Source organism: Neoarius graeffei, chromosome 6 (assembly GCF_027579695.1).
Source record: "Neoarius graeffei isolate fNeoGra1 chromosome 6, fNeoGra1.pri, whole genome shotgun sequence".
NCBI lineage: Eukaryota > Metazoa > Chordata > Actinopteri > Siluriformes > Ariidae > Neoarius > Neoarius graeffei.
In genome coordinates this window covers 24,180,068-24,447,080 of record NC_083574.1, presented here as the reverse complement: position 1 = coordinate 24,447,080, position 267,013 = coordinate 24,180,068, and the positions used below count along the sequence as shown (strand labels likewise).

At 43.1% G+C, this 267,013-nt stretch overlaps 4 protein-coding genes across 10 annotated transcripts; 2 read left to right on the top strand and 2 right to left on the bottom strand.

Annotated features, from left to right (window-relative positions):
• Positions 1-27,033: 27,033 nt before the first annotated feature.
• On the bottom strand, positions 27,034-64,926 carry LOC132887819 (uncharacterized). 4 transcript variants are annotated; one of them, XM_060923480.1, is made up of 7 exons: positions 64,323-64,926; positions 58,443-58,649; positions 58,089-58,300; positions 54,138-54,226; positions 53,012-53,139; positions 31,453-31,606; positions 30,554-30,614 (listed from the first exon to the last, which is right to left on the bottom strand). In XM_060923480.1, the coding sequence occupies exons 1-6, from the start codon at positions 64,543-64,545 to the stop codon at positions 31,572-31,574; spliced, it is 894 nt and encodes a 297-aa protein (XP_060779463.1). In that variant the 5' UTR covers positions 64,546-64,926; the 3' UTR covers positions 30,554-30,614; positions 31,453-31,571. The 4 variants fall into 4 exon arrangements, with proteins under 4 accessions (XP_060779461.1, XP_060779462.1, XP_060779463.1 ...); XM_060923478.1 differs by lacking the exon at positions 31,453-31,606 and having other exon boundaries at positions 27,034-30,614; XM_060923481.1 differs by lacking the exons at positions 30,554-30,614; positions 31,453-31,606 and adding an exon at positions 34,652-36,151.
• Positions 64,927-65,208: 282 nt separating this feature from the next.
• Positions 65,209-147,399, top strand: ints4 (integrator complex subunit 4). The gene is made up of 23 exons (XM_060923475.1): positions 65,209-65,361; positions 68,929-69,126; positions 69,328-69,445; positions 126,870-126,976; positions 127,144-127,347; positions 128,362-128,412; positions 128,873-128,961; positions 129,086-129,206; positions 129,294-129,365; positions 130,127-130,301; positions 130,402-130,607; positions 136,989-137,131; positions 137,257-137,372; positions 139,596-139,729; positions 140,504-140,670; positions 140,761-140,854; positions 141,107-141,187; positions 141,471-141,601; positions 142,830-142,889; positions 143,754-143,913; positions 144,804-144,947; positions 145,056-145,176; positions 147,020-147,399. The coding sequence occupies exons 1-23, from the start codon at positions 65,308-65,310 to the stop codon at positions 147,196-147,198; spliced, it is 2,925 nt and encodes a 974-aa protein (XP_060779458.1). The 5' UTR covers positions 65,209-65,307; the 3' UTR covers positions 147,199-147,399.
• aamdc (adipogenesis associated, Mth938 domain containing) lies at positions 147,279-149,030 on the bottom strand. Of its 2 annotated transcripts, none has more exons than XM_060923477.1 (4): positions 148,818-149,030; positions 148,580-148,753; positions 147,761-147,856; positions 147,279-147,624 (listed from the first exon to the last, which is right to left on the bottom strand). In XM_060923477.1, the coding sequence occupies exons 2-4, from the start codon at positions 148,709-148,711 to the stop codon at positions 147,484-147,486; spliced, it is 369 nt and encodes a 122-aa protein (XP_060779460.1). In that variant the 5' UTR covers positions 148,712-148,753; positions 148,818-149,030; the 3' UTR covers positions 147,279-147,483. The 2 variants fall into 2 exon arrangements, with proteins under 2 accessions (XP_060779460.1, XP_060779459.1); XM_060923476.1 differs by having other exon boundaries at positions 148,580-148,729; positions 148,818-149,023.
• Positions 149,031-149,664: 634 nt separating this feature from the next.
• Positions 149,665-262,267, top strand: rsf1a (remodeling and spacing factor 1a). 3 transcript variants are annotated; one of them, XM_060923472.1, is made up of 17 exons: positions 149,665-150,123; positions 151,659-151,750; positions 151,873-151,965; positions 152,857-153,062; positions 157,959-158,080; positions 158,238-159,805; positions 159,907-160,104; positions 163,405-163,509; positions 167,589-167,675; positions 170,915-170,994; positions 171,138-171,192; positions 173,861-173,964; positions 174,049-174,116; positions 174,212-174,401; positions 185,020-185,240; positions 191,756-191,935; positions 258,082-262,267. In XM_060923472.1, exons 1-17 carry the CDS (start codon positions 149,970-149,972, stop codon positions 258,585-258,587), a joined length of 4,029 nt encoding a protein of 1,342 aa, XP_060779455.1. In that variant the 5' UTR covers positions 149,665-149,969; the 3' UTR covers positions 258,588-262,267. The 3 variants fall into 3 exon arrangements, with proteins under 3 accessions (XP_060779455.1, XP_060779456.1, XP_060779457.1); XM_060923473.1 differs by lacking the exon at positions 167,589-167,675; XM_060923474.1 differs by lacking the exons at positions 149,665-150,123; positions 151,659-151,750; positions 151,873-151,965; positions 152,857-153,062 and adding an exon at positions 157,100-157,552.
• Positions 262,268-267,013: the final 4,746 nt, after the last annotated feature.

The window sequence follows — 267,013 nt, the reverse complement described above, 5'->3', positions numbered from 1 at the left end:
AGACTACCAGCCGCCACTGAAGTTAAGACCATGGTTACGAATAATTTGGCCAAGGGGCAAGGTGTATATAAGGAAGAGAAGGGGCCCGAGAACAGACCCCTGGGGGACACCACAAGTAATAGGGGACATGGAGGACTTGCGTGGAACCCATACAGGCACAGGGAGAACATGCAAATTCCACACAGAAAGGCCCTTGTCAATCACCAGGTTCAAACCCAGATCCTTGTTGCAGTGAGGCGACAGGATTAACCAGATCTGCATCACTGACGCAGAAACACCATGTAGACTGTAAATGTAGAAACATTCAATTCAATATTTTTCAAGCCATTTTTGCTCTACAGCATTCCTTTGCCTGTGCCTTAGACCTTTGCACAGTACTGTATTTTGTTCTGTACTTTTTCTATATTTCAACCTGTGTTGAAATATAGAAAAAGTACATTAAATTTTTTAGCCTTTTTTCCAACCTATTGTTTAACACTATTTTGGTCACGTTCATTTTTGTAACCACTCACATAATCAGAATACATCAATTAAAATGTTTTTTTCTTTCTTTCAAGTCTTTACAAGAAGCAAGCAAGTACTGTATAATATGATACATGTTCAAGAGGTCGACTTTTCTGCCTCACAAGATGTTAAGATGCTCAAATGATTTCCATGGAAACATTTTTAACTATGTTACACTGCCAGAGTAACAACATTACACTTAGATCTTACAAAGAAGAAGAAAAAGAGAGACCCAGCTCATATTCTTCGTATGCAACCACGTGACAAAAACAGTGTGACATATGCACCCGCCACCATGTTGGATGATATGCAAGGACATGTACATTTTAGTATATTTTATTAACATTTTGATATTCTAATTATTCTTTTTATATTACCCCAACAAACCTTTACATTTCAAACAATAAAGATCTGGCAAAAGAGTACAGTCTAAAAGCAGGCAATAAAAACATCACTAAGCAAGTAGTACTATTTTATGCTAATTCTATTTCCTTTTCATAGACAAAGTAAAATCACTCATCAAAAGGAACAATCGATGGAGAGAAATTACAGAAGGCACAGCATACTTTGGTAATCTTATCAAGTTAAACCAGCTTCCAATATTTTTTTCTTAAGTTCCACCAATTCACAAGTCATATCACTGCTCCATTTGAGATATTTGTAACCCGGTGTGTTCCATCTGGCAACCACTTTCAGTGTGCATCTCTGCTGGGACGGTTTCAGGCACATTTGCATTTGACTCCGGTATGTCTGTAAAACAAAAACGTGTATAAGTAAACCAAAAAGTTACTGGAATGGCATCACCAGTATCTCACCAGGCAAAGTTGAACCACATTGTTCTCCTTGTGTATCCAAACTCGCTAAGGTTTGTGCTAATTTTCATCTGGCTTTCATGGCAGAGCTTTCATTTATCCTGTTGCTTCTTGACATTGCGAGATGAGTTTTCATCTTAATCTTATCGTGTCCTAATGTGAGTGTTGGTGCCCAATCTGGATTTGTTTTATCGTGTAGGTTTACCAGTGCTCCTGCAAGGTGAGAAGCAGAGTGTTCCTGTTAAAGCTCAAAAGTTCAATTTAAATCAGCAGAAAACATAGCTTTAATTAGCAATGAACTCTTACCAGATATACAGTGGTGCTTGAAAGTTTGTGAACCCTTTAGAATTTGATATTTCTGCATAAATATGACCTAAAACATCATCAGATTTTCACACAAGTCCTAAAAGTAGATAAAGAGAACCCAGTTAAACAAATGAGACAAAAATATTATACTTGGTAATTTATTTATTGAGGAAAATGATCCAATATTACATATCTGTGAGTGGCAAAAGTATGTAAACCTCTAGGATTAGCAGTTAATTTGAAGGTGAAATTAGCATGGGTGGATCTACCGGGGTGGCATAGGGTGGCAAATGCCACCCTAAAAGAAAGCCTTGCCACCCCTGCTGCCACCCCAGTTGGCAGCGACGAATTCAAAGAAAAATTACGTCCAATTTGACATTTACGTGCACGAATTTCCAATGTCCGACTGTGGCGAATGCAGCACGAGATAACGCCAGAGATTGGTTGTTTTGGAAAATTGAGAGGCGTGAAGCGAGGGAGCCAGGAGTCGCGAGGAAAGGAGACACGGGAGGAAAGAGGTAAAAGCTGATTAACTATCTATCAAGAAATGAAATTATAATGAATGAACAGTGCTAGCATAGTTGCGATGCTGATTTTGAGAGGATAAAAATCAGGTTGGAGAACGTTATTTAGCTAACTATACATGTAATGTGAAGCGTTTTGCTGAGCAACATGGAAATCGCCGCATTCAGCTGTTGTAGGCATGACAAGTTCATGTTATGCTCACTGGTGAGCCTTTACAAAGCGTGAGGGGAAAAAAAACTATAAAATGTGACACTGGTGTAAATGGTTTAAATCATGCTGAACTTGAAGCAGTGTTGTTATTGTTGTTGTTTTTTAGTGTCTGTTCTTTTGCATATACAGTATAAAACTGTCCAGAAACGGTATAGACCTCATCTGATAATGTGTGTTCTTCGTGAACAATAAAAGCATGAGATTAAGTTTGTCTGTATGAGTTTGTAAATGGCAGCCCGTGTCCTTTTGTAGTGTGTACATACTATTTGTCATCAAACTGTGATTAAATTCAGTATACAGTTAGGTCCATAAATATTTGGACAGAGGCAACATTTTTCTAATTTTGGTTCTGTACATTACCACAATGAATTGTGAACAAAACAATTCAGATGCAGTTGAAGTTCAGACTTTCAGTTTTAATTCAGTGGGTTGAAAAAAATGATTGCACAAAAATGTGAGGAACTAAAGCATTTTTTAAACACAGTCCCTTCATTTCAGGGGCTCAAAAGTAATTGGACAAATTAAATAATTGTAAATAAAATGTTCTTTTCTAATACTTGGTTGAAAACCCTTTGTTGGCAGTGACTGCCTGAAGTCTTGAACTCATGGACATCACCAGACGCTGGGTTTCCTCCTTTTTAATGCTCTGCCAGGCCTTTACTGCAGCAGTGTTCAGTTGCTGTTTGTTTGTGGGCCTTTCTGTCTGAAGTTTAGTCTTTAACAAGTGAAATGCATGCTCAATTGGGTTGAGATCAGGTGACTGACTTGGCCATTCAAGAATATTCCACTTCTTTGCTTTAATAAACTCCTGGGTTGCTTTGGCTTTATGTTTTGGGTCATTATCCATCTGTATTATGAAACGCCGACCAATCAGTTTGGCTGCATTTGGCTGGATTTGAGCACACAGTATGTCTCTGAATACCTCAGAATTCATCCGGCTGCTTCTGTCCTATGTCACATCATCAGTAAACACTAGTGACCCAGTGCCACTGGCAGCCATGCATGCCCAAGCCATCACACTGCCTCCACCGTGTTTTACAGATGATGTGGTATGCTTTGGATCATGAGCTGTACCACGCCTTCACCATACTTTTTTCTTTCCATCATTCTGGTAGAGGTTGATCTTGGTTTCATCTGTCCAAAGAATGTTCTTCCAGAACTGTGCTGGCTTTTTTAGATGTTTTTTAGCAAAGTCCAATCTAGCCTTTTTATTCTTGAGGCTTATGAGTGGCTTGCACCATGCAGTGAATCCTCTGTATTTACTTTCATGCAGTCTTCTCTTTATGGTAGATTTGGATATTGATAGGCCTACCTCCTGGAGAGTGTTGTTCACTTGGTTGGCTGTTGTGAAGGGGTTTCTCTTCACCATGGACATTATTCTGCGATCATCCACCACTGTTGTCTTCTGTGAGTGTCCAGGTCTTTTTGCATTGATGAGTTCACCAGTGCTTTCTTTCTTCCTCAGGATGTACCAAACTGTAGATTTGGCCACTCCGAATATTGTAGCAATTTCTCGGATGGGTTTTTTCTGTTTTCGCAGCTTAAGGATGGCTTGTTTCACCTGCATGGAGAGCTTCTTTGACCGCATGTTTTCTTCACAGCAAAATCTTCCAAATGCAAGCACCACACCTCAAATCAACTCCAGGCCTTTTATCTGCTTAATTGAGAATGACATAATGAAGGAATTTCCCACACCTGCCCATGAAATAGCCTTTGAATCAATTGTCCAATTACTTTTGGTCCCTTTAAAAACAGGGTGGCACATGTTAAGGAGCTGAAACTCCTAAACCCTTCATCCAATTTTAATGTGGATACTCTCAAATGAAAGCTGAAAATCTGGACTTTATGTCCATGTCCATTATATAACTAATTTGAATATGTTTCAGTAAACAGGTAAAAAAAAAACAAAATTTGTGTCAGTGTCCAAATATATAATGGACCCAACTGTATATACGTCTGTAATACGTTGCCACCCCTCAAAAATTCCTGCCCCCCTCTTGCCACCCCATAAATATTTTTCTAGATCCACCCCTGGAAATTAGAGTCAGGTGTTTCCAATCAATGGGATGACAATCAGGTGTAAGTAGGCACCCTGTTTTATTTAAAGAACAGGGATCTATCAAAGTCTGATCTTCACAACACACGTTTGTGGAAGTGTATCATGGCACAAACAAAGGAGATTTCTGAGGACCTCAGAAAAAGCGTTGTTGATGCTCATCAGGCTGGAAAAGGTTACAAAACCATCTCTAAAGAGTTTGGACTCCACCAATCCACAGTCAGACAGATTGTGTACAAATGGAGGAAATTCAAGACCATTGTTACCCTCCCCAGGAGTGGCCAACCAACAAAGATCACTCCAAGAGCAAGGCGTGTAATAGTCGGCGAGGTCAAAAAGGACCCCAGGGTAACTTCTAAGCAACTGAAGGCCTCTCTCACATTGGCTAATGTTATTATTATTATTTATTATTTTATTAAAGGATCCCCATTAGCTTGTGCCATAGCAGTTCGCTAGTCTTCCTGGGGTCCCCAATTAAAAACATATCACATCATTTCAACAGTTAAGAAACATACAGATATACATGCATTGCAAAATGCTAAGTGCAAGTTAAAAGTTCAAAAGTTCTAATATAGCAAAATGCATGACAAAAATACTTATACTAAAAAGTTCAGGAACAATTGTAGCAAACAGTTATAAAATGCACCTCAATTTTTAAAAAGTAAAATGCAATGCTGCCACCTGTACATTGCTAAAGTACTCCTTTGAACACCTAATAAAACAATATAAAAATACAAACTATACAGCTTAAGCCGACACCTATATTAACCATTCAAAAGATACACTTTTAGTCTCTTTTTAAAGGATCTTTTGCATTTGTCTTGACGAATATCAAGTGGCAATTCATTCCATATCTTAATTGCTCTATAAAGCACAGTTCTTTTCAGTGAATTAGTTATTGGATTTGGCTGTACAATGTCACCCTTACCCGCTTTCCTGGTGTTATGTTTGTGAACTGTATTACAAAACACTACTTGATGTATCATAAACTCAGGTCTATGCGTTTTCATTGTTTCACTAAGAAATGTCACTGTGCTTAGGGCCAGCCTCTTCTCAACGCTGAGCCATGACAGCGTAGTCTGCATCTTATGGATGCTAGTTCTAGATGAACATCCTAGGACAAGCCTAGCAGCTCTGTTCTGAAAAACTTGTAGTTTTGCCAGATCCTTTTTTGAGGCCGAGGCCCAGATCACTGAGCAGTAATCCAGATGAGATAAAATTAAAGATTTGCAGACTTGCTCCAGGATTTTAAATGGCACATATGGTGCACATTGTCTTATATAGTGAATACCACTGCCCATTTTTTGAATGATTCTATCTATATGTTCTGACCATGACAGATGGTTGTCAATGACCATGCCCAGCAATTTCACCTTTTCCACTTGTTCTATGGGGTCTTTGGCCACATATAGCTCCAACTTTGGCTTAGTAGCTAGTTTGTGTCTAGACCCAAATAAAATACTCTTAGTTTTGGATATATTCAAAACAAGCTTGTTCAATGTAATCCATGCATACACAATTTCCAGTTCTTGCGATATCACTTCACTAAGTTCTTTATAAGTATTAGCTGCACAATACATTGTAGAATCATCAGCATACATTACCATAGTAGCATTTTTTACTGCAGAGGGCAAATCATTAGTAAATATAGAGAAGAGTAACGGTCCAAGACAACTTCCTTGAGGCACACCAAAAGTTATGTTATTGATATTAGATAAGCTGCCATTGTAGCAAACTCTCTGTGTTCTAGCACAGAGATAGCTCCTAATCAAGGAAATGGCATTTTGTGTGAAGCCATAGGATATAAGCTTTCCAATCAACAACTCATGATCAATTACATCAAAAGCAGCACTGAAGTCTAACATAACAGCAGCTACTACCTTAGAGTTATCGATCTCCCTTAACCAATCATCTGTCATCTGAGTCAGAGCAGTACAAGTTGAGTATCCTTTCCTATATGCATGCTGGTATTTGGTGGTTAATCTATTGGAAGTAAAGTAATCCTGTATCTGAGCATAAATGATCCTTTCCATAATTTTACTCAGCACAGGAAGTATACTTATAGAGGTTTTCGACCCACGTGACCGTTGCCATGTCAACAAGTAGACGGCGCCATTTTGACGGTCACAAATATGGCGACTACCGGTAGCGATACACTGTTGATAATGACGAAGTCTCATTGTCGAGTATTTTATCCGGCCTAGATGACGCAAGTAAGAAGCGATATCACCAGAAAATCAATGATGCTGGTGTACGTGATCCGTACACGTTACCAGGCTATCTTTTTCTGGCTTTGCAGCGCTGCAGCGCGGGTGATCTTCCTGACCTGCAGTCAGGCGTGTGGGAAATACCAGGGAAAAAACATAAAAGAAAAAGGAGCGAGATGCAGAAAACACCTTCACTATCCAGCGACGTAGGGCATTTACAGGGCGAGCAGAGGGAGAGGTATTTGCAAAAATTGAGGTTAGCAGGCTTAGAGAACGATGTTTACCTGCTTCCACCAGGATTGTTCACTGACGTACGAAAGTACACGAAGCCCTCGTCTTTACCTGACTTCGGCCCACATGATCTGTATACCTATGTCGTTAAAAACCAGGCTGGGTAACATGCCTACATCAGCGGGTCGTCCCTGGAGCTGGTGGTCGCCATCTTATTACAGCTAAGGTTTGTTCACATTTTCATTTACTTTCGGTCCTCAGGATAAACAAAATGTTATTAAATGTCATTGAAATAACTTCTTAGTCTGTTGAGACATGGCCCGTTATAAATTTGCTGTTACCAGGCAATGACCAAGAACTGCATTATTAGGGTCGGTGTAGTTGTAGCAGTGCACTAGCAGCTAGCTGTTAGCACTAGCTAATGTCAACAACAGTAGCTAGTATGTTACTGTAGCAATGTTTACATTCAGTCATTTGGATGACTGTTAAAACCTTTCAGTCTCAAGTTTTTCCTTTACTGTATTTACTAGTTTACTGAGCTAGCGTGCTCGGGCAGGCTGGGAGCGAGCGCGCTAGCTCCCAGCCTGCCCAAGCGCGCTAGCTCAGTAAACTAGTAAATACAGTAAAGGAAAAACTTGAGACTGAAAGGTTTTAACAGTCATCCAAATGACTGAACGTAAACATTGCTACAGTAACATACTAGCTACTGTTGTTGACATTAGCTAGCTTGACCTTCAAAATGGCGGACACCGGGGCATCACGTGACCTGTGACGTCACATCGAAATCCTCTATAGGGCGACTGTTGGGTCCACTGAACGTTGATCTGCTGTCCTTAGGCAGTGGAATAATCTTACCCTCCTTCCACTGCCCAGGACACTTTCCAGTTAAAAAACATCTATTTAATATATGACATATAGGCCCTGAAATGTGATTAGCAGCCAGCTTCAGTAACTTGCTATCAAGGTTGTCAGTGCCTGCTGAACCATAGGCAGGGAGGGACTCTAACAGCCTCTTGACCTCCTCTACATTAACACATTGAAATTTAAAACTACATTTCTTATCCTTCATAATTTCACTAGTAATTAAGTTAAAAGTGTTGGAATTAGTGCAGTGCATACTCTGCCTTAATTTGTGAACTTTACTTGTAAAAAAGTTAAAATAATTAGCAATATCTACAGGCTTTGTTATAAACTCACCATTGGCCTCTACAAAAGGGGCACACCCATTTTTGTTTCTTCATGTTCATGAGGCCACCATCAGGAGAACACTGAACAACAATGGCAGGGTTGCAAGGAGAAAGCCACTGCTCTCTAAAAAGAACATTGCTGCTTTTCTGCAGTTTGCTAAAGATCACATGGACAAGCCAGAAGGCTATTGGAAAAATGTTTTGTGGACGGATAAGACCAAGACAGAACTTTTTGGTTTAAATGAGAAGCGTTATGTTTGGAGAAAGGAAAAGACTGCATTCCAGCATAAGACCCTTATCCCATCTGTGAAACATGGTGGTGGTAGTATCATGGTTTGAGCCTGTTTTGCTGCATCTGGGCCAGGACGGCTTGCCATCATTGATGGAACAATGATTTCTGAATTATAGCAGCGAATTCTAAAGGAAAATGTCAGGACATCGGTCCATGAACTGAATCTCAAGAGAAGGTGGGTCATGCAGCAAGACAATGACCCCTAAGCACACAAGTTGGTAAAGAATGGTTAAAAAAAGAATCACGTTAATTTTTTGGAATGGCCAAGTTAAAGTCCTGACCTTAATCCAATCGAAATGTTGTGGAAGGATCTGAAGCGAGCAGTTCATGTGAGGAAACCCACCAACATCCCAGAGTTGAAGCTGTTCTGTACGGAGGAATGGGCTAAAATTTCTCCAAGCCGGTGTGCAGGACTGATCAACAGTTACTGGAAACATTTAGTTGCAGTTATTGCTGCACAAGGGGGTCACACCAGATACTGAAAGCAAAGGTTCACGTACTTTTGCCTCTCACATATGTAATATTAGATCATTTTCCTCAATAAACAAGTGACCAAGTATAATATTTTTGTCTCATTTGTTTAACTGGGTTCTCTTTATCTACTTTAAGGACTTGTGTGAAAATCTGATGTTGTTTTAGGTCCTATTTATGCAGAAATATAGAAAATTCTAAAGGGTTCACAAACTTTCACGCACCACTGTAAGTTAGATAAGCATCACTGTTTACCACAGGTTGCCCGAGCCTGAACCATTGGTCTGTTGGTTGCGCGTGGCTATCGCCCATGTAGCTGGCTAGTGGTAAAATTAAAACACCCCTTGACCGATGCCAAGTGATACACATATATTTCTGACCGACGCATGTGCATCAGTTTGGAGCCGTCCCTGTGGTGAAGTAGGTTCAACTCACACCTGAAAAAAAAATAGAAAAATCCAACCTTTAATTGAAATACATTTATTCAAAGAAAAATAATTATTCCTTGATGAGGGATTTGTTTTTTAACAAAACCACAGCCCAGTATTATTGGCACCCCTGCATTTAATACTTTTTGTCTCTCCAATAACATTTAATAAGGTTGGCAATACAGAGCAGAGCATCTGAGACCATTCCTCTTTACACAATCTCTCCAGATGATCTAGGGTCCTTGGTCCTCTCTTGTGCTTTCTCCTCTTCAGCTCACACCACAGGTTTTCAATGGGGTTCAGGTCAAGGGACTGAGATGGCCATGGCAGAAGCTTGATTCTGTGGTCAGTCAACCATTTTTGTGTTGATTTGGACATATGTTTCAGATTATTGTCCTGCTGGAAGATCCAATGATGACCCAGTTTTAATTTCCTGGTAGAAACAGACAGATTTTAATTTAAAAAGTCCTGGTATTTCATGGAATTCCAGGGCCTTTGGAAGAAAAACAGCTCCAAAAACATCCACCATATTTTACAGTTGGGGCAGGGTTTCTTTCCCATTTTGATGGATGTCGAAGGGAATTTGTATATTTGTACCCCAGTTAATCAGGAAGCTTGAAGGTTCCTACACACTCCAATCACACACATCACATCACATTATCTCTAGCCGCTTTATCCTTCTACAGGGTCGCAGGCAAGCTGGAGCCTATCCCAGCTGACTACGGGCGAAAGGCGGGGTACACCCTGGACAAGTCCCCAGGTCATCACAGGGCTGACACATAGACACAGACAACCATTCACACTCACATTCACACCTACGGTCAATTTAGAGTCACCAGTTAACCTAACCTGCATGTCTTTGGACTGTGGGGGAAACCGGAGCACCCGGAGGAAACCCACGCGGACACGGGGAGAACATGCAAACTCCACACAGAAAGGCCCTCGCCGGCCACAGGGCTTGAACCCGGACCTTCTTGCTGTGAGGCGACAGCGCTAACCACTACACCACCGTGCCGCCCTAAAAAAATACTGTACAATTTAAAAGGAAAACACGCAAAGAGAACAGAGAGCACAAGAGAGGACCGAGGACCCTGGATGATCTGGAAAGATTGTGTAAAGAGGAATGGTCTCAGACGCCCTGCTCTGTATCTCCAATCTTATTGGAAGACAAAGTATTAAAAAATAAAGCAAAACCACTGAATCAGAAGGTGTGTCCAAACCTTTGGCTGGTACAGTACCAGCCAAAGGTTTGGACACACCTTCTGATTCAGTGGTTTTGCTTTATTTTTATTAATTAAAAGTCGCTTCATGTCTTAAAGTAATGACGGACTGTCGTTTCTCTTTACTTAGTTAAGCGGTTCTAATAGTGTGAAAAGTGTCAAGGTAAATTGTGGCTACTGAGAAAAAAATATGAAACATTTTGGAGGGTTTTTTAAAAATAATTTTGTTTACCACATAATTCCACGGGTTACTTCATAGTTTTGATATCTCCGTATTGTTTTCTACATTGTAGAAAACAGTTACAATACAGAAAAAGACTCCCTCCCGTTTCCGGTTGAGAGTACGCCGTGCGTATTCTGGCTGCCGATTCTCACCGGAGCTTTTTATTTTCCCTTTTGCTTTTCATTTTTGTGTGTGTGTTTGTTTTTGTTTAAGTGTTTTGTCCTCCGGTTGTGGTGTAGTTCCGAACCCAGTTTTGGACGTCGGTTCGCTGTGGGTGATGCCTATGCTGCTCGCTATAGACTGCAGTGAGCTCGTTGCTCATTTTGACATCGGAGTTGTCCAGCGTTTTGTTCGGCGGTGTTTTTGTGCTTGGCGCAGTGTTCCGGGCAATGTTGCTCGGTGGCTAGGCAGTTTGAGACATACCGGCGCTCTGCGTGGCGGTGCTTCTGTGCTCGCTTTGTGCGGTGTTGCCCGGCGGCGGCTGTGCAGGCGGTGTGGGATTTTTTTTCGTGCGCTTTTTGGTGGGATTGTGGCTGCTAGACCATTGGAATGATATCCTGACCTTTTTTTGGTGGAGTTCTCCCTCCCTTTCCTTATAATCATAGGCGTAGAATTGGGTATGGACGTGTCTCTACCAATATTAAACGACGGCTGATATGTCCCTACCAACATTTCTGATTGAAGAAGGGAAAAAATCATTGCACTCTGTGTGCGGTACACAAATGGTTACTGTAGGTTTCCACTGGGTGAAACACCATGCAAAATTCGCTCATGAATATTCGCTCTGTGGGCGTGGTCCCGAAAACAGCAGGCGAGTCTGGCTACCATGTCAATTAGCAAGTGCGGTTGCAGTGCAGTGACTGGCTGCTAGGTAACAAGCTAGCCAACTGTCCTTGAGGAACATAACGTTAGATTAGCTTGTAAAATGAATCAGTTAACAACAGTTCGTATTCAGTGTGTAAAAACGACAACATACGAATATGACTGTTTTCTAAACTTGTGTGGCATGTAAATAACAATCCGACTTGATACTGACAACAACTGGTGTTCATTAAGGTCACAAAGACATTATTAAATCATGTGTTTGGCTCTTGTTGCGCCAAAACGGAGAAGGGGCGGCATGTTAGGCTGGGCTGCCAACTCTCACGCAATGAGCGTGAGACACACGCATTTGATTGTCTTCACATGCTCACACGCCATACCTCCGATTTCTCACGCTAGAAAAAAAATCTAGTTTATCTATCTGATCTAGGCTACCCATTGCGTCGCGCCAACCACTTGTGATCGATCAATTACACCTTACGCATGGCTAAACAGGCAGAGTGGTGTTCCCTTCTGTACACACTCCCCTATGGTAGGTGGCGCATCTAATGATGCTGCACTCGCCGGAAGTTGGATAATTGCCTACCGTCAAGAGGAAGAGGCGAGAGAAGAAGGTATCCGAGTTGAAGACGGGTGTCTCAGATAGGTTTGTACATATGCACGCCAATGTGTGGTGTTACTGGCGTAATTATGAACTTATCTAAAGTTTCTTAATCGTTTTAGCCTATAAGAGTTGTGAGACTATTTAATGCCATATCGAGAGCTGTGTACTAGGCATGCTAAATCATTATAGGCCTACTGCCGTGCCACAGCCTCTATCTTCCCCAACAAGCAGCACGGGAGAGCACCTTCTTAGCACACATTTATTAAGGTGCATTTTTAGTTTGTTTACTGTATGTTATCATACTTTATGACTTTATTTGAAGCCATACTGGAAATGTTGTAAAATAAAGCAAGTAAGAGATATTACAAATGCAAGAAGAGCCATTAGCCACCATGCCTATTGTTTATTTACAGGGTATTTATTTTTAATTATTTATGATGTATGTAATTGCTCAGTTAAAGTAAATAAAGCATGGTCAATTGTAATATCAAAAAACTTGAACTTGTGAATAATTAAAAAAAAAAGAGAACAATATACTGAGGAGACAGGGTTTCAAAGAGGGCAAGACTGGTAGAGAATATTTGTCAGATAACAGGCCCTGACGAATGCTCTATTACTAATAAGAAACATAGATAAGAAATAAATTAATAAGAAATATATTAATATAGCTTATTTAAGTATGACCAAAATTTTTAAGCCCAACTTTGTGTGCACATTCCCACCTATGGCCAAGGTTCAGCTTTTTGTGTTTCAATACTGTTCAAACTTAATCATTTTAATGTTTCTTGTAGCACATGCACATTTTGCTTACTGTTTAAGCATTTTATTTGTTCTTTTGCCGTTGATATTTTTCCCCATGCCAATCTTCTGCTGAACCCAGTGGTGGGGAAAGCCCTTAAATGCATAATGAATAGTCAGTGAGGGACAATCTTATTTTTGCAACAGTTATTAAAAACTTAACATTTAGTTTCAATTCAGAAGGTGTTTAGGCTTAGCTGATGAAATATTTTCAAACATGAACTTGCCTTTAAATCTGAAACACAGGCTACAGGAACATTGGCAGTCATCTGTAGTTTTCTAGTGTGGGGGCTTTTAAGCCAAAACTTGGTGCTTTTGTTGGCCACAAGCTGAAGGCCTGGCAAGTCAGGGTGTGTAAGAATGTAGGTGTGGCACAGCAGGCCACTCCAAAAATCCACCAGAATGCAGGAACATCTACTAAATCCAAAATCTCAACACCCCCCCCCCCCCCCCCCCCCCTTCATTGTCCATCTCCAGCTGGACGACCCACAAACAAAACACCAGAATGCAGGGGGACAAGTGAATATCAAACTGAATACAAAATTCCCACTTACTACGTGGTGTGCGGAAAAATTTTGCCATCGACCCCCCCCCCCCCCCCCCCCCCCAAAAAAAAATCTCACTCCAAGGAATTTTGAAAAGTTGGCAGCCCTGTGTTAGGAGAGAGCGTGAAAGATGGAACGGAAGGAGCTTAGAATTGAGGGTAGGAACACTAAATGTGGGAACACTGACTGGCAGAGTGAGAGAGTTAGCAGGTATGATGGAAAGAAGGAAGTTGGACATTGTGTGTGTGTAGGAGACGAGGTGGAAGGGAAGCAAGGCCAAGAACATTGGAGGTGGATGCAAGGTGTTTTATTATGGAGTCGATGGAAAGAGAAATGGTGTTGGTATTGTTTTGAGGGGAGAGTTGGTCAATAGTGTGATTTGATGTGAAAAGGTTGTCAGATAGAGTAATAGGCATGAAGTTGGAGAGTCAAGGAGTGGTAATTAATGTTGTGTGCGCGTACGCCCCCAGGTTGGATGTGAGAATGAAGAGAAAGAGTCTTTCTGGGAAAAGATGGATGAAGTGGTAGAAAGTATACCGAGGGAGGAGCGCATGCTGATAGGAGCAGATTTCAATGGACATGTTGGCGAGGGAAACTGAGGAGATGAGGGTGTGATGGGCAGATATGGTGTAAGAGAGAGAAAGGGCAAATGGTGGTTGAGTTTTCAAAGAGGATGAATTTGGCAATAGTCAATACATACTTCAAGAAGAAAGAGCAGCACAGGGTGACATTTAAGAGTGGAGGAAGATCTACACAGGTGGACTACATACTCTGCAGAAGGGGTAACCTGAAGGAGATTGGAGACTGTAAAGTGATGGCAGGGGAGAGTGTAGCTAGACAACATCAAGTGGTCGTGTGCAGGATGAGCTTGAAAGTGTAAAAGAGGAAGCATGAAATAGTGGAGCCAAAGATTAAGTGGTGGAAACTAAAAGAGGTTGATCATCAGAAGGAGTTTAGGGAAGAAATGAGACGAGCATTGAGTGGTAATGGAAGTCTGCCAGAAGATTGGGATACTACTGCTATACTAGTAAGAGAGGCAGCAAGGAAGGTGCTAGGGTGGTCATCAGGAAGGAGGAAGGAAGACAAGGAGACATGGTGGTGGAACAAAGAAGTGCAGGAAATTATAAAAGGGAAGAGGCTAGCAAAGAAGAATTGGGATGATCAGAGAGATGAGGAAAGCAGGCGGTTATACAGAGAGATGGGACAGAAGGCAAAAAGAGCAGTAGCGAAAGCAGATGTATACCAGGAGTTGTACGAAAGACTGGAGACCAAAGAAGGAGAGAAAGACCTGTACAGACTAGCTAGGTAGAGAAACAGGGAAGTGAGGGATGTACAGCAGGTAAGAATAATGAAAGATGTAAATGGAAATGTGCTGACAAACAAAAGAGAGTGTATTAAGAAGGTGGAAAGAGTACTTTGAGGATTTATTAAATGAGGAGAATCCAAGAGAGAAAAGGTCAGATTTGTTGGAGACAGCAAATCAGGAAGCAGAGTTGGTTAGTAAGGATGAGGTGAGGGCAACCATGAAAAGAATGAACACTGGGAAAGCAATCGGACCAGATGGTATCCCAATTGAGGCTTGGAGATGTTTGGGTGAGACGGCTGTGGAGTTCCTAACGAGATTGTTTGTTTAATAAGATGCTAGAGAATGAGAAAATGCCAAATGAATGGAGAAAAAGTGTGTTAGTCCCAATATACAAGAATAAGGGAGATGTACAGAGCTGCAGTAATTACAGAGGGATAAAACTGATGAGCCACACCATAAAGTTATGGGAAGCGAGATTGAGAAGAGGTGTAGTAATCTGTGAACAGCAGTTACAGGTTTATGCCAAGGAAGAGCACATCAGATGCAATTTTTGCTTTAATGTAAATGGAGAAATATAGGGAAGGCCAGAGAAAGCTACATTGTGTGTTTGTAGACCTGGAGAAGGCATACGATAGAGTGCCGAGAGAGGAGTTATGGTATTGTATGAGGAAGTGTGGAGTGAATGAGAAGTATATTAGAGTGGTGCAAGACATGTATGAGAACAGTGAAACAGCAGTGAGGTGTGCAGTTGGAACGACTGAATGGTTCAAGGTGAAGGTGGGACTTCATCAAGGATCTGCTTTGAGTCCTTTCTTGTTTGCCATAGCGATGGATAGCTTGACGGACGAAGTGAGGCAAGAGTCACCATGGAACATGATGTTTGCGGATGATATTTTGATATGTGGTGAAAGTAGAAAGGAGGTTGAGTTGGATTTGGAGAGATGGAGGTATGCATTGGAACAAAGAGGAATGAAGGTGAGCAGTAGCAAAACAGAATACATGTGCATCAATGAGAATGAGGATGAGAGTGTAGTGAAGATGCAAGGAGTAGACGTAAAGAAAGTTGGTGAATTCAAGTACCTGGGGTCAACTATGCAGGAAAATGGGGGCTGCGATAGTGAGGTTAGAAAGTGAGTGCAGGCAGGGTGGAGCAGTTGGAGAAGGATTTCGGGAGTCATTTGTGATAGGAAAGTCCCAGCAAAAGTGAAGGGTAAGATGTATAAGACAGTAGTGAGACCAGCTATGATGTATGGATTCATGGGCGCCGCCAGGGGGGGAAAGGTTAGAACAATTCTAGGGGCCTAGCACTGCCATGGGGCCCTTTAAGGGGCTGATAATATGCTTTTAATTATTTTAATAAGACTTTTGAAATAACAACAATGCAATATTCCATCTGGTAAAATGAGCTAATTGAACAAGGTTGTCTATTTCTTGAGTTCTTCAACATATTGTCATTTAACCCTCCCCCTTTTGCGAAATGGTACGGTCCAGTTCTGGTAGAAGCGCGATGCGTTAAATCTGTGTGCTGATCAGTGCAACGCTACTTGCTGCTGTGTCGCGGTGCAGCAGCCAGCCAGCCAGCAGTGGAGTGCGTACAGTCTATGATCGCTAAATATGAAGAGTGGCTGTCAAAAACGTAAAGAAAGGCAGCTGAAAGCTGAGAGGGACCGGAGAGGCAGGCAACTGGTCACTCAGTTTTTCCCAAAGAAAGGTAGCTATCGCTCACGTGTGTTCAAAATATTAGCGAATGGTAAATGAACAGTATGAACGTGGTTGGATTAGCCTATCAAGAGAACACTTTTACAGTTTGTACAGTGACATTTTTTTCCATTTTAATAACTGAACTGACTTGTGTGATAAACAGGATGAAATATTACGTTATGCTGGTGCTAATAACGAGTGCTAATAACCAGTTTCATAACTAATGGGGTGCCCTAAATATGCACAGATTCAGCCTCAGGGGGACCTCCGCCCTACCAAACCACTGAACCCCCCCTTTGGAGAAGGAGGTAAGCAGCAATACAACCCATAAATGCTTTAGGATTGAAGTTTTTAATGAGCGAGCGCCATATACAGTTTGGTAGATTAAAGTGTTGCTAATAACGGACACCAGTCAAGTGTTTGACATGGTTACGTGTGTGGAATGTTCACACGTTCTAAACCATTGGTTTCAAATTGAGGAGCTGGAGAAAGCGCAGCACGCATAAAAGAGGGATAGAGGTTACAACATATGAAGAAATACGTATGTAATTGATCAAATTGAAATGTCACTCCGTGTCACTTTGAAATAAATTTATAATAAGATGTTTCCTGTCTTTTATGGGTAACATTTGTAAGGCTACTGAGTATGGAGTTCATTTAAATGCATCAAACTTGTCCCTGGTAGGTTAATACATAAAATGTAATAACAAAGTCACAAACTCAAGGTCCATGGGCTATCAAAAGTCAAATAATGACAATAGTGCAATTGTGACGAGGGTGGGCAAAGTTGGGGGGCCCAAAATTCTAATCTTTCATGGGGCCCAAAATTTTTGGCGGCGCCCCTGTATGGATTGGAGACAGTACCCTTTTAACGAAGAGACAGGAGGCAACGTTGGAGGTGGCGGAGTTGAGGATGTTAAGGTTGTGACAAGGTTGGACAGGATAAGGAACGAGCACATCAGAGGGACAGCACATGTGGAGAGCTTGGGAATTAAGCTAAGAGGGATGAGACTGAGATGGTATGGGCACATCCTGAGAAGAGATGCAGAGCATGTTGGAAGGAGAATGTTTGTAATTTAACTTTTTATTTGGTTTTCATTTATAGAAAAACATGTAATGACAAACAGTAACATAGAACAGACAGCATGGCAGTATCTACATATACTGTAGTGGCATGTCCCTTTTAACTCTAGCACCAGACCAAAAGAGAGAAAAAATTTTTATATATATATATATATATATATATATATATATATATATATATATATACATATATACATATATACACATATATACATACATACATATACACACACATACATACACATACCCCCACATGTACATACATAAATGATAAATAAATTTAGCACCCATAGTAACATCTCTATGTCTACAACCTCCCCACAATACCATAGGCAAAGAAATAGTCCCATGACTTCTTAAGGTTCTCATTTTCATTATTGACTCTTGATAACATAACTTCATATGATACTATCTCTGACATAAGCTGTAACCATTGTCTAAATTCTGGAGGGGATGTACTTTTCCACACCCTCAAAATCAATCTTGTAGCTGTCACAGCCCCCACTTTTATCACTGTAAGGTCATATTTTGATGCTTGTGGCAGCTCTGTATGGTCCCCTAAAAGGCACAATCTAGGAGATTTCGGTATTGTCATACTCATCGCTTTCTCCATATGTTCTATGACTTTTTCCCAAAATGGCTTAACCAACTTACATTCCCAAAGTGCATGTACAAATGTTCCCGTTTCTGTATGGCATTTCCAACATAAATTATTGGCCAAAATACCCATTCTGTGTAGTTTAGAAGGTGTGAAGTAAAACCTGTGTATTAATTTATATTGAATAAACTTTCCCCTGGCCTCCCGTATACCTTTTCTTGTGTTTGCCAAGATTTTTGACCATTCCTCCTCACTAAAGTCACATTGCAAGTCTTTTTCCCACACTAGTTTTAAATTATTACACAGATCTCTCGATTGCCCAATAAAGAATTTGTAGAATCCTGATGCTCTGTGTGCTGCACATGGTAAGTCCAGAAAGTCCATGATTGGGTTTTTCTCCAGATTGAATTTACCTTTAGTAATGCAGTCTCTGATTTGTAAATATTTCCAAAAGTTTCCCTTGCGTTCCAACTGAAATTTTTGCAACAACTCTGAGAAAGGTATGAAATGTCCATCTAAGTACAAGTCACTTATTTTATGAATCCCTTTTTTGAGCCATTGTTCCCAATAAATAGTCTTTTTTCCAATCCGTATTTCGGTGTTGTGCCATGGAGAGGCATAGGGTTGTCTTAAGTGTAGTACTTTGTACATCCTGTGTATTTCTCTCCAAACTGTTTGGGAATGAGCCATTACTGGGTTACAGGGACAGGTACCCCCATCAGTCCTTGACCTATGTGAGAGAGTGTCCACAAATGTAAATGGAGCAACCAGCTCCTGCTCCATTTTTATGCAGCTTTTTCCTGTGTTCGCTCCTCTCCAGTGCTCACTCAGCATGGCCATTTCAAAAGCCAGATTGTATAACCTTACATTGGGGAGGCCTAAGCCCCCTACATCTCTAGATGACCACATTTTCTTGATGTTGATTCTGGGCCTTTTCTTATCCCAAAGAAATGTTTTTACAATGTTATCAAATGTCTTAAACAGTATTGGTGGTATATCTAAAGGTAACATCATGGAAACATAATTGAATTGTGGGGCAACAACCATTTTTATCACACTCACTTTCCCCCAAAGAGTAAGCTTTAATTTCCTCCACTTTTCTAAATTTGTTTTTATCTTCTGTAGGAGTGGTTCTATATTTAAGAGCACTATTTCCTCCAAGTTTGGAGTTAATTGAATCCCAAGGTATTTCATGCCTGTAGGCACCCATTTGAAATTAAACACAGTAATATCATTTGAGTGACATGTTCTTGATATTGGCATGCCTTCAGATTTATGCCAATTTATTTTATATCCTGATAATTTTGAGTAAGAGTTAATGCATTCAAGCAGCACTGGTAAAGAGTCAGCCGGCTCTGCTATTACTGCCAAGATGTCGTCTGCATACATAAATAATTTGTGCTCTCTGCCACCTGCATGTGCTCCCTTAATTCTTTCTTCTGCTCTAATTGCCAGAGCCAATGGCTCTAAAGCTAAAGTGAATAAGAGGGGTGATAGGGAGCAGCCCTGTCTCGTTCCCCTTGATAGGCCAAAAAAGTTAGATATCACCCCATTTGTAAGAACAGCCGCTCTTGGATTTGAGTAGAGCACTTTAACCCAGTGGCAAAAACCAGGCCCAAATTCAAATTTAGAGAGAGCTGCCATAAGGAAGCCCCATTCTACCCGGTCAAACGCCTTCTCGGCGTCTAGTGAGAGGGCTGTAACCGGTGTAGGATTGGTGCGATTCATATGTACAAGATGCATGAGTCTTCGCATATTATCCATTGACGATCTATGCTTGATGAAGCCTACTTGGTCACCATTTATGACATTAGGTAACACCCGTTCCAATCTTGATGCTAGAGTCTTAGTCAATATCTTAAGATCAACCCCAAGTAGACTCACAGGTCTAAAGTTAGTTGGTTGTGATGCATCTTTATCTTTCTTTGGGATAAGAGTGATTAGGGCATCATTGAATGTGCTGGGCAGAGAGCCCCTCTCAAATGCTTCCAGGTAAACCTTATGTAAAATAGGGGCCAGGATATCAACATATTTTTTATAATATTCAATTGGGAAGCCGTCCAGTCCAGGCGACTTCCCATTTTTCATTGACTGTATGGTTGCTCTTAATTCGTCCTCTGTTAGAGGGGCATCCAGCATTGTTCTTTGCTCCTCAGAAATGTTAGGCATCTGAAGGCTTGAGAAAAACTTTTCTACTTCCTCTGTGCTAGGAGTGCAGTCAGATGTATATAATTCTTTGTAAAATTCTTCAAATACCTTATTGATTTCTATTGAGGAGGTCACTGCTCCATTTGCTCTCTTAATCATTGGGATATTGTTAGAAATGTGCTGGTGTTTTAATTGCCTGGCTAACAGTCTACCGCCCTTTTCCCCTCCTTCATAAAAAGTAGATTTCAGTCTAAATAAAGCATATTCTGCTTTTTTATTAAATATTTCATGTAACTGATATTTACAGTTACAGATGGTGTGATATATCTCCTCTGTATTATGAATTGCCAATTCTTTTTCCAGATTACATATTTCCTTTTCCAATTTTGTCACTCTCATTGCACTTTCTTTTTTAAGTTTAGAGGAATGGGCTATGATTTTCCCTCGGATGTATGCTTTTGATGCCTCCCATACAGATGATATTTGTGATGTAGATCCAATGTTGGTTTTAAAGAATAATTTAAGTTCCTCTGATAGTGTGTTGCTAAATACCTCATCCTGCAATATCCTAGTGTTTAGCCTCCATCTGCCTTTTCTACCTCTGTCTGTCTGTAAATTTATGTGTAGCTCTACTGTGGCGTGGTCACTAAGAGCAATTGCTCCTATCTTACAGTCCACAACTGAGTCTATGAGAGTGTTTGATATTAGGAAGAAATCTATCCTGGAATGTGACTTATGACAGTGAGAGTAGAATGTATATTCTCTCTCACGAGGATTCACCAACCTCCAAACATCCACCAGACTCAGATCCTCTGTTAACATATATATCGCTGCTCTATCCCTTGGTGTGTGTTTACCCTTGAATCTGCTCTTATCAATCATCCCATCCATCACTTGGTTAAAATCTCCTGCTAGAATGACCTGCCCTTCCATATCTCCAATCAATGTATTTACCTCATGGAAAAAATCAGGATCTCCTTTATTAGGGGCGTATATATTACATAATATTGTCTTAACTCCGTTAACTAAGGCTTCAATACAAATTATTCTACCTTCTTGATCCTTTTTTTCCTTTATCATGACAAAGCTTAATCTCTTATTTATAAGAATCATCACTCCATTTCGTTTGCTAGAGTAAGAGCTGTGATAAACTCTTCCCACCCAATCCCTTTGAAATTTTACCGCTTCTTCCTCTGTGATGTGAGATTCTTGAATAAATGCGACATCTGTGCCCTTGGATTTTAGATAGGTTAATATTTTCCTCCTCTTAATCTGGTTGCCACATCCATTTATGTTCCATGATATTACGTTAATGTATCTGTTATCCACCATTATAACTGCGCATATGTAACTTCAACTGTAGGTCGCCCTTCATAGATTTAACTAAGTAAACAAAAAAGTGGGACATTAACCAATGCCTTGCTTCTTCTATACCATGCTGTCTTGATGCAATAATCAAACATGAACATGCACAACAAAAGAAACCTCCCCTAGTCAGAGCAACATCGAACATCCTGGCTCTGCGTACCGTAGCCCCTCCCCACCCTGTATAAGAATTCCCCTTAACTATTTTACTCGGTCCGCGAGGCGCGTTGCTATCAACAACACCACTTCAGTCACCCCAGACAAACCAATCATAAAAGAAATACCTTATGCTACTTTCATTTTCACACACGCTTCAAAAGTCACTTGCAGGACTCGTGGTCATCTATTCGTTTCTCTGAATGAATTCATCTGCTTCCTTCCACTCTTTGAACATTTTCTTTTGCCCCTTCCAAGTAAAGATGAGCGTAGCGGGATACGCCAATCGGTGTTTCACGTTCAGCTCCTGTAGTCGCCTTTTCACCAGTGCAAACTCCTTCCTTTTCTCTGCCAGTTCCCTTGTCAGATCCTCGAAAAAAGATAGCTTGCAACCGTCCCATTCGATTCCCCGTTTCTCCTTCGACACCTGTAGTACTTTATCTCGAGCAGAAGAGCGTAGGAAGCGTATCAAAATGGTCCTTGGTGGTTTGTCCGGATCAGGCATGGGGGCCATCGAGCGGTGTGCCCGTTCAATCTCAAATTCCTGGCCTGTTAGCCCCAGTCCATCGGACAAGATTCTTTCTACGTATTGCATTACTTTGCCTTTTTGCTCTTTATTTTCTTTCAGTCCCACCAACCTGACATTGTTTCTCCTGCTACGATTTTCGAGGTCTTCCACTCGCATCCACAGTGTCTGTATTCGTTTATCGTGTTTCTCTACGTCTTCTTCCATTTTCACGTTTGTGTCCTCTATGTCCGATATCCGTTGCTCGGCATCTCCAAGCCTACTTTGTATACTATCCACGGCGTCCTTCAGCTCTTTAGTAGTCTCTTTGATGGCCGTTACATCCGCTGCTACCACCTTAAGTGTTGCGTTCATCTTTCGTATCTCTTCCATGACTTTATCACCTGTTCCTTCAGGTCTGTCGCTGTCGGCCATGTTGCTTCTAAGTGCGGGCTTGCTTCTCTTGTTTGCGCTTTGGAAAAAGTTTGCTTTGGTCGACATTTCACTACTCAGTCTTCACTTTAATGACCTATTTTGAAATATACTTCCATCTAACTATGAAAGCAGGCTATATTGAAAATATGAGCGTGTGTTAAGTTCAATTAAATGATGGTCTGTCAAGAGCTCTCTCAGCGTGCTGCCATCTTTCTCGGCGCTCCCACGTGACTCTTGGAAGGAGAATGTTGAGGATGGAACTGCCAGGCACATGAAAACGAGGAAGGCCAAAGAGGGGAAACATGGATGCGGTGAGAGGACATGAAAGTGGCAGGTGTGTTAGAGAAAGATGTGGAAAACAGGGAGCAATGGAGACGAAAGAGCCGCTGTGGCGACCCCTAATCGGGAGCAGCCAAAAGATGTGTTTGGCTCTTTTATGTAAGAGCAAGGGCTGGACTGGATGGGTTTGAGTTGAAAGTGTGAATATTGTGAATATAGCAGTAACTACTGCTATATTCACAATATTCACACTTTCAACTCAAACCCATCCAGTCCAGCCCTTGCTCTTACATAAAAGAGCCAAACACATCTTTTGGCTGCTCCCGATTAGGGGTCGCCACAGCGGCTCTTTCGATATAGGCTTAAATGTATAATGCAGTATAAAAAGTATAGGTATAATGGAAAGTAATGCAGTATAATGCACTATATAGTTATAGTGCATTATGCTGCATTATACTTTCCTTTCCATTAAAGTTCATACGTCTTTATTATCCAGTCTCCTTGTCTGTCATTCATTTCATTTAACTTTACAGAAGTCATTAAGCATGTTCTGAATTGAAGAAATAAATTTTACACAATTTTCCTCCACCAGAACACTATCTGCACTTCGGCAGAACCTTGTCACTACCTCCTCTCCCTCCCCTCTCTACTCTGGGCTCAAGAAGACAACAAAAGGGCAATAATATAACAACCACCAATCAGAATTCAGATACATTCTGTTGCCAAGTAAAATTGTAACCTTTCAATGTGTCAAAAAAGTTCTAGAGCCCTCGTCCTGTTTTACCGTTAGGTCAATCACATATCAGCTTAAACTAGCATTCCAAAACTAGTTAAAGATCACACAGAAGATAGTCTACTCCCCCTGCCAGCCTAATGTAACACAGTGTTTAAGGCTCCGTATGCATTTTACTTCCATTTATGAGGGAAAGGAACATACTCCCTCCCGACAGTCAATGTGTTATTCGCTTGTAAAATACATTTGCAAATTGAATGAGTTAATCATCACATGCAAGATTTGCAATTAATCAAATGAATTGCATATTATTATTATTCATGAAGGAGTTTGCATGTTCTCCCCGTGTCCGCGTGGGTTTCCTCCGGGTGCTCCGGTTTCCCCCACAGTCCAAAGACATGCAGGTTAGGTTAACTGGTGACTAAATTGACCGTAGGTGTGAATGTGAGTGTGAATGGTTGTCTGTGTCTATGTGTCAGCCCTGCGATGACCTGGCGACTTGTCCAGGGTGTACCCCGCCTTTCGCCCGTAGTCAGCTGGGATAGGCTCCAGCTTGCCTGCGACCCTGTAGAAGGATAAAGCGGCTAGAGATAATGAGATGAGATGAGATTATTCATGAATTACTACAGTTCTGAACTTCAAGTTTTAAAAGTCTGGACTTTGGAGGGATGATGGATACTCTTTTGGTGGAACACAACGGAACAAAATATTGTGACCCTCTAATGTTGACCTGAAGTTGGCGCCACTGTGGGTTGGCATTGGGTTTATGTCCCCACCAATGTTAATACCAAACCTACGCCCTTGCTTATAATTGTAACGTGACCTTGGGTATGAGAGAGGCGCTATATAAATTTTTTTTTTTTTTTAAAAAGATTTTTTTTTGGGCTTTTTGCACCTTTATTGGATAGGACAGTGTAGAGACAGGAAATGAGCGGGAGACGGGAAGGGATCGGGAAATGACCTCAGGCCAGAATCGAACCCGGGTCGCCCACATTCATGGTATGGCGCCTTAACCACCTGAGCCACGACGCCCCGCTATATAAATTTAACTTATTATTAAAACTATGGTGAATGAGTAGGGGTGTACAAACTTTTTTGACTAGTACTGTATGTGTGTACATTTTTACATATATTGCCCAGTGATATTCACTCACACACACATTTAAGTTATTCCACGAAACTGAGTTGTACATGAGCTGATAGCTGATGGAGCGTGTAGTACCGAGTTGGCTATAAGCCATGTACGATGAGATTGAGTGAAATAACTTCTTTTCCATCCACATTCACTGAATTTTGAGAGCGCTTTTTTTTTTCAAATTCGATAAACAAAAACTTTATACAAAATATCAAACAAAATAATTTCCGCTTAGAATGTAAACAAGCTGGCAAAATGACAGTAGCAATTTGTGAAACATTCAAGAACAATAATTCTTGAAAAAAAAAGATACTTTTATTCCATTTTTTTCTTTTTCTTCTTCTTTAGGGCTTTTTTTTTTTGGCGGTTGCATTACCACCACCAACTGGGTTGAAATGTGGATCAGGTGATATTGGGAGACAAAACAAACAAAAAACTATATTCTTTTAGCTATTTCTATTTCTTTTAAATACTTGATAATTTTGGATGGTTTGTTTTTGAGTAGTTTTTATTTCGTCCTCAGTTGGTTCAGCAACACGCTCTGCCATTTTGTTTTTCTCTACTCATGGTATACGAGCTGATAGCCTAGTAGTAGAGTAGCCAATCAGGGTATACGATTGCTCATATCCAGTGAATGTAGATAGAATAATCAATGTTATTCCAGGCAGTGGTCATCATGTTATGGCTGATTGGTTTATTTGTAGAGATGAGAAATTGTCAGTTTTGTTTTAGATGGGGATGAAGCCATGAAAAAACAGGCAGAGAGAAGTATGCAAAGCACTGCAGGAAATACCAGAGAGCTTACTCTACAGTAATGTGGTCTCTTTCTGTCAAAAGAATACCCCGAATTGGGTGCTTCACCAGATGGCATAGTTGATTTCAATGTACATTTCAATGTAACCCTTGCACATGCTGTGGCAAGGGTTACATTGAAATAAAATGCCCCTGTTGTTTAAAGGATGAAAATATAGACAGTGTCTAAAAAAAATCAACATTATATTTAGGAAAAGACGATGGCAATTTTTTTCCTAAAGACCGACCATGCTTATTATTTTCCGATTCAGTCACAGATGAATATATTAAATTTATCAATATTGTAATTTCACACTCTGGTGTTTGTGCAAATGTGTCCCCCCCCAAATGCAAGTTGCAAAAGTCAGAGAATTTTACATAAATGGTGTTTTGCAAAAATTGTTGGGAAAGTACTTTTCTGACACAAAAATTCAGCCAGTACAGACCCTGAAAATATGTGGTGTTAATGCAGAAATGCTGACAGTGGTGTAACGTTGAACTGTGAGTCAGGTACGTGTAAAATCAGATGAGTTCACATGTCTTGTTTGGGTCTGAAAAGAATCCCAAAATCCAAATGGCACTGTCCAGATTACAAAAAGCTTTCAAGCAAGACCAAAAAGTGACTTTAAATTTTCTTTATTTCAAGGAATGTAAAATTAGGTGAAAATGTATGAAAGTCATGTGCTTCTCACTACAAATAAACGTTTTAATTTGCAAACACATTTCATTACAAATGTACCATTGACTACCATAATTTATTTACACCAGTTACAATTTAACAATTCAGTCTTGCAGGGCTTCAACATTTTAAGCAGATTTTGCGAAGAATTCCATGTCAAAATTATGATTCAAATGACAAAATATACAGCAATGTTGTAAACTTTTATCTCCCTAAATAATATCTAAAATAAGCTACACTGAATTGTCATTTGCAATACAGTAAATTTCCATCAAATCCTCAAATATGTACATTGTGATCAGGGGCAGATCTAGAAAAATATTTATGGGGTGGCAAGAGGGGGGCAGGAATTTTTGAGGGGTGGCAATGTATTACAGACGTATATACCGTTAGGTCCATTATATATTTGGACACTGACAAAAATTTTGGTTTTTTTTACCTGTTTACTGAAACATATTCAAGTTATACACTGCAAAACCCGATAAGGTCACTGAACTCAAAAATTTTATTGAAACCAATTACGTAAAAATTTTTGAGGTAACAAATTTTTTAAGGTAAGATTTCTTAAAAATTACACTATAGTTACACTTAATTGTAATTTTTAAGAAATCTTACCTTAAATTTAAAGTTACTTACCTCAATTTTTACTAATCGGTTTCAATAAAATTTGAGCTCAGTGACCTTATCGGGTTTTACAATGTAGTTATATAATGGACATGGACATAAAGTCCAGACTTTCAGCTTTCATTTGAGGGTATCCACATTAAAATTGGATGAAGGGTTTAGGAGTTTCAGCTCCTTAACATGTGCCACCCTGTTTTTAAAAGGACCAAAAGTAATTGGACAATTGACTCAAAGGCTATTTCATGGGCAGGTGTGGGAAATTCCTTCATTATGTCACTCAATTAAGCAGATAAAAGGCCTGGAGTTGATTTGAGGTGCGGTGCTTGCATTTGTAAGATTTTGCTGTGAAGAAAACATGCGGTCAAATGTCCATGGTGAAGAGAAACCCCTTCACAACAGCCAACCAAGTGAACAACACTCTCCAGGAGGTAGGCCTATCAATATCCAAATCTACCATAAAGAGAAGACTGCATGAAAGTAAATACAGAGGGTTCACTGCATGGTGCAAGCCACTCATAAGCCTCAAGAATAAAAAGGCTAGATTGGACTTTGCTAAAAAACATCTAAAAAAGCCAGCACAGTTCTGGAAGAACATTCTTTGGACAGATGAAACCAAGATCAACCTCTACCAGAATGATGGAAAGAAAAAAGTATGGTGAAGGCGTGGTACAGCTCATGATCCAAAGCATACCACATCATCTGTAAAACACGGTGGAGACAGTGTGATGGCTTGGGCATGCATGGCTGCCAGTGGCACTGGGTCACTAGTGTTTACTGATGATGTGACATAGGACAGAAGCAGCCGGATGAATTCTGAGGTATTCAGAGACATACTGTGTGCTCAAATGCAGCCAAACTGATTGGTCGGCATTTCATAATACAGATGGATAATGACCCAAAACATAAAGCCAAAGCAACCCAGGAGTTTATTGAAGCAAAGAAGTGGAATATTCTTGAATGGCCAAGTCAGTCACCTGATCTCAACCCAATTGAGCATGCATTTCACTTGTTAAAGACTAAACTTCAGACAGAAAGGCCCACAAACAAACAGCAACTGAACACTGCTGCAGTAAAGGCCTGGCAGAGCATTAAAAAGGAGGAAACCCAGCGTCTGGTGATGTCCATGAGTTCAAGACTTCAGGCAGTCATTGCCAACAAAGGGTTTTCAGCCAAGTATTAGAAAAGAACATTTTATTTACAATTATTTAATTTGTCCAATTACTTTTGAGCCCCTGAAATGAAGGGATTGTGTTTAAAAATGCTTTAGTTCCTCATATTTTTATGCAATCATTTTGTTCAACCCACTGAATTAAAGCTGAAAGTCTGAACTTCAACTGCATCTGAATTGTTTTGTTCACAATTCATTGTGGTAATGTACAGAACCAAAATTAGAAAAATGTTGCCTCTGTACAAATATTTATGGACCTAACTGTGTACTGAATTTAATCACAGTTTGACGACAAATAGTATGTACACACTACAAAAGGGCACGGGCTGCCATTTACAAACTCATACAGAAACTTAATCTCATGCTTTTATTGTTCACAAAGAACACACATTCTCAGATGAGGTCTATACCGTTTCTGGACAGTTTTATACTGTATATGCAAAAGAACAGACACTAAAAAACAACAACAATAACAACACTGCTTCAAGTTCAGCATGATTTTACACCAGTGTCACATTTTATAGTTTTTTTTTCTCACGCTTTGTAAAGGCTCACCAGTGAGCATAACATGAACTTGTCATGCCTACAACAGCTGAATGCGGCGATTTCCATGTTGCTCAGCAAAACGCTTCACATTACATGTATAGTTAGCTAAATAACGTTCTCCAACCTGATTTTTATCCTCTCAAAATCAGCATCGCAACTATGCTAGCACTGTTCATTCATTATAATTTCATTTCTTGATAGATAGTTAATCAGCTTTTATCTCTTTCCTCCCGTGTCTCCTTTCCTCGCGACTCCTGGATCCCTCGCTTCGCGCCTCTCAATTTTCCAAAACAACCAATCTCTGGCGTTATCTTGTGCTGCATTCGCCGCAGTCGGACACTGGAAATTCGCGCACGTAAATGTCAAATTGGACGTAATTTTTCTTTGAATTCGTCGCTGCCAACTGGGGTGGCAGCAGGGGTGGCAAGGCTTTCTTTTAGGGTGGCATTTGCCACCCTATGCCACCCCGGTAGATCCACCCATGATTGTGATTGTCTGATATAAATATCACATGTATCTAAAATTGGCAACTTCAAAGAAAAGAATTATCTTTGCCATAAATATTATACAAATAAATACTTTATGTAAAAGCTGTTCAGACATTTAATACATAAAATAAGGGCTTCAAATAATGTGAATTTTGTCATTTTTTTCACTCAAAAGGAATCATGGGGTCAGACAGGTTTGTCAATGCACAGCAGATATGTACTATTTTGTCCAAAGATGTTATTCCATTATCTTCTGAATTTACAAGAGGTATGGGCACAGTATTGCTCAGTATTGTGTACTTCTGACAAACCATTCCAATAACCCTCTCAACATGGATTCTGGCTGATGCGAGTGCCCTTGTGACCTCCACATCCAATGCACTCATTTGAGACGTTCCCCGAGTAAACGCAGAAATGTTTAAATTTGCAGAAGGCAATCCAACAGCATCACCTCCACCAAACCCTCTGTCTGCTAGTATCAGATCCCCTGGTAAAAGTTCATCCAGAAATCCGCAATGTTCTGTTATGTGTTTGTCGCTGTAGTGACCATCCCACCCTTGAGAAATGAAACAAACTGCGCCTTGTGGGGTAATACCTATCAGATATTTTGAAGAGTTGTGGCTTTTATTCTGCAAACAGGTTTTTGCCTGTGCTTCTACATCACTGGGTTTTTCCTGAAATATTTCAAAACAGTCAATTATAAAGCAGCATTTCTGAAAGTATTGTTGAAATGCAACTGGCAGACTTTGCCACAAATGTTCCCTATCTGGCCAGATCACCAGCGCTGGAACGAGGCGACAGAACATAACATCACATGTGTTACTAAATACTCTGGATGCAGTTTCCAAAGAAATGGAAAATAAGTAGGCTAAAAACCGTAAGTTTAAGTTCAGTCGAAGATGCATACATGTCAGCAGGAACTGCTGGAAAGGTGAACACTTTCTGTTTAAATTCAAATAAGGCCTTATAAATTGGAATGTTGCCATCATAATTCCATATGTTGGAAGACCAGTAAATTGTTCTACTTTGTCATTGTTCTCTGAAAAAGACTCCTGACAAAGAGAGCATTTTTTCAGTTGTTCCTTCAAAATACGATTTTTCTTCCTCAGGATTCTGCATTCAAGCTCAAAAGACAATGTTTCGTTTTCATCTGAATCTTCTGCACTTCCTTCTTCCTTGAGATCTGCAACTTCAGGAGATGATTCAGTGGAATCCGAGGAGCATTCAGAAGGAGTGGTTACATTAGTATCTCGAAAGCCAAGCATTACATATGCTGATGTAACTTTTTTCCTACTGCCACGTTTCCTCTTCTTCAGGTTTTGTTGCTTTTCAGACTTCTGCAATGCTTTTGCATTTTGTTGTTTTGCAGATGACTTTACATAGGTGAAAATGCTCGGCACATAATCAGGTGACAGGGGGTGATCACTTTTCCCTGTAAATCACAAGAAAATATGAATTAGTTCATTTACAAGTTTTTTTTCATTAAACTGATTATTATAGTAGTTTCAAGCATGCTGGGAAGATTAGATGCAAACAATGTAGGGCTAAGAAGTAATATTTTCATTGTTTGCTAAAAACTAAAAGCTCTTTCATTTACGCCGAGTCTATTTATTATAATGAATATTCATTATAATAAGTAGACTCAGTGTAATGAAATAGAGCTGTTCATGCTTTTAGCAAACAATGAAATTTTTAGTATAAATTTTTTTTTTACAGCAATTAGTATAAATATAGAGGTGATGACAGAAAATCGTGCATGCTGATTGGTCGAGAGATTTGGACTATTTCTCAACAATCACCTCGGGCGACTCATCAAAATGGCGGCTAATCGCTTTATCACCAGAAGTGAGGAAGAATGACAAATTATGAAAGAAAATGCTATTCTTAAAAGCACTAAAGATGCTACAAAGTTTGGTCTAAAACTATTCAAAGGTAAGGTGGAATTGTGATTTATTTGATCAATTTCAAAACAAAGTATTTTATGTCAAGTTTATTTGTATAGTGCTTTTAACAATAAACATTGTCGCAAAGCAGCTTTACAGAATTTGAATGACTTAAAACATGAGCTAATGTTATCCCTAATCTATCCCTAATGAGCAAGCCTGTGGCGACAGTGGCAAGGAAAACTCCCTCAGACAGCATGAGGAAAAAACCTTGAGAGGAACCAGACTCAAAAGGGAACCCATCCTCATTTGGGCAACAACAGACAACATGACTATAACATTAACAGTTTTAACATGAAGTCAGTTTTGTTGATGTTCTTCACTGACAGAAATTTGAGTGCAAAACTGTTCAAGACAACCGCAGTCCGAAGGTTAGCAAGTCAACTGTAGTCCTCAGCCATAAAAGCATTACTGCAAGTGTCCAGAGCATCTTCCAAGTGTGACTCTCAACTGTCCATATGGGGCCATCCTCCACAGGACTCTGCACAGACAAGTGACAAGTCTGCACCACACATTACATTTGCATGCTGAAGACTGAATTAAATTATTTAATATGATTTTAAAAATTAATAAAATCACAGGTGTATTTATACTACAATTATCCACCTCAGGCTCAGTGAATAATAACCTCAACCTGGGCGGCACGGTGGTGTAGTGGTTAGCGCTGTCGCCTCACAGCAAGAAGGTCCTGGGTTCGAGCCCTGGGGCTGGCGAGGGCCTTTCTGTGTGGAGTTTGCATGTTCTCCCCGTGTCCGCGTGGGTTTCCTCCGGGTGCTCTGGTTTCCCCCACAGTCCAAAGACATGCAGGTTAGGTTAACCGGTGACTCTAAATTGACCGTAGGTGTGAATGTGAGTGTGAATGGTTGTCTGTGTCTATGTGTCAGCCCTGTGATGACCTGGCGACTTGTCCAGGGTGTACCCCGCCTTCGCCCGTAGTCAGCTGGGATAGGCTCCAGCTTGCCTGCGACCCTGTAGAAGGATAAAGCGGCTAGAGATAATGAGATGAGATGATCTTCACTGAGCTGTGGCAAATAATTGTTAAATTATCCTTAATTCATACAATTGTAACTAATGACTGCTGGGCTTCAAGAAACATTATTTAAGCTTATTAAAAAATTCAAGGGGATTTAAATTTCAGAACTGGATTTTAAATAAAACAGGAAAGGATTATGGCTGGATCTAATAGCTAATATTAATAAATAAACCCATGTTTAATAGGCCTACAGCTTGTGGAGAATCAAAACGAGGCAAATTCCCCTTGATCATAGATAATTATTTTTATTCATTTATTACACCAAATACGAACATGCTGACCCCTTCCTCCTCTTCACTGATGATCTAATACAGATAACACAATACATCTAATAATACCAGGAACAACATGCACTGTAATATTTATTCTGATTTCCTTGATCCTGCAACTAGCTTTTTTTTTTTTTTTTAAATAAATAGCCTTTTAACTACACGTCACTGCAGATGCAGGCCGACATACTGGGGAAGCTTTACTATCTAGTCCAGGGGTTCTCAACCTTTTCTACTTTAAGGCCCACCTATTCATACTTGTATCGAGTCAGGGCTCATTAAAAAAAGATGCCCAATTATTTTGGCTCATATATTCTATTAGAATCTAATAAGCTATTGTAAAGTGTATTAATGGGCTGCAAAATCACTCCCTGTTACAGATGGGAGCCCAGGAATTAAATAAATGCAATAAAAACAAACTGTTTTTAATTGTAGGTATTATATTTAAAACTGTATGAATGCGCCAGAAGCCAAACCATGCATGCAGGGCATTCTCAGTCAAAAGGGGTTAATGATCCAAAAGTGGAATCTGGTCGATTAACACGAGAACTTATTGCCATGTTTGTGTATAGAAAACAAGCAAGTTATTAAAACCAAGAAGTACACTCAAAAGAAGTGGATATAGAAACCACTCAGTGGGATAGATCCTTACACGTTAACAAAGAAGGATTTTTCCTAGCTAAATTTGATATTAGAATAAATTTTGATCCTACTGTAGCCATAACTAAATACAAAGACAATAGATATGCATACTATTAATTAACTTAATGTGAAGATAATTAACAGTTTCAGACTTTGATTGTATATAGTCTTTTGTATTTGTAATTATTTGTATCTGTACATGCACGACCCCACCAGCTCTGCTGATCAATTATTGTGTTTAAATAAAGTCATTCATTCATTAGGAGTTGGAAAATTATCCATCCGTTGAGTTCTCCAACATCTCAAACTACCTGGTGCTGAGGACCTCATTCTACACAGACAAACAGATGAAAACTTGGAAGAGCACAACTTTTTATATATGGCTGGGTTAAAGATCTGGGGATCAGGACACTACAAGATAAATCCTGTATCATTTTTGCCCAGGTAAGGAGGAATTTCTGGGCTTTTTGTCCACGTATTTGTGATGATTGCTAGGATGCTACAAGTTTTTGTATCAGGTGTAAACAAACCACAGCCGCTTGATTCTCAATCCTCCCTGCTTTTCTCTTCCAGCAGGCTTCACAGATGCATATAATTTACCCATAAACGTATTTGTTTATTCTGCACACTGCGCAAGCACTCTCTCTCGGTGTGCGCGCACGTGCAAGGGTTAAATGCAGAGGTGGAATGTGAAAAAATAAAGGCTTGTTCTTAATTTACCCACAAATGTATTTATTCCACTGAAATTGTTCGGCACAACAGCTACCAGATTTGGGACACTACGACATCCTGAACTATTTAGTATTTGGCTTCAAACTTGAAAAAAAAAATTCACAGCCCATCCAGTGGTTGAGAAACACTGATCTAGACCAAAGTTCTGTCCACATTACATCAACTTACGGACATACTGAATGTGAACTTGAGTATCCTGGCATAACCAGTCCTCAGCAGCGTAAGGTGTTCTGTCGAATGAATAATAAAAAACTGACTACTTTTGTGTTTATATTTGGACATAATATAATAAATGTTTAGATGGGTGAACTGATCAAATTTTGGCAAATTCTGGCAGTATTTGAAAGTGATATTGCCATCTATACACACACACACACACACACCATCTTTCCTGTAGCTAAGAAAATGGCATACTGAGTTCTCAATAGTTACAACTACGACATCATAGTTGAGGGGATTTTTCCAAGAAATGGGATTTCCCACATATTAGCGTCTTCCATTCTGTGTTACTACTACATATACATCTACCTACACAGGGACCAAAAAAAAAAAAAAACCAACCCCCCACTCAGGTTCCTTTTAATACTGAATGTAGTGAACACTATGATATAATAATAAAATCAAACAAGTCCTAAATTAATTACAATTTACTGCATAATAACAATAATAAATGATTCTAACACTCCAATTATTAGAAAATATTTCCAAACAAATTAATATTTCCTAAACATTAAAAATGACAAATTTCAAGAAAACCTAAATAACATCAGGCAATATCATTTATAGCTATATCAAACAAAATAAGATCAAAGTAACAATTCAATAGTTTAAAAAAAGCCAATGTGTATTAAAGAAAATGAGATGAGATGTTAGTGTCAAGACTGAGGAATAATCTACAAGTCATTGAACTCTATCAGGATCAATTCATGTGTGATGTGAATTATGTGACCAATAAATACTGTTAAGACATGACTGTGAGAATGAAGTGAAAATGGAAAATATGAGAAAATCCTGTTTCAACAAGTGAAGTCGTTCTATTTACGACACGTAAATAGAAAGGAAAAAGAAGAGAAAGAGAAAAATACACTGTATAAGAGAAAAACTGAAACAATCTCTAAAAATAGAGTAGTAAAAGAGCCGTTCAAAAAAAAAAAAAAACATCAGGGACTGAACTGGGGGGGGGGGGGGGGGACAAAAAACAATACAATAAGAACAAAGGCGAGTGCTATAAAGATATATAAGGAATGTGGGTAAAGTTGAGAAAATAAGAGGTAATGAAAGGGAAAAAGTCAGGAAATAATTTTCTCGGGGTAAATTTGATCGGATACAATGATTTAAATCAAAAGTGTGGTAATATGGCGGCTAGATGGCTTCACTTGTCTGTACAGTGGGGAATGGGCTATGAGCCATCCAGACCTTTTACATAGAAATCAGTGAATAAAATGCCATCAAGAAACACAGTTCTATCAAGAACAGGTTACAGGACGATACACCAAGGCTTAATTTAGATCTATGGAATTTTTTTTTATAACCGAATGGTCTTGAGCTAGAAAAAGTGCACCGAGCTTCCACACTAACCTGATATGAAATGTTCCCCTCACACAGGAATGTTTTGTAGGCATCCAGACTTCACATTTAACTGCAGCGCTCCATATTTCTGGGTTCACCGGGAAACGGTGAAAAGTTAATTTAGGTTTATCTCCACGTTTGTTATTACATCCAAAAGGGTCACTTCTAGTTTATCTGTAGATGTTTACTGAATTAAGTTTACAATCACTCTCGCGCACACTCAAGTTTATTTTTATAGTGCTTTTAACGATAGACATTGTCGCAAAGCAGCTTTACAGAAATTGAATGACTTTAAACATGAGCTAATTTTATCCCTAATCTATCCCCAATGAGCAAGCCTGTGGCAACAGTGGCAAGGAAAGACTCCCTCAGATGACATGACGAAACCTCGAGAGGAACCAGACTCAAAAGGGAATCCATGCTCATTTGGGTGATAACAGACAACATGATTATAAATAACTCACTTCTATAACATTATCCTATATAGTCACAAAGTATAACTGTGAAACCAGGAAGTTCATTATAGTTTTAACATGAAGTCTGTTTTGTTGAAGTTATAAACTGTTCATTGATGTAAATTTGAGTGCAAAACCATTCATGACAACTGCAGTCCTAAAGTTAGCAAGTTAACTGTAGTCCTCAGTCATAAAAGCATTACTGTAAGTGTCCAGAACCATCTTCCAAGTGCGACTTTCATCTGTCCATATGATGACTGTCATCCAGAGGAGCAAAGTGATGAGACTCCAGCCAGACGTAGGGCATCAGGATGGATCAGGCGGTTCTGAGGAGCAGAAGAGGTCAGGATCTCGATCTCAGGATCGACATGTAACTCAGACGGACAGACCGAGTTTGTTAAACACAAAGCTATCTGGCAACATGGCCACAAACAAATTCGCAGTTCTTTAGGGTTTTTTGTTGGCGCAGTGGGCAAACCAACTTAAAAAGGTGCATTACCGCCACTGACTGGGCTGGAGTGTGGAACAGTAGGCAGATTCCACAGAAAGTGGGACAAGATGTCCCACAAAACAAAATTTGATTTAAAAAAAAAGTCATAATTGTGAATTCTTTCATTTATGATTTAAAAACAAATGTTCAAAACAAATTTTAGACCTAGATCATCGATATTTTGGTCAAAAAGTGGATTTAAAAGTTCGACCATAATGCTAATGTTACATGGACGGAAAACTTGCGATTTGAGGACAGAAAGCAAGCATGTCTTTTTTTTTTTTTTACTTTTTGCTACTTTAATAATGTGTGTTCAGATACATAGTGGCTATCTTCAAGACATCAAATTTACTGCATTTTTCAAATGATTTCGTCATCTCTGTGTGGTTTCTCATTTCGGGTTTGGTGATAAATTAATTTGACTTACTTAAAAAAAAATTATATATACAAGTTCCTTATTCAAACTAAAGTATGCCCATATAAAAATAAAATCATTAGGTATAACGGAGCAGTGGGTATTTGTCATTCCCCCCCCAAAACCGTACTTTCAGGAAGCAGGTGATCGGCCACCAAGCCTGCCAAGAGCGCTCGTCGTCGGCTACGTCCGGAGGGACGAACACCCTGGTCTGTCCACTACGCCGTTAAAACAAATAAATAAATAAAATCCATGGCTCCAGCCAGCTTTTAAACGTTCATAACTCGGCCACCGGCGGTCCCAGCAAAGCCAAATTTTACAGGCACCTCCCTCTACTCCAGCCCTTTCAAACCAGCATAGGTATGGCCTGGTAGGATGGTGCCAGGGGCAAAGACAGGTTTTTAATTTGGGCACCATGGCGAGCGTAGCGAGCCAAATTTTTTTTTTTTTTTACTATTTTCGCGCGTAGTGTGCCGAAAATTTTTGACGTATCATTTTTAGTAATTTTTTTAACCAATTATAAATATATCGAGCAATATAAATAATAGAAATTACATAATCATGTGCAAGTATAAAGTAGTGCTGTATCTAAAAAGTCAAAAGTTTTTTAAGCCTAATTATGATCACAGCATCTATTTGGGTGCACATTATTTCAATTCAACTTCCAATATAATTTGGTATAAATGGGATAAAAATAATTTTCACTTAAGTTTAAAAATAAGCTGGTACAAAGCAGATTACATAAAAGTCTCACATAAAATATGTAATGAAAATCCATAGCGTACCTGGCAACTGTAGGGCAGCCGTTGCAGACAAGTCAATGACCTCGACCTTGTCAACAATATCGTCTGATGTCTTCTGACTGTTCTGTCGTGTGATAAACCTCCCCATTCCCTCGCCTGTAGACTTAATAATGCCATCAATTGTGCGTTTTCCATGAATATATGAACTGCTGTTCTTATGTGATTTGTCTTAGGTCTACCACGACCCGGCATGACGACCACTTGTCAATCTATACTATCAACAGTATCACAAACCGACAGCCACGTGTTATCATGAATCGTTGAGAATTTCACAACATAAACAAAGGAAGTATATTTTACGACATTCAGACGTCAGAGACTCAGACACGGTTTACAGTAATCGCTAGATGCATTTCATGTTCACTTAATGTTATGAAGCAAGTGAACAACAAATTGAAACATATATGCCAAAAAAAGACATTTAACAATAATTTAAAAATATTTTGGATTCTCCACCCTTATGAAACAGGATTTTTTCTTCTAATTTGGGCGATTTTCGTATGTTCTATTTTGGGCCTTTTGACAAGCCCGTAATTTGGGCGCCGTTATACGATATGTAATTGGGGCTGTATTTGCCACTGGGTGCCTTGGCCAGTCATTCGCCACCGTGCAAGTGCTGCTCAGCGACTTAAGTTTTGATTTGATCCATGGCTCCAGCCCACCTTTAAACGTTTATAACTTGGACACTGAAGGAGGCAGCAAAACCAAATTTCGTAGGCATTTCTAGACAGGGGTCACCGTTAGATGCAATTGAATACATAGCTGAACAATGCTGCGTATTCTTGCTAGTGTTACAAGGATGATTATCTTAGATTTTTAAGTAGAAAAACTGGCCACCCTTGTGTTCATGCCTCAAAGGGTCGGATGTAAATGACTCCATGCGCAGTATATTTCATCGATTCTTCCGGGTGCCTATAAAATGGAGGTTCGGCTCAGAACAAAAAGCGACACAGTGGACAGAAATGTTTGCTTGTCAAATCAGCCTACTGCAATGCGAAAGATATTCACAACAATTAAAAATATTTCCAAATGAAGAACTATTGAGTAACTACAGCATTGTTTCCTACAACAAATCACACAGTTCTGACATTCTGGGATCAGTTGCAAACGTTACGATGATGGACAGAATCCATGAAATGTTCGCAAATTGAATAATACATTGCATTGGGCTAGTGAGACCATTTTCCGTCCATGTAGGATACATTTTTGGGAATAAAATAATTTTTAATGAAAAAAGTACAAAATAAAAAGAACAAGTATGCTTTAGCTGCTGGGTAAATTTATTTTCTATTCATTTGGGATATTTTCTTTGAAATACAGAGGACTAGACATTTTTTGTATGCTTTTCAAGAAAACTCATCTGATGGGAACACTTTCTATGGAACCTGCCAGGAGATATTGGAAGAGTGAAAAAAACCTACATTCTTTTAGCTATCTCTGTTTCTTTTAAATACTTGATATAAATACAGTGATACATCTGACTGATTTTCAAATGATTGAAAAAGCTGATTTCTCTCATGTTCATACTACTTGTAGTGGAGTAGTATATGTTCTACAGTTTCTGGATGGCTACAGTGTATACATTTCCCAGCGGGATGTTTGCCCATTGTGCTTAGAGAATAGTTAAGCCCTGTATGTCCTATTCTTAAAGATAGACTGCCTTTCAGATTTTTCAAGTTTAGATCATAAAAATAATTTTACCTGACACCCAATTATTTTTGTTTAGTGGCCAGAAAGCTACTGAATTCAAATCAATCACAGTCTTCCAATTTTATTAGGTTGTTTTTTATTTTTATTTTTTATAAATAGAACAATGAATGAATTTAGGGCCAACATGGCCCTAAATTCTCCACTATTTTTTCCTGCTTCAACATGACCCAATTCAAGATACTACGTCGTGCATCATGTGGTGGGCTTTCCCCATTTGTGCAAGGCATTGTGGGATACAAATTTGAAACAGTAGAGAAAGACGGAGGACGCAAGTGTGCGAATGAAACGTAAAAGACCGACTACAGTAATGGAAAGAGAGAAGAAAAGACATTATGTTGCAAAGGAAAGGAAATGCAGGACCAAACTAATAAATATCGGTGGTCAGTGAGCACCTCAGTGTGATCAGCTGATTCTGCTTAATCCAGTCGGGATTAAGCAGAATGTCATAGGACCGACCCATAATGGTGGTCACACCCTTGATCTAATACTAACATTCAGATTAAATGTAGACAATATAGTCATACTTCCACAGTCTGAAGTTATCTCAGATCATTGTCTCATCTCATTCAAAATATGTCTGAGTAATAATATATGCACCTCACCACGCTACTGTATTAAACGTACTTTCACGTCAACTACTGCACAGAGCTTTATAAATGATCTCCCAGAGCTGTCAACTTTGATTGGGTCACTGTCAGCCCCTGCAAAACTTGATCAGGCAACTGAATGCTTAGAGTCAACATTCCGCCATACTTTAGATAATGTAGCTCCTCTAAAAAGGAAAATGGTCAGAGACAAAAAATTAGCACCCTGGTATAATGATGACACTCGCACATTAAAACAGACCACTCGAAAATTGGAACGTAAATGGCGTCAAACAAAATTGGTAGTGTTCAAATTAGCTTGGAAGGAGAGCTTCCTGAAGTATAGAAAAGCTCTTAGTGGTGCAAGATCAACATATTTCTCCTTCCTAATAGAAGATAACAAAAATAATCCTAGATTCCTATTTAATACTGTAGCAAAATTAACCAGGAATAAGTCCACTATCAACACATGCACACCTGCAGTATGTAGTAGCAACGACTTCATGAATTTTTTTAATGACAAAATTGAGAATATCCGACAAAAAATTCAAACTACTAATTTAAGGTTAGACAATGAAAGTGACCTTGTAGTTAACAATATAACTGTATCAGATCATCAGTTAGAATGTTTTACTCCCCTAAAAGAAACTGAATTACTTTCATTAATCTCTACATCAAAAGCCTCAACTTGCGTACTAGATCCCTTACCGACACATCTATTCAAACAGATAATGCCTGGAGTAACTGAACCGCTTCTAAAAATAATAAATTCTTCTCTTATGATTGGCTATGTACCCAAATCCTTTAAACTAGCAGTTATCAAACCCCTGATTAAAAAACCTGACCTTGATCCCTGTCAGCTGTCCAATTATCGGCCAATATCAAACCTCCCCTCCCCTCCCCTCCCCTCCCCTCCAAGATCCTTGAAAAAGCTGTGGCACAGCAGTTATGCTCATATTTACATAGGAATAACATCCATGAAATGTATCAGTCAGGATTTAGACCTCATCATAGCACAGAGACAGCACTGGTTAAAGTAGTAAACGACCTACTGTTGGCATCTGATCAGGGCTATGTCTCACTACTTGTGTTGCTTGACCTTAGTGCAGCATTTGATACCATTGATCATTCCATTCTTCAGGATAGACTAGAAAATGTTGTGGGAGTTAAGGGAATGGCCCTCTCCTGGCTCAGGTCTTATCTAACTGATCGTTATCGGCATGTTGATATAAATGGTGATATTTCTAGACGTACCGAGGTAAAGTTTGGTGTTCCACAAGGTTCTGTCTTGGGTCCACTGCTTTTTTCTCTATATATGTTACCTCTGGGCGATATTATTCGTAAACATTTGTGGCAGCGGGGGCGTGGTCAAGCGCCGGTCTGTGACAGGAGGGCGGAGTCAGGGAAGGTAAGTGGCAGAATCACGACACCTGAGAGCAATTAACCTGTGTTTGTGTGTCTTCCCAGTGACCGCGTCCTATATCAGGAGGGAGAGCGAGAGCGGAAGGAGCTCACCCCTGGACGAGACGCTGATGTGTGTGTCTCTGTGCGTCCGACACATATTGCTAAAACTGAAAAGTGTGGCAATAAAAGCCTTGTTTCACCTAATCTCTGTCCTGCCGTCCTCTGTGCTCCACCCACCCACAGGGAAATTACCACAGTGGTGCTGAAACCCGGGACAGTGGAGCACCAAACCAGCAGCCCCATGGAATCCTCCCCGTTCGCCGATCTGGTCCATGCCCTCGCCACGGCTCAGCAAAGCCAGCACCAGGCGCTCGTCACGCTCCGAAAGGAGCAGGAGCGACGCTTCGAAGCCCTGGTGCTGGCCCAGCAGGAAGATCGCGAGGCGTTCCAGCATCTCACGTTGGCGGGGTCCACCAGCGCTCCGGCCGCGGGCCCGTCTCCCCTCATTGTCACCAAGATGGGCCTGCAGGACGACCCCGAGGCATTCATCACGTTGTTTGAACAGGTCGCCGAAGCCTCGGGGTGGCCGATGGAGCAGCGCGCGGCGCGCCTCCTCCCCCTGCTCACGGGAGAGGCACAGCTGGCCGCGCAACAGCTCCCCGCCGACTGGCCTACGCGGACCTCCGCCGGGCCGTCCTCCAGCGTGTGGGGCGCACAGCGGAGCAACAGCACTAGCGCTTCCGCGCGCTGCAACTGGAGGAAGTCGGCCGGCCGTTCGCGTTCGGCCAGCAGCTCCGGGACGCCTGCTGGCGGTGGCTGAGGGCCAACAATCACGACGCCGAGGGAATCGTCGACCAGGTGGTACTGGAACAGTTCATCGCCCGCTTACCAGCCGGAACCGCGGAGTGGGTCCAGTGCCACCGCCCGGCGTGGCTGGATCAGGCAGTCGAGCTGGCGGAGGATCATCTGGCGGCTGTCCCGGCGGCAGGACAGCAGATGGCATCGTCTCTTCTCTCCTCTTCTCTCTCTCTCCCTCTCCTCCTGTGTCCCGTCCTCGCCCCATTCCCCCACCGCGGAGGCGGGGGCCAGCACCACCCCAGCCAGCCCGCCGCAACCGCGGTGCCCTCCCGTTTCTCCCTTCTGTGTCTGTCTCTCCCCCACCTCAGGTGAGTGAGCCCCAGATCACCGGTGCAGAGGGAAAGCCCGGGCCGGTTTGCTGGCGCTGCGGGGAGCCGGGCCACCTTCAACAGCAGTGCACAGCAATGGAAGTGGGCGCGGTGGTTCGGATCCCCGATGCGCCAGAGGCTGCCCTCGATCAGGCCGGAGCGTATCGCATACCGGTGAGTATCCAAGGGGCTACATATCAGGTGTTGGTGGATTCTGGTTGTAATCAGACCTCAATTCGCCAAAGCCTGGTTCAAAACAAGGCATTGGGGGGAGCACAAGGAGTGAAGGTGTTGTGTGTGCATGGGGATGTTCACAGCTACCCTTTGGTGTCGGTCCACATTTTTTTTTCAGAGGGGAAAAATTTATAGTGAAGGCGGCGGTTAATCCTCGCCTTACCCACTCGTTAATGTTGGGGACCGATTGGCCGGGATTTCGGGGTTTAATGACACGCTTAGTAGAGAGTGGGTCCTGCTATTTGACAGGGGGAGGTCCCGGTGTCGCTTTGGCGGGAGCAGCTGTCACAGAGCCGTCTACGTCATCTCCGCATCAGAGTGAGGAGCCGCCGGCTCCTCCTCTCTCTATTGGGGAATCCCTCGTGGATTTCCCATTAGAGCAGTCACGAGACGAGACTCTGCGGCATGCGTTAGACCAAGTGAGAGTAATCGATGGTCAAACGCTCCAGCCGAACGCCACCCCGTCCTTCCCCTACTTCGCGATTATGAAGGATAGATTATACCGAGTGACGCAGGACACTCAAACTAAAGAGCGAGTCACGCAGCTTTTAATTCCAAAAAGCTGCCAGGAATTGGTATTCCAGGCGGCTCACTTTAATCCCATGGCTGGACACTTGGGGCAGGATAAAAACACTAGCCCGAATAATGGCCCGATTCTATTGGCCGGGGATTCGCGGTGATGTCCGTAGGTGGTGTATGGCATGCCGCGAATGCCAGTTAGTAAACCCAGCGGCCATTCCAAAAGTGCCTTTGCGCCCTCTACCGTTAATCGAGACCCCGTTTGAGAGAATTGGGATGGATCTCGTCGGGCCATTAGATCGGTCAGCACGAGGGTACCGCTTTATATTAGTTCTGGTGGACTATGCAACGCGATACCCGGAAGCCGTGCCTCTGCGCAATATCTCAGCACGCAGTATTGCAGAGGCGCTCTTCTGCGTCATCTCCCGAGTTGGAATCCCGAAAGAGATTCTGACTGATCAAGGCACTACGTTTATGTCACGAACACTGCGCGAACTGTATGGGTTATTGGGGATTAAGCCGATCCGCACCAGCGTGTATCACCCACAAATGGATGGTTTAGTAGAACGATTCAACTGCACCCTCAAAAATATTATTAAGAAATTCGTAAGTGAGGACGCACATAATTGGGATAAGTGGCTCGAACCCTTGCTGTTCTCAGTGCGAGAGGTCCCCCAAGCCTCCACGGGGTTCTCCCCGTTCGAATTATTATATGGGCGTAAGCCGCGCGGCATCCTGGACGTGCTGCGGGAAAATTGGGAGGAGGGACCTTCACAAAGTAAGAACGAAATTCAGTACGTTATGGACCTGCGCGCAAAACTCCACACGCTCACCCACCTAACTCAGGAGAATTTGCGGCAGGCCCAGGAACGGCAAGCCCGCCTGTACAACAAGGGTACGCGCCTTAGAGAGTTCACTCCGGGAGATAAGGTACTCGTACTGTTGCCCACGTCGAGCTCCAAATTGATCGCCAAGTGGCAAGGACCCTTTGAGGTCACACGGCGAGTCGGGGATGTCGACTATGAGGTGAGGCGAACGGACAGGGGTGGGGCGCTACAGATTTACCACCTCAATCTGCTTAAACTCTGGAACGAGGAGGTCCCTGTGGCGTTGGTGTCGGTAGTTCCGGAGAAGGCGGAGCTGGGGCCGGAGGTTCAAAAAGGAACATTGGCATCACGTACCTCTCCGGTCCCCTGTGGAGACCACCTCTCCCCGACCCAACTCACGGAGGTCGCCCAGTTGCAGACCGAGTTTTCGGATGCGTTCTCGCCCCTGCCCGGTCGCACTAACCTCATAGAGCACCACATAGAGACGCCCCCGGGGGTGGTAGTGCGTAGCCGCCCTTACAGGCTACCCGAACACACACACACAAAAAAAAAAGGTGGTTCGGGAAGAACTTCAGACCATGCTCGAAATGGGCATCGTCGAGGAGTCCCACAGTGACTGGAGCAGCCCGGTGGTCTTGGTACCCAAGGCCGACGGGTCGGTCCGGTTCTGTGTGGACTATAGGAAAGTCAACGCGGTGTCTAAATTCGACGCGTACCCAATGCCTCGTATTGATGAGTTGCTCGATCGACTCGGCACTGCTCACTTTTATTCGACACTGGATTTGACGAAGGGATATTGGCAGAGCCCCTTGACTCCACTATCCCGAGAAAAAACGGCCTTTTCCACACCGTTTGGTTTACACCAATTCGTCACCCTTCCGTTTGGGCTGTTTGGGGCGCCCGCGACGTTTCAGCGGCTGATGGACAGAGTCCTCCGCCCTCACGCCACATATGCGGCAGCGTATTTAGATGACATAATCATCTATAGCAATGACTGGCAGCGGCACCTCAAACATCTGAGGGCCGTCCTTAGGTCGCTGAGGCGAGCGGGGCTCACAGCCAACCCAAAGAAGTGTGCGATTGGGCGGGTAGAAGTACGGTACCTGGGCTTCCACTTGGGCAACGGGCAGGTGCGTCCCCAAATTAATAAGACGGCAGCAATTGCGGCCTGCCCGAGGCCCAAGACCAAAAAGGGGGTGAGACAGTTCCTGGGGCTGGCTGGCTATTATCGTAGGTTTATACCTAATTATTCGGACGTCACCAGCCCGCTGACTGATCTCACTAAAAAGGGGGCACCAGATCCGGTCCAGTGGACGGAGCAGTGCCAGCGGGCTTTCTCAGAGGTAAAGGCTGCACTGTGTGGGGGGCCACTTCTACACTCCCCTGACTTTTCTCTCCCCTTTATGTTGCAGACTGATGCGTCGGACAGAGGGCTGGGGGTGGTTTTGTCCCAGGAGGTGGAGGGGGAGGACCGCCCTGTCCTGTATATCAGCAGGAAGCTGTCGGTGCGTGAGGGGTGCTACAGCACCATAGAGAAAGAGAGTGTCTGGCCATCAAGTGGGCGGTTCTCACCCTCCGGTACTACCTGCTGGGGCACCCTTTCACCCTCTGTTCGGACCACGCGCCCCTCCAGTGGCTCCACCACATGAAAGATGCCAACGCGCGGATCACCCGTTGGTATCTGGCGCTCCAACCCTTTAATTTCAAGGTGGTCCACAGGCCGGGGGCGCAGATGGTCGTGGCGGACTTCCTCTCCCGTCAAGGGGGGGGGGGGGGGGGGGGAGTCGGCTGCAGGCCGGACGGCCACCCGGCCTGAGTCGGACGGTGGGGGTATGTGGCAGTGGGGGCGTGGTCAAGCGCCGGTCTGTGACAGGGGGGCGGAGTCAGGGAAGGTAAGTGGCAGAATCACGACACCTGAGAGCAATTAACCTGTGTTTGTGTGTCTTCCCAGTGACCGCGCCCTATATCAGGAGGGAGAGCGAGAGCGGAAGGAGCTCACCCCTGGACGAGACACTGATGTGTGTGTGTCTCTATGCGTCCGACACATATTGCTAAAACTGAAAAGTGTGGCAATAAAAGCCTTGTTTCACCTAATGTCTGTCCTGCCGTCCTCTGTGCTCCACCCACCCACACGGAAATTACCACAACATTGTATTAGTTTCCACTGTTATGCTGATGACACACAGTTGTATGTCTCTGCAAAACCTGATGAGAGACACCAGCTTAATAGAATTGAGGAATGTGTTAAGGACATTAGACACTGGATGCTTATTAATTTCCTTCTGCTTAACTCTGACAAGACTGAAGTACTTGTGCTAGGACCACATACAGCTAGAAGTAAGTTTTCTGATTACACAGTGACTCTGGATGGCCTTTCTGTTTCTTCACGTGCAGCAGTAAAAGACCTCGGAGTGATTATTGACCCCAGTCTTTCATTCGAAACTCACATTGATAACATCACCGAATAGCTGTCTTTCATCTCAGAAATATTGCAAAGATAAGAAATTTAATGTCATTGCATGATGCAGAAAAACTAGTCCATGCTTTCGTTACCTCCAGGTTGGATTATTATAATGCCTTACTGTCTGGATGTTCCAATAAGTGCATAAACAAGCTCCAGTTAGTTCAAAATGCAGCAGCAAGAGTCCTTACTAGAACTAGAAAATATGACCACATCACGCCTGTCTTATCCACACTGCATTGGCTCCCAATCAAATTTCGTATTGATTATAAAATACTACTATTGACCTTTAAAGCACTAAATGGTCTCGCACCACAGTACCTGAGTGAACTTCTACTCCTCTATGACCCGCCACGCCTACTTAGATCAAAAGGTGCAGGCTATCTGCTGGTACCTCGTATAGTGAAGGCTACATCAGGGGGCAGAGCCTTTTCTTACAAAGCCCCACAGTTATGGAACAGCCTTCCAAGTAATGTTCAGGAATCAGACACAGTCTCAGCATTTAAGTCTAGGCTGAAAACATATCTGTTTAGTCAAGCCTTTTGTTAATGGTATTTATGAGGTAAAGGAGTAGATCTGGAGGGTCCTCAGACATAGAGTGTTTTGGTAAACTGGGATGTATGGATGCTGTCAGTCCCCACTCGCTTGCTCACTCGAATTTGTTGACGGTGTAGTGGCTGGCTGCTTTATGTCCCGGGGCTCCCTCATGCCTGTGTTACCTTCTGGCTCTCTCCTTTTAGTTCTGCTGTCATAGTTAGTTGCAGGAGTCCCTGCTTGTACTCGGTGCAATATGTATACTGCTCCTACTTATTCAGGTGACATTGGGCATACCTAACAACCTGTGTTTTCTTTCCCTCCCCCCCACCCCAAATCTGTCCCTCTGAGTTACATGGAGTCAACAGGAAATCTTTTGGTGGAGAGCTCGACTGGCTATCGTAGCCTGCAGGGAATCGGTCGTTAGACATTCTGTCGCATGTCCCAGACCCGGTGAAATGTAACTGAATTGTCTTGGCCAGCCCTAAGGGTCCCATCTGCATCTCATCATTGCTGAGGAGTGTGCTCCCATCACCCAATCAAGCATCCAGCCAGAGCAGGTCATGATATTTTTTTACCATATTAACATGCCATTGTTGTGTGTTATGCCTGATGTAAAGACTCTCGTCTCTGCGAGCCTACCACACAGATTTAATACTTGTCATTTTTAGGGCATACCTAACAACCTGTGTTTTCTTTCTCCCTCTCTTCCCCCCCCAATCTGTCCCTCTGAGTTACATGTTGATCCTAGGATTGAGATGCTGGCCTCTTCTGCCCCTCGGACCTGCTTGATCCATCCTGGTGCCCTGTGTCTGGTCGGAGTTTTATCGCACCGCTCCTGTGAAGGACGGCCCCATGAGGACAGCTGAGGGTTATACCTGTTAAAACTGTTAATATTATAGTCAGGCTGTCTGTTGTTGCCCAAATGAGGATGGGTTCCCTTTTGAGTCTGGTTCCTCTCGAGGTTTCTTCCTCATGTCGTCTGAGGGAGTTTTTCCTTGCCACCGTCGCCACAGGCTTGCTCATTGGGGATAGATTAGGGATAAAATTAGCTCATGTTTTAAGTCATTCAAATTCTGTAAAGCTGCTTTGCGACAATGTTTATTGTTAAAAGCGCTATACAAATAAACTTGAAACTTGATCAGCTGTTCAATTAGCGACAGAATGATGTAACTGTCAGTGCATGGTCAAGGTAAACCTGTAGATGGCAGTAATGCAACACTGGATGCCAGCTGCCGTGAAGCCCAAAAGAAGAAGGAAAAGAAGGTAAACCTGCGCATGTGCACACTGGACTTCCTCTGTCTGCTTGACTGCACGAAGTGAGCCATTTCATCATAGGCGTAGAATTGGGTATGGACGTGTCCATACCAATATCAAACGACGGCTGATATGTCCCTACCAATATTTCTGATTGAAGAAGAAGGGAAAAAAAAAAATCAAAGTCATCACACCCCATGTGCAGTACACTAATGGTTACTGTAGGTTTCCACTGGGCGAAACACCATGCAAAATTTGCTCATGAATATTTGCTCTGGGGGTGTGGTCGCGAAAACAGCAAGCACGTTTGGCTACCATGTCAATTAGCAAGTGCGATTGCAGTGCAGTGACCGGCTGCTAGCTAACAAGCGAGCAAATTGTCCTTGAGGAACGTAACGATAGATTAGCTTGTAAAATGAATCAGTTAACAACAGTTCGTATTCAGTGTGTAAAACCGACAGCATACGAATATGACCGTTTTCGAAGTTTGTGTGGCATGTAAATAACAATCCGACTTGATACTGACAACAACTGGTGTTCAATAAGGTCACAAAGACATTATTAAATCATATGTGTTTGGCTCTTTTGGCCCTTTTCCACTACCCTTTTTCAGCTCACTTCAGCTCGCTTCAGCTCACTTCAGCCCGACACGGCTCGCGTTTCGACTACCAAAAAACAGCACGACTCAGCTCGCTTCAGCCCTGCTTAGCCCCTAAAACTCGCACCGTTTTGGAGTGGGGCTGAAGCGAGCCCAACCGAGCCGAGTGAGGCTGGGGGCGTGAGCAGACACTCCCCTGTGCACTGATTGGTGAGGAGGAGTGTCCTCACATGCCCACACACGCCCCGTGAGCACGCTGGGATCTGTAAACACCGCAAACCCGGAAGAAGAAGAATTACGAATTACGAGAATTTCTGAAGCCTTATGCGCCTCGCCTCATCTATACGCTCTTGCCAGTATCTGTTGGCGTTGTCGGTGACAACAAGCCACAGAACCAAGACCAGCAACACTAACGACTCCATGTCCTCCATGTTTATTGTTTACTATTCGGGTCGTGAGACTACCGCTTAAAAGCTCACTGATGTCACTGTTTGCGCTGCTTAACGACATCACCTGACGTCCACCCACTTTCGCTAACTCCACCCAATGTGTCCACCCACTTCCAGCCAGCACGGTTCAGCGCGGTTGTAGTCGAAATGCAACTTCAATAGCCCCGCTCAGCTCGACTCAGCCCAACTCAGCACGGCACGGCTCAGCCGCGTTTGTAGTGGAAAAGCGGCATTTTATGTACGAGCAAGGCCTGGACTGGATGGGTTTGAGTTGAAAGTGTGAATATTGTGAATACAGCAGTAGTTTAGATATAGGCTTGAATGTATAATGTAGTATAAAAGTATAGGTATAATGTAAAGGAAAGCATAATGCTTTCCTTTACATAACTAAAGTAAAGTTCATACGTCTTTATTATCCAGTCTCCTTGTCTGTCATTTTTTTCATTTAATTTTACAGAAGTCATTAAGCATGTTCTGAATTGAAGAAATACATTTTACACAATTTTGCTCGACCAGAACACTATCTGCGCTTCAGCAGAACCCTGTCACTCCCTCCTCTCTCCACTCTGGGCTCAAGAAGGCAACAAAAGGGCAATAATATACAGTGGGGCAAAAAAGTATTTAGTCAGCCACCAATTGTGCAAGTTCTCCCACTTAAAAAGATGAGAGAGGCCTGTAATTTTCATCATGGGTACACTTCAACCATGAGAGACAGAATGGGGGGAAAGAATCCAGGAAATCACATTGTAGGATTTTTAATGAATTAATTGGTAAATTCCTCGGTAAAATAAGTATTTGATCACCTACAAACAAGCAAGATTTCTGGCTCTCACAGACCTGTAACAACAACTTTAAGAGGCTCCTCTGTCCTCCACTCGTTACCTGTATTAATGGCACCTGTTTGAACTCGTTATCAGTATAAAAGCCACCTGTCCACAACCTCAAACAGTCACACTCCAAACTCCACTATGGCCAAGACCAAAGAGCTGTCAAAGGACACCAGAAACAAAATTGTAGACCTGCACCAGGCTGGGAAGACTGAATCTGCAATAGGTAAGCAGCTTGGTGTGAAGAAATCAACTGTGGGAGCAATTATTAGAAAATGGAAGACATACAAGACCACTGATAATCTCCCTCGATCTGGGACTCCATGCAAGATCTCACCCCGTGGGGTCAAAATGATCACAAGAACGGTGAGCAAAAATCCCAGAACCACATGGGGGGACTTAGTGAATGACCTGCAGAGAGCTGGGACCAAAGTAACAAAGGCTACCATCAGTAACACACTACGCCGCCATGGACTCAAATCCTGCAGTGCCAGACGTGTCCCCCTGCTTAAGCCAGTACATGTCCAGGCCTGTCTGCAGTTTGCTAGAGAGCATTTGGATGATCCAGAAGAGGATTGGGAGAATGTCATATGGTCAGATGAAACCAAAATAGAACTTTTTGGTAAAAACTCAACTTGTGTTTGGAGGAGAAAGAATGCTGAGTTGTATCCAAAGAACACCATACCTACTGTGAAGCATGGGGGTGGAAACATCATGCTTTGGGGCTGTTTTTCTGCAAAGGGACCAGGACGACTGATCCGTGTAAAGGAAAGAATGAATGGGGCCATGTATCGTGAGATTTTGAGTGAAAACCTCCTTCCATCAGCAAGGGCATTGAAGATGAAACGTGGCTGGGTCTTTCAGCATGACAATGATCCCAAACACACCACCCGGGCAACGAAGGAGTGGCTTCGTAAGAAGCATTTCAAGGTCCTGGAGTGGCCTAGCTAGTCTCCAGATCTCAACCCCATAGAAAATCTTTGGAGGGAGTTGAAAGTCCGTGTTGCCCAGCGACAGCCCCAAAACATCACTGCTCTAGAGGAGATCTGCATGGAGGAATGGGCCAAAATACCAGCAACAGTGTGTGAAAACCTTGTGAAGACTTACAGAAAACGTTTGACCTCTGTCATTGCGAACAAAGGGTATATAACAAAGTATTGAAATGAACTTTTGTTATTGACCAAATACTTATTTTCCACCATAATTTGCAAATAAATTCTTTAAAAATCAGACTCTGATGATTTTCTGGATTTTTTTTCTCATTTTGTCTCTCATAGTTGAGGTATACCTATGATGAAAATTACAGGCCTCTCTCATCTTTTTAAGTGGGAGAACTTGCACAATTGGTGACTGACTAAATACTTTTTTGCCCCACTGTAACAACCACCAATCGGAATTCAGATTCATTCTGTTGCCAAGTAAAATTGTAACCTTTCAACGTGTCAAAGTTCTAGAGACCTCGTCCTGTTTTACCATTAGATCAATCACATATCAGCTTAAAGCAGCATTCTAAAACTAATTAAAGATCACACAGAAGATAGCCTACTCCCCCTGCCAGCCTAATGGAATGCAGTGTTTAAGGCTCCGTATGTGTTTTACTTCCATTTATGAGGGAAAGGAACATACTCCCTCTCGACAGTCAATGCGTTATTTGCTTGTAAAACACATTTGCAAATTGGTAGAATGAGTTAATCATCACATGCAAGATTTGCAATTAATCATATGAATTGCATATTATTATTCATGAATTACTACAGTTCTGAACTTCAAGTTTTAAAAGTCTGGACTTTGGAGAGATGATGGATACTCTTTTGGTGGAACACAATGGAGCAAAATATTGTGACCCTCTAATGTTGACCTGAAGTTGGCACCACTGTGGGTTGGCATTGGGTTTATGTCTCCACCAATGTTAATACCAAACTTGGATTTCATGCACATTATTTGCCAGGGAATCCCTTCAAATTAAATAAATTCCCAGCCATTGAATAGCCTGTTGAGATACTGCAGAAATAAACATCTCACAATGACCAAATTTCAGAGGGAACTAAATTTCATTGAGTTTATGAAATCGAAACGCCATATAGCTTTAAACGAGTGATGTTTTCCTCTCTCCGCCTCCTGCCCTCTATCCTTCCAGTATCAGCCTATGTTTTCCTATTTCATGGTCATCCCAACAGACCCTTTTGGTCTAAGGCCGAGAAAACACGAGAATTGTGCTGTGCATGCACGCTGGCCAGCCTGTATGGCAGAACAAAGACAACATGGCTACTTCAACATGTAAACAAACGCCTATCGACGAGAGACAACCAATATCACACCTCAAACTGAGTGAATTTTAGGAAATTTGTCAAGATTTAGGATTGAAACCACAGAAACTAAAGAAAGCACAGCTGATTGAGGAAATCATTGAAGCTAGAAGAGTCAGTAACTCAGAAAACATATGTCCAGGAACGGGCAGAGAAAACCAAACCTCAGACTCAGAGAGATTGCTGAAATGCAACAAAATACAGAAATTTGACCTTTACATGTTACCAAAATACAGACATTTTAGGTTTTCCACTGGTCATGAACTCCAGCAATTTATACATTTATGATCTGAAGCCAATCACCATAGAGTAAGAATGATACAGTTAAAAAAAAAATTTCAGGTATACGTTTCCCCGTGTTACCAGGTTTACACAAGAACTACTGAACCGATTTTAATAAAACTTTGTGGAAAGATAGGGCATGGGCCCAGAAAGAACCCACTAAATCTTGGGTCCAGATAGAAAAGCAGATCCATTTTTTTTTTTACAATTTTCTTCCACATTTCAAGAAAGGGTTGCATGGTGGTGGTATATTACCCATGTACAATTTGGTGATTGCTGTGGCAGTATGTGCTCTACTGCATGGCATTCTATTTCTATACCTGTATCCTCCTTTCCAGCTTCACTGGGACAGCCAACATCTGTGTGCTCTGCACAAATGAAATTTATCTGCATCTCTTGATTGGTCTCTGATACGACACCGATGTCAGTGCTGTTAGTTTCCTCTGCCCTAAATAAAAAGAAACAAGTTAACACAATACTTGAACTCAGCCTACTGGTACACTCAAATGAATGCACTTCAACAGAAATCTGGTAAGATATTACTAAAGTGTTTCACTATAAATTTGAATATTTAAAGTCACGCATTTTAAGAGTTGCTACTCTGTTGTAAAATTCCCTTTCCACGATACAGGATGAAGTACAAGTTACACCAGAAATTGTAGCCTCATCCACCAATTCAACCCATTTTGCTTTCACTTCATCGCCAAAGTGACATCTTAAAGGAAAACTGAAAGCAAATTTTATCATCATCAAAATTCAATTTCTCTCATTTTATTAAATATAGGAATGCATTTTTGATAGCTGTTTTGTCACTGCTATAGCAAGTTATGAGTGTTTGAAATACGCTATGTAATACATCAGTTCATATGTCAAAGCAATGGCCGTAAATGAGATTCGTTGAGACCTGTGCGAGACATCATAGGACGGAAGTAAAACGTACAGCGGAAATCAAAGTGACCAACATCTGCCAACGTTGTCAAAAGATGCACGCGCCCTCTTTCGAATACTGATGTAATCAAGCCAGAAGTTTTGTTTGTTTTCCTAGCAATCAGGAAAGTTTGAAAAAAAAAGTAGGCAGTAATCGTCATTTAAACTCATTTTTGTGCAATATTTTGTTTGGAAAACAGTTTTCAAAATGGCAGCACTGACACCTAGCTGTCGCTTCACGTTTCGAAGTCTCGTACAAGTCTCATGAAGATCGCGTGGATAAGTGACGCCTGCTGTGGACCAAACGAACTAAATTCAACATGGCTAAAAACCAAATAGGCTGATAAGTATAACATTTAATTGCAACTCGCTGCCAATACGAGTCACGATATAAGGTTGCTAAAACCGAAAACGTAATTGAATAACATGTTAATTAAGAAATAAAGCAAGTTTAAAAATGACTTCAGTTCTGTTTCAAGCACAGCATTCTCATATCTTTAATAGACCGAGAACACTTACGGAGGCTGAAAGTAATCATGGAAATGCACTGAAGTTTGTAACCGTTTCTCCATATAGTCCCTCTGCAACGTCGCTGCTGCTTCAGATGTCTGCAACAAATTATCATGTACATATTTAAATAAGTCCTGTGGATTTAACAGCTGTTGTCCTGAACATCTGTAGTAGTTGAGCACACAACTTAATGGTCACTGATGTCACAGTTTTCTTGTTATAGCATTTAAGCCATTTCTTGTATTTAAAACAAAAATATTAACTTCATGCATTTATCAAATACAAATGAAAACAAACAGCAAAGCTATAAACAAACATTATCTTATGTCAAATATGCAAAATAAATGATAGTCTAATGCCCTATTTGGGGTTACCATAAGATGTAAATAGTTCAGCAGTCCACACTGTTGTCAAGTTTATTAAATAGGCCTACTAGTTTGTTTCAACCAATAAGGAGTGTGAAGATAATACAATACTAGTATCTACAGCTTGTATGTCAAATATGTTGTCCTAATAATAATACACTACATGACTAATACCTCATTACCTGTATCCATGAAAAGAAACAACAACAGCAAAGAGTACCCATGTCGATTATCAGCTCTACAATTTAATTGTGTCCTCTGAAATGTTTTTAAACAGCAACAGTAGAAGTTTACCTTCACTATATTCTGTCTAGTTGCTCTTTCAGATCTCTTTTGTTGCAGTGGGGCGACAGATTTTTCTTTATAAGTAAATACTGAAGGCCAGTCAGTGTTTCAGGGTTCACAAAGTCTGGCCAACCACTTACAAAACAGGCACTGCATACCCTGGAACGTTCTTTAGATACAAAATTCTTCCTGTTCAATACTCTAATCCATGCCTGTCCTTTCCTGCAGGAAAAGTGAAAGAACTTTATATTGCCTCTGACAAATCGGATTGTGCATCCTACAACACCGCAACTGACGACCATTTTTCATTTCTGCCATAAAAGGACAACAACGCTCATGTGTGTGAACTCGACCTTGCTTAAGCTGAACTGGCCTATTCTTCGTTTGCAACCACGTGACCAAAACCGCTTGTGTCATTGACCACCGCCATGTTGGAGAATATACAATCAAACAGTATATGGCATGTCAGGGATCCCAGCAGTAGTTGAAAAAAATAGAGGAATGTAAGAAACTATCAGCAGGGGTCAAGGGGGCTGCCTGAAGCTGTTGAGATTTTAACATTTAAAGATGCTATAGAACACATTTTTTACATAGATTTAACATAGAAAAGCAACAGAATTTAACAATAACGTGTATCTATTTGATGCCATATTTTGTAATCAATGACATAAGTGGCAAAAAAAAATTATAAAAATTAGACGAAAATGTAGCTTTGAAGAATATACTTGCCTAAATATTCCACTGATTTTGTTATAATATAACAATAGTATCCATAGTTCATCTCATTTGTTTATTTTTTTGTTTCAAGTTAATGTCAAAACTAGTCTAATATAAGCCACATTCATTTTTCAAAAATCATGAATATGAGCAGAAATCAATGATTCGGTAATATTAGATATATACATATGTACAGCAAATACTGGAGATATTTGATTTAAACCTTTCTCTTTTTGAAAGGTTTCACTGCAGAGGAATTTAATGCTCTTTTCTGGGGTGCATCTTTCCTCCAGTTTTCTCTGCTTTTGTTTCTTTGATCTTTCCTTCTGCTTTTCTGATGTTCCTGCAGTGCTCTGAATTAAGTTCAACACATTAGAATTAAATTAAATTCAACGCATTAGAAACAAAAGCACGAACAGAGTTAAAACACCTTTTCTAGCAAATGGGCGCAGCCATATTGTTTTCTCGTTCTATCGCGTACAGTCTCGCGGTATTTACATCAATTTAACTTCCGAGTGTTCCCGATCAGCCCGGTAGATGGCGGTAATACACATCGATTGTTAACCGCCAATAAATAGACAGAAGGAGAAGAGTGTTCCCGAATGTCAACGAGAACAAACGAAGCCGACGAAAACATCGCTAAACAAGCAAACCAAATCAGAACGTATTCTGCTGGTCATTTTACTTAAACATATTTTTAATGGGACAAGAGATTAAAAAAAAAAAACACTTTCGCTAGAAAATAGCGGAATTCCGCTAAATAGCGGACGTCTGGGATCCCTGGCATGTGCAAACAGCATTCCAAGCGATAACATAACTTAATCGACTTATTTTAACTCACTGGATGGCCTTTCCAAGAAAAGATACCAAGAGAAAGTAGAGGCGATTGGATTTGATCCATATGCTCTAATAAAGACTGATTATTGCGAAGATTTGGCCATAATTCCCTCCGTTGAATATCCCAATATCGTTAACTATTTGGTGCTTCAGACCTCATGGGCTTCGAGCTCCCAAATGAAAGCTTATAAATCAACAGAGGCTTATTTTTATGTCTCTGGCTGGGTGAACACTTTGCAACTGAAAATAGTAAAACCTGACAAAGTTTTTGTCTATGCAAGGGTAAGTAATTTGACCAAACCTACAGGTAGGCATATCAAACGCTCGTTGGCCGTGCTGTGAAAACTGCACATACTGACACTCATTTAAGTTTCTAAATCTGTCATTGTTTAACTCTTGAATATTTTCTATCGTGAATACAATCATTAAAAAGCTTATAATTTCTGCTTTGCAAAGTTTTGCTCTATGAAAAGCTACACTATTGTTCTCTGCAAGAACAATGTCATTTGGAAGTAATTTATTTAATATCCCACAATTCTCTGTTAAATATTTATCATTAACCCTCCCATATTGAACCTTGTGGTGTCATATCTATTAAGAATTTAACAGTGTTGTTTACAGTTGGACCATGTAATTGCTCGGGCAATCAAGCTAGATGGCCTTTCTATAAATACCTTGAAACAGTCCATTATTTCTGATATTCTATTACCAAAGTTTTGTTTGAAAACTGATGGCATGGTTTTCCTTAGGCTACGTTTACATTACGTCGAATCAGCGGATCATCAGATTAATGTTCTTAAAACGATTGGCGTTTACACTAAAACCGTTAGCCGTGCACACAGCAACACCTCCGCAGGCATCCTGCGCTCCAAATCACTCCGCCCTGAACAGCGAGTGCCCTCTGGAGGGTGCGCACTCCAGCCCTGCACAGCTCACACAGCGCGCAAGTGAAGTGCACAAGCCACAATTCGGGACTGAGCCACTGTGTGTGTGTGATCCCAGCGCACATCACTTACCACTTGCAAGTGGAAGGATGGCAAGCCTAAAGACAATCATAACTACACAATGGGCAGTATTTGCATCAGTATTTGCAGTATTTTCATACTTTTATACTCTTTAATGAAAGGTGATACAAGGCGGAAGTCCGCGCCGTTTTTCAGCAGTCGTGTCACATGACCAACGCCAGCGAATCAGGAAGGTGGATGTCACAGTGACGTTGTCCAATGAGACGCCAGCTAGAGCTCAGCACAGCGTATTCGCGTATTCTGAATGTTTACACAGCACCGGAGCTGACACGATCTGGATTGAATACGTGGACGCTGGCGGATTCCCGTTTCCTGGCTTTTCCAGGGGGTTTAATGTAAACGGACAGTGCGTCCGCGAAGAAAACGAGAAAGATACGGTCTAATGTAAACGTAGCCTTAGTTCCTCTTGCTCTGGCCAAAAGATAAGAAAACTATCTTATCTAAAATTATATACAGCTCTTATTTATTACATTTATCCAGCTATCAAAGATACAACTAGCAGTAGCAGCAGATACACCAAACCAATGACTAAGATCTTGAAATGCAACGTTTAACTTTAACCTCATTAAAACTAGGATGAATTCTTGAAATTTTGGCAGAGCATTTTGTGATTTTGCTTTTATTTTTGGTGCAACAAGATTGAAAATTTACATTAATATAAAGAAATTGGGCAGATCACTATAAAATCTGACTTTTTCTTCAGGGCCAATTCTAAAGCTGTTTTCAGTTACCTGTAGACTTAAAAGTTTTTCTTTGAGATCATTAGCTTGGTTGGTTAGATCTTGTAGAGTTGAGTGAACCCTTTCAATGTCGTTTCTGGTCATGTCCGTCTGGCAACCAATGTCAAAATGAAGTATGGTGTCTGTCTGTAAGCATTTATCTGTCTCATTCTGAACTTCAATATCATCCATCACTATATCTGGTGCAGTGGTATGAGAACAGACTGGAAGATAAAGAGGAACTACATTTAGATGCTTGTCATTTCTCAAATTTATTTTAAAAACAATTATTTTGACTGCTTCAAAAGATAGATATCTAACACACTATATAACATATTTAGTTATAAAAAAAAAAAAAGCACTCACCGGGCAAGGACGCTTGACATGAATCTTGTTCGAGTGACTCTGTGATCATTTGGGAAGATTCTTCAATAAATTTGCGTTTCTTTCTGCGCTCTGTAAGCCTAGCATTTCGAGCTACCGCTTTAGTACCACCTTTGATTTTGTTGTGGCCCATATTTTGTGTTGGAGCCCAGTCTAGATCTGTAAAATTGTAGAGATCAGCTGGTTTCCCTAATGGAAAGAAAAAGTAAAATAAAAGCAGCGTCATCAAAAATTATATACAGCTCTTTTTTTTTTTAAGAATGAAATAATTATAGAAGCTTTCGATTGTCTGATCACACACTCGATGATTATGGCGAGATTCTGCATGACCAGACTATTAAACGATCAAATATTTCTTATATATTGCGATCTCTCATTAATAGCTAATTTGTAGCACTTACCATTGATAAAATGTTCACTGCAGACTCGTGTGGTTTTTGCTTTCTCATCGCTTAGATCAGCCCGGTTTATGTTGGACAGCCATTTATGTCTACGTTCCGTGGACAACTCTTTTGTTTTTTCTCCTTGATTATTGATAATTGCTGGAATTCTAAAGAACTTATAAGTCCCCTTGTCTCGAATAGAGTTGTGCCCGCATCCAATTACAGCACAAAGAGTAGGCATAGCGAAGAAACAAAAGGAATTTATATTGTAACAACCTCTTGAGGATATCTTCTACAGTAAACGTACGCCACACGAGTTTGTGTATATCCTCCAACATGGCAGACTTTCGGTTCAAAGCCTCATGCATAATTAGCTATGCCATCACATGCAAGCGAAGAATATGAGTCGGCTCCACTGAGCTCAAAATCTGGAGAGCTCATAGCCTAAAGACGAGTGAAGCCATCTGGCCGCCATATTACAACTCCCATCGCGTGTATTTGGCTTGTGTGTTAAACCGTGGTATCCAAATTTGCCCCAAGAAAATACCTCCTGACTATTTTTATTTTTCCTCCTGACTTTTTTCCTTTCATTACTTCCTATTATTTTCTCAACTTTACCCACATTCCTTGCATATCTTTATTGCGCTCCCCTTCCAGTTCAGTCTCTGATCTTTTTTTTGAATGTCTGCAGTGGGAGTGGTAAGATGGCGGCCAGCTGGCTTCGCTCTGACGAGCCTATGAGCTCTCCAGATATGAGCTCAGTAGTTGGCTCTAATGTTTCTAAAAAACAGCCAAATAGAGGGCTACCGCGTGACGTCACCGTACCGCGAGATTTTGTTAGGGCGCCATATTGGAAGACCTCAAGTACATACATACATACGTACTCATTCATTTCATTCATTCATTATCTCTAGCCGCTTTATCCTTCTACAGGGTCGCAGGCAAGCTGGAGCCTATCCCAGCTGACTACGGGCGAAAGGCGGGGTACACCCTGGACAAGTCGCCAGTTCATCACAGGGCTGACACATAGACACAGACAACCAATCACACTCACATTCACACCTACGGTCAATTTAGAGTCACCAGTTAACCTAACCTGCATGTCTTTGGACTGTGGGGGAAACCGGAGCACCCGGAGGAAACCCACGCGGACACGGGGAGAACATGCAAACTCCACACAGAAAGGCCCTCGCCGGCCCCGGGGCTCGAACCCAGGACCTTCTTGCTGTGAGGCGACAGCGCTAACCACTACACCACCGTGCCGCCTCATACGTACTCAGTGCAGATTAAATGAAATTTATTTTTAATTTACTACTTATCTGGTTTTATTTATATATCTTTGAATTATTTGGACATGGGGAAAACTATATTTAAAATCCAAAGAGGGTTGGAGGGAGGAAAATTAAAACAAAAGAAAGAAATGAAATATATACATGGATTAAAGCAAAAAAAAAAAAAAATTATCTGAAAAAAAAAAACCCCCTCCATGTCGTTGGCCCCTACCACGTCAGCGATGCGTCAAATTTTAAACGCCGTGTTGTCCATTATCCTTTCGGCCCCTACTTATAGTACATTTACATAATTTTAACAATGACTAAAGCTAAGGCAAGACTTTACCATTGTCATTACTGGCTATTCATGATGAAACATCAAGTTTTCAGCGCAAAGTGCAAATTTATTTCAACAATACTTTAGTAATGCACAACAGTGGTTCAGAGAAAAGTGCAAGTGCAGTCGAACTTGAACCATGCTTTCAAAAGAGTGGAACAGAAAGAAAAATAAGAAAATCTGTTGACATAAAACCAGGAAACAAGAAAAGTAAAGTGAAAGTTCACTTATGTTTCTTCGCAGTGAAGCGAAAGGCATCTAGTTTTTGCCATTGCTTCCATAGACTTTTTTTTATGGCAAACTACACAAAAGCACACACCTGCCATTTTCATCTTTTTGCACCATGAACTAAATGGCTTGCCATTATCGCCCATTTCATTTTGCCAAGCCCATCTCCACTTATTCTTTACCGTTTTGTCGATGTCTGACACATCTGTGCCTTCATTTAAAAGAAGCGCGTCCATGCTGGCAAAACCGAAAGTAATTTGACGCGCTCTAGTGATGGAAATCGAAGGGCCTATTGAGGTATTTCACCTGACGTCACAGGGTCACGTGACGCCCCGGTGTCCGCCATTTTGAAGGTCAAGCTAGCTAATATCAACAACATAGTAGCTAGTATGTTACTGTAGCAATGTTTACGTTCAGTCATTTGGATGACTGTCAAAACCTTTCAGTCTCAAGTTTTTCCTTTACTGTATTTACTAGTTTACTGTAATTATGATCCGGCAGCTATTTACACCGGATCCAGTGTAAACAGCTGCTGGAGCGCGCTCCGGCTTGCTCCCCCTCAAATTAAGCAGCGCGCTCCGGCTTGCTCCTGGAGTGCTCCGACCGAGGTTCCGGAGCGCGCTCCGGCTTGCTCCCCCTCAAATTAAGCAGCACGCTCCAGCTTGCTCCCGGAGTGCTCCGGCCGAGGTTCCGGAGCGCGCTCCGGCTTGCTCCCCCTCAAATTAAGCAGCACGCTCCAGCTTGCTCCCGGAGTGCTCCGGCCGAGGTTCCGGAGCGCGCTCCGGCTTGCTCCCCCTCAAATTAAGCAGCGCGCTCCGGCTTGGAACAGCAGCGTGCTCCGGGAGTAAGCCGGAGCGCGCTGCTTAATTTGAGGGGGAGCAAGCCAGAGCGCGCTGCTTAATTTGAGGGGGAGCAAGCCGGAGCGCGCTGCTTAATTTGAGGGGGAGCAAGCCGGAGCGCGCTGCTTAATTTGAGGGGGAGCAAGCCGGAGCGCACTGCTTAATTTGAGGGGGAGCAAGCCGGAGCGCACTCCGGCAGCTATTTACACTGGATCCGGTGTAAATAGCTGCCGGATCATAATTACAGTAAACTAGTAAATACAGTAAAGGAAAAACTTGAGACTGAAAGGTTTTAACAGTCATCCAAATGACTGAACGTAAACATTGCAACAGTAACATACTAGCTACTATGTTGTTGACATTAGCTAGTGCTAACAGCTAGCTGCTAGTACACTGCTACAACACAGACACCGACCCTAATAATACAGTTCTTGGTCATTGCCTGGTAACAGCAAATTTATAACCGGCCATGTCTCAACAGACTAAGAAGTTATTTCAATTACATTTAATAACATTTTGTTTATCCTGAGGACCGAAAGTAAATGAAAATGTGAACAAACCTTAGCTGTAATAAGATGGCGACCACCGGCTCCAGGGACGATCCACTGATGTAGGCATGTTACCCAGCCTGACACAAAATATTTGTAGGCATCCAAACTCTTATACGCTTTCAGATCAATACCTGTGTATGGCAATGGGTTTTTAACGACATAGGTATACAGATCATGTGGGCCGAAGTCAGGTAAAGACGAGGGCTTCGTGTACTTCCGAATGTCAGTGAACAATCCTGGTGGAAGCAGGTAAACGTCGTTCTCTAAGCCTGCTATCCTCAGTTTTTGCAAATACCTCTCCCTCTGCTCGCCCTGTAAATGCCCTATGTCGCTGGATAGTGAAGGTGTTTTCTGCATCTCGCTCCTTTTTCTTATATGTTTTTCATTTGTCGCCTTCCTCGCATTCAAACCGATTCGAGCCGTGACGTCCAAAATGGCAGCCTAACGATGCATTACATGACTTGGTCACGTGGGTGAAAAACCTCAATATCCGGTGGCCTTATACGCAGTACTCGACTTGAGGGGGGAGGCATCCCCTTCTGAAATAAAAATCTCAAATCATCCCCCTTATAAAACAGCCATCCCCCCATCACATCCCTTGTGCCATTTTACCAATTAATGTGGAAATTAGCCTACTATTATTATTTTTTTTAAAGATATTTTTTTGGGCTTTTTGCACGTTTATTGGATAGGACAGTGCAGAGACAGGAAATGAGCGGGAGAGAGAGAGACGGGAAGGGATCGGGAAATGACCTCGGGCCGGAATCGAACCCGGGTCGCCCGCATTCATGGTATGGCGCCTTAACCACCTGAGCCACGACGCCCCCAGCCTACTATTATTTTAACAAATTTCAACCATTTCAACATTAGAAGCTTTGCGCAGTGATAGCCTACATGTAGCCGGATAAAAAAGAAGCATATTTATTTATTTATTTATTTATTCGGTTGCACCTCTCATTCACACCTATACGGAGGTTTCAGTCACTGAAAACAGCTACTTTCGCAAACTCTGGGCAGAGTGGAGATTTCTGAAAACTCCATCTTCAGACACTCGTGTAAATCGGGAAAACGAAGCAACAGTGGGCGAGAGGGCGCGCGCGCGAATATAATGAGGCATAGGTGTGACTCTTTGACCGAATGCCAATTATCCCGGTTCTTCATGAAATCGCACGCGCAAATTCATTAGGTTAACTTTCAAATAACTATTCTTGTGCACTTGTGACACCGGAGCCACTTTCCTGAATTTTGAGCTTTGGAGTATTCGCTGCTTTATCTATTTAATCAATGAATTTATTTGTCACATACATTAAATTACTAATGTAAAACATTAGTAGCCTATTTAAGCAATAGCTGTTTTCTCCACCGTTTTCCGACCTTTTGTGCTTCGTGAATGAGACACTTCATTACACTCCACTGACCGACTTCCAATTCCGGACTTTTTTGAAAATGTAAAATATAGGCTTACGAGATGTTTTTTGGGACTTAATTCGCGTTGGTCCTTCACTATTAATTTTTGAGACTGACGAGGCACTAAATACTGTGGAATTATTTTCTCCTTACTATGAAGTTTGGCATCTTTAAACAAGTGTCGGGAAATCTTGCAGCCCGACTCTGCAGCCTCCAATGTTTAAGCGAACTGCTGAAACCATAATGTTTAAAGATTAAATCGTAGGCTAATCAAACCAAAGAAAAACACAGCCTTTCCAGGACGTTGTCTGCCGAAGCCTGTTTAACCTACAAAAGGCTTAATAGCATAGATCTTGTTGCGGCTTCAACTTTTTCACCTGATCACCTTTCAGTAGGCAAATATCTATTACTACTACTACAAAAGGCCTAGTATTAGTAGTAGACTAGTTGCCTAGTAGTAGGACAGCCAAATAGTTTCATCAGTGGCCCACGCCGAGCCTCCCTGGGACTAGACAGTAGCGGAGGCTGTATTTATTTATGCCTATCTAGCGCAACAACTTATTCCTTTACATATACTCAAACATAACACAAGAAAGGGTTCAACAACAGGCAATCACAGCAGCTTGGTGAAGTTCTAAATCACATCGGTGTCAGACCCTTTTTTTTCTTCCTCGGATCTGCATCAATCTCATTATTGACCTTTAGCACTCCCAGTTGACGGAAATCCGTCGTAGCGACGGAAAACTTCAATCCACGTATATAACATAAATGTGATAAAATTTAAGGATGTTTTTATTCAGTAAACATTTAAAAAATGTTCTACAACACTCTAACCTAGTGACTTACCAGTAACAAAATGGTCTGAACATATTCTGTACTGTTGTAGATTTGAAGTATTCAGATCCGCTCTGCATAAAGCAGCTAAATACTCTCTCTGTCTCCTGGCAGAAAGCTCCTTGGTTTGCTCCCCTTGTGTCTCAATCACAGCTGGTATTCTGTAGAAAGACTTCTTTTCACCTTTCCCATCAGCTTTGTTAGAACACCCTAACACAGCACAAAAGTTTACCATTGTAGGTTGTTTGATGAACCAAGTGCATGAAATTCTAACGAAAACACCCTAGTCATTAGACACACTAAATGTGTCAGTGGCTGGCTGTAATAAACGCAGGCAAGGGACAAAACCATCAATCAGAGTCAGTTTCTCAACATATCGCTTCCTTTCAGCAGGCTTCAGGGTTTTGAAATAATCTGCCATATCCACAGATCATGCACAGACTTATCCATTATATCCACAGTTTTTTGCCAAGTCTCACACAGGTTTCTTTCAAGTCTACTGTTGGGCCAATAAATCATAAATAAAACAGCTCAGATTTGTTTAAGTCGTTTGCCACTCCACTTTATTCTCGTGGGTTCACATACCGCTGCCGTTATTTCCCCCTAATCACGAGTTTGTTGGTCTTCCAATATGGCACAGGGCTTGTTTACTTCCGGTTTCGGGTGACGTCAGTGCAAGAGAAGGGTCAACTCATGGGTTAACGACACATCACAAGATAAAATGGATTTGTATTGAATGATGGATAGTTGTGTCTTTTTACAGTTTCTTGTTTATATGCTGTGGGTAAAAAATTGTGATTTTGCTTCAAGTTGTCACTTAGGGGATTTTTTTTTGAATATTTAAAAGGATGAATTTCAACGGAATTATAATGTAAACACTTCCGCTTTTAAACATTTGGCGGCGACACCAGCGTGGAATAAATAGTGAGGGAAGGAGCGCTACGGCAAGTAATATGGGACAAATGTGTTTAGTTTCAGTTAGTTGTTCGTTGTGAAAATGGCTGCTCATCTGAAAAAGCGGGTTTATGAGGAATTTTCTAAAGTTGTTCAGGTAAAACACTTGAGTGGGAAAAATAAGGAACTATCTATCTAGCTATCCATCTGTAAAATGGAATCTGTGATTAACGAGCGAGTCAACTCTGTCACAGGAACCATAGCTATATGGCTAAGCTAACAGTGGGTGATTTAGCGAAGTGAATAAGTTTATTGTCATTAGGTCAGTTTTCTCCTGTTTATGTTGGTCATTGAAAGTTTTGTTGCGAGGGATGGCAAACAGAAAGTATTGCTTTTGTTATAGCTCATGTATATAGAGCTCATGTTTTGTTATAGCTTTTGTTATAGCTCATGTACATAGAGCTTACACACAGATAGTATTGTACTGTATGTTAAATTTATAATATGAACTTGTTTTCATATGAACTTTTATGGTCCCTGGAACTGAATGGGGTTAATCCATACCTCAATAACTCAAACAAGTAGGCTTGAAAATAAATTTAGCTTGAGATTAACAAGTTTATATTTTTAATAACAAGAAAAATGTACTTTATGGGCACGTAACACCTTAAGGACCACTGTGTCTTTATAGCTTTTAAATACTCTGTACAAGAATTTTGATGAATTTTCCTGTGTACTATATTCATGAACGTGTCAGTTTAAATCGTTCAAGTTATTCTTCCGTTAACCTCCGTTAAATACTAACCCCATTTCCAGAAAAGTTGGGATATTTTCCAAAATGCAATTAAAAACAAAAATCTGTGACTTGTTCATTCACGTGAACCTTTTATTTAACTGACAGAAGTACAAAGAAAAGATTTTCAGTCGTTTGACTAACCAACTTAATTGTGTTCTGTACCGTAAATATAAATAAAGTTAGAATGTGATGCCTGCAACATGCTTAAAGTTGGGACAGAGGCAAAATAAGACTGACAAGTTTATGGGATATTCAAGTAACCCCATTTTGGAAGATTCTACAATAAGCTGGTTAATTGGTAACATGATTGGGTATAAAAGGAGCAGCACCAAAGGCTCAGTCTTTGCAAGCAAGGATGGGTCGTGGTTCACTCCTTTGTGCCAAAATTCGTGAGAGAATTCATCTCATCTCCTCATCTCTAGCCGTTTTATCCTTCTATAAGGTCGCAGGCAAGCTGGAGCCTATCCCAGCTGACTACGGGCGAAAGGCGGGGTACACCCTGGACAAGTCGCCAGGTCATCACAGGGCTGACACATGGACATAAACAACCATTCACACTTACCTTAACACCTACGGTCAATTTAGAGTCACCAGTTAACCTAACCTGCATGTCTTTGGACTGTGGGGGAAACCGGAGCACCCAGAGGAAACCCACGGGGAGAACATGCAAACTCCACACAGAAAGGCCCTCGTCGGCCACGGGGCTTGAGCCCGGACCTTCTTGCTGTGAGGCGACAGCGCTAACCACTACACCACCGTGCCGCCGCTGTGAGAGAATTGTTAATTCAAAAAGGACATTTCTCAACGCAAGATTTTAGGTCTTTCAAAATCTACAGTACATAATCTTGTGAAAAGATTCAGGGAATTCAGAGACATCTCAGTGCGTAAAGGGTAAGGTAGGAAACCACTGTTGAATGTGCATGACCTTCGAGCCCTCAGGCAGCACTGCTTGAGAAACCGTCATGCTAATGCGACAAATATAGCCACATGGGCTCGGGAGTAATTCGGAAAACTGTTGTCCCTTACACAGTCCACTGCTGCATCCAGGAATGCAATCTGAAACCAGTGTTGTAGTCGAGTTACTTAACCTCGAGTCCGAGTCCAGTGTCTGAGTCAAGTCCAAGTCATTAAAGAAAATTTTGAGTCGAGTCTGAGAACAAGACTCCAAACACACCATTTGACGGTGGCTGCTGCTGCCTTTATGTGAAACCGTCTCTGCAACTGTGTTGGACTAACGTTACTGCTTGACTATCCCATTTTAGTTAATAGGCTACAGATAAAAAGCTTGTTTGTTGCTCAGCAAGCCAAACAAGCCCTATCAACAGGGCAAATTACATGAGAAAGGGTTAACACTAGCCAGTTCATCGGTCAGCAAGCAAGCCCTGCTGTCAACAAGGCAAAGAACACAGCGTGTCACTTACTCCTCTGGGTGGAGTCTTGCCAAATGATAATTGAAGTTTGAGGTTGTCGCCGTCATCTCCTCGATAGTTCTTCTACATATGGAACACGTAGCAGTGCATTTTTGTCCTACTGCACGAGAAGTCTGTCTGCTTTGCTTCTACAATCCTGGGGCAGTCTGTCTAGGCATTTTAGTGCCATTAACGTTAGTTTGTTCCTGAACATGACACATGAACAGGTGAATGTGCATTCTCTTGCACAAAATTAGTATAAAAATGAATGTAGATATAAATATGCCAAATTATGTTATGTTACAAAAAATAAAGAATAAATCGGAGTCCTCGTCTCCAATTTACGAGTTCGAATGCAGTTAAAGCCTGAGTCCAAGTCTGAGTCATCAGTGCTCAAGTCCAAGTCAAGTCACAAGTCCTTAAAATTAGGGCTCAAGTCGGACTTGAGTCCGAGTCCTAAACTCGAGTACTACAAGCCTGCCTGAAACTGTATGACACAAAGAGCTTCCAGAAACGCCACCGATTTCTCTGGGCCTGAAGCCTGAGTTCACACTCAGCGGTTGGGATGAGAATCGGCACCTCCAAGTCCGAGGCCATGGTTCTCGACCGGAAAAGGGTGGCTTGCCCTCTTCAGGTTGGTGGAGAAATCCTGCCTCAAGTGGAGGAGTTTAAGTATCTCGGGAGCTTGTTCACAAGTGAGGGAAGGATGGAGCGTGAGATCAACAGGCAGATCAGTGCAGCCTCCGCAGTGATGCGGTCGCTTTACCGGTCCGTCGTGGTGAAGAAGGAGCTGAGCCAAAAGGTGAAGCTCTCGATTTACCGGTCAATCTACGTTCCGACTCTCACCTATGGTCATGAGCTTTGGGTAATGACCGAAAGAACAAGATCGCGGATACAAGCGGCCGAAATGAGTTTCCTTCGCAGGGTGGTTGGGCGCTCCCTTAGAGATAGGGTGAGAAGCACAGTTACTCGGGAGGAGCTCAGAGTAGAGCCGCTGCTCCTCCACATCGAGAGGAATCAGCTGAGGTGGCTCAGGCATCTCTTTCGGATGCCTCCTGGACGCCTCCCTGGGGAGGTGTTCCAGGCATGTCCCTGGGGAAGACCCAGGACACGCTGGAGGGACTATGTCTCTCGGCTGGCCTGGGAACGCCTCGGTGTTCTTCCCGAGGAGCTGGTTGAGGTGTCTGGGGAGAGGGAAGTTTGGGCTTCCATGCTCAGACTGCTGCCTCCGCGACCCGGCCCCGGATAAGCGGAAGAAAATGAGATGAGAATTAAGTTGGTTAGTAAAATGATTGAAAAGCTTTTCTTTGTACTTTTGTCAGTTAAATAAAGGTTCACATGAATGAACAACTCTCAGATTTTTGTTTTTATTGCATTATGGAAAATATCCCAACTTTTCTGGAAATGGGGTTAGTAGATCAGAGCTTACAATTTATCAATACTGATGCTCTGTATCAGATCAGTGCTTGATTCAATTGTCCATTTTTTTTTTTTTAATTTAAATAATTCCACCTCCCAGCAACAACCACTTGAGGAGCTACCGGTGAAGAAGCTTCGTCTCACTAAGCCGAGTAAATCTGCAGCCCTCCATATTGACCTGTGCAAAGCCACCAGCCCAACAGATGCCCTGCAGTATCTCCTAAACTTTGCTCGTAAGCCAGTGGAAGCAGAAAGCGTTGAGGGTGTAGTGCGGATTCTTTTGGAGCACTATTATAAGGTAAGCATTCGTTTATGAAGGGGACTTTAAAGGGTTAAGGGAAAAGATTGGGGACAGCGTTCTCAAATTTCTGATCAGACGTGTGATGTGTGCCTAATGTCTAATTTGTTGTTTGTTTCATACTGATTAGGTCATTTCAGCTTCTGCAGCATGATCATTGTTAATGTCACACTTGGATTTTTTGAATATGTTGTTTAACAGGAGGTCGATAACTCGGTCAGACTGAAGATTGCCTCACTGCTCGGTTTGCTCTCCAAGACACCTGGTTTCTCCCCTGACTGCATCATTGATGATGTCATTAACACACTCAAGCATGATAGTAAGTCATTTCGGCGATTATCCTGAGTCTGCTTCGTAATTCCAATGTTAGGTAAATGCTTCTTGATGACACAGATTATTGACTGCCTCCACAATTAGGAAATGTTCCATGCTATGTTCATTGTCTACAACAGAATGCATACAGACAGACATATTATAGATGCATTATTATACATGCATATTATAGTCCCCATGAAATCAGAATTGGTATTTGTATGAGTATTAGTGATGTACACTCAATAAGACAATACTAGTGCATCTCAAAACATTAGACTATCTTGAAAAAGTTCATTTTTTCAATAATTTAATTCAAAAAGGTAAACAATTCTATATTTATTATACATAAAGTGAAATATTTCAAGCCTTTTTTTGATGATTATGACTTATAGTTCATGAAAATCAGAAATGCAGTATCTCAAATTATTAGAATATTTCCAAAGATCAATCAAAAAAGGATTTACAATACAGAAATGTTCAACCTCTGAAAATTAATTTATACATTCAATACTTGGTTGGGGCTCCTTTACCACCAATTACTCCATCAGTGCAGCGTGACATGGAGGTCATCAGCTTGTGGCACTGTTGAGGTGTTCTTGAAGCCCAGGTTGCTTTGATAGTGGTCTTCAGCTCATCTGTATTTTTGGGGCAGGTGTTTCTCATCTTTCTCTTGACAATACCCCATAGATTCTCTATGGGCTTCAGGCTGGCCAATCATGCATAAAAATATCATGGTCGGAAAACCATTTGGTAGTAGTTTGGGCACTGTGGGCAGGTGCCCAGTCCTGCTAGAAAAGGAAATCAGCATCTCCATAAAGCTTGTCAGCAGATGGAAGCATGAAGTGCTCTAAAATCTCCTGGTAGAGGGCTGCATTGACTTTGGACTTGATAAAACATGGTGGACCAACACCAGCAAAAGACATGTCACCCCAAATCATCACAGACTGCAGAAACTTCACACTGGACTTCAAACACCTTGGATTCTGTGCCTCTCCACTCTTCCTCCAGACTCTAGAACCTTGATTTCCAAATGAAATGCAAAATTAACTTTCATCTGTAAAGAGGAATTTGGACCACTGAGCAACAGTCCAGTTATTTCTCTCCTTAGCCCATGTCAGATGCTCCTGACGTTTTGTCAAGTTCAAGAGTGGCTTAATATTAGGAATGTGACAGTTGTAGCCTCTTTCCTGAAGATGTCTGTGCATCATGGCTCTTGATGCACTGACACCAGCCTCAGTCCACTCCTTGTGAAGCTTTCCCAAGTTCTTGAATCAACTTTTATTGACAATCCTGTCAAGGCTGCGGTCATCCCTGTTACTTGTGCGCCTTTTCCAACCAGCCTTTTCATCAGTGACCTTCTGTGGCTCACCCTCTTTGTGGAGAGTGTCAATGATCGTCTTCTGGACAATTGTCAAGTCAGCAGTCTTCCCCATGATTGTGGTTGTGTGTACTGAACTAGACTGAGAGAGACACAGTATTTATACTATTTTACTCAAACTCGAAATGAAATATTCTAATATTTGAGATACTGGATTTCTGATTTTCATGAGTTATAAGCAATCATCAAAATTAAAACAAAAAAAAGGCTTGAAATCTTTCACTTTACGTGTAATGAATACAGATATACACCGATCAGCCATAACATTATGACCACTGACAGGTGAAGTGAAGAACACTGATTATCTCATTATAGTGGCACCTGTCAAGGGGTGGGATATATTAGGCAGCAAGAGAACAGTCAGTTCTCAAAGTTGATGTGTTGAAAAATGGGCAAGCGTAAGGATCTGAGTGACTTTGACAAGGGCCAAATTGTGATGGCTAGATGACTGGGTCTGAGCATCTCCAAAATGCCACATCTTATGGGGTGTTCCTGGTATGCAGTGGTTAGTACCTGCCAAAAGTGGTCCAAGGAAGGACAACTGGTGAACCAGCGACAGGGTTATGGGTGTCGAAGGCACATTGACTTGCATGGGACACCAAGGCTAGGTCCAATCCCACAGAAGATTGGAGCACCAGCTGTAGCACCAATTGCTGAAAAAGTGAATGCTAAAACAGAAAGGTGGAATCAGGGTTGTATAAAATAACAAAAACAAAGACGAATTTCCTCCAGGATCAATAAAGTTTGTTTTATGTTAATGTGATGATAATTGTCTTGTTATAGTTGTGAAGCTTTCTGCATTCTCCTTCCAAACAAGTGTGTTCAAAAATAGTTGGAGTTTCTATACTTGTAGTTGTAAGTAAATTCTATCTCTCCGGCACCAATAACCATGCCGCAGTTAAAGTCACCTGTATCTGCATGATTGTATGCATTTTTCTACTGCTGCATGATCAACTGGATAACTGCATAAATGTGCTCAGAAGAACCTTGCATTGATTTCCATTGACACTTCTTTCAGGAACAAGTGAACTCAGAGTGAACCCATGCCTGATAAAACAAAATGTCCCTACATCATAACAGAGCCACCTTTTCCCCCTTTAATTATCCCCTGCATATATAGACAGGGAGCAGGAGTTAAATCTCTCCTGCCTCTCTCAGTAAAAAAAATTCTGGCTCCTTGCCACATTCCACACTAATGACTATGAAGCTTCAGTGATCAGGCCACTTTCGTTTAAGAACAGAAACACTGTTTGCTGTTGGTGAAAGCTTTCAATGCACAAGCTCCGGTTACAACCTGTGGGGTGTTTCAGATGTTTTCTTTCTGTGGTCACACGGGTTTCCTCCTAAAAACATGTTCTGGATGTGTGTGTGTGTGTGTGTGTGTGTGTGTGTGTGCGCGTGCGCACTTCTGATGTTTCAGGGATAGGCTCAGGAACCTACTAAATGTTTGCATCCAATGAATGACGCTGATTAGTTTTGTGGAGAGGTTAGACCTTGTAGTCAGAGGCTTTTTCGACTTTAGCGTGCAAGTTCCCAACCCTGGTTCTGGGGAAGCATTTCCACTGCTTTAGTACACATGCTTTGACTAATCACCTAATTAAGTCAAGTCAAGTTTATTTTTATAGCGCTTTTAAAGTGCTGATGACACGTTTTTGACATCTTTGGCGATGTTTTATAACATAAAAAGTAATTCCTGATGATCCATATATTAATTCACGAAGGCGCCTATTTTACAAGTTATGATTAAAAAACGCGGCTATTTGGGCAAATTTGACGGGGCTGCAGGACCCAGGAGACGAAAGAGGAGGAGGAGCTATATGACGTCAGTGAAAGAACCTTCCTCCTAACTTACCAGTTTGTTGTTGATGCGGCAGGTGTTCAGTTTATCATAGTATTTTTATTATACATTTATATATATATATATATATATATATATATATATATATATATATATATATGTGTATATGTATATATATGTATATGTGTGTATATGTATGTATGTATGTATGTGTGCTCCAAAATTTGCTCCAAAACCCAGAAGGATGGGGTAAGTTTATTCAAGTTTCCCAGAGATCCCGAGCTGCATGCGAAGTGGGTGAAGCAAGTCAGGCGCACTTGTGACAAGTGGGAGCCCTCACCAACATCCGTCCTGTGCTCTGAACACTTCGATTTGGATTGTTTTGACACCCTTCCCAGCTTAAAGGAATCTCTTGGGTGTTCAGTTCAGCACAAACGTGTGTTGCTGCCATCAGCAGTGCCTACAGTATTCCGGAGGGGGTCTACTAGTAGCTATGCCAGATCCAGCAGTCGCCTGGGACAAGGCGACTCCTCCAAAGACCGTCCTCCTGTCAGAACATGTGTTGAGAAACGACATAAGATAAAGGTACGTAGAGCTATAGAGTGCTCCGACATGATGCTAAAAATAGTAACCATGCGGTCTGTGCGGCCAACTTGGAAGTGACTCGCTCCAGATCGCTCATAGAGTACACATCATAGAGTACACATTCATGATAATCATAAATGTAATCATAAAGTCGGCGTGATATCAGTCATGTATTTGCTTGTGAAAGCTTGCGGCTTTCATGTAACTGCCGCCTAGCAACGAGAGGCAAAGGGTAAAGAGGGTAGGCTATCATAGATTCAATTCGGAAGAGATCAATACATGATTGCTTAAAAATTAGGTATTTTAACAATTTGCATCTGTTTTGTGATTATCGTGACACTTGTGTGTTATATAGAACTGTATGTCTTATCAGCACATCGAGGATCTTCCACCGGAGGCTTTAGCAACACTACACTTTACCCTTTGCCATGCGTTGTTAGGGAACGGTAGCAAGTACCCCGATGACCGACTTCAAGAATATGTAGAAAAAATTTAGAAATTATACTTTCCAAAAGTCATTTGAGCTTAGTGTATTGCATTTCCATTTATATTGTAGGTTCTTGCTGATGTTTTTGCGGAGTATGACGCAGCTGCTGAATCAGAAGCTGCAGAGTTTGTATGTACTAGTTGTGAACATTCACATTATTATCAATCTCATTTTATTTAAAATCAGGTAAAATCATGCCATCATGATCACTGCTTAAAGTACCAGTATTTGGTTGTTGAAGAGCTAGCACTAGAAAGTTCACCGGCGTTTTCATGCGCCATTTCCATTGAGTAGAACAGCCAGTGAACCGCAGCGTGTTCTTCCGCTGACGTCACAACATGGCCGCGAGCCACGGACCCAGTTTTCTTGCGCTGTGCAATTAAAAGTTGGATATTCGCGTAACAACAGCTTCTTTTCACGTAATTATAACAGAAATCTAACATGTTTGCCATGTTGTATAGTTTATTTAAGAAATTGCATAGAGTCATGTTCGTGTCATCAGCACTTTAACAATAGACATTGTTGCAAAGCAGCTTTACAGAATTTTAATGACTTTAAATATGAGCTAATTTTATCTCTAATCTATCCCCAATGAGCAAGCCTGTGGTGAGGAAAAACTCCCTCAGACAACATGAGGAAGAAACCTCAAGAGGAACCAGACTCAAAAGGGAATCCATCCTCATTTGGGTGATAACAGATAACAGATAACCAGGGCTTTGAACCGGTTCAAGGAACGAAAACGAAAACCGGGAACTTTTTCTATTTCACATGGAACAGAAACGAAACCAGAAACTTTATTATTTTTTATGTTCCGGAACAGAAACGCTTATTAAAAATAATGGTAACCGGTTAATACCGGTTTTTATTTCGTTCCTCAAAGTTTCCGTAGCCTACAAATAAAAAAGCCATTCTTCTCCTGCGCAAGTTTCTATGACCCGCTGGGGTTCACTTCCTGTGTGACGTTCGCTGACTGAATGGAGAGAGCGGGAGGGTGGACTCCACGTGATAATAAGTGAATAAGTGTACTGAGTGTCTGAGCAAAGAAGAGCCTGAACGTTGCAACCTCCCTATTGGCTGTCTGTAAAAATGTATCAGTTGTTGCCCTTCCCACGGGAATCATCGCGGGCTCAAGAGACGAGACCTGACGAGTTAGTTCGTTGGTAGCAGAACAAAATGTCTGGACACAAATCGGGTTTTCAGAAAAGGAAAGAAAATAAACGGAGGGTCGAAAATACAAAAAAGGAGGCAGAAAATGCAAAACGAGTTTTAAGGTAGGACAAATGGTTACTTTTCTGAGGCAGCCCGCCGTGGCTGCCTGCAGGCTTATTTATTATAGCCCATTTAGTTAAAATAGTTGATATAAAATGTTTATAGTTATGTGATGGTTGTCCTGATTTAGACTGCTGTTTTTTTTTTGGGGGGGGGGTTGCGCGATGTTGTACCCGGGTCCAGATTAGGGCAGAACCGGCCCTGGCTACATTTCAGGTGTAGTTTGTTTTATGTATGTATGTACTTGCATAGATGTGTACTTGGTCTTCCAATATGGCGCCTAACAAAATCTCGCGGCGCGGTGACGTCATGCGGTAGCCCTCTATAGGGCCTGACTAGCCTTTGGTAACACACTAAACGAATTATCTTTCATTTTTGGCACTTTTTCTGTTTGTGTAGATGGGAAGACATACTGAGAATCCAAATCGCCAACATTTGAAATAATAATTGTTTTGAATATTTCTTGTCTTATTTAATGAAGGTTGTAATAGAATTAGCCTACATTTGGCTTAAGCCGGATGAGACAGAGACATAATTTTATAGCCATTTGTTAAACAGCTGACAGGGAACGTAATTAACCGTTCTGGGAACGAAATTTTTTGTTCTAACCGGTTCGGGAACGTCTATTTAATGGTGGAACCCCAAACCGGAAACGTTAAAATTCCATTTCTGTTCGGAACGAACCAATAGGAAAAAAATTCTGGTTCAAAGCCCTGATTATAACATTAACAGTTTTAACATGAAGTCTGTTTTGTTGATGGAACATGAAACTGTTCATTGATGGAAACTTGAGTGCAGAACAACTTGAGTGCAAAAGTTGTTCATGACAACTGCAGTCCTCAGCCACAAAAGCATTACTGTGAGTGTCCAGAGCATCTTCCAAATGTGAAAGTCCATTTGGGGCCGTCCTCCACAGGAGCAATGTGATGAGACTCCAACCAGACGTAGGGCATCAGGATGGCTCAGGCAGGTCCGAGGAGCAGAAAAGGTCAGCATTTTGGTCTCAGGATTGACATGTAACTCAGAGGGACAGACAGCGTGGAGGGGAGAAAGTGCAAGTAGTTAGGTATGCCCAATGTCACCTGATGAGTAGGAACAGTATACATTTTACGCGGAGTGCAAGCAGGGACTCTGGCAAAACTAACTATGACAGCATAACTAAAAGGGGAGAGCCAGAAGGTAACACGGGCATGAGGGCACCTTCATGAAGCAGCCAGCCACTACACCGTCAACAAACTCGAGTGAGCAAGTGAGTGGGGGACTGACAGCATCCAGTTTACTAAAACACTCAATGTCTGAGGGCCCTCCAGATCTACTCCTTTACCTCAAACGCTATTAACAAAAGGCTTGACTAAACAGATATGTTTTCAGCCTAGACTTAAAGCAGATACGGGCTTAAAGAAGATACGCAAAACCTTTTTATTTTTAAATAAATTTCTGAGTGGATAGTATCTCCATCCTTGACTCTTGTATGCTGCATAAATGGGAATAAAAAAATATATTTTTGAGAATTAAAATCGACCGCAAAGTTGGTATTCCCGCTGAGCTAGCCAGCCCTGAGTGCATGACGTCATAGCGGTAACCAGTTTTAAGGCCGAGGCCTTTGACAGCTATAGACTAAAGTCATATAAATAAAAATTTATGGTGCAAGTAAGAAATACCGTTACTGACTTGCTCAACTAAGACTGATTTAACTTCATTGATTGTGGGTTGACTCTCGTTAAAACAGGTGTTATAACTTATGCAACATACATGTACATGCATGCATTTTCAATGATAAAACATAAAAGGCTAATTAAATAATCAGATGAATTGAGACAATCCCATTCTGAAGCAAACTAAATAATCTTATACTGGTAACTTAAACGCACAATACAAGTTACATGTATTAATCTAAATGCAGGTAAACAACTTTTTTTTTTTTAATCCAAATGAGAGTCGACGCTTACCTGTCTGTGCTCTCGCTTTTTGAAGGCTGATCCTGTGGCCGATTGTTTTTGAAACAAATCTGATTTTCAGTTGTTTGTTCAGTTCTCCATTCATTCAATTCTTCCACAAAAGGGAGAGATGGCAGCAATATTCAGTGCAGAAATAAGATGGCTGCTCCACTCAGTCTCCATTTTCTCCATACTGAGTACTCCACCATTACTGCTCGGCTTAGGCTATTACTAAAACACAGGTTGGAACGGGATGTGCCCGGTTTAAGCAACAACCACGGGGAGGTCACTGCCCGAGCGATATGTCCCGTTCCGTCCCAGAGTTTTACCAACAACCCTCGGCTCACTCCGGGAGGACTGGTGCAACTGAACTCGCTTTCCTTTAAAAAAAAAAAAAATGAATACTTTCCTTTTCTTGTTTTCTTTTTCTTTAATTGTTGGTACTGCACCCTCTTTCAATACAGGCTTATAGCCAACGCTCCTCAACAGATCAGCTGTCTCGTATGAGTCTTCAGCAAAATGTGCAGAGTAGAGGAGAGACCACTTCATATGTTCCCGTGAACTTATTGCAAAACGCATCCAGATCTTTGCAGTTTGAACATTCTTGGGTATGAATGCAACATAAATCCACCTTCTGTCGTGTTACTGCACCAGCCAGCAACACATTTACGTGGCATGGTGATAAATTAGCTCAAAATGGAGGATCGGAGTTGCAGTCAGCTCTGTGTTTTTTAGTATAGTGGAAATGGTGATGAGACCGATAGAGTTCCTGCTGTGATGTTACGGACATCAAGGTAACGTTCACTCAGACCGCTACCTATATGAATCACTTTAATCATAAAAATTACTATATTAGATTTATTGTTAACCCTTAAAACTATTCCTATGCCATTCTTGAGGTCTCGGGGCATTTATAAACGAAAGTGAGGCCATGGCTCTGCGCATCTCCTTGAAAGGTCAATAGTAGTATTTTATAAACAATACGACATTTGATTGGGAGCCAATACAGTGTGGATATGACCGGGGTGATGGTCATATTTTCTAGTTCTAGTAAGGACTCTTGCTGCTGCATTTTGAATTAATTAGAGCTTGTTTATGCACTTATTGCAACATCCAGACAGTAAGGCATTTCAGTAATCCAACCTGGAGGTAACAAAAGCATGAACTAGTTTTTCTGTGTCGTGTAGGGACATTAATTTCTTATCTTGGCAAGCTATCCGGGTAATGTTATCGATCATCATCTTCTTTTGTCTGCTCCTGATTAGGGGTCGGCAAAGCGGATCTTTCGTTTCCATTGCTCCGTTTTCCGCATCCTTCTCTACCACACCTGCCACTTTCATGTCCTCTCTCACCGCATCCATGCTTCTCCTCTTTGGCCTTCCTCGTTTTCATGTGCCTGGCAGCTCCATCCTCAACATTCTCCTTCCAACATGCTCTGCATATCTTCTCAGGATGTGCCCATACCATCTCAGTCTCAGCTCTCTTAGCTTAATTCCCAAGCTCTCCACATGTGCTTTCCCTCTGATGTGCTCATTCCTTATCCTGTCCAACCTTGTCACTCCCATCGTAAACTTTAACATCCTCAACTCCCCAACTTTGCCTCCTGTCTCTTCATTAAGGGTACTGTCTCCAGTCCATACATCATAGCTGGTCTCACTACTGTCTTATACATCTTACCTTTCACTTTTGCTGGGACATTCCTATCACAAATGACTCCCGAAATCCTTCTCCAACTGCTCCACCCTGCCTGCACTCACTTTCTCACCTCACTATCCCCCATTTTCCTGCACAGTTGACCCCAGGTACTTGAATTCACCAACTTTCTTTACATCTACTCCTTGCATCTTCACTACACTCTCATCCCCATTCTCATTGATGCACATGTATTCTGTTTTGCTACTGCTCACCTTCATTCCTCTTTGTTCCAATGCATACCTCCATCTCTCCAAATCCCACTCAACCTCCTTTCTACTTTCACCATATATCACAATATCATCCGCAAACATCATGTTCCATGGTGACTCTTACCTCACTTCGTCCGTCAAGCTATCCATCACTATGGCAAACAAAAGGACTCAAAGCAGATCCTTGATGAAGTCCCACCTTCACCTTGAACCATTCAGTCGTTCCACCTGCACACCTCACTGCTGATTCTCTGTTCTCATACATGTCTTGCACCCTTCTAATATACTTCTCATTCATGCCACACTTTCTCATACAATACCATAACTCCTCTCTTGGCACTCTATTGTATGCCTTCTGCAGGTCTACAAACACACAATGTAGCTTTCTCTGGCCTTCCCATTAACATTCTTAAAGCAAAAATTGCATCCGACATGCTCTTCCTTGGCATAAACCCGTACTGCTGTTCACAGACTGCTACCTCTCCTCTCAGTCTCGCCTCCAATACCCTTTCCCATAACTTCATGGTGTGGCTCGTCAATGTTATCCCTCTGTAATTCCTGCAGCTCTGTACATCTCCCTTATTCTTGTATATTGGGACTCATCTCATTATCTCTAGCCGCTTTATCCTTCTACAGGGTTGCAGGCAAGCTGGAGCCTATCCCAGCTGACTACAGGCGAAAGGCGGGGTACACCCTGGACAAGTCGCCAGGTCATCACAGGGCTGACACATAGACACAGACAACCATTCACACCTACAGTCAATTTAGAGTCAGTAGTTAACCTAACCTGCATGTCTTTGGACTGTGGGGGAAACCGGAGCACCCAGAGGAAACCCACGTGGACACGGGGAGAACATGCAAACTCCACACAGAAAGGCCCTCGCCAGCCACGAACCCGGAACCCGAACCTTCTTGCTGTGAGGCGACAGCGCTAACCGCTACACCACCGTGCCGCCTATATTGGGACTAGCACACTTTTTCTCCATTCATTTGGCATTTTTTCATTCTCTAGGATCTTATTAAACAATCTCGTTAGGAACTCCACAGCCGTCTCACCCAAACATCTCCAAGCCTCAATTGGGATACCATCTGGTCCGATTGCTTTCCCAGTGTTCATTCTTTTCGTGGCTGCCTTCACCTCATCCTTACTAACCAACTCTGCTTCCTGATTTGCTGCCTCCAACGAATCTGACCTTTTCTCCCTTGGATTCTCCTCATTTAATAAATCCTCAAAGTACTCTTTCCACCTTCTTAATACACTCTCTCTTGTTTTGTCAGCACATTTCCATTTACATCTTTCATCATTCTTACCTGCTGTACATCCTTCACTTCCCTGTTTCTCTGCCTAGCTAGTCTGTACAGGTCTTTCTCTCCTTCTTTGGTCTCCAGTCTTTCGTACAACTCCTGGTTTCACCTTCGCTACTGCTCTTTTTGCCTTCTGTCTCGTCTCTCTGTATAACCGCCTGCTTTCCTCATCTCTCTGATCATCCCAATTCTTCTTTGCTAGCCTCTTTTATAATTTCCTGCACTTCTTTGTTCCAGCACCATGTCTCCTTGTCTTCCTTCCTCCTTCCCGATGACCACCCTAGCACCTTCCTTGCTGCCTCTCTTACTAGTATAGCAGTAGTAAAGTCAAGTTTATTTGTATAGTGCTTTTAACAATAAACATTGTCGCAAAATGGGCGGCACGGTGGTGTAGTGGTTAGCGCTGTCGCCTCACAGCAAGAAGGTCCGGGTTCGAGCCCTGTGTCCGGCGAAGACCTTTCTGTGTGGAGTTTGCATGTTCTCCCCGTGTCCGCGTGGGTTTCCTCCAGGTGTTCTGGTTTCTCCCACAGTCCAAAGACATGCAGGTTAGGTTAACTGGTGACTCTAAATTGACTGTAGGTGTGAATGTGAGTGTGAATGGTTGTCTGTGTCTATGTGTCAGCCCTGCGATGACCTGGCGACTTGTCCAGGGTGTACCCTGCCTTTCGCCCGTAGTCAGCTGGGATAGGCTCCAGCTTGCCTGCGACCCTGTAGAACAGGATAAAGCGGCTAGAGATAATGAGATGAGATGAGACATTGTCGCAAAGCAGCTTTACAGAATTTGAACGACTTTAAAATATGAGCTAATTTAATCTCTAATCTATCCCCAATGAGCACGCCTGTGATGACGGTGGCAAGGAAAAACTCCCTCAGACGACATGAGGAAGAAACCTCGAGAGGAACCAGACTCAAAAGGGAACCCATCCCCATCCGGGCAACAACAGACAACATGACTATAACATTAACAGTCCTAACATAAAGCCAGCTTCGTTGATGCTATAAACCCCCCACTGACGGAAACCCGACCGCAAAACCGTTCACGACAACCATAGTCCCAAAGTCAGGTCAACTGCAGTCCCTACCTAGCCACAAAAGCACCACTGCAAGAGTCCAGAGCATCCTCCAGGCGCGACCTCCAACTGTCCACATGGGGCCGCCCTCCACAGGAGCGATGCGATGAGACTCCAACCAGACACAGGGCACCAGGATGGATCATGCAGGTCCAAGGAGCAAAAGAGGTCAGCATCTCGATCCCAGGACCGACATGTAACTCAGAGGGACAGATTTTTTTTGGGGGGGGGGAGAAGAGAGAGAAAACACAGGTTGTTAGGTATGCCCAATGTCACCTGAATAAGTAGGAACAATACAGATTGCACTTAGTACAAGCAGGGACTCCAGCAACTAAATATGACTGCATAACTAAAAGGGGAGAGCCAGAAGGTAACACAGGCATGAGGGAGCCCTGGGACATAAAGCAGCCAGCCACTACACCGTCAATGAACTCGAGTGAGCAAGCGAGTGGGGACTGACAGCATCCATACATCCCAGTTTACCAGAACACTCTGTCTGAGGACCCTCCAGATCTACACCTTTACCTCATAAACACCATTAACAAAAGGCTTGACTAAATAGATATGTTTTCAGCCTAGACTTAAACACTGAGACTGTGTCTGATTCCCGAACATTACTTGGAAGGCTGTTCCATAACTGTCGGGCTTTGTAAGAAAAGGCTCTGTCCCCTGATGTATCCTTCACTATACGAGGTACCAGCAGATAACCTGCACCTTTTGATCTAAGTAGCAGGGCTTTACATTAGCACCCGCTCACCCGCCAAATGCGGGTAAAATTCGACTTTGGCGGGTAATGACTTTCCCTAGCCACTTTGGCGGGTGGTTTATTCTGTGGTATGACAATATATTTTAATTGTAGTTTTCTCTGAAGGCATCTGATATAATAAATGCATTGCAATGTAATAGTACATGCCTACAACTCCCCATGAGAACCTGCATAAACATTCTGACAACATGTTAGAATTGTTTAGAACGTTCGTTAACGTCTCAGATAAAATCAATGATACAGTAACCTGCGGTTAATGAACAAAGCAACAAAGTTGCTGACGACTGACAAGCGCACTATGTGGCGGCATATAGCTGGAGTTTCAAACCCTGCTGCTCAGGGAAAAGGGGGCAGAGATGAGTAGGGCCGGAGCAGCATTTTAAAATCACCGAGGTCCTTGATGCGTAAAGCGCGTGCCGAAAAATGTTCACCATATTTAAATGAGAGGGGTGAATTACACATCACGCAAGAGCTCTATTCCTGAAATTACTTTTAATGGTGTTTGAACTGAATATCATCAGTTTTGAAAAAAAAAATCATGTATGTGGCAAGAGTAAGAATAATTTAAGCTTGTTTAATGGTTTGATCTGGCCCAAGCAATGAGGACAAAAGATACCCTAACCATGTAGCCTATGTAACTAAGATACATTAACAATCTGGCATCCGTTACACCGACACACAAAAAAAATTCTGGGAAAAAAATCAGTATACACCACCATGTTTTAGGCAAAGTTATCCAAGGCAAACATAAGTTGAAACTTTCCACTCTACTGCTTTGGCTTATCGAATTATTTATTTTTAAAATCACAAACAAGGTAGGCTACAACTGTGCTGCTTCGAAAATGTAAATTTAACAGCTTCATGAAAGTGCGCTGATGGTTACCATGAAAAACCCGTGTCTACTGCACTGCGTTCCCTCCGCCGAGTCGTGCGCTCATTCACTTTTGTGTTCTTGGTCTCAGAGCCGCACGCACGAAACAGACACAGAAGACAGACTCAACGTTTAACATAATTAACAATGCCCTTTTTATGGAGACGTTTTAATGTTATTCTTTTTTTTTTATCCAGTTGAATATTTAGCGTACAAATGTATTTTCAGCTCTTAAAAATGACCGAGGTCCGGACCTCAGTGGCCTCATAGCTGGCTACGGCCATGGAGATGAACAAGACGCTAATAGGAAGATAAGACAGTTCAATGACAAATGGAAGTTCGGGTGAGATTGGCTAGTTCATAGCAAAACTGAAAATACCATGTACTGCGAAGACTGTAGAAAGTCTGGAAAATACAGGCACCAGTAATTTTTAAACTCGAAACTATAAAGGACTACGAAAAGTCAAATGCACACATCGGTACTATAACATCAGAACAGGCGAAGACGGCTGGTTCACTACAGGACAGCATTACTTTGAAGTCCCTGGCTGTCATGAAGTCAGCTGAGCTGGAGAGGATGGAGCTGCTGTTTAGAAACGTTCACGTGATCGTAAAGAAGTTGATCTCGCCCCGGCTATCAACTTATGGCATGCTGGAAGCCTCAGGTCACGAAGACCATTTTTCATGGACCATTCAGACTCATCTGATGATGAATGTAATGAAGACATTTAATGTCTCCCTCTACACATGTTCTCTCACACACACACACACACACACACACACACACACACACACACACACACACACACACACACACAATTAATAGATAATACATACAGTGGTGCTTGAAAGTTTGTGAACCCTTTAGAATTTTCTATATTTCTGCATAAATATGACCTAAAACATCAGATTTTCACACAAGTCCTAAAAGTAGATAAACAGAACCCAGTTAAACAAATGAGACAAAAATATTATACTTGGTCATTTATTTATTGAGGAAAATGATCCGATATTACATATCTGTGAGTGGCAAAAGTATGTGAATCTTTGCTTTCAGTATCTGGTGTGACCCCCTTGTGCAGCAATAACTGCAACTAAACGTTTGCGGTAACTGTTGATCAGTCCTGCACACCGGCTTGGAGGAATTTTAGCCCATTCCTCCGTACAGAACAGCTTCAACTCTGGGATGTTGGTGGGTTTCCTCATATGAACTGATCACTTCAGGTCCTTCCACAACATTTCCATTGGATTAAGGTCAGGACTTTGACTTGGCCATTCCAAAACATTAACTTTATTCTTCTTTAACCATTCTTTGGTAGAACGACTTGTGTGCTTAGGGTCGTTGTCTTGCTGCATGACCCATCTTCTCTTGAGATTCAGTTCATGGACAGATGTCCTGACATTTTCCTTTAGAATTCGCTGGTATAATTCAGAATTCATTGTTCCATCAATGATGGCAAGCCGTCCTGGCCCAGATGCAGCAAAACAGGCCCAAACCATGATATTACCACCACCATGTTTCACAGATGGGATAAGGTTCTTATGCTGGAATGCAGTGTTTTCCTTTCTCCAAACATAATGCTTCTCATTTAAACCAAAAGTTCTATTTTGGTCTCCTCCGTCCACAAAACATTTTTCCAATAGCCTTCTGGCTTGTCCATGTGCTCTTTAGCAAACTGCAGATGAGCAGCAGTGTTCTTTTTGGAGAGCAGTGGCTTTCTCCTTGCAACTCTGTCATGCACACCATTGTTGTTCAGTGTTCTCCTGGTGGTGGATTCATGAACATGAACATTAGTCAATGTGAGAGAGGCCTTCAGTTGCTTAGAAGTTACCCCGGGGTCCTTTGTGACCTCGCCGACTATTACACACCTTACTCTTGGAGTGATCTTTGTTGGTTGACCACTCCTGGGGAGGGTAACAATGGACTTGAATTTCCTCCATTTGTACACAGTCTGTCTGACTGTGGATTGGTAGAGTCCAAACTCTTTAGAGATGGTTTTGTAACCTTTTCCAGCCTGATGAGCATCAACAATGCTTTTTCTGAGGTCCTCAGAAATCTCCTTTGTTCGTGCCATGATACACTTCCACAAACATGTGTTGTGAAGATCAGACTTTGATAGATCCCTGTTCTTTAAATAAAACAGGGTGCCCACTAGGGCTGCACAATATATCGAAAAAGTATCGATATCGCGATATCATAGTTTGCGATACACATACCGCAAAAATTACTTAAATTTCGATAAAAGGCACATTTTTCTGTGCCGTCCAATCACATTTGAATGTCAACAAGCGCCGCGGGATAACTCCACCACCTATTGCAAAACAAGTAAAAGCCTCGTGGTGATGGCGGAAGCAAGTGTGGTGAGGAACTGGTTTCCAAAAAAAAAAAAAATGCACATCTGCTATTTGGAAGTACTTTGGATTCTGGAGGGGTGATGTACTGCAAACTCCGGTACTTTGCAAGACATGTACCTGTAAAACAGTGGTGGGGCGGCTCACTGGGACAAACACTGCTGTACAGAAGCATAAAAACATAAAACCGCGCTCTCTCTCTCACACACACACACACACACACACACACACACACACACTACCGCTCTCACTCTCTCTCACACACACCACTGCTCTCTCACCCGCATGTGTTATTAACAGATTGTGTTTGAGTTTATGGTGAATCTGTGTCGCTCACCTTCATCTCCCGGGAGCCGCTGAAATTGCCATTTTGAATGCTTTATGTTAATGTAATGTAGTTTTCAGTTTTTTGTTTACTTCAACTTAAGACATTTTCTGTTGCGCTCACAAAAATTAAGAGATTTAAAGATGATTGATGGACACCATTGCAGGTGTAGCCATGTTTTTCCAATAAAAAATAATGTTGGAATGGAAGCGATGCATTGGGTGTTTTTTTTTTTTAAATGCTAGACACAGGGCAGAACGGCGAGTAGAGGTAAGAAAAACATTTATATATTTAATTATCGTGATACATATCGATATCGAGATATTCAGTCATGTTATCGAATATCGCATATTTTTCTGCTATCATGCAGCCCTAGTGCCCACTCGCACCTGATTGTCATCCCATTGATTGAAAACACCTGACTCTAATTTCACCTTCAAATTAACTGCTAATCCTAGAGGTTCACATACTTTTGCCACTCACAGATATGTAATATCGGATCATTTTCCTCAATAAATAAATGACCACGTATAATATTTTTGTCTCATTTGTTTAACTGGGTTCTGTTTATCTACTTTTAGGACTTGTGTGAAAATCTGATGATGTTTTAGGTCATATTTATGCAGAAATATAGAAAATTCTAAAGGGTTCACAAACTTTCAAGCACCACTGTAATATACATAATAATACTTAATTATACACATACTTGCATATCAAAACATCAAATGTTTTTCAATTATAAATGTTTTGAATTGGACTTTTAATATTAGAATCAGTTTAGTTGTACTGAATATTATTTTTCATATTATACGATATTTCATATTGTAAGGGGCTTGAATTTGAGTTCAATAAACAGAATACTCTGTTTGTTTATATTTTTGTCTGAATTGGTTGCATGTTTTCATATAGGGAGCTACCTTAACAGCACTGAATACTTGAGTGCTACTGTAGAGATACATTATATGCTGCCATTCATAATTAAATCTAGATCTTCTGAACTTTAAAGGACCCATGGCATGGTGGTTTGTTGATGCTTTAAACGGGCTCATGGAGGTTTCCGGATGTTATATCCGCAGCCTTTCTCGAAATGAACCCTCGGCACGTAGATATAGCCTCCTGGGAGAAAGCCCCATTTCAGCCCTTTTCCCAGTGCATCGTTTTGCTAATGAGAAGCATGGAGGCGGGGAAGGGTAGAGGGTGGGGGCGTTCTCCCTTGGACTCCTTTCGTAAACTCAACGTGACACAGAGAACAGAGTGAGAGTGTTCGGAGTGGTAGTTTACGAACGTATAATACCCTAGGCTTGAACACGCATTCCATAACCAAAGAGGATAGAAGCAGCAACTACAGCAACATATCGCTTATCCAACAGAAGACATGCATTACGGAGCAATAGTCAAACATAAGCTCATAAGTTACAGTCAATTTCCAGACTAAACTCAGTTTAACAGAGCATGCTGCATGCTTTTTGGTTTTGTAGCGCAGAGTACCTGGCTAACTGCAGGAAGCGGTTAGCTGCACAGCTAATGTAGCCATTGCAAGGCTAACGCACCGATTTTAAAACGCGGCAAAACGACTTAACAGTTATACACTTACTTGTTCGGTGTTTGTGGCTGATGCGGCAGGGATGCTTGGTACGGACCCAGGCTTCAGTGACAGTTGATGTGCAAAACCTGCCCTGTACTGTCCCAAGTTGTGGAAACATTCATCAGGAAAATGCTTCCGACAAACATACACCGTCTTAGGTAGACTCGACGGCGTATTATTGGAGTAAATAAAATTAAGCCACTGCGTCTTCAGGGGCTCTCCCATCGGCAGTAAAAACAGACTCCTTTCTGTGTTGTCACATCCATGTACAGCGCAATTTCCATGTTTCGCTCGCTTAGGTGGTGCCATGTTGTTGTGTCCTCTATGGTCTCCTCACTACAAAATTGAAGTGACGTATCTATGGTGGCAACTTTTGAGCTGGGCGGGCAATCTATACAGTGGGTGGGAATCCAGAGGGGGGGGCGTGGGGATCATCTCCCTTGCTGACGTAGTAAAGGGAAGAGCCTATCAACGCGCCATTTTGACGCGCCATTCTCAAATGTTGACAAAGGGTGGGCATAGTTTGGTTTACACATTATGGCATTTCTAGCCACTGGGGTGACTTAAGAAGGTCAGAGGAACTCATTTTAACGTTAAAAAACCTCAGAAAGTGAAAATTTCATGCCATGGGACCTTTAAGGTGAAGAAAAAAAACTGCGATTTCCTGGCAACAAAATTGTGGCTAGTGAAAAGGCTGAATGGCTAGTGACTCGGGAAAACCACTAGCCACAGTGGCCGGTGAGCAAAAAAGTTCATGTAAAGCCCTGCTAAGTAGGCGTGGTGGGTCATAGAGGAGCAGAAGCTCACTCAGGTACTGTGGTGTGAGACCATTCAGTGCTTTAAAGGTCAATATATAAAGTAGTATAATTATAAAGTAGTAAAATTATAAAGTAGTACTTTATAATCAATACAAAATTTGATTGGGAGCCAATGCAGTGTGGATAAGACAGAGGTGATGTGGACATATTTTCTAGTTCTAGTAAGTTGCTGCATTTTGAACTAACTGGAGCTTGTTTATGCACTTATTGGAACATCCAGACAGTAAGGCATTACAAAAATCCAACCTGGAAGTAACGAAAGCATGAACTGTTTTTTCCGCGTCATGTAGTAACATTAAATTTCTTATCTCAGCAATATTTCTGAGATGAAAGAAAGCTATCCGGGTAATGTTATCAATGTGAGTTTCGAATGAAAGACTGGGGTCAATAATCACCCCGAGGTCTTTTACTGCTGCACATGAAGAAACAGAAAGGCCATCCAGAATTACTGTGTAATCAGAAAACTTACTTCTAGCTGCATGTGGTCCTAGTACAAGTACTTCAGTCTTGTCAGAGTTAAGCAGAAGGAAATTAATAAGCATCCAGTGTCTAATGTCCTTCACACATTCCTCAATTCTATTAAGCTGGTGTCTCTCATTAGGTTTTGCAGAAACATACAACTGTGTGTCATCAGCATAACAGTGGAAAGTAATACAATGTTTACAAATAATATCACCCAGAGGTAACATATATAAAGAAAAAAGCAGTGGACCCAAGACAGAACCTTGTGGAACACCAAACTTTACCTCAGTACGTCTAGAAATATCACCATTTATATCAACATACTGATAGCGATCAGTTAAATAAGACCTGAGCCAGGAGAGGGCCGTTCCCTTAAAGGGATAGTTCGGGATTTTTGACATGAATCTGTATGGCATCCCCATCAATAGTGTCGTGCAAACACACTGACTTACCCCTGACAGCATCCTGCGAGTCCAGTTCTTGTCCAGTTTTGGTCCAGATGAAAGTAGTCCGGCAAGTTTGTTGGGGTCACGAAAGTAAAACGTTTTTCGTCTCAAAACAGTATGTGTTCAAAAGAGTGATATATTTGCATCACAAAACCGTTGTCAAATAAAAAGTCAGACCTCGAAATCGCTTGGCACTATTTTCTCTCCCTTCATATCACTGCACGCTGCCGCCAGGTGACAGCGAAACGCAGACCCACTAAGCTGGTGGGAGACCAAGGCTGCACTCTATCCACGGCTTACACACATGATGGCACGGAGGATGTGTATAGTGGCAGCATCTGTCCCCCCAGAGAGGATCTTTTCAAAAGCAGGACAGATTATAACTGAGAGGAGAAATAGAATCAGAATTAACTAGTTAATTGCAGTAATTAAAGGAATAGGTAGGAAAAGGAAGGCGCAAAGACACCGCGCAGCGCCTGAAAACGGGTTTTCAGGCGCTGCGCACCCGTTTTCAGGCGCTGCGCACCCGTTTTCAGGCGCTGCGCGGTGTCTTTGCGCCTGCAGCCTGTGCTGTGGCTGAAAATAGTTCCAGATATAAATTGGTCTAGTAAATCCCTTCGTGTTAATTTGCATTGATACACTCGATGTGAATGTACAAGTCATGAGAAATAATTATAAAAAATCTTCCGAAAGAGCCGGCTCCTTATAGTAAAAAGAGCCGAAATTCCCATCACTAGTAAACAATGAATGAAACAGCCATGGCTGTCACCTGGCGGCAGCGCACAGTGATAAGAAGGGAGAGAAAATAGTGCCAAGCGATTTCGAGGTCTGACTTTTTATTTGACAACGGTTTTGTGATGCAAATATATCACTCTTTTGAACATATACTGTTTTGAGACGAAAAACGTTTTACTTTCGTGACCCCAACAAACTTGCCGGACTACTTTCGTCTGGACCAAAACTGGACAAGAACTGGACTCACAGGATGCTGTCAGGGGTAAGTCGGTGTGTTTGCACGACACTATTGATGGGGATGCCATACAGATTCATGTCAAAAATCCCGAACTATCCCTTTAACTCCCACAACATTTTCTAGTCTATCCAGAAGAATAGAATGATCAATGGTATCAAATGCTGCACTAAGGTCAAGCAACACAAGCAGCGAGACAGCCCTGATCAGATGCCAACAGTAGGTCATTTACTACTTTAACCAAAGTTGTCTCTGTGCTATGATGAGGTCTAAATCCTGACTGATACATTTCATGGATGTATCCCAATCTTCTGGCAGACTTCCATTACCACTCAATGCTCGTCTCATTTCTTCCCTAAACTCCTTCTGATGTTTAACCTCTTTTAGTTTCTACCACTTAATCTTCGGCTCCACTATTTCAAGCTTCCTCTTTTTCACTTTCAAGCTCATCCTGCACACGACCACTTGATGTTGTCTAGCTACACTCTTCCCTGCCATCACTTTACAGTCTCCAATCTCCTTCAGGTTACCCCTTCTGCAGAGTATGTAGTTCACCTGTGTAGATCTTCCTCCACTCTTAAACGTCACCCTGTGCTGCTCCTTCTTCTCAAAGTATGTATTGACTATTGCCAAATTCATCATCTTTGAAAAATCAACCACCATTTGCCCTTCCACATTTCTCTCTCTTACACCATATCTGCCCATCACGTCCTCATCTCCTCTGTTTCCCTTGCCAACATGTCCGTTGAAATCTCCTCCTATCAGCATGCGCTCCTCCCTCGGTATACTTTCTACCACTTCATCCATCTTTTCCCAGAAAGACTCTCTTCATTCTCACATCCAACTTGTGGGGTGTACACACACACACATTGATTACCACTCCTTGAATCTCCAACTTCATGCCTATCACTCTATCTGACACCCTCTTCACATCAATCACACTGTTGACCAACTCTCCCCTCAAAACAATACCAACACCATTTCTCTTTCCATCGACTCCATAATAAAACACCTTGCATCCGCCTCCAATGTTCTTGGCTTTGCTTCCCTTCCACCTCGTCTCCTGCACGCACAAAATGTCCAATTTCCTTCTTTCCATCATACCTGTTAACTCTTTTGCTCTGCCAGTCAGTGTTCCCACATTCAGTGTTCCTACCCTCAATTCTAAGCTCCTTTCTTTCCATCTTTCATGCTTTCTCCTAACACGCCTCCCCCCCTTTCTCCTTCTCCATTTTGGTGCAACAGTAGCATACTTTCCACCGGTGCCCTGTTGACCAACAGTACCAGAGGCGGCCATTGTTAACTCGGGCCCCGACCGATCTGGTATGGTATTTCTCTTTTCAGTCCGCATGTTAGAGTTTGCACAGTTTTACGCCGGATGTCGTTCCTGACACAACCCTCTCCAATTTATCCGGGCTTGGGACCGGCACCAAAAGTACGCTTATGCACCCCCAGTGGCTGGATTGTAATGTTATCAATATGAGTTTCAAATGAAAGACTTGGGTCAATAATCACCCTGAGGTCTTTTACTGCTGCATGTGAAGAAGCAGAAAGGCCATCCAGAGTTACTGTGTAATTAGAAAACCTGCTTCTATGGTCCTAGTAAAAGTACTTCTGTCTGTTAGAGTTAAAGGCCAACTAAGATGACAATTACTCTACCCATTTTTCTTATTTTAAACAAATAGTTGTTTTCAACCACATAAGAGCCTATTTTCTGATTGTTTACGATAGTAAACGACTTTAGTCAGTCAATTACTTTTGCATATTTTACACACTATTGCTGCTCGGTTGATGATCGGAAATGTTCGTAAGCTCCCGACAGGTGACGTCACTCACAGTACACACGGTCATATTTGAGAGAAGCGAGAACAGTGAGCATCATTTGTGTCCGTATTTTTAAAAATTATTTGAGGTCATGGTTGGTTCCAGGTGTTGTGTGGGAGTGTAGCGTAGAATATCCCAGCCAGGTTAAAGTTAAGTTATTTCAGTTTTTTTTCTTTTTCGTTCGTTAATCCAGGGGTGCCACCACTTCCTCTTCCTACTTCCACTTCCTGTGCTCTTGACTCATTTATAAAAACTTTATCAAGACATCACTAGGCTAGCCTACCATAATTTTCAAAATCCCACATTCCATCCAACATGGCTGGCTTCCTGTTGGGTGGAGTCAAATACTACCAAGTGAACTTTGTCCTGTATCACAAGAGTATCGATCACACCAAATCTTGTGCCTACCTGAGCAACTTCATCTCAACCATAGCTTGTTCTCGGGGGCGCTATAGAGCTCCAGGACCACGCCCAGTCCCTTGCTCAGTTGAACTTTTGTGATTTTACGCACATTTGATCAGTGTGCCAAAATTCGTGAGTTTTTGAGCATCGCAAGTGCTTCAAAAACAAGTTTTTCCACAGAGAAAAAAATAATTACAAGAAGAAAAAACATGCTGAAAACAATAGGGCTTTGTACCTACTGTACGGAGCCTCGGTGCTTGGGCCCTAAATATAGCCACTAGCGGCAATAAAGGGCCCTCGCACACAAGAACATGCCAAAAACAATAGGGCATTGCTCCTGGGGCCAAGCCTCTATCCCTGAGTAGCGGTGACCAGGACTGATGCTAGTACCGGATTTCATGAGTCAAAGTTTTTAGGCAATGGAATCATTACAGTCCAGATCCAAATGGTGGCGCTATACCAGAGGGTCAAATTGGGCAAGTGGATATCAGAACCATCGTATCCTATAACCTGTGAATTTTTAGCCATATCTGGCAATGCATGGTGAATTTTTGACATGCTTCCTGTTCGTGTGCCATAACATAAATTTATTGGTTGGCCATTTCAACATCTTGCAAGATGTCGCAAATCCTTTCGCAACTTAAAATCAGCAACATGAGATATACCAAATATGGTATGAATCCAACAAATCGCCTAGGAAGAGTAAATCAAAATGTAACACATGTTTTGGCAATGGAGTCATTGCTGTTCATGTCCAAATGGGGCACTATACCAGAGGGTGTCTTTGGGCATAACCTGTGAAGTTTGAGCTGTATCAGGGAATGCATGATGAATTTATGACTCACTTCCTGTTTGCGTGGAGTAATGTATAAATTTATTGGTTTGCCATTTCAACATCATGTGACATATCGCAAATCCCTTCGCAATTTAACATCAGCAACATTTTGATAGGACTGGTACTAAATATGGCATGGATCCAACAAACCACCTAGGAGGAGTTTGTTAAAACGTGTCAAAACGCACAAAACCAAAAATATCTCACCTCCTGTTGAGTATGGCTGATGCAATGTATATGCAATTTTGTACATCTCGGGGCACTTGCCTACCAAATTTGACATGGGTAGGTGAAACTATATACCAAGCAGGAGTCTCCATGACCTATGGGAGCGATGTGGAGTCCCGCGGACACACCTGGGGTCAAGCCACTAGGGGCCAAGCCCCTATGGCTCTGTTTCGGTGCGCATGACTGACGTGTACCAAATGTCATGAGTTTTTGAATATGTACAAGGTGTCCAATCTGTATTTTTGAACTAAGTGGCGCTATGAAGTTATTGAAGCCTATCTAGACTAATTTACCATCCATCCATTATCTGTAGCTGCTTATCCTGTCCAGCAGGGTTGCAGGCAAGCTGGAGCCTATCCCAGCTGACTATGGGCGAGAGGCGGGGTACACCCTGGACAAGTCGCCGGGTCATCGAAGGGCTAATACATAGACACAGACAACCATTCACATTCACACCTACGGTCAATTTAGAGCCACCAATTAGCCGAACCTGCATGCCTTTGGACTGTGGGGGAAACCGGAGCACCCGGAGGAAACCCACGCGGACACGGGGAGAGCATGCAAACTCCACACAGAAAGGCCTTCACCAGCCACTGGGCTCGAACCCAGGACCTTCTTGCTGTGAGGCGACAGCACTAACCACTAGAGCCCTGCACTCCCGCGGGGGACTCGCGGGACCCGCCGCAAAGCAGTGCGGCGCGGGACAAATTTTGAAAGCTCATTGCAGGCGCGGGCGGGACCGGAAGTGCACATATGCGCGCGCGGGCGGGAGCGGGAGTGCACATATGCGGCGCGGGCAGGAGCTGTCCCGCTAACTAAAAACGTGTTTGAAATAAAATTTTATAAATTATTAATTTATGTCTATCATATATAATTTGTGCTGTATATTTTATTTGGCATTAATAAAAACATTTTAAGATGCCTAAATTTGCAGAGAGAGTCAGATTGCCAGATTGAGTGAGGAATGGCATCTTAAATTTGCCATTGATCACTTGCCTTGCCTAACAGGAAATCCTTTGATCACTCTAATGACTCGCAGTTCACACCCAGCCTCCAATGACCCACACTAACATGATGCCTCAATGACACCTTAGATGAGCTGGTCATCAGAATTCTGATTCTGATCCAGGAGAGGATAAATATCTCTCGTTCGTTTCTCGATTCTTTTCCTCTTCCGTGTTTGAGATCTCCGATCATGGCAGAAGAGCAGAGCTCCTTTACTGAATCTCACAGTGCTTCAAAAGTTGTTGTTGTTATTATTATTATTATTATTAGTGCTGTAAAAATGTCGCGTTATTATCGCGTTAACTTGACTCAATTTTAACGGCGATAATTTTTTTTTTTATCGCCAGATTAACGCTCTGTGACATGATGTAGGTTTTTCATAAGCTTTTGAAACTAGTAGAGATGGGATTTATGGCTCTTTGATGGGATCCGTATCTTTGTGATCTGTTCTTTGAAAAGAGCCGTTCAAAAGACTGGCTCATTTGGCTCTTTTAAAATATTTATTCAGTTTTAAGAAGACAGCGTCTGTAAACTCAATGCTATCCCAGAAATCCTTCCTGTAATATGCAAATTTGGCCGCCTCTGATTGGACAGTGCGACGCATCAACAGGCAGAAAAAGTGTAAAAGTACGAAATGTGTTAAGTGAGATGAAACAGTAAAGATCAGATTCAATGCAATATTTATCAACGAACAACTTGAAGTTAATATAATAGTGTACTTTATATTATAATCAAGCATGTCAAGCCTACCGTCACTGTGTAACCTACAGTGTCTCTCTGATAGAGCTGTAGACTAACTCAAGCAGTAAATCACTTCACTGAGTGAAGTGGAAGAAGAGTGAAGTTCACTCCTCTTGCTAGCTCTGCTTTGCAATAATAATAATAATAAAAAAAAACACCTTTGGTACAAAGCAAGCCCATTCACTTTTTTATGCTGATTAGAGAATTACAATGGTTTCTCATGTGATAAAAATGTGCGATTCGCGATTAAATATTTTAATCGCTTGACAGCACTAATTATTATTATTAGAGACACCTACATGCTGAATTCAGAAACAAGGTAAATAATAATGAACGTGAACTGTAGATATTTATGCTCAAATCCACTCAAAGTAGGGGGCGGGGCACCATCACGCTGTGCATCAAGACAAGAACTTTCCTGAGAAATAACGCGAACGTCTGCATCATGCGGGATTTGTGGGCGGGAGCGGGACAAAATATGGCGGGCGGGAGCGGGACTGAAAATCATAATTCTTTGCGGGCGCGGGCGGGAGCGTGACTGCACAATGCGGGCGGGAGCGGGACTGAAAAATCTGACCTGCGCAGACCTCTACTAACCACTACACCACTGTGCCGATAATTTACCATATCACCTCAAATTGTATCATAGGACAAATGTACAGTGGTGCTTGAAAGTTTGTGAACCCTTTAGAATGTTCTATATTTCTGCATAAATATGACCTAAAACATTATCAGATTTTCACAGTTAAACAAATGAGACAAAAATATTATACTTGGTCATTTATTTATTGAGGAAAATGATCCAATATTACAAATCTGTGAGTGGCAAAAGTATGTGAATCTTTGCTTTCAGTATCTGGTGTGACCCCCTTGTGCAGCAATAACTGCAACTGAACGTTTCTGGTAACTGTTGATCAGTCCTGCACACTGGCTTGGAGTAATTTTAGCCCATTCCTCCATACAGAACAGCTTCAACTCTGGGATGTTGGTGGGTTTCCTCACATGAACTGCTTGCTTCAGGTCCTTCCACAACATTTCGATTGGATTAAGGTCAGGACTTTGACTTGGCCATTCCAAAACATTAACTTTATTCTTCTTTAACCATTCTTTGGTAGAACGACTTGTGTGCTTCGGGTCATTGTCTTGCTGCATGACCCACCTTCTCTTGAGATTCAGTTCATGGACAGAATTCGCTGGTATAATTCAGAATTCATTGTTCCATCAATGATGGCAAGCCGTCCTGGCCCAGATGCAGCAAAACAGGCCCAAACCATGATACTACTACCACCATGTTTCACAGATGGGATAAGGTTCTTATGCTGGAATGCAGTGTTTTCCTTTCTCCAAACATAACACTTCTCGTTTAAACCAAAAAGTTCTATTTTGGTCTCAACCATCCAAAAAACATTTTTCCAATAGCCTTCTGGTTTGTCCATGTGATCTTTAGCAAACTGCAGATGAGCAGTTTCTTCTTTTTGGAGAGCAGTGACTTTCTCCTTGCAACCCTGCCATGCACACCATTGTTGTTCAGTGTTCTCCTGATGGTGGACTCATGAACATTAGCCAATGTGAGAGAGGCCTTCAGTTTCTTAGAAGTTACCCTGGGGTCCTTTGTGACTTCGCTGACTATTACACGCCTTGCTCTTGGAGTGATCTTTGTTGGTCGACCACTCCTGGGGAGGGTAACAATGGTCTTGAATTTCTTCCATTTGTACACTGTGGATTGGTGGAGTCCAAATTCTTTAGAGACGGTTTTGTAACCTTTTCCAGCCTGATGAGCATCACCAACGCTTTTTCTGAGGTCCTCACAAATCTCCTTTGTTCATGCCATGATACACTTCCACAAACATGTGTTGTGAAGATCAGACTTTGATAGATCCCTGTTCTTTAAATAAAACAGGGTGCCCACTCACACCTGATTGTCATCCCATTGATTGAAAACACCTGACTTTAATTTCACCTTCAAATTAACTGCTAATCCTAGAGGTTCACATACTTTTGCCACTCACAGATATGTAATATTGGATCATTTTCCTCAATAAATAAATGACCAAGTATAATATTTTTGTCTCCTTTGTTTAACTGGGTTCTCTTTATCTACTTTTAGGACTTGTGTGAAAATCTGATGATGTTTTAGGTCGTATTTATGCAGAAATATAGAAAATTCTAAAGGGTTCACAAACTTTCAAGCACCACTGTATGTGCAAAATTTCATGAGTTTTTAACCATCATAAGCCCCACAGAACAGCACGGGAAAATTTCTAAATCTCACATTCCATCCAACATGGCTGACTTCCTGTTGGGCGGCGTCAAATACAACTTTGTCCTGTATCACATGAGTATCAATCGCACCAAATCCCGTGCCAATCCAAGCAACTTCATCGCAACCATAGCTTGTTCTTGGTGGTTCTATAAAGCTCTAGGACCATGCCCAGTTCCTTGCTCAGTGTAACTTTGTGATTTTTACGCACATTTGATCAGTGTGCCAAAATTCATGAGTTTTCGAGCATCGGAAGTGCCTCAAAAACAAGTTCTTCCATGGTGAAAAAAATTTAAAATAATAAATATAGCTGCTAGCGGCGATCAAGGGCCCTCGCACTTGAGGCCAAGCCTCTATCCCTGAGTAACAGTGGCCAGGAATGATGTGTGTACCAAATTTCATGAGCCACAGTTTTTCGGCAATGGAATCATTACTGTCCAGGTCCAAATGGTGGTGCTATACCAGAGGGTCAAATTGGGCATGTGGATATCATCAGAACCATCGTATCCTATAACCTGGGAAGTTTTAGCTACATCAGGCAATGCACAGTGAATTTATAACACACTTCCTGTTTGTGTGGTGTAACATAAATTTATTGGTTCGCCATTTCAACATCTTGCAAGATATCGCAAATCCTTTCGCAACTTAAATCAGCAACATCTTGCCATGAGATATACCAAATATGGTATGAATCCAACAAACCGCCTAGGAAGAGTAAATCAAAACGTAACAGGTGTTTTGGCAATGGAGTCATTATTGCCCATGTCCAAATGGTGCCGCTATACCAGAGGGTGTCTTTCAGCATGTGGCTATCTTCAGAACCATGGTATCCTATAACCTGTGAAGTTTTAGCTACATCAGGCAATGCACAGTGAATTTATAACACACTTCCTGTTTGTGTGGTGTAACATAAATTTATTGGTTCGCCATTTCAACATCTTGCAAGATATCGCAAATCCTTTCGCAACTTTAAATCAGCAACATCTTGCCATGAGATATACCAAATATGGTATGAATCCAACAAACCGCCTAGGAAGAGTAAATCAAAACGTAACAGGTGTTTTGGCAATGGAGTCATTATTGCCCATGTCCAAATGGTGCCGCTATACCAGAGGGTGTCTTTCAGCATGTGGCTATCTTCAGAACCATGATATCCTATAAACTGTGAAGTTTTAGCCATATCAGGCAATGCATGGTGAATTTATGACTCACTTCCTGTTTGCGTGGCAGAATGTATAAATTTATTGGTTCGCCATTTCAACATCTTGCGACATATCTGAAATCCCTTCGCAATTTAACATCAGCAACGTCTTGCGATGATGTATACCAAATATGGCATGAATCCAACAAACTACCTAGGAGGAGTTCATTAAAACGTAACATATTGTCAAAACATACAAAACCAAAAATAAATCTCTTCCTGTTGAGTATGGCTGATGCATTGTATAATGCAGTTTTGTTTGTCTAGGGGCACTCCACACACCTACCAAATTTGACACGGATAGGTGAAACTATATACCAGGGAGGAGTCTCAATGACTTATGGGGGCGCTATGGAATCCCCCAGACACAACCAGTGCCACACCTATATCCCTGAGTAGTGGTGGCCAGGATTGATGTGTGTACCAAATTTCATGAGTTTAAATTTTTTGGCAATGGAGTTATTACTGTCCAGGTACAAATGGTGGTGCTATGCCAGATGGTCACGTTGGGCATGTGGATGTCATCAGAACCATTATGGCTTATAACGTGTGAAGTTTTAGTCATATCAGGCAGTGCATGGTGAATTTATGATACACTTCCTGTTTGCATGGCGAAAAATGCCAATTTATTGGTTCGCCATTTCAACACCATGCAAGATATCGCAAACCCTGTCGCAAGTCAATTTGCTAAAACAATGTACATTTCAGGTTTGTTTATCTTGGGGCACCCCACACCCCTACCAATTTTGACACGGATAGGTTAAACTACATACCGGCTAGAAGTCTCGATGACGTTGGGGGGGCTATGGAGTCACGTGGATGCACCCAGGTTCAAGCCTCTATCTAGGAGTAGTGGTGGCCATGATTGATGTGTATCAAATTTCATGAGTTTGAGTTTTTTGGCAAAGTAGTCATTACTGTACATGTACAGGTGGTGTTATACCAACTTTGGGCATGTGGATATCATCAGAACCATTATATCCTATAACCTGTGAAGTTTGAGCCCTATCAGGCAATGCATGGCAAATTTATTACACACTTTCCAGGGCTCGACATTAAGCAATGCCCGATTGCAAGTGAAACATGCATTTAGGCAAGTGGGGTATGTCCCCAACATGCCTGACTGGGCAAGTTGGAATGAGCATATATTATGAACTAGCGCCACAAAAATTAGGCTTTTTGATCTTTTATTTCAGTTCCTAAAAGCCTCCCTCACTACGTATTCGCTATTTATGTCTTGGCTGTTTTCTTAGTCTTGGTTTCATTTACTGCTTTGTTATTTTATATACCCCCACTGTTGTACGCTGTTGTACGCATACTGTTTATAGACCCTTTGTGCATGTCACGCATCACGTGATAATTACAGCTGGGGTCAGACAGACACTGTCTTTTTCATGCAAGCAAGGCTTAATCTGTCTTCAATATGGTTAATTTTTACGCTGTTTTTGCTTGTTCAGAGAAATAGATAAAAGGCATTACCGTCTCCCTGCTATGAAGAAAAATATTAACAAATAATTTCAATTTATATAGCGCCTTTCTCAAAATCCAAGGTCGCTTTACAATTGTAGGGAGAAGGGAAAAAAAAAAGTCCACCAAATAGAGGCCAGGATGTCATTCCAGTGGTGTAGCAGCCACAGTCCCACCAAAAGGCGCACGAAGACAAGTCCCACACCGCCAGCACAGCTGCTGCGCCGCCGCCGGGCAGCATCACTCGGAACACCACGCCATGGATCCGCAAAGCGAGCACAGAAGCACCGCCATGCAGAGTGTCCCACACCGCCAGCACAGCCGCCGCATTGCCACTGAGCAACATCGCTGAGAACAGAGCGCTGGACAACCATGATGTTAAAATGAGCAACGAGCTCACTGCAGTCCATAGCTAGGAGCACAGGCATCACCCATGGCGAACCAAGGCTTGGAGGGAACCGACGCCCAAATCTGGGTCCAGAGCTACACCACCACCGGCGGACAAAAACACTCAAACAAAAACAAACATCAGACTACACAAAAACACACAAAAAAGGAAGAAAAATTAAAAAAGGAAAGAAAATAAAATAAAAAGCTCAAATGCTTCAAAAACAATGGAGAAATGAGTGGTTAAGGAATACAAGGAGATAAGCTAAGCCTGAAAACTCCAGAGAAATTCACGATTGTATTTTAAAATGTATTTTACAAAAACAAAGTCAGAAGTGAGTATGGAAGAGTTTGCTTAAGAATCTCAGGGGGGGTCCTCCCCTTCTGCTCACACTTGAGTTAGCTCCTTCATGAAAGTGTTTTGATTTTCTTACAGGTGAAGTTGCTTCCTTATTCGACACAGAAAACCCAGATTGGTTTCAAACAACTCTGGCATAAAAAATTCAACAAGGAATGACGTACGATAAATCCTGAAAGAACAGAACAGATTAAGAGCAGAGAGAGCTGGAGCTTTGTTTCCATTATCAGAGGAACACAGTCCTGTGAGATTTTTTATATATATATATATATATATATATATATATATATATATATATATATATATATATATACACACACATTTTTTTTTTCTTTTGTTATATCATCCATCTCAAGGTTTAAAAAATTTAAAATGCCAGGTCTGTATAAAACACCCAATACACTAAACAATTTTAAACTCAAACATTATCCTGTCTGTCATGACGAAGTGCGGGTTTTTTTTCTTTAAACCTAGAGGTGGAGGATGATTTTTAAAAAAAACCTATATAAATATTCTCAAACACAGTACTGTTTTTGGCACCCTATTGTTTTTTTCTTACAAACTTTGTCATTGATTTCTATTTTATGATTTCTACATTATTGAGTAATGAATCTACAATCTGTGAGAGTTCTACACAAACACACTGAACTTTAAATGAACTCATTTAGTGTTTTGTTTTTTTGGGGGAGCACGAACATGTAAAATATGAGTGAAATGCCCTCCATAAGTATTGGCACCCCTTGTAAAGGTTGGGGGGGAAAATCCACCTTTTGGTGAAGTCAGACACTGAAAGAAAAATCCAGTCTTTTAATTGAAATAAATTTATTCAGAGAAAAGAAAATCCCTCATCAAAAATATTTATTAAAAAAAACACATGTGCCTCAAGTCAAGTTTATTGTCAAATATGCTATACATGCTCGACATACAGCACAGATGAAATTTCAGTCCTCTCTGAACCACGGTGCAAACAGGCAATGCAATAAATAAAAATAGAATAACTGAAATAAACAGTACAAACACTCTCTAGATAAGAAATAGACATAGACTAAACACTCACAGGTGTGTTACTCACACACACACACACTTTTTATATATATATATATATATATATATATATATATATATATATATATATATATATACACACACAGGGTTCTCCACGAGGGGTTTTAGAGGTGCGGGCCGCCCCCCTTTCTGTGATTCCCGCCCCCGTTTAATTTCTGCCGCCCCGTTACAAAAGGAAGAGACGTTTTCTTTGTGACAGATAGCCTTTCTCTGTTGGAGTACCGACAACGCGACAACACCTGAGTGTGAAACTCATTGTGTGTGTGTGTGTGTGAGAGAGAGAGAGAGCAGCCCCTCCCCCACCCGCGCGCTGCGCTTAGAGACACAGAAAGGCACACAGAAAGGGCAGTATTTGCTCAGAGTGCACCCTCCAAACAACGGTGATTTACACAAAATCAGAAGGAGATATTCACAAAATTCTTTCACATTGAGTGCCACAAGGCTCTCCTGAACACGTTGATGTAAAGTTTTTGTCTTTAGTGTAAAAAATGAGGACGCTAGAGCGAGTTAAAAATGAGTGACTTTTCTGATTTTGCAGTACAAGCGCTGCCACGTTTATAATGGGAATCTATGGTGAAGCTTGCCTGACCTCCCCTTACAGTGGGGCAAAGAAGGACTAAAGTCAGTCAACAATTGTGCAAGTTCTCCCACTTAAAAAGATGAGAGAGGCCTGTAATTTTCATCATAGGTACACTTCAACTATGAGAGACAGAATTAGAAAAAAAAATCCAGAAAATCACATTGTCTGATTTTTAAAGAATTTATTTGCAAATTTTGGTGGAAAATAAGTATTTGGTCAATAACAAAAGTTCATCTCAATACTTTGTTATATACCCTTTGTTGGCAATGACAGAGGTCAAACGTTTTCTGTAAGTCTTCACAAGGTTTTCGCACACTGTTGCTGGTATTTTGGCCCATTCCTCCATGCAGATCTCCTCTAGAGCAGTGATGTTTTGGGGCTGTCGCTGGGCAACACGGACTTTCAACTCCCTCCAAAGACTTTCTATGGGGTTGAGCTCTGGAGACTGGCTAGGCCACTCCAGGACCTTGAAATGCTTCTTACGAAGCCACTCCTTCGTTGCCCGGGTGGTGTGTTTGGGATCATTGTCATGCTGAAAGACCCAGCCACGTTTCATCTTCAATACCCTTGCTGATGGAAGGAGGTCTTCACTCAAAATCTCACGATACATGGCCCCATTCATTCTTTCCTTTACACGGATCAGTCGTCCTGGTCCCTTTGCAGAAAAACAGCCCCAAAGCATGATGTTTCCACCCCCATGCTTCACAGTAGGTATGGTGTTCTTTGGATGCAACTCAGCATTCTTTCTCCTCCAAACACGACAAGTTGAGTTTTTACCAAAAAGTTCTATTTTGGTTTCATCTGACCATATGACATTCTCCCAATCCTCTTCTGGATCATCCAAATGCTCTCTAGCAAACTTCAGACGGGCCTGGACATGTACTGGCTTAAGCAGGGGGACACGTCTGGCACTGCAGGATTTGAGTCCCTGGCGGCGTAGTGTGTTACTGATGGTAGCCTTTGTTACTTTGGTCCCAGCTCTCTGCAGGTCATTCACTAGGTCCCTCCGTGTGGTTCTGGGATTTTTGCTCACCGTTCTTGTGATCATTTTGACCCCACAGGGTGAGATCTTGCGTGGAGCCCCAGATCGAGGGAGATTATCAGTGGTCTTGTATGTCTTCCATTTTCTAATAATTGCTCCCACAGTTGATTTCTTCACACCAAGCTGCTTGCCTATTGCAGATTCAGTCTTCCCAGCCGGGGCGGCACGGTGGTGTAGTGGTTAGCGCTGTCGCCTCACAGCAAGAAGGTCCTGGGTTCGAGCCCCAGGGCCGGCGAGGGCCTTTCTGTGTGGAGTTTGCATGTTCTCCCCGTGTCCGTGTGGGTTTCCTCCGGGTGCTCCGGTTTCCCCCACAGTCCAAAGACATGCAGGTTAGGTTAACTGGTGACTCTAAATTGACCGTAGGTGTGAATGTGAGTGTGAATGGTTGTCTGTGTCTATGTGTCAGCCCTGTGATGACCTGGCGACTTGTCCAGGGTGTACCCTGCCTTTCGCCCATAGTCAGCTGGGATAGGCTCCAGCTTGCCTGCGACCCTGTAGAAGGATAAAGCGGCTAGAGATAATGAGATGAGATGAGTCTTCCCAGCCTGGTGCAGGTCTACAATTTTGTTTCTGGTGTCCTTTGACAGCTCTTTGGTCTTGGCCATAGTGGAGTTTGGAGTGTGACTGTTTGAGGTTGTGGACAGGTGTCTTTTATACTGATAACGAGTTCAAACAGGTGCCATTAGTACAGGTAACGAGTGGAGGACAGAGGAGCCTCTTAAAGAAGTTGTTACAGGTCTGTGAGAGCCAGAAATCTTGCTTGTTTGTAGGTGACCAAATACTTATTTTACCAAGGAATTTACCAATTAATTCATTAAAAATCCTACAATGTGATTTCCTGCATTCTTTCCCCCATTCTGTCTCTCATTGTTGAAGTGTACCTATGATGAAAATTACAGGCCTCTCTCATCTTTTTAAGTGGGAGAACTTGCACAATTGATGGCTGACTAAATACTTTTTTGCCCCACTGTACTTTAAGGCTTCTCATTTAAAAACTGTAGGGGTAATCGATAAGGGTCACTAATCTGTAGGTCGTTTATTTTAGACATATATCTAGTTATCTGTTCATGAGAAAAATGAGCCGTGTAGTCTGTCGGTTGAAATTGATCCATTTTGTGTGCAACAATATTCAGCTGTGTTGTTGACTGACAAGATGGCAGCTGTTTACATTCCAGCCGGGATTCGGTCACGTGACTGCAAGAGGTCTATAAGGGCCCGTTTACACGAGGACGCTGTCGGGTAAAAACGACTAAATATTTTATCGGAAGTGCCTTTCGTCTACACGGGGACGGCGTTTTCGAGGCTGAAAAACGGAAAAAATTGAAAATGCCTTCCAGAGTGGATAAGTTAAAAACAGCCCCCGTTGCATATCCGTCTAAACTACCCAATACGCGAAACTCTGCTCGGATCTGCTCACGTCGGGTACGCGTTTACGTCATAGTAAGAGCATGTGTGGCAGCGGGGGCGTGGTCAAGCGCCGGTCTGTAACAGGAGGGTGGAGTCAGGGAAGGTAAGTGGCAGAATCACTACACCTGATGTCAATTAACCTGTGTTTGTGTGTCTTCCCAGTGACCGTGCCCTATTTAAAGAGGGAGAGCAGAGAAGCTCATCCCCAAGCTAGACGCCGGTTGCGTGTGTCTCTGTTGGTTTAAAAATATTATTAGACTGAAAAGTGTGGCAATAAAGCCTATTTGTAAACCTGATCTCTGTCCTGCTGTCCTCTGTGCTCCACCCACTCATATAGAACGGCTACAGCATGTCTGATTACATCGATCCAACGGACCTTCAAGCTGCTCTGGTAACCTCACGAGTAGCCATAGGCAGAGTAGTCAAAGTTTTCGCGGCGCAGATGTGCAGATCAGACAAGACGGAAGACGTTGCGCATGCGTGCAGACATAGCGGAGGTCTTTCACAGCACCACTAAGCCGCCTGGCATGCACATCCAATTCAATTCCACACATTTATGCGTCACCGTAGCGACGCAGATTTCCTCCTTGAAAACGGTCGTGTAGACGCGGAAAAAAGTGAGAACGAAAACGGACTTTTGCGTTTTTGTTTCAGATCGTCCCCGTGTAAAGTGGGCCTAAAACCGTATTAACTATACGCTGACTGGAAAAAAATAATTTTTTTTAGAGAGTAAAGTACATCGAAAAGATGTTGTTTTAACTATATTATATAGTTAAAACAACATCTTTTCGATGTACTTTACTCTCTAAAAAAAATTTATTTTTTCCAGTGGTGCCTGCAATTACAGTTCCATTTTAAACAATGTCAGCTTTTGTGGAGCAGTGTGAATATAGCTAATACAAAAACTTTTCTGTACTTTTCTGTTCTTTTTTTTTTTGTAGTTTGCTAAATAAAAAAATATTTTTTCCAGTTCCATTTCAAACAATGTGTCTGAATATGATGTGTAAGTGTGTAATGTTTGATGTATGATGTTTTGTACCAGTCCAATTGATTCCTCTATTCTAAATGATTACTATTTGAGAGTATTTTATGCAAACATTATGCAAATGACATATGTAAAGTTATGCAAATTTGTTTCAAGGTCATCCGATTGACCCCCACCCCCCTATATTTTCAATCCGTGGAGAACCATGATTGAGATATATAAAATCATTATCTGTAGCCGCTTTATCCTGTTCTACAGGGTTGCAGGCAAGCTGGAGCCTATCCCAGCTGACTACAGGCGAAAGGCGGGGTACACCCTGGACAAGTCGCCAGGTCATCACAGGGCTGACACATAGACACAGACAACCATTCACACCTACAGTCAATTTAGAGTCAGTAGTTAACCTAACCTGCATGTCTTTGGACTGTGGGGGAAACCGGAGCACCCAGAGGAAACCCACGTGGACACGGGGAGAACATGCAAACTCCACACAGAAAGGCCCTCGCCAGCCACGAACCCGGACCTTCTTGCTGTGAGGCGACAGCGCTAACCACTACACCACCATGCCGCCCCATATATATATATATATATATATATATATATATATATATATATATATATATATATATATTGGAGCAAACGGACATTAAATAAACAGTTAAGGGCACTTGAGGTATAGCAGGTAAACATGAAATAAGCAGTATAAACAATAAACTAATAGCTGTTAAGGTGAGGTAGTGCGGAATAGTGCAAATGAGCGAGGTAAAGTGAGACTCCGGTTGTGAGTGAACGCCGGCGCGTTTGGCTGCCGCTACTCCCTGGGTCTGTTTGTGGTTGACCTCTGCCTATCTTCGTCTATTCTGCCTAGTATTTATTGTCATGTCAGTTTAGCCATCCGAATTCAATGAACTTTCTTACTAAACGTACGTCTGGGTCGCTGACCATTTTTGATTATTTTATTGGATGCGTGTTTGCTGGCCTGTTTACCTGTGCGCTAAGCATCAGGCTACCTGTTTGACCCACACCCCCGGATGTTTCAACTCTGCCTGGGGTTACACGAGTGAACTGTCGGAAGGCATAGGCTACCCCCCGCTATAACCTGTGGATTGAGTTGGCCAACTGGACCAAAACGGTCTCCCTAAACCCAACATTATAACTTGTGGACCCTACCTTCTCCATTGCGAGTGGATTAATTACTGCTGTACGTGTATTATGCCACTGGTGAGCAAACGTTTTCGCTAACCTCAGGGCTACCTGTGATTCTACTCTACTACGAGTGGCCTTAACTGTTTGGATTACCTACGGATTGTATCTGACTCTGGATCATCTGCTGGGTGGAGTGTTGCAGATTACCTGTGGATTGTATTTGACTCCGGATCAACTGTCATCATGGGATGGTCTGTCGGTGAGTGCCTGTTGTGCCACGTTTCTGTGTGAGCCCTCTCGGGGGTACTCTGCTGACATGGTAAGTGTCTTGCTTGCTACTTAGTGAGTAGGTCCCTTATACATGCCAGTGGTTACTCTGCCTGGCTAACGTACTAGATTCATGTAGGCTTATCTGTGCGAGCCCTCTCATCGGTAGCCCGGGACAACTTAGTAGGTGTCTTGCTTTCTGTTTCAGTGGGTAAGCCCCCTTACTTATGCTTGTCGGTGGCCGCTCTTGTTGGCTAACGCACTAGATTTCCCTAGGCCACCACTGCAGATTATGCCCCTGCCGTGAACTCACGGCGATATGAGTCATTACATCTGCTTGCCTCTGTCTCCCACTCCTCCCGATGCGACATATGGTGGTGCTGCTCTGGAGCCTTGTCCAGGGGTTCTGGCTGCTGTCACCAGTGCTTTGTCAATTCCTGCATGAACTGTTGCACTCAACGATGGCCTTAAAACATTCAGCGGCATTCCTGCACAGCCTACGCAAGGACTCGTATAAAATCCCCGACGCCCTTAAAATACACCAACACCTTGGCATTCTACGTTGTCGGCCGAAATACATCCATAGAGGCTCTCGTAGGTCGCTTTCCCGTTTCTCCCACTCCAATAACATTGATTCTATCTGGAGTCAGTATCGCAAATACACCGGTGTAGGTTGAATTGGGATTAATTAAATTATAAATTATGTGATAATTGATAATTAAATTAATCAATTTATAAATAAAGATCAGTCTCATAAAATCTTAAATTATTAATCTTAATACTCACCGTGAATGGTTACACTCAAGATTAATGGTAGCTCTGTATTAGATGGGAAACCCAGTTGTATACAAAAGCTAAATTCTGAAGGAAAAAGGAGTTCTAAATAGTTGACCTTGTGAATAAACAACAGGAACAAGTAAAATGCAATTCAATTTTATTAGCTTTTATTTGTCTACTACTCACTAATAATAATAAACTCAAAATACATTCAATGTCAGCAAAGGTAATAACAAGACAAAACAATGGAACAATTACACCTGGACTATAAATTTGAGGGAAAGAGAGAGAGAAAGAGATAGAAGAAAAAAGAAAAGAATCCCTTGTGTGCGTGTGTGTGGAGGTGGGTGTGTGTGTGTGACCTAGCTTGTCGTTAGCTAAAACAAAGGAATGTTAGCTAAAACAAAGGAATGTTAGCTAAATAGAACAAAGGATTAGCTCTGTGGCTAATGTGTGCTTTGTGTAGGTATCTGTGGGCAGATGCTAATGCTAGCCACTCTGGCAATGCTTAAACAAAATGGCGGTCAGTGCCTAGGTGTCGTATCACAGGTAACTCAATGAGGAAGGTATCAAAATGGCGTCGGAAAAATGGCGCCTGCAGGCCTAGTCGAGAACACAAGCCTACCAGCTAGCGTATCACCCTGAGGTAGCTAGCAATAAGTTGCTAAGGAGAATCTGACCACGCTACAGCTGGATCCAAACACTGCACTTAACAACAATTTCCAACAGACTATCTAGGCAAAGAACTCAACGCGAGAGAGAGAGAGAGAGAGAGAGAGAGAAAGAGTGTGAGAGAGTGTGTATATGTGTTGGATGGAGAGAACTAGGCCTTGTAGCGGTCTAGCCTCGGAGCTTAAAATAACAAACTTGTCGCTGCGCTGCTAATCAGATAGGGAAGCTAGCAATGGAGTTAAGGAAAGATATCATGCAAGATACCCTGTCTAACAAGTTCAAAGAAAAAAAAAACAGAACCAAAACAAACAATAAAAACAAACAAACAAACAATAAAAACAAACAAACACCTTCCGTGTCTGAGCGGGTATGCTAAATAGCTCAAAGCTTAAACATGACCCTAACAACCATCTGAATAAGCTACAAATTAAAAATTTGCCCAAGTGCCTACTCAATGCGATGGAAGTTCTTTCTCCGATGTCCGCGCTGAGGGTCGCAGTCCGAGGAGAGGAGGTTAGCGGCGCGTTGCGTCCAACCGCGGCTAACGAAGCAGGGAGATGAAGGCCTAGCTGGCCCACGGTGCTTCAGGAGAAACCTCCGGTGATGCGTCGACGAGAAAAAGGCTGAGAGGAGCGAAGCTGTCCGCAAATGCCTCTTAGCGTGGAAAACTACTTAACTGTAGTTAAACTTTGCAAAGGTTTAGAATCGAAACCACTATATCGCTGAAACTTAGCGGGTCGTTCAAAAGTTCGGCCGAAACTAATTTGAACAGGCTGTTCTCAGACAATAGCGGTTAGTCTCAACACTGTAGCTTGCGTGCCTACAGTCCGTCCGACCACTCCAGTAGTCAGAACATGAGAGAGCGAATCGAGGCGCTCTCGATACAGTTAAAGCAGTTCCACTTCACGTCACATCCGGGTGGAGCGCGCAAGGAAATTGTGGGATCGTTATAGGGGGCGCTGGCGAGTTACCAACATTCCCCCCTTGGCCATAGGCGCTGAAAGGAGTGATACCCTATGGGCACATGGTGTTTAGTCTGCGACCCACGGTCCCTAGTAATCCACAATGAGGTAGTTCCACAATGAGGTAGTTCCACAATGAGGTAGTTCCAAGGGTCCTTTCTGTGAAAAGTCTTTCAGACACAGTTCAACAGTTCAATTCATTTCATACAGTCCATAAGATGCATAGGCACTTGGGCATGAAAGCATAGGCACTTGGACATGAAAACAATTACACTATGGCTACTTAACTGCCTTCTACATACAATATTTCACACAGCAAACAAAAAGAATCAAAACTCCATAAAGGAAAATGGAAAAGAGGGGTTAGTTAGCGTGTTAGCAAGCCTACTCTTCAAGAAAGTTAGTGGAGGCCTTAGGCCTGATGGAGAATCGGACAATGCCACGATCTAATTTCTCAGGTGCGTAGATCGTTTTGTCCAGTTTGCGGTGTAGTGTCAGTATGTACCTATGTAGAGTGATGGCTATGAAGACTGTGATAACCCAACCGCTAGTTAGAAATCCCAGCGCAATTCGGCTTATTAAAGATCCTTGATCGGACGAAGGGTTTGCGCGGTTATTCAAGAAAGTGGTAGCGATGCCAGTGGGCTTAAGATCGAATTGCACGGTTTTGGTCCCTTCCAGCAGTAGTTGTGCTTGGAGGGTGGAGTTTATCTCAAGTTCGTGACCTGGGAAGGCATCGGGCATTTCTATCTCGGTCTCATACTGGTCAGCGCTAAGGTGATGGAGGGTGATGTCACCCACGTGAACAGTGGCTCCTAGTGGGACACTTAGGAGAGAGGTTTCGTTAGGGATCTTCATTCTAGTGGCAGTGTTATGTTGATCATATGATACCAGAATCTCAGTTTGGGGAGTGTTGATTAGCCACCGATTACCAGCTCTTTCTACTCTAGTTCCTATTCCTTCATCTTTAATAGACAATTTGCCTGCACACTTCTGCTCGGGGACTTTTGTCAATCCACAGAGACGGTCTGTGGTGTCTCGGATAAAGGGATTGCTGGGGCAGACCCAGTGGATATCTTTGGTAGAGGTGCACATGTCTAAATTAGGGACGAGGTAGATAGAGGGGTTGTCATCGTGATAGGCTATGGTGGAAGGTGTCTGCAAACGTACGTGTACGTCGTTGTTCCAGAAACCTACATTAAGGACAGATTTGATTCTGTATATGTTTTGCCGTTCAATAACGGGGAGATTGAGGATGAAGCCTATTTCTAGGTTTTGAGGGTTCACAAAAATGGGGATAGCACTGCCAAGACTATAAGCCAGATGAATCTGTGATGAGTAAACGTTAGTCGTGGTAGTAGATCGGAGTATGCTGTCAACCATGCTGAGGGGTATCAAATATGGTGGGATTTTACGTCCACTCAGGGTGCTGAGAGAGCTACTTACTTCTCTCATCAGGTCCTGCATTAGGTCTCGGATTACTCGGACGTACTTGACTTCGCTTCTCATGATTGCTGCTAGCCTGTCTACGGCATGTACTGTGTTCTTGATTAATGTAGAATGCATGTTAACGGTTAGTATGGTTCCCTGCAGGGTTTTGCCTAGGCCCTGCAGCTCCTCCTGTTGAGTTAGTAGTCTACCCTGGATTTCTGCAACATACAGGAGTTTGTTATTCCGATTTGAGTGGTAACAAGGGTGGTTACTTATAGATGCACGCTTATGGATTGAGAGGCATGCAACTAAGTTGGGCAGGCTATAACTTACTGTTTGTCCACCCCCCTATGGAGTGTGGACTGCTCAAAAAGCTTTATTTGGTTGCTATGGACCCATCTATACGAAGGCGCCTGGCTGGGCTTCGAAGTTTTGATGCAGTAGGCGACGGGGGACAGTTTACCGACGATTTCGAAAGGGCCGGACCAACGGGGTAAGAATTTCCTGGCTACTCCTACCGGTTTGGTGAAATTGAAGTATAGGACTCTGTCGCCTACTTCGTACTCACGGTGTGTCGCCTTTCTGTCGTAGTAAGCTTTCTGTCCTTTTGCACTCTTTTCGAGGTGTTCCTGGGCCCACGCAAATGTGGCCTGCAAGTGGCGTTGCAAGTCGGTGACGTACTGGTGTGCGGTGTACGCAGTGGCAACGCTTAGGTCCTCTGGTCGGTAGAGGAGGTGTAAGGGAAGAACCATTTCACGGCCAGTCATCATTTCGAACGGGGTGACTCCGGTGGTGCGGTGAGGAGTGGACCGAATGGCCATCAGCACCAGAGGGAGTTTGATGTCCCAATCTTTGCCATGGTGACTCACATACTTGCGAAGCATGCTCACGATGGTTTGGTTGGCGCGTTCGACCTGACCGGAAGACTGAGGATGATACGCGATGTGGAATTTTGCCTCGACTCCGAGCATCTCCCACAACACTCTCATGACCTCTGCGGTGAAATGAGTACCTCGGTCGGAATCAATGGATAGGGGCAAGCCCCAACGGCTGAACACATGGTTCATAAGAAGGAGAGCGGTGGTCTCTGCGGTTTCGTTTGGGGCGGGCAAGCATTCCACCCACTTCGTGAACGCGCAAGTGACGGTCAGGAGATACTCATTACCTCGAGCCGATTTCGGCACTGGTCCGACCCAGTCTATCTGGAGATTAGACCAGGGGAATGAGATGCCTTTGCTTTGCAGTGGGGCGCGGTTCAACGGTTGGGCTGGTCGGAATTGGCAGCAAATCAAGCACCCTTTGACATACTCAGTAACGTCCTGAATCATGAAGGGCCAATAGACAATCTGTTGGAGTGTCTGGTAGGTCGCCTGAGCGTTCCTATGGCCCCCGCACGGGCTGTCGTGAGCGTACTGAAACATGACCCCCCTATGATCTGTGGGCACGACCCACCGGGGAGGTCCCTGGTTGCGTGGTGTGTACACCAAGAGTCCTTTCTCGAGTTTTAAGCAGTTTTTGAGATTGTGAAGGTGATTTAAGTCTCGGGACTGTTGCAACTCTTGTGGGGAAATTGGGGACGCCACGGGGTCCGCAAGGAACTTACGGATTTGGTGGATCACGGGATCCCTTTCCTGCATAGACACCAGGTCGGCGTCCTGGGGCAGTCGGCCGAGTTGCACGGTTCCTGCTTGGGGTACTGCGTCAGTTTGACCTGCTCTAGCCTGTCGGCGAGTAATCGCGGTTACGTTATGGTGTGGCGTCTCGGGAAGCCAGGACGGCTGGAATTCCCAAAGGGGGCCGTCTACGGCTCCCGCTTTGGCGAGGCCATCTGCCTCATCGTTACCGACTTTGTCAGGTCCTGGGACTTGAGAATGTCCCTTCACCTTCTTCCAATAGACGCACATTCCCTGTTCGGTTACGAGTCGATCGCATGCTACGAAGAGTTCGGAGTGTTTCACTTCCTTGCCCCTTGCGTTTTTCATGTCCTGCACCTTCCACGAGGGAAAGTGTGAGACGAAGCTATGCCTGGCATAATTTGAATCAGAGCAGAGGACTAACCGCTTGATGTTCTCACAGGCAGCTTGTTGCAGGACGATGAGCACGGCTGCTACCTCCGCATATTGGCTAGTCTTAGCCCCGAGTCGATGTTGGTATTTCCCTTGTATAGGGCCGTTCGCCCATACGATACCGACACCGGCTTGGACTTTGCGTTCATGATGGAATGAGCATCCATCTATGTAAGCGGTGGGGAGGTCTTTGCAGACGTTCTCGTCATAGTAGTGGTGGTCGGAGGGGAGAGCAGGTACGGTTGTTAGTTCGGTTTGATCCGGACTATTCTCGCAGTCGCAATGCTGGCATTCCGCCAGGCCTCGGCCAAGCGCCATCTTGTGGTTCTGGGCGTACTTCACCTCGACGTCGTAGCCCTGTAGTGCCATCATCCAAGCTGCGATGCGACTGTTCGAAACTCTTCCCTCTCTCAGCCTCTGGCTGTTCAAGAATGAGACCGGTTGATGATTGGTCTCTATCACCACCTTCTGGCCACCAATGTAACTGCGAAAGTGTTCAACGGCCCAGACCGTGGCCAGCAGGGCTTTTTCGCAGTCTGAAAATTTCAACTCCACAGCACTGAGGGACCGACTGGCGTATGCTACGACACGGCGATCTTTGTCATGCTGCTGTGACAGTGCAGCGCTCAGGCAGTGGGTGGAGAAACTAGCCTCCAAGAAGAACGGTTTGTCTTTGTCGGGATACGCGAGGCAGGGAGCAGAGCAGAGCTTCTGCTTCATGCTCTTGAACGCGAGTTCTTGAGGCTCACTCCACTGGAAGGGTTTATCCTTCCGGAGGAGCTCGGTGAGCGGTCGTGCTATCTCCGCGTAGTCCTCGATGAACTGTCGGGAGTAGTTGCAGACCCCTAAGAAGCTCCTGAGTTCGGGTACGTTGGATGGGGCTTTGATATCTTGGATAGCCCGCACCCTCCCTGACTGGGGTTCAATGCCATCTGGCCCGACGCACAGTCCAACGTATTCAACTTTGGTGCGACACCACTGCCCTTTGGTGACAGAGAGCTTCGCTCCTGCTCTGGACAGCTGGGACAGAACATGGCGTATCTCTTCGAGGTGTGCATCAAAAGTCTGTGACCTAATGAGGATGTCATCGACATAGATCAAGTTGCCACGAGCTGCGGCATCGCTCATTGCCTTATGCAAGAAGATGTTGAATTCAGCGGGGGAGTTCGCGTAGCCGAACGGACATCGGTTGAAAGTTAGCTGGCGGTTCCCAAAGGAAAAGGCCAGCTTGTGCTGGTCAGCTGGATCCACGCGCATGGTCCAGAATCCACTCGCCACGTCGGCGGTGGAGAAGAACTTTGCACCCTTCACCTTGGCAAGTTCTTGATCCAGATGGATCATGGGCCATCTTGACAAGGGCACTTGCTTGTTCAGCTGCCTATAGTCAATGGTGAGACGCCACTTGCCGTTCGGTTTCAGCACCGGCCACAAGGGGGAGTTGTAAGTCGAGTTACACTCACGAATGATCTGCTTTTCCAGCAGAGTGTCCAGTGTTTCTTGTATTGAGTCGTATGCGGCTAACGGGATTTTGTATTGCCGCACGAACGTCGGTGGAGCGTTCGGATCTGTTGGGATTCGGACGGTGTGGATGTCCGTGACTCCGCAGTCATTGGAATCTCGCGCCCAGATCGCCTTGAAGTCGTAGAACAGTTCACGGAGCTGTCGTCTCTGGGCGTCCGTGGTCAGGCTGTCAGCTTTCACCAGCTGTTGTTGAACTTCTCGTTCAAAGCCTGGGTACGGTTCACCTAGAGCTGAATCAACGACCTCAGTTGCAGGGGTGTCGTTGCTCGATTGCGTGGCAAGAGCATACACCAGCATGTGTTTCGGGGTGTCAGTTCTGGTCATGACTATGCGCTCGTCGCGAAGCATGTCGTGAGGTTCGACGTGGATCATGTGGAAAGGAAGAGTGATCCAGGGAGGTTCCACTGGATCGGAATGAGTGTCCGGCGTTGGCAGCTCACCGATGACTGGAATGGTGAGTTCAAAGTCATGGAATGCCTGGTCTATCAGAAGGCCTAAAGGCCGACGGGCGGGGATCGTGATGGCGTCCCGCGTGGAGTTTTGAACCAGGAGGTAAGCGGAACGATGACTCACTTCAAGCAGCGGAGTCCCACACACGGCTAAATCGAGCTCCATGAAGAATCTGAGAGGCTGGAAGAACGCCTGGGAGCTACGAAACTGTTGGTCTTTCATGATGACCAGCTTAAGAGGGGAACCAGCAGTCCTAGCGGGAATGACAATGTCAAATTCGCTAGCGACATGGCAGGCTTGGGGAATCGTTTGTCCTGACCGCATTTGTTCCAGGTCAGCTTGGAACGGGTGCTTAGCAGCGTCGGCTTGGGTCCAGATGACCCGGTTGACTAGGTCCAGTTGGGCTCCCAGTCTGACCAAGATGTCTGCCCCAATGACCAGTGGGTCAGGAAGTCCGGGGACGACACTCAAGAAATGAAGGAATTCTCTCTGACCGATGGCGAGCGACACGGCGCAGACGCCTGTGGCTTTGATGGGGCTCTGGGGTTGTTCGGCTGACAGTAGCCGGTGGCTCTTCTGCACAAAGACAGGGGAAGGAGTGCTCTGACGCACTATGTCGAACCACGTTTGGCTGATGGCTGACTTCTCTGACCAAAGCGCTAACCTGACGCCAGGTGCCGTGACGCCGTTGACAATAATGTTGCCAGATATCCAGGGGTAGTACCTGGTTGGGGCAGATTCGCCAAGAAAGCAAAGGAAAGACGGGTGGCCATCAAGCGCGTTGCGGTTGAGAGGAGTGTCGGTTGAGTTTGGTGCGTCTTGACTCGGCTCAGGGTGGAGCGGAGTGGTCTCGAGGTTCTCGGGGACCTGCCCTGACTCAGCTATCGGTGGAGTAGCCTCCACCCTAACTTCATCGCAACAGGCTCGATCGTGACGACGAGGATCTGGGGTCTGTGGGGACGCGACCTGGGCCCACAGTTGCCCACGACGACAGTCAATGAGGGGCGCTAGCCTATCTAGTAGGTCTTGGCCAATGAGGAACGGTTCTACACCAACAGAGCAGATGTAAGTGGGGTGAGTGATGGACATGCCCTGGAAGGTGAGTTCTAACCATGCAATGGTTGTTACTGGGGCTTGATTCTGGGTGAAGCTAACCAAGTTGACGTCACAACGTTCGGTTCTGATGGGTCTACCTTGCGCGCGCCGCGCATCAGAAACCTCTGCAAAGACTTTGGAACACATCAGGGTGATTTCTGACCCGGTATCCAAGAGAGCTTGGAGGGAAACGTTGCCTTCTACCACCACTGGGGTATAGATACGCTTGGCGTTGCCTTTCCTAACCAAATCTCCAAGAAACTGCGTCAGGGGTGCATCCTGCGGGTCAGGCTTCACTAACGGAGGGGGTGGTTTCAACTCATCGCTGCCTATTGGGCAGGGGTCCTTTCCCCACCCCACGAGGTAGACACGCGGTGGTGGTGGGGATGGGTCCCGGCCTAGTCATGCTGACGGTTCGTCCCTGTCCTTGCTCGGCTTACCCTTCCTGTTCTTATTGCTCAGCAGTTGTTTAACCCGTGCTAATTCGGTCCTCAATTCTGCCATCCCAAGCGGCTCTTGGTTGGCTTGTTTAATCCGTGCTAATTCAGCCCTCAGTTCTGCCATCCCAAGTGGCTCTTGGTTGGCTTGTTTAGCGGTAGCTAGCTTAGGGCTCCGCTCCCTTCGAGAGGAGTTGCGATGGGGCCTTGACTGTCCGCTATTCTGAGATTTAGGGCCGTGACTGCCAGGTTTGCGGTTACCTTGTCCTTTGGCGTTGGGGCCCTGTTCCCCCTTGGCTCCAGCTTGTCGAACTTTCCAGTTACCTTTGGGTTGACTCGACGTCTGGTGGCCGGGGTTTGGGTTCGCCCAAGGGGGCCTGCGGTTTGGGGCTTCATCCCCTTCTAGGCCTAAGGACTGACCTTCCTGCTCATATAGGCTGAGGACTCTGGGATCGTCCTCGTGGCGGTCTGTGGGTCGGACGAACGTCTCCCACGTTAGTTGTGCGGTGCGACGCATTTCTCTCATAGTATGGGGGCGCTGGCGACACGCGAGTGTTACTTGGTTACGGATGCACGGGTGAAGGTTATGGAGGAAGAGGGACTTGAAGTTGCGATCTTCCTCTAGCCCGGGCTCGCTTCTGCCCTGAAAGTACGCTGCGCGGAGCCGACGGTAGTACTCGCGAGGGTGTTCGCTTCGTTTCTGTCTGATCAGAATAGCACCCATCGTCGCAGCAGTCTCGTCCTCGTACAACGAGTATTCCTCTTTCAAGTACTTACGTATTTTCTTGTAGTTGTCGAGGACTGACTGCGGTAGGGTCTCAACGAATGCTCGTACGCCGCTACCTAAAGTTTTCCAGACTAGTCTGGCCTTTTCATGCGACGTAGCCTCTGGCAGGTCCAGGAGGCTACGCTCGATTTCCCGGAAATAATCATTAACGCTTCGGTGTCTATGATTTTCCGGCTCAAAACGCTCTATGTCTTTCGCAAGGGCGTCGATTTGGCGGATCCTAGTTTTGCGTTCTGCGACGAGGCGTTTTGATTTTGACCCGTAGGGGTCCTCGCTGTCTTCGCTATTTGAGCTGCTCTCATATCGCCTATGTCTGCGTTTCGGCTTGGAGGCGGCCTCTCCGTCAGAGGAGTCTGAGGGTACGTAGCGCGGCGTTTTCTGCGGGCTAGAGGCTGCAGCGATATTGAAGCGCGAGGGGGTGTAGTGGGGAGTAAAGTAAAAACTCCCAGCGCCACGAGGTGGCGATCGTGCGACTTTCACGCGAGTTGAGCTTGAGTGCGGTGTCTGATCTACCGTTCTAAGCTCAGGTTCTTCCTCCTCCAGAGCGGAACTCTGTTCTTGGGAGGGTTTGGCCGATCCCTCATCTGAGCGACGTGCTTGCGTCACTTCTTCTCTGAGGTATTCTATTTCGCGCTTTAGTTCATCTTGTGTGGCTCTCAGGCCCACGAGGCTACTCTCCGCGCTTTCTGCTCTCCTTTGAGCTTCGGCCAGTTGTCGTTTTAGTGTTCTTTTCTCTTGTTCGAGGGTCATACACACATGTTCCATTTCCTTATAGTAGATCATGAACAATTTGGGTAGCCCTTCTGGAAGAGTCATAGTACGCTCCTTAAGTTCCCTAACGGCTATGTGTATTTCATCAAAGCGAGCCTTTTGGTCCAGATCACAGAAGTAATTTCTCCTATCCTCCGGGACTTGGCCTAAATCGCCTACAACGTCGAAGAGAGAGAGGAGGGGCCCTTCTGACTCCCTTGATGGGGAACGCGACATTTTGTTCGAAATGTATTAATTAACTTAAAGGAAATTAATACTAGGGGTTGATTAGGTTAGAATTTAATTTAATCCAAGTTGCTAAATAATTGATGTGGTTTCTTAGCTACTTTGTTTTCACTAATGTTTCACTTGTATTAATTAGCTCAATTAATAATTAGTTAACAATAATGATTATTATTATTAATAATATTAATTAAGTACTTGGATTAGATATTACTCTAATGTACTAATCAATTAAACCAGTTTATCAGCTAACTGTGGTTGGCAGCTGAATTTCAGTTCTGTGATTAACACACTGTTAATGATTCACCATTAAAGTCATCTGTGTTATACCTTGGCAGTTGATTTTGGGTATACAGCAGTTTACAAGTTATTGTTGAGAAATTCACAAGGTCATTAAACTACTCCTCACACGGGGCACCACTTTAATGTAGGTTGAATTGGGATTAATTAAATTATAAATTATGTGATAATTGATAATTAAATTAATCAATTTATAAATAAAGATCAGTCTCATAAAATCTTAAATTATTAATCTTAATACTCACCGTGAATGGTTACACTCAAGATTAATGGTAGCTCTGTATTAGATGGGAAACCCAGTTGTATACAAAAGCTAAATTCTGAAGGAAAAAGGAGTTCTAAATAGTTGACCTTGTGAATAAACAACAGGAACAAGTAAAATGCAATTCAATTTTATTAGCTTTTATTTGTCTACTACTCACTAATAATAATAAACTCAAAATACATTCAATGTCAGCAAAGGTAATAACAAGACAAAACAATGGAACAATTACACCTGGACTATAAATTTGAGGGAAAGAGAGAGAGAAAGAGATAGAAGAAAAAAGAAAAGAATCCCTTGTGTGCGTGTGTGTGGAGGTGGGTGTGTGTGTGTGACCTAGCTTGTCGTTAGCTAAAACAAAGGAATGTTAGCTAAAACAAAGGAATGTTAGCTAAATAGAACAAAGGATTAGCTCTGTGGCTAATGTGTGCTTTGTGTAGGTATCTGTGGGCAGATGCTAATGCTAGCCACTCTGGCAATGCTTAAACAAAATGGCGGTCAGTGCCTAGGTGTCGTATCACAGGTAACTCAATGAGGAAGGTATCAAAATGGCGTCGGAAAAATGGCGCCTGCAGGCCTAGTCGAGAACACAAGCCTACCAGCTAGCGTATCACCCTGAGGTAGCTAGCAATAAGTTGCTAAGGAGAATCTGACCACGCTACAGCTGGATCCAAACACTGCACTTAACAACAATTTCCAACAGACTATCTAGGCAAAGAACTCAACGCAAGAGAGAGAGAGAGAGAGAGAGAGAAAGAGTGTGAGAGAGTGTGTATATGTGTTGGATGGAGAGAACTAGGCCTTGTAGCGGTCTAGCCTCGGAGCTTAAAATAACAAACTTGTCGCTGCGCTGCTAATCAGATAGGGAAGCTAGCAATGGAGTTAAGGAAAGATATCATGCAAGATACCCTGTCTAACAAGTTCAAAGAAAAAAAAAACAGAACCAAAACAAACAATAAAAACAAACAAACAAACAATAAAAACAAACAAACACCTTCCGTGTCTGAGCGGGTATGCTAAATAGCTCAAAGCTTAAACATGACCCTAACAACCATCTGAATAAGCTACAAATTAAAAATTTGCCCAAGTGCCTACTCAATGCGATGGAAGTTCTTTCTCCGATGTCCGCGCTGAGGGTCGCAGTCCGAGGAGAGGAGGTTAGCGGCGCGTTGCGTCCAACCGCGGCTAACGAAGCAGGGAGATGAAGGCCTAGCTGGCCCACGGTGCTTCAGGAGAAACCTCCGGTGATGCGTCGACGAGAAAAAGGCTGAGAGGAGCGAAGCTGTCCGCAAATGCCTCTTAGCGTGGAAAACTACTTAACTGTAGTTAAACTTTGCAAAGGTTTAGAATCGAAACCACTATATCGCTGAAACTTAGCGGGTCGTTCAAAAGTTCGGCCGAAACTAATTTGAACAGGCTGTTCTCAGACAATAGCGGTTAGTCTCAACACTGTAGCTTGCGTGCCTACAGTCCGTCCGACCACTCCAGTAGTCAGAACATGAGAGAGCGAATCGAGGCGCTCTCGATACAGTTAAAGCAGTTCCACTTCACGTCACATCCGGGTGGAGCGCGCAAGGAAATTGTGGGATCGTTATAGGGGGCGCTGGCGAGTTACCAACACCGGTGTTGCTGAAGAGCGCTCTGTAAATGTGGACAATTTATGTACTGCAAAATTATCTGAGCCATCTCTAACACATGGCTCTACCACACTGTCGTCATTTGCTCTTTTAAACGTGCGATCCCTTAATAACAAAGGGCCATTCATCAACGATTTAATAACCGATGAAGACTTGGACTTTGTGTTTAACAGAGACTTGGCAACTTCCTAATGAGTATATGTCGCTAAATGAAGCTGTGCCTCCAGGTTATACTTTCCTTGATAAGCCCTGCCTGTCAGGGCGCAGGGGAGGTCTGGCTGTAATACATCGCTCTTGTTTTAAAGTTGTGTCTGTGCCCCTGCAGGTTTTTACATCTTTTGAGTGTCTTGCTTTAGGTTTTACTGGGAGCCTACCATTACTCATTTTACTGGTATACAGACCCCCAAAGGCATCCTCTGTTTTTATAACTGAATTTACTGAAATGCTCTCTTCTCTATGTCCCAAGTATTCCTCCATTCTTGTTCTGGGTGACTTTAACATACATGTTGACTCTTACCATTGTAACTTTGCCCACCAATTTTTAAACGTTTTAAACTGCTATGATTTTACTCAGCACATACATTTCCCTACACATTCAAAAGATCACACTCTTGATCTTGTATGCTCCAGTGGAACATCCCCACATGACATTGTCCCTAAAGACCTCGCTATCTCCGACCATATAGCCATTCTTTTCCATCTTGCTGTCCCTGTGTCTCAGCGCCGCCTCCGCCCCCCTCGCTCCATCACATATCGGAACACCAGAAACATCAACACGGCTGAGTTATCTGACCTACTACAATCCCGACTTTCAGTCCTACCACTCAGTCCGTCCTCTGATGACCTTGTAACATCCTATAACTCCAACCTCTCCTGTACACTCAACAAACTTGCCCCCCTGAAAACACGTACCGTCTCCTTTTCTCACTCAGCTCCGTGATTTACACCTGAGCTGAGGGCAATGAAGGCAGCTGGCCGTAGGCTTGAGCAGCTCAGTAGAAAGACTGGGCTAACTGTCCACTTACAAGCCTATAAAGACCATGTTCTGGCCTATAAGGAAGCCCTTAACAAGGCTAAGTCCTGTTATTACAGCGCGATCATCAGCAAAGGTCAGAGCAACCCCAGAGCTCTCTTCTTCACTGTGAACAAAATCCTCCAACCTTCAAAACCCTTCCCACTTACACCATCAACAGATCTTTGCTGTGAGTTTCTGAACTATTTTGGAAACAAGATCAGTACCATCTATAACCAGCTACAGTCTCTCTCTTCTCCCACTTTGAATGATGGCCCATCTCTCCCCATAACCCCCCCTCAACTGCTGTCCTTCTTCTCTGCTATTAGTGAAGAAACTGTCCACGATCTTGCCACCAAGGCCAGGCCTACCACCTGCCTCCTGGACCCCATGCCCACCCCTCTAGTCAAAGCCTACCTGCCAACTCTCTGTCCCCTCCTTGCCAACAACATCAACACTTCTCTCCAGACAGGTGTTGTTCCTAATTCTTTAAAAACTGCAGCCATCACGCCTGTAATAAAAAAATCTGGAGCTGCAGTGGATGATTTTAAAAACTACTGCCCTATTTCAAACCTTCCCTTCATATCCAAGCTGCTAGACCACACAGCTCCAGGACCACATGACGGCGTGTAGCCTGTGGGAGGAACTGCAGTCTGGCTTCAGGGCTAAACATAGCACAGAAACGGCCCTTGTGAAGGTCGTCAACGACCTACTGATAGCTGCTGACACAGGACACTTCAGCATCCTCCTGTTGCTCGACCTGACTGCTGCATTTGACACGGTTTGACACAACACTCTACTTACACGGCTAGAAACTCTTCTGGGCATCACTGGCACTGCACTTTCCTGGTTTAGGTCTTATCTCACGGGTAGGGAACAGTTTGTCTCCATTGGTGATTTCCGGTCCCCTAGTGCACCCCTCCTCCATGGTGTTCCCCAAGGTTCTGTTCTAGGCCCCCTGCTCTTCATCATCTACATTTTCCCCCTGGGTTACATCCTCCGCCAGCATGGCCTACACTTTTACTGCTATGCTGATGACACACAAATTTACATTCACTCTAAACCCTCTCACTCACTTCCCCTTTCACAACTGTCCACCTGTCTCAATGATATAAGCAACTGGATGACACACATGGCCACTACCCTTTTTCAGCTCACTTCAGCTCGCTTCAGCTCACTTCAGCCCGACACGGCTCGCGTTTCGACTATCTAAGAACAGCACGACTCAGCTCGCTTCAGCCCTGCTCAGCCCCCCAAACTCGCACGGTTTTGGAGTGGGGCTGAAGCGAGCCAAACCGAGCTGAGTGGGGCTAGGGGCGTGAGGAGACACTCCCCTGTGCACTGATTGGTGAGGAGGAGTGTCCTCACATGCCCACACACGCCCCGCGAGCACGCTGGGATCTGTAAACACCGTAAACCCGGAAGAAGGAGAATTACGAATTACGAGAATTTCTGAAGCCTTATGCGCCTCGCCTCATCTATGCGCTCTTGCCAGTATCTGTTGGCGTTGTCGGTGACAACAAGCCACAGCACCAAGACCAGCAACACTAATGACACCATGTCCTCCATGTTTATTGTTTACTCTCCAGGTCGTGAGACTGCCGCTTAAAAGCTCACTGATGTCACTGTTTGCGCCGCCTAACGACATCACCTGACGTCCACCCACTTTCGCTAACTCCACCCAATGTGTCCACCCACTTCCAGCCAGCACGGTTCAGCGCAGTTGTAGTCGAAATGCAACTCCAACAGCCCCGCTCAGCTCGACTCAGCCCAACTCAGCACGGCACGGCTCAGCCCAACTCAGCCGCGTTGGTAGTGGAAAAGCGGCATTAATTTTCTAAAACTCAACCATACCAAGACAGAAGCCATAGTCATTGCCACTCCGGCATTGCTGAAAAAGTTAAACACTACACAGTTTTCCATTCCTGGCTACTTCACCACTACCTCATCTGAAGTAAAAAAAAACCTGGGTGTCATTATCGATTCTGTTCTCTCCTTTGACTCACATATAAAACATATCACTAAAACTGCATTTTTTCATCTTAAAACCATCTCCAAACTCCGCCCTTCTCTCAGCCTCACTACTGCAGAGACCCTCGTTCATGCTTTCATCACCTCTAGACTTGATTATTGCAATGCCCTGCTCATTGGTCTTCCGGCTAAATCTATCAACAGATTACAATACATCCAAAACTCTGCAGCTAGACTACTCACACACACCAGACCTTGGCATCACATGACACCCATCCTCCATCAATTACACTGGCTTCCTGTTCAATATCGCATCCAATTCAAAATTCTCCTGCTTGTCTACAAGGCCCAACACAACCTAGCACCCACATACCTCACTAGTCTCCTTAACCCATACCTACCCACTCGCACTTTACGCTCCTCTGACATGCTTCTTTTGTCCATCCCCTCCACGAACCTCCGCTCCATGGGTGACGGGGCATTTAGTGTTGCCGGCCCTAAACTCTGGAACAACCTCCCACTTTCACTGAGACAATGCACTTCCCTTTTGTCATTCAAATCCACGCTCAAAACTCACCTCTTCAGCCTTGCTTTCCCTGCACAATGATATCTTATTGATTATTATTTTATCCCTTTTATTTTATTTTATTTGCTTCTTTCTCTGATTTTATTTTGTATCATGATACAATGCCTTTTACCATGTACTTATTGATTTTTATTTTTATTTTCCTTTTACATATATTACTGACCTGTATTTTTTTATTGTTTTATTACCCATCTTGCTATTGTTTTAACATTCTAGTATTTTAACATTCTGTACTGTAAAGTGTCCTTGGGTACCTTGAAAGGCGCTACAAATAAAATGTATTATTATCTCATCTCATCTCATCTCATTATCTCTAGCCGCTTTATCCTTCTACAGGGTCGCAGGCAAGCTGGAGCCTATCCCAGCTGACTACGGGCGAAAGGCGGGGTACACCCTGGACAAGTCGCCAGGTCATCACAGGGCTGACACATAGACACAGACAACCATTCACACTCACATTCACACCTACGGTCAATTTAGAGTCACCAGTTAACCTAACCTGCATGTCTTTGGACTGTGGGGGAAACCGGGGCACCCGGAGGAAACCCACGCGGACACGGGGAGAACATGCAAACTCCACACAGAAAGGCCCTCGCCGGCCATGGGGCTCGAACCCAGGACCTTCTTGCTGTGAGGCGACAGCTCTAACCACTACACCACCGTGCCGCCCTGTATTATTATTATTATTATTATTATTAAATGTGCAGTCCCTGAGTTCAGTGTGCGAATGAATGTTGAGAGTATGTGTGTGTGTGTTGGGGGGGGGGGGGGGGGGGGACTGTGAGGGTGACTTGATGTCAGATGCTGAAGGGGGGGCAGGGGGGTGTACGGGCAGAATCTGTGGCAGAGGGGGGAGGACGGGCAGAACAGGGAGGGAGTTGAGACTCCTGACCTCCTGGTGAAAGAAACTGTCCTTGAGCCTGCTGGTTTTGGCCCGGAGACTCTGCAGTCTCCTCCCCGACGGTAGCAGGCTGAAGAAGCTGTGAGATGGGTGGGTGGGGTCACCTGCAATCCTGATGGCTTTGCAGGTGAGGCGGGAGTTATAGATATCCATAAGAGAAGGGAGAAAGATACCAATGATCCTCTCAGCTGCTCTCACAATGCGCTGCACAGTCTTGCAGCAGGACACGGTGCAGGCGCCGTACCACACGGTGATGCAGCTGGTCAGGATGTTCTCGGTGGTGCCTCTGTAGAATGTATGCATGATCGGGGCTGGGGCTCTTGCTCTCCTCAGTTTGCGGAGGAAGTACAGACGCGGTTGGGCTTTTTTGGCCAGTGATGCAGTGTTGTTGCTCCAGGACAGGTCTTCATAGATGTGCACACCCAGAAACTTGGTGCTGCTCACCCTCTCCACTGCAGCACCGTCGATAGTTAGTGGAGCATGCTGGGTGTGCGCTCTCCTGAAGTCCACAACAATCTCCTTTGTCTTCTCCACGTTCAGGCGGAGATTGTTGTCCTTGCACCACATGGCCAAGCGGCTCACCTCACTCCTGTAGATTCTCATTGCCACTGTTGATGAGACCCACCACAGCCGTGTTGTCCACAAACTTAATGAAGAGGTTGGAGCTGGATGTTGGTGTGCAGTCGTGGGTCAGCAGAGTGAAGAGGAGGGGGCTCAGCACACATCCTTGGGGGGCCCCCATGTTCAATGTGATGGTGCTGGAGGAGTTGCTGCCGACCCGTGCAGCCTGTGGTCTCCCCGTCAGGAAGTCCAGCAGCCAGTTGCACAGGGAGGTGTTGAGTCCCAGCTGGTCCAGTTTATGAATGAGCTGCTGAGGAATGATTGTGTTGAATGCTGAGCTAAAGTCTATGAACAGCATTCAACTATTATTGGTACCCTTGCATTTAATACTTTGTACAACCTCCCTTTGCCAGTAAAGCAGCACTGAGTCTTCTCCTATAACATTTTATAAGGTTGGAGATACAGAGCAGGGCATCTGAGACCATTCTTCTTTACACAATCTCTCCAGATCATCCAGGGTCCTTGGCCCTCTCTTGTGTACTGCTCTTCAGCTCACCCCACAGGTTTTCACTGGGGTTTAGGTAGGGCACTGAGATGGCCATGACAGAAGCTTGATTCTGCACTTAGCTAACCATTTTTGTGTTGATTTGGACATATGCTTCGGATCACTGTCCTGCTGGAAGATCCAATGACAACCCAGTTTTAGTTTCCTGGCAGAGACAGCCAGATTTTGATTTAAAATGTCCTGGTATTTTATGGCGTCCATGATGCCATGAACCCTAACAAGGTTTCCAGGGCCTTTGGAGGAAAAACAGCCCCAAAACATCACAGAACCGCCACCATATTTTACAGTTGGGATTGGGTTCTTTTCATTCTAGCCATCCTTCTTTTTATGCCAAACTCACCTTGAGTGTTTATTGCCAAAAAGCTCCATTTTTGTTCCATCAACATATAGAACATGATTCCAGTCCAGGTTTGTGATTAACTGACAGAAAAGGCCATCAGACCTGGCATACCTTCCAAATAATCTGTTAGCATGGAGGTGGCGTCTGACGGTAGTTTTGGAGACTTGGAAACCCCAAGATTATACTTTTTTTTTTTTCTTGTAATTCAGCAATAGTGATCCTTAGGGATTTTTTTTGTCTCTATTACCATCCTCCTCACTGTACATGGGGACAAAATAAACTTGGATGGAGGGCACTGTACATCAGTGTAAGCAGTTGATTGTCCTTTGTCAGTGTATCTCTGTATGGATTTGGAAGTGTGTGCAAACCTCCGTGTAGATTTGGAAATCTTTTAGCTTTAGATGGGGCTCTTCTAGAATTATTGTTTCAGATACTGACCATAATCTTGAAAGAAAGCTGCAAAATATGGATTGTTGGATCTGTTCTAGATTTATGAAATATATGGAATTTCAGATGCTTGTGAGAGTATTTTATGGATATTGCTCCAGATCTTGACTTTCCTTTTTGCTTTTAGAGTCTAACCAGGTGTTGGCACAGCTGCTTGACACTCTGCTGGTCGTTGGCACACAGCTGCCAGACAACATGGCAGTCACTCAGAGACTCTCTGAAGTAGCATGCAAGGTAACATGTTTTATATTATTTTAAATAGAACACAGACAATTGTGCCAATCCCAGTTTGATTGGAGTAAGTATTTTGTTAGAAAATACCCATCATCTAGTACTGTCATTTTAAAACTCTACCATCTAAAAAGACCCAGTTTTGTCATCTATGCTTCTCCTTTATTCAGCACCTTCAAAGCACTTATTTTGGGGTGCGCAATAAGTGTCTACAGCTCCTTGGCTGCTTGGGTTCTGTCGACAGACCTCTGAATAAAGAGAGCGAGGCAGTACCAGGCACTTCCACCACACCCATAAGGGACGTCCAGAGTCTCATCAGTGATTACTTCAGTGACCAGGACCCCCGAGTTCGCACAGCAGCCATTAAAGCTATGGTGAGCCTCATTAGTGTTGCATTAGCCCTTCAGCTTTGTGACCTTACAGGCACAATGGTCATAAATTGGTGATATGGAGCTTTAGAAGCTGATGATAGTATTTGAACATGAATTTTGTATTTAAATATTTGTTCTACACAAATGGCTCATTTCTTCAGTGATGTTAACCAATCAAGGCTTATGCTGCGTTTGAAATTATTGCATTTTCTACATAGATAACAAGCTATATGTCGGAAACTGTTTAAAAGTAAAGAAGTGCTACTTTGTTGAAAAAAAAAAAAAATCTCAACTTGGAAATCCAACTCAGAAAACCTGGAAGATCTCCTAAACCCGAGTTTACCACATGACGCCAAATCAACATGGCTGTTCACATCAACAACAAAGTGCTACTTTGTTGACTGTTGTTGATGTGAACAGCCATGTTGATTTGGCGTCATGTGGTAAACTCGGGTTTAGGAGATCTTCCAGGTTTTCTGAGTTGGATTTCCAAGTTGAGATTTTTTTTTTTTTTTTTTGGGGGGGGGGGTGTCTGAGGTTGGAAGTTTCTGTATCATTCTAGTTGCTTTGTTCATGCTATCTTTTTATCATGCTGGAAATCATTTGCAGCTAACCAAAGCTCCCAGCTTACCTCACTTAACTCTGCTTCATGTTTCTTCACCTCACTTCATGGACACGAGTGTTGCAGTTAACTGTAATTTGCTAAATGCTGGGTTTGATCACTGGGAAAGCATCTATATTTCCCTGGAAATCCTGGGTAGATTACATCTGATGACTTTTCCATAAAATCAGTATTTTTGAGATTTGTATTTCGGGTTCTGAATTTTTAAATCCCACAACTGGAAATGTATTAAATATTTTTATTTAAAGAATTTTATTGAATGAGACGTGTAGAATAGTCAAATATACAAAATTAATATTTAGATACATTTATTCCAATGTTATGGAGGTTCTAAGCTCCATAAAGTGTTTTAGTGTGTTGTATTCGACTGAGTTCCTCTTCTCTTGTGTCCTAAGCTGCAGCTGCACGAAAGAGGAATGAAACTCCAGCAGACGATATACAATCAGGTAAAAGTCTATTAATATACTGTATACAGGTTTATTATGGGGTGGCACGGTGGTGTAGTGGTTAGCGCTGTCGCCTCACAGCAAGAAGGTCCGGGTTCGAGCCCCGTGGCCGGCGAGGGCCTTTCTGTGCGGAGTTTGCATGTTCTCCCCGTGTCCGCGTGGGTTTCCTCCGGGTGCTCCGGTTTCCCCCACAGTCCAAAGACATGCAGGTTAGGTTAACTGGTGACTCTAAATTGACCGTAGGTGTGAATGTGAGTGTGAATGGTTGTCTGTATCTATGTGTCAGCCCTGTGATGACCTGGCGACTTTTCCAGGATGTATCCCGCCTTTCGCCCGTAGTCAACTGGGATAGGCTCCAGCTTGCCTGTGACCCTGTAGAACAGGATAAAGCGGCTAGAGATAATGAGATGAGGTTTATTATGCATGTTGGTTTTGAACTGACTTCTCTTTTGTCCTGCAGGCCTGCAAGCTCTTGAGTGATGACTATGAACAAGTGCGTTCAGCTGCTGTGCAGATGGTGTGGGTGCTCAGCCAGCTTTACCCTGAGAGGTGGACTAATATATTCTTTTAATACCGTGTCATGCGATTCATGGAGGTTCATCAATTTTTGATTGCATTATTTTCTGTTTGAAAGAATGTCGTTTCTTTTTTTTTCCTCCCTGATGTCATGCAGCATCGTCCCCATTCCCTCATCCAACGAGGAGATTCGGCTTATTGACGATTCATTCGGGAAGATTTGCCACATGGTCAGCGATGGGTCCTGGGTGGTGCGAGTGCAGGCTGCCAAGTTGCTTGTGGGTTTTTTGATTGATGGTTTAGTGAAGATTTTCCTGCATGCACTAAATATGTATTTTGTAACTCATTTGTGTTTTCTTATTCAGGGCTCCATGAAGCAGGTGAGCCCACACTTCCTGGAGCAGACACTGGACAAGAAGCTGATGTCAGATCTCAGGGTATGGACACATTTACAGTGTTCTCATGGTGTCATTTGTTCTTGTGCTGATAATTACTTTCACATAGATCCAAATCCTATGCTCTGATCACAGAATTATAGTTTCAGTTTAGTTTTGTTTATTTATTTAGTGCTTAATTATAGCATAGCTAATCCTAGCACTGGCAGTCTAGCAGTATAATAATAAATAAATCATATAAATGTGATAGCAGAATGTTAATAGTATGAAATATAATTGAAGTCAGACTATATCTTCTTCAGCTAGTTAGTCAATTAGATAAACATCTAATAAACGATGTAGCCTGCTCTTTAAATCTTGAAACATGTGCGTTCACAATGCAGGCCAACAATTGATTCCATACTGGAATAGTCCTAATAAAAAATGAGATTTTATCTGCGTTTATTCTAGCAGACACTTGTTGATAATTAAATTGGTGGTATAATTGTCCTGTTTCTAAAATTCAGTTTGTTTATTTATTTAGATACATAAAAAAGCAAATTAAAAAGAGAAAAGAAATAAACTAAGAGTTTCTGATTCACTGTGTGTAGTTTTGTTGTATGGACAGGATCAGAGTTTTGTTTCCTTACAGCGTGTTGCAATTACACAAGAATACTATTTGGCAATTCATTTGGCAATAACATTGATTATTATGCAAACAGTGCTCCAGCCTCCTCCCAAATGGAAAGAAAGGGCAGTGAAATGTATTTCAGAGTGTCCATGCTGCATTCATTATTGACCCATGTCTGCTCTTCACACTTTAGAGGAAGCGCACAGCACACGAGCGAGCCAAAGAGCTCTACGCTTCCGGAGAATTCTCCTCAGGCCGGAGATGGGCAGACGATGCTCCCAGAGAGAAAGTGGACACATCAGGTGTAAACCTGATCGACTCTGGAGCCTGTGGAGCTTTTGTACATGGACTCGAGGATGAGATGTACGGTGCGTATTCTAACCTTAAAGGGAGCTTCACTACATCAGAGTGTGCACTGTTGGAATACATTTACATGCATGTTCCTGTGTTTTGCTTTTTTCTTTGCAGAAGTGCGGATTGCGGCTGTGGAGGCCCTGTGTTCTCTGGCCCTGTCCTCTCCCAGTTTTGCAGAGAAGTGCCTGGACTTTCTGGTGGATATGTTTAATGACGAAATCGAGGAAGTTAGACTGCAGTCCATCCATGTGTTACGACAAATCTCCACTCACATCACACTGCGTGAGGACCAGCTGGACACAGTGCTCGCTGTACTTGAGGTACCACAAACACAGTATACACAATATATATATAATGTTGATTTTGAATTTTCTAGAACAGTAAAACCTACAGCTCATATCCTTATAAAACTGCACTAATTGTACCTGAGACTACTTTTTTTTTTTAAATGTTGAAACATTTCATTATTTTTAAGCTGTTTTTGGTCTACAGCATTTCTTTACGTGTGCCTAAGACTTTTGCACAGTACTGTATTTGTACAGTAAATTACACAACAGCTCTTTCCCATTTTAGATCTGTTTTTTGTGTGTGTTTGTAGCATTAGAGTTGTGTTACTTCCACTTAGGTTCAAGTAAAGTGTATTCCAGCTATTGTGCCCTCTGCTGTCTAAACAACACATTTACAGCTTGGACAAACTAAGAGATGACATGGCCTCAATCGCAAAAAAAAACATTAAAGGCATTTTGCAGACACTCTTATCCAGACCAATGTACAACAGGACCCTGACATACCCACAGCAGTGGGCAGCCTGGGGAGCAGTTGGGTGCCTCGCTCAAATGCACTTTAGCCATTCCTGCTGGTCCAGGGAATCAAACCAGCGACCTTTTGGTCCCAAAGCTGCTTCTCTAACCTTTAGGCCATGTCTTCCCCATAATTTTTGGGGACCAAATTTATGACCAAAGACATAAATTTCTAACAATTTATTGGCGCACAATATATTTTTACATGCCTAGTGACTTGTATAGTGGCTTGATGGCAAAAATGTGTGCAATTTTTGATATGGTGATTATAGTTTCTCTGAGGAAATGTTTGTAACATCACTTGCAAAAAAACATAACTTGCTGCATAAGGAATAAATTATGAAGGCACACGCTCTTATAGAAACATAACCAACAAGTGTTGCAAAACAAACCTCACCTGGTAGCACTTATGATGAATATGAAGGAAGATATCGCGAAAAAAATAGGTACCCTATGGGTACATGTGGCCACTGCTTATAAATAAAATTGTTTTCTGATACCATGTCCATACAGTAAATATAGCATATACACACTATGAGGCAGTAGCCACAAAAATTAAACGTAATCCAAAAATGAACAATTTAAAAATCACAGAAGTAAAATGCCAGGTGTCTGTACTTTTATATTATTCTACTCTTACCTCTTCCGGTTTTCGAAACTGAAACCTCCGAACCAAGGCTGACATACATATGCTGTCGCCATGACCGAAACTCTTATTTCCCAGAAATGGCCCGGCGCTAGAGCTCAGTGGAACGCACTTTCACTCTGTAATAAGCATAAACATGTCTGAAAGCGATTTCTTTAGTCTAGTCCATTTATTTCGAATGGTGAATCGAATTGTATACACTCACCGGCCATTTTAATCGGAACACGTGTATGCGCAGTGTGCGATCATTACACTGAGATTCTTACAGCACGATGACGTAGTGGCTAGTGCCTGTATATGAGGCAGTAGACACAACAGAAACTATTTTGACCTTTTTGGTGATCTTGACCGGATGACCCTCAAAATGTTGGAGGTTCTATTTGAGATCAATGTCCTGAAAGTTTCATGAAGATTGATCTAGCTGTTTTCCCATAATATAATTTACAAAAAAAAACAAAGAAACCCAACCAAAAACAATACCTCACTCCTGGACGGCTCCCCGGCCTGAGTCCCCACCGCCCGACTCAGGCCGGGGAGCCATCCGGCCTGAAGCCAACCCACCCCCCCGACGGGAGAGGAAGTCCGCCACGACCATCTGCGCCCTTGGCCTGTGGACCACCTCGAACTTAAATGGCTGGAGTGCCAGATACCAACGGGTGATCCGTGCGTTGGCATCCTTCATGCGGTGAAGCCACTGCAGGGGCATGTGTTCTGAACAGAGGGTGAAAGGGCACCCCAGCAGGTAGTAGCGGAGGGTGAGGACTGCCCACTTGATGGCGAGGCACTACTCTTCTATTGTGCTGTGGCAGCCTTCACGCACCGACAGCTTCCGGCTGATGTACAGCACTGGACGGTCCTCCACCTCCTGGGACAGAACAGCCCCCAGCCCCCTGTCCGACGCGTCCGTCTGCAAAACAAAGGGGAGAGAGAAGTCAGGGGAGTGTAATAGTGGCCCCCCACACAGTGCAGCTTTTACCTCTGAGAAAGTCCGCTGGCATTGCTCCGTCCACTGGACCGGATCTGGTGCCCCCTTTTGAGTGAGATCAGTCAGCAGGCTGGTGACGTCCGAATAATTAGGTATAAACCTATGATACTAGCCAGCCAGCCCCAGGAACTGTCTCACCCCCTTTTTGGTCTTGGGCCTCAGGCAGGCCGCAATTGCTGCTGTCTTCTTGATTTGGGGACGCACCTGCCCATTGCCCAAGTGGAAGCCCAGATACCATACTTCCACCCGCCCAATTGCACACTTCTTCGGGTTAGCTGTGAGACCCACTCGCTTCAGTGACCCAAGGACAGCCCTCAGGTGTTCTCGGTGTCACGGCCAGTCATTACTGTAAATAATGATGTCATCTAGGTATGCGGCCGCGTAGGTGGCGTGGGGGCGGAGGACCCTATCCATAAGCCGCTGGAACGTAGCGGGTGCCCCAAACAGCCCAAAAGGAAGTGTGACGAACTGGTGTAAGCCAAACGGTGTGGAAAAGGCTGTTCTCTCTCGGGATAGCGGAGTCAAGGGGATCTGCCAATATCCCTTTGTCAAATCCAGTGTCGAATAAAAACGAGCCATGCCTAGTCGATCGAGCAACTCATCAATACGAGGCATTGGGTATGCATCAAATTTAGACACTGCGTTGACTTTTCTACAGTCCACACAGAACTGGACCGACCCATCGGCCTTGGGCACCAAGACCACCGGGCTGCTCCAGTCACTGTGGGACTCCTCGACGATGCCCATTTCGAGCATGGCCTCGAGTTCTTCCCGAACCACCTTATTTTTGTGTTCGGGCAGTCTGTAAGGGCGGCTGCGCACTACTACCCCTGGGGGCGTCTCAATGTGGTGTTCTATGAGGTGGGTGTGGCCGGGCAGAGGCAAGAACACGTCAGAAAATTCTGTTTGCAACTGGGCGACCGCCACGAGTTGGGTCAGGGAGAGGTGGGCTCCACAGGGGACCGGAGCGGTGGGCGATGTCAATTTTCCTTTTTGAACCTCTGGCCCCAGCTCCGCCTTCTCTGGAACCACCGATACCAACACCACGGGGACCTCCTCGCTCCAAAGTTTTAACAGATTGAGGTGGTAAATCTGTAACGCCCCACCTCTGTCCGTTCACCTCACCTCATAGTCGACGTCCCCGACTCACCGTGTGACCTCAAAGGGTCCTTGCCACCTGGCGATTAATTTGGAGCTCGACGTGGGCAACAACACGAGTACTTTATCTCCTGGTGTGAACTTCCTAAGGCACGTGCCCCTGTCGTACAGATGGACTTGACGTTCTTGGGCCTGCCGCAAATTCTCCTGGGTTAAGTGCGTGAGGGTGTGGAGTTTGGCACACAGGTCGATAACGTACTGAATTTCATTTTTACTTGTTGAAGGTCCCTCCTCCCAATTTTCATGCAGCACATCTAGAATGCCATGTGGCTTACGCCCGTATAATAATTCGAATGGGGAGAACCCCGTGGAGGCTTGTGGGACCTTTTGCACTGCGAATAACAGGGGCTTGAGCTATTTATCCCAGTTGCATGTGTCCTCGCTTACAAATTTTTAAATTATGCTTTTGAGGGTGCGATTGAACCGTTCAACTAAGCCATCTGTTTGTGGGTAATAAATGCTGGTGCGGATAGGCTTAATTCCCTAGTAACCCATACAGTTCGCGCAGTGTGCGTGACATAAACCTAGTGCCTTGATCAGTCAGAATCTCTTTGGGGATTCCGACTTGGGAGATGATGCGGAAGAGCTCTTCTGCAATACTACGTGCTGAGATATTGCGAAGGGGCACTGCTTCCGGATATCGCGTTGCATAGTCCACCAGAACGAAAATAAAGCGATATCCTCATGCTGACCGATCTAATGGCCCGACGAGATCCATCCCAATTCTTTTGAACGGGGTCTCGATTAATGGCAGAGGGCACAAAGGCGCTTTTGGAATGGCCGCGGGATTTACTAACTGGCAGTCGCGGCATGCCGTACACCACCTACGGACATCGCCGCGAATCCCTGGCCAATAGAAACGGGCCATTATTCAGGCTAGTGTCTTATCCTGCCCCAAGTGTCCGGCCATGGGATTAAAGTGAGCCTCCTGGTTTATAAGTTCCCAGCGTCTCTTTGGGATTAAAAGCTGAGTTATCGGTTCTTTAGTCTGAGTGTCCTGCGTCACTTGGTATAACCTATCCTTAATAGGGGAAGGACGGTGTGGCGTTTGGCTGGAGCGTTTGACCATCGATTACTCTCACTTGGTCAAACGCATGCCGCAGAGTCCCGTCCCATGACTGCTCTAACAGGAAATCCGCGAGGGAATCCCCGAGAGAGGGAGGAGGAGCAGGCTGCTCCTCTGACGCTGTGATGACGTAGACGGCTCTGTGACCGCTGCTCCCGCCAATGCCACACCGGGACCTTCCCCCGCTAAACTATGGCAGGCCCCACTCTTCACTAAATGAGTCATTAATACCCCAAATCCTGGCCAATCAGTCCCCAAAATTATCGAGTAGGTAAGGCGAGGATTAACCGCCGCCTTTACTCGAAATTTCTCCCCTCGAAATAGAATGTGGACCGACACTAAAGGGTAGTTGTGAACATCCCCATGCACACCTTCATTGATTGTGCTCTCCCCAATGCCTCGTCTTGCACCAGGCTTTGGTGGATTGAGGTCTGATTACAGCCGGAGTCCACCAAAGCCTGATACGTATCCCCTTGGATACTCACCAGTATGTGATATGCTCCGGCCCGATCGAGGGTGGTCCCTGGTGCGTCGGGGATCCGGACCACCGCACCCACCTCCGTCGCCGAGCACTGATGCTGGAGGTGCCCCGGTTCCCCGCAGCGCCAGCATACCGACCCAGGCTCTCCCTCTGCACCGGTGTTCCAGAGTTCACTCACCTGAGGGGGGGAAGACACAGACACGGAAGTAGGAAACAGTAGGGCACCGCGGGTGCGGCGGGCTGGCTGGGGTGGAGCCGGCCCCCGCCTCCGCGGTGGGGGAACGGGGCGAGGACGAGGAACAGAGGGAGAGAGAGAGGGGAGAAGAGGGGACATGCCATCCTGCCATTGGAACAGCCGCCATATGGTCCTCCGCCAGCTTGATGGCCCGATCTAGTGACGCCGGGCGATGGCACTGGACCCACTCCGCCGTTCCTTCCGGAAGTCGGGCGACGAATTATTCCAGCGCCACCAGGTCAATGATTCCCTCAGCGTCGTGGTTGTCGGTCCTCAGCCACCGCCGGCAGGCGTCCCGGAGCTGCTGGCCAAATGTAAATGGCCGGCCGACCTCCTCCTCCAAGCACAACACGCGGAAGTGCTGCCGCTGCTGCTCCGGTGTGCACCTCACACGTTGGAGGACAGCCTTGCGGAGGTCGGCGTAGACCAGCCGGCTGTCGGCGGGGAGCTGTAGCGCAGCCAGCTGCGCCTCGCCCATTAGCAGGGGGAGGAGGTGCGCCGCGCGCTGCTCCACCGGCCAACCCCCCGCCTCTGCTGCCTGCTCAAAAAGAGCGAGGAAGGCTTCGGGGTCGTCCTGCGGACCCATCTTCGTTAGGGTGAGGTGGGGGGGGTCCGTGATGGCGGACCCTGCCGACGCGAGCAGGTGCCGGAACGCCTGGCGATCTTCCTGCTGCGCCAGCACCAGGGCTTCGAACCGTTGTTCTTGCTCCTTCCGGAGGGCAACCAGTGCCTGGTGCTGGCTCTGTTGGGCTGTGGTGAGGGCATGGACCAGGTCCTTGAAGGGGGAGGACTCCATGGGGCTGTTGTCTTCCACACTCCGAGTCCCGGGTTTCGGCACCACTGTAGCAAGAGTTCTAGATGGGTGGAGCACAGAAGCACGGCAGGCCAGAACTGAGTTCTCAAAAACTCTTTTATTTTAGCTTTTCAGCTTTTATATTCACACTCTCACATACACACACGCACGCACACAAGCGTCCAGGTTGGGGGAGGGTTCTCTTCCTTTGCTCTCCCTCTCCTCTTTATAGGGCACGGTCACTGGGGAAGACACACAAACACAGGTTAATTCCCATCAGGTGTAGTGATTCTGCCACTTACCTTCCCTAACTCCGCCCTCCATTCACAGACTGATGCTTGACCACGCCCCCACTGCCAGATAAATATTTTGTGCACTTCTGTTTATTTGTATATACAGTAAAGAGACTGATAAAGCAATGCTGGATTTACTGTATTTGGTAATAATCTTGTGAATTGTATACTGTCAAATATCTATGAAGATCAGAAAAAGATGGCTTTTGGCTGATCATATGATAAAGGAACTTTGTGCGTTCAGGATTCATCACGGGACATCCGAGAGGCTCTGCATGAGTTGTTGTGTTACACGAACGTCTCTACTAAAGAGTGTATCCAGCTGGCCCTGCTGGAACTGCTGAAGAACCTCGCCAAATATCCAACTGACCGCAACTCAGTTTGGAAGTGAGCGTACAAACTATTTCTGTACCGCAATGCAATTAGCACTAAGTAGTGATTTCTTTGTTTTTAAAAATGCCTCTTGTGCCCGTTTTACATCATGCTTCATCTTTCTTCATTCCCCCATGCAGATGTTTGAAGTTTCTAGGAGCTCGTCACCCCACTCTGGTGTTGCCCATTGTCCCCGAGCTACTGAGCACACACCCATATTTCGACACTCCTGAGCCAGACATGGATGATCCTGCATGTATCCTGCTTGGTTCAGGTCCATTTTCTTTGTGTTGTTATGTCATTTGTTTATTCAAAGAAGACAAAAAATACAGAATAGTGAAATTCTAGAAAAAAAATTCCCCCCTCTAAAGTACTTTTCAGTCTATTTCATTTGAAGTGCATCTGGCTTTTTTTCCCCCTTTTGGGGGAGGCGGGGGGAGTCAGCGAAGTAATGTATTTGTTTTACTTTGCAGTAGACATACAATGATTTAACCTAATTCACAATTCGTTTTGGTTAACGATATTGGGTTCACAATTTGATTCTCTCTCTCTCTCTCTCTCTCTCTCTCTCTCTCTCTCTCTATATATATATATATATATATATATATATATATATATATATATATATATATAATGTGTGTGTGTGTATGTATGTGTGTATATATATATATATATATATATATATATATATATATATATATGTATGTATGTGTGTATATATAAATTTTTTTATTAAATGAAGGAAATTTTATTACCAAAAAATGCAGCATTTATTTTCCTATTCTTTATCAACTTAAATGTTCCTTTTGCTATATTAAAAAAATACTGGTTTTATTTTCTTAATAATCAACAATAATTATTTACCCACATTTGTAAAGGTTAGAGTAAAATATAATAGCCTATTAACTAAAATATCCCTTTTATTAAAAATGAAAAAGTTAATAACAAAGGCCTTAAACTTTTATGAATATTTGCTTCTCTTTTCTTCAGCTTTCAGCAGTCTCTGAAGAGAGAGCTCTGATTTCTTGTTAAATCTATTTGTACAGTCAATTGCACAACAGCTAATTCTCATTTTAGGTCTGGGGTTGTTTTTTTTGTGTGTGTGTGTCTGTGTGTGTGTGTTTCCGCAGCAGTAGAGCTGTATTACTGAGGGTGAACTCTCATGTATTCCCATTATTGTGCCATCTGATGTCTCAACAGTGCAATTATAGCTAGGAAAAATGAAGAGATTACACAGCCTGATGATCGCGATTTTATTTTTTACTTCATCGATTTGAATCATCATAAATTTGTATTACAATTTATCATCGCACGATATATCGTTATGTGCCTACTTTGTAGGGCTGTAACAATATGCGTATCAAAATCGAAATCGCGATACGCAGAGCCACGATCCGTATCGCGATATAAGAAGGCAGAATCGCGGTACACCCTTTCAAACTTCTCCTCAGCCCAAAAACAGAGGCGCTTCCAAACTTCAATTTATGAATACTTTACTTTTTATTTAAATTACATTTTAAACTTACTTAAATTACTTTTATTTTTTTATATCTATTAGTAAGTCGTTTTTTCGCCGACCTGCGACAATCTTCTGCGAGTCACGCAACGTCCACACTCGCCACTGGCAGAGCATTCATTTCTTTTAAGCGGTCGCCATTCTGGTTGCGACGCGGGGAGCGAATCTGTAAACAAGCAGCTCATTGGCTGGCTAGGTGTGCCACAAGCCAATCACAATCACTTGACCGGAAAGGCATGCAGTGTTGCCAGATTGGGCAGGTTTAGGTGCTTTTTGGCTGGTTTTGAACATATTTTGGGGTGGAAAATGTTAGCAATATCTGGCAACACTGAAGGCATGTCTGCTTGGGCGGAAGCCTTCTGCGGCAGTTACATTTTGACACGTGAGCAATGCTTCACCATAAAAATTCCGTAATTTCCATCTGTTTTCCGCGATCACAGAAAATCATTGGCCCTATGAGAGTGAGACAGTGAGAGAGCCACCCCCCCTCCCCCCCAAAAAAAAATCTTAACGGATTTACACGATTTGGAAAAATGACTTTTTCAGAACCGAAAAAACCAGAGCTTCCGGCTCAACAGTATTATTTTGAGAAATAAAACAATCTTTGGATATACATTTGTTCATTTTTGCATACATATTACTCATTCTGCAGTGGTCTGAATTATTTGTTATTAAATAGTTAATGTAAGTAAGTAAATGTTAATAAGTCAAATTTACTACTTTAAAAAAACATTTTTAAAAAAATCGTGGGCGTATCGAATCGTGGGTCAAAAATCGCGATACGAATCGAATCGTGAGTTGGGTGTATCGTTACAGCCCTACTACTTTGTAGTACATCTCATTTCTGAGTACATTCTATTCTATGCCAGAATGGGTTTAATTATGGGTTCAATAAAATACATTGAAGCAAAACATAATTCATAACCTTTTCATAGTGATTTTTCCTGATGTGAGTTTCATCAGACATTGCTGTTTTAGTGCTGGTGTTTAATGCAGCGAAGTCTTGTCCCACCATGCCAGCCCTGTTCTCAGACCACACGTTCCGGCACTATGCCTACCTGCGTGACAGCCTATCACACCTGGTGCCTCAGCTCAGGGTAAGATTTTGACAATTTTTAAAAAATAATTTCCATTAAGGCATCATTATATTCCTATTATCATGTCATTCACTGTGTCCAAAATCACTCGCTATATCGTGAGTTCGCCATTTTGTAGTGCTGTCCAAATGTATAGTGAGAATTATTACACCCTATATAGTGGACTCATAGTATCCCACAATGCACTGTGAAAAGTACTGTACAACCGATGGTCAAGCAATATATACCATCATGCACTGCAGTCACGCTGAAGGGGGGGGAGTGTGTTGGGGTGAATGGATGGAGGAAGAAACGCGTTATAAACCGACATTCAAGTACAATTAAAATAGTAAGAGAACAGAAAAAATAAATAGAATAAGCAGATAAATACAAGAATAAAAGTTAATGAGGAATTAATCAAAAGCCTCATTTTATTTAATAAAAGGCAGCAGCAAAGAAGAAAATATTCAGCCTTGATTTAAAAGAACTGAAAGATGCAGCAGACACAAAGTACTTTGTATTTATTAACGTTGGAAATACGCTCAGTATAATATGTATCAAATGTGTATTTTGAAAACCCACCAGCCAACTGATCTGGCATGTTTTAATTGTATGACAGTAATAATGTAAATATCGGCACAGTGGAGTAATGTCCAAAAGTGTTTGTTTTTTTTTCATTTTACCAATGAGCTCACTATATAGGATTCCCTATGTAGTGAGTAAGGAGTAGTGAGTGAGTGATTTCGGACACAGCCATTGTCTTTCTCTTTGATGTGATCTTGCCTCCACTTTCAGTTACCAGGCAGGAAGCAGATGGCAGCTCTGGGCTTGGACTCCTCAAGAATGGAGTCTTGCAGCCTGGAGTCAGCGCAGCAGTTTCTCCAGGAGAGCCTGGCTCGAGTCAACATCCTGCATAACCTAGATTCACCTGGAGCTCAGGACCTGCTTGACTTTACCATCAGGTCTGAAACACAGCTTAATACTTGGTCAGTCACCTGTGGCTGTTTTGATTTAGCGTTCGCTTTTGTTTATCCCATCTCTTCCTCACACAGAGACCTGCAGAGGCTTGGGATGCTGCAGACGGAGCTGGCTGGAACTGCAGATTTTTGCGCAACATACCTGTGCTGTCAGCTTCTACTTATGAAGGTGGGTTAAGCATTAAGTTAGTACAGCCCTAAGCTCTGGAATTCTGTACCTGATAAAAATATTTTAATCTTTTTGTTTGTTTGTTTCATCTCTTTTGGATTTTATATTTTTACTTGCGCTGTCTTTTCCCTTATACCTTGAACTCCGTGTAAGTAAAAGTCCTACAAAAGAGCTTGGTCATTTTCAGTGATGATACCAATGCATTTGGAAGATTTGAGAAAACTGTATGGTAATTTCATTTTTACACATCAGGCTCTACAAGAGAAACTGTGGAACATGGCTGTGCCTCTGTGTCTGAAGCAGAATGCTATGGCATCAACTGCTGCACAACAGGTACCAACACACATGTGCACGCACTGCAAAGAACAATAAAATGTTTAATATAGCCAAATTTAATGTACCAGTAGATGATTACTGTATATTCAGATTTTTCACCCTTACCTGCCTGAAATCATCAAATAAAACAAAATGAAGCTGAATATAAACTTAAATGTAATATAAAAATATAAATATATTTTCTCTTATGTTGGTATAGATTTGTTTGTCCTCTGTGAATATTGAATATGTGTGTGTGTGTGTATGTGCGTGCGTGCACGTGTGCACGCGCGCATATTAGATTCTGGAAGAGACATATAAGCTGGAATTCTTGTACAGTGGACTGGAGACACGTCAGGTGGCAACTATTCATAATGTGCGACTGCAAGCCAAGGCACTACAACTCGTTCTTACTGCCCGCACCAAACAAGGGTCAGCACTGTTAACACACACTTGACTATCAGGAAGGAATGTATAACACTCCTAAGACAATATCAAATGATTGCACATATATTTTACATTGTATAAAAGTCTGAGGCATCTATCTATCTATCTATCTATCTATCTATCTATCTATCTATCTATCTATCTGTCATTTATTAATAAATAACAAACAAACTTTGTTATAGATTTCTATTTTATGACTTCTTCATTATCAAATCAGTACAAAAGCATTTTAGAATTCCAAACATTTATTTTCCATCACAAAATTAAATGCTACAGGGAAAAAAAAGTTTGTATCTGAGCAGCATATTACATAAGATACCAGATTTTTTCAGATTAAAAAGAAAACATAATGAAGGCTACTGGATTTTGCTGCAAAATTAAGAAGCAAATGTGACAAAGTGTCCAGAAGAACTGTGGCTGGTTCTGCAAGATGCTCAGTAAAACCTACAGCTCATTTCCTTATAAAACTGCACTCTTTTTACCTGAGACTACTATTTTAATGCTTTAAAAAAGGGTCATCTCACACGAAATATTGACTTTTTTTCATTTATTATGGCTTACTGCTGTTTATTGTATTTTTTTAATGTTGAAACATGTCATTTCATTATTTTTAATCAATTTTTGATCTACAACATTTCTTTATATGTGCCTAAGACTTTTGTACAGTACTGTAAATCTTTGTGTAATCTGCAATCTTGTACATGAAAGGTATGTTTAAAGCAGCCACAGTTCAATGTGATTCAGTGCTTCATAATTTAGCATTGTGCAAACATTTTGATTTTAAACAATTAGTTTTGAGGCTCAAGAGACCACTTTCTCTTGACTGGAATTGAAAGTCTACACATATTGAACTTGTTTACAGCATTCATCCATCTTCAGGAAATGCTTTGTTCTGGTCAGGGACACTATGGTTTGAATTACATTTTGGGAACCAGTTAAGTTAATTAGAAAACATTGTGGGCAGGATTGGGATTAAAAAAAACAAACAAAAAAACAGTCCGATACGTACTTCTACATTGGGGGAAAGAAGCACGGTGCCAAGGAACATTGTTACTTCACTGATTTGGAGCCCAATGGACTGGTTCAGTCACCATCACCTCCTAACTTTTGCAGAGCCACAACAGGGTGTAATCAATGCAGCTGTATTGTCAGTGTTCAAAAATAAAAATTGAATGTAACCATGGAATCATACTGGCCCGCTTTTCTTTAACAGGGCTGAACCACTTCTTGGACTGTGTGAGAAGTTCCTCCAGGAAGTGGAGTCCTTTCAGAGGTATGATACATAACAGTGAAATGAAGTGTCACAGCTGTGCTGCAGATTCACTCTCTGTGAACTCAGCACTGACTGGTGAGGTAGGGTGTGAATAAATTGTACATGGCAACAGTCACTATTTGTTGTATACCTATAAAATCCACTTGTATGATGACCACAGATAATAAAATGGCCAATGAGTGAAGCAACAAGTTAGGTGAACAGGTGGGACTGGCAGCTCAATGAATGTCACTGTGTTAACAGTAGTAATTATGAGTATGAATTTGCTCAAATGTTGGAGATTAATTTTCCCAAACAGCAGCTGTGGCAGTCGTTCTGACTGAAAGGCAGATCACAGGTTTATATTAAATGTTCTTGTTATAATGTCTATAGTAACAGCTTATTCACAGGGACTTGTATGGTGGATGCTCCACATACTCCAAGTTTAATAATAAACAGATATAAAAAATAATGTTTTATTAATAATAATAAACAGATATAAAAAATAATTTAACAAAGAAAAAGATACAGCCATTGATAAGGTGAAGTTTTCTGTAAGGAGATATTCGTTTAAAATTTGTGGAAGGATTCTCCAGTGTCAGCTCTTTGTAACGGTCAGAAGGTTTTCTGCCACTGGAGTCTTGAGAACAGAGGAAGAAGTTAGTCTTCTTAACTTTGAGAGAGGAAAAACAGAGAGCCTCTTTATAGCTGGTGTAACATCATTGATAATAAGAATGAAGTAAATCTCATGGATGGTGCACGACGTTTAAATGTGACAAACTTAGAAAATAGTCAACTTTCTTAATCACCTTACGATGCTTAACAGCACACCCCGATATTTCTGTTTGCCATTCCATCAAATCTAAACAGCCTTCTTTTGCACAGGCTCTTCATGACCGAGCTGCCCCACCTTCAGGACAGTTTTGTGGAGAAGCTTCTAGAACTGATGCCCAGACTCGTAGCCTGCAAACCACTGGACTTAGTGAAGATCCTCCAGACCACTCTGAGACAGAGCAGATTCACTCACCTCAAACTCCCCGAGCAGGTCTGTTCATTCACATCAAAGTGTTTGTTTAGAAGAAAAATTGTTGCAGCAAATATTTATTTTCTACAATGTGTTTCTAAGGCCAAGTTTACATTAGACCGTATCTGTCTCGTTTTCTTCGCGGATGCACTGTCCGTTTACATTAAAACGCCGGGAAACGGGAATCCGCCAGGGTCCACGTATTCAATCCAGATCATGTCTGGTCCGGTGCTGTGTAAACATTGAGAATACGCGGATACGCTGTGCTGAGCTCTAGCTGGCGTTGTCATTGGACAACGTCACTGTGACATCCACCTTCCTGATTCGCTGGCGTTGGTCATGTGACGCGACTGCTGAAAAACGGCGCGGACTTCCGCAAGCCTAAAGACAATCATAACTACACAATGGGCAGTATTTGCATCAGTATTTGCAGTATTTTCATACTTTTATACTCTTTAATGAAAGGTGTTTCATTAAAGAGTATAAACGTATGAAAATACTGCAAATACTGATGCAAATACTGCCCATTGTGTAGTTATGATTGTCTTTAGGCTTGCCATCCTTCCACTTGCAAGTGGTAAGTGGCGCGCATACCCGATATGCACTAGGATCACACACACAGCGGCTCAGTCCCGAATCACTGCTCGTGCGCTTCACTCGCGCGCTCTGTGAGCTGCGCAGGGCCGGAGTGCGCACCCTCCAGAGGGCACTCGCTGTTCAGGGTGGAGTGATTTGGAGCACAGGATGCCTGCGGAGCCGAGCGTATCCGTGTATTGGCGTTGCTGTGTGCACGCGAATCGTGTATTGGCGTTGCTGTGTGCACGCTAATCGTTTTAAAAACGTTAATCTGATGATCCGCTGATATGGTCTAATGTAAACCCCACTTAAAACTATTGTTTGGGGTTTTCCAGATCCACAGAGCTTCAGCTACAATTATTGAGCCAACGGGAGAGTCAGACAACCCACTGCGGTTTACCTCTGGCTTAGTACTGGCATTAGACCTTGATGCTACTCTGGAACATGTGCAAGACCCACAAGCTACAGTTAAAGTGCAGGTAAGGGTTCTTTTGTTGTTGAGTCAGCATTTTAGGGGCATGAGATATAAAATTGTGTTTTATGTCCTGTAGTAAATAGTCTTTCTCCTTTTCTCCTTCCTTCTACAGATACTCTACCCAGATGGACAGTCGCACATAATTCATCCTAAACCTGGAGATTTTAGGACACCAGGACCAGGAAGGATGCGACTTCTCACTCAGGTGTATCTGTCCCATTCAGCCTGGACAGGTGAGATTATTTCCATTTGTTCATTTCTACAGCTTGAGTAATTTCCTGGAATTTAGTCATGATTGTTGGATATTGGGTGCGTTCGAAACAGGGAAAATGCTGCCTCAGGAGGATGTCTCACAAGACAGCAAGGCATCAAGGACCATTCAAAACTGATCAAATTCTCGTTTCTTGTCTTCTAAGATGCCTTCAAACTTCCCCCAGTTGAAGGCAACATAGATGTATGCAGCTAAGTGCTGCCTTTTACCCATAAATCTGTGCGGCAGCTCCCTCAAGAAACGGGGGGGGGGGGGGGGGGGATGGTGGACCGAACTTCACAGAAGAGTAATTTCATATACTAATATAAACTTTTTCAGTTAGATTTATGAAATGTTACCAAGAAAAAAACATTATTCTATCTTATAAGCCCCATGACTGTAACCAAATTAACTTGTTTGATATGATTTGTGAGGTATCTGTTAGCCTGCTAGCTAGCTTTTTGGTTTAGTTACACAGTGTGCTGATGTCACATAAATGCTATCCTGAAAGGTCATTCGAAACAAACGTATTTAGACGATACCTTCAGTCGAAGGTCCTGCTTTATGAGACACCTGTCTATTACGGCAGTAAGACAAAAAGGCAGCAAACTTCTGTTTTGAACTTAATAGAGAATTAAGAGAGAGTTAACGTAGACAAAATTAATACATGCATACTTTTTTTGTCCTCAGGGGTTTCATGAGCGTGTTTTTTCTAAAAGAAAGAGATAAATCCTTTTCTGCTGTGAGATTATTAGAGCATAGGGAATGAAATCCTAGCAGCCACACTGATATAAATAGAATTGTATCTAGGCCGGAGAATGTGGTTCTTGCTAGAATCGTTTTGAATATGTGGGAGTCAAGCCATTTCTCTAATACACAGTGTGTGTGGTGAAATATTTCTACCGAAAAAAAGCCTTTTAGAAGAAGAACCTTTATTTGTCATATGCACACTTCAAGCACAGTGAAATTCATCCTCTGTATTTGAAGCAGTGAACACACGCGCGCACACGCCCAGAGCAGTGGGCAGCCACACTAGAGCGCCTGGGGATCAGTCAGGGGTTAAGTACCTTGCTCAAGGGCACTTCAGCCCAAGGCTGCCCCACGTTAACCTAACTGCATGTCTTTGGACTGTGGGGGAAACCAGAGCACCCGGAGGAAACCCACGCAGACACAGGGAGAACATGCAAACTCCACACAGAAAGGCCCTTGCCGGCCACTGGGTTCGAACCCAGAACCTTCTTGCTGTGAGGCAACCGTGCTAACCACTTAGCGAACAAGGTTTTAATTGTACACTGTACTCCTTCGGGTTAGTAGTGTGTCCCTTTCTGACTTAGTATGATGTCCTGACATCCCAGTACGCGATAATCTATCTGCTACATAGTTTATACATAATTGTAACATCATGCACGCATTTTATGTATTTGCTTAAGTAATTTCCTTAGAGGTGCAGCATGTTTATTGGTAGCACAGCCATCTCACAGCTGCAGAGTCCCTGATTTGTTCCTGACTCAGGTCTGTGTGGAGTTGTGCATGTGCTCTGTGTTCATATGGGCTTCCTCCAGGTTCTCCGGTTTCCTCCCAGTGTCCAAAAACATGCAGGAAAATGGGTTGGTTACTCTAAATTGCCCACAGGTGTGAATGTGTTTGTATGGTTCCCTGTGATAGAATGGTAGGAATTATCCCACCTTGCACCCAGTGTTAATGCAATACACTCTGGACCCACTGCAACCCTGACCAGGATAAAGCAGCTACTGAAGATGAATGAAGTAATTTTCGTAAAGTAATTTCCTTCTTCTTGCTTTCGGTTATTCTCATCACTCTCCCAGAGCCATCTCAGATCGACGTGCGGTTGCTCCTGGCCTACAGCAGTAAACTGGCTGTCCCCAAACCAGCCTGGGATGAGAGCACAGAAGGCCTGCCAACAACTGAAAGCTCAATCGAGGGCACCATCAACCTCAGCAAGCCTGTCAAGGTCTTCATCATGCCAAAACCTGCTCGGCGCTGACCTTGGACTTTGAGACAGATCTGTTGGAAAGGAATTGAGGACTGAGCTGAACCTGACGCCAACAAATGAATCAACAGCTGTTTTCCTTAACGTTGATTTTATTTTGGCAGAAAATATTGATCTGTAGTTTTTACATCATAAATCCTTGTCTTTTGTGAGTTGTAAATACTGTAATTTTATTAAAGAATTAAAATATTTGAACAGCCTTTTCATGAAAATTAAATAACAAAAGGTTTAGGCGTTGCTTTTAGATTTTTTAACACGCGGCTGAGACGCTCGGTATCTTCAGCAGGTGGAATGGAAAACTCCTCCCACTTTAGCCCCCTGTCCTGCAAGGATGTTGTACTCTCTCACAGCCTTCTCAGTCTGCAGTACCTTTACATCCACGCCCTGTTTCTTTACATGTTCCACTGTAGTGGGAGGCACCTGTGGCAGCAAGATCATAACCGTTAATCCAGTTTACTCTCAAACCATCCAGGTGTTTGGGGGGAGGGAGATGGAGGCGCATATTAATCTCTTCTTGTTTGTCTGGTTATATTTTAAGACTGATCGTTGAAATCACCTGTAATGCTTCACTCATTCCTCTTCCTATAACCAGCGTCTGAACTCCTTTTCTCAAGATTTCCTCCAGGTCGGCTGGCTGGACACCTGGATGATGCTGAGACACACATGGCATTTAAAAATGGTGCCTTCCTGTTCCTGTGGTATTCTGAAATTTAATTACTACCGAAGTGAAAGGCTCACTTTTAAGAACATGCAGTAGATTGTGACTTGTACAGAAATCAAGTGGGAAGAGCTGACGGAACCTTATGATTACATATACAACTAGTTTTTAATATTGTTTCATATTTTTTGTCACAAAGCATTTTATCACTTAGCATTTAGAATTCATTACAACATCCAACGTGCATTATGTTAACGGATTATACAGCTTTGGGGACATTAATCTACATTAATCTTGACTGCTATATATTTATTTACTTTTGTTTGTTTCTCTAGTTGTAGCTTTCTTCTGCCCTATCCCTTGTTGGCATTAGTTTGTGAGCCAGCAAGTGGGGGAAAATTTAACTCAAAAATATTGCCCCTAAAAAATAAAATCCCAAGATGTGGGATCACGAGGGGTTTTCGTATTTTGAAATTGAAATGCGTCAGTGCTGATAGAGGCAAGTGTCTGTTTAACGTAAGTAAGGGGAAGAAGTGTAATATTCAGGCTTGCTCATTGGGGATAAATTAGGGATAAAATTAGCTCATGTTTTAAGTCGTTCAAATTCTGTAAAGCTGCTTTGCGACAATATTTATTGTTAAAAGCGCTATACAAATAAACTTGATTTGATTTGATTTAATATCAGTTAGTTGCTCCATGAAGTGTATTGGCACTCACATCTGTCCCAGTCTCTCTCCAGTCCCATTCTCGACTGCCACCTGGCCACACCTTGCAATCTTTGTAGGAAGAAGCACAACCTTTGACCTTTATATGGCCCCAGGATAGAGATGCAATTTCTGGGGATGACATGACTGCTCTCTCCTTTAACTGAATAATTGACAGTTGATGTCACTAAAGGGGGGATTTTACGATTAGTACAACAGACTAACTTCATGCAAATAAAGACTTTACTTACCCCAGTATATGGCGGTTCTGCTTTCTTGATAGACTCAAACTCTCACTTTAGATATATAGTTTTACCGTCGCTGAACTATAATAAAAATATGGCCGTGACTGCCTAACACGCCCCATTGGTTGCGTCATGATCGGTATCCAATCAGGTGGTACTTGACCGGCCCAATTGCCTTTAGTGGCTAGCAAACAACTTGCGTGGCTCGTTTTTCCTAGAAACCCATGATGGTGCTTAAATAAATACGTTGTATATAGTATATTGCTATACTATAGTGATATAATAATGTCTATAAATATATTACTATTTTGGAAGAGGTGAAATCTTTGAGTAATCGTGCCTTTGAAAAACTAGCTAACTACAGCGTACAGTCAAAGTGCCCGGATGTTACAATCCGTCTCACGACGCTCGTGTTGCTTTAAGGGACTTGTAGTACGCATACAAAAGACTACATATTTTAGATCTTTACATTTTCCGACCTTATAATTATGTCTATAAATATATTACTATTCATTTAGTCATCTTAGTATGTTTTTTTTCCTATCATAGAAAATTCAGGAACATTCCGTTTTATGCAATGAATCCGTCTTCGTAACGGTAGCTCTCAGTCGCTCATTCATCGCTTTGGAAATTTACTTCCGGTACCGGCGTTGACGTAGGGACACACCTATGTATTCTATTGGCTATTGCTCATGAGACAGGCAGCCCGTGGATTGGACAGATTCACAGCGAGCCGGTCGCAGCGCAGGAAGGCAGGGTTTATTAAAATACCGGTGGGCGAAAGGTAACGCCTACTTGGAGACGGCATGGTTTCCATCCTTTTCCTAGTCATCAAGGGTTCACGAGACTAATAATTATTGATCATTAATACTGTTAAATGATAAATACAGAAACATTATAATGGGATTTTGGGTATTTCAACGGCGCAGCATTGAAACAAGGTTGCCTGTGCTGTCTTGATTGCTGGATTTATTGGTAGCCACAACACTTTACATCACCAAATCGGTTTATGCATGACGCATTTTCTGAAAGTTGTAATCACCGAGTGATCCACAACGCGATCTGGTAATGATGTTTTCCCCGTCGCGGTGAATTGTGGGCAGGCCTCGGTCCTCCCTGGCTTTAATCTCACTCTATACTGTAACCCGGGTAGGGAAAATGGCTGCTCCGGTAGCTCTAGCGGGTCTTCCTCCAGGTTTATGTCCGAGCTTTGCCGTCGTTTGCTCGTTTTTAGAGCGATACGGTGCTGCTCTGGATCTGCCTGAAATGACTTTCCCGCAGATGGAGGGATACTTGCAGGATACATCATCAGGTGAGGGGGGAAAAGGACATTTTACTGCGACGTTGTGGATGGGTATATAGACTAGAGAGGGTCTCTCCATCCTCCTCCTCCTCCTCATCATCATGGTGCTGTTCTAGTTCAGTGCCTTACACATCATTAACTCCACATTTGCTATTTCCCCAGATTTAATACACGTCGTAACAATGCGAAGGACTTATTAAAGAACGGACATCAGGTGTATTAGAGCAGGAAACTGTACTACCGTAACTAGCTAACGGACTGAGAAGCACAGCTCTTGGCTAGCATGCTAGTTTTCTGGATTTGATCTACCGTGAGTCTGTAACAAGCTAGAAGCCATTATTCTGGGATGTTAAGTAAGAATAAACCCTGCGTATGACTATGTACCCCACTTGTTTTATGTGCTTCGTTAGAGTGTTTTAGGCTAATTCTATGCTGTTTCGGGTCAATATTAACTAGCATCTCAGTACCGCTAGCTACTGTCAGGTGGAATTTTTTTCCATTGGGTTTGTTGCTGCTTGCTCTACTGTTTTTAACTCTACATCCAAATCTGGACCAAAATGTTTCCTCAGTATTTATATTAACAATCACTGGCTGTGTCCCCCCCCCCCCCCCCCCCCCCCCCCCCCCCCCAACAGCATGAAGAACATAGCACAGTTTCTGGTTTCTGTCGTGTAATGTAGATACTTTTAAGTCAGACTCATGTTTACATTCAGTTTTAGCTAGCAACATTGTGACTAACAGGACAGAGCCGCCGGACGTCTCTTCTGCGCATGCGCACAACTTCTTAGGCAAACTTTCTTTCCACTATTTGTTTACACAAATATTAATTTCGTATTTGTAATATGTCCAGACTAAAATGGCAGAGCTTTGTCAGGTGATCCTAAAATAGTGGTTTATAACGTGTTTATAACATTTTCTTGTAACATGTCATACATGTTAACAGTAATACAGGCAATACAGGTCTTTGCATGTATAAAAGTAACTAATAGCCAGAGACTCCCTGCAGAACAGGTAATATCTGTAATTATCCACAAAAATTTTAGTGGGTATGGAAGCATTTACAGCAGAGACGCACCACACCAAACCACACAATTTTACAAAATATGAGAAATATTAACTTCTCTGATGTGATGAATATGACAGACAGGTATAGCTTGATCAGTTCAACATATTTCTCATGGTTTAATTCTGCATATCACCAAATTACTACACTCCTTATCCCACCAACCTATTGAGACAGCTTCTCTGGTTGTTTCCCCATGATGGCAGAACTGATTGTGTCCTTGGAGAAATACTACAACCATCAAATGACTACCTAATAGATGACACAGTTGGATTTCTATCAGAAAAAATACATAAGCACATTCTGGACTCCTTACTCTAAGTAAAATATTCATATTTTAAAGTTATTTTGAAAGGACCACACTAAATGTCTTTGACTTAAGGGTACAAAAACTTTTGCACTCAACTGTATGCATGAATTTTCATCTAATTCATGATTGATGTGTTATTGATTTATTGATCATTTTTCTGGGACTTTGTAGTTCCGCAGCCTCTTATTGAGCTCCATGTGAAGTTACTTCGCAAACTTGGAAAGTCTGTGACGTCAGACAGATGGGAGAAGTATCTTGTTAAGGTAAATTAAATATTGAGCACTATGTTTGCCTGGTGTAGTTAAAATCCATACATCTAGATTTCTCAGTCTAGATTTCATCTTGGACAAAATCTTCTCATCTCTTAATATTTTTTTAAACACAGGTATGTCAGGAGTTCAACAGTACCTGGGCGTGGGAGCTGGAGAGGAAAGGATACCCAGAAATGTCAATGGAGTGCAAGGCTGATATCCTTAAGGTGCTGCTTTGAAAGGAACTGGCAACTATGAACAGTCTTCAAAATATTTACATTAGTTTCAAATTATTTAGCACTGTGAGGGGGAAAAAAGTTTGAAAACGGTTGTAGAATTCTGAGAGAACCTAAGAGTGTATGTAGTAATGCAAGATCATTATATCCTGATTTATGTGAATCTAGTGGGCAGCATGGTGGTGCAGTGGGGATCGTTGCCTCCTCACAGCCCTAGTAACTTGAGTTACTCTCTGAATGGAGATTTGTTGTTCCCATGTCTGTGTGGGTTTCATCCAGAGTCTCCAGTTTCCTCCGACCTCCAAAAACACCTGGATTGGCTAGTCGAAATTGCCCCTAGGTGTGAGTGAGTGTGTGAATGTGTGTGTGCATGGTATATATCCCTCCTCATGCCCAGTGTTCCCAGGATAGTCTATGTATCCACCCTGATTCTGACCTGGATGAAGTTGTTGCTGAAGGTAATTGAACGAATATAGTGATCTACATCGTAAAATGTTTAGTTATTATTGTGTAATTACTTATGATGTCCATACTTATCATTTATTCATTTTCAGTCATCACTTTATAATGTTCAGGACCTGATCCTGGGAATACTGAGCATGAGGTAGGAATACAACCCGAGTGAGATGTTGGTCCATCCCTAGGCACCAAGGCCTAATTTAACATAGCCAGTTCACTAACTGGTATGTTTTTGGGAGGTGGGAGGAAACTGAAGGACCTATGAAAGTCAACATTGGCATTAATTAAACTATGGAGCTGTCCATTGCATCACTGCATCACCACTGCCCCGCATACAGACCAATAGTATACAATCGATAATAGTATCAGGTCCCTACTCGCTACACTGCATTACTTGTGTTTGATTGCTTGTATTTTTTACAGTACTTGTGTGAAAGCCAGTTTGATGACAACCTCAAGTTTAAGACGGCAGTGAACGAGGAAGACCCGGAGCAGATGCGCCTGCAGCCAATTGGCAGAGATAAGGAAGGGCTCCTCTACTGGTTCCAACTGGATCAAGACCAAAATGTGCGGCTCTATGTGGAGGAGCAGGATGATCTGGATGGGTCATCATGGAGGTGTATTGTCAGGTAAACGGTGAAGAAGCAACAGTCTGGAGACTTCAAGATGTTACTTTACTCATCACTGAATAGCCAAAAGACATACAGGAAACGGAAATAAGAGATATCCATACCTGTACTAACCCCAATCCTGGCACTTAAGCACTCTATCATTATTGGTAATGCTACAGTTTTATACATCAGGAGAGTGATATTGTCCAGATTGACTCTGACATTTTAAAAAGTACAACCCCAATTCCAAAAAAGTTGGGATAATGTGTAAATAAATAAAAACAGAATGTGAAGATTTGCAAATCATGGAAACCCTGTATTTCATTGAAAATATTACAAAGACATCATCAAATGTTGAGACTGAGAAATTTTATTGTTTTCTGAAAAATATATGCTCATTTTGAATTTAATGTCAGCAACACGTTTCAGAAAAATTGGGACAGGGGCAACAAAAGACTGAAAAACTTGTGTAATGCTAAAATATATATGATATTATGTACCTTAGGGGCGGCACGGTGGTGTAGTGGTTAGCACTGTCGCCTCACAGCAAGAAGGTCCAGGTTCGAGCCCCATGGCCGGCGAGGGCCTTTCTGTGCGGAGTTTTCATGTTCTCCCCGTGTCCGCTTGGGTTTCCTCTGGGTGCTCCAGTTTCCCCCAAAGACATGCAGGTTAGGTTAACTGGCGACTCTAAATTGACCATAGGTGTGAGTGTGAATGGTTGTCTGTGTCTATGTGTCAGCCCTGTGATGACCTGGCGACTTATCCAGGGTGTACCCCGCCTTTCGCCCGTAGTCAGCTGGGATAGGCTCCAGCTTGCCTGCGACCCTGTAGAACAGGATAAAGCGGCTAGAGATAATGAAATGAGTTGTACCTCAGGCGACACTGCATTAAAAGCAGACATGTGTCTGTAGTGGAAATCACTGTATGGCCTCAGGAACACTTCAGAAAACCATCGTCTGTGAAAACAGTTCATTACTGCATCCACAAATGCAAGTTAAAACCAGATATAAAAAATATCCAGAAACACCGCCATCTTCTCTGGGCCTGAGCTCTTTTACAATGGATTGAGGCGAAGTGGAAAATTGTCCCAAGGTCTGACGAATCAAAAGTAGAAATTCATTTTAGAAATCATGGACACCATGTCCTCCAGGCTAAAGAGGAGAGGGACCATTCGTTTTGTTATCAGTGCACAGTTCAAAAGCTAGCATGGTATGAGGGCGCATTAGTGCACATGACATAGGTAGCTTGTACTTCTGGGAAGGCATCATTAATGCTGAATGATGCATGTTTCAGAGCAATATGCTGCCATCCAGACAAAATCTTTTTCAAGGAAGGCCTTCTTTCTTTCAGCAAGACAATGTCAAATCGCTTTCTGCACATACTAAAACTGCATGGCTCTGTAGTAAAAGAGTCCAGGTGCTAAACTGGCCTGCTTGCATTCCAGACCTGTCTCCCATTTAAAACACTTGGTGCATTATGAAGCACAAAATACGACAAAGGAGACCCCAGACTGTTGTGAGCAACTGAAATTGTATATCAGGCAAGAATTGGACAACATTTCTCTTTCAAAACTATAGCAGTTGGTCTTCTCAGTTCCCAAACATTTGCAGAGTGTTGTTAAAAGTAGGGGCGGCACGGTGGTGTAGTGGTTAGCGCTGTCGCCTCACAGCAAGAAGGTCCTGGGTTCAAGCCCCGGGGCCGGCGAGGGCCTTTCTGTGTGGAGTTTGCATGTTCTCCCCGTGTCCGCATGGGTTTCCTCCGGGTGCTCCGGTTTCCCCCACAGTCCAAAGACATGCAGGTTAGGTTAACTGGTGACTCTAAATTGACCGTAGGTGTGAATGTGAGTGTGAATGGTTGTCTGTGTCTATGTGTCAGCCCTGTGATGACCTGGCGACTTGTCCAGGGTGTACCCCGCCTTTCGCCCGTAGTCAGCTGGGATAGGCTCCAGCTTGCCTGCGACCCTGTAGAAGGATAAAGCGGCTAGAGATAATGAATGAATGAATGAATGAATGTTAAAAGTAGAGGTGATGCAACACAGTGGTAAACATGCCCCTGTCCCAACTTTTTTGAAACGTGTTGCTGACATCAAAATGAGCATATATTTTTCAAAAAAACAATAAAATTTCTCAGTTTCAACATTTGATATGTTGTTTTGTACTATTTTTAATTAAATATAGGGGTTCCATGATTTGCAAATTATCGCATTCTGTTTTTATTTACAGTTTACACAGCGTCCCAACTTTTTTGGAATTGGGGTTGTATTTACTTAGACTTTCTTTATTGTCATTCAGATTTGCATCAAACAATACACATCAGAACGAGATTTCGTTGCTTTGGCTCAGTGTAGTGCGGAACGAAACAGCAGCAAGTACAACCCCTGGCAAAAAGTATGGAATCACCAGTCTTGGATGAGCACTCATTCAGACGTTTTATTCTGTCAAACTGAGATCACAAACATGATACAATAATAAAGTCATTCCAAAGTGCAACTTCTTGGCCTTCAGAAACACTAAAATAAACGAAGAAAATACATTGTGATAGTCAGCAAATGTTACTTTTATAGACCAAGCACAGGGAAAAAAATATGGAATCACTCAATTCTGAGGAAAAAAATATGGAATCACTCAATTTTCAGGTAGAAAATAAGGACTCACCCAGTCAATTTCCTTTCCCTAAATTGACACCTGCCTCAGATTAGATCTGCTCGTTAGTCTGCAGTTAGAAACAGCGCAGTTATCACACCTTGGAGGGCTGCTGGACCAAGTGGATTGGCAAGAATCATGGCTCCAACAAGAGAGATGTCTCTTCAAACAAAAGAGAGGATTGTCAAACTTCTTAAAGAAGGTAACTCTTCACGCATGGTTGCCAAAGATGTGGGCTGTTCACAGTCAGCTGTATCTAAGATATAGACCAAGTACAAACAGCATGGGAAGGTTTTTAAAGCCAAGCGTACTGGTAGACCAAGGAAGACATCAAAGCGTCAAGACAAAAAACTTAAGGCCATATGTCTTGAAAACCGAAAAAGTACAACAAAACAAATGAAGCATAAATGGGAGGAAGCTGGAGTCAATGTACAAGTATGTGACCGAACCGTGAGAAATCGCCTAAAGGAAATGGGATTTTCATATAGGAAAGCTAAAAGAAAACCATCATTGACGCCTAAACAGAAAAGAACAAGACTACAATGGGCTAAGGAGACGCAATCATGGACTGTGGATGACTGGATGAAAGTTATCTTCAGTGATGAATCACGAATCTGCATTGGACAAGGTGATGATGCTGGAACTTTTGTTTGGTGCTGTTCCAGTGAGATTTATGAAGAGGACTGCCTGAAGAAAACATCCAAATTTCCACAATCCTTGATGATATGGGGCTGCATGTCAGGCAAAGGCACTGGGGAGATGGCTGTGGTTACTTCTTCAATAAATGCACAGGTTTACATTGACATTTTGGACAGTTTTCTTATCCCTTCAATTGAAAAGATGTTTGGGGATGATGAAATAATTTTCCAAGATGACAATGCATCGTGCCATAGAGCAAAAACTGTGAAAGCATTCCTTGGTGAAAGACACATCCAGTCAATGTCATGGCCTGCAAATAGTCCAGATCTCAACCCAATAGAAAACTTGTGGTGGAAATTGAAAAAAATGGTCCACGACAAGGCTCCGGCCTGCAAAGCTGATCTGGCAACTGCAATCAAAGAGAGTTGGCACCAGATTGATGAAGAATACTGTTTATTACTCATCAAGTCCATGCCTAAGAGACTGCAAGCCATTATAAAAGCCAGAGGTGGTGCAACTAAGTACTAGTGATGTGTTTTGAATGTTCTTTTGTTTGTCTGTTTTTCATGATTCCATATTTTTTTCCTCAGAATTGAGTGAGTTCCATATTTTTTTCCCTGTGCTTGGTCTATAAAAGTAACATTTACTGACTTCCACAATGCTTTTTCTTCATTTCTTTTAGTGTTTCTGAAGGCCAAGAAGGTGCACTTTGGAATGACTTTATTATTGTATCATGTTTGTGATCTGAGTTTGTTCTACAGAATAAAACGTGTGAATGAGTGCTCATTCAAGACTGGTGATTCCATACTTTTTGCCAGGGGTTGTATATTACCTGAGGAAAATATATAAAAGAAGTCTGTGTAGAAAGTCCTATATACAATATAAAATGTATTGCCTGAATATAAAGTATATTGCTTAGGTGGTGGTGGGATTATTTTGGTTCAACAGTCTTATGGCATGTGGGAAAAAGCTGTTGTAGAACCTGGCTGTTCTACTCCGGAGGCTGCATAGCCTCTTTCCAGAAACCAGCAGCGAGAACAGTCCATAGTGGGGGTGGGAGGTGTCTCTGCTGATGTTGCGAGCCCTGGTCAGGCAGTGTTTTTCTGCAATATCCTGTATTGGAGGAAGTGAAGTCCCGATGATTTTCTCCGCTGTCTTCACCACCCTCTGCAGGGACTTCCAGTCAGAGGCCCTCTACAGGCTCCTGACCAGACAGAGATGCAGCAAGTCAGTATGCTTTCTATAGTGCCTCTGTAGAAAGTGGTGAGAATTGGAGGGGGGAGATGTATTTTTCCTTACTTGAATAAGTATAAGAAGGTTTTAGGGGTGAGGTTGATGTCCATTTCATGTGCGCTACCTCATAGCTCCAGTGGAGAACTTGAAGATATAAACAGTGAACTTCAGACATTTCTTGGTTCATCAGCCAGATCTGGAATAAGGACAAAACTGTAAATTTGTATTCGGTTACAACTGTTCCTCTTAGTTGTAGTTTAATCCTGCAGTAGCATAGTGCCGTTTTTCTTAAAGACAGACATATCTCACAGTAGGCTTTGAAGGCCTCGAATTCGTATTTAATTCTGCACACTTATTAAAAGCTGAGTTATTGGCAGAGCAATGTCATTTGTCTTAACAGGAATAGGAATGAGTTAGCAGACATTTTGGAGCTTCTTAAAGCTAAGATGGAACCAGCAGTGACGGATGAGGAGCGACACGACGGTACTTCTGGCAGCCCAGGAAACGAGAAAAGCTGTGGAGGTAATAACACACCACACAGTACTCTATGTTCCCATACTTACTGAATAATTATGATCCTGTTTTGTGTATGGCTGCTATTACTGTTCTTGTCATGAGTCACATTTTCACTTTATTATATATTTATTTTTATCTGTGTTGTAAATATTTTTCCCCTAAGGTGAACTTAAAGTCATGAAGAAGGCTGCTAAGGTTGAGTGTGCATCAGAAGAAGAAAGCAAGCCCGTCACCTTGAGCACTGTAAATATAAATTCTGACAAATCTCCCAAAGAAGAAAGTCAGACAGTCTGTGAAATTAAAAAAAGAGGATCTGCTGAGCCACTTAAGCTTGAACAAGAGGGAAAGGAAGAGCTTAAACTGAAAGTGGTTGGCACTGAAACACCTAAATTGGACCAGGCTCCTGTTATAGACAACAGAGTGAGCACAATTAAGAGCCTCATCAAGGACGAGCCGAGGGATTCACCTCGACACTGGAATGCCATCTCGGTCGTCATGGCACCTGGCTCCATCAAACAGGAGCTTCCAGCAAAGACGGAATCCTATAAGGACAAGAAAGAGAAAACGTCAGAAGATTTTGAGAGGGCCATGAAAAGTGACCAGCAGGCTAAGATACCATTGAAAAAGAGGGAGCTGAAAAGAAGTGATGGCTATGACAACAGTCATTACAGCCACATAAACAATAAAAACAACAGCAATGGCAGTGTTTCTGTAGGTGGCATAATTGTACGTAACCCAGCAGCAATGGAGCACGCTGGAGAAAAGAAAATAGCACCACCTCCAGTTCTTATAGAAAACTCACAAGTACAAAGTAGCGAATCTGTCCATGAAAGGGTCATATCTCAGAATAAGAAAGAACAGTATGTAGGATTTGGTGTGATTATGGGCCCAATTGAGAGAAAGCAAACATTTCCTGTACCAGATGGCTCAGGAAATCCCACAAAGGATAGAAATGGGCTGCATGAAGATCAGGATTTGAAGAGCTTTAAGACTGAGGTGACGCATACTGAGAACATAAGGCAGTCGGTTCTAGTTAGAAAGCCAAGTATCTCCCAGCCCACTCATTTATCGAGCATGAGTGAAGAGATGACGCTTCGAGTTGAACATGCTGAGAGTGATGCCAAAGTAAAGGCTCTTGGAGCAGATGCGAAGGAGCGAACTGCGTTATTATTAGCTTTACCAACAGATGGTGAAAAGGAATGTAGTGATGGGAAGTCGGTTATTAGGTCTAGTGCTGAGCAGGAAACAGTAGCGAAGCTGGAAGAGCTGGGTAGTGTAGAAGAGCTTGCTGGAAGCAGGAAGGCTAAAGGGACAATGCTCCCTGATGGAGGAACAGGTGATATGACAGACCGTCTTAAAACAGCAGAAGAAAATGACAGCAAAGGATTGAAAAGTTCCAGAAAAAAGCGCTCTGATAAAGCCAAGCTCAAGTTGCAAACTGGGGAGGATCGGAATAAACTTGAAGATGAGGAAGTGTCCTCTGAGCTTCAGAAGGAAGGAATTCGTCTGAAGATCAAGATCCCACTGCACAGACGAACTCCCGAGCTCCGCAGGTCAGCCAGAATCTGCAAGCCCAGTCCCAAGCTGGCAGAGATTCAGGAGCGGAAACACACAGCGCCTTCTACAGCACGGGAGGTGGAAGAGCACATGGATCAGGAAGAGGAGAGAGCGCTTCACAAGAAGGACCTTCACAAGAAAATCAACTCGGATGGACTAATCAAATCTGCTAAGGTTTAATAAGCTATTCATGTGTCAATGCAGACTATTTCTTATGATTAAAACCATGCTTAATGTCTACAGAGTTCAATAGGTCCGTCTCATGCATATTTCAGGGGAAACGACGACACAGACGAGCTCGCTGGTCGAAACCTTCGAAAAGTCGCAAAACTGAAGTCGCTGTAGGAGGAGACACAGTATGCGAGAGCAAATCTGAGAGAGATGATAAGAGCGAGTTGGATTCACAGCACTCGGAGGAAGCGCCACCTGAAGATGCCTGTAAACACTGCAGCCTCCCTAACCACCCTGAACTGGTAGGCCATGTACCCGTTTCATTCCTCATTAACATATTTACAGAATAAATAGTTAGGACATAAGTTCTTAAGGAACTTAGGGCTTATGTTAACACCAGTTAGCTCACAGTGCTATTCACAAATTCTGCTGTATAACAGACTGCAATAACATGTTTTCCATGTTATACCATGACGGTCCTCCAATGATCGATGTCCTACATTCTATTTACGTTTTCGATCAGCGCAGTGATTTGGGTTTGTACAGAAAGCAGAATCAAATAAATAGAGCCAAGCCCTAAGCAATGTTTTAAAAGCTGAAGAGGAGGAGTTTGGAACTGTACATGGATAACTTAAAGAGGACAACATGGAATGTCCATTTTTCAAAGTGAGCTTGGAGTAATAAGGATAATAAGGTTTTTCTGTCCATGTAACACGGCTATGACAGACCAGACGCTCGCGGATTAAGAATAAACTCAGGGTTTTAATAGACACAGTGAGAGAAGGCAATGTACAATAACCAGGCCAGGTCAATACCGGGAAATCCAACAGAGTAATGAGGGCTAGACAATTCGTAGTCATGAAACGGGCAAAAGTCCAAGAACCGGAAATCAGGAAAACACAGGCAGAATAAACACAAGAGCTAGGCAGAATCGGAGTCGAGGAACAGGCGGAGATTGAGAAACCAGGAAGCGAGAGAAGAGAGCAAACAAACAGAAGGGCTAGGCGAAATGAGAAGGAAACCGGAAGGCAAAAAGGATCATACACAGAAATGCAATCAGATACAAACGCTCAGTAGGCTCACAAAAAATGTGGAATCAATACTGTGCAAAGAACTAAACAAACAGAGGGGTATAAATACAGACATAAACAAAAAGGTACAGGTGATAACGATTAGAACTTGGGAGAGCCATGTCCTACATTCTATTTATATTTTCGATCAGCGCAGTGATTTGGTGGCTCCGGATTGGTGGATTGAGTGCACGTGGTAGTGTCAGGTGTGAGTGGGATTGTGGGAAGTGGAGTCCAGAGCATTAGGTGAGCCTGGGAGCGTGACAGTCCAGAAGCATGCATGGTACAACCCCAATTCCAAAAAAGTTGCGACACTGTGTAAAACATAAATAAAAACAGAGTGTGAAAATGTGCAAATCGTGGAACCCCTATATTTCACTGAAAATAGTACAAAGGTAGCATATCAAATGTTGAAACTAGAAATTTTATTTATTTATTTATTTGTTTATTAAGTATATGCTTATTTTGAATTTGATGTCAGCAACACGTTTCAGGAAAGTTGGGACAGGGGTGACAAAAGACTGGAAAAGTTGTGTAATGCTAAAAAAAAATCCTAATTTGGTTAATTGGCAACAGGTCAATAACATGACTGGGTACGAAAAGACTATCCCAGAGAGGCTGAGTCTTTCAGAAGTAAAGATGGGGAGGGTTCACCACTCTGTGAAAGATTGCGTGGGCAAACAGTGCAACAATTTAAGAATAATGTTCCTTAATGTAAAATTGCAAATAATTTGGGGATCACAACATTGATGATACATAATATCATGAAAAGATTCAGAGAATCTGTTGAAATTTCTGTATGCAAGGGACAAGGATGAAAACTGACATTGGATGCCTGTGATCTTCAGGCCCTCAGGAAACAGTGCATTAAAAGCAGACACGTATCTGTAGTGGAAATCATTGTATGGGCTCAGGAACACTTTAGAAAACCATCATCTGTGAAAACAGTTCATTACTGCATCCACAAATGCAAGTTAAAACCAGATATAAACAATATCCAGAAACACCGCCATCTTCTCTGGGCCCAAGCTCTTTTACAGTGGACTGAGGCAAAGTGGAAAATTGTCCCAAGGTCTGACGAATCAAAATTAGAAATTCTTTTTAGAAATCATGGACACCATGTCCTCCAGGCTAAAGAGGAGACGGACCATCCATCTTGTTATCAGTGCACGGTTCTAAATCTTTTTCAGGGAAGGTCTTCCTTCTTTCAACAAGACAATGCCAAACTGCTTTCTGCACATATTAAAACTGCTTGGCTTTGTAGTAAAAGAATCCAGGTGCTAAACTAGCCTGTCTGCAGTCCAGACCTGTCTCCCATTTAAAACATTTGATGCATTATGAAGGACAAAATGCGACAAAGGAGACCCCAAACTGTTGAGCAAATGAATTTGTATATCAGGCAAGAGTGGGATAACGTTTGTCTTTCAAAACTACAGCAATTGGTCTCCGCAGTTCTCCTCTTGTTATCAGTGCACAGTTCAAAAGCCAGCATCTGTGGTGGTATGAGGGTGCATTAGTGCACATGACATGGGTAGTTTGTACGTCTGGGAAGGCATCATTAATGCTGAATGATATATATGTTTCAGAGCAATGTGCTGCTATTCGGACAAAATCTTTTTCAGGGAAGACCCTCCTTCTTTCAGCAAGACAATGCCAAATCTCTTTCTCCACATATTAAAACTGCATGGCTCTGTAGTAAAAGAGTCCAGGTGCTAAACTGGCCTACCTGTAGTCCAGACCTGTCTCCCATTTAAAACATTTGGCACATTATGAAGTGCAAAATATGATAAACGAGACCCCGAACTGTTGAGCAACTGAAATTGTATATCAGGCAAGAATGGGACAACATTTCTCTTTCAAAACTACAGCAATTGGTCTCCTCAGTTCCCAAACGTTTACGGAGTATTGTTAAAAGTAGAGGTGATGCAATACAGTGGTAAACATGCTCCTGTCCCAACTTTTCTGAAACGTGTTTCTGGCATCAAATTCAAAATGAGCATACATTTTTCAAAAAACAATACTATTTTTCAGTTTTAACATTTGATATGTTGTCTTTGTACTATTTTCAATGAAATATAGGGTTTCCATGATTTGCAAATTATGACATTCTGTTCAGACATTTTTGGAATTGGGCTTATGTCTTTGCAACTATACAAGCATCCCTTACCACAACTGTATTTGTAGCTGTACCATGAGTTTTGCATAATCTTCTGCTGTCATCCTGTTGCTTTCAGATGAGCATCATAGCAGCCCTGACACTCTGAGATTTCTGATACTGCCAGAACTTTGTAACAAATTTGCTGCATATTAATATGATGATATGTGATGTACCTTGATCTCAGTGAATTCGCGACCAATGAATTTTTACGATTTTTAATTTTTGTCTCTGTCTGCTGAAAGTGTACAGAGTAAAAGAGGCATTGTTTTGAATTGTGACAGTGTGTTACATAGTGGAATCAACATCCTGTCCATAAACACCGTGATTCCATATTACCATGTAACATCAATGTTTTTGTTTGTTTGTTTTCCCAGATTCTCCTCTGTGACCGGTGTGACAGTGGCTACCACACGGCCTGTCTGCGACCTCCTCTGATGATCATTCCCGATGGAGAATGGTTCTGCCCTCCGTGTCAGCATGTAAGTAGTGACACAAAGTCTGCGCTCCATCATCAGCATAACAGCACGATTGCGACCAAGATATTGCTTTTCCACAGCAATTTTATAAATAAGAAATTAATATTGAGTAAGTGACATTTCAGACATAATGTCTGTTTTTGCTCTGCAAATGGAAATAGATCCCCAAGAAGCCACACCCACTGGTAGCCCCTCAGCTAGCTGGCTAGCGAGCTCACAATAATTTGTACATTTCCGTTCAAACTGCATCCAGTGACATTGGCTTCCCTTCTTCCTTGTCATCTTCATCTGACAAGCTTTCATATTTTAATGCAGAAGTTATATTCATTAAAAATGTCTCATTTGGTATGTCCACTGGTGATTCCACGAACTCTAGCAAAGTAACCCATTTTAGTCAAAGTGTGGCTACAGTTGGAATTTTACACAGCGAACACAGACAAGTGGAGTGATACAAACAGTGAAACGTCCCAGTGCTAAATACTGTATAAGCATTCTCAAACTGCCAGATTAGTGGACCGGACCTAACTGTTGTCTGTCATTTATTGTTAGTTTGTCTTAAGACAGAGTGCAAATGTTTACATACCCTTAGGACACAAAGAACCAAATCATTTAGTGTGTTAGGTTTAATAGCTGTTCCTTCATGATCACATGTAGAAACTAGAAGGGCACTCGGTAGAGTGTATACCTCCACCAAGCCACATATTATCAACATCAAAATCAAATCACATGTTTGAACCTAGGATAATACTAAAGTTGGACACCAAATTTCATCCAAATCTGTTCACGACATTTTGAGTTATGTTGGGAACAGACACAGTAATCCTGGATCCACATAGATATCCAGATTTGCATCAGAATCTAAGCAATTGTTCCTTGGCTCATGGCTGACCTTTCCTCAAAATTTCATCAAAATCTGTTCATTACTTTTTAGAGTTACGTTAGGAACAGACAAACAAATGTAGGCGAAAACATAATCACTGTCAACAAAGTTGGTGTAGGTAAAAATATGTTCAAATAGTGTTCCAGTGTTAAGATCATAATAAAGGAAAAAACGAAAATACAAGTATATCAGCTTAGAAGTTTGGTGTCCCAGTCTCTGTGTGGTGTAAATATTCTCTAATCACTTGCAGGCTCAGTATTTTAACTGTGTTCTTCTTTATTTGGCATACACTGCCTGCCTACCCGTATTTTCTGGACTATAAGCCGCTACTTTTTTCCTAGGTTTTGAACCATGCGGCTTATACAAAGGTGCGGCTATTCTGTGGATTTTTCTTCCACCGCTAGGGGCGCTCTAACCGGAAGTAGAATCAAAAATAAGATAGACGAAAAATCAATGCAAAGAAGAATTAGCAGATCTTTAGCAGATAGAACACACACGACAAATTACTAACTGGTAATTATTTTCAAATCCAGCGAAGATGATTAAAGTGACTTGTGGTTTCAAACACAGGAGAAATGAAGGTAAATAAATACCGGTTATTTTCTCTTGGTTCTGTTCCGTTTTAATCAGCAAAGTTGCTGCCGTGTTAAAAGGCACTGTTCGGAAAGAATCTGTTCAGGTACATACATGTACATTTACAGTACAAAATCGTTCTGTACATGCAGTAAATATCTAATTTTTCAACATAGATATCTGCGGCTTATAGCCCGGTGCGGCTTGTATATCTTTTTTAAAAAAATTTTTAAAAAATAGAGCGGATGCGGCTTATATACAGGTGCGCTCTATAGTCGAGAAAATACGGTATTTTAAATTAAGTTTCAAGACTAAGTGCCCCCCCCCCCAAACTATTTTTCTAATGATTTTGCATTGTTTTTGGTAGTTGTCGTGTGTGTGTGTGTTTATTTATTTATTTTTTGTGTCTTGTATTAAACACCCACATTTCATTTTTATCCCCCGCTGGCCGAAAGGCCCGAAGGGGGATTATGTCGTGGCGATGTCCATCCGTCCGTCCCAGGAAGGGTGCTCACCTTTTGAAATCAACTCCTCTCACAATTTTTGAAGGAATTTCATGAAACTTGGCAGGATTCTTTGTTATATGTCAGTAATATGCATATTGTAATTTTGTTAAATTCGGTCACATTTTACCAGAGTTACAGCCCTTGATTAACAAAATTATAATTTGACAATTTCATGAGAGTTTGATTTCCTTCTGAAATCAACTCCTTTCACAATTTTTGGACCAATTTCACCAAACTTGGCAAAAAGCATTGGTATATGTCGGTACTACACATATTGAAAATTTGTTGCAAATTTTGGGCAAATTTTACCAGAGTTATGCCCTTGATTATTAACAAACTTGTACTTTGGCAATTTCATCAAGGTGTGCTTGCTTTCTGAAATCAACTTCCCTCGCAATTTTTATTATCCCCCGTTGGCCGAAAGGCCCGAAGGAGTATTATGTCGTGGCGATGTTCACCCGTCCGTCCCGGGAAAGGTGCTCACCTTCTGAAATCAACTCCTCTCACAATTTTTAGAGGAATTTCACGAAACTTGACAGGATTCTTTGTTATATGTTGGTAATACGCATATTGCAATTTCATTCAATTCAGTTGCATTTTACCAGAGTTATGACATTGTTGCCAGCGGGGGATATTGTGCCCTCAGAGCACTCTTGTCATAAAAAGTTTTTGGTAGACAAATTCTAAAAAAAAGAGGTTATTTTTCTTTTTTGAACCCAGATACCTTGAAGGATACAAACCTTTGCACTCCTCTGGATCCATTTACTTAAAGTAATATTCTCTTATTAAATTGAATTTGTCTTTGATGTGGTTCAGTCAATTAAAAAAAAACAGATCTCCCAAATGGCACACTGGAAAAAAGTGTTTGCGCTATTGTCCAGAGCGTGAATCCTGATGTTGGCACAGCTGTCCATAATTGGGAGTCAAGAGGGCCAAATTGGGCGTGCTGTCTGTCACTGTCAGAATGATGCTAGCTGGTTGTCGGTGTCTGTGAGCTCATGTATGCGGAAGAGCGTAGCGAGAGCTTTCGTCTGTGACGTTGCATGAACAGCAGTTCAAAAAGCTCTGGTTGGCTGTGTTACACAGAGTTTCAGAGGAAGCGTGTGTTAGCCTTCAGCCTCTCTGGTAACCCTGACCTTATTGTATAGAGCTGGCTGATAAGTGGGAATTGGCAGGTGACCAAATAGAGAAGAAAAACAGGGAAAATAAAAGCAAACACACTTTAAAGAAAGTGCCAGATGAATGCAATTGTGAACTACAAACAAGATCATTCAAGACTGTTATCCACTGCACATTGTACACATAGACAGAGGTGGAGAGTAACGAAGTACATTTACTTGAGTATTGTACTTAAGTACATTTTTAGAGTACCTGTACTTTACTCGAGTATTTTTTTGGAAACTTATGACTTTAACTTCACTACATTTGAAAGACAAATACTTTGTACTCCACTACATTTCTATCAAGGTCCTCATTACTATGAAGCAGCTTTGAAAGTGGATGTTTTTTTTTCTTTTCTTTTCTAAAATGTGATTTTTTTTCCCGCATGTGACACTGAGACAGTCAGTAATCACTAGGGTCACGTCACGTCATAGACTGTATAAAATCAAGTTCAGTGATTTCTCAGCAACATTATTTGAACTCTGTCAGTTGATGGCAGAATGGAAGGAGGCGGTTCTTCTGTGGAATGCATGGGTACATACATAAAAATAACATGGGTACATACCCATGGCCATACCTCGAACCTATGTTTCAGTTTTCTGTACGGATTAAAGATTCATTTCATTTTAATTGTTTGCTTTGTTTGCCTAAAACGAACCACATCACAGCATACAAAAACTCGCCGCCCAACCTGCGGAAGCATATTGATCTATATAAATGTTTTATTCCAAGAGAAAGCTTGTAATGAAGTTGTCTGTGCTTTTAGAACTAACGATAACATTGCAATAGCTATGCAGTCTGGTTAGTCAAATGACTTTCTATGGATTTGCCTGCCAGGTTGCCATAGCCTTGTCCACAGCTAACATTAACACATACCTAGTTAACTTGGACACTGTTAGTTAGCATGTAAAAATGGAGTTACCCTAACATGAATAACATTAACTTATCTGAAGTCCTTTCAGAAATACATTTCTGCAGGGGCGTCGTGGCTCAGGTGGCTAAGGCGCCATACCATAAATCTGGGGACCCGGGTTCGATTCCGACCCGAGGTAATTTCCCGATCCCTCCCTGTCTCTCTCTCCCGATCATTTCCTGTCCTGTCTCTACACTATCCTATCTAATAAAGGTGAAAAAGCCCCAAAAAAATATCTTTAAAAAGAAATATGTTTTTGCATAATCTTGCCAAATAAACAGAATGTAGAAATCTGTTTAAATGTGTTTATTCTACAGGTTCTACAGTGCTCAGCATAAATGAGTACACCCCCTTTGAAAAGTAACATTTTAAACAATATCTCAATGAACACAAACAATTTCCAAAATGTTGACAAGACAAAGTTTATTATAATATTATATAATATAATATTTATTATATATATCTGTTTAACTTATAACATGAAAGTAAGGTTAATAATATAAACTTGGATTACACATTTTTCAGCTTTACTCAAATTAGGGTGGTGCAAAAATGAGTACACCCCACAACAAAAACTACTACATCTAGTACTTTGTATGGCCTCCATGATTTTTAATGACAGCTCCAAGTCTTCTAGGCATGGAATGAACAAGTTGGTGACATTTTGCAACATCAATCTTTTTCCATTCTTCAACAATGACCTCTTTTAGTGACTGGATGCTGGATAGAGAGTGATGCTCAACTTGTCTCTTCAGAATTCCCCAAAGAAAATAATTTCTTTACACCACAAAGGTGAAGGCTACAAGAAGATCAGCAAAGCTTTACTTATTAGTCAGAATACTGTAGCAAAAGTGGTACAAAAATTTAAGAAAGATGGAACTGCAACCATCTCACAGAGACGTCCAGGTCTTCCACGGAAGTTAATACCTCGACAGGAGCGTCTTCTGATGAGGAGGGTTGAAGAAAATCAGCATGCAAGTTCACTGCAGTTATCTAAAGAAGTAGAAAGCCAAACTGGGGTGACTATTTCCCATGACACAATATGGCGTACACTGCAGAGGAATGGCATGCATGGATGCCGTCTACGAAATAAGCCTCTCCTAAAGCCCAGGCACAAAAAAGCCCGCCTAGAGTTTGCCAGGGCCCATGCTGACAAAGATGAAGACTACTGGGACTCTAGACTCTGGAGTGATGAGGCCAAGATAAATGTTTTTGGAACTGATGGCTTCAAAACTGTATGGCGTCGCAAAGGTGAGGAATACAAAGAAAAATGCATGGTGCCTACAGTGAAACATGGTGGTGGCAGTGTCCTTATGTGGGGCTGCATGAGTGCTGCTGGTGTCGGGGAGCTGCATTTCATTGATGGCATCATGAATTCACAGATGTATTGCTCTAGATGTATTGCCCTTGGTCGTCATGCACTTTTCCAACATGACTAAACACACATCTAAGGCCACTGTTGGATTTCTGAAGAAGAACAGGGTAAAAGTGATTCAGTGGCCAAGTATGTCTCCTGATCTGAACCCAATCGAACACCTATGGGGAATTCTGAAGAGACAAGTTGAGCATCACTCTCCATCCAGCATCCAGTCACTAAAAGAGGTCATTGTTGAAGCATGGAAAAAGATTGATGTTGTAAAATGTTGCCAACTTGTTCATTCCATGCCTAGAAGACTTGGTGCTGTCATTAAAAATCATGGAGGCCATACAAAGTACTAGATGTAGTAGTTTTTGTTGTGGGGTGTACTCATTTTTGCACCACCCTAATTTGAGTAAAACTGAAAAATGTGTAATCTAAGTTATATTATTAACCTTACTTTTTCCTGTTATAAGTTAAACAGATGTTATATTAAACTTTGTCTTGTCAACATTTTGGAAATTGTTTGTGTTCATTGAGATATTGTTTAAAATGTTACTTTTCAAAGGGGGTGTACTCATTTACGCTGAGCACTGTACAAGTGAGTCAGTAAATCCAGTCGGTTGCTTCAGAGGCATTAGGTTTTGTAAGCGTTGTGGCAATAATACAGCAATGGCTCATCTCATCTCATTATCTCTAGCCGCTTTATCCTTCTACAGGGTCACAGGCAAGCTGGAGCCTATCCCAGCTGACTATGGGCGAAAGGCGGGGTACACCCTGGACAAGTCGCCAGGTCATCACAGGGCTGACGCATAGACACAGACAACCATTCACACTCACATTCACACCTACGGTCAATTTAGAGTCACCAGTTAACCTAACCTGCATGTCTTTGGACTGTGGGGGAAACCGGAGCACCCGGAGGAAACCCACGCGGACACGGGGAGAACATGCAAACTCCGCACAGAAAGGCCCTCGCCGGCCACGGGGCTCGAACCCGGACCTTCTTGCTGTGAGGCGACAGCGCTAACCACTACACCACCGTGCCGCCCATACAGCAATGTGTTGACAGAAAATGTACTTCTAATACTTAAAGTGCCATTCCACCATTGGATGTATTCTTTGGCATAAAATACAATATATTTTATGACAACATGACTAGACAGAGAAATCTTTTAGCTTCAAAATGATATATCAAACATAATTTTTTGACAACGACAAGTATATTAATTTTGCGACCAAAGTCACCTACCCTTTAAATTTCCGCGCGGTAGTGAAACGTGATGTCATTGGCAGGTTCCCCTTCTTGTGTACCACATGTCGGTCTATTTTTAGACCAGGAAACCCCCAAAGTGAGAGAGTCATTTCTCCTCGTATATGGGGGCCAAAAAAATTGCGAAAAATTTTGAGTTAATCTTTCAGTTAGCTAGATTTATTGGTATTAGCTAGATTTATTGGTATTATTTTTATCACGTTCTATCCACCATTGCTGATAATATGTGCCACGTCACACGTCACGTGGTACACAAGAAGGGGAACCTGCCGATGACATCACGCGCGGAAATTAAAAGGGTAGGTGACTTTGGTCGCAGAATTAATATACTTGTCGTTGTCAAAAAATTATGTTTGATATATCATTTTGAAGCTAAAAGATTTCTCTATCTAGTGATACCATTTATATATGTTGTCAAAATATATTGTATTTTATGCCAAAGAATACATCCAATGGTGGAATGGCACTTTAAGTATTTTTAAAAGCAAGTACTTCAGTACTTTCACTTGTATTGGAGTAACATTTGACCAGTGGGATCTGTACTTTGACTTAAGTAATGAAGTTGGGTACTTTGTCCACCTCTGCACATAGAGCTGGATGCAGGACTAAATCTTCACCAATTTAAAAGGAAAAAAATAACAGCAAGGTTTATTTACTTTATTGTGACTATACAGTGAGTTCAAGCATCATGTGCATCTGTATCTGTCATTTTCAGACACATGTATCTGTGTTATGTCATTTTCAGAAGCTGCTGTGTGAGAGGCTGGAGGAACAGTTGCAGAACCTGGACACAGCTCTGAAGAAACGGGAAAGAGCTGAGAGGAGGTGCAGAGACCCCACACAACACACACACCTGACAAACACTGTTTGCCTGTTTGACCTCTGTGGTTTTCCTGTATTTTGTCACTTTGTCAGTGTGTACACTAGTTCAGACCTGCAAGTTTTCACCCATGTTTTCGTGTCTGTAGGCGTGAGCGCCTGGTCTATGTAGGAATCAGTGTGGAGAACATCATACCCAATCCAGTAAGTACATTTCAATGAAACACAATTTTGTTTAGCAAAAAAAAAAAAAAGATGCATTTATTCATATACTATATTGTTTTTATTTGGATTGTCAATCGATTAAAGTATTTAATCGTGATTTTTGTCCATGGTTAACTCACGAATAATTGCAAATTAATCGCACATTTTTTTATCTGTTCTAAATGTACCTTAAATTTTTCAGGTTTTTGGGGAGTAGGAGTGGACAAATATACTTGTTTTATGCAAATGTATGTGACCAGGTTAGGCTGAAAACAGCAAAAATTATTTTTGTGGGTGTTTTATTCCCCCATTGCATTTTAAAAAATAAAGCAGCGTTAACTTTATATTTTTGAGGGTTTAGCACAATTCAGAGTAAACAAAACAATATAGTAATTTCTTCTAGTTCTGTACTTAACTTCCAGCCTCAAAATATGCAATAAAATAAACTAAACAAACTTGGTGCTGTGGACTCTGGACAACAGGAGTGGCTATCTTTAAATAAAGAAAATAAATACATTTGTTAAGGTCACACAGCTCAAGAATATGTTTTCCAGTAAAATGCAAAAACTCATTGGTAAATCTACAATACATTCATGAGCAAAAACTGCATTTATAAATTCTTTTAGATAACTCTCAAATTTCTCAAAATAAAACAAACTCTAACTCCAGTGTGCAACCACACACACACACACACACACCTGGGCCTTAACACATCTTCTTTTCTCCTCTCTGTACCATCAAAAGCATATAAAATACACACATTTTGTGTAAACAGAATGTAACAATACAAGTTGATTCTGTACACAAGTGCACTTTATCATGACTTATGCCAACCAGCTACTCGCTATATCGCTCACTCACTCGCGCTACATGATTTCACAAACTACGGGAGAGGGGCACAGAATGTGCGTGCGTTAATCGTGCGTCAAAAAATTTAGTGGTGTTAAAAGAAATTTGTATGAACATGTTATCATCGCGTTAACTCCGACAGCCCTAGTTTTTATAGTAACTGTTAAGTCCTGTTAAGACTTGTTTGGCCAGATCTTACACTTTTTAAGATTAATAACTGTTATTACCTCTGCCAACTTTGTTGGAAGAGGTTATGTTTTTGCCTTCATTTGTTTGTTTATCTGTTCCCAATGTTACTCAAAAAGTAGTAAACGGATTTTGTTGAAATTTGGTGTACAGCTTTAGTATTATCCTCGGTTCAAGTGATTTGATTTTGACGTTGATAATATATGGCTTGGTAGAGATATACACTCTACCGAGTGCCCTTGTAGTTTTAACAAAAAAAAAACCCCAGAACTGTAGACATGATGTCGTGTTTGCTTCCTTACAAAAATATTAATGAAACATTTATAGAAGAAGTCTTGACCATGAAAAAGTCTTCAGGACAGAGGGCTTTGCAGTTTTCAGTTATATGACAGTATGTGTTTCTCTTTGCATATATTCAGGGCTCGACATTAACTTTTTAATCCACTTGTCCAATCGGACAAGCAACAAGATTTTTCAGACTTGTTCTGACCATAACCTTTTTACTCCTATGTATTTACTAGTTCGATGAAAGGAAAGTAGTTTACAAAGTTTATCAAAAAGCATGTATAGTTATGATAATTATTATGCTTTAATGATTTTTAATTTTTCAATAAAACTCAAACTTTAACAATAAAAAGAAACTATCCAGTGCCCCATTATGGTGCATTTGTTGTTATAACCCATGACCTGATCTGCAGTTTTTCACTTTCTTTTGACGAAATGAAACTGAAAGAAAACAAGTCAGATATACAAGCCAGGGTAACAGAATCATGTTGTGAAGGAAAACAAACCATAAGTGAGTTCAGCACTGTTGTAAAATTCCAGCAAAATATTTTATGACATTTGTGATGGTTAATGTGTACCATACAAAAGAGAAATACAGTGAATGTCCAAATGAAATGAAAATTCACCACAGATATTTATTTTATTGACATATTTGATCTCCAGGTCTCCAGTTTAGATGAATTCAAAGTCTGTAATTAGATATTATGATGTGGTTGTTTTTACACATGCACCTGCTGTGCTCGGCTTCCCTGGAATTTCGTAAACAATAACATGGCTGGATCACTGAGGTGTTGGAATTTGATTGATGTAACTCTTGAATACTTAGGATAAAAATTGTGATTTTCAACAAATATTCAACTTGTCCTGTCAGATAGGCAGATGCGGATTTGACTTGTCCAGACCAAATATTTGGTTATCCTGGACAGTCAGACTACTGATAATGCCAAGCCCTGATGTTACATATGCAATGATAAACTTGAGTGATTAGGTTGAGGAACTGTCAGAACCTGAATCATAGACTGTGTTGACAGTGCTAGTATTTCTACCCGTGTTGTTTTTAATTCAAAAAGGAGGGCGGGGAGCTTTCAATTTAAGCTACACCCACATTGGGTGGAAATCTGTCTAGCTGTAACGTAAAACGTAGTTGCAGTCCATTTCATGCTGCCACTTCTGATGGGTCCTGCTCACTCTGTCCACTGGATGCAATGTCATCAATTTTACAGCTGATTTCTCCTTTGTGTTAAAAAAAACTGAAGAAAAACAAGAAAATATTTTTGCTTCATAGCAATATTTTGGGCAGTAGTTTGACCAGCCAGATTCATAATCCATTTCTATCTTTTATCCACAGGATGCTGATGCAGAGGATGGAAAACAAGAGAAGAAAAAAGGCACAAAGAAGTGTAAGAACCTGGAGAGGAGATCAACACGAAAGAGAAAATCCATTAGTTACAGGTGATTTTGATGTGCCACAGAACTCAGACTTGACAATCTCTCCTGTGATAATCACATTTTCATTTATTCATTTTTAATTACCAGGTTTGATGACTTTGATGAAGCGATCGATGAAGCCATAGAGGAAGATGTACAGAATTCAGATGGAGGAGGTGGGGAAATGTGTTTGCTTAAGCGGACGTAAGAACGTCAGTTTGTTCATTATTCTTGGAATAAGTTGTAGTATTTTTTTTGTAAATTCACATAGATGTGGATCTTGGTAAGGATATGGCTGCTGTCACAGAGCAGGGAGAGAAGGACGTAGCCAAGGAGATCCGACAGCCTGTGAAAACTCCTGCTCCGCGCAAGAGGAAACGCCGCCGGAGACTGAACGATTTAGACAGCGAAAGTACACTGGATGAGGAGGAGAGTGAGGATGAGTTTCAGATCAGTGACAGGTGAGGGTTTTAAGCAGGGGCATTTCTAGCTATTGAAAAGACCAGGGGCTAAGTAAAATTTTCCTGGGGCTTGTATTTTTTAAGGGAGATTGGCATCAATAGGTTGGGGAGGTTATATCCAGTGTTGTAGTCGAATCACTAAACCTCGAGTCCAAATTCATTCTCGAGTCCCCAGTGTTCAAGTCTGAGTCAAGTCCAAGTCATTAAAAAAAAATTCGAGTCAAATCCACTATTGATCCTAGTCGAGTCCGAGAATAAGACTCCAACCGCACTATTTGACGGTGGCTGTTTTAGTGCCATTAACATTAGTTTGTTCCTGAACATGACGTATGAACAGGTGAATGTGCATTCGCTTTGACAGGGAGTGCGAAGTATTCTGTCAGAGATGGTTGGGAGATGGATGTAAGTGCAGAAGGTGTGTTTATTAATACAAGTGAAGACAGGTAAACAATCCAGAACGACAGGCAAAATCATTGTGACAGTTCATGTAGGTGGGTGGAGCACAGAAGGATGGCAGGCCAGAACTGAGTTCACAAAACTCTCTTTTATTCAGCTTTTCAGCTTGTATAAACACTCTCACACACTCAGACACACGCACACACATCAGCCGTCTGGTTCGGGAGAGAGCTCCCTCTTCTCTCGCTCTCTCTCCTTAAATAGGGCGTGGTCACTGGGAAGACACACAAACGCATTAATTAACGACAGGTGTAGTGATTCTGCCACTTACCTTCCCTGACTCCGCCCTCCTGTCACAGACCGATGCTTGACCACGCCCCCGCTGCCACATACCCCCACCTCCTGACTCAGGCCGGGTGCCCGTCCGGCCTGCAGCCGACTCCCCCCCCCCCCCCCCCCCCCCCCCCCATGACGGGAGAGGAAGTCCACCACGACCATCTGCGCCCCCGGCCTGTGGATCACCTTGAAGTTAAAGGGTTGGAGTGCCAGATACCAACGGGTGATCCACGCGTTGGCATCCTTCATGCGGTGGAGCCACTGGAGGGGCGCATGGTCCGAACAGAGGGTGAAAGGGCGTCCCAGCAGGTAGTAACGGAGGGCAAGGACCGCCCACTTGATCGCCAGGCACTCTTTCTCAATGGTGCTGTAGCGCCCCTCACGCACCGACAGCTTGCGACTGATGTATAAGACTGGGCGATCCTCCCCCTCCACCTCCTGGGACAAAACGGCCCCCAGCCCTCTGTCCGACGCATCCGTCTACAACATAAAGGGGAGAGAAAAGTCAGGGGAGTGTAAAAGTGGCCCCCCACACAGTGCAGCCTTTACCTTAGAAAAAGCCCGCTGGCATTGCTCCGTCCTCTGGACCGGATCTGGTGCCCCCTTTTTAGTCAGATCAGTCAGCGGGCTGTTGACGTCCGAGTAATTAGGTATAAACCAACGATAATAGTCAGCCAGCCCCTGGAACTGTCTAACCACCTTTTTGGTCTTGGGCCTCGGGCAGGCCGCAATTGCTGCTTTCTTGCCGTCAGGACAGCTGCCAAATGGTCCTCCGCCAGCTCGATTGCCTGATCCAGCGACGCCGGGCGGTGGCACTGGACCCACTCTGCGGTTCCTGCTGGTAAACGTACGATGAACTGTTCCAGTACCACCTGGTCGATGAGTCCCTCGGCGTCACAGCTGTCGGCCCTCAACCACTGCCAGCAGGCGTCCTGGAGTTGCTGGCCAAATGCAAACAGCCGGCCGACTTCCTCCAAGCGCTGACGCTGCTGCTCGGGGGTGCGCCCCACACGCTGGAGGACAGCCCGGCGAAGGTCCGCGTAGGCCAGCCGGTGGTCGGCGGGGAGCTGTAGCGCGGCCAGCTGCGTCTCTCCCATTAGCAGGGGGAGGAGGCGCGCCGCGCGCTGTTCCTTCGGCCACCCTGAGGTCTCCGCGACTTGCTCAAAGAGCGTGATGAATGCCTCGGGGTCGTCCTGCGGGCCCATCTTTGTTAGGGTGGGAGGGGACGGGCCCACAGGGGGAGCATTGGTAGACCCCGCCGACGCAAGGAGGTGCTGGAACGCCCGACGATCTTCCTGTTGCGCCAGCACCAGGGCCTCGAACCGTTGTTCTTGCTCCTTTCGGAGGGCGAGCAGCGCCTGGTGCTGGCTCTGTTGGGCCGTGGTGAGGGCGTGGATCAGGTCTGCGAAGGGGGAGGACTCCATGGGGCTGTTCTCTTCTGTGCTCATTTCCCAGGTTTTGGCACCACTGTGACAGTTCATGTAGGTGGGTGGAGCACAGAAGGACGGCAGGCCAGAACTGAGTTCACAAAACTCTCTTTTATTCAGCTTTTCAGCTTGTATAAACACTCTCACACACTCAGACACATGCACACACATCAGCCATCTGGTTTGGGAGAGAGCTCCCTCTTCTCTCGCTCTCTCTCCTTAAATAGGGCGTGGTCACTGGGAAGACACACAAACACATTAATTAACGACAGGTGTAGTGATTCTGCCACTTACCTTCCCTGACTCCGCCCTCCTGTCACAGACCGATGCTTGAGCACACCCCCGCTGCCACAATCATGAAACAGTGAAACAGGCACAGGTAGAGCGAGACACAAACAATCGTAGACTCAGCAGAATCAAAGACGAGAAACAGGAAATCAGGGATCAGGAAACCAAACAAGGAAATAAGTCAGTAATGTGTCAGCAACGCAACTCAATACTTCGCAAAGTAAGTGTGTTTTCACAGCTTTTATATAGGTGCGCTGATTGCGCCTTAATCCTGTGCAGGTGCGAGTCGTTTACGTGCAAGGGTCCGCTTGACGTGCGTGCTGTCCAGAGCGCGCCTGAGATGCATGTGGCAAGGCGTGCAGGTATGCCACTCTTGCACGAAATTAGTACAAAAATTAATGTAGATATATCGTCTCGTCTCGTCTTCTTCCGCTTTATCCGGGACCGGGTTGCGGAGGCAGCAGTCTAAGCATGGAAGCCCAAACTTCCCTTTCCCCAGACACCTCGGCCAGCTCCTCAGGAAGAACACCGAGGCGTTCCCAGGCCAGCCGAGAGACATAGTCCCTCCAGCATGTCCTGGGTCTTCCCCGGGGCCTCCTCCCGGGGGGACATGCCTGGAACACCTCCCCAGGGAGGCGTCCAGGAGGCATCCAAAAAAGATGCCCGAGCCACCTCAGCTGATTCCTCTCGATGTGGAGGAGCAGTGGCTCTACTCCGAGCTCCTCCCGAGTGACTGTGCTTCTCACCCTATCTCTAAGGGAGCGCCCAGCCACCCTGCGAAGGAAACTCATTTCGGCCGCTTGTATCCGCGATCTTGTTCTTTCGGTCATTACCCAAAGCTCATGACCATAGGTGAGAGTCGGAACGTAGATCTACCGGTAAATTGAGAGCTTTGCCTTTTGGCTCAGCTCCTTCTTCACCACGACGGACCGGTAAAGCGACTGCATCACTGCGGAGGCTGCACCGATCCGCCTGTCGATCTCACACTCCATCCTTCCCTCACTCGTGAACAAGATCCCAAGATACTTAAACTCCTCCACTTAAGGCAGGACTTCTCCACCAACCTGGAGAGGGCAAGCCACCCTTTTCCGGTCGAGAACCATGGCCTCGGACTTGGAGGTGCTGATTCTCATCCCAGCCGCTTCACACTCGACTGCAAACCGCCTCAGTGCATGCTGAAGGTCCTGGTTTGAAGAAGCCAACAGGACAACATTATCCGCAAAAAGCAGAGATGAAATCCTGTGGTTCCCAAACAGCATTCCTTCCATCCCTTGGCTGCACCTAGAAATTCTGTCCATAAAAATTATGAACAGAACCAGTGACAAAGGGCAGCCCTGCCGGAGTCCAACATGCACTGGGAATAGGTCTGACTTACTGCCGGCAATGCGAACCAGACTCCTGCTCCGTTCGTACAGGGACCAGACAGCCCTTAGCAAAGAGCCTCGAACCCCATACTCCCGTAGCACCCCCCACAGAATACCACGGGGAACACGGTCGAATGCCTTCTCCAGATCCACAAAGCACATGTGGACTGGTTGGGTAAACTCCCATGAACCCTCGAGCACCCTATGAAGGGTATAGAGCTGGTCCAGTGTTCTGCGACCAGGACGAAAACCGCATTGTTCCTCCTGGATCCGAGGTTCGACTATTGGTCAAATTCTCCTCTCCAGTACCCTGGAGTAAACCTTCCCTGGGAGGCTGAGAAGTGTGATTCCCCTATAATTGGAGCACACTCTCCGGTCCCCTTTCTTAAAAAGAGGGACCACCACCCCAGTCTGCCACTCCAGAGGCACTGTCCCCGACCGCCACGCGATGTTGCAGAGGCGTGTCAACCAAGACAGCCCCACAACATCCAGAGACTTGAGATACTCAGGGCGGATCTCATCCACCCCCGGTGCCTTGCCACCGAGGAGCTTGCAAACCACCTCAGTGACTTCGGCTTGGGTAATGGATGAGTCCACCTCTGAGTCATCAGCCTCAGTCTCCTCAGTGGAAGACATGACGGTGGGATTGAGGAGATCCTCAAAGTATTCCTTCCACCGCCCGACAATGTCCCCAGTCGAGGTCAACAGCTCCCCACCCGCACTGTAAACAGTGTTGGCAGAGTACTGCTTCCCCCTCCTGAGGTGCCGGACGGTTTGCCAGAATTTCTTCGAGGCCGACCGATAGTCCTTCTCCATGGCCTCCCCGAACTCCTCCCAGTTCCGAGTTTTTGCCTCCACAACTGCCCGAGCTGCAGCACGCCTGGCCTGCCGATACCCGTCAGCTGCCTCAGGAGTCCTGGAGGTCAACATGGCCCGATAGGACTCCTTCTTCAGCTTGACGGCATCCCTTACTTCTGGTGTCCACCACCGGGTTCGGGGATTGCCGCCACGACAGGCACCGGAGACCTTGCGGCCACAGCTCCGAACAGCTGCGTCCACAATGGAGGTAGAGAACATGGTCCACTCAGACTCAATGTCCCACGCCTCCCTCGGAAGCTGGGAAAAGCTCTCCCGGAGGTGGGAGTTAAAGACCTCCCCAACAGAGTGCTCGGCCAGACGTTCCCAGCAGACCCTCACCATACGTTTGGGCCTGCCAGGTCTGTCCAGCTTCCTTCTCCGCCAGCGGATCCAACTCACCACCAGGTGGTGATGAGTTGACAGCTCAGCCCCTCTCTTCACCCGAGTGTCCAAGACATAGGGCCGGAGATCAGATGAAACGACTACAAAGTCTATCATCGACCTCCGACCTAAGGTGTCCTGGTGCCACGTGCACTTATGGACACCCCTATGCTCGAACATGGTGTTCGTTATGGACAAACCGTGACTAGCACAGAAGTCCAATAACAAAACACCACTCGGGTTCAGATCGGGGAGGCCGTTCCTCCCAACCACGCCCCTCCAGGTGTCACTGTCGTCGCCCACGTGAGCATTGAAGTCCCCCAGTAGCACAATGGAGTCCCCAGTCTGAGCACCCCTCAGTACCTCTCCCAGGGACTCCAAGAAGGCCGGATACTCTATACTGCTATTTGGCCCGTAGGCACAAACAACAGCAAGAGGCCTCTCCCCAATCTGAAGGCGCAGAGAGGCAACCCTCTCATTCACTGGGGTAAACTTCAACACATGGCGGCTGAGCTGGGGAGCTCAGCCGACACCAGCCCGCCGCCGCTCACCACGGGCGACTCCAGAGAAGTGGAGAGTCCAGCCCCTCTCGAGGAGCTGGGTTCCAGAGCCCAAGCTGTGCGTGGAGGTGAGCCCAACTATCTCTAGCCGGTACCTCTCAACCTCCCGCACAAGCTCAGGCTCTTTCCCCCCCAGCGAAGTGACATTCCATGTCCCAACAGCCAGCCGCTGTGTCCGGGGATCAGGTCGTCGAGGCCCCTGCCTTCAACTGCCACCCAATCTACACTGCACCAGTCCCCTACTGCTACCTCTGTGGGTGGTGAACCCACAAGAGGTCGGGCCCACGTCACCTCTTCGGGCTGAGCCCGGCCGGGCCCCATGGGCAAAGGCCCGGCCACCAAGCGCTCGCATACGAGCCCCAACCCCGGGCCTGGCTCCAGGATGGGGCCCCGGCTGCGCCATACCGGGCGATGTCACAGTCCTCGTTTTTTTCTCCATAGGGGTTTTGGTGAACTGCTCTTGGTCTGGCCTGTCACCTAGGACCTGTCTGCCTTGGGAAACCCTGACAGGGGCATAATGCCCCCGACAACATAGCTCCTAGGATCATTCAAGCACACAAACCCCTCCACCACAATAAGGTGGCAGTTCTAGGAGGGGTAATGTCTTATGGCAAATTATTATGGCATGTTACAAAAAATAAGGAAAAAAAAATCCGAGTCTTTGTCTCCAATTTACAAGTCCGAATGCAGTTAATGCACGAGTCCAAGTCCGAGTCATCAGTGCTCAAATCCAAGTCAAGTCACAAGTCCTTAAAAATTAGGACACAAGTTGGACTCGAGTCTGAGTCCTGGACTCAAGTACTACAATCCTGGTACAATCCACGATAAATATTATCTTCTACACACATTCAAAGATTATAACATCTTTATTACTGATTTTTGTACCACTCTAAATTTCTGTAGTTCGAATCAGTTTTTGTCTCCTTATTATTAAGTTATCGTCATCAACATCCATAATGTCTCAGGGAACTGAGGCATGTGTCAGTTGACTATTAAATATCACTGGTACAATTTATCATCAGTTTAATTTCTCACACGCATATCTTTCCTTTCGGACCACAAAAGCAACATTATTATATTACAACATTCAAAATCCCAGATGACATCCCATCTCACAAGACTACGATCATATAAATATGTCTTCCAAGTTTCTCCCACACATGCACACACGAGTACCATTTTCTCCAAAGTATCCAGGTTCAGTTGACTGCAGCAGCTCATTTGCGGTGTCTGGACAACACAAATTTATGTTGACATTAATATTCCGTGGCAAAATAAAAAACTATTTTATCCCTACGTGTGACTAATATGCCAAAGGCTGGCTATGGTATGGAGAGCTGGCTGGTTCTGCGTAGGCTAAATGTAACATTAAAACATATGATTAAATTTTATCAGGGCAACTATTGATGTCTACATGAACACACATTGCTGTTGACCTGGTAAATAAACCTAGTCGGGGCAAATAGACTACCACTGTAGATATTCATTAAACCACTCAAACTTTTGAGCTAGCCTGGCACACTAATCATACAGACCTTACACTGTATTCAACATTCAATATAACCAGGCTACACAGAGTGGGTTTTGTGCATCAGCATAATTTGATAGTTTACACTGTTGATGCACACCCACAGTTGATGATGTTTTCCTTCCATCCATCCATCCATCCATCCATCCATCCATCCATCCATCCATCCATCCATCCATCCATCCATCCATCCATCCATCCATCCATCCATCCATCCATCCATCCATCCATCCATCCATCCATCCATCCATCCATCCATCCATCCATCCATCCATCCATCCATCCATCCATTATCTGTAGCCGTTTATCCTGTCCTACAAGGCAAGCTGGAGCCTATCCCAATTAACTATGGGCAAGAGGCGGGGTACACCCTGGACAAGTCACCAGGTCATTGCAGGGCTGACACGTAGACACAAACAACCACTCACACTCACATCCACATCTACGGTCAATTTAGAGCCACCAATTATCCTAACCTGCATGCCTTCGGACTGTGGGGGAAACCGGAACACCCGGTGGAAACCCACACGGACACGGGGAGAGCATGCAAACTCCACACAGAAAGGCCCCCGTCGGCTGCTGGGCTCGAACCCAGGACCTTCTTGCTGTGAGGCGACAGTGCTAACCACTACACCAGGGGTACTCAATTAGAAACTCAAAAGGTCCACTCACCAAATTTCCAATCTGTCCAGGATCCGGAATAGTGATGATTTAATTCCAAAATTAGAACTCCGAACAAAAAAGGCAGTAAATCCACAAAAAACATTTATTGAACTATGCACAAAATGTGATATGTTCTGTCCATATCAGTGTGAAAGGTGACACCTTTTTTGTGCCACCAGTTCCTTAAACTTGGGCATGAAAGGTGTGAGGGCCAGGCATGGACATTGGTGTAAATGTTCATTAGTGAGTGTGCTCCTGTATTTGTTCTTCAACATATTCATAGTTGAAAAGACAGACTCACAACAGTATGTTGAAGGGAACATGGTGAGAATTTGAAGGGCCATTTCCTGCAAGACGGGGACACCTGCTCCAGGGACCATCTTAGTCCAAAAGGTGGCAGGGTCATAGACAGATTCCTGCAGTGCAAGGTTTTCCTGAAGCTCAATCAGCTCTGATTGAAGGGAAGCAGCACTAGCCCATGGGCAGACCTTCAGGGTTTCAGTTGAGAATTCTGTGATATTTTTTTTTACCAGGAATGGATTTTCAATGCACAGTAAGACTTGTTTTCCTAAAGTGAAATCTCCAAAGCGAGTTTCAAAATTTTCAATCAATTTGTCCAGGAATTCAGCATAATTGTGATGGTGTCTTCCTGAAGCTTGACTTTTCAGTTTTGGGAAGTGAAGCAGGCCCTCCTCCTGTTTGTCACTTTTGAATATTTCCAGTTTCCTTTGAAAAGCACGGATAGCTGACCTGAGGTTGCACACTGGAGCTTCAAATTCAGATCATTGAGGTGGCAAGTAATGTCAGATAGAAATGCAGCAATTTCCATTTTTTCATTGTTTTGCAGGAATTCCACAAATTGTTTTGCTTTTGGACTCTTCTGATCCAACAGAAACATTTCTAGCTCCTTCCGTAGTGTCCAAAACCGCTCCAGTACTTTGCCTTTACTAAGCCACCTGACATTGTTGTGAAGAAGCAAATCATTAAATTCTGCATTAACCTCTATGAGGAATGACCACAGCAAGCGATGCTGCAGAGCAGATGATGCCCTCAAAAAATTGACAAGTCTCATTACTGTTGTCATGACTTCTGAATACTTCTCTCCAAGGTTGGCACACAAAACCATCTGATGAATGACACAGGGGTATGCTATGAGGTCAGGGTGATGAGCTTTTAAGCGGGACACTAATCCCCTGTCTCTCCCAGTCATACTTGGGGCTCCATCAGTAGCAGTTGAAACAACATGCTTCAGGTCTATCTCTCTGACTCTCAACATCTCCATCACTGCTTCATAAATGTCATCCCCTCTTGTGTGCCCATCAAGGGTTGTGAGGCCTAACACATCTTCAAAGAATTCCCCCTTCTCTTCAAAAAATCTGACAAACACCAGAAGTTGGGCATTATCTGTGGATTCATCCAAAGCCAATGATATGCATTTAGCCTTTTTAACAGCAGATTCCATTTGGTCCAGTAAATCATCAGCAAGGATTTCAGTTCGTCTTACTGCAATGGAATCAGAGAGGGGTATTTGATTTATTTTTTGTATGATGTCATCTCTTTGATTTTCCTCAAACAGAGCGATTGCTACTTCATTCATGCACTCCTTCACGATTTCCGCGTCAGTGAATGTTTTTTTTTTTTGTGCTTCCCTAAGACCCATGCCACTCGCAATGAGGCTTCAGTTGCACACTCCTGTTGTGTGGCTGACCTGACTATCACACTGCATGTTGCTTGGTATGATGCTTGCATTTGGCTTATCTTTCTGGTCCTTACCTCGGAGTTCTGTGGGTAATTCTGCTCGAAGTGGCCATGTTTTGTTTCGTAATGACGTTTCACGTTTCCACTTTTGACAAGGGCAACTGTCTCATTACAAATTAAACACATTGGTTTCGTGCTCCCCGCAGGCAGCACAAATGCATATTTGTCGGTCCACTCTAACTTAAATTCACAATTTTCGGAATCCACCTTTCGCTTTTTGTCATGTTTGGAGCGCGCCATGATTTTTGCTTGCTAAACAAACAGGTACCATTCGCAAATTTGCCCACGTTGTAGTGAATGGTGACCTGCGTGATCCACAGACAACGGTGGGGAAAAACACTCGCAGAGCTCGTGGTAACACTGAGTTGTCATAGTGTTGTTATTATACACATCTGCTGATTGGACATTGGATTGGGCACGAGGTAAATACATGATCGGAATCGCATCCAGTAGAGGAAAAAAGATAGATATAGCGCGTAATCACGCGCCAATGAAATCTCGCTTGGATCACTATTATGAAATTAGAATACCGAATTTCGTCTTGGTCCAAATTTCATTACGTTTGGGTCCGGATCCGGACCGGAGTCCGCCTATTGAGTACCCCTGCACTAAACCACTGTGCTGCCCTGATGATGTTTTCATCTTGAAAAATCCAACAATAGTGGATTGTTGTGGGTTGTTTTTGAAGTCGTCTTCCAACCAGTTCTGAATGTTCTTCTTCTGTTGTCAGTTACCAAAATTTTGCATGTGCACTGTGCAGCGCTCAATTATGCCTCTCCCCCTCCCTCCTCCATCTTCGGACCCTGCAAGTCAAGTTCCAATCTGTTTCAGTTAGTTGTTTTCTATTAACCTCTTACTTTTTTTGAGGGTGAAAATACCCGGTGCTAGGCTTAAAATACTTGGGGCTATAGCCCCGAGTGATGGGGCCTAACGATGCCACTGGTTTTAAGAGACATCACACACACATCAGCCTATGAAATTGAGTCACACAACTATACCCCAGACATCAGTAATCATGCCTTTCTGTCCTGTTTCTGCTGTGCCCTTCCTTGAGCCCAGTATGGAGGAGGATGATTTTGTGGTGTCGGGGGATGATGGAGGCAGCGATGCTGATGCTGCATCCTGGGATGGGAGTGAGAGAGGCAGCATCTCCAGCAGCATAGACCGTCTGCCTCCAACGAGAAGAACAACCAGGAATGACCATGCACAGGGGACCAAAAGGAGCACACGCAGATCGGCACGACGCCACCGAGGCTCTACAGAGGAGGAGGAAGAGATGGGTTTGTAGTCACAATTATGTTTCTATGATCTAAAGATTTGGAACACACAACCTCCTAATATTTCTGTGATTTCTTTAGCCGTTTATGTTTGATGTTTAATTTTTACATTTGTCATAATACTGTTATTTACGACCATCTATTAGAGCCATTGTAGGTTTAACAAAAAATACAGAGCTGAGGCAAGGGATAATGTTCTGAGGGGTAAACTGAGAATTTACAAGATTAAAGTCATATGTGGACGAGAAAAAACCTCCAATATTCTCTGAGGTTATAAAGTCATAAATTTGGAAAAATAAAGCTCAGAAATTCTGATTAAGAAGTCACAAATTTACGAGGAAAAAAAACCTCGCTGGCATAATGGCTGTAGTGCATTCTGGGAAATGTAGGAGAAAATCTCTTGGTGCTTTATTTAAATAATATTGGCTGGCGTTGAGTGGTATATCAGATATATTCCATTCAGCATGGATGTCATGTCATGCAGCATGGAGTTGAAGACGAGTTCAGTATCATGCTAGCTGAATGGAATATATCTGATATACCATGAAAAAAGCCAGCCAATATTATTATTATTATTATTATTATTAATAAACATGCATGTTCCTTTCGGGTGTTCAACGCGTCTTTCAAAATTCTCTCAAAATTTTCTGAATTTAACTAAGCAAACCTGGCAGCCATGTTTGTTTACAAATTGTCACAGTCGCTCACTAGCGCGGACATTTTACATCTCCAGTGTGTGGCATCATGTTGTCTTTGACAACCATGCAATATTGTAAATCATATTCAACACTCATTTTCCATTTGGTAGAGTGACGTAATACACAGAAGGATAAACGATATGCTAACAATATTGCATAGTATGAAACCAAATGAATGAAACCCGCTAGAAGGGAATAGAATAAATGTTTTTACAACCCCGATTCCAAAAAAGTTGGGACAAAGCACAAATTGTAAATAAAAACAGAATGCAATAATTTACAAATCTCAAAAACTGATATTGTATTCACAATAGAACATAGACAACATATCAAATGTCGGAAGTGAGACATTTTGAAATTTCATGCCAAATATTGGCTCATTTGAAATTTCATGACAGCAACACATCTCAAAAAAGTTGGGACAGGGGCAATAAGAGGCTGGAAAAGTTAAAGGTACAAAAAAGGAACAGCTGGAGGACCAAATTGCAACTCTTGGTCAATTGGCAATAGGTCATTAACATGACTGGGTATAAAAAGAGCATCTTGGAGTGGCAGCGGCTCTCAGAAGTAAAGATGGGAAGAGGATCATCAATCCCCCTAATTCTGCACTGACAAATAGTGGAGCAATATCAGAAAGGAGTTCGACAGTGTAAAATTGCAAAGAGTTTGAACATATCATCATCTACAGTGCATAATATCATCAAAAGATTCAGAGAATCTGGAAGAATCTCTGTGCATAAGGGTCAAGGCCGGAAAACCATACTGGGTGCCCGTGATCTTCGGGCCCTTAGATGGCACTGCATCACATACAGGCATGCTTCTGTATTGGAAATCACAAAATGGGCTCAGGAATATTTCCAGAGAACATTATCTGTGAACACAATTCGCCGTGCCATCCGCTGTTGCCAGCTAAAACTCTGTAGTTCAAAGAAGAAGCCGTATCTAAACATGATCCAGAAGCGCAAACGTCTTCTCTGGGCCAAGGCTCATTTAAAATGGACTGTGGCAAAGTGGAAAACGGTTCTGTGGTCAGACGAATCAAATTTTGAAGTTCTTTATGGAAATCAGGGACGCCGTGTCATTCGGACTAAAGAGGAGAAGGACGACCCAAGTTGTTATCAGCGCTCAGTTCAGAAGCCTGCATCTCTGATGGTATGGGGTTGCATTAGTGCGTGTGGCATGGGCAGCTTACACATCTGGAAAGACCATCAATGCTGAAAGGTACAGTGGTGCTTGAAAGTTTGTGAACCCTTTAGAATTTTCTATATTTCTGCATAAATATGACCTAAAACATCATCAGATTTTCACACAAGTCCTAAAAGTAGATAAAGAGAACCCAGTTAAACAAATGAGACAAAAATATTATACTTGGTCATTTATTAATTGAGGGAAATGATCCAATATTACATATCTGTGAGTGGCAAAAGTATGTGAACCTTTGCTTTCAGCATCAGGTGTGACCCCCTTGTGCAGCAATAACTGCAACTAAACGTTTCCAGTAACTGTTGATCAGTCCTGCACACCGGCTTGGAGGAATTTTAGCCCATTCCTCCATACAGAACAGCTTAAACTCTGGGATGTTGGTGGGTTTCCTCACATGAACTGCTCGCTTCAGGTCCTTCCACAACATTTCAATTGGATTAAGGTCAGGACTTTGACTTGGCCATTCTAAAACAGTAACTTTATTCTTCTTTAACCATTCTTTGGTAGAATGACTTGTGTGCTTAGGGTCGTTGTCTTGCTGCATGACCCACGTTCTCTTGAGATTCAGTTCATGGACAGATGTCCTGACCTTTTCCTTTAGAATTCGCTGGTATAATTCAGAATTCATTGTTCCATCAATGATGGTAAGCCGTCCTGGCCCAGATGCAGCAAAACAGGCCCAAACCATGATACTACCACCACCATGTTTCACAGATGGGATAAGGTTCTTATGCTGGAATGCAGTGTTTTCCTTTCTCCAAACATAATGCTTCTCATTTAAACCAAAAAGTTCTATTTTGGTCTCATTCGTCCACAAAACATTTTTCCATTAGCTTTCTGGCTTGTCCTCATGATCTTTAGCAAACTGCAGATGAGCAGCAATGTTCTTTTTGGAGAGCAGTGGCTTTCTCCTTGCAACCCTGCCATGCACACCATTGTTGTTCAGTGTTCTCCTGATGGTGGACTCATGAACATTAACATTAGCCAATGTGAGAGAGGCCTTCAGTTGCTTAGAAGTTACTCTGGGGTCCTTTGTGACCTTGCCGACTATTACACGCCTTGCTCTTGGAGTGATCTTTGTTGGTCGACCACTCCTGGGGAGGGTAACAATGGTCTTGAATTTCCTCCATTTGTACACAATCTGTCTGACTGTGGATTGGTGGAGTCCAAATTCTTTAGAGATGGTTTTGTAACCTTTTCCAGCCTGATGAGCATCAACAACGCTTTTTCTGAGGTCCTCAGAAATCTCCTCTCTTCGTGCCATGATACACTTCCACAAACATGTGTTGTGAAGATCAGACTTTGATAGATCCCTGTTCTTTAAATAAAACAGGGTGCCCACTCACACCTGATTGTCATCCCATTGATTGAAAACACCTGACTCTCATTTCACCTTCAAATTACCTGCTAATCCTGGAGGTTCACATACTTTTGCCACTCACAGATATGTAATATTGGATCATTTTCCTCAATAAATAAATGACCAAGTATAATATTTTTGTCTCATTTGTTTAACTGGGTTCTCTTTATCTACTTTTAGGACTTGTGTGAAAATCTGATGATGTTTTAGGCCATATTTATGCAGAAATATAGAAAATTCTAAAGGGTTCACAAACTTTCAAGCACCACTGTATATCCAGGTTCTAGAGCAACATATGCTCCCATCCAGACGACGTCTCTTTCAGGGAAGACCTTGCATTTTCCAACATGACAATGCCAAACCACATCAATTACAGCATCATGGCTGCGTAGAAGAAGGGTCCGGGTACTGAACTGGCCAGCCTGCAGTCCAGATCTTTCACCCATAGAAAACATTTGGCGCATCATAAAATGGAAGATACGACAAAAAAGACCTAAGACAGTTGAGCAACTAGAATCCTACATTAGACAAGAATGGGTTAACATTCCTATCCCTAAACTTGAGCAACTTGTCTCCTCAGTCCCCAGACGTTTACAGACTGTTGTAAAGAGAAAAGGGGATGTCTCACAGTGGTAAACATGGCCTTGTCCCAACTTTTTTGAGATGTGTTGTTGTCATGAAATTTAAAATCACCTAATTTTTCTCTTTAAATTATACATTTTCTCAGTTTAAACATTTGATATGTCATCTATGTTCTATTCTGAATAAAATATGGAATTTTGAAACTTCCACATCATTGCATTCCGCTTTTATTTACAATTTGTACTTTGTCCCAACTTTTTTGGAATCGGGGTTGTATTTTATCGGAAAAGTATGTATAATAATCTTTTAATGCAGTCTTTCCCCCTTGCGTGATCTTCTTTTCTTCTTCGTTAGGGTTTTTTGGCGGTTGGCAAACCAACTTAAAGGTGCATTACCGCCACAGTCTTTCCCCCTTGCATGATCAAGGGGGAAAGACTGCATTTCCTATGACTCTCGGCTCATCCGTTTCACAGTAATGGAGATTTGGGCAGATGAGAAGAATCCGCACACTGAAATGAAATCACACGCTCTGATTGGCTCTGCTACTAGGATATTAGCTCATATACTGTCTCATCTCATCTCATTATCTCTAGCTGCTTTATCCTTCTACAGGGTCGTAGGCAAGCTGGAGCCTATCCCAGCTGACTACGGGCGAAAGGCGGGGTACACCCTGGACAAGTCGCCAGGTCATCACAGGGCTGACACACAGACACAGACAACCATTCACACTCACATTCACACCTACGGTCAATTTTAGAGTCACCAGTTAACCTAACCTGCATGTCTTTGGACTGTGGGGGAAACCGGAGCACCCGGAGGAAACCCACGCGGACACAGGGAGAACATGCAAACTCCACACAGAAAGGCCTTCGCTGGCCCCGGGGCTCGAACCCAGGACCTTCTTGCTGTGAGGCGACAGCGCTAACCACTACACCACCGTGCCGCCCCTCATATTCTGTGAGTAGAGAAAAATAAAATGGTGGAGCACATCAAGTCAGACATAGCACTTTATCAAGTATTTAATAGAAATAGCTAAAAGAATATAGTTCCCCCCCCAATATCTCCTGTTGCACACTCCAACCCAGTCTCTTGCCAACTGCCAAAAAAACCCTAAAGAAGAAGAAAATGACGGCGCGTTGCTAAACCAACTGAGGACGAAATAAAAACTCTACTCGGAAAAAAAAACAAAAATACAAAAAAAAACCCAAAATATGGAATAAAAATATTTGATAGTAAGAACGTATATTTTTTTCAAGAATTATTATTATAGCATTTTTCACAAATTGCTTTTGTCATTCTAAGCAGAATTGATTTTGTTGGACGTTTTGTAGAAAGTTTTTATTTATCGAATTTGCAAAGAATAAAAACAAAAATGCTCAGTTTCTCAAAATCCAGTGAATGTGGCTAGAATAAAACAGCCACAGTATCATCCTCCATACTGGGCTCAAGGAAGGACACAGCAGAAATATATATAGTCTAAAAATGGCTCTAACACAATTTAGTTGTTTTTTTAATTATTATTTGACATTGTAAATATCTTAAAATTACATTTTTGTGATTTAACTATTTAATTGCATATATGTTTAAGTTGGGCGGCACGGTGGTGTAGTGGTTAGCGCTGTCGCCTCACAGCAAGAAGGTCCAGGTTCGAGCCCCGTGGCTGGCGAGGGCCTTTCTGTGCGGAGTTTGCATGTTCTCCCCGTGTCCGCGTGGGTTTCCTCTGGGTGCTCCGGTTTCCCCCACAGTCCAAAGACATGCAGGTTAGGTTAACTGGTGACTCTAAATTGACGTAGGTGTGAATGTGAGTGTGAATGGTTGTCTGTGTCTATGTGTCAGCCCTGTGATGACCTGGCGACTTGTCCAGGGTGTACCCCGCCTTTCGCCCGTAGTCCGCTGGGATAGGCTCCAGCTTGCCTGCGACCCTGTAGAAGGATAAGGCGGCTAGAGATAATGAGATGAGATGAGATATGTTTAAGTTTTAGGGGTTTTTTTCACGTACTGTATTTTGAGCTACATTTTAAATCTGTGAAAGGTGCCAGTGTTTATGGTTTAGCCGTGGCATTTACAATTTTGACATCATGCTACAGCGAAATGGGAGACACCTGAAATCAGTGTGATTAGACCAAATACAAATAAAATTCCCTGATGGAAAGGAACACTAATTTACTGAAGGGGAAAAGACACAGGATATGAAAGGCTCATGTTTGTTTCTGGTTACAATCCATTTTGCTTTGCGCCAGCTTTGTGGGTGAGACTGTGATCTCTTTGGTTGCTATTAATAGTAGTTAATAGTAATAACTACTTATCCTTCATTCATTCATTCATTCATTCATTCATTCATTCATCTTCAGTAAGCTTTAGTCTGGTCAGGGTTGCAGTGGATCAGAAGCCTCTCCTGGGGACACACTGTGGATGGGACGCCATTTTTTTTCACACTTTGGGGAATTTTTAAGCTTAGGAGAAATTTAGCATAGAAAACAAAAACCAAAGAACTCCAAGGAAACCCACACTGACATGTCGGAGAACATGCGCAGAAACTTTACCCAGACAGTAACTAGAACTCAGGAATATTATCCACTGCAAATCTAGAGTTTAAGTGGGACATTAACCAAACTGAACATTTGACCAAGTAACACAGACAGCATTTTGTCTTTCTTCTGTTTTCCCTGCTGTAGACACAGAGGGCTCCAGTGAGGTCAGTGACAGCGATGTGAATCTGAGCAGAAGGAGGTCACGGCGCAGTCAGAAAGCCCAGATCAACTATTGCGAGACGTCCGAGTCTGAGGGGTCACAGAAAGACTTGGAACGGAAAACTAACCAAGCATCACGTCGCCGCCGAATCTCCAGCTCTAACAGTGAGTCAGCGCTCCACTGTCTGAACTTCCATTATCCTCTGTTTAGCAGGGAGACTGCCTACTGTTAAGTTTCCCTTTATTTGTCACCTACATTTTCTAGGTTCAGTGAAAAGCCAAGGAAGGAAAACACTAAATATGTTTTAGCTAGGCATGTGACATAAATTTGTAATCGCAATACAAATTTATGACTGTTAGAATTGGTGAAATAAAAAACGAACCACGATTATCAGGCTGCGTAATCTTAGTTTTTCCAAGTTGTAGTTGCATTGTTTAGACAGCAGTCTACAATAGCAGGCATGCACGTGATTTTACTGTAGGGGGTAGTAACACGGCTTTAATGCTGCAAAAACGTGCAAAAAATAGATCTAAAATGGGAAAGAGCTGTCGTGTGATTGACTATACAAACAGATTCAACAAGAAATCAGAGCTCTCTTTTTACAGACTGCTGAAAGCTAAAGAAAAGAGAAGCAAATGGAGCAAATATTCATAAAAGTTTATTAAGTAAAGGTCTATTTGTTAACTTTTTTCATATTTAATAAAAGGAATATTTTAGTTAATAGGCTATTTTATGGCGGCACGGTGGTGTAGTGGTTAGCGCTGTCGCCTCACAGCAAGAAGGTCCGGGTTCGAACCCCGTGGCCGGCGAGGGCCTTTCTGTGCGGAGTTTGCATGTTCTCCCCATGTCCGCGTGGGTTTCCTCCGGGTGCTCCGGTTTCCCCCACAGTCCAAAGACATGCAGGTTAGGTTAACTGGTGACTCTAAATTGACCGTAGGTGTGAATGTGAGTGTGAATGGTTGTCTGTGTCTATGTGTCAGCCCTGTGATGACCTGGCGACTTGTCCAGTGTGTACACCGCCTTTCGCCCGTAGTCAGCTGGAATAGGCTCCAGCTTGCCTGCGACCCTGTAGAACAGGATAAAGTGGCTAGAGATAATGAGATGAGATGAGGCTATTTTATTTTATTCTATCCACACTGGATATGAGCAATTGCGTGCTCTGATTGGCTACTCTGCTACTAGGATATCAGCTCATATACCATGAGTAGAGAAAAACAAAATGGCAGAGTGTTTTGCTGAACCAACTGTGGACAAAATAAAAACTCTATTCGAAAACAAAACCCCAAAAAATACAAAAAAGCAACAAAATATGGAATGAAACTATTTGATGGTAAGAACGTTATTTTTCAAGAATTATTATTATTGTATTTTTCACGAATTGCTCCTGTCATTTCGCCCGTTTGTTTACATTCTAAGCGGAAATGATTTTGTCAAACATTTTGTATAAGGTTTTTATTTATCAAATTTGCAAAAACTGAAAACAAAAATGCTCTGTTTCTCAAAATCCAGTGAATGTGGATAGAATAAAACAGTTATTCCACTCAATCTCCTTGTACATGGCTTATAGCCAACTCAGTGCTATGCACCTCGTCGGCTGTCAGCTCATGTACGACTCCATTCTGTGGAATAACTGTTAATTGCTCTAAACTTTATAAATGTGGGTAAATAATTGTTGGTTATTAAGAAAATAAAGCAAAGGTTTTGTTTATTTTTTAAATTTAATAAAATGAATGTTTAAGTTGAATAATAGGAAAATACTTGCAGTTTTTGGTAATAAAATTTACTTCATTTGCTGTTTTTCAAAAATATTGTAAGAAAATCGAATGGTGAACCCAAAATCGTGATTTGAATTGAACTGTGAATTGGGTGAATCATTACATCACACATTCATTTTAGGATAAAAGCGAGAATTGTGTGTATTTCATGTTTGGTTGAAACTTTTGTTGTTTTTTTGGAAAAGTGAGTGGCTGAAAAGTGACTGGTCATTGAGACTGAATCGATACAGTTGTCTGTATTCTGTTTTTTTTCTGAATACATTTTGTTTCTCCCAACCATTGTTGGACTATATTTCAGGATATAGTATAGTATTACAAAACTGAACTGTTTGCACAATAGTAAGTCATACTGTAAACTGGATCTTATCAAAATGGTTCCAAATTTATCATATTCTGTCATTTACTCAGATCGTTAATTGTGAGATCGTTGAAATTCTGTAGCATCATCTTTTGTAGGAAAAATACAAACCTTATAATGCGTAAGTTGCATATTAAGTCAGGAATAACATACGACGGGAAAATAATCACTGTTTGGGTGGTGTGATGTTGATACCATACCCGTAGTTTAAGTACATGTTCCGAAATTTTTATTATTAATTAAAGAACGGCATGTTGTGGAATGTTTGTAAAACGTTAATGAATAGCCCTTACCAACCTATCACTTGAAGTTAATAAGACCAAAAAAAATAAATAAACGTAGCTTGTCATATCATCGAGAAACTGGAAAACACAAAGCTCTCTCGTCCTGAAGGCTTGCCTATAGCAGAAAACTGACACTGGAGACTCATTTTAGGAATGTTACATATTCATGGAAGCCTCATCAGGGCAATTTTTATTGCTTTTCACTATTAAATAATTGTATAAATATTAGGGCTGTCAAAATTAATGCATTAATCGCTGCAATTAATTTTAAATATTTAACGCGTTAAAATAAATTAACACAATTACCGCAGCTGTGTTTTGTTTACTTCCTGTGTGGGGGCTGACCTATGACACGGATGCTGCGAAACCTCATCTTAACCTGAGACAATCCCTAGCTAAAGATGAAGATGAACAGTGAAGGAGTTTTGGGCCAAAAGTTTCGGTATAAAAAGTTGCCTGACGGAGCCATTGAGAAAACGAAAGAAATTTGCACAGCTTGCAAAGCTGAATTCAATTATCACAGAAGCACCTCGTCTTTAAAATATCACCTTCATGCAAAATCCCCTGATGAAATCATCTGTACTGCTTGCCACTCGACATGACAGGAGTGTGGTACTCCAGTAAGTGAAAAGGTTACCAATGCTTTGGCTGCTTGGAGAGCTAAAAACTTTTGATTCATGAGCATAGTGTTTTCTGGATGTGTATTCTCTCTCTCTCTCTCTCTCTCTCTCTCTCTCTCTCTCTGTGTGGCTTAGATTTTGAAATCAATTGGCTCTTTATAGGCCTGAGTTTTCTTTCTGCAGCTGCATAGTTCTGTGTTTAAAGATGCTAATGCATAAGATGCATCTTTGTTTTGTTAATAAACAATGGTGTCTGAAATATGCATCCTTTATTAGCTCATCTGATCATACAGTGGTGCTTGAAAGTTTGTGAACCCTTTAGAATTTTCTATATTTCTGCATAAATATGACCTAAAACATCTTCAGATTTTCACACAAGTCCTAAAAGTAGATAAAGAGAAGCCAGTTAAACAAATGAGACAAAAATATTATACTTGGTCATTTATTTATTGAGGAAAATGATCCAATATTACATCTCTGTGAGTGGCAAAAGTATGTGAACCTTTGCTTTCAGTATCTGGTGTGACCCCCTTGTGCAGCAATAACTGCAACTAAACGTTTCCAGTTACTGTTGAGCAGTCCTGCACACCGGCTTGGAGGAATTTTAGCCCATTCCTCTGTACAGAACAGCTTCAACTTTGGGATGTTGGTGGGTTTCCTCATATGAACTGCTCGTTTCAGGTCCTTCCACAACATTTCGATTGGTCTGGACTTTGACTTGGCCATTCCAAAACATTAACTTTATTCTTCTTTAACCATTCTTTGGTAGAATGACTTGTGTGCTTAGGGTCATTGTCTCGCTGCATGACCCACCTTCTCTTGAGATTCAGGTCATGGACAGATGTCCTGACATTTTCCTTTACAATTCACTGGCAGAATTCAGAATTCATTGTTCCATCAATGATGGCAAGCCGTCCTGGTCCAGATGCAGCAAAACAGGCCCAAGCCATGATACTACCACCAGCATGTTTCACAGATGGGATAAGGTTCTTATGCTGGCATGCAGTGTTTCCCTTTCTCCAAACATAATGCTTCTCATTTACAACCCCGATTCCAAAAAAGTTGGGACAAAGTACAAATTGTAAATAAAAACGGAATGCAATGATGTGGAAGTTTCAAAATTCCATATTTTATTCAGAATAGAACATGGATGACATATCAAATGAGAAAATGTATCATTTAAAGAGAAAAATTAGGTGATTTTAAATTTCATGACAACAACACATCTCAAAAAAGTTGGGACAAGGCCATGTTTACCACTGTGAGACATCCCCTTTTCTCTTTACAACAGTCTGTAAACATCTGGGGACTGAGGAGAGAAGTTGCTCAAGCTTAGGGATAGGAATGTTAACCCATTCTTGTCTAATGTAGGATTCTAGTTGCTCAACTGTCTTAGGTCTTTTTTGAGGTATCTTCCGTTTTATGATGCGCCAAATGTTTTCTATGGGTGAAAGATCTGGACTGCAGGCTGGCCAGTTCAGTACCCGGACCCTTCTTCTACGCAGCCATGATGCTGTAATTGATGCAGTATGTGGTTTGGCATTGTCATGTTGGAAAATGCAAGGTCTTCCCTGAAAGAGACGTCGTCTGGATGGGAGCATATGTTGCTCTAGAACCTGGATATACATACCTTTCAGCATTGATGGTGTCTTTCCAGATGTGTAAGCTGCCCATGCCACACACACTAATGCAACCCCATACCATCAGAGATGTAGGCTTCTGAACTGAGCGCTGATAACAACTTGGGTCATCCTTCTCCTCTTTAGTCCGAATGACACGGCGTCCCTGATTTCCATAAAGAACTTCAAATTTTGATTCGTCTGACCACAGAACCATTTTCCACTTTGCCACAGTCCATTTTAAATGAACCTTGGCCCAGAGAAGACGTCTGCGCTTCTGGATGATGTTTAGAAACGGCTTCTTCTTTGAACTATAGAGTTTTAGCTGGCAACGGCGGATGGCACGGTGAATTGTGTTCACAGATAATGTTCTCTGGAAATATTCCTGAGCCCATTTTGTGATTTCCAATACAGAAGCATGCCTGTATGTGATGCAGTGCCGTCTAAGGGCCCGAAGATCACGGGCACTCAGTATGGTTTTCCAGCCTTGACCCTTACGCACAGAGATTCTTCCAGATTCTCTGAATCTTTCGATGATATTATGCACTGTAGATGATGATATGTTCAAACTCTTTGCAATTTTACACTGTCGAACTCCTTTCTGATATTGCTCCACTATTTGTCAGCACAGAATTAGGGGGATTGGTGATCCTCTTCCCATCTTTACTTCTGCGAGCCGCTGCCACTCCAAGATGCTCTTTTTATACCCAGTCATGTTAATGACCTATTGCCAATTGACCTAATGAGTTGCAATTTGGTCCTCCAGCTGTTCCTTTTTTGTACCTTTAACTTTTCCAGCCTCTTATTGCCCCTGTCCCAACTTTTTTGAGATGTGTTGCTGTCATGAAATTTCAAATGAGCCAATATTTGCCATGAAATCTCAAAATGTCTCACTTTCGACATTTGATATGTTGTCTATGTTCTATTGTGAATACAATATCAGTTTCTGAGATTTGTAAATTGTTGCATTCCATTTTTATTTACAATTTGTACTTTGTCCCAACTTTTTTGGAATCGGGGTTGTAAACCAAAAAGTTATTTTGGTCTCATCCATCCACAAAACATTTTTCCAATAGCCTTCTGGCTTGTCCACTAGGGCTGTAACAATATGCGTATCGAAATTGCGATACGCAGAGCCACGATCCGTATCGCGATACAAGAAGGCAGAATCGCGGTACACCCTTTCAAACTTCTCCTCAGCCCAAAAACAGAGGTGCTTCCAAACTTCAATTTTTGAATACTTTACTTTTTATTTAAATTACATTTTAAACTTACTTAAATTACTTTTATTTTTTATATCTATTAGTAAGTCGTTTTTTCGCCGATCTGCGACAATCTTCTGCGAGTCACGCAACGTCCACACTCGCCACTGGCAGAGCATTCATTTCTTTTAAGCGGTCGCCATTCTGGTTGCGACGCGGGGAGCGAATCTGTAAACAAGCAGCTCATTGGCTGGCTAGGTGTGCCACAAGCCAATCACAATCACTTGACCGGAAAGGCATGCAGTGTTGCCAGATTGGGCAGGTTTAGGTGCTTTTTGGCTGGTTTTGAACATATTTTGGGGTGGAAAACATTAGCAATATCTGGCAACACTGAAGGCATGTCTGCTTGGGCGGAAGCCTACATTGTGACACGCGAGCAACGTTTCACTATAAAAATTCCGTAATTTCCATCTGTTTTCCACGATCACAGAAAATCATTGGCCCTATGAGAGTGAGACAGTGAGAGAGCCCCCCCCCCCCCCCCCCCCCAAAAAAAAAAAATCTTAACGGATTTACACGATTTGGAAAAATGACTTTTTCAGAACCGAAAAAAACAGAGCTTCCGGCTCAACAGTATTATTTTGAGAATTAAAACAGTCTTTGGATATACATTTGTTCATTTTTGCATACATATTACTCATTCTCTGCAGTGGTCTGAATTATCTCATTCTCATCTCATCTCATTATCTCTAGCCGCTTTATCCTTCTACAGGGTCGCAGGCAAGCTGGAGCCTATCCCAGCTGACTATGGGCGAAAGGCGGGGTACACCCTGGACAAGTCGCCAGGTCATCACAGGGCTGACACATAGACACAGACAACCATTCACACTCACATTCACACCTACGGTCAATTTAGAGTCACCAGTTAACCTAACCTGCATGTCTTTGGACTGTGGGGGAAACCGGAGCACCCGGAGGAAACCCACGCGGACACGGGGAGAACATGCAAACTCCGCACAGAAAGGCCCTCGCCGGCCCCGGGGCTCGAACCCAGGACCTTCTTGCTGTGAGGCGACAGCGCTAACCACTACACCACCGTGCCGCCCGGTCTGAATTATTTGTTATTAAATAGTTAATGTAAGTAAGTAAATGTTAATCAGTCAAATTTACTACTTTAAAAACACATTTAAAAAAAATCGTGGGTATATCGAATCGTGGGTCAAAAATCGCGATACGAATCGAATCGTGAGTTGGGTGTATCGTTACAGCCCTATTGTCTTTAGCAAACTACAGACGAGCAGCAATGTTCTTTTTGGAGAGCAGTGGCGTTCTCCTTGCAACCCTGCCATGCACACCATTGTTGTTCAGTGTTCTCCTGATGGTGGACTCATGAACATTAGCCAATGTGAGAGAGGCCTTCAGTTGCTTAGAAGTTACCCTGGGGTCCTTTGTGACCTCGCTGACTATTACACGCCTTGCTCTTGGAGTGATCTTTGTTGGTCGACCACTCCTAGGGAGAGTAACAATGGTCTTGAATTTCCTCCATTTGTACACAATCTGTCTGACCTGTGGATTGGTGGAGTCCAAACTCTTTCGAGATGATTTTGTAATCTTTTCCAGCCTGATGAGCATCAACAACGCTTTTTCTGAGGTCCTCAGAAATCTCCTTTGTTCATGCCATGATACACTTCCACAAACATGTGTTGTGAAGATCAGACTTTGATAGGTCCCTGTTCTTTAAATAAAACAGTGTGCCCACTCACACCTGATTGTCATCCCATTGATTGAAAACACCTGACTCTCATTTCACCTTCAAATTTACTGCTAATCCTAGAGGTTCACATACTTTTGCCACTCACAGATATGTAATATTGGATCATTTTCCTCAATAAATAAATGACCAATTATAATATTTTTGTCTTATTGTTTAACTGGGTTCTTTTTATCTACTTTTACTATTTTACTATTACTATTTAGGACTTGTGTGAAAATCTGATGATGTTTTAGGTCATATTTATGCAGAAATATAGAAAATTCAAAAGGGTTCACAAACTTTCAAGCACCACTGTAAGGCCGATGAGCTATTGCCATGGCCTGGTGTCCATCGTCCGTCCGTCGTCCACAATTCACTTAAATCGTATCTCCTCGTTCAGTTCTTCACAGGTTTCCATTCTGATTATTTTATTTGAAAGAACTCATCACTCTGCACAAAACTTGGTTGTTGTTTTTGTCAAATGTTTTGCTAACGAGTTAGTAATTAGGCCAAATTAACAAATTTTCCAGGCCTCTCACGAGAATTTTATCTCCTCTCTCATTTCTCATCCAATTCCAGTTCTGATTGATGTTTTGGGTCGATCTTCCCTTGAGGAATAAAACTTGGACATTTGTTTGTTGATTTTCCTGTTGTAATCAATTTGTTTACAACTTTGTTTATTTCACTTAAATTGTGTCTCCTCCCTCAGTTCTCAATGAATTTCAGTTCTGATAGTTTTATTTGAAAGAACTAGACCTTCTGCACAACACTTGGCCATTTTTTTGTGAACAAATTAGTAATTAGATCAACTTAACAAATCTTCTTCTGACTAGAATTGTATCTCGTCATTTATCATGCGAATTCAGTTCTGAGCAATGTTTTGGGTAGATCTTCCCTTGGGGAACAAAATTTAGTCCTTTGTTGATTTTCCTGTTGTAAACAATTTGTTGTGGAAGTTGGTCCTCTCTCACATTGTCACATTTCAGTCATGGTTGTTTTGATGGCAGGCCAGATGAGTGATTATTGGTGATTATTCTGGTGATTATTCTACATTAATTTGGTGATTTTACATTTAAATATGCATTATAACAAGCTTTAGTCTTAAGAAGGAAAACAAGTTTTTCATTGCAATTAATTCCTTGCAAAATGTGCGATTAATTAGTTAATTTTTTTAATCGATTGACAGCCCTAATAAATATATCTTTATAATGTGGCCTAGAGCAGTATTTCTCAACCACTGGGCTGGCCGCAAAGCGCCATCTAGTGGGCCGCAATTTTTTTAAAAAGTTTAAAGCCAAATACTCAATAGTTCAGGATGTCGTAGTGTCCCAAGTATGGTAGCTGGTTTGCCGAATACTTTTCAAGTGGAATAAATACATTTGTGGGTAAATTAAGAACAAGCCTTTATTTTTGTCACATTCCTCCTCTACATTTAACTTGTGCATGCATGCCCCCCCACACATACCGTATATAAAGAGAGAGAGAGAGAGAGAGAGCGCAGAATAAATATGTTTGTGGGTAAATTATATGGCTCTGTGATGCCTGCTGGAAGAGAAGAGCAGGGAGGATTGAGAATCAAGTGGCTTTTGTTTATTTACACCTGATACTAAAACTTGTAGCGTCCTAGTAACCATCTCAAAGACATGGACAATAAGCCCTGAAATGACTCCTTACCCGGGCAAAAACAATACAGGATTTATCTTGTGTCTTGATCCCCAGGTCCTTAACCCAGCCACATATAAAAAGTTGTACTCCTCCATGATCTTCCAGGTTTCCATCTGTTTTGTCCCTGTAGAACGATGTCTGCAGCACCAGGTACTTTGATATGTCAACAGATGGATAATCTTCCAACTCATAATAATGAATGAATGAATGAATGAATGAATAACTTTATTTAAACAAGATAAGTTAATCAGCAGAGCTGGTTGGGTTGTGCATGTACAGTTACAAATAATTACAAATACAAAAGACTAAAAATATACACAATCTTTTAAAGTTTTTTTTTAATCTGTTGATTATCTCTTAATTATTTTCACAAAGTTAATTAATAGTATGCATAACTATTGTCTTTGTATTTAGTTATGACTACAATAGGATAAAAATTTAGTCTACTAATGTCAAATTTAGCTAGTAAATTTTTCTTTCATAAAAAAATCCTTCTTTGTCTAAGGACAGAGCAAAGAGATTGGAATTAGAGAAAATTTGGTAAGACCTTGAGAAATTGAAGTTGGAGTTAAAGCAGACTAAACTGCAGCTAATTAGAGAGGGTAAGCTTTCTTCAGATGGGTCTGATTCAGAGGATTTTGATTCTGGTGGTTCTGTGCCTGCTGGTGTTGACGTGGCCATGAGTGTACATTTAGTGCCGACGTTTGGTGAGCGAGAGCCAGAGACTTTTTTTTGCTCTGTTTGAGCATCTGGCTAATGTAGAAGAATGGCCGGATTCGGATCTGGTTCTTGTGCTTCGGTGTGTTCTCATTGAGAGAGCTCAGGAGGCATATTTAAATTAAAAAATTGGGTAAGGGGCATGGGCGGATCTACCGGGGTGGCATAGGGTGGCAAATGCCACCCTAAAAGAAAGTCTTGCCACCCCTGCTGCCACCCCAGTTGGCAGCGACGAATTCAAAGAAAAATTACGGCCAATTTGACATTTACGTGCGTGAATTTCCAATGTCCGACAGTGGCGAATGCAGCACGAGATAACGCCAGAGATTGGTTGTTTTGGAAAATTGAGAGGCGCGAAGCGAGGGAGCCAGGAGTCGCGAGGAAAGGAGACACGGGAGGAAAGAGGTAAAAGCTGATTAACTATAATTGTATTAATTGTACAATTAATTCATAATTGTAAATAAAATGTTCTTTTCTAATACTTGGTTGAAAACCCTTTGTTGGCAATGACTGCCTGAAGTCTTGAACTCATGGACATCACCAGATGCTGGGTTTCCTCCTTTTTAATGTTCTGCCAGGCCTTTACTGCAGCAGTGTTCAGTTGCTGTTTGTTTGTGGGCCTTTCTGTCTGAAGTTTAGTCTTTAACAAGTGAAATGCATGCTCAATTGGGTTGAGATCAGGTGACTGACTTGGCCATTCAAGAATATTCCACTTCTTTGCTTTAATAAACTCCTGGGTTGCTTTGGCTTTATGTTTTGGGTCATTATCCATCTGTATTATGAAATACCGACCAATCAGTTTGGTTGCATTTGGCTGGATTTGAGCACACAGTATGTCTCTGAATACCTCAGAATTCATCCGGCTGCTTCTGTCCTATGTCACATCATCAATAAACACTAGTGACCCAGTGCCACTGGCAGCCATGCATGCCCAAGCCATCACACTGCCTCCACCGTGTTTTACAGATGATGTGGTATTCTTTGGATCATGAGCTGTACCACGCCTTCACCATACTTTTTTCTTTCCATCATTCTGGTAGAGGTTGATCTTGGTTTCATCTGTCCAAAGAATGTTCTTCCAGAACTGTGCTGGCTTTTTTAGATGTTTTTTAGCAAAGTCCAATCTAGCCTTTTTATTCTTGAGGCTTATGAGTGGCTTGCACCATGCAGTGAACCCTCTGTATTTACTTTCATGAAGTCTTCTCTTTATGGTAGATTTGGATATTGATAGGCCTACCTCCTGGAGAGTGTTGTTGACTTGGTTGGCTGTTGTGAAGGGGTTTCTCTTCACCATGGACATTATTCTGCGATCATCCATCACTGTTGTCTTCTGTGAGTGTCCAGGTCTTTTTGCATTGATGAGTTCACCAGTGCTTTCTTTCTTCCTCAGGATATACCAAACTGTAGATTTGGCCACTCCGAATATTGTAGCAATTTCTCGGAGGGTTTTTTTCTGTTTTCGCAGCTTAAGGATGGCTTGTTTCACCTGCATGGAGAGCTCCTTTGACCGCATGTTTTCTTCATAGCAAAATCTTCCAAATGCAAGCACCACACCTCAAATCAACTCCAGGCCTTTGATCTGCTTAATTAAGAATGACATAATGAAGGAATTTCCCACACCTGCCCATGAAATAGCCTTTGAGTCAATTGTCCAATTACTTTTGGTCCCTTTAAAAACAGGGTGGCACATGTTAAGGAGCTGAAACTCCTAAACCCTTCATCCAATTTTAATGTGGATACCCTCAAATGAAAGCTGAAAGTCTGGACTTTATGTCCATGTCCATTATATAACTACACTGTAAAACCTGATAAGGTCACTGAGCTCAAAAATGTTATTGAAACCGATTACGTAAAAATTTTTGAGGTAAGTAACTTAAATTTTTTAAGGTAAGATTTCTTAAAAATTACACTATAGTTACACTTAATTGTAATTTTTAAGAAATCATACCTTAAAAAATTTAAGTTACTTACCTCAAAAATTTTTACGTAATCGGTTTCAATAAAATTTTTGAGCTCCGTGACCTTATCGGGTTTTGCAGTGTATAACTTGAATATGTTTCAGTAAACAGGTAAAAAAACAAAATTTTGTCAGTGTCCAAATATATAATGGACCTAACTGTATATACGTCTGTAATATGTTGCCACCCCTCAAAAATTTCTGCCCCCCTCTTGCCACCCCATAAATATTTTTCTAGATCCGCCCCTGGAAAGGGGTGATGGACGAACAGGCATGGGGTTTGTCCATGATTAGGGCCCGAGCCCTATGGGCGAAGGCCCTATTGTTCTTGTAAGAGTTCACTATTATTAGGGCCCGAGCCCGAATGGGCGAAGGCCCTATTGTTCTTGTAAGAGTTCACTATTATTATTCTTCCGTCTTCGGGCGAAGGCCCTATTGTTCTTGTAAGAGTTCACTATTATTATTCTTCCGTCTTCTTCTTTATTTTTCTCCGCTGTTGGGCCATTTTCGGGGCGCTTGCCATGGGCGAAAACGCACGAAATTTGGCACCAGTTCTGAGAATTGCCACCGCTACTCAGAACCAGAAGCCCAAACTTGGCCAGGGCTCAGGGCCTCTATAGCGCCCCCTAAGTCGTTGTGATTTTGGTCTCCCGCATTAAGGTGCCTGGTTGCCATGTAGTTTGTAGTAGTGGCATGCCATTTGGTACGCATATGTATCTCACTAAGCCGGACAAAAATGTAATGCCAATGCATTAGCCACGCCCAACAGGAAGTGAGGTAATTTCACTTTTGTGCGAAATGCATGGCCACGAAGACGGCGCAACTCCTCCTAGACCGTTCATAGGAATGTCACCAAAATTGATACACATCATCTACAGACATGGCTGACAAAAGTTACTAAATACGTTTCACGTAGCATAAACCGTTCAGAAGTTATACGTCAATCAATTTTCAATGCAAAATTTTACATGCTTAAAAATTCATAACAAATCTTCTAATTGCTCAAAACTGCTCATACTTCACACGCAAATCACTCATTGGGCTTCTGACATGTTACCCAATTTCTGTGATATTTCGCCACTGGGGGCGCTATTTTTGGGCAAAAAATCCAATCTTTCCTCAAATTTGGTCAAACTTCACGGCCACCCTCTTACTACCTCCCATGTCATGTATACCACATTTTGGGAATTTTCGTCCATGGGGGGCGCTGTTTTTGGCCGACGCTATTGCTCCAAAACGGGTTTTTGGTAAATAATTCCATAATGCTTTTCCTTCACACCACTTCCTTGTGATAGTGCGTTGCTGTTGTAGTCACTTATTTTTCCAACTCATAATCGCTCATGTACAGCATAGCGCCACCTTCTGACATGGGAAAAACCAAAAAATTTATTCTTCAAAAATCTATATCTCATCTTCTATTTACTCAATTGTCATCAAACTTCATACGCAAACTCTTCATAGCTCACCTGACATGTACGCCAAATTTTGTGCACTTTCGCCCCTGGGGGTGCTGGTTATGGCAGAAATGATATTGCAGCTTCTGATTTGTCAAACTTGGCAAGCAAACTCTTTACAAGACCCTTATTGGGGCGCTTGCCATGGTCGACAATGCACGAAATTTGGCTCCTTTTTCTTAGACTGCCACCGCTACTGAGAACCAGAAGCCCAGATCCAGGCGGGCCTCAGGGCCTCTGTAGCGCCCCCTAACTCGTTGTGATTTTGGCCTCCCGCATTAAGGTGCCTGCTTGGCATATAGTTTCTAGTTAGGGCCCGAGCCCTATAGGGCGAAGGCCCTATTGTTCTTGTAAGAGTTCACTATTATTAGGGCCCGAGCCCTATAGGGCGAAGGCCCTATTGTTCTTGTAAGAGTTCACTATTATTAGGGCCCGAGCCCTATAGGGGCGAAGGCCCTATTGTTCTTGTAAGAGTTCACTATTATTATTCTTCTTTATTTTTCTCCGCTGTTGAGCCATTTTCGGGGCGCTTGCCATGGGCGAAAACGCGCAAAATTTGGTGCCACTTCCGAGAATTGCCACCGCTACTCAGAACCAAAAGCCCACACTTGGCCGGGGCTCAGGGCCTCTATAGCGCCCCCTAAGTCGTTGTGATTTTGGCCTCCCGCATTAAGGTGCCTGGTTGCCATATAGTTTGTAGTAGTGGCATGCCATTTGGTATGCATATGTATCTCACTAAGCCGGACAAAAATGTAATGCCAATGCATTAGCCACGCCCAACAGGAAGTGAGGTAATTTCACTTTTGTGTGAAATGCATGGCCACGAAGACGGCGCAACTCCTCCTAGACCGTTCATAGGAATGTCACCAAAATTTATACACATCATCTACAGACATGGCTGACAAAAGTTACTAAATACGTTTCACGTAGGATAAACCGTTCAGAAGTTATACGTCAATCAATTTTCACTTCAAAATTTTACATGCTAAAAAATTCATAACAAATCTTCTAATTGCTCAACACTGCTCATACTTCACACCCTAATCACTCATTGGGCTTCTGACATGTTACCCAATTTCTGTGATATTTCGCCACTGGGGGCGCTATTTTTGGGCAAAAAATCCAATCTTTCCTCAAATTTGGTCAAACTTCACGGCCACCCTCTTACTACCTCCCATGTCATGTATACCCCATTTTGGGAATTTTCGTCCATGGGGGGCGCTGTTTTTGGCCGACGCAATTTCTCCAAAACGGGTTTTTGGTAAATTATTCCATAATGCTTTTCCTTTACACCACTACCTTGTGATAGTGCGTTGCTGTTGTGGACACTTATTTTTCCATTTCATAATCACTCATGTACAGCATAGCGCCACCTACTGACATGGGAAAAACCAAAAAATTTATTCTTCAAAAATCTATATCTCATCTTCTGTTTACTCAATTGTCATCAAACTTCATAAGCAAACTCTTCATAGCTCACCTGACATGTACGCCAAATTTTGTGCACTTTCGCCCCTGGGGGTGCGGGTTATGGCAGAAATGATATTGCAGCTTCTGATTTGTCAAACTTGGCAAGCAAACTCTTTACAAGACCCTTTTTGGGGCGCTTGCCATGGTCGACATCGCACGAAATTTGGCTCCTTTTTCTTAGACTCCCACCGCTACTGAGAACCAGAAGCCCAGATCCAGGCGGGCCTCAGGGCCTCTATAGCGCCCCCTAACTCATTGTGATTTTGGCCTCCCGCATTAAGGTGCCTGGTTGCCATGTAGTTTGTAGTAGTGGCATACCATTTGGTACGCATATGTATCTCACTAAGCCGGACAAAAATGTAATGCCAATGCATTAGCCACGCCCAACAGGAAGTAAGGTAATTTCACTTTTGTGCGAAATGCATGGCCACGAAAACGGCGCAACTCCTCCTAGACCGTTCATAGGAATGTCACCAAAATTGATACACATCATCTACAGACATGGCTGACAAAAGGTCCTAAATACGTTTCACGTAGAATAAACCGTTCAGAAGTTATACGTCAATCAATTTTCAATGCAAAATTTTACATGCTTAAAAATTCATAACATATCTTCAAATTGCTCAAAACTGCTCATACTTCACACGCAAATCACTCATTGGGCATCTGACAGGTTACCCAATTTCTGTGATATTTCGCCACTGGGGGCGCTATTTTTGGGCAAAAAATCCAATCTTTCCTCAAATTTGGTCATACTTCACGGCCACCCTCTTACTACCTCCCATGTCATGTACACCTCATTTTGGGAATTTTCGTCCATGGGGGGCGCTATTTTTGGCCAACGCAATTGCTCCAAAACAGGTTTTTGGTAAATAATTCCATAATGCTTCTCCTTCACACCACTACCTTGTGAAAGTACGTTGCTGTTGTAGACACTTATTTTTCCAACTCATAATCGCTCATGTGCAGCATAGCGCCACCTACTGACATGGGAGAAACCAAAAAATTTATTCTTCAAAAATCAATATCTCATCTTCTATTTTCTCAATCTTGATCAAACTTGATACACCCTCTCTTAACACGTCACCTGACATATGTGCCAAATTTTGTGAACTTTTGCCACTGGGGGCGCTGTTTTCAGGCAACAATTTATATCTCGGCTTCTGATTGGTCAAACTTGATCAAACTTTACAAAACAACTCTTCATAGGTCCCTTGACATGTATACCAAATTTGGTGAACTTTCACCACTGGGGGCGCTCATTGCGCTGTAGCAGTTGCAGGACAGGTGTTTACAATCATGAGGCACCAGGAGTATGTTGTTTTGGTTGCCTTAAACACACATGACTTGTGGGGAATGGGTAGGCAGTCGGGAGCAAGTGTTGTAGCATAGCGCCACCTACTGACATGGGAGAAACCAAAAAATTTATTCTTCAAAAATCAATATCTCATCTTCTATTTTCTCAATCTTGATCAAACTTGATACGCACACTCTTAACAGCTCACCTGACATATGTGCCAAATTTTGTGAACTTTTGCCACTGGGGGCGCTGTTTTCAGGCAACAATTTATATCTCAGCTTCTGATTGGTCAAACTTGATCAAACTTTACAAAACAACTCTTCATAGGTCCCTTGACATGTATACCAAATTTGGTGAACTTTCACCACTGGGGGCGCTCATTGAGCTGTAGCAGTTGCAGGAGAGGTGTTTACAATCATGAGGCACCAGGAGTATGTTGTTTTGGTTGCCTTAAACACACATGACTTGTGGACCACTGGGGGCGCTCATTGCACTGTAGCAGTTGCAGGAGAGGTGTTTACAATCATGAGGCACCAGGAGTATGTTGTTTTGGTTGCCTTAAACACACATGACTTGTGGGGAATGGGTAGGCAGTCGGGAGCAAGTGTTGTAGCGTTACAGACAGACTAATAGATGTCTAACAGAAGACAATCCTATGTAGCTATAGCTTGGTGACTGATGAGGTAAATACATTAATTTGGTTGGGAAGCCATGGCATAAAATGTTCTGTCCATGACAACATCTCAGCGCACCGTGTACTCTGTGTCCAATTCTGTGCTTTGTCACCATTGTGGGAGTAATGTCTCTTGCCAAAGAAGCTGTGGAAGGTATTTCGCGGGGACGCATGCCCCCGCCCCCCTTGGCCGCTGGCGCGAGGGCCCGTCGAGGCCGCTTGCGGCTTTAATTAGGGCCCGAGCCCTATGGGCGAAGGCCCTATTGTTCTTGTAAGAGTTCACTATTATTATTAGGGCCCGAGCCCTATGGGCGAAGGCCCTATTGTTCTTGTAAGAGTTCACTATTATTATTCTTCCGTCTTCTTTATTTTTCTCCGCTGTTGGGCCATTTTCGGGGCACTTGCCATGGGCGAAAACGCACGAAATTTGGCACCAGTTCCGAGAATTGCCACCGCTACTCAGAACCAAAAGCCCAAACTTGGCCGGGGCTCAGGGCCTCTATAGCGCCCCCTAAGTCGTTGTGATTTTGGTCTCCCGCATTAAGGTGCCTGGTTGCCATGTCGTTTGTAGTAGTGGCATGCCATTTGGTACGCATATGTATCTCACTTAGCCGGACAAAAATGTAATGCCAATGCATTAGCCACGCCCAACAGGAAGTGAGGTAATTTCACTTTTGTGCGAAATGCATGGCCACGAAGACAGCGCAACTCCTCCTAGACCGTTCATAGGAATGTCACCAAAATTGATAGACATCATCTAGAGACATGGCTGACAAAAGTTACTAAATACGTTTCACGTAGCATAAACCGTTCAGAAGTTATACGTCAATCAATTTTCGATGCAAAATTTTACATGCTTAAAAATTCATAACAAATCTTCTAGTTGCTCAAAACTGCTCATACTTCACACGCACATCACTCATTGGGCTTCTGACATGTCACCCAATTTCTGTGATATTTCGCCACTGGGGGCGCTATTTTTGGGCAAGAAATCCAATCTTTCCTCAAATTTGGTCAAACTTCACGGCCACCCTCTTACTACCTCCCATGTCATGTATACCACATTTTGGGTATTTTCGTCCATGGGGGGCGCTGTTTTTTGCCGACGCAATTGCTCCTAAACGGGTTTTTGGTAAATTATTCCATAATGCTTTCCCTTCACACCACTACCTTGTGATAGTACGTTGCTGTTGTAGACACTTATTTTTCCAACTCATAATCGCTCATGTTCAGCATAGCGCCACCTACTGACATGGGAAAAACCTAAAAATTTATTCTTCAAAAATCTATATCTCATCTTCTATTTACTCAATTGTCATCAAACTTCATACGCAAACTCTTCATAGCTCACCTGACATATACGCCAAATTTTGTGCACTTTTGCCCCTGGGGGTGCTGGTTATGGCAAAAATGATATTGCAGCTTCTGATTTGTCAAACTTGGCAAGCAAACTCTTTACAAGACCCTTTTTGGGGCGCTTGCCATGGTCAACAACGCACGAAATTTGGCTCCTTTTTCTTACACTGCCACCGCTACTGAGAACCAGAAGCCCAGATCCAGGCGGGCCTCAGGGCCTCTTTAGCGCCCCCTAAGTCGTTGTGATTTTGGCCTCCCGCATAACGGTGCCTGGTTGCCATGTCGTTTGTAGTAGTTGCATGCCATTTGGTACGCATATGTATCTCACTAAGCCGGACAAAAATGTAATGCCAATGCATTAGCCACGCCCAACAGGAAGTGAGGTAATTTCACTTTTGTGCGAAATGCATGGCCACGAAGACGGCGCAACTCCTCCTAGGCCGTTCATAGGAATGTCACCAAAATTGATAGACATCATCTACAGACATGGCTGACAAAAGTTCCTAAATGCGTTTCACGTGGGATAAGCCGTTCAGAAGTTATACGTCAATCAATTTTCAATGCAAAATTTTACATGCTTAAAAATTCATACAATTCTTCTAATTGCTCAACACTGCTCATACTTCACACACAAATCACTCATTGGGCTTCTGACATGCTACCCAAATTCTGTGATATTTCGCCACTGGGGGCGCTATTTTTGGGCAAAAAATCCAATCTTTCCTCAAATTTGGTCAAACTTCACGGCCACCCTCTTACTTCCTCCCATGTCATGTATACCCCATTTTGGGAATTTTCGTCCATGGGGGGCGCTGTTTTTGGCCGACGCAATTGCTCCAAAACGGGTTTTTGGTAAATAATTCCATAATGCTTTTCCTTCACACCACTACCTTGTGATAGTACGTTGCTGTTGTAGACACTTATTTTTCCAACTCATAATCGCTCATGTACAGCATAGCGCCACCTACTGACATGGGAAAAACCAAAACATTTTTTCTTCAAAAATCAATATCTCATCTTCTACTTACTCAATCTTGATCAAACTTGACACGCACACTCTTAACAGGTCACCTGACATATCTCCCAAATTTTGTAAACTTTTGCCACTGGGGGCGCTGTTTTCAGGCAACATTTTATATCTCGGCTTCTGATTGGTCAAACTTGATCAAACTTGACACAACAACTCTTCATAGGTCCCTTGACAGGTATACCAAATTTGGTGAACTTTCACCACTGGGGGCGCTCATTGCGCTGTATCAGTTGCAGGAGAGGTGTTTACAATCATGAGGCACCAGGAGTATGCTGTTTTGGTTGCCTTAAACAAACATGACTTGTGGGGAATGGGTAGGCAGTCGGGAGCAAGTGTTGTAGCGTTACATACAGACTAATGGATGTCTAACAGAAGACAATCCTATGTAGCTATAGCTTGGTGACTGATGAGGTAAATACATTAATTTGGTTGGGAAGCCATGGCATAAAATTTTCTGTCCATGACAACATCTCAGCGCACCGTGTACTCTGTGTCCGATTCTGTGCTTTGTCGCCATTGTGGGAGTAATGTCTCTTGCCGAAGAAGCTGTGGAAGGTATTTCGCGGGGACGCATGCCCCCGCCCCCCTTGGCCGCTGGCGCGAGGGCCCGTCGAGGCCGCTTGCGGCTTTAATTAGGGCCCGAGCCCTATGGGCGAAGGCCCTATTGTTCTTGTAAGAGTTCACTATTATTATTCTTCCGTCTTCTTTATTTTTCTCCGCTGTTGGGCCATTTTCGGGGCACTTGCCATGGGCGAAAACGCACGAAATTTGGCACCAGTTCCGAGAATTGCCACCGCTACTCAGACCCAAAAGCCCAAACTTGGCCGGGGCTCAGGGCCTCTATAGCGCCCCCTAAGTCGTTGTGATTTTGGTCTCCCGCATTAAGGTGCCTGGTTGCCATGTAGTTAGTAGTAGTGGCATGCCATTTGGTACGCATATGTATCTCACTAAGCCGGACAAAAATGTCATGCCAATGCGTTAGCCACGCCCAACAGGAAGTGAGGTAATTTCACTTTTGTGCGAAATGCATGGCCACGAAGACGGCGCAACTCCTCCTAGACCGTTCATAGGACTGTCACCAAAATTGATACACATCATCTACAGACATGGCTGACAAAAGTTACTAAATACGTTTCACGTAGGATAAACCGTTCAGAAGTTATACGTCAATCAATTTTCGATGCAAAATTTTACATGCTTAAAAATTCATAACAAATCTTCTGATTGCTCAAAACTGCTCATACTTCACACGCAAATCACTCATTGGGCTTCTGACATGTTACCCAATATCTGTGATATTTCGCCACTGGGGGCGCTATTTTTGGGCAAAAAATCCAATCTTTCCTCAAATTTGGTCAAACTTCACGGCCACCCTCTTACTACCTCCCATGTCATGTATACCACATTCTGGGAATTTTCATCCATGGGGGGCGCTGTTTTTGGCCGACGCAATTGCTCCAAAACGGGTTTTTGGTAAATAATTCCATAATGCTTTTCCTTCACACCACTACCTTGTGATAGTACGTTGCTGTTGTAGACGCTTATTTTTCCAACTCATAATCGCTCATGTACAGCATAGCGCCACCTTCTGACATGGGAAAAACCAAAAAATTTATTCTTCAAAAATCTATATCTCATCTTCTATTTACTCAATTGTCATCAAACTTCATACGCAAACTCTTCATAGCTCACCTGACATATACGCCAAATATTGTGCACTTTCGCCCCTGGGGGTGCTGGTTATGGCAGAAATGATATTGCAGCTTCTGATTTGTCAAACTTGGCAAGCAAACTCTTTACAAGACCCTTATTGGGGCGCTTGCCATGGTCGACAACGCACGAAATTTGGCTCCTTTTTCTTAGACTGCCACCGCTACTGAGAACCAGAAGCCCAGATCCAGGCGGGCCTCAGGGCCTCTATAGCGCCCCCTAACTCGTTGTGATTTTGGCCTCCCGCATTAAGGTGCCTGGTTTCCATGTAGTTTGTAGTAGTGGCATGCCATTTGATACGCATATGTATCTCACTAAGCCGGACAAAAATGTAATGCCAATGCATTAGCCACGCCCAACAGGAAGTGAGGTAATTTCACTTTTGTGCGAAATGCATGGCCACGAAGACGGCGCAACTCCTCCTAGACCGTTCATAGGAATGTCACCAAAATTGATACACATCATCTACAGACATGGCTGCCAAAAGGTACTTAATACGTTTCACGTAGCATAAACCGTTCAGAAGTTATACGTCAATCAATTTTCAATGCAAAATTTTACATGCTTAACAATTCATAACAAATCTTCTAATTGCTCAAAACTGCTCATACTTCACACGCAAATCCCTCATTGGGCTTCTGACATGTTACCCAATTTCTGTGATATTTCGCCACTGGGGGCGCTATTTTTGGGCAAAAAATCCAATCTTTCCTCTTTTCCTTCACACCACTACCTTGTGATAGTACGTTGCTGTTGTAGACACTTATTTTTCCAACTCATTATCACTCATGTACAGCATAGCGCCACCTACTGACATGGGAAAAACCACAATATTTATTCTTGAAAAATCTATATCTCATCTTCTATTTACTCACTTGTCATCAAACTTCATACGCAAACTCTGCATAGCTCACCTGACATATACGCCAAATTTTGTGCACTTTCGCCCCTGGGGGTGCTGGTTATGGCAAAAATGATATTGCAGCTTCTGATTTGTCAAACTTGGCAAGCAATCACTTTACGTGACCCTTATTGGGGCGCTTGCCATGGTCGACAACACACGAGATTTGGCTCCTTTTTCTTAGACTGCCACCGCTACTGAGAACCAGAAGCCCAGATCCAGGCGGGCCTCAGGGCCTCTATAGCGCCCCCTAACGTGTTGTGATTTTTGCCTCTCGCATTAAGGTGCCTGCTTGGCATATAGTTTCTAGTTATTATTATTATTATTAGGGCCCGAGCACCGTCCAGTGCAAGACCCTATTGTTTTTGAAGGATTATTATTATTATTTTTATTATTAGGCCCCGAGCACCGTACAGTGCGAGACCCTATTGTTGCCATGTGTCCAATTCTGTGCTTTGTCGCCATTGTGGGAGTAATGTCTCTTGCCGAGGAAGCTGTGGAAGGTCTTTCGCGGGGACGCATGCCCCCGACCCCCTTGGCCGCTGGCGCGAGGGCCCGTCGAGGCCGCTTGCGGCTTTAATTAGGGCCCGAGCCCTATAGGGCGAAGGCCCTATTGTTCTTGTAAGAGTTCACTATTATTATTCTTCTTTATTTTTCTCCGCTGTTGGGCCATTTTCGGGGCGCTTGCCATGGGCGAAAACGCGCGAAATTTGGCGCCACTTCCGAGAATTGCCACCGCTACTCAGAACCAAAAGCCCACACTTGGCCGGGGCTCAGGGCCTCTATAGCGCCCCCTAAGTCGCTGTGATTTTGGCATCCCGCATTAAGGTGCCTGGTTGCCATTTAATTTGTAGTAGTGGCATGCGATTTGGTATGCATATGTATCTCACTAAGCCGGACAAAAATGTAATGCCAATGCATTAGCCACGCCCAACAGGAAGTGAGGTAATTTCACTTTTGTGTGAAATGCATGGCCACGAAGATGGCGCAACTCCTCCTAGACCGTTCATAGGAATGTCACCAAAATTGATAAACATCATCTACAGACATGGCTGACAAAAGTTACTAAATACGTTTCACGTAGGATAAACCGTTCAGAAGTTATACGTCAATCAATTTTCACTTCAAAATTTTACATGCTTAAAAATTCATAACAAATCTTCTAATTGCTCAACACTGCTCATACTTCACACGCTAATCACTCATTGGGCTTCTGACATGTTACCCAATTTCTGTGATATTTCGCCACTGGGGGCGCTATTTTTGGGCAAAAAATCCAATCTTTCCTCAAATTTGGTCAAACTTCACGGCCACCCTCTTACTACCTCCCATGTCATGTTTACCACATTTTGGGAATTTTCGTCCATGGGGGGCGCTGTTTTTGGCCGACGCAATTTCTCCAAAACGGGTTTTTGGTAAATTATTCCATAATGCTTTTCCTTTACACCACTACCTTGTGATAGTGCGTTGCTGTTGTGGACACTTATTTTTCCATCTCATAATCACTCATGTACAGCATAGCGCCACCTACAGACATGGGAAAAACCAAAAAATTTATTCTTCAAAAATCTATATCTCATCTTCTGTTTACTCAATTTTCATCAAACTTCATACGCAAACTCTTCATAGCTCACCTGACATGTACGCCAAATTTTGTGCACTTTCGCCCCTGGGGGTGCGGGTTATGGCAGAAATGATATTGCAGCTTCTGATTTGTCAAACTTGGCAAGCAAACTCTTTACAAGACCCTTTTTGGGGCGCTTGCCATGGTCGACATCGCACGAAATTTGGCTCCTTTTTCTTACACTCCCACCGCTACTGAGAACCAGAAGCCCAGATCCAGGCGGGCCTCAGGGCCTCTATAGCGCCCCCTAAATCATTGTGATTTTGGCCTCCCGCATTAAGGTGCCTGGTTGCCATGTAGTTTGTAGTAGTGGCATGCCATTTGGTACGCATATGTATCTCACTAAGCCGGACAAAAATGTAATGCCAATGCATTAGCCACGCCCAACAGGAAGTAAGGTAATTTCACTTTTGTGCGAAATGCATGGCCACGAAAACGGCGCAACTCCTCCTAGACCGTTCATAGGAATGTCACCAAAATTGATACACATCATCTACAGACATGGCTGACAAAATTTCCTAAAGAAGTTTCACGTAGAATAAACCGTTCAGAAGTTATGCGTCAATCAATTTTCAATGCAAAATTTTACATGCTTAAAAATTCATAACATATCTTCAAATTGCTCAAAACTGCTCATACTTCACACGCAAATCAATCATTGGGCATCTGACATGTTACCCAATTTCTGTGATATTTCGCCACTGGGGGCGCTATTTTTGGGCAAAAAATCCAATCTTTCCTCAAATTTGGTCAAACTTCACGGCCACCCTCTTACTACCTCCCATGTCATGTACACCTCATTTTGGGAATTTTCGTCCATGGGGGGCGCTGTTTTTGGCCAACGCAATTGCTCCAAAACAGGTTTTTGGTAAATAATTCCATAATGCTTCTCCTTCACACCACTACCTTGTGATAGTACGTTGCTGTTGTAGACACTTATTTTTCCAACTCATAATCGCTCATGTGCAGCATAGCGCCACCTACTGACATGGGAGAAACCAAAAAATTTATTCTTCAAAAATCAATATCTCATCTTCTATTTTCTCAATCTTGATCAAACTTGATACGCACACTCTTAACAGGTCACCTGACATATGTGCCAAATTTTGTGAACTTTTGCCTCTGGGGGCGCTGTTTTCAGGCAACAATTTATATCTCGGCTTCTGATTGGTCAAACTTGATCAAACTTTACAAAACAACTCTTCATAGGTCCCTTGACATGTATACCAAATTTGGTGAACTTTCACCACTGGGGGCGCTCATTGCGCTGTAGCAGTTGCAGGAGAGGTGTTTACAATCATGAGGCACCAGGAGTATGTTGTTTTGGTTGCCTTAAACACACATGACTTGTGGACCACTGGGGGCGCTCATTGCACTGTAGCAGTTGCAGGAGAGGTGTTTACAATCATGAGGCACCAGGAGTATGTTGTTTTGGTTGCCTTAAACACACATGACTTGTGGGGAATGGGTAGGCAGTCGGGAGCAAGTGTTGTAGCGTTACATACAGACTAATAGATGTCTAACAGAAGACAATCCTATGTAGCTATAGCTTGGTGACTGATGAGGTAAATACATTAATTTGGTTGGGAAGCCATGGCATAAAATGTTCTGTCCATGACAACATCTCAGCGCACCGTGTACTCTGTGTCCAATTCTGTGCTTTGTCACCATTGTGGGAGTAATGTCTCTTGCCAAAGAAGCTGTGGAAGGTATTTCGCGGGGACGCATTCCCCCGCCCCCCTTGGCCGCTGGCGCGAGGGCCCGTCGAGGCCGCTTGCGGCTTTAATTAGGGCCCGAGCCCTATAGGGCGAAGGCCCTATTGTTCTTGTAAGAGTTCACTATTATTATTCTTCCGTCTTCTTTATTTTTCTCCGCTGTTGGGCCATTTTCGGGGCACTTGCCATGGGCGAAAACGCACGAAATTTGGCACCAGTTCCGAGAATTGCCACCGCTACTCAGACCCAAAAGCCCAAACTTGGCCGGGGCTCAGGGCCTCTATAGCGCCCCCTAAGTCGTTGTGATTTTGGCCTCCCGCATTAAGGTGCCTGGGTGCCATGTAGTTTGTAGTAGTGGCATGCCATTTGGTACGCTTATGTATCTCACTAAGCCGGACAAAAATGTAATGCCAATGCATTAGCCACGCCCAACAGCAAGTGAGGTAATTTCACTTTTGTGCGAAATGCATCGCCTCGAAGACGGCGCAACTCCTCCTAGACCGTTCATAGGAATGACACCAAACTTGATAAACATCATCTACAGACATGGCTGACAAAAGTTACTAAATACCTTTCACGTAGGATAAACTGTTCAGAAGTTATACGTCAATCAATTTTCGATGCAAAATTTTACATGCTTAAAAATTCATAACAAATCTTCTGATTGCTCAAAACTGCTCATACTTCACACGCAAATCACTCATTGGGCTTCTGACATGTTACCCAATTTCTGTGATATTTCGCCACTGGGGGCGCTATTTTTGGGCAAAAAATCCAATCTTTCCTCAAATTTGGTCAAACTTCACGGCCACCCTCTTACTACCTCCCATGTCATGTGTACCACATTTTGGGAATTTTCGTCCATGGGGGGCGCTGTTTTTGGCCGACGCAATTGCTCCAAAACGGGTTTTTGTTAAATAATTCCATAATGCTTTCCCTTCACACCACTACCTTGTGATAGTGCGTTGCTGTTGTAGACACTTATTTTTCCAACTCATAATCGCTCATGTTCAGCATAGCGCCACCTACTGACATGGGAAAAACCAAAAAATTTATTCTTCAAAAATCTATATCTCATCTTCTATTTACTCAATTGTCATCAAACTTCATACGCAAACTCTTCATAGCTCACCTGACATATACGCCAAATTTTGTGCACTTTCGCCCCTGGGGGTGCTGGTTATGGCAAAAATGATATTGCAGCTTCTGATGTGTCAATCTTGGCAAGCAAATTCTTTACAAGACCCTTATTGGGGCGCTTGCCATGGTCGACAACGCACGAAATTTGGCTCCTTTTTCTTAGACTACCACCGCTACTGAGAACCAGAAGCCCAGATCCAGGCGGGCCTCAAGGCCTCTATAGCGCCCCCTAAGTCGTTGTGATTTTGGCCTCCCGCATAAAGGTGCCTGGTTGCCATGTAGTTTGTAGTAGTGGCATGCCATTTGGTACGGTTATGTATCTCACTAAGCCGGACAAAAATGTAATGCCAATGCATTAGCCACGCCCAACAGGAAGTGAGGTAATTTCACTTTTGTGCGAAATGCATGGCCACGAAGACGGCGCAACTCCTCCTAGGCCGTTCATAGGAATGTCACCAAAATTGATAGACATCATCTACAGACATGGCTGACAAAAGTTCCTAAATACGTTTCACGTAGGATAAGCCGTTCAGAAGTTATACGTCAATCAATTTTCAATGCAAAATTTTACATGCTTAAAAATTCATAACAAATCTTCTAATTGCTCAAAACTGCTCATACTTCACACGCAAATCACTCATTGGGCTTCTGACATGCTACCCAATTTCTGTGATATTTCGCCACTGGGGGCGCTATTTTTGGGCAAAAAATCCAATCTTTCCTCAATTTTGGTCAAACTTCACGGCCACCCTCTTACTACCTCCCATGTCATGTATACCACATTTTGGGAATTTTCGTCCATGGGGGGCGCTGTTTTTGGCCGACGCAATTGCTCCAAAACGGGTTTTTGGTAAATAATTCCATAATGCTTTTCCTTCACACCACTACCTTGTGATAGTACGTTGCTGTTGTAGACACTTATTTTTCCAACTCATAATCGCTCATGTACAGCATAGCGCCACCTACTGACATGGGAAAAACCAAAACATTTATTCTTCAAAAATCAATATCTCATCTTCGATTTACTCAATCTTGATCAAACTTGATACGCACACTCTTAACAGGTCACCTGACATAACTCCCAAATTTTGTGACCTTTTGCCACTGGGGGCGCTGTTTTCAGGCAACAATTTATATCTCGGCTTCTGATTGGTCAAACTTGATCAAACTTGACCCAACAACTCTTCATAGGTCCCTTGACATGTGTACCAAATTTGGTGAACTTTCACCACTGGGGGCGCTCATTGCGCTGTAGCAGTTGCAGGAGAGGTGTTTACAATCATGAGGCACCAGGAGTATGTTGTTTTGGTTGCCTTTAACACACATGACTTGTGGGGAATGGGTAGGCAGTCGGGATCAAGTGTTGTACCGTTACATACAGACTAATAGATGTCTAACAGAATACAATCCTATGTAGCTATAGCTTGGTGACTGATGAGGTAAATACATTAATTTGGTTGGAAAGCCATGGCATAAAATGTTCTGTCCATGACAACATCTCAGCGCACCGTGTACTCTGTGTCCAATTCTGTGCTTTGTCGCCATTGTGGGAGTAATGTCTCTTGCCAAAGAAGTTGTGGAAGGTATTTCGCGGGGACGCATGCCCCCGCCCCCCTTGGCCGCTGGCGCGAGGGCCCGTCGAGGCCGCTTGCGGCTTTAATTAGGGCCCGAGCCCTATAGGGCGAAGGCCCTATTGTTCTTGTAAGAGTTCACTATTATTAGGGCCCGAGCCCTATAGGGCGAAGGCCCTATTGTTCTTGTAAGAGTTCACTATTATTATTCTTCCGTCTTCTTCTTCTTTATTTTTCTCCGCTGTTGGGCCATTTTCGGGGCGCTTGCCATGGGCGAAAACGCACCAAATTTGGCACCAGTTCCGCGAATTGCCACCGCTACTCAGAACCAAAAGCCCAAACTTGGCCGGGGCTCAGGGCCTCTATAGCGCCCCCTAAGTCGTTGTGATTTTGGCCTCCCGCATTAAGGTGCCTGGGTGCCGTGTAGTTTGTAGTAGTGGCATGCCATTTGGTACGCATATGTATCTCACTAAGCCGGACAAAAATGTAATGCCAATGCATTAGCCACGCCCAACAGGAAGTGAGGTAATTTCACTTTTGTGCGAAATGCATGGCCACGAAGACGGCGCAACTCCTCCTAGACCGTTCATAGGAATGTCACCAAAATTGATACACATCATCTACAGACATGGCTGACAAAAGTTTCTAAATACGTTTCACGTAGGATAAACCGTTCAGAAGTTATACGTCAATCAATTTTCGATGCAAAATTTTACATGCTTAAAAATTCATAACAAATCTTCTGATTGCTCAAAACTGCTCATACTTCACACGCGAATCACTCATTGGGTTTCTGACATGTTACCCAATTTCTGTGATATTTCGCCACTGGGGGCGCTATTTTTGGGCAAAAAATCCAATCTTTCCACAAATTTGGTCAAACTTCACGGCCACCCTCTTACTACCTCCCATGTCATGTCCACCACATTTTGGGAATTTTCGTCCATGGGGGGCGCTGTTTTTGGCCAACGCAATTGCTCCGAAACAGGTTTTTGGTAAATAATTCCATAATGCTTCTCCTTCACACCACTACCTTGTGATAGTACGTTGCTGTTGTAGACACTTATTTTTCCAACTCATAATCGCTCATGTGCAGCATAGCGCCACCTACTGACATGGGAGAAACCAAAAAATTTATTCTTCAAAAATCAATATCTCATCTTCTATTTTCTCAATCTTGATCAAACTTGATACGCACACTCTTAACAGGTCACCTGACATATGTGCCAAATTTTGTGAACTTTTGCCACTGGGGGCGCTGTTTTCAGGCAACAATTTATATCTCGGCTTCTGATTGGTCAAACTTGATCAAACTTTACAAAACAACTCTTCATAGGTCCCTTGACATCTATACCAAATTTGGTGAACTTTCACCACTGGGGGTGCTCATTGCCCTGTAGCAGTTGCAGGAGAGGTGTTTACAATCATGAGGCACCAGGAGTATGTTGTTCTGGTTGCCTTAAACACACATGATTTGTGGACCACTGGGGGCGCTCATTGCCCTGTAGCAGTTGCAGGAGAGGTGTTTACAATCATGAGGCACCAGGAGTATGTTGTTTTGGTTGCCTTAAACACACATGTCTTGTGGGGAATGGGTAGGCAGTCGGGAGCAAGTGTTGTAGCGTTACATACAGACTAATAGATGTCTAACAGAAGAGAATCCTATGTAGCTATAGCTTGGTGACTGATGAGGTAAATACATTAATTTGGTTGGGAAGCCATGGCATAAAATGTTCTGTCCATGACAACATCTCAGCGCACCGTGTACTCTGTGTCCAATTCTGTGCTTTGTCACCATTGTGGGAGTAATGTCTCTTGCCAAAGAAGCTGTGGAAGGTATTTCGCGGGGACGCATGCCCCCGCCCCCCTTGGCCGCTGGCGCGAGGGCCCGTCGAGGCCGCTTGCGGCTTTAATTCTTCTTCTTCTTTATTTTTCTCCGCTGTTGGGCCATTTTCGGGGCACTTGCCATGGGCGAAAACGCGCGAAATTTGGCGCCACTTCCGAGAATTGCCACCGCTACTCAGAACCAAAAGCCCACACTTAGCCGGGGCTCAGGGCCTCTATAGCGCCCCCTAAGTCGTTGTGATTTTGGCATCCCGCATTAAGGTGCCTGGTTGCCATATAGTTTGTAGTAGTGGCATGCCATTTGGTATGCATATGTATCTCACTAAGCCGGACAAAAATGTAATGCCAATGCATTAGCCACGCCCAACAGGAAGTGAGGTAATTTCACTTTTGTGTGAAATGCATGGCCATGAAGACGGCGCAACTCCTCCTAGACCGTTCATAGGAATGTCACCAAAATTGACACATATCATCTACAGACATGGCTGACAAAAGTTACTAAATACGTTTCACGTTGGATTAACCGTTCAGAAGTTATACGTCAATCAATTTTCACTTCAAAATTTTACATGCTAAAAAATTCATAACAAATCTTCTAATTGCTCAACACTGCTCATACTTCACAGGCTAATCACTCATTGGGCTTCTGACATGTTACCCAATTTCTGTGATATTTCGCCACTGGGGGCGCTATTTTTGGGCAAAAAATCCAATCTTTCCTCAAATTTGGTCAAACTTCACGGCCATCCTCTTACTACCTCCCATGTCATGTATACCACATTTTGGGAGTTTTCGTCCATGGGGGGCGCTGTTTCTGGCTGACGCAATTTCTCCAAAACAGGTTTTTGGTAAATAATTCCATAATGCTTTTCCTTCACACCACTACCTTGTGATAGTGCGTTGCTGTTGTGGACACTTATTTTTCCATCTCATAATCACTCATGTACAGCATAGCGCCACCTACTGACATGGGAAAAACCAAAAAATTTATTCTTCAAAAATCTATATCTCATCTTCTGTTTACTCAATTGTCATCAAACTTCATACGCAAACTCTTCATAGCTCACCTGACATGTACGCCAAATTTTGTGCACTTTCGCCCCTGGGGGTGCTGGTTATGGCAGAAATGATATTGCAGCTTCTGATTTGTCAAACTTGGCAAGCAAACTCTTTACAAGACCCTTTTTGGGGCGCTTGCCATGGTCAACATCGCACGAAATTTGGCTCCTTTTTCTTAGACTCCCACCGCTACTGAGAACCAGAAGCCCAGATCCAGGCGGGCCTCAGGGCCTCTATAGCGCCCCCTAACTCATTGTGATTTTGGCCTCCCGCATTAAGGTGCCTGGTTGCCATGTAGTTTGTAGTAGTGGCATGCCATTTGGTACGCATATGTATCTCACTAAGCCGGACAAAAATGTAATGCCAATGCATTAGCCACGCCCAACAGGAAGTGAGGTAATTTCACTTTTGTGCGAAATGCATGGCCACGAAGACGGCGCAACTCCTCCTAGATCGTTCATAGGAGCGTCACCACAATTGATACACATCATCTCCAGACATGGCTGACAAAAGTTGCTAAATACGTTTCACGTAGGGTCAACCGTTCAGAAGTTATACGTCAATCAATTTTCTATGCAGAATTTTACATGCTTAAAAATTCATAACAAATCTTCTACTTGCTCAAAACTGCTCATAGTTCACAGGCAGATCACTCATTGCGCTTCTGACATGTTAGCCACTTTCTGTGATATTTCGCCACTGGGGGCGCTATTTTTGGGCAAAAATTCCAGTCTTTCCTCAAATTTGGTCAAACTTCACGGCCACCCTCTTACTACCTCCCATGTCATGTATACCACATTTTGGGAATTTTCGTCCATGGGGGGCGCTGTTTTTGGCCGACGCAATTGCTCCAAAACGGGTTTTTGGTAAATAATTCCATAATGCTTTCCCTTCACACCACTACCTTGTGATAGTACGTTGCTGTTGTAGACACTTATTTTTCCAACTCATAATCGCTCATGTACAGCATAGCGCCACCTACTGACATGGGAAAAACCAAAAAATTTATTCTTCAAAAATCTATATCTCATCTTCTATTTACTCAATTGTCATCAAACTTCATAAGCAAACTCTTCATAGCTCACCTGACATTTACGTCAAATTTTGTGCACTTTCGCCCCTCGGGGTGCTGGTTATGGCAAAAATGATATTGCAGCTTCTGATTTGTCAAACTTGGCAAGCAAACGCTTTACAAGACCCTTATTGCGGCGCTTGCCATGGTCGACAACGCACGAAATTTGGCTCCTTTTTCTTAGACTGCCACCGCTACTGAGAACCAGAAGCCCAGATCCAGGCGGGCCTCAGGGCCTCTATAGCGCCCCCCGAGCACCGTACAGTGCGAGACCCTATTGTTGCCATGTGTCCAATTCTGTGCTTTGTCGCCATTGTGGGAGTAATGTCTCTTGCCGAAGAAGCTGTGGAAGTTATTTCGCGGGGACGCATGCCCCCGCCCCCCTTGGCCACTGGCGCGAGGGCCCGTCGAGGCCGCTTGCGGCTTTAATTAGGGCCCGAGCCCTATGGGCGAAGGCCCTATTGTTCTTGTAAGAGTTCACTATTATTATTCTTCCGTCTTCTTCTTCTTCTTCTTCTTCTTCTTCCGTCTTCTTCTTCTTCTTTATTTTTCTCCGCTGTTGGGCCATTTTCGGGGCGCTTGCCATGGGTGAAAACGCACGAAATTTGGCACCAGTTCCGAGAATTGCCACCGCTACTCACAACCAGAAGCCCAAACTTGGCCGGGGCTCAGGGCCTCTATAGCGCCCCCTAAGTCGTTGTGATTTTGGCCTCCCGCATTTGGGTGCCTGGGTGCCATGTAGTTTGTAGTACTGGCATGCCATTTGGTAGGCATATGTATCTCACTAAGCCGGACAAAAATGTAATGCCAATGCATTAGCCACGCCCAACAGGAAGTGAGGTAATTTCACTTTTGTGCGAAATGCATGGCCACGAAGACGGCGCAACTCCTCCTAGACCGTTCATAGGAATGTCACCAAAATTGATACACATCATCTACAGACATGGCTGACAAAAGTTACTAAATACGTTTCACGTAGCATAAACCGTTCAGAAGTTATACGTCAATCAATTTTCGATGCAAAATTTTACATGCTTAAAAATTCATAACAAATCTTCTGATTGCTCAAAACTGCTCATACTTCACACGCAAATCACTCATTGGGCTTCTGACATGTTACCCAATTTCTGTGATATTTCGCCACTGGGGGCGCTATTTTTGGGCAAAAATTCCAATCTTTCTTCAAATTTGGTCAAACTTCACGGCCACCCTCTTACTACCTCCCATGTCATGTATACCACGTTTTGGAAATTTTCGTCCATGGGGGGCGCTGTTTTTGGCCGACGCAATTGCTCCAAAACGTGGTTTTGGTAAATAATTCCATAATGCTTTTCCTTCACACCACTACCTTGTGATAGGACGTTGCTGTTGTAGACACTTATTTTTCCAACTCATAATCGCTCATGTACAGCATAGCGCCACCTACTGACATGGGAAAAACCAAAAAATTTATTCTTCAAAAATCTATATCTCATCTTCTATTTACTCAATTGTCATCAAACTTCATACGCAAACTCTTCATAGCTCACCTGACGTCTACGCCAAATTTTGTGCACTTTCGCCCCTGGGGGTGCTGGTTATGGCAAAAATGATATTGCAGCTTCTGATTTGTCAAACTTGCCAAGCAAACTCTTTACAAGACCCTTATTGGGGCGCTTGCCATGGTCGACTACGCACGAAATTTGGCTCCTTTTTCTTAGACTGGCACCGCTACTGAGAACCAGAAGCCCAGATCCAGGCGGGCCTCAGGGCCTCTATAGCGCCCCCTAACTCGTTGTGATTTTGGCCTCCCGCATTAAGGTGCCTGGTTGCCATGTAGTTTGTAGTGGTGGCATGCCATTTGGTACGCATATGTATCTCACTAAGCCGGACAAAATTGTAATGCCAATGCATTAGCCACGCCCATCAGGAAGTGAGGTAATTTCACTTTTGTGCGAAATGCATGGCCACGAAGACGGCGCAACTCCTCCTTGACCGTTCATAGGAATGTCACCAAAATTGATACACTTCATCTACAGACATGGCTGACAAAAGTTACTAAATACGTTTCACGTAGCATAAACCGTTCAGAAGTTATACGTCAATCAATTTTCAATGCAACATTTTACATGCTTAAAAATTCATAACAAATCTTCTACTTGCTCAAAACTGCTCATACTTCACACGCAGATCACTCATTGGGCTTCTGACATGTTACCCACTTTCTGTGATATTTCGCCACTGGGGGCGCTATTTTTGGGCAAAAATTCCAGTCTTTCCTCAAATTTGGTCAAACTTCACGGCCACCCTCTTACTACCTCCCATGTCATGTATACCACATTTTGGGAATTTTCGTCCATCGGGGGCGCTGTTTTTGGCCGACGCAATTGCTCCAAAACGGGTTTTTGGTAAATAATTCCATAATGCTTTTCCTTCACACCACTACCTTGTGATAGTGCGTTGCTGTTGTAGACACTTATTTTTCCAACTCATAATCGCTCATGTACAGCATAGCGCCACCTACTGACATGGGAAAAACCAAAAATTTTATTCTTCAAAAATCTATATCTCATCTTCTATTTACTCAATTGTCATCAAACTTCATACGCAAACTCTTCATAGCTCACCTGACATGTACGCCTAATTTTGTGCACTTTCGCCCCTGGGGGTGCTGGTTATGGCAGAAATGATATTGCAGCTTCTGATTTGTCAAACTTGGCAAGCAAACTCTTTACAAGACCCTTATTAGGGCGCTATTATTATTAGGGCCCGGGCACCGTTCAGTGCGAGACCCTATCGTTGCCATGTGTCCAATTCTGTTCTTTGTCGCCATTGCGGGAGTAATGTCTCTTGCCGAAGAAGCTGTGGAAGGTATTTCGCGGGGACGCATGCCCCCGCCCCCCTTGGCCGCTGGCGCGAGGGCCCGTCGAGGCCGCTTGCGGCTTTAATTAGGGCCCGAGCCCTATGGGCGAAGGCCCTATTGTTCTTGTAAGAGTTCACTATTATTATTCTTCCGTCTTCTTCTTCTTCTTCTTCTTCCGTCTTCTTCTTCTTCTTTATTTTTCTCCGCTGTTGGGCCATTTTCGGGGCGCTTGCCATGGGCGAAAACGCACGAAATTTGGCACCAGTTCCGAGAATTGCCACCGCTACTCAGAACCAGAAGCCCAAACTTGGCCGGGGCTCAGGGCCTCTATAGCGCCCCCTAAGTCGTTGTGATTTTGGCCTCCCGCATTTAGGTGCCTGGTTTCCATATAGTTTGTAGTGGTGGCATGCAATTTGGTACGCATATGTATCTCACTAAGCCGGACAAAAATGTAATGCCAATGCATTAGCCACGCCCAACAGGAAGTGAGGTAATTTCACTTTTGTGCGAAATGCATGGCCACGAAGAGGGCGCAACTCCTCCTAGACCGTTCATAGGAATGTCACCAAAATTGATACACATCATCTACAGACATGGCTGACAAAAGTTACTAAATACGTTTCACGTAGGATCAACCGTTCAGAAGTTATACGTCAATCAATTTTCACTTCAAAATTTTACATGCTTAAAAATTCATAACAAATCTTCTAATTGCTCAAAACTGCTCATACTTCACACGCAAATCACTCATTGGGCTTCTGACATGTTACCCAATTTCTGTGATATTTCGCCACTGGGGGCGCTATTTTTGGGCAAAAATTCCAATCTTTCCTCAAATTTGGTCAAACTTCACGGCCACCCTCATACTACCTCCCATGTCATGTATACCACGTTTTGGGAATTTTCGTCCATGGGGGGCGCTGTTTTTGGTCGACGCAATTGCTCCAAAACGGGTTTTTGGTAAATAATTCCATAATGCTTTTCCGTCACACCACTACCTTGTGATAGTACGTTGCTGTTGTAGACACTTACTTTTCCAACTCATAATCGCTCATGTACAGCATAGCGCCACCTACTGACATGGGAAAAACCAAAAAATTTATTCTTCAAAAATCTATATCTCTTCTTCTATTTACTCAATTGTCATCAAACTTCATACGCAAACTCTTCGTAGCTCACCTGATGTCTACGCCAAATTTTGTGCACTTTCGCCCCTGGGGGTGCTGGTTATGGCAAAAATGATATTGCAGCTTCTGATTTGTCAAACTTGGCAAGCAAACTCTTTACAAGACCCTTATTGGGGCGCTTGCCATGGTCGACAACGCACGAAATTTGGCTCCTTTTTCTTAGACTGCCACCGCTACTGAGAACCAGAAGCCCAGATCCAGGCGGGCCTCAGGGCCTATATAGCGCCCCCTAACTCGTTGTGATTTTGGCCTCCCGCATTAGGGTGCCTGGTTGCCATGTAGTTTGTTGTAGTGGCATGCCATTTGGTTCGCATATGTATCTCACTAAGCCGGACAAAAATGTAATGCCAATGCATTAGCCACGCCCACCAGGTAGTGAGGTAATTTCACTTTTGTGCGAAATGCATGGCCACGAAGACGGCGCAACTCCTCCTAGACCGTTCAAAGGAATGTCACCAAAATTGATACACTTCATCTACAGACATGGCTGACAAAAGTTCCTAAATAGGTTTCACGTAGCATAAACCGTTCAGATGTTATACGTCAATCAATTTTCAATGCAACATTTTACATGCTTAAAAATTCATAACAAATCTTCTACTTGTTCAAAACTGCTCATACTTCACACGCAGATCACTCATTGGGCTTCTGACATGTTACCCACTTTCTGTGATATTTCGCCACTGGGGGCGCTATTTTTGGGCAAAAATTCCAATCTTTCCTCAAATTTGGTCAAACTTCACGGCCACCCTCTTACTACCTCCCATGTCATGTATACCACATTTTCGGAATTTTCGTCCATGGGGGGCGCTGTTTTTGGCTGACGCAATTGCTCCAAAACGGGTTTTTGGTAAATAATTCCATAATGCTTTTCCTTCACACCACTACCTTGTGATAGTGCGTTGCTGTTGTAGACACTTATTTTTCCAACTCATAATCGCTCATGTACAGCATAGCGCCACCTACTGACATGGGAAAAACCAAAAAATGTATTCTTCAAAAATCTATATCTCTTCTTCTATTTACTCAATTGTCATCAAACTTCATACGCAAACTCTTCATAGCTCACCTGACATATACGCCAAATTTTGTGCACTTTCGCCCCTGGGGGCGCTATTTTTGGGCAAAAGATCCAGTCTTTCCTCAAATTTGGTCAAACTTCACGGCCACCCTCTTACTACCTCCCATGCCATGTATACCACATTTTGGGAATTTTCGTCCATGGGGGGCGCTGTTTTTGGCCGACGCAATTGCTCCAAAACGGGTTTTTGGTTAATAATTCCATAATGCTTTTCCTTCACACCACTACCTTGTGCTAGTACGCTGCTGTTGTAGACACTTATTTTTCCAACTCATAATCGCTCATGTACAGCATAGCGCCACCTACTGACATGGGAAAAACCAAAAAATTTATTCTTCAAAAATCTATATCTCATCTTCTATTTACTCAATTGTCATCAAACTTCATACGCAAACTCTTCATAGCTCACCTGACATATACGCCAAATTTTGTGCACTTTCGCCCCTGGGGGTGCTGGTTATGGCAAACCCTATTGTTGCCATGTGTCCAATTCTGTGCTTTGTCGCCATTGTGGGAGTATTGTCTCTTGCCGAAGAAGCTGTGGAAGGTTTTTCGCGGGGACGCATGCCCCCGCCCCCCTTGGCTGCTGGCGCGAGGGCCCGTCGAGGCCGCTTGCGGCTTTAATTATTATTATTATTATTAGGGCCCGAGCACCGTTCAGTGCGAGACCCTATTGTTTTTGAAGGATTATTATTATTATTATTAGGGCCCGAGCCCTATAGGGCGATGGCCCTATTGTTCTTGTAAGAGTTCACTATTATTATTCTTCCGTCTTCTTCTTCTTCTTTATTTTTCTCCGCTGTTGGGCCATTTTCGGGGCGCTTGCCATGGGCGAAAACGCACGAAATTTGGCACCAGTTCCGAGAATTGCCACCGCTACTCAGAACCAAAAGCCCAACCTTGGCCGGGGCTCAGGGCCTCTATAGCGCCCCCTAAGTCGTTCTGATTTTGGCCTCCCGCATTAAGGTGCCTGGTTGCCTTGTAGTTTGTAGTAGTGGCATGCCATTTGGAACGCATATGTATCTCACTAAGCCGGACAAAAATGTTATGCCAATGCATTAGCCACGCCCAACAGGAAGTGAGGTAATTTCACTTTTGTGCGAAATGCATGGCCACAAAGACGGCACAACTCCTCCTAGACCGTTCATAGGAATGTCACCAAAATTGATACACATCATCTACAGACATGGCTGACAAAAGTTACTAAATAGGTTTCACGTAGCATAAACCGTTCAGAAGTTATACGTCAATCAATTTTCAATGCAAAATTTTACATGCTTAAAAAATCATAACAAATCTTCTAATTGCTCAAAACTGCTCATACTTCACACGCAGATCACGCATTGGGCTTCTTACATGTTACCCAATTTCTGTGATATTTCGCCACTGGGGGCGCTATTTTTGGGCAAAAAATCCAATCTTTCCTCAAATTTGGTCAAACTTCACGGCCACCCTCTTACTACCTCCCATGTCATGTATACCACATTTTCGGAATTTTCGTCCATGGGGGGCGCTGTTTTTGGCCGACGCAATTGCTCCAAAACGGGTTTTTGGTAAATAATTCCATAATGCTTTTCCTTCACACCACTACCTTGTGATAGTGCGTTGCTGTTGTAGACACTTATTTCTCCAACTCATAATCGCTCATGTACAGCATAGCGCCACCTACTGACATGGGAAAAACCAAAAAATTTATTCTTCAAAAATCTATATCTCATCTTCTATTTACTCAATTGTCATCAAACTTCATACGCAAACTCTTCATAGCTCACCTGACATGTACGCCAAATTTTGTGCACTTTCGCCCCTGGGGGTGCTGGTTATGGCAGAAATGATATTGCAGCTTCTGATTTGTCAAACTTGGCAAGCGAACTCTTTACAAGACCCTTATTGGGGCGCTTGCCATGGTCGACAACGCACGAAATTTGGCTCCTTTTTCTTAGACTGCCACCGCTACTGAGAACCAGAAGCCCAGATCCAGGCGGGCCTCAGGGCCTCTATAGCGCCCCCTAACGTGTTGTGATTTTTGCCTCTCGCATTAAGGTGCCTGCTTGGCATATAGTTTCTAGTTATTATTATTATTATTAGGGCCCGAGCACCGTTCAGTGCGAGACCCTATTGTTTTTGAAGGATTATTATTATTATTATTATTATTAGGCCCCGAGCACCGTACAGTGCGAGACCCTATTGTTGCCATGTGTCCAATTCTGTGCTTTGTCGCCATTGTGGGAGTAATGTCTCTTGCCGAAGAAGCTGTGGAAGGTATTTCGCGGGGACGCATGCCCCCGCCCCCCTTGGCCGCTGGCGCGAGGGCCCGTCAAGGCCGCTTGCGGCTTTAATTTGTTTTCTCACTTTTGTCATTTGTCTTCAATTGCTAGAGTGGAAGATTTTGATAGCTTGTGTGAGCTGCTGATAGTGGAACAATTTAAAAGTGTTGTTCCTCAGCGTGTTGCTACTTATGTGGATGAACGAAGGCTGCTCACTGTGCTGGGGTCAGCGGAGTTGGCCAATGATTTCGTATTGACACGTAGCGGCTGCAGTCTCAGGTTAGCGTTTTCGGCCGCTCGCTGCGCTGGGGTTAGCTGGGTTGGCCAATGATTTCGTATTGACACATAGCGACTGCAGTCTTGTGTTAGCGTTTTCGGCCGCTCGCTGCGCTGGGGTCAGTGGGGTTGGCCATTGATTTCATATTGACACATAGCGGCTGCAGTCTCGTGTTAGCGTTTTCGGCCGCTCGCTGCGCTGGGGTCAGCGGGGTTGGCCGATGATTTCGTATTGATACATAGTGGCTGCAGTCTCACGTTAGCATTTTCGGCCGCTTGCTGCGCTGAGGTCAGCAGAGTTGGCCGATGATTTTGTATTAACAAATGGGGGCTCGTCTATTACGGTTAATTTGGTAAAAGTTTGTTTTGTGCTTCACGTAGCGCACCTGTTGTGATTGTGTAGCTCCAGTAGCTAATTAGTAAAGTTGGATCAGTGTTGTGCTGTGTTTTGAGCTGCAGAGTTTTTCTCTTTCCTGACATAGCTTTCGTGTTGGGAGACGCATCCTGTTTTTGTTGGAAGCATTGACTTGGTGTTGGATTGTCAGGACGTTGCCGCTCAGAAGGTAAGTGTTGCTGTTTGCTCTTGTACAGGGATTTTGCCATTAGGTCTAGGGGCATTTCCCTTTTGGGTTGCATCCATTTTTTGTTTTCTTGGTGTTGTGGTTTGTGCCCATGTCTTCAGATAGCTGTCTCGGAGGCACATCTGTGTGACTTGGTGGGGTTGCCTGTTTGCAGGATGCTTTACCAGTCCACTGGTTTTTCATGCATAAATACCCACCACAATCCACATGATGACTACGGATGAGTATATAGTTAGTTTTCTGGTGGTAGTCAGGGGGAAATTCTCTGGCGGGTATTACTTTGTATTCTGCTCAGTAACGTTAATTTGGTTAAGTATGGCTTCCTTGTCTAGTTTGTATGATGCGCCTATAGAGGCATTTGTGAATGGCTGTAAGAAGGCACAGTTGTTGGAAATTGGAAACCATTATGCCACAGAGGTCTCAGGTAAGACACGTAAAGATGAAATTAAAGCAGTTGTTTTAGCGTGTCTGTTTTCAGAAGGCGTGTTGCAGAAGAGTGAGTTTTGTGTGTCCGCGGCCAAGTTTGTGCCCTTGCTAGTGCCCACTCCACTAATTGTGCAGGCTGTATTGAGTTTTGAGCAGCAGAAGGACTTATTGGCTATGTAGTATGAGTAGGAAAGAGTGCGGCTTAAACTGGAGTTGGAGAGTAGAGAAAATGACAGAGCACCTGCAAAGGAGAGAAGAGAAAGAAAGAGAAGCAGTCAAGTCAGAGCGCCAGCCAGTGAGAGAGTGAATCTGAAAATGGCTTTTACCAAACTCAGTACACCGGACCCAGGCGTACCGAGTTGCCACTAATTGCCTGCATGAAAAAGACAGGTCATAAACAGATACACACCCCAGATGACACCACCTGGGAAGCACACTTCAAGATGACACCACAGGGGGATGTTAGCATGTTAGAATTGTGGTGGATAAAGAAAAACTCTCACTTGTTTGGATCCAAGCAGAGAGGAAGACTCTTTACTGTTGGTTTCTCAATGCAAAGAGAAAAGTAGAGCAAAAAAATGGTTCGGGACTCCCCTTTCTTGATAGCCTTTATATCCTTGTGGAACAGTCTGTTAAAAACCATAACCCAATCGAAAGCAAGGATTTAAACTCTTACCCTAGAAGGAATTGTCCTTAGTCATCATATATTTTCCCTTTGACAGTATATTCCCTAATATTTAGTAGACCCAGGGGACCGACCGCTATTCCTCTACATGCTAACCATCTCTCTTTCTCTCTCTCTCTCTCTCTCTCTCTCACACACACACACACAGTGCCAGGTTCATGAACGGGTCATGAATCCCTAACACACACATGCGCGCACAGAGGGCTATACTAAAAATTCCATTACATTTCCCCCCTTTGTTAATTTCATTAACACCTTGTTCAAGCAAAAGATATCAAAATTAGGCATCAATTCCTACACCCCACAATCTGGTTTTAGCAGGAACATCATTAAACTTTGAATGGAAACTATTATACTGCTTTTTTTTGCGAGGCATCGACACCTCTGATTTCAGCAATCAGATGTCATGTCATCTCATTATCTCTAGCCACTTTATCCTGTTCTACAGGGTCGCAGGCAAGCTGGAGCCTGTCCCAGCTGACTACGGGCGAAAGGTCATCACAGGGCTGACACATAGACACAGACAACCATTCACACTTACATTCACACCTACGGTCAATTTAGAGTCGCCAGTTAACCTAACCTGCATGTCTTTGGACTGTGGGGGAAACCGGAGCACCCGGAGGAAACCCACGTGCACACGGAGAGAACATGCAAACTCCGCACAGAAAGGCCCTCACCAGCCACGGGACTCGAACCTGGACCTTCTTGCTGTGAGGTAACAGTGCTAACCACCACACCACTGTGCCGCCTTCAGCAATCAGATAGTAAGGAAAAATCAGTGCAAATAACAGATACATGCATTTTAGCTAATTATCATTTTAAATAATTTCTTTGTCTACAAAAGGTAGGCTATAGTCTTCATCTGGCCGGTCCGGGAATTCACCTGGGTCCATTTTCACCAGGACTTGGTCTTGCAGATGTGTGGCCATTATCCTTTGGATCATAGCTGACAAGCATTGCATCAAACATGGAGCACATAGACATCAAAACTACCATTAGTATTACAGGGATGATTATGTTTACATACGTTGCCCACCATCCAAACAATATAACCATCCCCAAGTGCCCTCTCTGTGCTCGTCCAGTTGTAATTGTCTTGCCACTTTCTTCATTTGGTTGATGGCGAGTGTGATGTTCCCATTTGTTGGGACATAGGTGCAGCATTCTTCTCCAACCATTGCGCAAACTCCACCTTCTTTAGCCAATATAATGTCTAACGCCAGTCTATTCTGAGTAGTCATCAATCATACTGCTGTCAGTTCTTGTTTAACCCCTTCTAGCGCTAGAGTGGTGACGTTCACAAATGTGGCATGTCTGTAATGCATCACCTCCAACTGATTCCATACCTGAGTGAGGCCATACTGAGGGGAAAAAAGCATGCCAAAATTTCTTCCATCTAGACTCTAGTTGGTGTTCAGGAGGTGGGAAGTCTTCATCAGTGATTGACCACCTTCGTTGCAATGAAGCTCGGTAAACATGGATGGTCATAGGAATTTTGAGTTGAGTAAAAGCACATACTCCAGTCCACTCATGCGGCAGGTAGTAATATGCTCGTTCTCCACATACCCAGGACCAGTCGGATTTGTACCCAGTGTACCTCGGAGTGTAAACAGTGTCAGCTCGTCTGTGGACTCCAGGGTGTGCCAGCGAACATGGAGGATCCAGGCAATAACATGACTTGTTGTAAGCTTCATACGTGACTGCACAAGAGGCACATGTAAGGCTGCCCAATGGGTGCAACAGACATGCTCCCATTGACTTCACACACGCAGGGAATTTGTAACCCTTAATCAACACTCGCAGTCCTGCATCAGTGCTGCCAAAGACTTTAGGTCCCCACTTGAATTCTGCTGGAGCTCTTAACATGTGCAATTCTAGACTGTGTATGAGGTTTGGTGTGATAAAGAGGCAGTTGTCCACATATAGGCCAGCAATGTCATACTCAGGCCCTCTGGCATTTCTGGAAAACAGGACAGTTACCATGGCCCTCAGAGTATCGTTCAGGCTTGTTCTTGTAGGTTTACATGCAAAAGGCTGAGCTGATGTATGAGGGATAAGGGTGCACACTACACACGGTTCTGTAAGGTTTAGACTCTTCACTGTGTAGTTTGCATATTTCCAAAACTCATTGTGGATGATGGGCGCAAAATGACTAGGGCCTGTTTCACTTTGTCTTTGTTGCAGTATTTCTGGGAGCAAGCAGGATAAGGTCACTGCAACCTCAAGCACAATTAGCACAGCCCATACAGCTTTTATGTGGGACTGGAATGGATTCTTCATGATGCCAGACATGTAAGGAGAGGCTCTATACAGTAAAACCTTGCCTATAGCTGGCACTGACTGGTGCTCTGAGTGCAGGCATGCCCATTTACACACTCTTCCCATGGTCAGTGAGGTGCAGTAATACTCTACACAGCCACTGACTGTGCCATCGTCCTCTCATTCTAGGGGTAGTGCTTTCTTGCAGTGGCTGGCATGTATCCACGTGACTTTCCTTCACCTTCACAGCTGTCTGAGTCGTAAGCAACACCTGATACAGTCCTAGCCACCTTTGGTCTCTCTAGCATTTTCTCCTGAAGTCTTTTACCACTATCCAGTTTCCAGGCTTCAGATCATGTAGTGTGGTTTCAGCTGTCCTTGGTAGTGCTTCCTTTACTTGCTCATGGGTGAGACATAATACACATGGTTATTCTGCACAATTAAATGCAACATTTAATCAGGGCTTTGAACCGGTTCAAGGAACGAAAACGAAAACCGGGAACTTTTTCTATTTCACATGGAACAGAAACGAAACCAGAAACTTTATTATTTTTTATGTTCCGGAACAGAAACGCTTATTAAAAATAATGGTAACCGGTTAATACCGGTTTTTATTTCGTTCCTCAAAGTTTCCGTAGCCTACAAATAAAAAAGCCATTCTTCTCCTGCGCAAGTTTCTATGACCCACTGGGGTTCACTTCCTGTGTGACGTTCGCTGACTGAATGGAGAGTGCGGGAGGGTGGACTCCACGTGATAATAAGTGAGTAAGTGTACTGAGTGTCTGAGCAAAGAAGAGCCTGAACGTTGCAACCTCCCTATTGGCTGTTTGTAAAAATGTATCAGTTGTTGCCCTTCCCACGGGAATCATCGCGGGCTCGAGAGACGAGACCTGACGAGTTAGTTCGTTGGTAGCAGAACAAAATGTCTGGACACAAATCGGGTTTTCAGAAAAGGAAAGAAAATAAACGGAGGGTCGAAAATACAAAAAAGGAGGCAGAAAATGCAAAACGAGTTTTAAGGTAGGACAAATGGTTACTTTTCTGAGGCAGCCCGCCGTGGCTGCCTGCAGGCTTATTTATTATAGCCCATTTAGTTAAAATAGTTGATATAAAATGTTTATAGTTATGTGATGGTTGTCCTGATTTAGACTGGTGTTTTTTTTTGGGGGGGGGGGGGGGGGTTGCACGATGTTGTACCTGGGTCCAGATTAGGGCAGAACCGGCCCTGGCTACATTTCAGGTGTAGTTTGTTTTATGTATGTATGTACTTGCATAGATGTGTACTTGGTCTTCCAATATGGCACCTAACAAAATCTCGCGGCGCGGTGACGTCATGCGGTAGCCCTCTATAGGGCCTGACTAGCCTTTGGTAACACACTAAACGAATTATCTTTCATTTTTGGCACTTTTTCTGTTTGTGTAGATGGGAAGACATACTGAGAATCCAAATCGCCAACATTTGAAATAATAATTGTTTTGAATATTTCTTGTCTTAATGAAGGTTGTAATAGAATTAGCCTACATTTGGCTTAAGCCGGATGAGACAGAGACATAATTTTATAGCCATTTGTTAAACAGCTGACAGGGAACGTAATTAACCGTTCCGGGAACGAAATTTTTTTGTTCTAACCGGTTCGGGAACGTCTATTTAATGGTGGAACCCAAAACCGGAAACGTTAAAATTCCGTTTCTGTTCGGAATGAACCAATAGGAAAAAAATTCTGGTTCAAAGCCCTGCATTTAATCTTTGCATAGGCCCGTAGTCAGCTGTGGAATTGGCTGGGTGCCTATCTCAGTATTTGGCAGTCTGCCAAAGAGTATTTCAAATGGGCTAAAGTTTGTTCTTGCTCTGACTCTCGTGCGCATATACAAGAGTACAGTGGGCAGGGCCTTAACCCAATTGAGGTCTGTATCTTCACAACATTTGTTTTTGAGCATCCCATTTTCCCTCTCTACTGCACCCCCACTAGCTGAGTGATATGCACAATGTTGTTTCAGGTCCATTCCCAACGTTTTTCCCACCTGTTTCAACGCCTGATTTACAAACGGAGTTCCATTATCACTACTAATCTTCCCAGGAATACCCCATCTGGGAATTATTTCAGTTAGCAGAGCTTTCGCTACAGCTCCTGCATCTTGTTTGGAAGTGGGGAATGCCTCTACTCATTTAGAGAACATATCTACTATTACCAGACAGTATTTTTCCCTTCTGCGGGTGTCAATTTAATAAAAACCATCTGTAAATGTTCAAATGGTGTCTGTGGTTGTGGGTGTGCAGCCTGTGTTATCTGTTGCCCCTGACCTATGTTGTGTGTGGCACAAGTGAGACATTTCTCGCAAAATTTTTGGGCAAAATTCATGAATCCTTTTGTAAACCAAAAACGCACAATGGTGCTGCTCATTCAAAGACACATGGTCACAACCATGTATCAATTTTGCGAAATAAGGGAAATAACACCTGGGCAGACATAGCTTGAATCCATCTGCACCATACCAAATACCTTGTTCATGAATACAACCTGCTCTTCTCCAAATCTGGCGTTCTCCTGATGTAGCTCTTGCCTGTAGATCATGTAAGTGAGCAATAGGTGTCACAGTAAGGTTAGTATTGTTAGCATTTGTGTTGGTGCTCAGCATGAGTTTGGAAGGCCCTTGGGATGTGGCTCGCTTGGCCGCTGCATCTGCTGCTGCATTTCCTGTGGAGATAGGATCTGAATCGTTAGTGTGAGCATCACACTTACAAATGGCAAATTGTTTAGGTAATAATGTGGCTTCAGGGAGTGAAGCTATCAATGTATTATGGGTAATTGGTTTTCCTGTAGAAGTAAGGAACCCCCTGTGCTTCCACAGTGTGCCAAAATCATGTGCTACCCCAAAGGCATACCTACTGTCAGTATATATCGTGGCTGTCTTCTCTCATGCTAATTTGCATGCTTTAGTGAGGGCGACCAACTCTGCAGCTTGAGCTGAGTAGTTGCCCGGAAGTGAACCAGAAAGCAGGGTTTCATGATGTGTAACGACAGCATACCCTACCTTATTCAGGCCTGTAGCCGTACCCCTCGAGGCTGAGCCATCTACAAAAAGGACAAGGTCAGGGTTGTGAAGAGGAGTCTCTTGTAAGTCAGGACGAGGAGAACAGACCTGATTAACCATTGCTCTGCAACAGTGGGTTTCCCCATCTCCTTCGACAGGTACAGCATTTCACTGTGATGTTGGGCATTTCCAGGAGGACACCAAGAAGCAGATAGGTGAGATGTCTTTTGTTCAAGCAAGAGCATAGAGACAGCATGTGGGACCAAGAGCATTAGTTCAGAATAACCCAAAATATCACATGATGCTGCAGCAAACTTTTCAGCAGCTGCGACTGCCCATAGACAAACGGGCAGCCCTGCTGCTACCGGATCAAGTTTAGCAGAGTAATTTGCAGAGTAATTTAGCAGAGGTTACCAGTCGTAACTCACCTCCATGTTCTTTTAAGAGAACAGACATCATACAACCGTTTTTCTCGTCTACGGTCTGAATGAATGGACAAGACGGATCAGGAATGCCCAAGGTGGGTGTGGTTTGGAGTGCCAGTTTGAGATGGACAAAGGCTTCTTCAGCTTCATCTGTCCACATGACATCATGTGCCTGCAATCCTTTTCCATGAATCAGACTGCTGAGGGGAGCCTCAAGTACAGCATAATTAGGTATGAAAGTTCTGCAATACGAGCACATGCCTAAGAATGACATCATCTGTTTCTTCGTGACAGATTTTGGCAAATTCTGGATCACAGCCACCCTATCTTCTCCCAGCGCCTTACCTTGCGCAGAGATATCATGACCCAAAAACTTAACCTCGGTTTGAGCAAATTGCAATTTGTACAGACTAGCCTTGGCCCTTTCCTGTGAGATGTTGCAACAATTTTATGGTGTCAATTCTACATTGTTCTTCGGAAGGCGTGGCTAAAAGATGATCATCCACATACTGGAGCAGGGCAGTGCTGGGGGTGAGAATTAAGGTACTCAAACTTTGCCTTAGCATTTCATTGTAAATGGTGGGCGACTCACAGTAGCCCTGACACAAATGCGTGAATGTGTATGACTTGCCCTCAAATTGAAATGCAAACCAGAATTTACTATCTAGATGCACAGGAACGCTGAATAATGTGTTTGCCAGGTCTACCACAGAGAAGTGTGTGCTTCCTGGTGGTATTTGTGACAAAATAGTGCATGGATTTGGTACATTAGGGGCTCTAGGCTGGACCGCAGCATTTACTGCCTGCAAGTCTTGAACAAAATGCCACTCTTCAGGTTTACCTGGTTTTGTGTGATTTTTTTTTTTTTAACCAGGAATATCGGAGTACGTACTGGTGAGTGCATGCATGGAACAATTACCCCTGCCTTCTACAGTGATTCAAACACCAGTTGAATTCCCTCTACTGCTTCAGGTTTCAGTGGGTACTGTTGTTTACATGGACAGAAGTCACACTTAGGAGTTATTACTACTGGCTCAGCACCTTTAATAAGGCCTATATCATGTTTACTTTGGGCCCATAACTCTTGTGGAACCTCAGAGAGACATGGGGAGGACATGGGAGAGCCATCAGCTGTGTGAATTGATAACCTGTGTGTTTGCCTGGCCAGGCTCTATCAGCTATTGATTCAATGTTAGCACCATGAATTTTAAACTAGTTTGGTATGCTTGCAAGCTTGGTCTATATTTCACAGACGAGTCAGAGGTGTATTCCCAGTCAGCAGTATTCAAACAGTATTCACTTATGCTGCACACCTATGTCTGTCCCAAAACAACCTATCTAATACCAATTTTTCACTTTTACTCTGTGACTTAAACCACACTTGCTCAAAATGCTTATCTGGACCCCCCTTTGACACCTGTGCAGTGCAGTGTAGTGCATCTGTAAGCATGTACTTGGTGCCAGTTGGGTTTGTGCATTCTTTTGCCATCTGCACCAGTGAGATGTTCACTGATCCCACTGCCGTGGGCACTAAATGCCATGCATACATGTACATCGGCAGCTAACAGCTGTGCTTTACTAAGATTAAGTCAATATCATCCCTCTCCAAGGGACTGACCACCCGTAGCCTCTGTGGTGTGCTAGTTAAGCTAATACCCAATTTACACATTAAATTACAGCATTATTAGATTAGATTAGATTAGATTAGATTAGATTAGATTAGATAAAACTTTATTGATCCCTTTGGGAGGGTTCCCTCAGGGAAATTATCGGACAGCAATGTGAGAACAAAAATGAGAACTTAAAGCTTACCTTCCCAGCATAGCTACAATGTAGGGTCACGGTTCATTTTTTATTCACAGCTTTGCCTGACGCACCCATGGTGTGCAGGAACCTCCCGCTGAGCTTCGGCATCTCCCTGAACTCAGAGGCTTGAATGATGAAATCAAGTCAAGCCAACTTTATTGTCAAATATGCTATACATGCTCGACATACAGCACAGATGAAATTTCAGTCCTCTCTGACCCACGGTGCAAACAGGCAATGCAATAAATAAAAATAGAATAATTGAAAAAAAAACAACAACAATATAAACAGTAGAAAACACTCTAGATAGGAACTAGACATAGACTAAACACTCAGACAAACAATATAAACAGTATAAATAAACAGTATAAATACTAGATAAAACAAGACATAGACTAAACACTCAGACAATATAAACAGTGTAAACACTCTAGATATGAACTAGACGTAGACTAAACACTCATATATATACACACATAAATTGGTTCAAATAACCAAACAGTCAAGGGCACTTGAGGTATAGCAGGTAAACATGAAATAAGTAGTATAAACAAACTAGCAGCTGTTAAGTTGAGATAGTGTGGAATAGTGCAAATGAGTGAGGTAAAGTGAGATGTGCGGTCCCTGAGTTCAGTGTGTTAATGAACGATGAGATGTATGTATGTATGTATGTATGTATGTATGTATGTGTGTGTGTGTTGGGGGGGGGAAACTGTGAGGATGACATGTCAGATGTTGAAGGGGGGGGGGCGTGCGAGCAGAATCTGTGGCAGGGGGCAGAGGGGGGAGGAGGGGCAGAACAGGGAGGGAGTTGATCAGTGATCATAGGCATCTTAAGATGATCAGAATCTGTGTACTGTGCATATGTACCCATCATCTTTATCTGTTTCTGTTCTAGGTGAGCAGTCACGTCGGTAAGTAGTGTTAGGGAATCGGTGGAATCAGGGGATGATTCAGCAAGCATGTCTTTGCTGCAAGAAAGCAAGATAGGTAAATTCATAGGAAGTGCAGCAAACATTTCTTCATTGTAAGAGGGCAGAGAGAGAGAGAGAGAAAGAAGAGGAAGGAGTGTCTCCCAGTCAGTCATTGCCATTGCGTGCCTGCCTGTTTGCACTTGTATTACGGGTCCCAAGAGTGGTACCAGCAGTAATAAAGATAATGTACCTGTAAAACAGGTGGATAAAATGACGAGATGACACAGGCTGCTGCTTTCACATACTTCATCCAAAGTGCATCTTTTATTTACTTCCAATCATGTTAGAATATCAATGTGCAATAATCTCTTATACGTGTGGTTTATCACCAGACATGTTCAATACATTCATATTGTCAGCACTCATTAAACATGCTCATGTATTCCAAACATACATTCACAGTCACCTTTACACAAGCGATAATATGGCTGAATTAAACTTGGTCTTCATTTCTTTAAATACAGGCTACATGTATTTGTACATACCTAATAAACCAACTGGCTGAACAGTCATACTGGATAGAATTCCATTTCATAGCAAGGACTAACACAAAGATTAGAACATTCAACCATTCAAACTTACTTATCAAACGACAATATTAATGTATCCAAGTGATTACAGTTACATACTTTATACTCAATCAATTATTCAAGATGAAAACCATTCATTTCAGTGTCATATCTCAATATTTACATTCATTGCTACAGGCTAACTGTATATCAAAACTGTATTCCGTGTCCATACTTTACAATATAGCATTCCGTACATCAGCATATTTAATCCTCTATCCTTGTTTAACTTATTAAAATAATCATGTCTTATAACCAGTGTGTATTTATCTATTTATACTCTTGAAACTTCGTTAGATTATGTATCTTATCTCCAGTGTGTCTTAACTTATTTATACTCAAAAAACATTGTATATTATCCATTTCATACAAGCAGTGGGTGAACGTATTTATACCCATGAAACTTCGTGAAATAACAGTGTCTAAAGAGTGTCAACAGTGTTCGGGAGCTCACAATGCTAAGTTAGCAGTTCACTATATAAATGAATAGGATCTCAAGGAATCCAGCTAGCTCGTAGACGGCAGCTAACAGTCTGAGGCACTTTAGTTTACCGCCACGGATAGCTCGTGAGACGGCAGCTGAACGTTTACCTCAGCTAGCCGCTTCATACAATGGGAAACTTTCTAATATAACTTCTATATTTAGAGTTCGAAATCACACAAAAACAAATGATCAAACAAACAGTCATGAGTTACAGGCACTAGAACAATGACGGGGGGTTTTACCCAGTACTAACCTGTAAAACAGGTGGATAAAATGACGAGATGACACAGGCTGCTGCTTTTACATACTTCATCCAAAGTGCATCTGAGGGCTGAGCGGTGGTCCACCCCCTTAGCAACCCAGACGCAACTGCGGCACCTGTGTCACGCGCTTATGTTCCTACTAGGCACTAGGCCGTTCTAAAGTAATAATAGTTAAGAAATATGAAATACTAAACAAAAGTAGTAATACACTTAAAGACCTGTGGTCACCTATTTTGGGTGCGCGACATGCTCCCCAACTACAAAAGTGGCTCCCGACACTTGCTACTAACAGCTAAGTTATCCTTGACCAAAGACCCACTGGAATTCACAACCAAGACAAAGACATGTTAACCTTAAGATAGGCCAGTGTGAAGACATGTTCAAAAGCAGTGAATGAGGTAAGGGGATGGCAAGTAAGTGAAGGGCATCATGTGTGTGGGATGGGCCGAACAAGGTGTGGGCTGAACAGCATAAGAGGTGGGCTGGACGGCATAAGGCGTAGGCTGGACAGCATAAGGTGCAGGCTGGACAGAGTAAGGTGTGGCCCGGAGAGAGTGAAGTGTAGGTGGAATGAGGTGAGATGTAGGCTGAAGAGAGTAGTTAGCTGACTGTGGCTGAGGGTGTGCGTAATATGTTGTCTGAGCATCTAGAGAACCAACACTAGTGTGTGGCTGCGATGAGGGTTGCCCAAGAGAGGTATAGGTCAACATCTGTGGGGGGGTGCCTTCCTCTGGTTGACCTTCTCAGTACAGGCTGAACATCAGACGGTGGCTCCTGCATATCTTCAGCTGGGTCACTGGCCTGGGGCATCACCTGCTCCTCACAAGCCTGGAGTTCCCTCACTGGCAGTGCCCTCTTATCCGATTCTCCCGGTACCTCCTCAGCTTCACATCCTTCTGGTTCAGGTTGGTCATGGTTGCATGGCCCAGAAAGCACTCTGCTTAGTTCACCACCGATCTGTGGTTAACCAGTGGCCCCTTGGTGGTGTGCAAAGGTCTCAAACTGCGGCACTTCCCTGGGTCTCCACAGCCAATAACAAGGTCTCTCTTCATCTGTCTCGGAATCACTTGTCTCACTCTGTATTCTTTCAACAGGTCTTGATGGTTGTGTTGACTTTATTTTTCTCTTTCGTGACTCAACAGGTGTGGGCGTGACTGGAAGCTCTACAGGTAGGTCATTCACTTGGAACAGCAGGTTTCTGTGGAGAGTGCGAACTGTTCGGTCTCCAGCTTCAGGACTGACTTTGTAGACAGGGTTATCACCTATTTGCTCTCTGACAATGTAGACCTTCTGCTCCCAGTAGCTTGCTGGGACCTCCTCTGTCTGCAAGGTGGCGGACAAGGACTCTGTCTCCAGGTTGAAGGGTGACACCTTTGTTTCGCCTGTCATAATACTGCTTGCCTTTGGCACTGGACTGTTGACTGTTGCTGGCAGCTATTCGGTACGCTTCGGACATTCTCTCTTTCCACTTCTCTGCAAATCCTCTCGGCATGCTCATCTCTCCCTCCGCATGCAACCCAAAGAGAAGGTCGACAGGAAGGCGTGGATGGTGGCTGTACAACAGGAAGTAAGGGGAGTAGCCGGTCGCTTCATGCTTGGTGCAGTTATATGCATGGATGACGTGGGACAGGTGATCTTTCCAGTTTTCTTTCTCCTTCTCTTCAAGACTCCGGAGCATCTGAAGTAGGGTCCAATTTAATCTCTCTGCAGGGTTACCCTGTGGGTGGTAGGGGGAGGTTCTAGAGTGGCTGATGCCGGACAGTTGTCTGAGGGTCTTGAACAGCTCATTCTCGAACTCCCGGCCTTGATCATGGTGAAGCTTGCCTGGATAGCCAAATCGCGGGATGAAGTCATTGAAGATCTTGTCTGCTGCTGTCTTTCTGGCTTTATTCTTCGTGGCATATGCTTGTGCAAACCTGGTGAAGTGGTCAACTACAACCAGGATGTACTCGTACCCACCACAACTGGACTCAAGGTGGAGGAAGTTAATACAGACGAGTTCAAGGGGCGAGTTTGATGTTACAGATCCCATTGGTGCTCGGTCATTTGTGGCAGGCTTCTTCTGTTTGATGCAGCGACACTTCCTGGTGACATACTCTTCAACATCTCTTTTCATAAAAGGCCAATAAAAACGTTCTCCGGCCAGGCTCAAGACTCTTTCGACGCCCACATGCCCCATTCCCTTGACAGCTTCCTGGTGGGCCTGTCAAGTGTCCTACGCACTTCTTCAGTCAGCGCTGCTGTCCTCTCTTTAAGAGTCAGGATCTTCCCAATGACAGGGTCTTTCTGCTGCTCACATGCCAGTTCCTCAGGGCTGATCACTGGAAAGGGCACGGACTGATTCTGTTGTTGTGCTGTGATATTGAGGGCTGCTACCCATGCCACATCACTCTGTTGGGCCATTCTGCTCCCATCCCAGGTGGCAGCCACAGCCTCTTGTGAAAGTCTTTCTGAGCATGTACTCATGAAGGTATCGATGTCTACAGGACAACGGGAGAGTGTGTCTGCATCAATGTTCTGCTTGCCTGGCCGGTACCTGATCTCAAAGTGGAAGTCGGCAAGCTCCCCTACCCAACGATGGCCCACTGCATTCAGCTTGGCACTACTCATGACATAGGTCAGGGGGTTGTTATCAGTGTAGACTATGAAATGAGGAGCGTAGTACAAGTAGTCCCTGAACTTGTCGCAGACTGCCCACTTCAAGGCCAAAAACTCAAGCTTTCCACTGTGGAGGTGGTAATTCCGTTCCGCTGCTGTTAATGTTCGAGATCCGTAGCCAATCACTCTCATCCTGCCATCTTGGTTCTGGTAGAGGACTGCACCCAAGCCCAGCTGAGAAGCGTCAGTGTGAACGACCAAGGGCTGATCGAAGTTTGGATAGGCCAACACCGGTGGGTGTGTCAGGATGTCAATGAGGCGCTCAAGAATCTGCTGGTGCTCAGCTTTCCACTCCACAGGTGTACCTGAGGGGAGTTGGGGTCCCTTGGTCTTCCCTCTTGATGACTTTGGCAGCTCTACCTCACGTTTCCCCTGTAGTAACTCATACAGTGGCCTTGCTATGCAGGAAAAGTCTTGGACATATGCCTGGTAGTAGCTCAGAAAGCCAAGCAACCTCCGGACATCTCCCACTGTGTGTGGTACTTTGTCTTTCAGTGCACGTACTGCCTCAAGGTCTTTCGGATCCACCCTCACACCATCTGCAGACACCAGCCGGCCCACGTACCTGACCTCTTTGCAGAATAACTCGCATTTCTCTGGCCTCAATTTCACACCGTGGTGCTGCAGGGCTTGGAAGACATGGCCCTCAAAGGACTTGGAAAAACAGAGGACATCATCAAGGTAAGGTATGCAGCAGTCGTCTCTCAGCGTGTCGAGCATTTCCTCCATGCTTCGTTGGAAGGCGGCTGGTGCATTGGACAACCCAAAGGGGATCCTGACCCACTCATATAAGCCCCAGGGCATTGTGAACGCAGTCAGATGCCTCGATCCTTCAGCAATGAAGCCTTGGTGGTAAGCTTTGCCTTGGTCTAAGATGGAAAACCAACTGTAGCCTCCAAGGGAGTCAATCAAGTCTTGGATGCGTGGGAGTGGGTGTCGGTCTGGAACAGTCTTTTTGTTGAGGAGACGGTAGTCAATACAAAGGCGAAGGGATCCATCCTTTTTCCTCACACAGACGATTGGTGCAGCATATGGCGACTGGGACTTAACAATCCAACCCTTCACTAGTAGCTCCTGTATGTATTCTTTTACTTCCTTGTACAGTGGCTTCGGGACGGACGCATAAGCCCTCTGAACAGGGATGTCATCTTTGAGCCTAATGGACATCTGAAGAGAGGGAATACACCCAATGTCGTTGCTGTCTTGGGCAAATGCAGCAGACTCCTCATACAGCATTTTCCCAAGTACCTCTTGCTGTTCAGGGCTGAGGTGACTGAGGTCAACAGGTGGATGCCACAGGTTGGCAGTGGAGGCGCTAGGAGCAATGACAGTGCTCACCTCAGCCCTCACTATTCCAGGTGGTGTTGGTTCAGCTGACTGGGCTTCTTTGCCTACCTCAAGGGTGAGGGTTCACATGCTGGATGGGGCCTAGCTGGGTCCTTTTTGGCAAGATGATCTCATGCTTTGTGTGGTTGGAGACTGGAACACTCACACAAGGCCATCTGCCCGGACTGATCTCTAGCAGGCCTTCTCCAACACTGAGCTGATCAAGGTTTGTGTTCTCTGCTGGCTCATAGAGGACAAGGCGGTTGGTGACGTTGAAGGTAGGTGGTACTCTGCATCGCACATGTGTGGTTTTCCCAGATGGAATGATGATGTTATTTCTGTTAACTCTTAAGGTTACTGCAGCCTGGTGGTTCCGTGGCTTGTACCAAGTTGACCATGGTGTCAGCCTCCTCTTCTCCCACACAAAGAGCTTTACGCAGGAGACTGAGGACAATGGCTTGTGCCTCTGCAGCTGGTGCCTGGCTGTTGATCATCTCCTGCAGGACATTGGCGCCAAGTAGAGGCTGGGCAAGAGGGAGCTGACTGACCAGAAAAGGAACCTGCATGGTGAGGCTGGGATTGTCATTACCCGGGAGGTTGACTGTAAGTTCCACCCACCCGTCATATGGAATGGAGTTTCCGTTCACAGCACGAAAGTTCAAACTTTCCCCTGAGTCAAGGAGTTCCTCCAAGAGTCATACTGGATGATCAGGGATAAATGCTTCTTTCCAGGATCTGTCGATAATGCTGACTTGTGATCCAGAGTCAAACAGAACTGTAGCGGCATAACCACTGATGAAGCAGTTTAGCAGGCTCTTTCTACCAACCAGTGGCACAGTGTGACTTGGATGTTCACTTAACGTTGATGTTCTCTGTGAGCGAACATGGTTGGCTCTTCTCTCACGCTCACTCACCTTGAACTGTCTTTGCTGGCACCTTGATGCCAGTGGCTGGGACTGGAGCTGTGGGCTGGCCTCTGATTGTCCCTCAACAGAGACCGGCTGCCGTTTCCCTGCTGCTGGCTTCTCTTTAAACAGCCAATTGCTCGATGCCCTGGGTCTCCACAAACAAAGCATTGGCTACAGCTCTGTAGGCCTTGTTGTGTGCAACTGCTGCAGATCGGTGTCCTTCCTCTCCTCATGGCAGATGGCAGGCCTGTAGGAGGGTGTACTTGGAGAGGCTGATGGTGGGCTGAGTTAGACTGAGTTCTCAAATGGGGTGCTTGTGCTGTCTGTTGGTCCATCAAGGCTGCCACCATGTTGGTTAGAGCCTCCACCTTTGCATTGAGCTGCTGTATGGACTCACTGTCTCTCTTGTCAGCAGGCCAGTCTACTCCATCCCTCTGGACACTGTGTGCATGAGCTGTCTTCTGGCGAGGGCCCCGACCGAGTCTGCGCTGGTGTTCGTTCTTGTCACTGATTATTCTCATAACATGGCAGAGAATCTCCTCGTCAGTGATGTGGCTGTTGGAGAGGAATGGTCTGAGCTGCTGCCTAATGTTGGAGTGCGCTGAACCCAGGCCCTGATAGATGGTGTGAAGGAAGACTTCCTGGATGGTCCTGGAGTCATAGCGGATGTCTGAACTCACCTGCCTTGACTGGAACAGGATCTTTTGCTTGAGCCCAATCATGCGGTAGAGGAACTGTTGAGGAAACTCTTGGTCGTTCTGCTTAGCACACATGAGTTCCTGGAACAGCTCTGTGCTCGCCTTCTCACAGAGGTGAGACCTGAGAAAGCCCTTGAGCTCACTGACAGTGAGTCCATCTTTGTTGATGAGCATGTCCTTGAAGATGCCAGGCTTGACAATCTTCAGCACCCCCCTGGCCACCTCTGTCTCAGAGAACCCCTCTCGGACTCCCTCATCAATCTGCTTACAAATGCTGTTGTATGTGACGTCAGAGCTGTGGTCCCCAATCTGTCCCCCATGTACTTTAAACTCCCTACGCTGGAGATAAGACAGGTCCCTTAAGGAAACCATCCCACCTAAGGCTGCCTGTGACTGTGTGTGAAGTGGTGGTGAAAGTGGTTCTGACTCACCTGCATAAGGCATATGTACTGAACTGGGCATGTTTATTAAGTGGGTGGTTGGAGGCTGGCCTATGTACTGATTCATGTTAGTGTTTGTGTGTGTGTGGTGTTGTGTGCCATGCTGTGTGGTACTGGTGGTGGCTGATGGAAGGGCAGTGTACTGTGTACTGCTGGGGGGTGGTAGATCAGGTGTAGCATGTGTGTAACCTACTGCTGGCGATGTAGCAGTGAATGTGTCTTTGACCTGTGCTGTACCTTTTGTTAAGACAACTGAATCAGAAATTGCAGTCACATTACACACAAGATCATTCAACATTAACAGCTGACTCATACCCTCATCTTCAGAACTCTGCAAGCTATCAGACTTCATGTACCTAAGAATATACTCCACACACCCCTCTTCATCAGACGGCTCCAGTGTGTTGACATCTTCCCAACCTGCAGCAATGTCTTTTGCAAGATGGTAAGCCTGAGTACCTGACAGCTTGTACAAGTTCTTTGTGATGCCCCAAATGAGTTCTTTGCGTGTGGAGCCCATGACGTGCTCCTCTGATGACACAGCAGTGCAGTTCCCTCTCCTAGAGTGAAGACTCCCAACGAGATCCAGTCACCCTCTTGGACACCCACCAGCTGTTGTCCTGGTTGCAGTCACGTCACGCCGCCTCACCGTGGCCTCGTGGTTCTGGAATCACTGGATCAACTTCCCCATGGTTGGTGACAGAAGAAGATCCCGGACGAGCCCCCAAAAATTTATTACGGGTCCCAAGAGTGGTACCAGCAGTAATAAAGATAATGTACCTGTAAAACAGGTGGATAAAATGACGAGATGACACAGGCTGCTGCTTTCACATACTTCATCCAAAGTGCATCTTTTATTTACTTCCAATCATGTTAGAATATCAATATGCAATAATCTCTTATACGTGTGGTTTATCACCAGACGTTCATCTCATCTCATCTCATCTCATTATCTCTAGCCGCTTTATCCTTCCACAGGGTCGCAGGCAAGCTGGAGCCTATCCCAGCTGACTATGGGCGAAAGGCGGGGTACACCCTGGACAAGTCGCCAGGTCATCACAGGGCTGACACACAGACAACCATTCACACTCACACCTACGGTCAATTTAGAGTCACCAGTTAACCTAACCTGCATGTCTTTGGACTGTGGGGGAAACCGGAGCACCCGGAGGAAACCCACGCGGACACGGGGAGAACATGCAAACTCCACACAGAAAGGCCCTCGCCGGCCCCGGGGCTCGAACCCAGGACCTTCTTGCTGTGAGGCGACAGCGCTAACCACTACACCACTGTGCCGCCCCAGACATGTTCAATACATTCATATTGTCAGCACTCATTAAACATGCTCATGTATTCCAAACATACATTCACAGTCACCTTTACACAAGCGATAATATGGCTGAATTAAACTTGGTCTTCATTTCTTTAAATACAGGCTACATGTAGCTGCCTAATAAACCAACTGGCTGAACAGTCATACTGGATAGAATTCCATTTCATAGCAAGGACTAACACAACGATTAGAACATTCAACCATTCAAACTTACTTATCAAACGACAATATTAATGTATCCAAGTGATTACAGTTACATACTTTATATTCAATCAATTATTCAAGATGAAAACCATTCATTTCAGTGTCATATCTCAGTATTTACATTCATTGCTACAGGCTAACTGTATATCAAAACTGTATTCCGTGTCCATACTTTACAATATAGCATTCCGTACATCAGCATATTTAATCCTCTGTCCTCGTTTAACTTATTAAAATAATCATGTCTTATAATCAGTGTGTATTTATCTATTTATACTCTTGAAACTTCATTAGATTATGCATCTTACCTCCAGTGTGTCTTAACTTATTTATACTCAAAAAACATTGTATATTATCCATTTCATACAAGCAGTGGGTGAACGTATTTATACCCATGAAACTTCATGAAATAACAGTGTCTAAAGAGTGTCAACAGTGTTCGGGAGCTCACAATGCTAAGTTAGCAGTTCGCTATATAAATGAATAGGATCTCAAGGAATCCAGCTAGCTCGTAGACGGCAGCTAACAGTCTGAGGCACTTTAGTTTACCGCCACGGATAGCTCATGAGACGGCAGCTGAATGTTTACCTCAGCTAGCCGCTTCATACAATGGGAAACTTTCTAATATAACTTCTATATTTAGAGTTCGAAATCACACAAAAACAAATGATCAAACAAACAGTCATGAGTTACAGGCACTAGAACAATGACGGGGGGTTTTACCCAGTACTAACCTGTAAAACAGGTGGATAAAATGATGAGATGACACAGGCTGCTGCTTTCACATACTTCATCCAAAGTGCATCTGAGGGCTGAGCGGTGGTCCGCCCCCTTAGCAACCCAGACGCAACTGCGGCACCTGTGTCACGCGTTTATGTTCCTACTAGGCACTAGGCCGTTCTAAAGTAATAATAGTTAAGAAATATGAAATACTAAACAAAAGTAGTAATACACTTAAAGACCTGTGGTCACCTATTTTGGGTGCGCCACGAAAGCAAGATAGGTAAATTCGTAGGAAGTGCAGCAAACATTTCTTCATTGTAAGAGGGCAGAGAGAGAGAGAGAAAGAAGAGGAAGGAGTGTCTCCCAGTCAGTCATTGCCATTGCGTGCCTGCCTGTTTGCACTTGCTTCAGGGCAATCCTTTGCTCAATGCCCCATTTTGCCGCAGTTGTAACGTCCTCGTTGGCCACCCATGTTCCGTCCTCTTCCCCTGCCTCTGCCCTATCCTCGTCCTCTCCCACGTCCAGCGTGTGGATGCTCAGGGTGGGTTAGGACCATGGTGAGCATGGCTTTGTGCAGAGTGTCTTCCTTCTTTCTGTTAGCCTTTTCAGTCTGTTATTTTGCCTGCTTCTCTGCATGCACTTAGATAAAATTAGTTCTGTCAGTCTGCACATTTCCCAGATGATGCAGCTGTCTTTCAAATCATCAAGTTTATTTGTATAGCGCTTTTAACAATAAACATTGTCGCAAAGCAGCTTTACAGTCTTTGCATGCTTGAGCAAGCTCCGGCCTCATGCCATTCAGCCAAGCATTCTTCAAATGTGCTTCATACGGGGTCATCTCGTTATTACCCTCAGGAGGCTTCGGCAACCCCGAGTGAGCGTCGTGTACCTCCATGAGCCTCTGGAGGTACTGCATTACAGTTTCATCATCTCACTGCTTGCATGTGGATACCTGATTCATGTCCATTCAGACTGGGAATGCGTTTTTCAGCACCTCATACAGTCTGTTGATGAACAGCTGGTATGCGTTATTAGCCTTGGCTTCTGGGTTCGGATGCACAGCTTACACGTTGTTGGCCTCAAAGGCACCCACTATTTTATGCATGTCCAGGCCCAGCTGCAATGCATAGATGTGCCGGAGCTCGAAGGACATGGGCTTGAATTCAGCGCAGAAGACTCGCAGCAGCTCTCCAGCCTTCTCTCCTCCCACAACCCTAGGATCCGCCAGATGACTACTAGCCAGCTGCCTGATGTCTTCATTTGTCCAGGGTTGGTGGACAAACACTGGGCCTCCCTCCGGTCCTGCCACTTCAACCATTCATCCAGGCATGGTCATGTCGGCATCTCTCCCCACGGCTCTGAGTCCCTTTTTGCTGCGGATGCGGTTTGCTACAAGAGAAGTTGTCCCAGCCTCTGCTAGATATGGTGGCAGGTCTTGTTCTGGTGACACGTCTACATTTTCCTGCTGGGGAGGGGCCTGAGGCGGGCATGAGTCTAATGAGTCATGTCCAGATACAGTCTGGAGGATGAAACCTGCTTAACACACAACATGGAGGAAAAAGAGGGAGAAGACAAAGCGAGAACAGAAGTAGCAGTAGCACCAGCGACCCTTTTCTCACTTCCCCGTCTCTGGTGGTTGTGAGCGTCTATTTCTTGTCCACGCTTCTGCCATCCACATGTCAAAGGCAGGCCAATCTATATGTACTTTATCCTTTATCTTACATTTCTCATCATCTTGTTCAACATGCTTTAATCTCTGAGTGTATTTAATTGCTTCAAACTGAAATCTCCCCCTTCAGGGAACCCACATTTCTCTACCCAAAACCTGAACTGGGAACATGACTTCAGGCCATAACTGGTAGTCATAAAAATTATATTGGGCAACCGTGGTAGCGGAACCGAACCTTTCTCTTGCTTGGACTCCTTCTGTCCCATTTTATATTATGCTAATCCAATAATACTCTATTTGTTGTCTGCTATCTGGAATGTGAAAGTTTATTCTCCGTACCATGTCCCAGACACGTGTGTGGCCACACAAATACTGTATCTTTGTCAAAATACAGGCAAGATTTCCACAAACCTTAGCTTAAAGAAAAGTGGACTTTTTCTCTCTTAATATACTAGTGCATCTCAAAAAATTTGAATATTGTGAAAAAGTTCAATATTTTCCATCAGTTATTTAAGAAAGTGAAAATGTTATATATTATAGACTCATTACACATAAACTAAAATGTTTCAAGCATTTTTCTATTTTAATTTTAATCAGTATGGCATACAGTACAAAAACATAAAAAAACCATCTCAAAATATTAGAATATTTCATTTCGAGTTTGAGTAAAACAGTATGAACACAGTGTATCTCTTGGTCTAGTTCAGTACACACAACCACAATCATGGGGAAGACTGCTGACTTGACTGTTGTCCAGAAGATGATCACTGATGCCCTCCACAAGGAGGGTAAGCCACAAAAGGTCATTGCTGAAAAGGGTGGCTGGAAAAGGTGCACAAGCAACAGGGATGGCCGTAGTCTTGAGAGGACTGTCAAGAAAAGTTGATTCAAGAACTTCGGAGAGCTTCACAAGGAGTGGACTGAGGCTGGTGTCAGTGTATCAAGACCCATCACGAACAGACATCTTCAAGAAAGGGGATACAACTTTCGCATTCCTAATATCAAGCTACTCCTGAGCCAGAGACAATGTCAGAAGTGTCTTATCTGGGCTAAGGAGAGAAAGAAATGGACTGTTGCTCAGTGGTCCAAAGTCCTCTTTTCAGATGAAAGTACATTTTGCATTTAATTTGGAAATCGCGGTTCTAGAGTCTGGAGGAAGAGTGGAGAGGCACAGAATCCAAGGTGTTTGAAGCCCAGTGTGAAGTTTCCACAGTCTGTGATGATTTGGGGTGCCATGTCATCTGCTGGTGTTGGTCCACTGTATTTTATCAAGTCCAAAGTCAACTCAGCCATCTACCAGGAGATTTTAGAGCACTTCATGCTTCCATCTGCTGACGAGCTTTTTGGAGATGCTGATTTCCTTTTCCAGCAGGACTTAGCACCTACCCACAGTGCCAAAACTACTACCAAATGGTTTGCTGACCATGATATTACTGTGTTTGATTGGCCAGCCAACTTGCCTGACCTGAACCCCATAGAGAATCTATGGGGTATTGTCAAGAGGAAGATGAGAAACACCCAACCCAAAAATACAGATACGCTGAAGGCCACTATCAAAGCAACGTGGGCTTCAATAACACCTCAGCAGTGCCACAGACTGATCACCTCCATGCCACACCGCACTGATACAGTAATTCATGGTAAAGGAGCCCCAACCAAGTATTGAGTGTATAAATGAATATACTTTTCAGAAGTTGGACATTTCTATATTGTAAATCCTTTTTTTGATTGATCTTAGGGAATATTCTAATAATTTGAGATACTGGATTTCTGATTTTCATGAGCTATAAGCCATAATCATCAAAATTAAAACAAAAAAGGCTTTAAATATTTCACTTTACATGTAATGAATATAGAATATATGAAAGTTTACCTTTTTGAATTAAATTATGAAAAAAGGAACTTTTTCATGGTATTCTAATTTTTTGAGATGCACTAGTATATGTACACAGTCACATATCTATTAAAAAATGTTTTTAACATGCATAACTACACAATTCAAGATTCCGCACTATGATCTTTCAACCATTCCAGATCAGCAGATTAATAAATTAGTAATTTTAGTCAAAAATAGCATGCAAGAATTTTTCTCTCACCAAATCACTCTGTCCCAGCGGCAGTGGTGAACTTCCCTTGTGTCCTTCACCTCACTCGGCTTGTGGACTACAGACGCAGATCTGTGTCCATAGACCTTGTTCAGATTGCTTCCAAAACAGGAAAAAAATTTATATATATATATATATATATATATATATATATATATATATATACAACCCTGATTCCAAAAAAGTTGGGACAAAGTACAAATTGTAAATAAAAACGGAATGCAATAATTTACAAATCTCGAAAACTGATATTGTATTCACAATAGAACATAGACAACATATCAAATGTTGAAAGTGAGACATTTTGAAATTTCATGCCAAATATTGGCTCATTTGAAATTTCATGACAGCAACACATCTCAAAAAAGTTGGGACAGGGGCAATAAGAGGCTGGAAAAGTTAAAGGCACAAAAAAGGAACAGCTGGAGGACCAAATTGCAACTCATTAGGTCAACTGGCAATAGGTCATTAACATGACTGGGTATAAAAAGAGCATCTTGGAGTGGCAGCGGCTCTCAGAAGTAAAGATGGGAAGAGGATCACCAATCCCCCTAATTCTGCACTGACAAATAGTGGAGCAATATCAGAAAGGAGTTCGACAGTGTAAAATTGCAAAGAGTTTGAACATATCATCATCTACAGTGCATAATATCATCAAAAGATTCAGAGAATCTGGAAGAATCTCTGTGCATAAGGGTCAAGGCCGGAAAACCATACTGGGTGCCCGTGATCTTCGGGCCCTTAGACGGCACTGCATTACATACAGGCATGCTTCTGTATTGGAAATCACAAAATGGGCTCAGGAATATTTCCAGAGAACATTATCTGTGAACACAATTCACCGTGCCATCCGCCGTTGCCAGCTAAAACTCTATAGTTCAAAGAAGAAGCCGTATCTAAACATGATCCAGAAGCGCAGACGTCTTCTCTGGGCCAAGGCTCATTTAAAATGGACTGTGGCAAAGTGGAAAACTGTTCTGTGGTCAGACGAATCAAAATTTGAAGTTCTTTATGGAAATCAGGGACGCCGTGTCATTCGGACTAAAGAGGAGAAGGACGACCCAAGTTGCTATCAGCGCTCAGTTCAGACGCCTGCATCTCTGATGGTATGGGGTTGCATTAGTGCGTGTGGCATGGGCAGCTTACACATCTGGAAAGACACCATCAATGCTGAAAGGTATATCCAGGTTCTAGAGCAACATATGCTCCCATCCAGACGACGTCTCTTTCAGGGAAGACCTTGCATTTTCCTACATGACAATGCCAAACCACATGCTGCATCAATTACAGCATCATGGCTGCATAGAAGAAGGGTCCGGGTACTGAACTGGCCAGCCTGCAGTCCAGATCTTTCACCCATAGAAAACATTTGGCGCATCATAAAACTGAAGATATGACAAAAAAGACCTAAGACAGTTGAGCAACTAGAATCCTACATTAGACAAGAATGGGCTAACATTCCTATCCCTAAACTTGAGCAACTTGTCTCCTCAGTCCCCAGACGTTTACAGACTGTTGTAAAGAGAAAAGGGGATGTCTCACAGTGGTAAACATGGCCTTGTCCCAACTTTTTTGAGATGTGTTGTTGTCATGAAATTTAAAATCACCTAATTTTTCTCTTTAAATGATACATTTTCTCAGTTTAAACATATGTCATCTATGTTCTATTCTGAATAAAATATGGAATTTTGAAACTTCCACATCATTGCATTTCATTTTTATTTACAATTTGTACTTTGTCCCATCTTTTTATATATATATATATATATATATTTATATATATATATATGTATATTTATTTTTTTTTTTTTCCCAGCCACACTTGGGATCCTGCCGTTCTCACTTGTTTGGATGCAAGCAGAGAAAAACAATCTTTATTGTTGGTTTCTCAATGCAAAGAGAAAAGCAGAGCAAAAAAAAAAGGTTCGGGACGCGTGCGCCGCTCCCCTTTCTTGATGGCCTTTATATCCTTGTGGAACATTCTGTTAAAAACCATAACCCAATCAAATACAAGGATTTAAACTCTTACCATAGAAGGAATTGTCCTTAGTCATCATATATATTCCCTTTGATGGTATATTCCATAATATGTAATAGAAAAATTCCATTACAGGATCTATCCCATTTAGTGGTTTCTATATCCAATTCTTTTGAGTGTACTTCTTGGTTTTAATAACTTGCTTGTTTTCTGTACACAAACATGGCAATAAGTTCTTATGTTAATCGACCAGACTCCACTTTTGGATCACTAATCCCTTTTGAGGCAGCACGGTGGTGTAGTGGTTAGCACTGTCGCCTCACACAAGAAGGTTCTGGGTTCAAGCGCAGTGGCCAACGGAGGCTTTTCTGTGTGGAGTTTGCATGTTCTCCCCATGTCTGCGTGGGTTTCCTTCGGGTGCTCCGGTTTCCCCCACAGTCCACAGACATGCAGGTTAGGCTAATTGGTGGCTCTAAATTGACTGGAGGTGTGAATGTGAATGGATGTTTGTCTCTATGTTTCAGCCCTGTGATGACCTGGTGACTTGTCCAGGGTGTCCCCTGCCTCTCGCCCATAGTCAGCTGGGATAGGCTCCAGCTTGCCCGCGACCCTGCACAGGATAAGCAATTACAGATAATGGATGGATAATCCCTTTTGACTGAGAATGCCCTGCATGCATGGTTTGGCTTCTGGCACATCCATACACTTTTAAATACAATACCTACAATTTAAAAAAATTGTTTTTATTGCATTTATTTAATTCCTGGGCTCCCATCTGTTATGGGGAGTGATGTTGCATCCCATTAATACACTTGACAAGAGATTATTAGATTCTAATAGGATAGGTGAGCCAAAATAATTGGGGATCTTTTTTTAATGGGCCCAGACTCGCTACAGGTATGAACAGGTGGGCCTTAAAGCAGAAAAGGTTGACAACCCTGGTCTAGATTATTTGGCTCGTCCAACAAGTCCCTGTGAATGATTTATTATAGAAACAAGTCAATATTAGAATAAGCACATTCATATAAACCTGTGATTTGTATTAGACAGAACGATTGAACACCTTCTGACCAGTCAGGTTTGAGAATTCAACAACGCTGTGGTGTAAATTAATTTAAAATGTACTGTTAGTGCAGATTTTAATGGTTAAGTAAATAATATATTAAACATCAGGTCACTCAATTATTAAAGCTTATATGCTTATATATATTCTAATTTTACTTGCGTTTTATTCCAGCATCCGTTATTTCTAAGGATTCCGAGGCTGAGGAGGAGTCTGACTCGAGGAGCAGACCCCGAGGCAGAAAGAGACAGTCCACAAGGGAAGACTCGAAACAGAGGCACAAACAGCTCAAACTAAAACCAGCAAGAAGTACAAGTGAGGAAGAGGAGGAATCAGACGAGGAAGGAGATGCTGGTGCATCCGATGAAGAAAAAAGGCCGCTCCGTAAAAGCCTGAACCGTATCGAATCGGATGAGGAAGAAGAGGATGTGTTAGAGAAAAGACAGATGAGAAAGATGGCCGGGAAGCAGGCCAGCGGAGTTACAGACTGCAGGGAGCCGAGTGTGAGGGCACACACTAGAGGCTCGAAGGACTCGCTGCTGAAGCACAACGGCTTGCTTCCTCCAAGATCTTCAGCTCAGGATGAAGACAAGGATGAGGAAGATGAGGAAGAGGAAGACGACCTCATGGCCGCTACGGACTTTGTGAACTTTGTTTTTGACAGCGAACAGTTATCGTGATGTGCTGAAGAAATTTCATGTTATTTTTTCATTGCCTTTTTTTTTTTTTTTTTTTTTTTTGAGTGTACTGGACCAATCCAAGCTTCCAGAGGCATTTTCACGTGATGTCAAAACACTTTAGTTCCATATGTCATGCACATGTCAGATCTAGAGCAGGGTCTCGGTGCACATCCTGATTTTTATGAGTGGAAGGTGTAAAATTGCAAAGTTATATTTGATCAACCAGTCGCAAATTTGATCATATGACATGGCCACATTGGTTTCTTTAAAGCTGGCTACTTTGTAAGTGAAACTGGCGGATAATTTTAATTCCACAATTTGCAGGAGTTTGGAACATCTGGGAATTTAAGGTACTTGTTTCCAGACTTGAAAACATATATTTAAAAAAAAAAGTATGGATATTCTTAACTAATATAAACTCAAGACACAAAGGTTCTATTTCGAAAAGAATGAAAACTGAACATACAAACTTTCTTGATCAAATTGATTGTAATCCTGGATCTTTTCGCTCAGCTCACCAACATGAGTCGACTCTTTCAGTTCCCAAATGGCATCACAGCATTTTGCTCTCTTTATCGCTCAAATTGTTTCGTAGCTTTTAACAAAATAACATTCTTTGCATTGCACGGTTATTCGAAATAAATTTAAATAATTATATCTGATCAACCTGAAACACCTGACAACATGCAGAACATCTTGAACAAACAGCAGTGTAGCAGATCTTTCCTGTCTCTCTCATTATATATACACGTTATATACATTGTCAAACACACGTCTCATCTGTCACACTAATGGGCAGCTCAGGTGTTAAAAAGATATTTCCATGGAAGTGGTTTGATTAAAATACACTGCCAGAGTAATAGCATGCCTACAGCTGTGAAACAAAATGGCTCTTGTATGCGAATTGCCTTTACCTAAAGTTGTTTCGTTCACAAACTACTGTGGTCCAGCCTGATAACATATTTTACTTATGATCCAGACAGAAGAAATGAAATATGTTTTGGAATAATTACAAAAATCTGTGGTTAAAGCTAGGTAACTAGGATTAGTATGGTATTATACAAGAATGTGGTGCCGGAATATGTTGTATAATGAACGAAATGTTTTTGGACGTACTGTTCTAGGAAAATATTCCACAAAACCCAAACAAAAAAAATAGTTCATACTTTTATCCATTTATAGTAACATTTAACATTTGTAGACTGTTCGTGGTATAAGTAAGTACCTGTTAGGACTAACATTATGGCAGCTATACAAGTTGTTTCCTCACCTGCAACTTTTTTTCCCCTCTGTCAAAGTTCGTAAGACAGAAAACGCAGTTTGTCATGTTATCGAGAAATCAGACTGCACTGAAGACTCTCCCATGGTGGAACACTGATTGACTGACTTATAAAGCTTACATAGGTTTCGATAACATGCAAATCTGTCATACAAGTCCCTGTGAATGAGCTGTTAAAATAGAAACAATACCATATTAAGTTTGAATTCCAGCCAGCATTCCTGTCAGAACTGCTGTTATAGGAAATTAATCAATACCTTTTAACCAATCAGAATTTGATTGCGAATTTGATGTAAACATAAACAGCTAGATAATAGCACCATAATGGTGGAGGCTCTTGTCATTGTAATAGTTAAAAACATTTAATAGTTATTCCACGAAATCAGGTCGTACATGAGCTGATAGTTGATGAAGCGCATAGCACCGAGTTGGCTATAAACCATGTACAATGAGATTGAGTGGAATAATTGTTTTATTCTATCCACATTCACTGTATTTTGAGAAACAGAGCATTTTTATTTTTTGTGAATTCAATAAATAATTTTTTTTATACAAAATGTACGACAAAATCATTTCCGCTTACGTGACAAATTGCATACATGCGCAGTAAAATATTCAAAGTTGACAAGATTTACATCAACAGTCGATCAATGAAAACACATTTTATAAAAAAAAATTAACCTTCCAACTTTTCGAGGAGAGTTTTTATTTCATCCTTGGTTGGTTCAGCAAGATGCTCCACCATTTTGTTTTTCTCTACTAACGGTACATGAACTGATAGCCTAGTAGTAGAGTAGCTAATCAGAGCACGTGATTGCTCATATCCAGTGAATGTGTATAGAATAAAAAAAAATAGCTAGTGTGCTTGGTAAGAACTACTCTAACTATAAACAGCGGTGTGCAGTAAAATTGGGTATTGAATACAGTTATCTTGCTTCAAGATGCTATTGCTGCACTAGCTATAACTCCATAAGCTGTCTTGACACTGTAGCTTTGATAAATCTGTATGTAAAGGTGATGTGGAAGGAATTTATCCTTTTTACACAAAAAAATAGATTACCTAACATTAGCTAGTTTGATGGCATATTGGCGAACTACCTAATGTCAGATTGTCAAACTACTGCTAACAAATTCATGTTATCAAAGCTTAATTGTTTTATTGCTTTATTTTGATGTTTGGCTAAAAATTCTGTATCATTTTATATTGTGTACCCAAGCACTACATTAAGCCAAATAAATATTTTAAAAAAAGGTTAGAGGTGATGTTTTATGATCAATTTTGCACTGATCGACTGATCAAACCCAGTCCTTATTGACTCAGGGAAAATCAGGATGTGTGTGTCTCAGTCATCCATGTCTACTATAACTGTTCCTCAGAAAGTAAAGCACTGTAATTTGTAAGGCCAGTAATGTGTCATCTGTTGAACATGAGCTTCTATCAGCCTGTAGAGACACTGTACATTTTCTGCTTGTATGCTAGCACCTTTTAAAACGCTGGTTTATTTAGTAATGTTTTCAGTTTTATCCTTTGTAAAAAGAAAAAAAAAATTTTTTTATATGAGAAGGAGATTCTGTGGGAATCTGTTTGAAACAGTTTTGCTAATAACAACTGAATAACAATCCTCAATGCCAGCCTGTGTTTAATTAATACAGTACGTTTGCTCAAGGAGAATCTTAACCCGACTGTATTGAGGTGTTTTGCCATTGGAAAAGAAATAAAAGTGCCACAAAATATCTAGGCACAGAATTTAGTCAAAGCAAATTAGCAGCTTTAAAGGAAATTAAAGGTTACGTACAGTATAGAGCTACTTTATGAAAGTAGTGCGTCTTATTACAATCTTAGAAGATCTCATTTCTGATGTTTGTTCATTTAAAGTTGTGTAAAGTTTTGAATCATTTCCCCAAATTTTGTTGATTTGTAGTGCATCTACAAAGGAAACCTAAAGTAGTTAAAATCTGTCCATGCTGATTTGTTCGTTCTCTTTTAGTTATTTTTTAATCCTGTATAAAATGTATGTGCCTGTTGACTTGCCCTTAGGCTGAAGTAAATCATCTTGACTGAATGCACTTATCAAAGCACCTTTGATTGTACCAGATGGCCCAGCCCAGCACTAGACGGTTTCGACTCTCATTCGAAAGCACTTTAAACAAAGCCCTCTTCTTGCTTCCCCTTCATTCATTCAAAACTGTGCTGTGTGCTCTACTTGGTTATTTGAAATACAACACTACCAAATCATTCCAGGTACACACCACATGAACCAAGTCTAGAGTCCCGGTCAATGTGGCCTTTGTCTGCTGTAAAGTTCTTCAGCTGGAATGAGTGTTACTTATATTTTACTGTTCTAATGTTCAGTCTCGTTACATAAATTGAAAACCTAAATAAACGTGATAAGCGTATCTATCTCTGTGTAATAAAGTCTCTGCTTTTATTCCAGCTTCAGCAAACACGGATCTCTTTGAGTTCCAATTATGTTAATCTCACTTGTGATTGATTTGTCTTGTAATATCACCTCTAAAGCTGAAGGTGGCAGTAAATGTCCCTTCTATATTAACAATCACAGGAAGTGGTGTCTTTTCTACTGTTGTCAATTAAAAAAAAAAACTGCAATGTGGTGAGTTCACTGAGCTCTATATAAAATCTGGAGAGCTCATAGGCTCGTCAGAGTGAAGCCAGCTGGCCGCCATCTTGCCACTCCCATCACGGAGTGGAACTGTCATTTACGGGAAGCTAGACAAAATTGGACAAATTATTTATGTAGCTGGTGATAAAAATTAGAAGAAAAGTGCCTAATGACCAAGAAAAATGACCAATAGGACCACAGTGGAAATAAGCAATTTTGCTTTCATGTGTTATCCTGGTTTTTAATTGTCATATTTACATGTATAGTGTTTGTATGATTATTATTTACTGAATAAACAAATCAAATAAAAAAAAAGCCTACATGTGCAGCAGTGAACTGTACAAATCGTCAGGTCAAAGGTTGTGGACGGACATTTCACCTGTGAGTATGTCTCTCTCTTTCTCTCACTCATATATAAGGAAGAAGAAATATATGAAAGAGATACACTGTATAAGAGAAACACAATCTCCGTAAAAAATAATTATAGTATTAAAAAAAAAAGAGCCATTCCAAAAAAAAAAGATCAGAGACTGACCTGGAAAAGAGAAAAAAACAATAGCAGTGAAGGGGAGCGCTATAAAGATATGTAAGGAATGTGGGTAAAGTTGAGAAAATAGGAGGACGTAATGAAGGGGGGAGGCAGGAGATACTTTTCTTGAGGCAAGTTTAACACACAAGCCAAATACACGCGATGAGAGTGGTAATATGGCGGCCAGATGGCTTCACTCGTCTTTACAGCGGGGACTAGCTCTCTAGATTTTATATAGAGCTCTGTGGGTGAAGAGCGCGTAGGCTCGTCGGAGTGAAAAGCCATCTGGCCGCCATTTTACCACTCGCAGTATTTGGCTTGTGTGTTAAAACGTCGTATCGGATCAAACTTGCCCCAAGAAAAGTATCTCCTGACTCCCCCCCCCTTTATATCTTTATAGCGGTCCCCTTCACTGTTATTGGGTTTTATTTTTTCCCCCAGTTGTCTCTGATCATTTTTTAATGGCTCTCTTACTACTATAAGGAGATTATTTCAGTTTTTCTCTTGTACAGTGTATCTTTCTCTTAAGTATAGTTCTTCCTTTCTATCTCTCTCCTATCTATCTATATTTATTTATTAAACCAACACAAAGGCTGGACAATACTTCCTTTCTATTTAAGACAGTTGTTGAAACAGGATTATTTTCTCGTGTTATTTGCCACTTTCACTTCATTCTCACGTCTTAACAGTATTTATTAGTCACATAATTCACTGTCACAATATTCATGCAGCTTGCAACCAATATGACCAATAAATACTATTAATACATGACTGTGAGAATAAAGTGAAAACAGCAGATAACATGAGAAAATAATCCCATTTCAACAACTGTCCTAAATAGAAAGGAAGTATTGTACAGCCTTTGTGTTGGTATAATAAATAAATTGAAAGGAAGAAGAAATAGACGAAAGCGAAAGATAAACTGAAATAATCTCCATTGAAATAGATGTACTGCAGGCGATTGAGCGATGTGGCAGGGAGACCATAAAAGAGAGAATTGCAATAGTCAAGACGAGAAAAGAAACGCATTGACCAACATTTTGGCATCAGTTTCCAAGAGAAGAGGGCGGAGATGTGCAATATTGCGGAGGTGAAAGAAAGTATTGAGGTATTTCACCTGACGTCACAGCGTCACGTGACGCCCCGGTGTCCGCCATTTTGAAGGTCAAGCTAGCTAATGTCAACAACATAGTAGCTAGTATGTTACTGTAGCAATGTTTACGTTCAGTCATTTGGATGACTGTTAAAACCTTTCAGTCTCAAGTTTTTCCTTTACTGCATTTACTAGTTTACTGTAATTATGATCCAGCAGCTATTTACACCGGATCCAGTGTAAATAGCTGCCGGAGCGCGCTCCGGCTTGCTCCCCCTCAAATTAAGCAGCGCGCTCCGGCTTGCTCCCGGAGTGCTCCGGCCGAGGTTCCGGAGCGCGCTCCGGCTTGCTCCCCCTCAAATTAAGCAGCGCGCTCCGGCTTGCTCCCGGAGTGCTCCGGCCGAGGTTCCGGAGCGTGCTCCGGCTTGCTCCCCCTCAAATTAAGCAGTGCGCTCCGGCTTGCTCCCGGAGTGCTCCGGCCGAGGTTCCGGAGCGCGCTCCGGCTTGCTCCCCCTCAAATTAAGCAGCGCGCTCCGGCTTGCTCCCCCTCAAATTAAGCAGCACACTCCGGCTTGCTCCCCCTCAAATTAAGCAGCACGCTCTGGCTTGCTCCCGGAGTGCTCCGGACGAGGTTCCGGACTGCGCTCCGGCTTGCTCCCCCTCAAATTAAGCAGCGCGCTCCGGCTTGCTCCCACTCAAATTAAGCAGCACGCTCTGGCTTGCTCCCGGAGTGCTCCGGCCGAGGTTCCGGACCGCGCTCCGGCTTGCTCCCCCTCAAATTAAGCAGCGCGCTCCGGCTTGCTCCCCCTCAAATTAAGCAGCGCGCTCCGGCTTGCTCCCGGAGTGCTCCGGCCGAGGTTCCGGAGCGCGCTCCGGCTTGCTCCCCCTCAAATTAAGCAGTGCGCTCCGGCTTGCTCCCGGAGTGCTCCGGACGAGGTTCTGGACTGCGCTCCGGCTTGCTCCCCCTCAAATTAAGCAGCGCGCTCCGGCTTGCTCCCCCTCAAATTAAGCAGCACACTCCGGCTTGCTCCCCCTCAAATTAAGCAGCACGCTCTGGCTTGCTCCCGGAGTGCTCCGGACGAGGTTCCGGACTGCGCTCCGGCTTGCTCCCCCTCAAATTAAGCAGCGCGCTCCGGCTTGCTCCCACTCAAATTAAGCAGCACGCTCTGGCTTGCTCCCGGAGTGCTCCGGCCGAGGTTCCGGACCGCGCTCCGGCTTGCTCCCCCTCAAATTAAGCAGCGCGCTCCGGCTTGCTCCCCCTCAAATTAAGCAGCGCGCTCCGGCTTGCTCCCGGAGTGCTCCGGCCGAGGTTCCGGAGCGCGCTCCGGCTTGCTCCCCCTCAAATTAAGCAGCGCGCTCCGGCTTGCTCCCAGAGTGCTCCGGCCGAGGTTCCGGAGCGCGCTCCGGCTTGCTCCCCCTCAAATTAAGCAGTGCGCTCCGGCTTGCTCCCGGAGTGCTCCGGCCGAGGTTCCGGAGCGCACTCCGGCTTGCTCCCCCTCAAATTAAGCAGCGCGCTCCGGCTTGCTCCCCCTCAAATTAAGCAGCACACTCCGGCTTGCTCCCCCTCAAATTAAGCAGCACGCTCTGGCTTGCTCCCGGAGTGCTCCGGACGAGGTTCCGGACTGCGCTCCGGCTTGCTCCCCCTCAAATTAAGCAGCGCGCTCCGGCTTGCTCCCACTCAAATTAAGCAGCACGCTCTGGCTTGCTCCCGGAGTGCTCCGGCCGAGGTTCCGGACCGCGCTCCGGCTTGCTCCCCCTCAAATTAAGCAGCGCGCTCCGGCTTGCTCCGGGAGCAAGCCGGAGCACGCTGCTTAATTTGAGGGGGAGCAAGCCAGAGCGCGCTGCTTAATTTGAGGGGGAGCAAGCCGGAGCGCGCTCCGGCAGCTATTTACACTGGATCCGGTGGAAGTAGCTGCCGGATCATAATTACAGTAAACTAGTAAATACAGTAAAGGAAAAACTTGAGACTGAAAGGTTTTAACAGTCATCCAAATGACTGAACGTAAACATTGCTACAGTAACATACTAGCTACTATGTTGTTGACATTAGCTAGTGCTAACAGCTAGCTGCTAGTACACTGCTACAACACAGACACCGACCCTAATAATACAGTTCTTGGTCATTGCCTGGTAACAGCAAATTTATAACGGGCCATGTCTCAACAGACTAAGAAGTTATTTCAATGACATTTAATAACATTTTGTTCATCCTGAGGACCAAAAGTAAATGAAAATGTGAACAAACCTTAGCTGTAATAAGATGGCGACCACCGGCTCCAGGGACAACCCACTGATGTAGGCATGTTACCCAGCCTGACACAAAATATTTGTAGGCATCCAAACTCTTATACGCTTTCAGATCAATACCTGTGTATGGCGATGGGTTTTTAACGATATAGGTATACAGATCATGTGGGCCGAAGTCAGGTAAAGACGAGGGCTTCGTGTACTTCCGTACGTCAGTGAACAATCCTGGTGGAAGCAGGTAAACGTCGTTCTCTAAGCCTGCTAACCTCAATTTTTGCAAATACCTCTCCCTCTGCTTGCCCTGTAAATGCCCTATACGTCGCTGGATAGTGAAGGTGTTTTCTGCATCTCGCTCCTTTTTCTTTTATGTTTTTTGTTTGTCGCCTTCCTCGCATTCAAACTGATTTGAGCCGTGACGTCCAAAATGGCAGCCTAACGATGCATCACATGACTTGGTCACGTGGGTGAAAAACCTCAGTTCTTAGTAATGGGGTTCAAACATAAGGTTGGAGTCAAAGAGAACTCCAAGATTTTTTATAACTTGGGAAGAACTAATAGACACACCATCAACATCAATAGTGAAATTGGAGAAGTTCAGAACCTGTCTTTTGGTACCTACTAATAGAACCTCCGTTTTGCTAGCATTAAGTTTAAGGC

Coding starts and splice junctions, on each gene's coding strand:
- ints4 (XM_060923475.1), top strand. CDS start 65,308: ATGGCTGCTCATCTGAAAAAGCGGGTTTATGAGGAATTTTCTAAAGTT. Junction 137,132..137,256: donor GACCGCAACTCAGTTTGGAA/GTGAGCGTACAA, acceptor TCCCCCATGCAG/ATGTTTGAAGTTTCTAGGAG. Junction 143,914..144,803: donor ACCTCAAACTCCCCGAGCAG/GTCTGTTCATTC, acceptor GGGGTTTTCCAG/ATCCACAGAGCTTCAGCTAC.
- aamdc (XM_060923477.1), bottom strand. CDS start 148,711: ATGTCATCCCCAGAAATTGCATCTCTATCCTGGGGCCATATAAAGGTC. Junction 147,857..148,579: donor GGAGAGAGACTGGGACAGAT/GTGAGTGCCAAT, acceptor TGTGTGTCTCAG/CATCATCCAGGTGTCCAGCC. Junction 147,625..147,760: donor GAATGAGTGAAGCATTACAG/GTGATTTCAACG, acceptor TTGCTGCCACAG/GTGCCTCCCACTACAGTGGA.
- LOC132887819 (XM_060923478.1), bottom strand. CDS start 64,545: ATGGTAAACTTTTGTGCTGTGTTAGGGTGTTCTAACAAAGCTGATGGG. Junction 54,227..58,088: donor AAAAACTTTTAAGTCTACAG/GTAACTGAAAAC, acceptor AATTTGTTGCAG/ACATCTGAAGCAGCAGCGAC. Junction 30,615..53,011: donor AGCTGGAAAGGAGGATACAG/GTATAGAAATAG, acceptor TGTGATTTACAG/GGAAAAGTGATCACCCCCTG.
- rsf1a (XM_060923472.1), top strand. CDS start 149,970: ATGGCTGCTCCGGTAGCTCTAGCGGGTCTTCCTCCAGGTTTATGTCCG. Junction 153,063..157,958: donor TCATGGAGGTGTATTGTCAG/GTAAACGGTGAA, acceptor TTGTCTTAACAG/GAATAGGAATGAGTTAGCAG. Junction 191,936..258,081: donor CCGAATCTCCAGCTCTAACA/GTGAGTCAGCGC, acceptor GTTTTATTCCAG/CATCCGTTATTTCTAAGGAT.